The sequence below is a fragment of the Loxodonta africana genome, chromosome 14 (assembly GCF_030014295.1).
Source record: "Loxodonta africana isolate mLoxAfr1 chromosome 14, mLoxAfr1.hap2, whole genome shotgun sequence".
NCBI lineage: Eukaryota > Metazoa > Chordata > Mammalia > Proboscidea > Elephantidae > Loxodonta > Loxodonta africana.
This window is the reverse complement of record NC_087355.1, coordinates 73537186-73825543: the sequence shown is the minus strand read 5'-3', so window position 1 is coordinate 73825543 and position 288358 is coordinate 73537186. Positions and strand designations below refer to the sequence as shown.

Below are 288358 nucleotides of genomic sequence, written 5' to 3'. Positions count from 1 at the left end.
GCCAGCTGTGAGGTGTGCCAGGGTCACTGCATGTCCTTGAGTGTCCAGGCCTCCTCATCTCACCTGTTCCATCAAGGTGTGACTATGACGAGTGACTCACTGTCATCATCGTTATCTCTTCAGCAGGCAGCTGGCAGCCAAAACCAGACGAGGAGGCAGGGGCCTGGAAAGGAGCAGTGACCTTCCACGGTCCCAGAGCTATGATCAGTGTCATCTCTTCCTAGTCCCACCTCCTTTGAAAAATCATGAAGCCATCTGAGCACACAAAAATGTATAAAGAATTGTATAATGAGAACTGTGTTCCCACCACCAAATTTAGAAAAACTATAAACAAAACCCATGACTGTTGAGTTGATTCCGACTCATGGTGACCCCATGTATTACAGAGTAGAACTGCTCCATAGGGTTTTCTTGGCTGTAATCTTTATGGAAGCAGATTGCCAGGCCTTTCTTCCCCGAGGTACTGCTAGGTGGGTTCAAATCACCAACCTTTAGGTTAGTAGTCAAGCATCAACTGTTAGCACCATCCAGGGACCTTAAGAAAAAATATATCTTCAATATAATTGAAGCCAGTGGGTCCCTCTCTAATGTTATCCCCTTGCCTCTCCGCCCCCCCCCCCACCAAAAATATACATTATCTCGAGTTTGGTATTTCATTAATTCCATGTATTTCTCCATGGTTAACTACATACATATGTAAACTTAATGATATGCAGTATTACTTAGCACATGTTTGAACTGTCTATAAATGGTGTTATACTTTATGTATGCATTCTTCTGCAGCTTGCTTTTTATTTTTTCCACCACAACTCAGCATTATGTTTGTGAGCTCATTCAAGTTGATATGTGTAGCTCCAGTTCATTCTCTTTACAGTTTAATATCCTATCTGTGACTATACTATAATTTATGTTTTTTCCTGTTGAAGGACAATTAGAAATTTGTCTATTATATATTAAAAACCCAGACCCAGTGCCGTCGAGTGGATTATATATTAGCCTCTCAAAAACAAAATTTAGCTTTGTATGTCGTTACTGTTTTCATCTTCTATGTAATCTTTGTTTTTATTAGTTTATTAATATCTTCTCTTATTATTATTATTTTTGGAAACCCTGGTGGTGTAGTGGTCAAGAGCTATGGCTGCTAACCAAAAGGTCAGCAGTTCAAATCTACCAGGTGCTCCTTGGAAACCCTATGGGGCAGTTCTTCTCTGTCCTTTAGGGTCGCTATGAGTCACGTTTTTTCTCTTATTTATTCATTATCAAATTTTAAGAGGGTTCTGTTAAAATCTCCCTCTGTGATAATGGATTTGCCAATTTCTACTTGTAGTTCTATCAATTTTTTCTTAATATATTTCGAGGCTATGTTATTAGGTATATATGAATTTAGAGTTTGTATTTTTCTGGCAAGTGTGCCCTTTGTTATTATAATGTGACCCTCTTCATCCCTAATGATGCTTCTTGCCTTTAACCCTATCTATTTGACTTACATTAATGTAGCTTCATTGGCTACCTCCTGGAGAGTGTTTTTGTTGTGGAAAGGCTTTGACAATAAGAGCTAAAATCAGATTGACTGTTCTCTATATTCCAGGCACTGTGCTAGAATTGCATTGAAAGTGTGTAGTAGTATGACCCTCGGTAACAGATAAGTGAAGAGGCTTAGATCCCCAAGTATTTTGTTTGAGGTCACCCAGCTTAAGAGGTAGGGCTGGGATTTGAACCTAGCCATTTTGACTCCAGAGCCTATGCTCTTAACCATGACAACTGTTGGCTATAATTCAAGGAAAGCTGCTACCACTAACTTCTGATCTGTTCTGCCTCCTTCCACTCCTTTTCTTGCAAAATAATTTCCAACGGTCATGTCCTTGGCCACTTAGATGCAGATTCCTATCCATGTCAGTCATCCCCTGACCTTCCTCTCCTGTGAGGATGTGGTGACCCATATTGCAGCATGAGTGTCATTTTACTAAAGTATAAATACTGCCATTGATAACTTACCTGTCATCCAGTCCTGCTGTGATTATGATCCTCTCATTTTTATCATTCTGAGCATAGCCTGGCGTGTAGTGCTTGGAACACAACAGCTATGAATTAAGTGATTCTGGAATTTGAATTAGAATATCGTTGCTGTGGATGTACCAAGCTTGTTGTTGTTAGGTGTCGTCGAGTTGGTTCCAACTCGTAGCGACCCCATGTACACAGAACGGAACACTGCCAGTCCTGTGCCATCCTCACGATCATTGCTATGTTTGAGCCCTTTGTTGCACCATTTTGTCGAGGGTCTTCCTCTTTTTCACTGACCTTCTACCTTACCAAGCATGATGTCCTGCTCCAGGGACTGTCCCTCCTGATAATATGTCCAAAGTATATGAGACAAAATCTTGCAGTCCTCACTTCTAAGGAGCACTCTGGCTGTACTTCTTCCAAGACACATTTGTTTGTTCTTCTGGCAGTCCATGGAATATTCAATATTCTTTGCCAACACCATAATTCAAAGGCATCAATTCTTCTTCTGCCTTCCTTATTCATTATCAGCTTTCCAATGCATAGAAAGAGATTGAAAATATCACGCTTGGGTCAGATGCACCTTAGTCCTCAAGGTGACATCTTTGCTTTTCGACACTTTAAAGAGGTCTTTTGCAGCAGATTTGCCCATTGCAATATGTCATTCGATTTCTTGACTGCTGCTTCCATGAGCATTGATTGTGGATCCAAGTAAAATGAAATTTTTGACAACTTCAATCTTTTCTCCATTTATCATGATGTTGCTTATTGGTCCAGTTGTGGGGATTTTTGTTTTCTTTATGTTGAGGTGTAATCCATACTGAAGGCTGTGCTCTTGATCTTCCTCAGTAAGCGCTTTAAGTCCCCTTCACTTTCAGCAAGCGAGGTTGTGCCATCTGCATGAATATTGCAAACTGTTAATGAATCTTCCTCTAATCCTGATGCATTTTCTTCTTCATAGAGTCCAGCTTCTCAGATAATTTGCTCAGCATACCAATTGAATAAATATGGTGAAAGGAAGGATACGATCCTGATGCACACGTTGCCTGATTTAAACCACAAAGGATATCTTTGTTCTGTTTGAATGACTACCTCTTGACCTATGCACAATTAAGTGTCCTGGAATTGCCATTCTTCACAATGTTATCCACACTTTGTTATGATCCACACAGTGGGATGCCTTTGCACAGTCAATAAAATAGAGGTAAACATCTTTCTGGTATTCTCTGCTTTCAGCCAAGACCCACCTGACATCAGCAATGATATCCTTTGTTCCAGGTTCTGAATCTAGCTTGAATTTCTGGCAGTTTCCTGTCGATGTACTGCTGCAACCGTTTTGAATTATCTTCAGCAAAATTTGCTTGTATGTGATGTTAATGGTATTGTTCGATAATTTCCGCACTCCACCTTTCTTTGGAATGGGCATAAATATATAAAGCAGGTGGGTATTTTTTAAAGGAAATAGCATTCTCAGGGAAAAATTATTCACTATAATTTTATCCATAGTATTAAAAAATTGGAGGGAGTGAGTGAATATTCAACAATGGGTAATAGGAAAGTATTACACTGAAATTTTGCATGCTATTTAGATGGAAATTATGAACACTATCAACAAAAGAATGACTACACAATAACAAATGACATACAATGTAAAATGTATGGTACTTATTTTTACAATTAATTGTAATTACAAAATCAAATGGATGAGGATGGAAAGGGAATATGAAAAAAATACTTTGTTGAGAAGGGTGATATGATTAGGGGTGTTTTTTTTTCTTTAAGTTTATTTATTATTGCTATAATACAGATTTTATAAAATAAAATACATCACTGACATGGAGTAAAAGTTGGAAATGGTAGGAAAAAATCTCAAGAAGGGAGAAAATTGTCCTGTTCTGACAAACATGAATGTGGATTTCAAGTGGAGCTAATTTAAAAAAAAAAAAAAATGTCGCCGAGTGCATTATTCACACCAGGAGGCCAGCCATTTGCCCTGTCTTGCTTCATGAGTGATGTGTGAAATGTCTTTCAGAAGGAGTCTAGTGATCACCCGAACTGCCAGAATTGAATTTTTTTCTCACTTTTCCTTTTGATGGCAAGGACCACAGATTCTCGGTGCTGGAAAGGCCCTTGAAGGTCTTCCTTCCATTTTTCCTCCTAGGTTCCTCAAGTTGGGGTCCCCAGACCCCCTGAATCATAGGGTGCTATGTCAGAGGGTACTGAAATCACAAATAAACATGGCACCTCTTCCCTGAGACTCAATTTCAGTGGGCTGGAAAGAATTAATGCATTGTTTTTATATTAAAGCAAATGTGGATTTATTTTGGAGTAAAATGCAAAGCTTACATGAATGTTGTAGTTAAAAATATGAGACAGCAAAGAAAATTTCCATTCATACGTGCTTTGGATCATCCACAAGCCACTTAGGGGCTCTTTAGGAGGAAGCCTGAGAGCCTCGCATGGAGGAGCCGGTCTTACATGCCTAAGACCTTCAGGACTTAGTGACTACAAACAATATGGGAAGATGTTTCAGCAATTAAGTTTCTTCTTTTTCCTTTTTCCAGCAGCAGAGAGAAATAGCATGGTGTAACGGTTAAATGCACAGCTCATGGAATCAGACTATTTGATACGGGAGCTTTTGGGTAAAGCTGTGCAGGCAAGACTGCCGGGAGTTGTGAGAAGTTAGGAGCCCAAGCACACAAACGAGCCTTTTGAAGGCAAACCTGTGGTGCAAATGGTCAAGCGCTGGACTACTAACTGAAAGGCTGACGGTTCAAACCCACTCAGAGGCACCTCAGAAGACAGGCCTGGTGATCTGCTTCTGAAAGGTGACAACCTTGAAAATCCTATGGAGCAGTTCTACTCTGCACACGTGAGGTCTCTACAAGTTGGAATCAACTGGATAGCAACTAACAGCAGCCACGAAGGCAAATCTGAGTTCTGTAGGAGTTCGTGGATCTCTTAGAAATTATCTTTTAATTGATGATCCTTATTTGCAGCTGGGCTGTGAACTTGCAAGAAATGTGGTTTATTTGAGAAAATTTTGGGAGTTCTCTACTTATGGAGGAGCCCTGGTGGCGCAGTGGCTAAGAGCTTGGCTGCTACCCAAAGGGTCAGCAGTTCAAATCTACCAGTCACTCCTTGGAAACCCCATGGGGCAGTTAGTTCTACTCCGTCCTGTAGGGTCACTATGAATCAGCATTGACTCGACGACAATGGGCTACTCATGTAATTATTTTTCACTCTCTTTTTCTCTTTGTATTTTAATATGGACATTTTGTATTGACTTATCTTTAAGTTTACTGATTCTTTCCTCTGTTGATAAGCCTACTGAAGGAATTCATCTCGGATATAGTGATATTTATTTCTAGCATTTCCTTTTGAATCTTTTTTATACTTTCCATCCCTCTGCTAAAATTGTTTATCTGTTCAAGCACGTTGCTCATCTTTTTCACTAGATTCTTTAACATACTAATCCTAGTTATTTTAAAGTCCCTCTCTGATGATTTCAACATCTGGGTCATCTCTGGGTCTGGGTCTGTCGACTACTTTACACTCATCAAATGGGTTGCCATTTGCTTTTTATGTGCCTTGTCTTTTTTTTTATTATTATTATTAAATGACCACTGTGTATAGAAGAATAGGGTGAACTGAAGCAAATAGTATTTATGCCCAGAAACAAGCATGTGTGTTTTGTCAGTCTATTCGTGTGTTGGGTTGGGTCAGTCTAGTCAGTAATTAAGGTGATTTGGGGTTTTGTTGTTGGTATAGTTTGTTGTGGAAACCCTGGTGGTATAGTCGTTAATTGCTATGGCTCCTAACCTAAAGGTCGGCAGTTCAAATCCACCAGGCACTCCTTGGAAATTTCATGGGGTAGTTCTACTTTGTCCTACAGGGTCGTTTTGAGTCGGAATCGACTGGACAGCAACAGGTACGAGTTATAGTTTGTTGTTGTGAGGTGCCGTCAAGTTGGTTCCAACTCGTATCGACTCTGTGTACATCAGAACGAAATACTGTATTGTGCTATCCTCATGATCTTTGCTATGTTTGAGCTCATTATTGCAGCCACTGTGTCAATCCGTCTTATCAAGGGTCTTTCTTTTTTCACTGACCCTCTAATGTTGTCAGTGCTAAGTACAAGCTCTGTACATTGTTTCATTTAATGTCCAAAACAACCATGCAAGGGATGTGCTAGGGTTATCTTTACTTCACAGATGAGAACACTGAAGCTCGGAAAGTTTAAATAACTTGTCTAACATCACACAGTTAAGAAATGGAAGAGCCATGCACTCAATCACTATGTTTATTGTCTCTGTAATTGTACGTGATCGTTATTGCCTTCAAAAACTTGTAAGGTTCTTGAGAGAAATAATTTTATGTTGATAATTTTCATATTATCCCCAGTGCCGAGTTCAGAGTCAGGGACAGGGTAGATGTGAAACCAATAATATCTGTGAAATAAATAAGAGACTAATTGGCAGAGAGGATGGAAATTCTCAGCCTGCACGGTGACTTGCTGCTATAAGGGTCTCTTCAGGAAATCTTTTATAACTTTTTTATTATTGTACTTTAGATGCAGGTTTACAGAACAAACTAGCTTCTCATTAAGCAATTAGAACACATATTGTTGTGTCATCTTGATTACCAACCCCACGACCTGTCAACACTCTTCCCTTCTCGGCCTTGGGTTCCCTACTACCAGCTTTCCTGTCACCTCCTGCCTTCTAGTCCTTGCTCCTGGGCTGGTGTGCCCCTTTAGTTTGGGAGATCTCTTTAACCTCCTTTATACTTGATTAATCCTCAAGGTCATAGAAAATGTCTTCCTGGGGGTTCTAGAAGAACAGGGTTAAGATTTATTGTACTTACGTATTTCACTGTGGTGCAATCTTATCAGTTTTGACCTGAAACCGAACTCTAAAGAGTCTCTTCCCTGGCATTTATTTCAGAGGCTCTTTGCAGGTTTCTTCTAAATCTCACCCTGTGCTCTGCAGTCACAAGTGTCTTTCCTCAAAACACTGTGCATTGATGCAAATCTCATCCCCCATCCTCCTTCCTCAACTCTCGGAATCCCTGCTGATTCTGAAAATTTTCTAATCAAGAATTAGGAGAGAGATAAAGGCTTCTGTGGGTGCGAGAGAAAATAATTATTTACCAGGTCATTCTCTTCCCAAACCACCCTCTGAGATTCTGTTTCTATGAACTGCCATAATAATAATAATTTTTTTAATCAGTCATCTTGAAATGAAAAGAGTAATGACTTCCTGTAAGATTATAAATAGTTTTGGAGTGGCTGACCTGGGCCAGAAATCACTGCTTATGTGTCTAACATAAGTTAAATGTTAGGAGAAATTAATTGGGGAAAGAGCTAAAGAGCCCTGTAGAAGGAAAGATGTTTCCTGAAAACTCTGCCTTGGAAGGGCCTGAATCACCTGCGGAAACCCTCTGAAGGCCACCTCCTCTTTTTTCTCCTGCCCAGGTGTTAATAGAGGAGGCTGTAGGGCAGACTCAAGTGGGTTCCCACATTGGAGCACTCCTCCTATCCCCACTCCCTGTTGATGTTGTTGTTAGCTGCTGATCAGTTGGCCCTGGACTTGTGGTGTCCCCGTGCACGATGGAACGAAATGCTGCCCAATCCTGCGCTATTACCAACATGGGCTTCGGATCAGACAGTTGTGATCCATTGGGTTTTCACTGGCTGGTTTTCAGAAGTGGATCACCAGACCTTTCTTCCTGGTCTGCCTTAGTCTGGAAGCTCTGTGAAACCTGTTCAACATCACAGCCACAAACAAGCCTCCACTGAGGGATGGGGGGTAGCCGTGTATGATGTGCATTGGCTGGGAATGGAACCCAGCTCTCCTGCATGGAAGGTGAGAATTCTACCACTGACCTACCACTGCCCCTCATTCCTTGATTCGGAATCTCAGTAGGAGGGAATAACAGGAAAATGGGGACTGCTGTTACCTCTTGTATGGCACCAGTTAGGATGATAGGTTCAGGTAAACTAATGTAGAAATCTGGTTTTAAGAGTCATGGACTCACTATGCGTGAGGCTCCTAGAATCAGGTGACGAGTTGTCTTTCTCTCCGTAGTGGTCAGGGACTGAGAGTCGTATTTGTATTTCAACAGTTTGGAGGGCATCAGAGGACTTAACATCAAGAGTGAAGATTAATCCTGGCTTAGTGTATTTTTTTTCCAGTTATATAACATAAGCCCTTCCTACCAGATGACCCAAACCTTGACCTCTCCACAGCATCCCCACAGTTATGTATAAAGTCCAGGTGAGCAAAGATTTGAGGTTCACTCTCTCTTAAGAGTTCCCTTTTCCAGTTACATATCTCTAGTCATTACAGCCTATTCTGCTCCATCCCACCACCCCACAAACTCACCTTAGGCTGTGTATATATCATGGTTCCAGGGACACAGGGACCATGCGGGCCTGCAGAATGGGCCATGAGTAGGTTCCTGGGAGAAGCAACACCGAGAACTTTGCAGCTGGGAGTCAAAGCTGCCAGGATATAAGATTGTTGGATGTGAAATGGGCAAAGGCCCTCCTTCCCAAGCCCATTTTCTCAGTTAATGCCTTTTACAGTAGGTGGGATGGTGTCCTCCAGAAAGATACGTCCATGCCCTCATCCCCAGGACCTGTGAATATTACCTTATATGGCAAAAGAGTGAATATTACCGTCCATGGTAACAGATACAACTGAGCTAAGGATCTTGAGATGAGGAAATTATCTGGAGGTCCCTAAATGCTGTCAGAAGTGTCCTTATAAGAAAGAATCAAAGGAGATAAGGAAGACAAAGAGAAGACAGAGACACGCAGAGGAGAAGGTGACATGAAGGTGGGGGCAGAGATTGGAGTGATGCAGCCACAAGCCAAGGAATGCCAACCTTCACCCGGAGCTGGAAAAGGCAAAGAAGGAATTCTCCCCAGAGCCTTTGGAGGGAGCATGGCTGCTCCAACACCTTGATTTCAGATTTCTGCCTTCAGAACTGTGAGAGAGAAAGATTTCTGTAGTGTTAAGCCCCCCAGTTTATGATAGTTTATAACAGCAGCCACAGAAAATTAACACACTTTTGGTGGCACACCAGTTGCTTGTTAATAATAAAAAGAGCAACCACAATAATAACAGCTAATATTAATTGAGCATTCACTGTTTGCCAAGCACTGTGCTAAGCACTTTCACTCACTTCTCGGTCGATTGTCCCACAGCCTCGTTGGACAGCATCATTGTCATCCACAGTTTGTGGAGGAAGCTGGGACTTAGGGATCAGGGTTACACGGCTAGTAAGTGGAGGAGCTGAGACTAGACCCTAGGTCTGTCTGCTCTGTGGGGTGCTAGCAGTAACCTCCCAAATTACCCCAAGGGCAGCTCATTTCTTGGCGAGGAAGAGCTAGGAAAAGGAAGGGCAGAGAGAGGTACAGCAGCCATAGGGGACAGTCTAGCAGCTGCTAAATTGAATATGAGGTCCCTGGGTGACGCAAACACTTTGCACTCAGCTACTAACCCAAAGCTTGGTGGTTCGAACCTAACCAGCAGTACCATGGAAGAAAGGCCTGGCAATGTGCTTCCTTAAAGATCACAGCCAAGAAAACCTTATGGAGCAGTTTTATTCTGTAACACATGGGATCACCATGAATTTGATTTGATTGGTCAGCACATCTTTTTTTTTTTTTTAATTAAAAACAGTTTTTAATTGAATACATGAGCTACCCTCAAACCCTGCTGTGGGAAGGGCAGGTCTTGGCAGTTGTGTAGGGGTGGGGTGAGGTGCTAGGGTCCAGAAATTGTCCTGATGGCTGTTCAGAGCCAATGATTATTTTCACTGTGGACTTCACTCCCCACACCGTCTGCTCAGACAAGAAGGGCAGCGGGAACCGTATCTCACGCAGGCTGGATGTTATGACGTAGTGTTGGCTAGCAAGTCCTCTTAAATGGTCGGAGGCTGAGTTATCAGCCACTGGAGAGTCTGCGTGGATTGGAGAACTCCTCTGGGAGGCCCGGGTTGTCTAGTCACTGCCATTCACATTTTGAGGCAATTTTCATTTCTTCTCCTGCGGTCCGATTTCCCTTTGATCCTGTACACCTGGCTACGGTCTATAAACTCAGCTCAAGGAGCGAATATAAACTCAAGTGAAGGGAAAGGACAAGCACAGAGGTCTCTCCTGCATTAAGCTGTCTGCTCCATTTAAAGTGCTTAGTTAGGGACAATCTGGGAAGGATGAGCCTCATGGGATTCCAGAGTTTTGCTTTCATTACACCAAATGCATTAGGAGCGGAGAGGGATGGGCCCCCTGTAGACCAGGCCTTTGCAGGTAATTGTTTGGGATGAGAGACTTGTTGTGTTGGGGGCAGCAGAAACAGGCTAAAGACTAACAGGCTCCAGAAACAATTCTCTGTTACAACTGAAAGCTATTGAAAGATCCTATGTCTTTTCCTATAGCCCATGGCCTAAGGGTACTTAAACCAAAAACCAAACCCACTATCGTCGAGTCGATTCTGACTCACAGCGACCCTATAGGACAGAGTAGAACTGCCCCATAGAGTTTCCAAAGAGCGCCTGGCGGATTTGAACTGCCAGCCTCTTGGTTAGCAGCCGTAGCACTTAACCACTACACCACCAGGGTTTCCTAAGGGGACTTACAAAGAACAGAACTAAGCTGTATCAGTCATGGCTCTCCAGAGAAACAGAACCAATAGGAGACACACACGTGCACACACACACACGTATGTGGAACCAATATGTAGTACATATGTATAGAAACCAATAGTCTTGCTTTCATAGCACTTTGCATAGCGCCCATGCAAGCAGGAGTCAAGAAATCAAATGACTCACTGCATTGGGCAGACCTGCTGTAAAAGACCTCTTTAAACTGTTAAAAAGCAAAGATGTCACCTTGAGGACTAAGGTGCACCTGATTCAAGTATTTTCAATTGCCTTATATGCATGCAAAAACTGGGTAATGGATAAGTAAGATCGAAGGAAAATTGATGCCTTTGGATTAGGGTGTTGGGGAAGAATATTGAATATACCACGGAACTCCAGAAGAATGAATAAATCCGTCTCGGAATAAGTACAGCCAGGATGCTCCTTAGAAACAGGGACGACGAGAGTTTGTCTCACATAATTTGGACATGTTGTCAGGAGGGACCAGTCCCTGGAGAAAGACATCATGCTTGGTAAAGTAGAGGGTCAGCGAAAAAGAAGACCTTCAATGAGATGAATTGACACAGTGGCTGCAACAATGGGCTCAAACATAACAATTGTAAGGATGAAGCAGGACCAGGCAGTATTTCATTCTGTTGTACATAGGGTTGCTATGAGTTGTAACCAACTCAACAGCAACAACATAGGCACAGTGGTGTTGTGATCATGGTCTGTCTCACTTTGTGCACCTGCCCTAAAACCTCTTAAGCTTCAACACTCAGGTCAAAAGTCACTTCCTCCATGATGCCTCGCCATACCGCAAATAAATTTGACAGCTTCCTCCTTTGCGTTCCTATGATTCATTGTACACAGAATGAATATTCATTCAACACAAATTTATTGAGCACCTACCAGCTGTGAGATCTTGTGCACTGGGAAAGGCCAAAAGGACAAAGAGCCCACATTGTAGAGGAAAGAAATTAAAACAAGCAAGGCAACAAAAACTGTGTGAGTACTGTGAAGGAAATGAAACAGGGTGATATGATGGAGAGTGATGGGAGGGGAGGACTGCTGAAGACGGACTGATCCGGGAAGCCTGTCGGAGAGGATGACAGTAAGGCTGAAGTCTGAAGGGCAAGGAGGAGTCAGACATCGTAAGAACAAGGGCAGGTGTATTCCAGGCAGAAAAAAGCAAGTGCAAAGGCCCTGGGGTGAGGACACATTTGCCATGTTCCTGGGACGGTAGGAAGGCCAATAGGTCTGGGGCAGAGTGAGAAGGGAGGAGAGTGGGAGGAGATGAGGTCCAAGAGGGTGGCAGGGGCCAGACCTGCAGGACCTTATAAGCCACGGCAGGATTAGATTTTATTTTAGATGCAGTGGGAATCACTTGAAGGTGTAAGCAAAGGGGTGATACACTCTGGTTTATATTTTTCAAAGACCATCTGACTGGTATGACAGGGGCAAAGCTGAAACACCACTTGGGTGGCTATTGCAGTGATCTATATGAGGGGAGATGGCGGCTGGGGCCAGGGTGGTGGTGATGGAAACAGGAGAAGGGGAGGGTTCAGGATATGTTCTGGGGGTTGAACTGACAGGACTGGATAATGGCTTGGCAGCCCTATTGTCCTTTTACAGCCGTTAATTGTGGGCATGTTAGGGTTCATTTCAGCTCTGAATCTCGGATTTACGGAATGGTCCAACTATGAAATATCCCAATTACAAAACTGTTCAGCAGGGAAACAATGCTAATTTGATCATGTGCCAGCAGGAGTGTAGGAGTTGGCATCTTAGTTTGCAGGCATTTTCTAATCCAACGCTGCACTTACGTCAGAGAAAGCAAACATTGGCCCTTCTTGGCAGAAAAGGGTCCAAATTCTATTTCTGAGTCCAAGATAAAGCCCTGCACTGGACCCCAGAGACCGCCATCTTGGCTGACTATGAACCAATAAGCAGCCTCATCTGAACTCCATAACCAGTTGCCCTTGAGTTGATTCCAACTAATGGGGACCGCATGTGTTTTAAAGTAGAATTGTGTTCTATAGGCTTCTCAATGGCTGATTTTTTGGAAGTAGGTCACCAGCTTTTTCTTCTGAGGCACTTCTGGGTGGAGTTCTATCCCAATACTAACCAAACAAAGATTCCAGAAGACAAACTGGAAGGCCTTTGCACAAAGAAAGGGTGTGACAGCCAAGATTTCTCTTTGCTGTTTGCTCCCTTGTTTTCCCAGTGTTCCAGGACTTCTTAGGAATCTGAGGGAATCAGGATTTGAATCTGCATGACCCCAGAGCCCATATAATGAGCCCCAGGGACCACACTAGATGTGACTGTGCTCATCAGCATGATGAATTTGGCCACTACCAAGCATGCCAATGGCAGGTGGACCCGTGGCAGGCAAACGTGGATGCCGATAGCCCATCACCTTCCTGTGCCTGAGTCGTTGCCAGGGAGGAGTCTGGCCATAGCTCGAGCAATAGTAACAGCTTCAAAAATGTGGGCTGTCTCGAGAACTCAGATGTTCTTTTTTAAATTGGGTCAGAGAAGAAAAAAAAAAAAAGAGGCAAACCGATGATGCACATAATGAATAGTATGATGAATGTTGATTGCCTTCTGTAAAATAAGGTTTTTAAGAAGGTTGCTTTTATCAAAATTCATCAGTATGGTATTCACGGCAGAGGACTTTTCTGGAATACTGATATATGCTAGTTAGCAAGCATACATTGTACATCTGCTGGGAGCTGGGTCTGAGGGGTGGTGGAGTACCAAGAGATGAAGAAGCTGTGCTGAGTTCCCTGGAAAAGACCAATTGTTCAACTGATGGACCACTGGCGGAGGCAAACCTGGAGAAAAATGGATCTAATACAGAGGTGAGTGTGGGCAAACCTTGAGTAATTGGCGTAAACAAAGGGTTATGGAAACAAGAGAAGGAAATCAGCGGTTTGTATGATATGTGGTACAATGTGATGGGTATTAGCTTTGGGGCCAAATAGATGGAGTTTGAAATCCTCCCTGTGCCACTCACCAATGTTTTTCCCTTGGGCAAGTCAATCTAACCTCTCCGAGCCTCAGTTTCCTCATCCACAAAGTGAGGGCTAATACGTTTCTCCAGAGTCTTGTAGTGAAAATAAAGAAGAGAAAGTATATAGTGACGTTGCACAAGTTAGTGCTTAACAAATGGTAGCAAGTGTTAATAAAGATTCTTAGTGTCACTCTATTTTACTTTCTTTCCCCTCTGATGAAAAGTCACTATATTCTAGGGTAGAACAGGGGGTTTTGATGTGTCTGTGCTTAAATATACTAGACAACTATACCCATGTGATGTGATGGGCAAAGACTAGTTAGCCAAGATTCTAGGCCGGGGGTGGGGTGGGGGAGGACATTATATTCCAAATAATCAGTGAATAAAAGGAAATCAGTTTAGGTCTCAGGGCTTGAGACCTAGGGGAATTAGGCTGGAGGTCCATATTGAAAGGGACAGAGATCATCTAACTAAACCTCCTCACACTACAGTCAAGGCTACTGAGGCCCAAAGTGGCTAACTAACTAGTTCAGGGCCTTTAGAGGCTGTAACTCAAGTCCATGGATTCCACCATTCTTTTTTCTGTTCTTTGTTTCCTGGGCAGGAAAGACCTGAGGGCAGATAGCAGTGAGTTTGGAAACTCTGAGCTTGGAAAGCCAGAGAACAGTTTAGCTTCTGAGTTCAGCTCCTCTTCTTGAATATGAGAAACCACCATTGTATTTCATTTGAGAAAGATTCTGTACCACTGAGAATCCATTTGTCAGGGCTGAGGCAGAAAGAAGGAAGCATGGCCAGCAATCTCGATTCACTGTTCTACTTTAGTTGATTGGTTAGTTGGTTGACTGAAGCCTTGGTGTATTCAGACGGTGGCTTGGAGGAGCCACTGGTATTCCATGGGTGGGGAGGCCAGACATTCTGAAATGCACCCTGACCATCCCCCACAACGAAGCATTGTCCCATCCAAAATGCCGATGGCGCCCCACTGAGAAACATTGCTCTGAGTGATCAGCTCTTGCAAAATTAGAACGACCTTCTCTAGTCAATGTGCATTGAGGCTTACTTTGTGTTAAGGGTTAAATTGTGTCCCCACAAAATATGTGTGGTAAACCCTACTATACCTGTGGTTATAATTCTATTTGGGAATGGATTTCCTTTATTACGTTAATGAGGTGATATTAGTGTAGGGTGTGTCTTAAATCAATCTCTTTGGAGATATAAAAGAGCAGATTAAGCAGGCAGCAAGCAAGCGCCATTGGGGGAGGACCGATGCCATACCACATGAGATCTCCAAGGAACCAAGAAACAGCAGCTGAAAAAAGACAAGGACGTTCTCCTAGAACCGACAGAGAGAGAAAGGCTTCCCCTAGAGATAGCTCCATGAATTTGGACTTCTAGCCTCCTAAGCTGTGAGAGAAGATGAATTTCTGTTTGTTAAAGCCACCCACTTATGGTATTTCTGTTTTACAGCAGCACTGGATAGCTAAGACACCTGCTAACTCTTCCTTGGGTGAAAAAGCTGTTAAAGGTTTCATGGCTGATTGCACAGCTTGCCATATTGTTGTAGACAGAACAAGGATTCCAGCATCAGAACAGGGGGTAACAATCTCTCTGAGGCTTACTTTTCTATTTGTAAAATGGGGATGGAAATGCCTGCCTTGCCTCCTCGCACATTTTTTTATGAGGCTCAGTAACAGTAACACACCAATTACCGTTTTTTTCAGTGCTTATTATATTCCAAATATTGTGCACTTTATAGACACAAGCTTATTAAAATCTTTCTAGGTCCAATTATTTTCTTCTTTAAATTTTCTGTTGATACTGTGTGTTTTCACTAATGGAAGGCATGCTGATTCAAGGGCCAATTCAGAATTTTCATTATGAATTATGGATTTTAATACATATTATGTGGGATCCCATGAGGCCCAGCAGACCCTTGAGGTAGTAAATATTGGGGATATGAATCAAGGATAAAATTGTTTTATTTTACTTCTTTTATTTATTGAAAATTTGCATAGCATGAAGTAATACATGAAGGCACCTGGCAATGACTGCACATAAATTTTGTTCTTTTTCTTAGCCTTTTTATTATTTTTCATGAAAGTTTTCAAAATATGGTGTAATACCTAAAGGCACCTGGCAATGCCTGCACGTAAATTTTGTTCTGGTCTGCTTCTTCGTTAGTGCTGCACTCTCTGCATCACCTTCTAGATGCATTGATAGGATAATACTTTCCATCCTTTTGGAGCCATACCTCATCTGGGACCCCACTTACTCCTGGCTTATACATAGCCAGAAATGAGGGTCTTCCTCTTCTCTTTCTTTTCTGGCACCTGGATAGCTAGCTGCCTACTGACAGCAAACCTACTGAAGGATAGTGGGTCACATTTTCCCCCCTGGGTAATGTTCTACATTGTAAAACTAGTTGTTGGCTCTACAAAACTAGGATAATAACTATTGCATACTTCCAAACAAACATGAGAATACACAGGGGAGAAAATTACCTAAGTCAAGCCTCCTTCCCAAATAAATCAAACCAAGGTAATTTGTACCTCAGGAAAACTACCACTACCGTGTATTCTTCATTATAGCAAAATCAGTACTAACATTGAAGAAACAAGAACAGCGGCCCTGGAGTATTGCGGGACTGCTCACAACTGTGCATGCCAGCCTGTACACGTGGAAGCAATGACTGTGGCCTAAGGATGAATGCGGGGTAAGAATAACTTATAGGGTTCCAGTTCCTTGAAAAGTACCACTGCAATGCATTATTCCTCACTGCAAAGGCATTAATTACTGTTCAGAAACAGGAAAACCAGTCCTGGAAAATTGCAGAGCAGCAACTCAAAGCTGAGCTGGGATCCGGCAACACTTGGAAGCAATGAATGGCATCTGGGAAAAAATGGCAGGCATGAATGAATGAACACTAAGTATAGCTTATTCTTGAGAGAATATAGTAATTGAGAACTATAGTACTGGCTTATCCCACAGAAATAAAGGCAAAACAGTAAAAAGTTTGGAAAATTCAGACATCCAGGATGCGTCACCTAATACAGTGTTCAACCTACACAATAATGAGGCTGCAACTTTGGTTTCTTGAGTTCCATGCAATTCCAAAGACACCTACCTTGAGGCTGAACGTACTAAAACACGATACCCCCTATCAAGGGGAGCCCTGGTGGTGCAGTGTTTAAGAAGTCAGTTGCTAACCAAAAGGTCAGCAGTTCAAATCCACGAGTTGCTCTTTGGAAACCCTATGGGTACAGTTCTATTGTGTCCTATAGGGTCACTATGAGACTCTACAGTAGCATAGTGGGTTTCACTGCTGAGTGGTCTACGGTGTATACCACAGACTACGAAAGGGTTTAAATCTCCGTAACATTCCCAGGAGGCAGATGTCATGATTCCTGTTTCACAAAACTAGACGCTGAACCCCAGAGGGCTCAGATGGCTCGCCTCAGGGCCAGACAGCCCAGGAATGGTACAACCTACTCAAAACTTGGGCTCCAAATCGCTCTGCTGTGAGTGTGAAAAGGCAAAGAGAGAACACACCACCTATTAAGCACCTACTGTGTGCAAAGAGGAAACCCTGGTGGTGTAGTGGTTAAGTGTTATGGCTGCTAACCAAAGGGTCGGCAGTTCGAATCTTGGAAACTCTATGGGGCAGTTCTACTCTGTCCTATAGGGTTGCTATGAGTCAGAATCGACTCGACGGCACTGGGTTTGGTTTTTTTTTTTTTGGTTTGGTGTGCAAAGAAGTTGTTTCTTCTGGTCTTAACCTGGCCCCACAAAGACTGTGACAAAGCCCCTGGGAAAATGCTGAGGGGGTGGCGAGGGATGATGGCTGTTAGAATGAGGTAGGTTAGTGGTCAAGGCTGCAGAGTTAGAGTCAGACAAACATGGGGCCAGGTCCCAATTCTGACACTTACAAAGACCTGAACATGCTCCAACAAGATGCTGGAGCCTGTTTCTCCTTTTCTAAGACAGGCATGACAAGGCCACATTCCTCCAAATTTGCTGAAAGTCGCTACGTATAACGTGCTCAGCATGGCGCCTGGCTCATAGCAACTTCTAGATACATGGTAGTTATTCGTAGCTATAATTATTAATATCTAGTGGCTGAGCATTAAAGAGAAGTGGGAAAGGTTACTTTTCCTTCCCCTTCAGTCCCTCCCATGGCCCTCCCAAATGCCAGGCGTATATGAAAGTTTAAACCCACTAGTATGCCCCCAGCTGCAATGACCCATCATCACAAGACCAGAGTTGACACAGTCAGGAGGCCAGACCCTTTGGCACCTGCAGCAGGGGGCCAGGGCCTGCAATGGCTGTGGAGTATGCTTGGAAGTTTCAGCGACAAAGTAGAATTGTGTGGAGGGGAGGAAGGCGGAATGTCTCCCCCACTTCATTGGGGTAGCTTGTGCAGTTAGAGCCAAAACTAAGCTCGTTGTATTCAAGTAGATTTCAACTCATAGCGACCCTATAGGATGGAGTAGAACTGCCCCCATAGGGTTTCCAAGGCTGTAACCTTTAAGGAAGCAGACTGCCATATCTTTCTCCCATGGAGCAGCTGGTGGGTTCAATACACTGAGCGCTTTAACCACTGAGCCACCAGGGCACCCTGAGACCTAGGATAGGACCCAAGAATTTGCATTTCTAGCAAGTTCCAAAGCCTCTGCTGTTCTTACTCAAGTTATGTTGACCCATAAGAACAGAAGTATATTGAATTAACACCACCAACAAAAACGAAGACAGACCTGGAAACTTCCAGTTAATTTCTTTTTCCTGGAGAATGTTTTTTTCTTTTTCCCTCTGACTCACCTGATGGATCTCCATGGTCTCTGTACTGAGCATTGCTGAGGTGCAGCCTGAGTTGAAAACAGGGTATAACACAGCCCCTGAAACAGCCCCATCTGGGCTGAGGCGAGGTGAGGAACCGGCCCAGTGAGAACACGAACCCCTTGCCTGTACTGTGTCAGGGCTGTCCCTGCCTCCTTGTCCAGGCCATCACGGCTGCCCTTGGGGTCAGGTGGGGCTGACTCCCCTCCCAGGGCAGAGCCAGGCTACAGGCTGTGCTGACAGTCTGGGGTAATTTGACACTGGATTCAAATAGACCCAGCGAAGAATGGACTGCACCCCCCCGCCCCCATGGTGGCTGTTGGCAGGAGGTGATGACCTGTCCTCCTACTTGAGGGCCAGGGACCCTGCTACAGTCTTAGGAGAGGCAGCTGACGCTTTGGCCAGGTGCTGGGCTCCCTCCCATCTGCAGGCTTTCTTCTGCGCATAGCCTTGGACCACAACTCGTCAGGGATTGATTTCAACATGGTTCTGATTTTCCATTCCTCACCTCCTGTCGGGGCTCGCTGCAGGCCCAACGACCTGCCATAGCTTGGAGTTTCTGGATGTATTCCATAGAGATAACTCTGACTAACTGCCCCTATAATTCACCACCCTCCCCCGCAAGCCAGTCAGTCAGCCAGTCATCAGGTGAGGGCTGTGGTGTTTTTCCATCCACCTCCTTGGCTGCCTTGGTGTTGATGTTAGGCCATTTCAGCAACAGAGGTTCATTTCTCCGAGAGACCTATGTGGCTGTCCAGTGCGTGTCAGGTGAGGGGAAAGATTTCCGACAATGTGGAGTAAAGTTAAGGGAGAGAAGGGGAGGGAGCTGTGACCACGTCTCTTGTGTGGCAGACCCCTCGTCTCTTGTGTGGCAGACCCCTGGGCCCTGGCACTGCCCTATGATCTGTCAGATGCCTGGCAGGCTTGGTGTCCGCAGGATTCTGTTCTGTGGAGCCACAGATAAGCTGCTCCCATTTTTCCTCCAGCACTGCAGAGCAATGGCAAAATCCAGGGCCAGAGTTTGCAGACTGGAGCTGGAATGGAGCTCAAAGCTCATCTGGCCAGGGGGTGGCAAATACGTTTTATTTCAAGTCAACTGGGGTTGATTGGGAGTGCTGCGGAAAGCTCTGTGTTCGAAGCCCACTTTGAGCTCAGGCGAAAGGGTGCGCTGATCTTACAGTCATGTCTGCGTGGGGCCTAGGGTGGGAGACTGGCCCTAAGAGACAGTAGAAAGATCAGTGGTTACCATGGGTTTGGGGGAGGAGGGGCGAGGTGAATAAGAACACAGGGCATTTTTAGGATCGTGAAGCTGTTCTGATACTGTCACAGGGAATACGTGACATTATGCATTTGTGAAAACCCACAGGACTGTACAACACAAAGAATGAACCCTCATGAAAACTATGAACTTTAGTTAATAATAATGTACCCATGTTAGGTCATCAATTGTAACAAATGTACCACACCAATGCAAGATGTTAGCAATAGGAAGATTGAGGGGCTTGATGGCAAGAGGGAGTATATGGGAATTCTCTGTACCTTCTGCTCAACTTTTCTCTAAGCCTAACTTTTTGTTGTTAGGTGTTATTGAGTTGGTTCCAACTCATAGTGACCCTATGTACCACAGAACGAAACATTGCCTGGTCCTGTGCCATCCTTGTAATTGTTGTTATGCTTGAGCCCATTGTTGCAGCCACTGTGTCAATCCACACTGCTCTGAAAATGAAGTCTATTAATTTTTTAAAAATCCATTTTGTTTGGGGGAAGATTAAATGTAATAATAGCACGCGTAGCTCAAGGCTGCACGCGTAAATGTTCAATTTCTTTCCTTTTTAGAGCAGTAAGTGATAGGCATTCTTGAGATGACAGCCTTGGGAGCAGTTTGGACACCACAGTGATGATTTAATTGTATAACTGTGGATATGGTATCCTCCCCTGTGGACTAAAATTTGGGACCAGTACATCTTCAAATTTCCTCTAGCTTTAACATTTCTAAGGCTATGAGTTAAGTGACCTTAAGGAATTTTTACTTGGTTGTTCTGTGAGCTGGTACTTGGTAAATGAGCCCTGGAAGATTTTTTTAGGAGTCAAACCAAAGTTTTGCAAATGCTATTTTCAACAGTCTATAAGCTGTGTAACTCATAGCCTGAGCCCTCCATAAGTCACACCCCATTGTAGTAATGAATTTCTTCCCAGCAGCCTCCAGTAGGCATGAGCTTTTCCAGGCCAGGTTGTGGCCTGAGTCATGCAGTGTCCCAACTCCTATGGAAGGTCATCGGTCCATGGTGGGTGACTTCAGCTCTAGGGTTTGAGGAAAGGTATCCAAGGTTTAGCCATGGCCCAGGGACTTGGAACTTGCAAGGCCCAGGACTGGTCAGTCTGCAACTCTGGGATCCTGGTCCAGTCACTTCCTCTTGCAGACTCTTGACTTTTCCATTCATTAAATGGGGAAGCTGCTAAGTGACCTTGCTGTCCTTGAGGCAGGGGCTAACTGGGCAATCAGGAAAGGCTGCCACCTCCTAGATAGGGAGCTAAATGGAAAGACAGAGCACGTGTCCAGGCTTGCATCAACAGCTGTACCTCCTTTGAATGCCATTTCAGGTTAACCAAAGCATTCAGCCCCCAGGAGCAAGGGAGGGAGAGAGGAGAGAATCAGACCCAAGGAGATGGGATCAAGTGAGATTTATATAGGAACATGGAAACTCATGGAAGAAGCCACGCAAGGCAAAGGAGAATCTGTAAGTCTCAGCGAGACCATTCTAAGATGTAAATAACTAATGAGAGAAGCCAAATTTCTAGGAGACTCTTCAAGGGACATTATGTAATCATTTCCATAGACCAGGATCACAGAAGCACTTGGTAGCTTGGAAACAGAAGCTCTGACAGAAATGAAAGAAGGCTTTGATGCTTACAGTTGTTTATTCATTTAGTCAGGCAGTAAACACTTGTTCATGGCCTCGTGTGTGCCTGAGTCTGTGCTAGGTGTTGGGGAAATAACCATAATTAAGGCATTGTGTCTGTTTCCAAGATGCCAGAAATTTAACCGTGAGAAAGACACATAAATGAGTTACAGAGGCGTTGTAATTATCGCTACACTAGTAGTTACGTGCTATGACTGCTAGCCAAAAGGTCGGCAGTATGAATCCACCTGCCACTCCTTGAACACCCTATGGGGAAGTTCTACTCTGTTCTATAGGGTTGCTATGAGTCAGAATCAACTTGACGGCATTGGGTTTGGGTTTAGGGCTCTTCTCCTGTGTCACAGCCAGGCCTGATTGCTTGGTGTCTTACCTTTCCGATGGTGAGGAAAATGTGTCCAAAGAAAGCAAAAGAGCGTATCCAGAAAGCCCAGCCCAGTGCTGGTCAGTTCTTATCACTCCTAGACCTTGTGGGAGGAGGCATCTCCCCGATAGGAACACCCCTTGGCTCTTGTTACAGCAGCGAACTCAAGGAGCACAGAGAGGAGGAATGAGTGTGTGTGCAAAAGTGGGATCATGCCACACAACAGTGGTCATCTCGGGAGATTTACCCTGATTACGACAGGACAAATGCTGTGTCTTATTGCTGTTGGCCCATGGACTCTTAGAACTGCCTCCTTAAAGGACCTCAGAGGACATGGAGATGTCAAGGTTGGCAGCAACGAATGAAATTGTTATTTGGAAGGCCTCTTATGTTCTGACAAAAGAATGGAGGTGGGGAGTCAGTAGGGGAAGAAGACCAGGGTGGGGCTGGTCTCTGAAGTCCTCCTGGAGATTGCCAATCTCCTTGAACACTAGGACTTCCATCACTTTAAACCAGTGCCTCTCAATGTACAGTACGCACATTCTTGGTTCCACTCAACGATGGTTTTAGATCATCTACAGGCAAGGCATGAAGCGACATTGAACCAGAGGGAGGAGCAGTTCCATTTTCAGTTTCTCTCAGTCCTTGCAATTAGATGTAGAGAAAGCAGGTTGCACACACCGTGTCTTCAGCAAGCAGCATTATCTAGTTAGAATCTACTGATATTGCTCAGTTTTCATAATAATCATTTTCAGTTAACCCTCAGTTGCTGCCAGAGTTACAGTAACAGGGAAAAATCTTCCCAATATTGTTTTTCCATTTATGACAGTCATATAAACTAGATTTTTACAAGGAAATTATTTCAGCTAAAAAGTGACAAGATTTATAATTATAATAAATAATACTATGAGTGGTATGCGGATGTGACACAAATCATGAAGGTGGAACAAAAATAACTGAAGGCGAGGAGAGGCTGTTGGGGGAAAGAATTTGACTTTGAAGGAGGGGAGAACGTACAAGCTGGATCTCCTCTAATGAGGAGCGCTCCTTTTTGCCTACTTCCCAAACTGATTTTTCCAAAGCAATAATGATGCAAGTTGGGACCAAGTCTTCTCATCCCAGGAAGGGAAGAGACACTTCTCTTTGATTCTCAGGTGCTGACGCAGAATAGAAAAAACGGATGTGGGGGGGGTGGAGAGAAAAGGGAGGTAAAGTGGCTGGCGGGCCAGGAGTGGGGTTGTTTGTGATGCAGTTGAGGGGAGGTTCAGTACACTGATTACATGCATCCCAAAGCCTGTGCCCTTGTGTCTCTGTTCTGAGGAAGGGAAAGAAAAGCTGGGGAGAGGTTTGATGGTGGATTCTGTTACATTTGCCCTGAGGAGATTATGGCAAACTTTCAGGTCTACAAGTCCAAACGCTGATGCGGGGATGGTCATTGGTGATGCCTTGTTGAGTGGAGGAGTAAACAACCCAGACTTCCACTTGGAGTGTCCCTCACATTCTGTCTTGGGAGTCGTGGCTGCTGTGTGGAGGGGTGAGAACCAAGAGAGTCCATGACTGGGCAGACTCTGAGTTTTCATTCGAAGATTGCACAAAGCCTGTGATATTTCAGTTTGGCCAAAAATCTTGAGATAAATAAAACACTCTGATCCGGTTTTCGAGCTATGTTTATGGACAGCAGCTCTTGTTTCTGAAAAGCACTTAGAACAGTGCTTGAGGCATATTAAGCGTATGTAAATGTTGGTGTCTTTGCTGCTGTTATTATTTTTATTATCTGCATCATCACAGACCCCCCTGGGAGACATACGAGGCAGTGGTCATATTGTCACAGTTTTATGGATAAAGAAAGGTGCTCAGAGAGATTGAGTGACTTGTCTAAACTCATACAGAGACAGGACCTGAGGCCTCTTCTCAGTCTATAATAGAATACATGTCCTCTGCCTAAATCATGCCCCTCCACCCCGCCCCCAGTATCTATAAGCTCTCTGAAGGCATGGATTGAGTCTATCTTGTTCGTCCTGTGTCGGTCAGCCAGCATTCCCACAGGAAAAAACAGGAGGCTCAATTTGGGGGGGTTGAGGAGAATCTAACAAAGCGAATATTTGTAATGTATGGAAGGGTTTAGGGATTTAGGGAGAACTACAGGGAAACCCTGGTGGCATCGTGGTCAAGTGCTATGGCTGCAAACCAAAAGGTCGGCAGTTTGAATCTAGCAGGTGCTCCTTGGAAACTCTATGGGGCAGTTCCACTCTGTCCTATAGGGTTGCTATGAGTTGGAATCAACTTGACAGCAATGGGTTTGGTTTTTTTGTTTTGTTTTCAGGGAATAGCACTGTGCCCTAGGCAAGTCAAGGATCCCTGATGGAATAGTGGTTAAGCCTTGAGATGACAACCAAAAGGTCAGCAGTTCAAACCCACCAGCTGCTCTAAAGGAGAAAGATGCGGCAGTCTGCTTCCATAAGATTACAGCCTTGGAAACCCTATGGGTCAGTTCTACTCTGTCCTACAGTGTCACTACAAGTTGAAATCAACTCGAAGGCGGTGGGTGTGGTGTTTTTTGATCTGGGATAGGAGGCCTTCCCACCCCATTAGGCCTAAAAAGACAGGGAAGGGACCCAAGAGAGAACTATGTGGAGAGACCATATGACAGGAGCCACGACCTTTGGTGGCAGCATGCAATCACCTGAGGTAGCTCCGTGGGGCCATGTTTTTGTTGCTAGGTGCCCTCTAGTCATGACTCATAGTGACCCTATGTGACAGAATAGAACTGCCCCCAAAGGTTTTCTAGTCTGTAATCTTTAAGGAACAGATTACAATGTCTTGTTCCCCCTGGCCTACTGGGTGGGTTGGAACCACCAGCCTTTCGGTTAGCAGCTGATTACTTAACTCTTGTGCCACCGTGGCTCCTTCATAGGGCCATAGCCTGGGGAATAAATACCATACCTCATTCTCCTTCCACCTGGTAATCTCCTGCTGCTGCCTCACACTGGCCAAACCCACCCGGAAGCCAGAGGGCAGAGCGGTGGGTCCATATAGATCAGCCTCCTGGGGTACACGGCAGACAGAGAGGGTGGCCGGTGAATCTGGAGGAGGAGAAGTTATCCAGTGCCCGGTTGTCTCTCCAGCACCCAGCATAGTGTTGCCAGTGATCTCATGAATTTGTTAATTTGCTTGATTAATTCCTGAACTCAAATGTCACTTCCTCTTAGAAGGTTTCCTAGATGTCTCCAGCCAGAGCTGTTGGCTTTCCTGTCTTTGCCCATTCCTCTCTTTCTAGCCTTTTCTGTGAGCTATCGCAAATGGTCTCTCACATATCTGTGTCATCCACAAGACCCTCCTGAGTTCCCTGAAAGCAGAAACTGGCTGTCATTGATTTGGGTATTTCTAGAGCTAAGAGTCTAGGCTAAATTTAGACGATGCAGAGCCACGCTCAGAATGTGCTCTGTAAATGAACAAATAAGGGGCTAGATCAGCTGAATTGAACAAAGGTAAAAGACCTTGCCTGTGAAGGTCTAGTTGTGGGCAGAATTTTTGGTTTTTAAAATCGATGTTGACGTTGTTCCAATAAGGGCATATGTTAAAGATTGTTTTATCCTCACCCCCCACATTTAAAAAAATCTTAATTTTAAGATGGTTTTCTATTTTTTAAGTGAAATAATTTAAAGAAAGAAAAATGAATAGTTCTATTCTGAAATAATAGGGATGTTTATTGCTTACGAATTGTAAAAAATTTTACAGATAGCAAGTTCCTGATGGACACAGACCATAATTATTTTTCTCAGTACTGGGGGCATTGGTGGTTCAGTGGTAGAATTCTTGCCTTCCATGTGGGAGATCCAGGTTTGATTCCCAACCAATGCACCTTACTCTCAGCCACCACCTGTCTTTCGATGGAGGCCTGTGTGTTGCTATGATGCTAGACAGATTTCAGCAGAGCTTCCAGACTCAGACAGACTAGGAAGAAAGGCCTAGCAATGAAAACCCTGTGAATCACAACGGTTCAATACATAAGTGATCATAGGGATGGTGTAGGACCAAGCACCATTTCCTTCCATTGCACACGGAGACGCCATGAGTCAGGGGCATACATGACAACAGCTAACGACAACAGGGTGCATAGGTGTTAGGACCTCAGCTGCAAACGAGGTGACAGGGGGATTGTGGGTGGCGTGGCAAATATTGACAATAGGACCCATTCCCCAGAGCCCTGGGCTGGGAATCAGGAGATTTCCGTCATGTATACTTGTGAGAGCTAGTACAGCATGGTGGTTAAGAGAACTACCACAGGAACCAGACTACCTGGGCTCCAATCCCAGCTCTGGCACTTATTAGCTGTGTGACCTCAGGCAAGGTACTCAACCTATCTATAAAATAAGGATGATAAGGCAACCTCATAGAATAGCTTACAACTGTTGTTGTTATTGAGTGCCGTAGAGTCAATTCCAACTCATAGCGACCCCATGTGACAGAGTAAAACTGCCCCATAGGGTTTTCTAGGCTGTAATCTTTATAGGAACAGATCACCAGGTCTTTATCCCATGGAGTCTTGGAGAGGGTTCAGGACCGCCAACCTTTTGGTTAGCAGCTGAGCGCTCAACTGTTACACCACCAGGGCTCTAGTTTACAACTATAGGAGTTAATTCACATAAGGTTCTAATGACGGTATTTTACCTTTGTTTATAGATTCATAACTCATTCACTTATTATAATTCCCAAATGGGAAAACTGAGGCACAGAGAAGTTAAGCAAATTGCTCAAGGCCACACAACCACCAGGTGGTAGAATCAGAATTTAAAGCCAGGCCCATTGCCCTAAGTGCCCTGTGCTGAACCCGCACACCATGCGGCCTCTCTCCGTGTGTGCACATCCTTGAGGAATATTGTCCTGGAAGGAAAGAGAGCTGGCACGAGCTGTATGAAATGGAAAGAAAGCTCTATAAAAAGAAGAGTGGCAATGACAAGATCTGACTGCAAGAACATTTTACATTCCCATTTTTCTCCTTAAACAAGATAATGCAGGTGAGTCAATATTAATTAGTTCCTTTTCCTCAGACCGGGTTCTGGGAGTAAATAAAGGGATGAGAAGAAAGCCTTCATTTTTGGTCTTACAAACTTGGGGACAATAGACCAATGAGAATAGGACACCGACTTTGATGGACAGGAGGGGTGAGAGGAAGGAACCATCTAAGACCTTGCTATCCAAATTCAGGTCATTAGACAAGCAGTGTGGGTCTCACCTGGAAGCTTATTAAAAATGCAGAATCTCAGGTCATATCCCAGACCTATTGAATCAGAATCTGCATTTTAACACTTTCCCCAGGGGATTTATATGCTCATCAAAGTTTAGAATCATACTTTAATAGGCATAATTTAATAGTTTTTTTTTTTTTTTTTAATACTGATGCTTGGGTCCTACCCCCAGAAATTCTAATATGAGTCTGGAGTTTGGCTTAAGTATTAGGAGTTTTCAAAGCTCCCCAGGTGATTCTAAGGTGCAGCAAAATTTGAGATCCATTGTTCTAAGGAAAAGGAGTCCTGGTAGCACAGTGGTTAAAGTAATCGACTACTAACCGAAAGATCAGGGTTTCGAAACCACCAGCAGCTCTGCAGGAGAATGATATGGCAGTGTGCTGCCATGAAGATTTACAGCCTTGGAAACCCCGTGGGGTTGCTGAGTCAGAATTGACTCGATGGCAGTGGGTTTGGGTTCTAAGGAGAAAGAGCCCCAGGGAAGAGAAAGAGCAGCTACAGTTGGTATATTGTCCTCCTGTTGAGGGAACATCTTCAGACTCCACCTGAGTGCTCTGATTTTAAATGGAGACACTAGCACTGGTCCAAGAGGAACTACTGAGGTGCCTTCTGCCACTAGCCACAGCCTTCTTGCAGAATGCCTGGACCACAAAGATACCTTGCCTTGAAACCAGGGGCAGAGATTATGAGTAGAAGAATAGAGAGTCACAGCTCCCTTCTACTTCTGCCGTTGTACACTGCACCCAGTCAATAGGTCTACATTCTTATTTTTAGAAGCTTCTTACTGATGTCTCAATTTGGTCGACCCACGTGGGTATGTTAGGCAAGAATTAGATAAGTTTTAGGCTCAGAACTTTATGAAACTGCAGACCCTCTGGCTGGGGTCAGAGGCAAAGCTACTGGGGCCAGAGGCAAAGCTACTTGCCCTACAACCACGCTCCAGTAGGGGAATTTTTTTTTTTTCTGAGATGGGTTTTGTTATGGTTTAAGCAAAGGAACTCTGGGCCCTTGAGTGAGAGACAGACTTCACAGAGTGGTCTTAGAGGGTGTGTAAGATAGACAGTCAGAGAGATTCAGGTACCAACCAACATTTTGCTGCTGGATAAAGTTGAGAATAAAAGCTTACTCAGTGCCAAGCACTGTTCTAAGAACTTTACAAAAATTATTTAATCCCAAATTGCAAGGTACGAGGTCAACAAACAAAAATCATTTGGGTTTCTATACACCACAATGAGAAATCTGAAATGGAAATTAGGGAAGCAATTCTATTTATAACAGCATCTAAGAGAATAAATTATCTAGGAATAAATCTAAACCAGGGATGTGAAGGACTTATACAATGAAAATTATAAAACATTGCTGAAATAGATTAAAGAAGCCCTAAATAAATGGAAAGATGTTTTGTGTTCTTAGGTTGAAAGACTTAATATTGTTAAGATGTCAATACTGTGCAAAACAATCTATAGATTCAATGCAACCCCAATCAAAATTCCAACAGCCTTCTTTACAGAAATGGAAAAAACAACCTTCAACTTTATATAGAGTGGCAATAGGCCCCATATAGCTAAAGCAATGTTGAAAGAGAAGAACAAAGTATGAGGACTCATACTTCCTGATTTTAAAACAGATTATAAAACTGCAGTAATCAAAACAGCCTGGTACTGGTATAACAATAGACACATAGACCAATGGAATAGAATTGAGAGTCTAGAAATAAACCCACACACCTGTGGTCAACTGATTTTTGACAAGGGTGCTAAGTCCATTTGATGGAGAAACAAGAGTCTTTTCAATAAATGGTGTTTTGAAAATTGGATTTTCTCTTGTAGAAAAGTGAATCAGGATTCATGCCCCACACCATACACAAAAACAAATTCAAAATGGATTAAGGACCTAAACGTGCAAACTAAAACCAAGAAGAACAAGCAGGGGCAACGTTGTAGGGCTTAGGTTTTAACAGTGGATTACCTAATAGAATAATAGAAACACAAACAGCAAAAGACAAAATAAGTAAATGGAACCTCATAAAAATTAAAAACTTTTGTTCATCGACAGACTTTACCAAAAAAGCCTGGGAGAATACCTTCAGAAACCATATATCCAATAAAAATCTAATAACAATATATATATAAAACTTTGATAACTTAACATCAAAAAGACAAATAACCCAATCATAAAATAGGCAAAGAACTTGAATAGATATTTCACCAAAGAGGACATTCAAATGGCACCAAACACATGTAAAGATGTTCAACATCAGTAGCCATTAGACAGATGCAAATCAAAACCACAAGGAGATACCATTTCACTCCCACTAGGATGGCTAAGATAAAAAAAACAGAAAATAACGAATGCTGGTAAGGATGTGGGGAGATTGGAACCCTTATCCATTGACGGTGGGAATGCAAAATGGTACAGCTGTTGTGGGAAACAGTGTGACGGCTCCTTAAAAAACTAAAATTAGAACTCTCATCCCACTGAAACCCATTGCTGTTGAGTCAATTCCAACTCACAGCAACCCTATAGGACAGAATGGAACTGCCCCATAGGGTTTTCAAGGCTGTAATCTTTACAGAAGCAGACTGCCACTTCTTTCTTCAGTGGAAGCCCTGGTGGGTTTGAACCACCAACCTTTCGGTTAGCAGCAGAGCACTTAACCACTGTGCCACCAGGACTCTAAGAACTACTAAATAACCCAGCAATTCCACTCCTAGGTATATACCCAAAAGCCTTGAAAGCAGAGACTCAAACAGAGACTGTACCTCAGTGTTCATTGCAGCACTATTCACAATAGCCAAAAGGTGGAAAAAACAGATGAATGGATAAGCAAAATGTGGTACGTGCATGCATACAGTGGAACACTACTCAGCCAGTAGGGGAAATGAAGTCTTGATATATGCTACAGTATGGGTGGAGCTTGAAGGCATTATGTTGAGTGAAATAAGTAAATCACGAAAGGACAAATACTGTATGAACTAACTTATATAAAAAGACAAGAGAAGGCAAACGTACAGAGACCAAAGTTTAGTGGTTACCAAGGGCAAGAGGAAAGGGGGCGGGTGTTCAACCATTATGGAGAAATCACATCAATTAAGGGTGGGGCTGCATAACCAATTATTATAATTGATGTCAATAAGTTGTACACCTGTAAAAAGTTGAAACGGCAAAAGTCAGGTGATAGATACGTTTGCAACAGTGACGTAAAAGGAAAGAGAGAGAGAGGAGCTGCTGAAACTGCTTATGTACAACTGAAAACTTCACAGGATTTGGTTTCTTGGTTTGGAAGTTTAGGGTCATGGTTTCACGGGACATCCCAGTTAACTGGCCTAAAAACATGTTTAATGCTTTTGTTCTACCTCCTAGTTTTTTGTGTAACGCCTGGGGTCTCAAAAGCTTGCAAGCAGCCATCCAAGCAATAGAGGAGGAGAGTCAGGAATAGGAGGAGAATAAGGAATGTGTGGTTAATTGCCTCCATGAACACTGCCCCCTTTGACTTGAAACCAGAACTGGATGATCCCCAGCTACCGTTACTGAACATTTTGATCGAAGATTCTATAGAAGAATTCAGATCAAAAGGGGGAAAATGTAGAACAGAATTTAAAATCCTTATAGATTCCAGACTTTCTTGAGCCATGGGGGCTGGATGAACCCCTGAAACTATTGCCCTGAAATAACACTGCCCTGAAACTTAAACAATAATACCCCCTGAAGTCTAGCTATAGGATCAAAGTGACAACAGTAACTCTAAAGATTAGATAGGAACCTTAGGGGGCAGTGAGTTTATATTAATGGAAGAGGAAAAACTCAGAAAAGAAGGGTGAGAATGGTTGCACAACTCGAAGAATATAATCCATGTCACTGAATTGTATATGTAGAAATTGTTGAATTGGCATATGTTCTGCTATGCATATTCTCAACAACAACAAAATAAATTTAAAAACAAATTGAATCCCTAAGATAGCCTAAAGAGTCCGGGTGGCACAACAGTTAAGTGGTCGTCTGCTAGCCAAAAGGTCAGCGGTTAGGACTCACCCACCGTTCTGGAGGAGAGAAGACCTGGTGATCTGCTTCCGTAAAGATTACAGCCTAGAAAATTCCATGAGAAAGTTCTACTTTTACACATGGGGTCACTATGAGTCAAGACTGGAGGGCACCTAACAACAACAATGATAGCCTAATGTACAAACTGCTATTATGCTTAGTTTACAGAAATTATTTATCACTGAGGCTCAGAGGGGTTCAGTGACTTGCTCGAGGTTGCTCAGCTAGTCAGGACTGGAGCTCGATCTCCCACCAGACCTACTGACTGACCCCCAAACCCACACTCCTCCTGTACTACACTTTCCCCCGAGAAGTAACTTGCCAGGATTCTAAGAAGGTGCGATTTTAATTCTGGAACAAAGTGGTGGTCATTTAAAAAAAATGTCAAATGAGACAAAGAGAGCTGGGTAAAGACTGTGGAAGCACCCTTCAGTCCGGGCAACATTTGGAAGACAATAAGCTGTGACTTCATTTAGGTGAGTCTTTTTAGGGGACAAGGAAATGTCCTCATGGTCATCAACAGAGCACAATGTCATTTAAACAGAACCAGTGGAGCCCCAGGCTCCTGAGAACAATGCCCCATCACCATTTGCCATTAGCATGTCACTGCTGTCAAGGCCAAAGGGGCACTCACCGACTATGAAGTAGAAAAGAGAATCCAACGCAAACAGACCTGACATGTTGCATTCGCCACCTCAGCAAGTTTATTCGACTGGCACTCATAGAGCAGCTGCCATGTGCCACACCTGTGCCTCATGTCATAGACACTGTCATGGATTGAATTATGTCCCCCCCCCGCCCCCCCACCCCCGCCCAAATGTGTGTATCAATTTGCCTGGGCCATGATTCCCAGTATTGTGTGGTTGTCCTCCATTTTGTGATTGTAATTTTATGTTAAAGAGGGTTTGGGTGAGATTGTAACACCCTTACCCAGGTCACATCCCTGATCCTTTGTAAAGGGAGTTTCCCTGGGGTGTGGCCTGCACCACCTTTTATTTCTCAAGACATAAAAAGGAAAGGGAAGCGAGCAAAGAGGGGGGAGCTCATGCCACCAAGAAAGCAGTGCCAGGAGCAGAGCAAGTTCTCTGGACCCCGAGTCCCTGCGCCGGGAAGCTCCTAGTCTGGGGGAAGATTGACGAGAAGGCCAACAGAGACAGAAAGCCTTCCCCTGGAACTGATAGCCTGAATTTGAACTTTAAGCCTACTTTACTGTGAAGAAATTAATTTCTGTTTGTTAAAGTCATCCACTTGTGGTATTTCTGTTATAGCAGCACTAGATGACTTAGACAGATGCTATCCCACCTATTCCAGGGGGAGTGAGTACAGTATCCCCAGTTTAGAGGCGAGAACAATGAGCTTCAATGAAGACCTGGATTAGGACTCAGGCTGACTCGAGAGCTTGTCCTCTTAACCATGTGCCTTTATCCCATTGCCATCCAGTCAGTTCTGACTCACGGTGACCCTATAGGACCGAGTAGAATGAGTAGAACTGCCCCATAAGGTTCCCTAGGCTGCAATCTTTGTGAAAACTGACCACCACATCTTCTTCCTGTGGAGTGGCTGGTGGGTTTGAACAAGCAACCTTTCAGTAGCAGCTGAGTGCTTAACCACTGCACCACCAGGGCTCCTATATACCTTTATAGTAGGTATATACTATAAGGATTTTTAAACTTTAGTGGAAATGAGGTGCACCTGGGGAACTGGCTTGAAAGACAGATTCTTGGGCCTCACTTCCTGAGATTCTAACTCTGGAAGTCTGGAGTTGGGGCCCCAGGATCTACATGTTCAACCACAACCCCCAGGTGATTCAAATTTTAGTGGTCAGGAGACCTCACAGTGAATTACTGTATCTACTTCCCCCAGACCCAGCTCCTGCCTTAAGAAACGAAACGCACAGCCTCTTGGAAGAGGCAGACATGCACAATGGCCTCTTGCAATACAGTATCACAGATGCTACAAGGGGCATGTCCTGGTAAGTTCAGACACCAGGGGTCCAGGCAGAAAGCAACAGTGGAGGGTGGGGACAAGGCAAGGTGGAGGGGTGGTGCTAAGGCCAGCAGACCTGCATATACTGTACACTGACAGCAGATACTCCCTCCCTGAGCACAGATCTCATGCCCTTGCCCCTAACGCTGCCCCCACACAAACACACACACACACACACACACACACACGCCCCTCATTAATAATTAAGTTCTGTTGGTCCTAGCTTCCATATGCCTCTCAAATCCATCCATTCTTCTCCACCCTCCCTGCTATTATACAACCAGGTACCATCAAGTCAACTGCGACTCACAGCAGTGTAGTCCTCGCTAGATTGTGGGAAAGTGGGGATGAGAGTTTCTATTAGAGGGTAATGAGCAAATCGACATTTCTCAGCGTTATTTCTAAGCCATTATGAAGAAAGCAATGATCTGTGCTAATGAAGAGAAATGAACGCCACGTGGGGAATGACTTTGGGGACTAGCTTCAAATCCATCCTGAATTTGGGCTCTGGGAATAATCCAATTGCCTGACAAATGCTGTCTCTTTATCGTTATATCCCCCACCTGCCCTCCAGGGGAGGGGCGAAGAAAGTCTAGTCGGGGAGGAGGAAGAAGGCCCCAAGCTGTGATAAGAGAAATTTGACGACCCTTCATTTCCCTGCTTTAGTTATTGTCACCGAACTTCCCACATTCTGAACATTACCATATTTTTATACAAATAATGCGCACTTTCTACATTTGTTTGCCAGCCAAGCCCTCCCCCTACACCCACCATATGCCAATTTTTTTTTTTTTTGCATGTTGCTGTTAACAAAAATTAGCATAGCAAGCTGAAGAAAATACTGCAAGGGAGGAAGGAATGGTAGGCAGACATAGAAAGAGCATGTTATTTTCATAAAATACTGTGGTTTGTTTTATGCCTACCGCCATGCTATAATCTAAGCCCCATGAGAGTAATAACTTTGTTTTGTCTGCTGCTGTATCCCTGACTCCAAGAACAGAGACGCATATAGGCACATGCTCAATAAATATGTGTTGCATGAATGAATGAATGAATGACATGCCAAGGCGTTGTTCTGGACCCTGTCTATGATTCAGCACACTAGAAGGCTTTAAGCAATTCAAGTTCCCAGATTCTATATCTGGGAAACTCCAGGTGGAAAGGGGAAGGTGCTGTCACACTGTAGAGATTGCAACTAATGCCATATAACAATATGTGCATAAATTTTTGTATGAGAAATTAACTTGAGCTGTAAATTTTCACCTAAAGAACAATAAGATATATATATATGAGAAGAACATCATGATATAATATTAGGCTTACATGCCCACAAACACAAAACAGATTATAAGACGAGGGGCAGAGTCTGGTGCCATTTTTGTAAAGTAAATATACGTATACACAAACACAAAAGAAACTCATTGCTGTCGAGTTGATTCCGACTCATAGCGACCCTACAGGACAGAATAGAATTGCCTCATAAGGCTACCAAGGAGCAGCTGGTGGATTCAAACTGCTGACCCTTTGGTTAGCAGCCAAGCTCTTAACCACTGCACCATCAGGGCTCCAATATATGTACATATGCCTAGGAAAAAACCCTGGAAGGATATAAACTAGAATGTTAATTATATGAAATATCTATTTAAGATTAATTTATGTATGGTTATAGTCAGAGTCGACTCAATGGCAATGGCCTTAAACTTCTTTGGAGTTGTTGGGTACGGCAAAAGCTTAATGCACTTGATGCTAACCTAAAGGTTGGTAGTTTGAATTCACTCAGAGGCACCTCAGAACAAAGGCCTGGCGATCTACTTCTGAAAAATCAGCCATTGAAAACCTTATGGAGCACAGTCTACCGTGACACACATGGGGCCACCAGGAGTCAGAACTGTCTCAACAACAACTGACTAGTTTTCTTTTTTATACATTTTTTATCATGGATATGCATTACTTATTAATTTTCAAATAACCATTAGCACTTGGAAGCATAATACTCAGAGTCCTTTTCTTTGTACCAGGTAGGAGGGCTTTGGTTGCAAGTAACAGAAAACCTAACTAAAAGGGGCCCAACAACTCAGACATATCTTGCGTCACTTGGTAAGTCTGGAGTGGGTGGTTCCAGGGTTGGTTCCTGTGTGAGGACTCTGGGTCAGCTTCTTAAAGGCGCTCCCTCTTCCACTGGTCACAAGATGGTGGCCGTAGCGCCAAGCATCACGTCTGCAAATAATCATGTCTCAGGCAGGCAGGCTTCTCTTTAGTAGTCCACCTTATCAGGAAGGAAGATTCTTTCCCATAAACCCACTAACAGACTTCCCCTTGGGTATTATTGACCAGCCTTGAATCACTTGCCCATGCTCCAGCTACTCAAGAGACCTCTTGCTTTGCAGTTGGAAACAGCCTCTGTCAGGAGGGAAGAATGGGAATGTCTTTAGGATACGTAACAGTGTGTGCCATACAGGTTCTTCCAAATTTGCACCTGATTCACCACCTACCCATGCCTTTTAGTAGCCAAGGTCACTTTTGCTGCTCTGTTTTACCCAGCTGGGATGGTGGTGGTGGGAAAAGTCATTTCTTTCTGGCTGCCCCTGGAACTCACAGTCCCTCACTCTCATAGGTCAAGTCACTTTTACGACCTTTGGCACAGTTCTAGACTTTGGGCAATGATGGAATTAACAAGGGTTCACATTCCTCACAGATGAGGCGGCCTATGATTTCCACCTGTCGCCCACCTTCTGTACCTAATAAGGCAACATGGTATAGGAGGGTCTCTCTCAAAACATGGCATTCCAGCCAGCAGCAATGGAATCACCTGGAAGATGTTCAGTATAAACAAAGATTCCCAGGCCCCCTCCAGACCCATGGCATGAGGATCTCCCTGACCAGGCTCTGCCTCATAGAAAGCCTGTTTTAGGCTTGTAGAGCAAAGTGTCCATAAACATGAGTCTATCCGACCTGGGCTCGCCCCAATTTTTCACTGATGACTGGGGTGACCCTACAATTTGTTGTCTAAGTGGGGACAATTTTGAAGACGAAAGGGAACGCTCTTCATAATTACCCTAAGACAGCACGTCCAGACTGGGACTGTCCCAGACACACGAGGACCTATTATCTCTTAATTAAAGCCAGAAGCTGTATGACTGAGCCCATCACTTAACCTTTTGGAGCCTCATTGAATCGTTTTAAGATGCAGCCAACGGCACCCACCTCTTAGGGGTGTGGTGAAAATAAATGAACTAACATCTGTAAAGCTCTTAAGGAGCACACAGCAAGTGAGTTTCCCCAGGCCCCAATACTAGCACATTAGACTGAATTTATTACACAATAGAAACTCTTCTCCCATGTTAGCATTTTCTGGTCTGTATGGGTTTTTTTATGGGTATAAACAGCCACGTGGCAATTACACTTAAACTTTGTTAAAGTGCATATTAACTTAATTGCCTCCAGAAATGAGTTGTGATATGGTCTGACCAAGGAGGGATTACACACCTGTTTTATCCTTTCAGTCTAATTACCTTATATTTTCTGAATAACTTATCCAGGTTAGCTCTTGAGTATGGCTTTGGAGGTTCTGTCCTTATACTTTTGGAATAGTTGTTATACGGGACTTCATAGCTTTTTTTTTTTTTTTCTCTCTCTTTTTGAGCTATGGATCTAACCAATTGGTAGAACCTTAAATCAGCTCATGAATTCTCCAATCCATGTGATCACCCAGGGACAGCAAGTGGGCAGACTGTAAAATAGATGAATTCCAAGAGGTATTGGAATCTCGTAAGCCTGGTTTCAAATCCCAGTCTTCCCACTGAGAGAGCTGTGTTAACTTTGGGTAAATCACAAAACCTCTCTGAGCCTCAGATTCTCCATCTGAGAAACAGTGACAGCAATAGCGCTCAGCTCACAGAGTTATACAAAGGTCACATGAAATCACGTGTTTCCTCCCTCCTTAACGCTTCCCAGCATGACGACACATCCAAAAGAATAACACATCCATACCATGACTCTGGAACAGTGACATTAGACTTTCTGAAGCTTCTTGAAGAAGAGGCCAGGAGTAGGGGGTCCTTTACCTGGCAATACCAGCAAATCTTCCTAAACCTTCTTAAAAATATCTCCTTCCCCAAAGTCCTACTCATCATGATAGCCCCCTTCCCAATTTCTCATTTCTCTTTCTCCCCCCTTGCTGTGTCTCTGAACATCCTCTTCCCACTTCCTGTATCTCTTCTTTCTTCTGTGCAGAACTCCAGGCTATCTCTTCTCCTTATTCACTAGCTGTATTCCCACCAAAAGAGCTCAGGGGCAGAAGAGCTCCAAGAATCCTCTTTAGAAGGTGGGGACACAGCAAAGTTTGGGAGTGCCTATCTTAGGTCTGTTTTTTGCTCTTGTTGGGCTTACAAAGTGCGTAGTACTGTGCCTGGTACAAAGTCATTGCTCGCTAAATGTGCGTTCTCTTCTCATACCCTTCCAGGTTCTCTTTGCTTTCTACCCCCTTTGTGCTTTCCCCTAGCAGAGCCCAATGCCCTCAGTTTTGCTCTGTGTTACTCCACCCAGGGCTGTCCTTTCTGACTGGTTCCAGAGACCAACGTTCTCTTTCCTGATGCCATCAGTTCTTTATTTTAGTTCCATGTCTGGAGGAAAGGAATAGGGTTAATAAGGTGTGAGTTTAAGGCTAATACCTAACTGGGGGCTCTTAGTTTGGCATCAGAAATCCTGCATTCCAGTTAGTGTTGGTTAGGCTTTTAGTTTCAAACAACAAAATCCACTCTCGCTATTTTAAGCAAGAAGGGAATTTATTAAAAGGTATTAGGTTGAGCACAAAATCTTGACAGGCTCAGAGAACTCTGACGCTACACAGCCAGGATCTGTGCCTGACCATGGCACGGGAGCTGCCACAGTGACAGCGTCACCACTGTTCCCACCATCACTGGATACCAGCACCACCTGGGACCAGACCCCAGGACGTCTGCCATTGCAGTGCCCATGAGACTAGACATCTCTGCCAGCCCACTTTCTCCCCCCACATTCCTACAGTGTTCACTTCTGAATCCAGGTCTTAGATATAATTGATGAGACTTAGGTCACATGTGGAGTCCCTGGTGGTGGAAATACTCTCAGCAGCCAACCAGCAGGCTGGAGGTTCCAGTCTACTCAGAGGTCCCGCAGAAGAAAGGGCTGGTGACTGACTTCTGAAGGATAAGTCATTGAAACCCCTGTGGAGCACAGGTCTGCTCTGACACACATGGGTCACCATGATTTGGAGTCAACTCAGTGTCAACTGGTATTTTTTTAAGCATGTAAATGTAACTGCAAAGGATTCTGGGAATGTGAGATGTTTTGGCTTTTACGTTGAAATAGCAGGACTCACAATGTGAAAAATTTCCAAGGGGTAGACAAGGGGTGCAGAGAGTTGGGGAGCCACGAATGATAGATGTCTCTTGCTATAATGTTGAACAGGTTTCATTGGAACTTCCAGACTGTGATGGAGTAGGAAGAAAGGACTGGAGATCTATTTCTGAAAATCAGTCAGTGAAAACCCTATGGATCAGAGCAGTCCGATCCCACTGTGCATGGGGTAGCTATGAGCTGAAGGCCAACATGACAGCAGCTAACAAAGAGGGACAAGGGCTCAGAGAGTTGAAGAGCCACAGAAGCCAAATTCCTGTACCCAGGCTCTCCCCGATAGGTACTGGTCGTGTCATTTGAAATCTAATGGTTCCAGATTAAACACCTTGGAGAAACTAGTGCATTTGTATGGCATTGGGTACCAGTTATCCTGGGGTCCCGTCCTACGTCAGCACAGGGCACCCCCCGTATGCCAGAGCCTAGACAACTCCAGTTTAAGAAATACATTTCAGTATGTGCCAATTCTGCAAATGTGAAGTGGAGCAACCACGTGAGGTTGTCCCCAGGCCAGATTTGGGGAATGGAGTACTCCCCAAAGTTCCTGCCTTCAAGGACTTGGGGTTAAAAGCACTTTGCAAACAAACACCAGTCACTATTGTTAGTGTTAAATTTTTGAGCCGCAGGACGGTCAGTGGTGAAATCTAAGATGGAGCTGAGAACTGCTGTGAAGAAAAGCCCTCACAGTGCCCCCGTCACTATGTGTCAGAGTAGAGCTGTGCTCCACAGGGTTTTCAGTGGCTGCATTTTCAGCGGTAGGTCACCAGGCCTTTCTTCCAAGGTGTTTCTGGGTGGGCTTGAACCTCCAACTTTTCTGTTAGCTGCTGTCTTAGTCATCTAGTGCTGCCATAACAGAAATACCACAAGTGGATGGCTTTAACAACGAGAAATTTATTTTCTCACAGTCTAGTAGGTTACGAGTCCAAAGTCAGGGTGTTGGCTCTGGAGGAAGGCTTCCCCCGGTCGAGGAGCTTCTCAGGGGCCCTGGAGGAAGGCTTCCCCTGGTCGAGGAGCTTCTCAGGGGCCCTGGAGGAAGCCTTCCCCTGGTCGAGGAGCTTCTCAGGGGCCCTGGAGGAAGGCTTCCCCTGGTCGAGGAGCTTCTCAGGTGCAGGGACCCTGTGTCCAAAGGACGTACTCTGCTCCTGGTGCTGATATGGGTGATATGAGGTCCCCCTGTGTCTCTGCTTGCTTCTCTCTTTTATATCTCAAGAGATTCCCTCTAGACACAATCCAATCTTTAGATTGAGTTCTGCCTCACTAACACAACTGCTGCCCATCCTCCCTCATTAACATCATAGAGGCAGGATTTACAACATATAGGAAAATCACACAATACCAGAAATCATGGCCCAGCCCAATTGATACACACATTTAAAAAAAAAAATTTTTTTTTTTTTTGGGGGGACGTAATTCAATCCATGACAGCAGTCAAGTGCATTAACCCTTTGCCTCATAGTTAAGGATACAAAACCTCAAAAGTGTGAAGGAGTTTGCTCAAGTCTCACTGCTGCTACAATTTCTGTGCGGCTAAACCACCTGTCTCAGTGCGTTACAGTGAAGCCTGTACGGTAGGTAATATCCTGCTCGTTCTGCTCACCTTGGTCGGGTTTAGTTCAGGGTGAGGAGGAGTCAGGTCTGCAGAGCTGGCAGCGAGGTGGAGCTGGGGGAAAGCCCCGCACATTTCTGCAGCTTTCTCCCCAGGGTGAACCAGTCATTCCTTCTTTATGGTCTTCTGTGCCCATGTGGGTGTCCCTGAGTGGTGCAAACAGTTAAGTGCTCGGCTACTAACCGAAAGCTTGGTGGTTTGAATCCACACAGAAGTGCCTTGGAAGAAAATCTTGGCAATCTGCTTCTGAAAGGTCACAGCCTTGAAAACCCTATGGGCACAGTTCTACTCTGGCAGATATGGGGTTAGCATAAATTGGAATTACTTGATAGTAGCTGGGTTGTTTGTCTGTTTTTTAGTGCTCAAACACTCTTCTCCCTTAGAAGAGGCTGCCTTTAGGAAGACTATCTCCATCAGTCATTTACACCTCAGTGCAGGTTTGTGACTGAGTTCCCCCCTCTGAGGGTCTCTACAAGTAAAGCCTGTAGCTGTCCCTGTATCAGGAAGGACTACACCCTCCATCACAGAAACTGGGGTCTGCAGTGAGAAAATTGGGAGGAACTTCTTGAATTACTAGAATCCCTTGCTTCTGTATTGCCGTGGATCCAGGAAGCATGTTGAGGCAGGAGGAGGGCCACCCCAGGGCTAAGCCAGGGAGAAGGAAAAAGTCATTATTTTGAGATGTGCCCAGAGCATTCTCCATAGCAAAGGCCTAGAAAGGGAAAAGATGTTACCAAGCCCATAACCAGTTGCCCTCGAGTGGATTCTGACTCATGGCAACCCCGTGCACGTCAGAGTAGAACTGTGCTCCACAGGGTTTTCAATGGCTGATTTTTTGGAAATAAATGTCCGGGCAGGTCCTGGGTGGCACAAACAGTTTGTGGTTGACTGCTAACCTAAAAAGGTTGGTGCTGGAATCCGCCTAGCCATGCTATGGAAGAAAAGGCCTGGGGAACTGCTCCTGCGAAGATTACAGCCAGGAAAACCCTATGGAGCAGTTCTGCTCTGCACATATGGGGTCGCCAGGAGTCGGAATCGACTTGATGGCAACTATCGAGATTGCCAGGCCTTTCTTCCAAGATGGCCCTGGGTGGACTCAAACCACCAACTTTTCCATTAGCAGCTGAGCACTTAGCCATTTGTGCCACCCAGGGACTCCACCAGGCCCTTGTGTGTGTCTTGTGTGCCATCGAGTGATTCTGACTCATAGCGACCCTATAGGACAGAGTAGAACTGCCCCATAGGGTTTCCTAGGCTGAAATCTTTACTGGAGCAGATTGCCAGGTCTTCTGTCCTGCAGAGCTGCTAGGTTGCTTTGAACTGCTGATCTTTCTGCCACATGGGCTCCTTCACCAGGCCCTGATCCCACATGAATAGAAAGTATTTGTGTCTCAGTTCCCTCTGGTCTTATCAGAGCTAACTCTGGCTTTGGAAAAGGTGCTGTTTTCTGGGGGAGTCAGTCAGCTTACAGCGGGTGGAGAGCAGCTGAGATCTCATGATGTTGCCAGGAGAAAAACAAAGCATGCGGCTCTCTCAGCAGGGGAACCTCAACACCCACAATGCCCACGATGTCACAGCGGGGAGGACGCAAACACACCACACACACACTGTGCGCACAAACACGGAGTCTGCTAATTAGTAGCCTCGGGTTTTCTGGGACATTCATGTTTTTTGTTTGAGCTGGTTATCTGGAAGGAAGTTCAGATGTTTTTTCACCAAGCTCAGAGATGGTAGAACTAGAATTAGTACGTTTACTATAGTTTCCAAATAGTTTCCAAATGCAGATTTTCAAATAACTTTTTTAATTTGTACTTTAGACTTTTATATGGATGTGCATTATAAATTCATTCAGTGTTGAGAAAGCTTTTTGTTTTTTTAAGGAACTGCAAACCCACAGGGGAACCTGTTGTTTTAAATCTGATTCTGAAACATCACCAGCTACCACTGGATGGGCCTACACCAGAACCGTTTTGAATAGTGTTTAGTTCTAGAGCCTGTTGTTTTACTGGGAGCGTATCTGAAACGGTCGAATAATTAAGGAGAACTTGGCTTTGGGAAATCTGATTTTGTTGGCTACAGAGCAGTTTTAGGCACCTGTTGAAATTTTCCCACAAAGTCACCTCTTATCTGCCAGGTCGAAGAAAAACAACCTTTTAGCAATGATTATACTCATGTCAATAACTTATTGAGCACCTACTATAAGCCAAGCACTTGAGATATGTTGTTTCTAACCTTTATGTGACAGGATATTAAAAAGAGACTCTCCCTGATGCAGATTTTACCAACACATCAATATGCTGGATACGAGGGTACCAAAGTAAGGCCGAGACACCTCCTCACCTGCAGGATTTTCAGTGGGAATGAGGAAGAACCTATTCTGTGTTTATTGGCTCCCTTACTCATTCTCAAATTTTGAAAGGGTTGAGAGAGAATTGATAATGAAAAGTGTAGGGGCTGCCTTCTAGCCTCAATCCTAGTAAGGAGTGCTTACAGGAAACCTCATTAAAAGGGGTTTACTCAGCCAATAGACCCCATGTGCCTTTCCCCCCTTCCTCCAGCTCACCTGTATTATGGATGTGATGGCTGGAGCACCATCAGTTATTTTGGATCATGAGGCAACCTTGAGTATGAAAGCCACCACAAAGAATGGTGGGGCTGACAGAAGGGACTTCTGTCCCTATTGATTAGAGGCACCAAACCATTCCTGGATGGGGGAGGTAGAGAGCAGAAAGACCAGCCTCACCTTCCCCACTGCCATTCACTGAAGCAAGCCGGAGCATTGAGGGAGCCAGATTTAAAGCTAAATTAAGTACAGAGATTTGAATTCTTAAGAGGGACTGGACTTTCTAATTTCTGAATTGCAACTGAGTTTGTAGCCTTAAGGGTGTCAACTGTTTGTGTGAGCAGAACAGGCATAGGCCTGCAGGACTTGTCACTCGCAGGCAAGGGAAGGCACTCCCACCCCCAGGAATAAAGGTTAAAGGATGGAAGAGGAAAAACTAAAGTTGGGTATTGATCACTGTCATCATTATGCCTGTTCAACATTCCAATTACATTAACGGCACCACCAACTAGGTGGCAATTATTTTCCCATTTTATAGATGGGAAATTAAGAGCCAGAGAGGTTAAATATTGGAGATGGAAATGAGATTCAGATTTCACTGTCCGTCAAGTCTGTACTATGCCACACTACTTTGGGTAAGCCAAAGGGAAAGAAAGTCACGTGGAAGGTAAGAAATAAGGAAGAAACAGATTTTTTAGGAGGAAAAATATTTCCCCTAGTAAATGTATTGAATATTGTCTATTACTTTTAACCCATTTTGACAAAGTTCACTATTAAAAAGGTAGAATTCTTTTTTCTTTTTCTTTTTTAAACCTAGAGGTGTTGCATGTGCTCCTTTCTCTGTGCCCACAGCCACCCAGGATAGCATATAGCATTGGGTCCCTTTGCATCCTGAAGCTCTTTCATTCTGTGTGAAAACCTGAACTCAAAAATCAGAGAAGAACTGAGTCGTCGCTTTGTAAAATAATTCACTGCAGGTTTTATGTATTTATCTGTTTGTTTGTTTAGAAATAGCAAGGGTACCAAATGCATTTTGTATTTCATTTGATTTACACAACTTGGAACCCATCAACTTCTGGAGCTTCAGGGCACACCTGTAATTCATTCCACACAACTTTCCATTGACGATAATTTTTTAGTGGAAGCCAGGGCTTGAAACTGGTTCGTTCTGGTTCAAATCCCTTGAACAAGTTGCATTTCTAACAAGCTCCGTGCGGAGAATTTGCATTTCTAACAAGCTGGCAGGAAGTTACATGTAAGAATCACCTGGGGGTCTTTGTTAGAATGTAGATCCTGATTCAGTTTATCTGGGGTCGGGGTGGAAATGCAGATTCTCAGCAGGGGCTTGAACCTGAACGAACCGGTTCAAATCCTTGGTGGAAGCCGAGCCCAAAGTCCTCTACTGCTAAGTTAAAAACAAGGTCTTCTCCTCTTCCCACTTATCCTTGGTCTTGCCTTTCCTATTTTCTGCTGCCTGGGTGAGGGTGCTGTCTCTGAACGTTTGCACTAATATCAGGAAAATGTGCACTTTGGCTTGCTTTGTGTTGTTTTCAGCGGGGGCGTGAGGTCTTTACTGGACCTGGCCTAACCGCCTGTCCAAGGGCCTGCTTTCGCTCACCCACCACCCATGTCATCCTGCAGCCCGCGACACCCCTCCCATCCCCAGCATTGTCTGGTAAAATCCTGTCCTTCCTGGACTGAACACCTCTTTCTCTGTGAAGCCTTGCCCTGTTGCTCCTGTAAAAACAAATTGGGTCTTCCACAGAGCTTCCATTGCTGAGCCTCTCAGCACTCTTCCCACCCTGCTTATACCCTCAGCCCCCTCCACTGGAAGGTGAGCTCCCTGCAGGAAAAGTCTGCGCCCTATTCATCTCTGTGGTTCCATCTCCTCTGCTGTGCTTGCACTTTGCATGAATGAATGAAGGATGAACAAATGCACAGGTGGATGGACGATAACAGGGATGAGTGGGGCTGAGCCCCACTGACAATAACTACCCCTCGCAAGCACCCACTTTGTGCCCGGCATTCACATGCATGATTACCTGGAGTCCTCACAGGAGCCATGAACAACAGGTGTCATTGTTCCCATTTCACGGAGAGGTACAGGAGGTACAAGAGGCTGTGACTTGCCCAGGGCAGGGATTCCACCCTCACTCCATCAGGGAATCATGCTGCTCTGGGGACTTATGGGATACAAGTCAAAGTTTGGCTGATGGGGGAGGGATGCCATCTGCCCGCATCCTGTGTGACCCAGCACGCCCGTCATGCCCACATCGCATTCGCAAGCACAGCTCTGTCCTGCCCCCTTTGAGATGTGTTATTGGGTCAGCCTCTCTACTCCCCCTCCACACTCCAAATTGAAGTTGTTAATGTACTAGAAATGTAAATCAAGCTAAAATTAGCTTAACTCCATTTTCCAAAGGGCATCTTCCCCCTCCCTGCAGTGACTGAATCTACATAATTTTATTCCCAGAGGCAATAACCACTCGGGCTTTTCTCAGATGAGCCTCTTTTAATATGCATCTTTGCCCTCTTCTGTTGCCTTCTGCCAGCGGAATAGCAGTTCTGTTTTATGATTTTTTTTTCTCTTTTAAACTTTGGTAGACACAGCAAATCAACACTCCCAGGGTGGCTGAGAGTGTGAGACCAAAAGAAAATAAGAGGCCCCTGTTAACAGCCCACACTTCACTCCTTCTTCATCCAGTTGGCACCCGAATGAAAAACCAGTTCTTCTCAAGTCGACCCCAACTCGTGGTGACCCCATGAGTGTCAGAGTAAAACTACGCTCCGTAGAGTTTTCAATGACTGATATTTCGGAAGTAGATCGGGAGGCCTTTCTTGCGAGGTGCTTCTGGGTGGACTTGAAGTGACAGCCTTTTGGTTAGCAACCAAGTGCATGAAACATTCGCACCACCAAGAACTCGAATTAGATCAACTAAAATCAAAGCTGGTCCAAAGTTTTTTTTTTAAAAGTTACAACATTATGCAGGCAGGAAACACACAATATAAGGCAGATGGATCTATAGTCAGACTTGGCCACAGCTTTGCTCCTTTCTAACTGTGTGAACTTGGGCAGATCACAGAAACTCGCCGAGTCAGTTTTCTCATTTGGAAAATGGGTATAATAATACAGAACCTTCCCTTGTTATCTCAAAGTGTCATTGCTTTTCTTCTTCTTCTTTTTTTTTTTTTTTTGATTCCTTGAGCTTGGGGATATGACAGAGTTTTGTCAAGTGTGAAGACAACGACAGGAATGTGGTTCCAATCAAACTGACCGAGGGCCGGCTCTCTTAGCTTGGGTTGTGCTCAGTGGTCTTATTCACTGGTTGAACTTCTCAGTGTGTTACTAGATCAGCATTATCTCTTTTGCTGTACCTTAAACCTCGTGGAGACTTGGAATGTAGGACTGCTTTTCTGTGTGAGCCAGATAACAATATTTTGAATACGTAGGGAGTTTGGATTCTAGTTTTTCTTTCCTAGAATAAAGTGTTAAAAAGCAAAGACGTCACTTTAAGGACTAATGTGTGCCTGACCCAAGCCATGGTGTTTTCAAGCGCCTCATATGCATGGTAAAGCTGGACAATGAATAAGGAAGACGGAAGAAGAATTGATGCCTTTGAATTACGGTATTGACGAAGAATATTGAATACACCACGGACTTCCAGAAGAACGAACAAATCTGTCTTGTAAGAAGTACAGCCAGAGTGCTCCTTAGAAGCAAGAATGGTGAGACTTCATCTCACATAACTTGGACATGTTATTAGGAGGGACCACTCCCTGGAGAAGGATGTCATGCTTGGTAGAGGGTCAGTAAAAAAGAGGAAGTCCCTCAGCCAGAAGGACTGACACAGTGGCTGCAACAATGGGCTCAAACATAACAACAATTGTGAGGAAGGCGCAGGTCTGGGCAGTGTTTCACTCTGTTGTATGTAGGGCCGCTATGAGTCAGAACTGACTAGATAGTACCTAACAACAACAACAATAGAATCTGTGTGTCTAGATGCAGGAGTTGGATGTGTCTCTGGCTAGGCTCCTGACTGTATGGTAGGTACTCCGAGGTGATGGCCTGGGACATGCTTCCCTCTTCTCTGGGAGCTGCCCAATCCTCAGCCACTGGCTCTGCCACCTGGTTAGTGCTATGTAACTGTCTACCCTCCCCACCTCCTACTGGCCTGGATGATTTGGTTTTTCCAGAGGTGTCTACCTGACCCATGCTGGGCCCATGAAATTGCCTGTCTGGAATATGGAATTTGGAAGAGAGGGGTCACGTGAATGGAGGTGCCAACGATTTTGGCCAGTGAGCTGCTGCTGAGGCCACTCAGTTGAAGGGAGAGGACAGCTCTTGTTTAGCAGGTAACTCTGACTCTCTGGCCCTGGCAGGTGGGTAAGACTGCAGGGAAAACATGACAAAGGTCTATGAGCGGCTCCTCAAAGGCTTCCTTACTAGGCTTGAGGCTAGAAGGTAGCACCCCACCTCTCTTTATACATCAGGATTGTATCATGGATTGAATTGTGTCCCCCCAAAATATGTGTCAACTTGCTTAGGCCATGATTCGCAGTATTGTATGGTTGTCCTCCATTTTGTGATTGTAATATTATGTTAAAGAGGATTAGGTGGGATTGTAATACCCTCGCCCAGGTCACATCCCTGATCCAATGTAAAGGGAGTTTCCATGGGGTGTGGCCTGCACCACCTTTTATTTCTCAAGAGAGAGGACCTCATACCACCAAGAAAGTAGTGCTGGGAGCAGAGCACATCTTTGGATCTGAGTTTCGAGTGCAGAGGAGCTCCTAGACCAGGGGAAAATTGATGACAAGGACCTTCCTCCAGAGCCGACAGAGGGAGAAAGCCTTCCCCTGGAGCTGATGCCCTGAATTTGGGCTTGTAGCCTACTAGACTGTGAGAGAATAAATTTCGTTTTGTTAAAGCCATCCACTTGTGGTATTTGTTATAGCAGTGCTAGGTGAATAAGACAGGTTGCCTGACACCCAAAGAGTGTTCCATGAAGTTAGCTTGTATTAGTGAAATTATTGTTTCTAATCCTTCCAACAAGCCTGCCATGTAACTATTATTTTCTCATTCTAAAGATGAGGTGATGAGCTCAGAGAGTCTCAAAATCTGGTCCAAGGCCAGAGTAGTAGAGTTAGAACTCAAGTCCAGCTCAGCATGTTCGCAAAGTCCCTCCTCTTTCCATGGTACCCCAGGGCCTTGTTTGATGATAGTGTGATGATCTTCCTTTGTGTCAGTCTAGGTTTCAGTGTATTGTTTATTAGGGTAAAACAGGGCTATTGAAAGTAAGAAATAAGATCACAGACATACTGTTGCGGGAAAGAAGCCAGACACAGAAGAGTACATCTTGTATGTTTTGAAGTTCAGAAATAGGTAAAACTATATGGTTTTAGAAGTCAGATTACTCAATGGCAACTGGTTTTACTGGTTTTGATGAGGGGTAGGAATGATTGAGAAGGGGTGCACCAGGGAAATTTCTGGAATGTTGGTGACATTCTGGGGCTTGATCTGAGTCCTAGCTGCACAGGCATTTACATTTCACTTTGTAAAAATTTATTGAGCTGTATGCCTAAGATTTGTGCATGCTATTTTTTTTTTATTGGACTTACGTTATACATCAATACAAAATTAATCAAGAAGGTAAGAACCAAGAAATAAACAAATGAATGGAATTTCAAGAAGAAAATATCCTCCACTTCCTAGGCATGCCATACTAAGTCAGGCTGTTTTTACTCATGTAAACCCCTTTTTTTTTTTAATTGTGCTGTAGGCGAAAGTTTATAGCTCATGTTACTTTCTCATACAAAAATTTATACACGCGTTGTTATGTGACACTAGTTGCAATCCCCACAATGTGACAGCACACTTCCCCTTTCCACCCTGAGTTTCCCGTATCCATCCAACCAGCTCCTGTCCCATTCTGCCTTCTCATTCTGCCTCCGGACAGGAGCTGCCTATTTGGTCTCGTGTATCCACCCTCTTCTCCTGCCAAGCCTAGGACTGTCTATTGTGTTCCCTGTCAGGGCAGTCATTGGTGGTAGCTGGGCACCATCTAGTTCTTCTGATCTCAGGATGATGGAGTCTCTGGTGAAACCACTTTTACTAACTCCAATAGAAAACATAATAGCTTCATTCATTTTTCTATATCTACTTTTAGAATGATTCTCAAGTATATGAGTTTTTTATGTAGTTGCATTCATAGGCTAGATGCCAACTTATATTTCACTGTTTTCACAGTAATTAAAAGCCTTTTACTGCAGTGTAATTATTTGCTAAATGGCTTATGTTATCCCATCTACATATTTTCAACGATCCAACTGGCCTCCTTTTATCTCATGTATCAGGCCTGACAGCTGTTAGGATTGAATGCTCTAGAAATCATCAGCATTATTACTACTTTAACCTGTTCATTTATTTATTGTTTAAGATATTTTAATGTACTTTTGGTTAAAGTATAATACGCATTAAGAAAAACTACAAAAATCATAAATGAAACCTGGATCAATCATCACAGAGTAAACAGGCCTGTGTAATCAGAACTCAGGTCAAGAAAAAGAACATTGCCAGCTCTTCAGAAGTTCCCCTCTGCCCGTTCCCAGTCACTACCCAGTCCCCAAAGCAGTTACTATCCTGGCTTCTGAAGAGCCCTGGTGGTGCAGTGGTTAAGTGCTCAGCTGCTAACCAAAATTTTGCCAGTTAGAACTCACCAGCCACTCTGCGGGAGAAAGATGTGGCAGTCTGCTTCCATAAAGATTTACAGCCTTGGAAACCCTTTGGGGCAATTCTACTCTGCCCTGTAGAGTCATTATGAGTCGTAATTGACTGAATGGCAGTGAGTTTTGGGAATCCTAGCTTCTAAATTCTGGGTTTTTTTTTTTTTTTTTTTGTAGCTTCTAAAGTCCTTCAGGCACAAATGGTTTGTGCTTGACTACTAACCTAAAGAGAACCCTGGAGGCATAGTGGTTAAGAGCTACCGCTGCTAACCAAAAGGTTGGTAGTTCAAATTTACCGGGCACTCCTTGGAAACTCTATGGGGCAGTTTTACTCCATCCTATAGGGTCACTATGAGTCAGAATTGACTCGATGGCACCAGGCTTGGTTTTTTTTAACTAACCTGAAGGTTGGCAGTTTGAATCCACCCAGTGGTGCTGTGGAAGAAAGGCCTGGTGATCTGCTTCTATAAAGATTACAGCCAAGAAAACGCTAAAACGGGGCAGTTCTACTCTGTAACACATGGAATCACTGTGAGTTGGAATCGACTCAATGGCAACGGGTTTGGGTTTTTTTAATAGTGTTGCTAGGGGCCCTGGTGGCACAGTGGTTACAGTGATTGACTGCTAACTGGGAGGTCTGCTTCCGTAGAAATTTACAGCCTTGGAAACTCTATGGGGTTGCAATATGAATCGAAATTTACTTGATGGCAGCGAGTTTGGTTTTGGGTATAGGCTTGCTGTGAGTCAGAATTGACTCAACGGTACACAAAGACAGGTTTCTTATGCTTAGTTTTTTCATGGTGTATCATTTCCCATCCTTTTGCTTTCAATATATCTGTATCTTTGTATTTAAAATGCATCTTTTATAGACAGGATATAGTTAGAGCTTGCTTTTTTATTGAGTCTGATAATCCTTGCATTTTGGTTGAAGTGTTTAGTTCATTTTCATTTAGTATAGTTGTTCGTATGGCTGGGTTTAAGTCTGATATTTGCTGTTTGTCTCATTTGTTATTGATTCTTCTGTTGGAACTTCCTGCCTTTTTCGGGGTTATTCAAATATTTTATTTCCGTATAGTTTTGGGGCCTGGGTGGTTCAGCGGTTAAGCATTTGGCTGCTAACCAAAAAAGGCTGTCACTTCGAATGCACCAACTGCTCCTTGGAAATCCTATGGGACAGTTCTGCCCTTTCCTATAGGGTTGCTATCAGCCAGAATCAACTCAACAGCAATGGGTTTAGTGTGTGAGAATCCCAAACATCTCTGCACGGGCTCTGAGACTCAGCTTTTGTTTTTGGACTCAGCAATCAGGCTAAGCAGTAAAGGAGGTCTACTTTCTGGTCTCACTTCTGGCTTTGCTGGGTCTTGACTCTTTGTCTTGGTAGATTTGTGATGCCTTAAAACAGCCATTCTTTATATTTTCTCCAGGTTTTATTGTTCTCACAGGATGGTTGGTCTAACACAACCTTGTGAGCCATTGCTGAAAGCAAAACTCACCATTTTAATTTATGGAAAACCCGAGGCATAGCTGTCAATGGTCTTGCCTGGCAGTTAAGCTTGTGTAACTGCTGTATAATACGGGTAAGCCATTGCCCTACCCTGATTCCTGGCTTCTACAACTGGCCAAAGGCTCAGAGATAGCTTGTCCTTCATATGCTTTTTTGGGATCTTGAGAGGTTAACCCTGAAAAGTTTTTTTTTTTTTTGACAGTTAATGTTGTTTATGGTTTTTCCTTTTTCATTTCTATGGGACGAACCTGCTTCATCAGTCATTATGTGACTAAGTGTTGGCAGCAGTTAGTAATTTTTCTTATCAGGAAGGGTCAGTTGGTTTAATCACTGCCTGTTATCAACGGACAACACTTAATTTTGCTCTGAATCCACAGCTGTGCATAAATATAATTTATTTTTATTTTAATTTATTTTAGCATAGTAGCAATTTACCCAATCCTTTAGAGACATTTTCTGGACGTAATTTTAAGTGTTATCTGTTATCCAGTCCCATCAGCGTGTCATATTTGTGTTGCTGTTTTTCCAGGGCTGGAAGGAGCGACAAGTCACGATTTATTTCTAAAGAGTTTAGTTTGGGTGTGCCTAACACTGAAAATGTAGAAGTAATTTTCCATTTCAAGCACAGATGTTTTGTAGGGTGGCCTGGGGGTGCTGGGCCTCCTCCTGATCTGTTTAATCACTTCATGGACTGAAATTTGGATTCTTTTTTAATGTAAGAAAGGAATGGGAGAAGCAACCAATTAAAATGGAACCCAGAAGGAAGGATGGGAATGGAGAAATTAGACTCCGGCAAGCTGGCTGGAAGGATAGAAGCAGAGGTTTGAAAAGGTTTTGAGGATGAAGTTTGTCATGGAAAGGGCATTGGGCTGGGATTTAGGAGGCTAGTCTTCTGGGTTTTAGCACCACTTCTAACTACCTGTGAGGCTGTGAATGACTCACCATTAATTCCCTCTTTCTACCTGCAAAAGATCCCTGGATGGCCCAAGTGGTTTGCAATTGGCTGCTAACCTAAAGTTTGGCAATTCAAGCTTGCCCAGCAGAAGAAAGGCCTGGTGAACTGCTTCTGTAAAGATTACAGCCAAGAAAACTCTTTGGAGCAGTTCTACTGTATAAAAAACACATGGGATCACCACGAGCTGGAATTGAGAGCAGTGGGTTTGGGTGTTTTTTTTTTTTTTTAGGTTCCTCCTGCAAATTCCTAGAATTGGACTTGCTTAATTTTATCCACTTTTCCCAACAACTGGAGTGGGTTATATAACAGAGCCAATGTCTTGACCCAAAAGAATGACACTGCAGTGGGGTTGAGTTCTAGATACTCACAGAGCAGGTTGGACTGAGACAGGAGGGGCAGGGATGAGAGGTGATGTTTGGGGGTTGGAGTGGGTTTCCAGCAGCTACCCACAGGACATGGAACATGGCCCACTTGTGAAGCAGACCTCATCCATAGGGAAAGAGTCACCCTTGTCTTTCCTTAGCCGTACTGCTCTTGGATTGGAGGTTCCTCGGTCTGAGGGTGTGTCTGTCTATGTGTGTTTAATGATTTCTTTGCTCCAAGACACAGCTCGAAGGAGAATTTGCAGTAAACTTCCATGAAGGAGACGAGACCCACTTGTTCTGTTCTTCAAGTAGTTTATTTTTAGCCCTGTCCAGTAGATGCCTGCAGAAGTTCTTTAGAGAAGATCTTTTCTCTCTGCTAGTTCCAGTGTTCACTGTCTGGCTTTTCAAGGTCAGAGCCAAGTTTCCTGTCTGAAGGACTTTTATCATTTCCAAAGTGTTTATTTTTCCTTTGGGGTAAAGGGAAAGAAAAATGCAAGTTTCTATCAGATGCCAGCGGAGAAGTGGTTGGGAGCTTTGCTTTCCAACCCTGGCAGTGATGAGACTTGTCTCAGCTGGTGTCAAGACCGGAAGTAAGTGGGTAGAAGGTGATCTTGTGCCTACAGCATTACTGTGTATTATACCTCCTAGAATCAGTCCCTGGTTAGAGACTCTTACTCATCCTTGAGTCTCCAGCTCCAATTACTTAACTACTGTTAAGGTGGTGTTATATGACACCCAAAATTTTATCCCCAAACCCACACTCAGTCCACCTAATACCCCAGTTCAGCCTAGGAGTGGCACTAGAGCTGCTGAAGGAAGAAGCCCTTCCCTCCTTTTCTCCACCTTGCTTTCCCCTTCTTGAGAAAGGACACATTTGCTACGGCTTGAGGAAGTTGTAGGGTGAGCAACTCATCCCAGTTTGCCTGGGACTTTCTTGGTTTTAGCATTAAAAGTCCCATATCCCATGACACCTCAGTGCCAGGCAAACCGAGATGGTTGGTTACCTTGGAAAGTGAGTGTCTCTGTCTCCCCCTCCCACTCTGTTAGCATAAAGGAAGAAGACTGACTCGTCCATTGGAGAGCTACTGAGAGGTGGTGTTCAGCGGCCACGTTGCTATGTTGGGCAGGGTTAAGGTGCTAAAGTCATTCCCATTCATGGCAGGGCTCCTGATTCTTGTTGGACCTGTGCCCAGGCACAGTGAGCCTAATGATGCCACCATCCTCTGTCTTTCTTAGCAGCACCTAAGTCAAAAAGGCAAAGCAGTGGATTGGTTAATAAGCTAGTCCTGCTATACTGCCCATCAACCTTCTAGGTGGGGAGGTGGGGGAGTCGGTTTACCGGAAAACCGTGACTTTGAGAGTTATGGAGCACTTGTTGCTATTGAAGAAACTGATTCTCTGGTCCCCATTTGGTCCCTTGCGTCCACTGCTAACTGGCTACAACCTGGAGGAGAGGGGGATGAGTAATGGTAGTCCTAACTCCCGTAAGGAGCTGGAGTACTGTAAGCAATTTGTGATCAGCTGCTAACCTAAGGGTTGGTGGTTCGAACACCGCCAGCGACTCTGCAGAAGAAAGCCCTGGCAATCTGCTCCCATTAAGATGACAGCCAAGAAAACCCTACCGAGAAATTCTGTTTTGTGATACATCGTGTTGCCATGAGTCAGGGACTTATCTGATGGTAACTAATAACAACAACAAATCTCCAACGTACCAGTACCTTGAAAGCAATGAGGAGACTAAAGTTTTGGTGTGGCTGGTAAGATGGACTTGAGTATAATTTGGCTCATTGTATTGTCACCTTCAGCTGGTATTCCTGAGGAGTTGCTGGGTGTTGCAAACAGTTAATACATTAGACTGCTAACTGAAAGTTTGGAGGTTCAGATCCACCCAGAGACGTCTTGCAAGACAAGTCTGGTGGTCTATTTTCAAAAGATCAACCATTGAAAACCCTACGGAGCCCAGTTCTACTCTGACACGCATGTGATCGCCATGAGTTTCCCCACCAAGGACTGGCATCAGTGACTCTGGGGAACTGGTCAGTTGCCTGCTTGTTTTTGCATATTCATTCACAGGAGAGAGAACTTTAGAACCTTGATGAAACATGGGCTTTGTAGCCACAGAGAGCAAGATGTGAATTCTGATTCTGCTACCACACATGAGCTGTGTGACTTTGCAAAATTTACCTAACCTCTCTGACCATCCGTAAATAGGAATAAACAGGGCAGGGCAGCTGAAGCCAGGGAAGATCTCACCAGGGGTACCAGCATCACCTACCGCATCCTAGGACCCAATTCTTGGTTCCAAAGGCCCAGGGTCACACCGCTGTCATTGCAGGGGTGAAGAGGCCTTGGGGACTGTATCACACTGATTAAAGTGTATGCCAGACAGAGGCAAACACCACAGTTCTGATTTAATCACTTTCAATGAGAAATAAATCTGTTGAATGGATGAGGCTACTCCCATTAGGATGATTGCTATGTTCTCTTCTGCCAACGAGTTGCTTCGGGAGTCAAGTTCCACCGAAAGTTTGCTTCACTGAGTATAAATCAGAAAAAAAGGCAAACTTTGGATGATTGAGGGCAAGGTCAGGTAAGACCAGTGCACAAATTTAATAAAGATTTTTCAGGGCTTATAGGGTCACTGGAGCCCTGATGGTGCAACAGTTAGGAGCTCGGCTGCTAATCAAAATGTCGGCAGTTCGAATCCCTCAGCCACTCCTTGGACACCATATGGGATAGTTCTACTCTGTCCTATAGGGTCGCTATGAATCAGAATTGACTCGACAGCAATGGGTTTTTTGTTGTTTTTTGTTTTGTTTTATTTTGTCTTGAACTCTATATATACAAAGGAGTCCTGGTGGCACAGTGGTTAACAGCTTGGCTGCTAACCAAAAGGTCAAGGTTCGAACCCACCAGCTGCTCCATGGGAAGAAGATGTGGCAGTCTGCTCTGTAAAGATTACAGCCTTGAAACCCTATAGGGCAGTTGTACTCTGTCCTAGAGGGCCACTATGAGTTGGAATAGACTTGACAGCAATGGGTGGGACCCTATGCCAGACACCAGGATAGAATTGCAGGCAAGGTTGACTTTGCCTTCATTGAGCTGCTGTCTGTGAAGGAGAAATAAGCCCAAAGCAAGTAAAACAGACAGTCTCTCAGAGAATGTGACACACAAGCCAAAAGAGAGTGAACCCATAATGGGGAGAGCAAGGAGACAGATACTACACGAGGAAGAGTTGGCTGGGCAAAGGCCCTGTGGCTGCAATGCTTTAGGCAGGGCCAGGGAAAAGCAAGGAAGCCAGGAAGGCTGGAGCAAGTAAGCAGGAGGGCCTGGGGGTATGGGCACTTAAAAGAACTCTTTTGCAGCGGATTTTCCCAACGCAATATGTCATTTAATTTCTTGACTGCTGCTTCCATGGGTGTTAATTGTGGATCCAAGTAAAATGAAATCCTTGACAACTTCTGTCTTCTCCGTTTGTCAGTACATTGATGGGGAACTGCCAGAAATTCAAGCCAGATTCAGAAGAGGATATGGAAAAAGAGATATCATTGCTGATGTCAGATGGATCTTGACTGAAAGTAGAGAATACCAGAAAGATGTTTACCTGTGTTTTATTAACTATGAAAGGCATTCAAATGCATGGATCATAACCAATTATGGATAATGCTACGAAGAATGGGAATTCCAGAACACTTAGTTGTGCTCATGAGGAACCTGTACATAGACCAAGAGGCCTTCTATAGAGGGCCAGAAAAACCCAAACCCACTGCCACTGAGGCAATTCCCACTCATGGTGACCCACGTGTTTACAGAGTATAACTGCTCCACAGGGTTTTCTTGGGTGTGACTTTTACAGAAGCAGGTCAGCAGGCCTTTTTTCTGTGGTGCCACTGGATGGGTTTGGACCACCAATATTTAGGTTAGTAGTCGAGCACAAGCTGCTTGCATCCCGCCTGGCCCCTCCATAGAGGGCAGCAGTTATTATTATCATTTATGCAGTGAGTATCTACTGACCTCTTGCCGTGTGCAAGACACTGCCCAGGGGACTTGGGAGGTGTAGCCTCAGGTCCAGCCTCCACTGGGGGTCAGTCCACCAATGCAAGGCTGGCAAACTGGGGCTCTAGTCTGCACATGCTCCTGGGAGGGAACTCAGACTGGACAAGGAGGGGGCAGACACCAAGAGCTTGACCCAGTCCCCAAGCTTGGGCCCTCAGAGGGAGGGTAGGTGTGAGTGAAGCCCAGGCATCCCCATGGGTTCATCTCTGTGCCCAGCCCTAGCCATTGACTCTGACTGAACCCACCAGAGAACAGGAACATCAGAGCTGCTTCACTCAAGTCCCTGTATGACTCTGGATAAAGCAGCCCTCTCTCGGGGCCTCTAGTGCAGCCTGCAATGAATGGGAGAGAGCAGATCCCCTCTGAGCCAGGCCACAGCCCCACTTTGGCACCCAGAGGACTCAGCTACTGCAGGAGGTATGGCGGCCCCGGGAGATGGCCATGGTTCCACCTGAAAACACAGGCTTGAGGTCGCTTTGCTGACAACAGATTTGTTGAAAGCTAACTTACTAAAATCCACTTCACCAAGTGACCGACTCTCTGAATTATTGACGAGTTTTTACAGTGTTTGAGTTTCACTCTTGTGCCTACTCCCTACCCTTGCCTCCGCCTCTGCCTTGTTGCCTGTGAGCAGTGCTGATGTGTGAGTGAGTGCGTGGGGATAGCTCTTAGAGTCCCCGGCTGGTTGGAGTCCCCACAGAGGTGCCTCAGAAGAAAGGCCCGGTGATCTACTTCTGAAAAATCAGCCACTGAAAGCCCTGCGGAGCACTGTTCTGCTCTGACACATGTGAGGTCGCCATGAGTTGGAGTTGGCTCAATGGCAACTGGGTTTGGTGGCAGATATTCCAAGTTTTTGTGGCCTTTGGTTTTGCTCCTGAGCCTGAATTGGGCCAGTCGCTGCCTCTTTCCCTCCCTTCACTGCCATTTTTTTCAAAATGGTGCACTTTTCCTTTAAGGCGGTTTAAGGAGCTCTGGTGGCACAGTAGTTAAAATGCTTGGCTGCTAACATGAAGGTTGGTGGTTGGGACCCACCAGCCGATCCTTGGGAAGAAGACGTGGCAGTCTGCTTCCGTAAAGAGCACAGCCTTGGAAACCCTATGGGATAGCTCCACTCTGTCCTGTAGGGTCGCCAGGAGTCGAAATTAACTCGGCGGCAATAGGAGTTTTTTGGGGGGGCTGAGTATTTTTGTAGACAAGTGTCTTGCTGCTCTACATCAGTTAGGTTTGCTGGTGGCTGCAAGCCACAGAAAACCAGACAAACAGGTGAGGGGTTGTCTTTTTCCATGTAAGTGCAGAGCTAAGGCTCCTTCACACTTCCTGATGCGTTGTCATTGGCCTTGGCTTTAGTCCTCGTGTGGCGAGACAGCTGCTACAGCTCCATACATCATATCTACATTCCAGGTAGGGTTAGGGGGAAGGGCAAAGAACAAGGGCTGTGCCACTCCTTGTATCAGGTGAACAAGAGCTTTTCTTCAAAGCCCCAGCCAGGGAACTTCTTATTACCTGTCATGGCCCAAAACTTGTCCCATGGCCACCTCAATCTCTGCCTCTGCCCTGATATCTGCCCCTGTATCTGGAGGTGAACTGCCCTGTTGTTATTAAAAAAAAAAAAAAAAAAATTTTTTTTTTTTTTTTTTTTGTTGTTATTAGGTGCCGTCAAGTCGGTTCCGATGCATAGTGATCCTATAGGACAGAGCAGAACTGCCCCAAAGTGTTTCCAAGGGAGTGGCTGGTGGATTCAAACTGCTGACATTTTGGTTAGCAGCCAAGCTCTTAACCACTGTGCCTTCAGGGCTCCTGAACTGCCCTAGGCCTCCTTTAAAGTTTTATTGAAAAGATTCTGGGCTGAGCAAGGAGATAGGACTTTTTAGGAGAACAATGTACTATAGATCAAATTGGGCCAAGAGAGTCCATGAATTCTGATGGAATTTAGGTAGAAGGAGCCCTGGTGGCGCAGTGATTAAGTGCTCGACTGCTAACTGAAAGATTGGCCGTTCAAATCCACCAGCTGCTCCTCAGGAGTAAGATGTGGCAGTCCGCTTCTGTAAAGATTTCAGCTTAGGGAATCCTACGGGACAGTTCTACTCTGTCCTGTAGGGTTGCTATGAGTCTGAATCAACTTGTCGGCAATGGGTTTGGTTTTTGGGGGGGTTTACCCTGGGTAGTGCTAATAGTTAAGTGTTGGAATACTAACTGAAAGGTTGGCAGTTCAAACCCACCCCGAGGCACCTTGGAAGACAGCCTTGCAATCCACTTCAGAAAGGTCACAGGCTTGAAAACCCTAATAGGCAGTTCTACTCTGCAACACATGGGGTCGACATGGGTCGGAATCAACTCAAAGACAACGAACAACAGCAACAGCAACTATTACTGCAACTCCTTTTCTAACTACCTGTCCATATGGCCTGGAGAAGCTCAGTGTGCAGAGATAGATAAGGCATGATGATAATACATGTTGACTTCTTGTTGTTAGGTGCCATTGCATTGATGCTGACTCATAGCAACCCCGTAGGACAGAGTAGAGACACCCCATAAGGTTTTCTAGGGTCACTATGAGTTGGAATCGACTTGACAGCAATGAGTTTGCTTCGGTTTGGTTTAATATTTATGGGACAGCCCTGGTGATGCAGTGGTTAAAGCCCTCAGCTGCTATCCGAAAGGTCAGTGGTCCGAACTCACCAGCTGCTCTGTGGGAGGTAGATGTGGGAGTCTGCCTCCATAAAGATTTACAGCCTTGGAAACCCTATGGGGCCATTCTGCTCTGTCCTATAGGGTTGCTATGAGTTGGAATCGACACGTGGTTGATGGGTTTGGTTTTAATCTTTATGGAAGCAGATCACCTGGTCTTTCTCCCGCAGAGCTGCTGGGTGGGTTCCAACTGCCAGCATTTCAGTCAGCAGTGGAGTACTTAACCATGAGTTCTGGACCTTAGGAGAGGCAGGACTGTAGTGCTTTGGGGCTTAGCAGAAAAGAAAGGAAATACCTCCTACTGGGGGAGGACCAACATGAGCAGAGGGGTCACCTACTTCTAATGCTTAGTTTTAAAACTTACATCAATGTCTTTTGAATTTATATCCATGCAAATTTGCATCTACTCAGTGGCCACCGTATGCCCCTATATGCCTGGATCCTAAATACTAAGACTCCACCTAAGCTTCCTAAAAGCCAAAGGAAGAATAGGGCTGCTTGGGTATTTTCAGAAAGCCCCAGATGAACTCTTAGGGGCAGTAAGTGATTCTGGTGAGGGCTCTCTAGAAGGCCATAAAAATGATTCACCATGATCTGGTTTTTATTATTTACCAAAAAACTGTTGGCTTACAGTTAGAAAACAGTTTCAATAAATCATCACAAAGGCTGGTGCAAGCAGAAAACTGGATAATTCTTTGAGGAGAAAAATAGTCTATATCCGGTATGTCATAATGCAACAGACGCTATGTTGGGAATTGAGAGGAGATGGTTTTCAAAGCAAACAGAACTTCCTTCTAATTACCTATGGAGCCCTCCTGTCTTGATCTGAAAATCGGGACTAAGCATACTCACATGTGGAAAGCATGGCTATTGTTCAGCCACACCTGCTTCTCCTCTACTTCTGAGCATGTGGGAGGATGATACTTCCCAGATCCCATGAAGCTGAGCACTCCCATGGACTTGTCTGGCCAGTGAAATCCGGGTAGAAGAGTCGTGGGTTACTGCCAAGTGAAAGCATGGATAGCCATTTCTGGAGTCTCATTGCTTTATTTTCCCTGCCTCAGCAGTTATGGAGCTTGTGCTGATACGGAGGGTCCATATGATCAAAACAACCTGGAATCCTGGGCCAACACTTGGAGAACTGCACAGATCAGGGCCAAATCTGTGAGTGAGAAACAAACTTTTGTTAAGATGAGCCTCCGAGATTGCGGGGGTTGTATGACAGCATATCCTAGTTTATCCTCACTACAGATTATTCATAGGATCACTACAGAGATTAAAGAATATATGAGACTGTCTAGCATACTGGTTGACAATGAAGACCTTGTGATCTCCTTCAGAAAATCAGCCAAGGATAAATCATGGGGATAGCACAGGATTGGGCAGGTTTTTGTTCCATTGTGCCTGGGGTCCCCATGAGTTGGGGGCCAACTTGACAGCAGCTAACAACAACAACAAAGTATTCTGTATTAGTGAAGTTTAAAAGGTGAGATTTAACAGAAGCTCGGGAGGAAAAGGGGAAATTTCACATGGAAGTTCTAATTCCTTGGTTTGGTCCTCGAATGCAGAGATGCCTCGTGACATGCAACCTCCATGATCTCAGCTCAAGCCTGAAGGAAGGTAAGATGTTTTCACAAGGAGACTAGTGCTACCTGGTCCTTTGCTGGTCTGAGGTAAAGTGACTCAAATAAGGAGCTGGAAGAAACTGGCTCCACTTCTGCAAGGTTGAGGAAAGCTTCTTTTTATCAGTTAGGATTTGGTTCAGCCGCACACAATGGCAACATCAGCCACTCCGAAATAATTGTGACTTTATAAGCTAGAAATTTATTTTGCTTTCATGTAGAAAAGTCCAGAAATAGTCCATTTAGGAATGGTTTGGTGACTCTACAATCAAAAGGGACTGAGGTTCCCTCTGTCTTTCTGCCCTCTCATTCTTTATATGGTGGCTTCTGTGGTCCATATGCACAGTTGCTTCATGATCCAAGATAACTGATGGAGCTCCAGCCATCGCATCCACAGTTTGGGCAGGAAGGAGGAAGAGAGACGTAGGGTTTATTAGCTGAACAAACTCCCTTTAACAAGCTTTCCTTTAAGCCCTCCCCAATGACTTCTGCTTACATAGCCTTGGCTATCCCGATAGCAAGAGAGAAGGAAACGCGTGCTCTTTCATCTCAGCACATGCCTACTCTAGTACAGCTGGGGCTCTGTTTCCACGGAGGAAGAAGAAAAATGGATGTTTGGTACACAGCTAGCAGTTTCTGGGATGATCAAACACCTATTTCTTCACATAACTAAGGTCCAAATATAAATTCCGTGCCCAACTATGAGGAACTAAATTAATGTCTGCATTCCAGTGGCAAGGGAAGCTGGGAAACAGAGGATTTTTTTTCCTGCACTGAGAACACAAGTGGCAAAATGTGAAAAGCCTGTTTATTAGGTCTGAGGTAGCATGAATGAGAGAGGCCCATTATATTTTCTAACCTTCAAATGCAGTGCTTCAAGTTAATAAAAAAAAAAAAAAAGGATTAAAACATGTACCCATGGGGTTAGGTAAAATGCACTGGAACTGTTATTGGGAGTCTAGAATCCTAGGACAGAGATGAACCTTAAAAATTCATTGAAGAATTTAATGCCTGGAGGCAACCCGTCCCATCTTAAATCAATCATGAGGCAGTTTCTTGCAAAGGGAAGAACAGAGGGGCAGGAGAAAGGGGCCTGGGCTTGGAACTTAGATCTCTTACAAATGAGGTGAGTCATCTTGAAAGTCCTTGTATCTGTTTTCTGTCTATAAAATGGGGTTCTTGCCAGAACTAGTGAGAAGCTATATTATTACTTTGTAGCCTATAATCAGTTAAAACCAGTTGCTGTTGAGTTGATTTTGACTCATGTGTTTATATATTGTTGGGTGCTGGTGAGTTGATTTCGACTCATCGTGACCCCATGTGACAGAGTAGAACTTCCCCATAGGGTTTTCTAGGCTGTAATCTTTATGGAAGCAGAACACCAAGTATTTCTCCCACCAAGCTACTGGGTGGGTTCAAACTGCCAACTTTTCATTTAGCAGCCGAGTGCTTAACCATTGCGCCACCAGTGCCCCTTTGTGTTTATATAACAGCACACAATAAACATTAGTCATTTGTTACTTTAATAGTAAGTGATCTTTAATTTGAATAAGCAAGACAATATACTAGACACTTCATAAATGTTTATCTACCTCTGCCACCCCTGTGCTTGCCCAGACAGATGCACTCCCGTAAGACGGATATGATCTCCATTTCATGGGTAAGGAAAGTGAGATTCAGAGTTGTTAAGTAACTTGCTTGATCTCATGCAGCTGGTAAGTGACTACACCCACATTTCAACGCCATCATCCAAAGCCCATTTCTTTCCGATAGTACAAAGACTCAGAGACCACACAATGTGGGGTGCTGTTTTCTCAAATTGTTCTGTATCAAGTAGGGAGTGTAGAGACACATGACTTCTTTTAATTTGGAAGTCTGAGAAGCCGGACTGTATGAAGAAGAATGCAGCATCAGGATTGCAGGAAGACTCATTAACAACCTGAGATATGCAGATGACACAACCTTGCTTGATAAAAATGAAGAGGACTTGAAACACTTACTGATGAAGATCAAAGACTACTGCCTATAGTATGGATTACACCTCAATATAAAGAAAACAAAAATTCTCACAACTGGACCAATAAGCAACATCATGATAAATGATAAAAATATTGAAAGGATATTACTTTACTTGTATTTACAGTCAACACCTACGGAAGCAGCATTGAAGACATCAACCAATGTATTGCTTTGGGCAAATGCTGCAAAAGATCTTTTTAAAGTGTTAAAAAGCAAAGGTGTCACTTTGAGGGCCAAGATGTGCCTGACCCAAGCCATGGTATTTTCAATTGCCTCATATGCATGTGAAAGCTAGACAAAGAATACGGAAGACTGAAGAAGAATTGACACCTTTGAAATATGGTGTGGGTGAAGAATATTGAATATACCATAGACTGCCAGCAGAACAAACAAGTCCGTCTTGGAAGAAGCATAGCCAGAATGCTCCTTAGAAATAAGGATGGCAAGACTTCGTCTCATAGGCTTTGGATATGTTATCAGGAGGGTCCAGTCCGTGGAGAAGGACATCATGCTTGGTAGAGGGTCAGCAAAAGAGAGGAAGACCCTAGACCAGATAGACTGACACAGTGGCTGCAACGATGGGCTAAAACATAGCAATGATTTTGAAGATGGTACAGGACTCGGCGATGTTTCATTCTGTTCTACATAGGGCCGTTATGAGTCAGAACCGACTTGATGGCACCTAACAACAACAACAACAACAACAACAACTGTTGAATGTAAAGGAGGGTTGAAACCTGAGAGACTTGTTTGGAAACTCTGGAGACAGAGATGAGAGGAAATAGCCAGGGCTCTGAACTGGTTCAAACTAGTTCAGTCATGGCTGATAAAGTGAAACCACAGATCCAAAATTTTTCACAATTTGGGTGATCTGGAATGGCAAAAAATTATGGATCAAAGCCCTGGAATGGGAGACTCAGAAGTGGCATAGTGAGCCTTTTCAGGAATCTAATTCAGGAGACTGGATTATTGGTGGGCGGTGAAGAGTGACACATGCATGTAAAGCAGCACAGTCGGCTGCCATCTTTGAGCGGGGCACCACCGTTTCCGACCCTGCTCAAAATCTGACTATGCAATGCGTATGCTGCTGTTGTCTTCTAAGAGGGAGATTAGGTTTCTAGCAGGGCTTTAACTCATTCTGGTTATCATTTCGGTTCACCTCAATTTTTTTTTTTAATTTATTTATGGCAACCAACAATGATTCAAAAACAGAAGTGATACTGAGACAGACAGACAAAGGATGGCCATGGATGACGCATCTAAAGCCAAGAAATGCCTGGGGCTACTGGAAGCTGACGGAGATATGAAAGACTCTTCCCCTAGAGAATCTGGAGGGATTATGACCTGGCTTACTCATTGATTTAATTTATGCTGTTTCAAGTCACCCACTTTGGGGTACCTTGTTATAGCAGCCCTAGGCACTAAATGACAAGGCTAAACCAGAGAGTGATCATTTCCTGGGCCTTCCTGTTTAGCCAAAAGCTTTAGAGGTGACTCAGGCAACCACTTTCTTCTTTTGAGCCCAGATGGATGCTACATGACCAGAGGAGAAATCGACAGGGGGCAGAGGGTCTTTCTGTTCAACACGCTCACAGCCTGGCTCTGTGACGTTGGTGACAGAGAGAAGGGACTTCATTTTTTGGCATAAGTTTATGTATTAGGTCTGTTTGTATGTTGATTCTTTTCACAGCATATGGAGGCTTATTTTACGACTTCAGCGTGTAAAATTGTTGCTCTTCAGCTCTAGTGAGTTAAAGAATCCCTTGAAGATCTGAGAAAGATACGAAACCTTTCCCCTGAAAAATGTCCAGGGACATTAATGTCTCACGCATATTCAGAAGCTTGGGATCCTTCTTTGTGTGACATCTTCGCAGCATGCGGTTCACCCAAATTTTAAAAATTCGGATCTGTTCCCATTTCGATTCCTTGGCCATAACTGAACTGGGAAGAACCGGTTTGAAGCCCTGGAAATGGCAGAATCCTCTTGCCTCCAGCTCAGAGAGCACCTGCCTCATCTGCTGTGTTAATGAGGATTTTAATAGGTCAGGGAAGGATGCAATGGACCCTTTCTTTATTTTCTGAGGCAGTTGTCACTTCAGAGGCTACACAGCAAAGGGAAACACCTTGCTCCAGAGAGAAAAGTGTCTGTGGAGCTCCCCCTTTCATACCATAACCATCCCACCAACTTTCAAAGCTCAACTGAAATGGCTTCCAAACTGGGCTGAATTAAAATGCCTGGGGGCTGCTCAGTGTGGTAGGTAGAATAATACCACCCCCTCACCCCCCCAAAAAAGTCCAAGCCCAGTGAATTAGTTACCTTACATGACAAAAGGACCTTTGCAGATGTGATTAAGAACTTTGAGATGGGAGATTGTCTGGATTATCCTGGTGGGTCCAATCTAATCACATGGGTCCTTAAAAGCAGAGAAAATTTCCCAGCTGTGGTTAGAGGGAGACATACCGTGGAAGAAAGGCACAGAGAGATGTGACTTTGCTGGCTTTGAAGATGGAGATGGATTATGAGCCAAGGAACGTGTGGCCTCTAGGAGCTGGAAAAGGCACGGAGACAGATTCTCCCCAAGAACTCCCCAAAGGGAACATAGCCTGCTGAGGACATCTTGATTTTCACTCAGCGAGACCCGTGTTAGACTTGTGACCTACAATAAATTTGTGTGTTAATCCACTAAATTTATGGTAATTTGTTACAGCAGCAGTAGAAAACTAATACATTCATGAGCATTATTGGTTGAGAAGTTTCTTAGACCATGCGCCAAGAGCATTTCTAAAACATGAGTCTGACCCCCTTTCAGTGGAGACTCCTTGTCCTGTTGGTTCTACCCCTACCAACTTTAGCAAAGTGGTCAGCGTTTGGGTTCATGTTTTCAAGCAACAGAAGCCCCTGATGTTTAGAAAACGAAATCTATGTGGCACTGTTTTGAACAGTAAATCATAAAATTGAACATCTTCAAGTGAACACCTGGGAATGACAGCATCGGCAAGTTACAGGCTGCAACATCGTATGTAGTACATATTACTAACAATAAGATGTACAAAAACAAACAAAAACCCAGACAGTCATGTGATTCATCATAGCTCCAGTATGTCATATGACGGGGACTACCTGTACTGTCTTCTCTCTCTGCCTATGGTGCTCTTCCTCTCTTTTTCTTATACTACATCTCTGTTCGGCCACCACTTCCTCAGAAACCCTTCCCTGACTGCTGCTAATTCAAAATTCAGAGCATCTCCGTAATGCTGTCTCTGCTCCTGGTACTTTCCCCTGGTCAATTCATCAGTTTGTAATTATCTATGTCTGTGATTATTTGAATAATGTCTTTTCTCCATTAAACTCTATGCTGCATTTGAGTAGGGGCTTTAGCTGACTGTGTACTTTTATGTCCCCAGCTGTTATCATAGTATCTGGGTTGTGGATGTTGTTGTGTGTCATTGAGTTGATTCCAACTCACAGCAATCCTAAGGGACGGAGTAGAACTGCCCCATAGGGTTTCCAAGGAGTGACTGGTGGATTCGAACTGCCGACTTTTTTGGTTAGCAGCCTGAGCTCTTAACCACTTCATCACCAGGGCTCTGGGATGTGGATAAAGTGGATAGTGCTCAGTAATTACCTACTGAGTAAAAATTAAACGGCCCCAGCTGTGAAACCAAACCTACAGTTTCCGTTTGTGTGTCTTACAAGGGAAAGAGAAAGGAAGGTATGAATGTTTCAACTAGAGACACAATTGAATATACTGTCCTGTGGAGTGGTTTTTTTTTTTTTTTGTGGGGTGGCTGGTATTAATTTTGTTTTGTTTTGTTTGGGGAAAAGCATTCAAATTTTTGGGGGAAAAAACCATAAGCTAAACCACCCTAAAGCAGATTTAAACTGAAAGAAAAACTCTAAGCTTTTGAATGAATAAATTCAAATTAATCTTATTTAAGAACACAAGTAGGGGACTCATGACAATTTCTTGGGAAAAGGGCTTTCTGCCTTTTTTATTTTTAAACTCTAACATTTTTAGGACCAGGGCTGCATGATGAGGCTGAGAACATTATTTATTATTATTTTTTTACATTCAGGACAGACCATAGGTGATATCCTATGTATAGAACACCAGACAGAGCTGATTCCAAAATTACCAGTTCTTCTCACCCATGCCTTATGACGCCATTTGACATGAAAGTCTTTCAGATACTTCTGCTCAAGGGTTTTCAGCATTTCAGCATCTTTCGACACCAAAGGAAAGTTGGTGAGCTCTATTTAACTTCCAAGGACTTTTAGATTTTTTGTTGTTTTTATGGTGGATTTGCACAATGCATTGTTTTCTCAAGACTTTAGATATCTATTTTTTTGGTCTGGAATCCAGCAGAGGGTATAATATCTTAATTCCAAATTTATCCTGGGATAATACTACTCTTTTCCTTTTTAAACAACACCACAGATGGAAGCTGTGCTTATTCTTTTTTTTTTTTTAATTGTTTTTAGTTTCTTTCCTTTAATGAAAATAAAAGTCTAGCACTTACCAGCAAATACTAGGATTACTTCATACACTTATAGGTTGTCAAAGCTCCATAAAACCGAAACACCAAGCCCACTGCTTTTGAGCTGGTTCTGAGTCACAGCAACCCTAGAGGACAGAGGAGAACTGCCCCATAGGGCTTCCAAGGCTGTAAATCTTTACAGAAACAGACTGCCACATCTTTCTCCCACAGAGCGGCTGGTGGGTTCGAACTGCCAACCTTTTTGTTAGCAGCTGAGTGCTTTAACCACTGCGCCTCCAGGGCTCCTGTCTAATCTCCGTATCTAGACCAAAATCCTCCCTAAACCTGAAGTTTTCTCTCTTGATTTACATTTTTAAATCTTTAACTATTCTTATCAATTTTCTCAGGACTCTTCCCATGTTTTCCACTTTATTTTAGCTGAATGACTTCCCAATTAAAGGAGACCATTGAACTATGTCTAATACTAGGCTTTAGAGTTAAGTCTGGTTTTGAGTCCTGTCTCCACCATTTAATAAATGAAATGTTTCTGAGCCTCAGCCATCTTATTCTTAAACCTCATCCATGGAACACATTTTTTTTAATCTGGTGGCCTTCTTGGATGACCCACAATTTGAAGATAAAACAGTATCTTAGGAAACCACTAGAATGCAAAATCCATGGCAGCAGGGGCCGTGTTCATCTCTGCTACATCTCCTCCGGAAACCTTGGTGGCGTAGTGGTTAAGTGCTACGGCTGCTAACCAAAAGGTGGGCAGTTCAAATCCACCAGGTGCTCCTTGGAAACTCTATGGGGTAGTTCTACTCTGTCCTATAGGGTCACTATGAGTCGGAATCAACTTGTTCGCAACAGGTTTTGTTTTTGTTTTTTGTTATATCTCCTCTGCCCAGTACAAAGGAGACACAATACATATTTTTAAATGAATGAACACATTTAAAATTATATTCATTTATTAAACTTTTTACATTAAAAAGAATACACTTATTTTAGAAGTTCTAGGATAAATAGAAAAACAAGAAGGAAAAGAAATGATACTACCACTTAAAGGTACTCATTAACATTTTGTTGTATTCCTCTAGATATTTTTCTATGCACATATCGATTTTTTTATTTTTACATCATACTGCACACACAGTTTTCTAACTTATACATTCTTTTTTATATAAAATGTATTCAATACATATATTCCATGCTATCAAGTATTTTTCAACATTAGTATTGATGGCTGTGCATTAGTCCACAATAAGAATGATCCGTACATAGTTCATGTAGCCAATCCCACAAGCAAACCTTGCCAGTGCAGTAAATACTCCATTCTAAACTGGGCATCTGGTTACAGAGGGCATGATAGTTACCAGGGAGTGAGCATCTGGGGCCAGAAGTTAATGAACAACACTGAGTCTAAAACCATACAGAACATGTTTCAGTCTTTCTATAATGAATCAGAAAAATCCTACAAGGAATTTCTATGTGCAAGTAAATATCCCTCACTTTGGAAGACTTATATCTGTGCAAGGCTAGCTAAAGATATAGAAAACCAAACAAACAAAACCAAACTCGTTGCCATCCTGTCGAGTCCAACTCAAAGTGGCCCTATAGGACAGAGTAGAACTGCCCAATATGGTTTCTAAGGAGCGCCTGGTGGATTCGAACTGCTGACCTTTTGGTTAGCAGCTGTAGCTCTTAACCACTACACCACGAGGGTTTCCAAGGAAATGGAAACGCTAGTTATTTTGGTGGGCAAGAGGAGAACTCCAACCCAGTGTCCTCTCTACCACTGAATGGCCCTTCATGATGAAGAAATGGCTGCCCTACTTATTAATAAGGCCAAAGACTCTATCTTGGAATTGACACCAAGCATTCCAGAAATTCCTTTATTTTCTTATTTCAAGTGAGAAAACCACCCGCTTACTTCAACTCCCTGCCCTTGGAGAGGGGCAGATCTAGATTGTGTACGCAAAGATGAGAAGGTTTTATTTCAAGAAATCCCAGTATATAGGATATTGTTTCTCAGACTGCTTTTGAAATTAATTTGTGCTTGCAACTCATGATGGAGCCTGCCACACATGGTGGCAGGCTAAGTGCCGGATAGCACCAAGGATGGCCATTCATATCACGGTCTATGGGAATGCCGTACTTGGTGGGGCCTCTATGTCTGGCTAAAGGGGAGTCTTACTGGTAGCATGGAGACACACACACACAATCGTATTTCCTATATCTTACAATAGATTGTAAAATTCCCACTTTGAAATTGCCATACAGCCTAAATAGAAATAAGTTTCTCCAGAATTCACTACTACTATTTAAACATGCCCTACAAATACTGATTTTAGTAGAAAACCACCAGTATATTGTTTCTGTAGATGGGTCTTTCAGCAATGAGGTATTTTAGGTGATTTATATGACGTTTGCTGCAAGCACTTTCATAGCCTGAATAAGTGTGTCCTGTGAACAGTAAGGATTAAACAAGATTAAGATATGAGGCTTGGTAAATATCTAGTGATTTGCTAAAATGTTTTCAGTCTATTTGCTATAAAATTTTATTAAAAAAAAAGTTATTTCTAATAAAATCTCAGACTCAGACTTCTTAGAGTAAAGCTAATTACATAAAGAAAAAATTATGACCCAAGTCAACTGGAGGTCACCATTGATTATCTTGAGGGGAAGGAGTCATTATTTCACGCTGCCTATGGGCAAAAATGTGAATTAAGACTTTCGAGTTTGAAAGGTGTGTCAGGGGTTGGCGTCAGGAGAGAATGTTTCTTCTCCATCTCCTCCAGGAAGAGCTGATCTGTCTTTAGACATAGGGACTGGTTCTAGGCCCTTTGATTCTATTTCCTTAGTGCCCAGTGCAGTTCCCACTCAGAGTACATTTTTTCCCCATGTTTGCAGGTGAGGAAGAAGAAAGGCTTGGGGAAAAATGGGTTTGAGTCCCTCTACAATCCTTCAACTCATCGCATTGGGCAAATTGGCTGCAAAAGACTTTTTTAAAGTGTTGAAAAGCAAAGATGTCACCTTGAGGACTAAGGTGCACCTGACCCAAGCCATGGTGTTTTCAGTCACCTCATATGCATGCAAAAGCTGGACAATGAATAAGGAAGAAGGAAGAAGAATTGATGTCTTTGAAATATGGTGTTGGTGAAGAATGTTGAATATACCATGGGCTACAAGAAGAACAAACAAGTCTGTCTTGGAAGAAGTACAACCAGAATGTCCCTTAGAAGCAAGGATGGCAAGATTATGTCTCACATTCTTTGGACATGTTTTCAGGAGGGATCAGTCCCTGGAGAAGGACATCATGCTTGGTAAAATAGAGCGTCAATGAAAAAAAAGAAGATCCTCAACGAGATGGATTGACACAGTGGCTGCAACAATGGGCTAAAGCATAACAATGATTGTGAGGATGGTGCAGGATCGGGCGGTGTTTCATTCTGTTGTACACAGGGTCGCTATGAGTCGGTACTTGACAGCACCTGACAACAGCAAAAACAATCCTTTATGACCCCACGACGATCCTTCGGCTGATGGCTCCAGGCAAGGTATAGATGAAGAGGACCAGGAAGATGATGAGGATGATCAAAATGAAGCCGATGATGATGTACTTTTTGTAATTCTTCCAGATGAGGTGGTATAGGCACTTGAAGGGGTTCACCAACCATGAGAAGGAGGTGTTTGGGCGGCTGAGAGGGAAGCAGGAAAAAATCAGTCAGGGAAGTCAACACTTAGGAGTCTCAAGACTCAGGGAATATCTCTGACCCCACTTTGTGGGGGTCCACAGGAGAGGCCTGGGAATGGGAGAAGAAGACCACGCTGCCTGAAGCAGAACAATCTCACATTTTGGACAATAACTATTCTTGCATCGTTTTCAAGGTTGGTCTGGAGCAGGGTTAGAGCCTAGTTAGAAACCAGCCAGAGGCCTGACCTCCTTCTATGTGTCCAACCCTGACCAACTCAAGCCCTACCTTTTTCCTGAAGTCTCCTGACCACCCAGTTCATAATGATTCCCCTCACCCTGAATTCCTACCTCACCTATCACTTGACTTACCTGCTCTTGGAACCTAACTTATTTGTCTTCTAGACTCATAGCTGTTTTATGAGTGTGTGATTTCTCCCTAAGCAGATCAAAAGCTCCTAGAAGGCAAAGCTTACCTCTTATATGTTTTTTGTGTTCTTCAATGTGTCTTTTTTAGTGCTAGGTACACATGGTGGAGGCTTAATAAATAATTATGAATTAATGAACAATTAAGCACCCATTATGTTCCTGACACTATGATAGATGCAATGTAGGTACAGAGACAAAACTGTCATCTCGAGACATTTGGGGTCTGGGAGGGGATAGAACAGATACAATTGAAAGAGTCATTTTGTATACATATACCTATCTACCTACCAGGACTGCCAAAAGAATGAATAAATCTGTCTTGGAGGAAGTGCAGCCAGAACGCTCCTTAGAGGAAAGGATGGCGAGACTGCATCTTACATACTTTGGACATGTTGTCAGGAGGGATAGGTCCCTGGAGGAGGACATCATGCTTGGCAGAGTACAGCGTGAGCGGAAAAGAGGTAGACCCTCAACAAGGTGGATTGACACAGTGGCTGCAACAATGAGCTCAAGCATAACAACGATTGTAAGGATGGCACAGGACCAGGCAGTGTTTCGTTCTGTTGTGCATAGGGTCACTACGAGTCGGAACCAACTTGATGGCACCTAACAACAACAAATAACAATCTACCTACCTACTTACCTATCAATTTGTTTCTTAACTGACATATAACATAGATTGAATTGAATAGGGTAATCGTTTCTTTCAATAATTCTACTTCTGGGAATTTAATATACAGTAATTATTTAAAAAAGGGAAAATATGTTCACAATAACAATGAAAGAAGTAGATTAAATGTTCAATTGTGTGTGGGGGCGACCAAGTCAATAATGGAACATCAGAAAAAGAAATATTCCAGAGTCATTAAAAAGTCTAATTCTGACAACTGTGGCAGCAAAGCAAAACTTGGCAGTAAACACTTGAATAATATTAAGATAATTTTAATTAGCATAATTAGAGAGTACGAGAAATATCCACGTAAAATTAATATTCCCATGAAAAATGGCTAGAAAAGAATATATGTGAAATTATTCTAGAAAAGCTGATGCAGTAGTGTTATAGACAAGCTCCCCAACCATTTGCCAAACACTCTGAAATGTTTTTCAATTACAGACACAAAAAGCTGTGTAAATTAGGTGGCACTATTTTTTCTATTGACTACCTCACTCCTAAGTTTTCCCCAGAGGGACCCTCTAGGCCAATGCCCACGTGACCCACAAATGGCCTTTCCCATTTCCAAGGCTCTCGTTCACGACTCCACTCACTTGGGTTTGGCCAGAGGTTCTGGCTCCTTTCTGGCTTTTCCCACAGGATTTTTCTTGGCTTCTTCTTCTGTAACAAGGTGAAACTCAGCTTCAACCTTGCCCTGGAGAGAGAAGAAAGCTTTAGTTTCTAGTCAGAAAGACCTCGTGGGGCAAGGCCAACCACCTAGGAGAAGTGGTAACGTGTTGAGGAATGCCAGGAAATATTTTGATTATCTTGATGCTTGGTTTTGAGAAGTATTGTTGTCTTTTCAGTCCTGGGAGAAGCCATTTGTATAATGAACAATCAGACTCCTGAAATGATGGCACTGTCGAGTTTTGTGAAAGGACAGGGGCCCACCGGTACACATAGATAAGCATACACCTCAGTCACATGGACTATTTTGCCTGAAGTCGTTTACTATCTGAAGAGATAATATTCATTAAAGAAACTTAATAGTCATTAGAAAGGGGACTAAGTACTTGAGTGGCAGGACCCTTTTGAGTCTGCTTTTTTCTTTCTGTCAATGATTCTTAAGAGAAAATTGGTTGGCACAGCCTTTCATTTGCAGAATGGCTTTTCTGTCATTCCTTCATTCCTTTTCATTATCTCCAATAATTGTTTTAGAATTTTCCATTCTAGCATCCCCTTCTCTCCTCAATAAGAAACAGCCCTTCTGATTTGAAAAGTGTGAATAATGTGCTTCAGAGTACCGTGCCAAAGTCATTGGCAATGGTGTAAGCCTTGAGTTATTGAAGCATGAGTGAGACCCTCCACAAAAGATGAGTCATTCTTATTCATGCATTCATTATTTTTTGAGGTTCACTGTGTGCCAGGGTCTGTTCTAGGCACTGGGGATTTAATGATTATCAAGAAAAACAGAGTTCTCGATCTATTGGAGCTCATGTTCTTAACAGAGGAGATCCTCTTTCCTCTTGCCTCTCTTGGTTTTGTGCAACTAGGAATTCTACTTCTGGAGAGCTAAATTAAGGGAGTAATCCAAAATTCAGAAAAGGGCTATGACCAAAGCACAGTCATTATTCTTTGGATGCTCAGATTGTCCTGTTTGTTACAACGTGATGTCCCAGGCTTGCCTTGTACTCTCTGCCCTAGACCTGGAGTCGGCCACTTCTCCAAAGATCCCTGGATTCTTCCAGCAGGAAATGGTGTTTCAAAACCAAGATCTAGGTGCTAGGAGTATTGTTTGTACTGGGGTGATTTTATTTCTGGTCCTGTCAGTGGAAAGAACTAGGAAATACATTTTTTAATACCCAAGAGTCTACAGTGATACCAACGGCAACAAAAAAACCAAGGGAGAAAAAAAATCTCATTTGCCACCAGTGGAAGTGATTATTATACCAATTTTTATTCCGAAAGTTCATTCTTTTTCTTCTGAAAATTGGTAGTTAAGGGAGAGAATTAAATACCTATTGTGTCTTTTGAGGGGGAGGTTGTAATTTATTTCCAGTTGATGAAGAAAAGCTCATCTTGACAGAAGAATGCCAATTAATCACTAGAGAACTATTGATAGAACTAGATGGATGGGTGGACAGAAGGATGGAAAGAAGGGAGGGAGAGAGGGAGAGAGAGGAAGGAAGGGCTAGAAAAATAATCTTATGGCCTTCACATGTAGGTAATCTCTGATTTACAATGTATCCAAGTTACAACAAATTGTAACTCACAACCATCTGTTGTTTTTGTGTGTGTGTGTGTATCTTATCAAACAGTAGGTACTACATACAATGTTGCAGTGTGTGATTTGCTGATGTTATCATCCTCAGATGTTCACTCACAGGTGTTTAATGCTATGATTTACTGTTCAAAATACTCCTGTATAGCAGGCTACGAAAACTAAAAAAAAAAAAAGAGACATTCAACCTATGTCAGAATGGAGTCATGGGAACGGAAGCCTGTCAAAAGTTGGGGACACCCTGTACATTATTCTATTTAAACCTTTCAACAACCCTACAAAGTAGATGGAAACCCTGGTGGCGTAGTGGTTAAGTGCTACAGCTGCTAACCAAAAGGTCGGCAGCTTGAATCCACAGGCACTCCTTGGAAACTCTATGGGACAGTTCTACTCTGTCCTATAGGGTCACTATGAGTCGGAATCAATTTGACAGCACCTAACAACAAAGTGAACAGCTTTTATTCCCATTTTACAGCTTTTATTCCCATTTTACAGCTAAGGAAACCAAGGCTTGGTGACATTTACTAACTTTTGTCATCAAACTAGGATTTGTATCCAAGTCATCAGACACCAAATTCCATTCCTCTGCTACTTTATGTGCCCAGATGGCCCCTTTTTGTGGAAGAAGTAGGCTGTTTTTTAGCAAGGAATCAATGCGCTTTTCTGAAATGATTAAGAGGAACTTTGTAATGTTGCTGTGGGTCTGGTATTAGTGTGTGCTTTTGATCTCCATCAAAGGGCTACTTTGGGTAGCTTAAGGAGGGGTATAGCACAGCACAGCACAGCACAGCACAGCACAGCACAGCACAGCACAGCACAGCACAGCACAGCACAAGACTAAGGAAATAGGATTTGGTGCAGACAGATCTGCGTTTGAAACCAGGCTCTCCCATTTACTAGGCATGCGACCATGGGTTAGTTACCTGCCCTCTCTGGGGATATTAATCACAGGTACCCCAGAAGGTTGCTTTGAAGAATAAATAACATATATACAGTATTTCGCATGGTGCCTGGTAGATAGTTTGCCCTCGAAAAATTATAATTTTTATCCTTCAACACTGTGTCATAAAAGGAGAAGATATTGAAGCTGTCAAGGATTTCATTTTACTTGGATCCACAAACAATGCCCATGGAAGCAGCAGTGAAGAAATCGAATGATATATTGCATTGGGTAAATCTGCTGCAAAAGACCTATTTCAAGTGTTAAAAAAGCAAAGATGTCACTTTAAGGACTAAGGTATGCCTGACCCAAGTCATTGTATTTTCAATTGCCTCATAAGCATGCAAAAGCTAGACAATTAGGAATTAGGAAGACTGAAGAATTGATGCCTTTGAATTATGATATTGGCAAAGAATATTAAATATACCACGGACTGCCAGAAGAAGAAACAAATCTGTCTTGGAAGAAGTACAGCCAGAATTCTCCTCAGAAGTGTGGATGGCAAGACTTCATCTCATGTACTTTGGACATGTTATCAGAAGGGACCAGTCCCTAGAGAAGGACATCATGCTTGGTAAGGTAGAGGGTCAGCAAAAAGGAGGAAGATCCTCAACAAGATGGATTGACATGGTGGCTGCAACAATGGGCTCAAACATAGCAATAATTGTGAGGATGGTGCAGGACCAGGCAGTGTTTCATTCCATCACACGTGGGGTTGCTGTGAGTCGGAACCGACTCAATGGCACATAACAACAACACTATGTCATGAATGGAAGCATGTAATTTAATGGCAAACATCTCCTGCCCATACTGAAAACACCCAGAGAAGTCCCACGGATCCAGAGTTCCACAGAGGAAAAAAAATGCAAAGAAAAGGCAGGTAAGAACGTGAAATTGAATTCTGCCCCAGGATAGGTGTCACTGGTTATTATCATGAGGAAGGTGCCTTGCCTGAGCATCACGCCCTGCTTGAGTGGTCAGGAGTGTTTATTGGTGACACAGAGGCAGCAGGAGGAATGTGATTACTGACACATCCTGAGAGATGCCAGCTCCTCACCCTGTATCTCACCCTACGCAGCGTTCCCTGTCTTGTTTCAATCATTAGTATTTAGCCAAGCAGAGATTTTAAACTAATAATCTCCAACGGTAGTTTTAAATCAAAGCTAGAAAAAAACGTTGACAGTTTCAGAAACTATTAACCTAATGCCATCTGTGGGATGAAGAAAATGATAAGGAAAGGTCATGGATTATGCTGAGTGAAAGAAGTCCATCATGAAAGGACAAATACTGAATAAACCCACTTACATGGAATAGGCAACTGTATGGAGATGAAAGTTTACTGGCAGGCACCAGGGGTGGGAGGAACAGGGAAAGGGAGAGTCATTGCTTAGGAGACACTGAGCTTCTGTCAATAATAATTGGAGAAAGGATAATGGTTGTACAACATGAGGAACACAGTCAATGTCTCTGAATCATACAAGTAAACATTGTTGAATGGGCAAATGTTTTGTTATATATCAGTTTTTTAACCACACACACACACACAAGCCAACTCTGGTTTCGTGGTGCTTCCAACCTCACTAGCGGATGCTTGAGGAGGCTTGGAAGTGATGTGCTCAGAATGGACACACCTTCTTCAGTAATAATTACTGCTTATTACAGTGCAATAATTTGAAAAAAAAAAATAATAGTTGTTATCCTTCATGTGTATGACATGACAGAAAGTAGCCCCACAGCTCCAGAGTTCTGTTGGCAGAAAATGTGAAGCAACAGGCTGCAAGCAGATGAAATTAATTCTGCCCTTGGATTAACCCCCTCCCTGGTCTGAGACAGGGCATTCTCATGGGTTGACGGTGGGAATGCTCACTGGTAAAATCTTCTAAGAAAAGGAATTTTTGTATACATGAGCAGACCTTATATAGTCATACTCTGCACCTAGGAATTCTACTTCTAGGTAGCTAAATTAAGGAAATAATTCAAAAACAGATTGAATTGTGCAAAAATAGTCATTATTCTCTGAATGTTCAAATTGTCCTGTTTGTCACAATGAGATATCCCAGGCTTGTTGTTGTTAGGTGCCTTCAAGTCGATTCCTACTCATAGCGACCCTATGTACAACAGGATGAAACAATGCCCGATTCTGCACCATCTTCACAATTGCTGATATGTTAGAGCCCATTGTTGCAGCCACTGTGTCAATCTATCTCATTGAGGGTCAGTCTTTTTTCGGATACTGTTGTTGTTGTTTCTAGGTGCCCTCAAGTTGGTTCCATCTCACAGCAACCCTATGCACAACAGAACAAACCACTGCCTAGCCCTGCACTATCCTCACAATCAGTGTTATCTTTGAGCCCATTGTTGCAGCCACTGTGTCAACCCATCTCATCGATGGTCTTCCTCTCTTTCGCTGACCCTCTACCTTACCGAGCATGATGTCTTTCTCCAGGAACTGGTCCCTCCTGGAGCAGAAGCTCAAAGAGACAAAGACCTTCTTCCAGAGCCAACAGAGAGAGAAAGTCTTCACCTAGAGCTGGCACCCTGAATTCAGACTTCTAGCCTCCTAAACTGTGAGAAAATAAATTTCCGTTCATTAAAGCCATCTGTTTATGGTATTTCTGTTATAGCAGCAGTAGATAACTAGACAAAATTTGGCGGCACAATGGTTAAAGCACCCAGCTGCTAACCTAAAGGTCAATGGTTCGAACCCACCAGCCAGTCCATAGGAGAAAGATGTGGCAGTGTGCTTCCATGAAGATTACAGCCTTGAAAACTCTATGGGGCGGTTCTACTCTGGGCTATAGGGTCACCATGAGCGGTATTGCACGCTTATCTTGTACTTTCCTCCCCAGATCTGGAGTCAGCTACTTCTCCAAAGACCTCTGGATTTTGTTTCTTTAAGCAAGAAATGAAGTTTTGAAACCAGGGTCTAGCTGCTAGGGGTGTTGTTTGTACTGGGGTGATTTTACTTCCAGTCCTTTCAGTGGACAGAACAAGGAAACATACTTTTAAAAATCCACGAGCCCACAGTGATACGAAAACAAGTAGAGAAATCTCATTTGCTACCATCGGACATGATTATTACACCAATTGTTATTCTGAAAGTTGGTAGTTAAGAGAGAGAGTTAAGCATTTACCATGTCTTTTTGAGGGGAGGCTTATTTATTTCTAGTTGATAAAGGAAGGTTGATCATAACAAAGAATGCCAACTAATAAACAGAGAAAGATTGATAGAATTAGATAGAGAGATGGAATGAAGGGAGGGAGAGAGGGAGGACTAGTAAAATAAATTTAAAACCAAAACCAAACCAAGTTGATTCTGACTCACAGTGACCCTACAAGACAGAGTAGAACTACCCCATAGGGTTTCCAAGGAGTGCCTGGGGGATTCTAACTGCCTGCCTTTTGGTTAGCAGCTGTAGCTCTTAACCACTATGTCACAAGGGTTTCCAAAATAAATTTACAACACCAATAAAATAAATAAATTAAGCAAGATCACCAATGGTTGTTAAAACCATTTGGTGAAAGGAGACAGAACAGGAATTTCCCACGGTGCCAAAGTGTCGCCCCACAGGGTACTTGCTAATTGCAAAGAGAAAGTGCACTTTTACAATGAAGAGATCTTGTGGTCACCAACATAATCAAGTGAGAGAACCGCATCACTGATACTGTGACCAGCTGATAGTATGTGTCCCTTGACATGATTTAATACTTATCACATATTAAGTAAAATGATGAACCTGATAAAGCTATTTTGTACCTAACTTTCAATCTATAGGAAATGCAGGGGATAGAGGTATAAGATAAGCAGCGTCATGAGAAAACAACCAGAAAAACGGGTCCTGGTCTCAAAAAGTCAGTCTCATGTAAAAAAAAAAAAAAAAAAAGGTGAAGGAATATTCTAAAATAATATAAATAAAGGGAGGTAATAATCAAAAACCGCATGTGAACCTTTGACTTGATCCTCTTTAAAAAAGAAAATAAAAAAGACATTTTGGGAGGTAATAGGGTCTCTCTTTATGGATGGAGAAGTGAATATGGTTTGGATATTGGATTATGTTAGGCAATCATTAACTTTCTTATGTGTGATGATGGCATTGTGGTCAGGTAGGAGAGTGTCCACATTTTTAGGAGATACACACTCACTCAGGTATTTAGGGGTGAAGTGTTGAGATGTCTACAACTTAATCTTAAATGGTTCAGCTATATAAAACCCTGGTGACGTAGTGGTTAAGTGCTATAGCTGCTAGCCAAAGGGTTGGCAGTCCGAATCCGTCAGGTACTCCTTGGAAACTCTATGGGGCAGTTGTACTCTGTCCTATAGGGTCACTATGAGTTGGAATCGACTCGACAGCACTGGGGATATGTGTGTGTGTCATGGGTTGAATTGTGTCCCCCCCAAAATATGTGTCAACTTGGTTAGGCCATGATTCCCAGTATTGAATGGCTGTCCTCCAGTTTGTGAATATAATTTTATGCTAAAGAGAATTAGGGTGGGATTGTAACAAGAGATAAAAGGTAAGGGAAGCAAGCAGAGGGTTGGGGACCTCATACCACCAAGAAAGCAGCACCGGGAGCAGAGCGCATCCTTTGGACACAGGGTCCCTGTGCCTGAGAAGCTCCTCGACCAGAGGAAGATTGAGGACAAGGACCTTCCTCCAGAGCCAACAGAGAGAGAAAGCCTTCCCCTGGAGCTGACACCCTAAATTTGGACTTCTAGCCTACTAGGCTGTGAAAGAATAAATTTCTCTCTGTTAAAGCCGTCCACATTTGGTATTTCTGTTATAACAGCAGTAGATGGCTAAGACTATGTATATATATACATACATACATATATACACACACACATACATACATAATATACATGCACACATACATATACATATATATAACATTCATTCACACATACGTACATATACACATACATACATCCATAGACTCAAATATACAGGTAAGAGAAACACAGTAAAATAAGAACAAGTGTTGAACCTAGTGGTGTATGCTTTTCTGTATGCTTAAATATTTTAAAGAAATAAATGTTGCAGAAAAATACATTGATTAAACTCCGGCATCTTATTTTGAGAATATGAAGAGTTCATAGTAATAATATAATGCAGGGAAAAGCTAATTATACCACTAATTGAGTGAAACAAAATAAAGGCAACAATATTTTAAATATAAAATGATCGCTACTGTGTAACATTGGCGCCCTGGTGGTGCAGTGTTTAAGAGCTTGGCTGCTAAACAGAAGGTTGGCTGTTCGAATCCACCAGCTGCTCCTTGGAAACCCTATGGGGCAGTTCTATTCTGTCCTATAGGTCGAGTCGGAATTGACAGCAATGGGTTTTCTACGTAACATTAACCAAAATCTATACACAGAAAAAAACACTGGGAATTATCAAAACATTATCAATATTTTCTTCCGGTGGTGTGCCTACGGCTGCTATTTCTTCCTCTCTACATTCTCCTGTCTTGCAAATTTCCTACAAATGCATATTATATACTTTATCTTAAAAATAATCTTCACATGAAAACACCTTCTCCCTTTGCTAGTAGGGAATTTAAACTATCTGCCTGTCGACCAGCCTCCTCAACTAAGCTGTGGGTTTCTGGATGCCAGGAATTTGTCTTATTTATTGTTGAACCCTTACTGCCTAGCATCTAAGTGAGTGGCCACAGCAGATGCTGACAGCTGTTTTTCATGCTAAGCTGGAGGCATAGCAACTTCTCTTTTACTTTCAGTTGTTGATGCCCCTGGGGCTTATCTGGGCTAGCTGTCAACCTGAGGGATCAACCTGTAAGAGAGCCTTCCTGATTTCCATCTCCTAGAGGAGTGATTTTCCTGGAGGATTGCTCTTAGCTGTCTGGTTAATTGGGATAAGGCATGTAAAATGTGTAGTGCAATGTCCTTCCCTGAGAAGAGCTGTTCAATACAAACTCCCTCTCCTTCCGCAAGGCTCCTTGGTCCTTGGCATCCCAGCTGTTTTTCACTTGCTATGAGGGAAGCCACCTTCCACACTAGAAGCTGTGTGATCCAAATGTCTAAATGACACTGCTCGGGTATATGGATAAGCAGCTTTAAAAATAAGCCAGACAGGTGGCAGCGCTGTAAACAAACTCCTTCTGGCCTGCTGGTGACTGGAACCAGAGGACAACAACGTTCCAACTGCTGGCTTCAAAGAATGGGAGGAGAGTCCAGGCGGAGGTGGAATTAGAGAATGTCTGTGCTGAAAAACGGCATCTTGGAGGCCTCAGTCCAACCCACCGATTTTACAGACGTGGGGACTGAGGCTTGGCGACAGGAGGAGCTCCAGCGAGTGGCAGAACAAGTCAGAGGTTTTCCATTTCAGATCTCTATGGCGCCATCCACTTGGCAGCCAGATTCTAGCTCATTTAAGGCTCCCAGCAGCTCCACGAGGTGCATACTTTTATTTTCTCTATTTCACAGGTAAGGAACCTGAGGCCCAGGGAGGTAAAATGTGTTGCCCAAGGCCACACAGCTGGTCAATAATGGGGCCGGCTTTGAATGCCAGTCCACCTGAACCCGCCGTTAAACCCCCTGCTCTGGGCCATCTTGGACTGCAGAGGGGACCCAGAAAGCTTTTCACCCAAACATGCATTTTTTGATGCCCAGAAGCCCTCTGTGGGATCATGAATTATTCAAAATGTTCACATACACCTGAAGAAGGCTCCTGTCTTATGACAGGAATGCAAGAGGCCTTCTGGCCTGGTGGACCCAAGACGGCCTGGAAGCTAATGGACTCTTCAAAGCCCAAGGGCAGAGAAACTGCATTGAATCAATCAAACTGGAAAGTAAATTTCCCACATAAACGTCTCCCTTAAGGCCCAGCCATTACAATACGACTAGATAAGTGCGTTCCAAGCACTATAACAACGTGACATAGCCAGGCTCTGGCAATGCAGGGCACAGTGCTCACAGTGCAGAGAGCAGGAGAAGACTGTGGAAATCACGCCTGCTCTGGCTACCTAGCAGCTGGGGATCAGATCAGAAGCCCAAATGCTTCCACTGGTCGTAAGCCAGCCTAGGAAAACAGATTGTGACCGCCTAACTGGACCTTGATCCACTCACCACCGTGTCTCCAGACAACCTGTCTGCATTCTTTGGCCCTCCCACCAACAAAAACTACCTGTTCTCTGTCCTACTTCTCCAGGATCTTGCTCTCTGGCTTCTAAAGTGACACTTAAAACAAAAACAGTTGCCTTAAAGTCAGTTCTAACTTGTGACGGCCCCTAGTGTGTCAGAGTATAACTGTGCTCCATAAGGTTTTCAGTCGCTGATCTTTCAGAAGTAGCTTGCCAGGACTTTCTCCCAAGGCACCTGCGGGTGGACTCAAACCTCCAACCTTTTGGTTAGCAGCCGAGTGCGTCAACTCTTTGCATCACCCAGGGACAAGGTGAGAGTCGTATAAATTAATGCGTACTAATGCGTTCATTCATTCAATGGACATTTACTTAGTACTCCTATGTCTTAAGTAGACTGCATACACAGAGAAGGAAACCATATAAGCACGCTGCTGGTATGGTCAATATCTTAATTGTTCCTGAATTTACTTATTCAGTCAATAAATATTAAGTGTCTACTATGTACCAGGAGCCTTGGTGGTGCAGTGGTTAAGAGCTTGGCTGCTAACCAAAAGATCAGCAGGTCAAATCCACCAGCTGCTCTAATCTGTCCTATACAGTCGCTATGAGTCAGAATTGACTCAACAGCAATGGGTTTACTATGTGCCAGAAGAGTGAAAAAATCAGCCTTGGAGGACGTGTAGCCAGCAAGCTCCTTAGAAGCAAGGATGGTGAGACTTTGTCTCGCTTACTTTGGTCACGTCCTCAGAAAAGACCAACCAATAGAAAAGGATGTCATGTTTGGTAAAGTGAAGTGTCAGTGAAAATGAGGGAAACACTCCATGAGATGGACTGACACGGTGGCTGAAACAATGGGCTCAAACACACCAAAGATTATGAGAATGGTGTAGGACCAGGCAATGTTTCATTTTGTTATACATAAGATCACCACGAGTTGGAGATGACTCAAAGGTAACTAACAAAAACATGTACCAGGCACCATGTTAGACACTGAGAATCAGAAAGGCAACAGAAAGAGAATACAGACCTTTTGATTCCAGGTTGCTCATAGCAGAAGAGCCATGAGATCCACAGATAATTATAAATCAGCATGGTGGGAGCTACGGAAGCCTGAAGTATTACTTACACTTGGATTATTTCATGGATGACTGGATTCTTGACACATTTGGCCCTCTCACTGGACTCTAGCTTGTCAAAGGTAGAGGCCGTGTCTAACTCATTTCTGAATTCATTCATTCATCCAGCAATGAGTATCTATTCTGTGCTAAGCACTGAAGCCCAGGACTTAGCACAGAGGCTGGCCTGTAGCAAACCCTCAGGAAGTAAGTGGAAGGACCGGGAAGAGCGAGTTGCCTGGAACCTCAGTCTCTCTACTCAATCTCACTAAGCAAAGGGAATTTAATTGAGAATGAAGAAGAAGAGAAAAAGTCCCACAAAAAATAATAAAATTAGACACTCTGGAGTGAGGGCAGCAGCTGCCACTTACCCATCCAGGGACACAGAGAATCCCCTGCCTTGTACCCATGGGGCCCCTAGGGCAGGGAAAGAGATAAGTGGGTCTCTAGTTCTAATCTAAGGAGCCCTGGTGGCACAATTGTTAAGTGCTTAGCTGCTAACCGAATACACTAGCTGTTCCAAAGGACAAAAGGCCTAGCAATTTGCTCCTGTTAAGATTACAGCCTAGGAAACTCTATGGGGCAGTTCTACTCTGTCCTGTAGGGTTACTGTGAGTTGGAATTGACTCAATGGCACACAACAACAGTTTTACCCTGAACACACATGGGGTCGCCATGAGTCAGAGTCAACTTGATGGCAACTAGTTTTTGGGGTCCCTGGGTGGTAGAAACAATTAACACGTTTGGCTGCTAACTGAAAGGTTGGAGGTTCACGTCCACTTGGAGGCTCCTCGGAAGAAAGGCCTGGCGATCTACTTTCAAAAAATTGGCCATTGAAAACCCTATGGGTTACGATTCTACTCTGACATACACGGGGTCACCAGGAGTCAGAACTGACTCGACAGCAACTGGGTCCAGACCTGCTGCCCCAGCGGCCAGAGCCAGGTGTACCTGCCACAAGGCACTAGGAGTGGAGAGGAGAATACACTTGCCTACGGGAAGGTCAGCAACAGAGAAAAGAGCACATCCATGCAGTTTCGGTCGCTTTTGTCAACCTCACTAATCACGTGAATCATCCTCCTCCCTTACAGAAGAGTGATGGGGGTAGGGGACCATGGTGGAAGACAAAACAGAAGAAACTTTCTTCCCAGTGTTTGTGAAAAGGCAGAAATTCCTACAACAGAGGCCACAATGTATGGACCAAGTTGGCAATGGACGGGAAGGGATAAACGGCTCTTCCTGCCATCACTGTCTCAAGGAAGCTTTCAAAAGACAATCAATTTTTAAATTTCTTGTGTTTGAAGGTGAAGGGATGAAGTAGTTACATTGAAATTACACATCAGTAGGGACTTAATGCAAAATTTCAAGAAATGTGGAAAAAAAAGAACGCCAAGGGCACAAGTTTAAGCCAAGAGGAGAAATAACCACCCCAACCAACACAGAGAGCTATTAAATTAACTATGCTGAAATATGGGAGGCTAAATGCATTTAGAAAATTTTCAAAGCACTTGCTCCTCAGCAGAACTTTTGCCTCAAAAACTTCTGTGTCACTTCAAGGCTCTTGGCTTGACACTCACAAAATGACTCATTTAAAGAACGTGGTGGCTCCCGACTGTCCCCACTCCACCTCCTCCAGCCTGCCACTTACTGTGAGCTCTTTGCTTTTAGCAAAAGGCCACCAGCCCCGCACACGCTTTTGCTGGAATATGGAGATCTTGCTTTCCTCGCTTGCGTTTTCAAACTTGCTGAGATCGCAGGCTTTGGCAGACTTGGCTGCTCGAGGGAAACTATTGAGGTTCATTTCCAGGGAGCCTGTGAAGAGATGCCCATAACAGTTATGGAAGAACATTGAAAACTGATCACCTTCCCTATTTACTCATTCATTCATTCACTCACTCACCCACTCATGCATGGTTCAATCAGCACCATATTGGACCACAACCGTGGATGCAAATATGACTGAGACATGTTTGGGGCCCTCAAAGTATTAATAATGTGGTAGTGGGCAGAAGACAAGAGCAGCGATACAATACTTAATTTTCAAGTCTCAGTTCAGAGGTCACTACTGCTGGGCACTGTCTCTGCTCCCTGAAGGCAGTCAAGATTCCAGGCCTCCCCTGTGACTTCCCTGCCTTCACACTCTCCCCTGTGACAGCCCTTCTCCAACCTCACCTCCCACTTTGAGCCCAGTCAAGCCCTGCAGGTCAGGAACTACATCTTACTGTCTTTGTACCTACTGTCCAGGACAGAGAGAGAATCTCAGTGGGTTCTTTCTCAAACCAAAAATGGCTTTTGAATGAATGGATACAGGGCAGAGTAAGATGCACGCCACGAAAGAGTTACACATGTCTCTCTCTTTAATACATTTTTCACGTTATTGAAGTAAAATCTGCTAATTGTAGAAAATTTAGAACATGCACATAAGTAAAAAAAAAAAAAAAAGTGGAAAAATTTTCTATAATCCCATGTCCACAAAGTTGACTGCTGCTAAACATATTGGTGTTTAGCTCTACGTTGGTCTTTCTCTCTCTGTTCCTTTGCCTGTCTCTGACTTTCTCCTGTATATATAAACATATATTTTACAGAAGGGGGTTTTGTCCATACTACTTTTTCCACTTAATACATCCTAAATAATTTTTCAAGTCATTAAATATTCTAGTACATGTATTTTTTGACTTCATAACTGTTTTTTATTTAGAGATTACATATGGTTTAAGGAGATATGTACAGATGCCAAGGTGACAAGAGGTGGACTGTGATGGTTAAGACTATGTGTCACATTGGCTAGCCCATGATTCTCAGTGGTTTGGCAAATATGCAATCATCCTTCACTTTGTGATCTGATTTAAGCAGCCAACCAGTTGAAAAGGGAACTTCCTTGAGGGTGTGGCCTGCATCCAATATATATGGATGTTCTGGCAAAGCTCACCCTCTAAATATTCCAATATTTTTAATGTCTGCAGGGTTGTCACTTACCAACTGCTTACTATGTGTGAGGCACTGTACTTAGTGTTTTGGTTGTATTACCACATTTGCAACTCCCAACACCTCTCATATCCTGGGAGCCCTCTGAGGTATGTAATACCACTATCCCTCTTTTCAGCTGAGGAAAACTGAGGCACAGAGTGGGCAAGTAATTAATTCAAAGTTTAACAAGTTCTTAGTGGCAGGGCAAAAATCAACTTAAGTCAGCCTGAATCTGCAGTGTTCCTCCATATGGATACACCATAACTAAAATAGGCAATCCCCTATTAATGGCCATTTGGGTTGTTTCCAAATTTTTGCTATCATAAATAGCACTGAAATTAATATCCTCGTAGCTAAATCAGACTAAGCTCTCCAAGAGCCAGGACCAACTCCTTAAATACTATCATGGGCCATCAGGTCATTCATGTGTGCTCGGTAGAGCCCATGGCTTACCCAGGAAGTCATCTGAGGACAGTCTCTCAAAATCCCAAACCTGGAGCACTAGCACAGCTGGAGTTTTACACTCCATCTTCTCCAAGGAAAAGATATTCTCCCTCTTGGTAATGACCATTTGCTTCTCAGCTGGGAGATACTGAAACGGAAACAGGAAGCGCCAGTTGAAGTTCCCCTCTCCCGTCAGGGAGTTGTAATGAACATCTGTCTCTTGCCTGTCATCTTCCAAGCCCTTTATCCACCTGAATAAAGATAAGAGAAAAGTAAACCCTCAGAGTACATCACTCAGGCATCAGTATTACCAAGATTGACTTAAATAGTTTCAATATGGTCACAGCTCAGAGTTTAAAAATTGTTATATATAGTTGGCTCAGATGGAAACTTTGATTGAATCTGTAAAAGGAAAATAGGAAATCACAGGGTCCACAACAGAAATGAGGTTCTCATTCCAAACCAGGTTGGGGAAGTGTCTCCACTTGTTCTTGAGTGGACCCGAAGCCCCACGCAATAAACAGGGAACATTCAGAAAATGCGAGGGAAATCTGTATCCAAGGGCTTCTGAGGACACAATTCCACTCTGTCCGTTTCTCTCAGTGTGCAGTGGAAGTGCAGTCCGAGGAGTTTCCTCTCACCCTGGGAGCCTTTATAAAGGGTGCTGCCTGCGGCCCTGAGTGTTAGAGCAAAACCTCCCATGACATTGGGAGTGACTGGAGTCCTCTAAAGTTGGGCTGATTTAGACAACATGTTGGGGGCAGAAGCCAGATTGGAGTTGGAAGAGAAGTGAGTGGGAGGGCAGGAAAGGGAGAGAGTGAATATAAGCATCTCTTTCAATACACTTAATAGCCAGAGTTTTGAAAGTCCCTACGTGAACCCTTCCGGAATCCTCCTATATCTTGAGTCATGGTAAATGCCTCTTTACAGGACATAGTAGTCTTTCCAGAATTGGTGATAAGACAGCAATTTTGGGGGATCTTAATTCTGTTTTATAAAAGCCTATTTATTTTCTATCATATTACTTCCATTGCCCCTCCTTGGTAATATTTAACTCACTCTGGTATTCTTATCCTGAAAAAATGAGGATTTGAGCCACTGGACATGCTTTGACTGCCAAATGTGCTGGTAATGTGAATTCTGAAGAAGGAATGTTTCTTGTTTGGGGAAAACCAAGCAATACCAGCAGAAGGCTAAGGTGAGTTTACTACTTCTAAGATGAGTTTTAGCTTAAAGTACAAGTTTAAATCACTTTTGCTTCTGATTTTCTACTGCGCCATCTTTCTGACTGACTAGAGGCTAAGAAGAAGCCTACAAAAACATTCTGTGTCTGAGCCATGATGGAAGAGAGTGATATATAATGCTTAGTTCCCTGGTACCTAGGTGGTATCTTTTTTTATCAGAACTATGTGTCTTAGTCGTCTAGTGCTTCCATAACGGAAATGCCACGAGTGGATGGCTTTAAAAAAAGAAATACATTCTGTCACAGGCTAGTAGGCCAGAAGTTCAAATTCAGAGTGCCAGCTTCAAGGGAAGGCTTTCTTTCTCTGTCAGCTTTAGAGTTAGATCCTAGTCATCAACCTTCCCTGGCCTAGGGGCTTCTCAGCACAGGGCCCCAGGTCCAAAGGACATGCTCTTTTGGTGATATGAGGTCCCTTTACCATCTGCCATGAGTCCAGCATTGACTGGAAGCAATGGGTTTAGTTTGATTTTGGTTTTACTCTCTGCTCACCTCTTTCTTTTATATCTCAAAAGAGATCGAGGCAAGATACCACCTAATCCTGTAGATTGTGTCTTGCCTCATTAACATAACTACCTCTAATCTTGCCTCATTAACATCATAGAGGTTAGGATTTACAACACAGAGGATAAATGCATCAGATCACAAAATGGAGGGCAACCACACAATACTGGGAATCATGATCTAGCCAAGTTGATAAATATTTTGGGGAGACACAATTCAATCCATGACACTAGCCAAAGGAAAAGTCTAAATTTTAGCTTTAGCGTTAACAAAACTTAATTACATTACAAAAGTTTAACTTTTACTGATAACACTATATCTCTCTACTCCTTTCAGATTTAAATGATAGGTATGTTCTGAATGTTATTCAAAAGGTTTAAGTAACCAGCATTTAATTGAATTGGAGGAAGAAACTAAGACTTGCTCATGGACGGTATTTTTTATAACATAATAATTCCTAGCAAATTAACCAAATAAGATAAATATTTGACAAGGAAAGTGACCTTATCTAATAAAGTGAGTAAGATGGTCTCTTTTTGTGTGGTTTGGGGTAGAGTATCTTCCATGAGGAATAGATTGGGTTAAGGATTAAGGAGGTGAGGACAGGAAGGAGAGAAAGGACGGAGTTGTCGATGATCTTACCCTTTAACATAAATATCACTTGATTTTTGTCCTGTGAAGATATTCTCATCCTCTAAAATAACATCTTCAGTGTTCCAGATGGTCACTCTCAATTCATACCTGGGGTAAAGAGTGGCAGTGTTAGGTCAAAGACTTGAAAGTGGAATGAACTGGTATTATGTGATTCTGGTATTGCCTTGGCTTCCCCAAATTTGCCAAGTTCAGAAATATCAACACTCAAGATCTTGGTCCCATCAGAACCTAGCGTTCCAACTGGAGACCTCAGATCACCAAGGACACAGATTACTCTGAACAGATCCTCCTTCCATCAACCAACATTTTTAAGATGAGGAACTTGAAGCTCAGAACCACCTACCATAAGACAAGGGCCATCATTTCAACCACCACTACTACCACCGCTGCCACTGCCCACCCCCTGCTTTAACTGGCCAGGTGGAAAGTGAGGTATGATTATCAAGTGCCAAATGATTAATGTAACCAATCAGACACCGGGTCAACTGTCATGATCTTTTAATATGCTACCATGGTGTTTTCCTCTAAAAATATGAGTCCAACTGACTTACCCTTTGGGTTGCCTCGGTGAAATGTCAACAGGAGGTCCAGGCTGAGGCATATCCTTGGGAAACATGTCCACCCACATCTGCAGGCGGCCCTTGTTAAGAAAAGAAGACCTCCTTTAGCTTTGAGGGAAGATGATTGGGGGACCATGGACAATTGACTACTCATGGTTTTAAAAGATTCCTTTATTATAAATAGCTCTTAGGTACAGCTCAGTAGTTTTATAAATGTGTAGCATATCTGTTGACAAAGACTGAACTTAAATTTTTATTAAGAATGAGTTATAGCATAAACTAAGAGCAGAAGAAGGGTGAGTAAACTTTTATTGAGTACCTAGTATGTGATAGGCGCAATGCTATGCACTTAACACACATTATCTCATTAATTCTTTCAATATATTCCCACTGAGTAGATGTCATTATTCCTATCTGACAGATGAGTAAACATCTTACCCATGGTTACACAGCCAGTGTGTAGCAGAGTCTGGATTTAATCCTTGTCTATTGACCCTGCTTTTTCTACAAATTCCCAAGAATTACAGAAATAATACTATCTATCAAAAGTATCACGTGTCATTGTTTCCAATGTAGCTTAACATCCATTATCTCCTTCAACACTCCCCACAACCTTGTTTCTGTTTTTCTTATAAAGAAAAGTGAGGCACAAACAGGTCAATGAAGTAGTCTGAGTCCTGTGGCTAATTAGTTGCAGAATAGGGCTTCCCACCTATTGCCTTGAACTCCACACATCAGATTTTATCCTGCTACCAGGGACTAAAGAGCCCACTTGCAGAGAAAGCCCAGAAAATTCCACGCTCAGCTGTGTGGTAGATAGTCTGAGACCTACTGTCAGTTCAGGCAAGAAAGTGAGTGATCCATAAGGGTTTGATGGTCAGGGAGATTTTATATGAAGGAATACAAAGTAAATGTTGGATTTGGGTGGGGGACGGGCTGTGGTTATAAAGGAAGGCTTTCCAGTGGAAGGGACAATGTGGACAAGGGTTTAGCATTTGCAAAAAGAATAAGCAACTCGATGGAGAATTATAGTCCAAGAGAAAAGTGGGATGATTTATTTTCTAAAGATAGGTTAACATTCACCCTAATTAAAAAGTCATATCTCACAGGGCAAAATGAAAGATTCCGGTAACCAAAAGATTTCAAAGATCTGGTAGTGAACTCCAGAGAGCAATCGTAAGCTTTTACATCTGATAATGATTTACCCTTTCATGGTGCTTCCAGGCACATGTTATCACTAGGCCTATACCCAGCCCTAAGGAGCCCTGGTGCCACCCTTAAGATTCTTGGGTGCTAACCGAAAGGTTGTTGGTTTGAACCTACCTAGCAGACCTGTGGGAGAAAGACCTGGCGATCTGAATCTGTAAAGATTACAACCAAGAAAACCTTATGGGGCAATTCTACTCCATCACATGGGGTCGTCATGAGCCAGAATTAACTTGACAGCACCTAACAACATACCCAATACTGCTGAGATAGCAAGGCTGGTGTTCCTGCCCCGTATACATAGAGCTCATGTACTTTGCCCAAGTTACACAGTTCAAAGCTGGGACCTTGCTTGAGTGTGTGGACAGACCATGAGCTATGGACTCAAAATACCTGGGTTAAATCCAGCTGTACTACTTACCAGCTGGGTAACCTTGAGCAAGTTACTTAAATTTCCTGAACCTCAATTTCCTCGTCTTAAACTATAAGGCTGTATTAAGGAATAAGAGTGCGGTGACTTATTTGTCTAGGAGAATACTGGTATATGCCCCTTGTGTTAGCTGAATTATTAAGAGCACTCTCTTTCACTCTAAAAATGGCTCCTGTGTGGATAAACAATTATATGGTCATCATAATTAGGAGAGATAATTTATGTGAAGGACCGAGTACACAGAAAGATCTTAAAAAAGTTTGTCTTCTCTTCCCTTCTGACTCCTAATCCAGCCTTCTAGTCATTTTTTCCGTCAGAGCTGTCTTCTTGCCAACTCTTCAAGATAAGTCACCATCTGTTGCCTTTCTGGGAAAACTACGGGCCATGTGGCTACTCATCAATTTTAGACAGGGTCTTGGGCATATCATATGGGTTTTGAATTTTCCCAAAGGTCAGGATTATTCCAAAAAGAGTTTGATAACTTAAATCATAAAAAGGGGTGTGGTGGGGGGGACCACTGTGTTCAACACTCACTCCCGGGCAAAGTTTCTCAACATTATTGACATTTTGGGCTGGATTGTTTTTGTTATGAGGAGGCTGTCCTGTGAATTGTAGGATACTTAGCAGCATCACTTGACCTTTACTAGATGCCAGTAGCACCCACCTCAACCCCCCCCACCCCAATTGTGACAACCAAAAATGTCTCTAGACTTTGCCAAATGTCCCCTGGGACAAAATCATTCCTGGTTGAGAAGCATTGCTCTGGGGCACACAAGATTAACTTTTAGGAGAAAAATCACATTCCTTGAGGTTGAATATTGCTGTCAGAGCCAGACCATCTTGGCTACTACCTGTTCCATTCCTGGCTTATCCTTGTGGTACAGTGGTCGAGTTTCAATGTGTTCAGGAACCAGTCTACACCCAACCTCTGGGATATCCTCCCAAGAGTGTAGAACCTTCAGAGCCAAGTGCTCATAAGACTCCACGATCTCATCTGCATGGAGGAGAGAAAAATGAAGACTCGTCAGGTGTGTGTCCTGCAAGGAGAGTGATGGGCAGTCAACACATTTTTAATGACTCTCTTAAAGGTTATTTTAAATATACTGAAGAGCTAGGAGAGGAAAGAGGTAGCAAAAGAGAAAAAGAAAAAAGAATGGATAGAGGTAGGAGTAGAGTGGGGGGAAGGGAAAAGAGATGGAAAGTGCAGAGGGAGGGAAGTGAGATGCGACTACTAGCAGAGTTCCCCTAGAGTCTGCGAAGCACAAGCTTGGTTTCAAGGTATTGGACATGGGACGTTTCCTGGAGATCTAAACTGCTTGCTAGTGCCATAGTGTGCAAGGGGTCTGGGAATCAGAGGTGGCCCTGAGCAAGCTGGTGGACTGGGCACTAGATATGTTTATGCTGCCCTTTGGATGTCTCTTATCTCTTCTCATTATTTCTTGGGACTCCCTCCCGACAATACCTGGTCTCAGGAAAGGTTCTCTGATCTGTCATTTTACCAAAGTGGAGTATTCTGACTTGCTATTTTGATTTCAGAGGTTATTTTGACCTTATCTTGCAGTTAATTCTCCAGAAAAACTCCAGCCTCTTTAGTACTCTTGCTGTCTCTCTTTCGCTCTCTCACTTTTTCACTCCTTCCTCCCCTCCCTGACTCTGTCTGCCTATCTCTCACTGTCTCTCTCTTGCTCCTTATTTCAATCTCTATGTCTCTGTCCAATAAAATTTCTCACACTTTTCTCATGGATTTGCTAAGAAATAAGGACAAACCATGATTTTTTTTTTTTAATATATATATAATTCATGATAAACTTTACTGGTAAAAACAAGACACACAAAATAAAACAAAAACTTGTAGAAGAATAAAATCTTCTTGACAACATTCAGAATGGCCAAATTTGACGTAGGAAAATTGAACTTCACTAAAAAGGGTGGGACAAAAGAGAAGTCTCTCAACAGCAATAATCACCATGAGTAAAACTCAAAACAAACAAACTAAAACTTTGTCATAAAGTTTAATCAGTCAAGAATTGATCTTCATGAAGATAATTTCAAATTTTTAATGGGCAAAAAAAGAAAATTGTTTAGTTATGAGGTATGCAATGTTGACCAAGGAGCTAATTGACTTAGAGTTTATGGTGAAAAAATTTTCTCAATAGAAATTTATCAGTATGTCATGAGCCCACCATCTGGATATTGATAATTGCATGCAAGAACCTTCAAATGGTTCTTGGGGTCAAAATGACAAGGAAAAAAAGAATCTTGATGTCAAAGTAGTGGGATCAAAATAAGAATGTCAAAACATCTTATACCCTGTCCTTTATTGGGATCTCTGCATCATAAACCCTGCACCATATACAGTATAGGGAATTTTAAGCACCAAATTGAGAAGTTAGCGTTACAAAAATTGTTTTGTACCACTGAAGTAAAGGTGGCTTTTTTCTCATCCTAATTTTTTTTTTTTTTAGTTTATGGGAAGCCTTTATGGCTTTTCCAAGATCCCTGTATGGCTTGTTGCTGACACGAACCAAGATGCTCGTATGAAAAATCTGTTTCTTGGTGTTGAAATAGAAGCCTTGGTGGTGTAGTGGTTAAGAGCTATGGTTGCTAACCAAAAGGTCAGCAGTTCAAATCTACCAGGTACTCCTTGGAAACTCTATGGAGCAGTTCTACTCTGTCTTATAGGGTCGCTATGAGTCGGAATTGACTTAACGGCAATGGGTTTGGTTTGGTTTTGTGTTGAAAGTAGAGTAAATTGGTATAACATTTATGGGGGTAAGTTGGGTTATGTCCAATTATACCAATTATATTTATATTATATAGGGTTCATTTTAAAGCTATTCCCTACCTCTGACACAAAAATTCTACTCCTGTGATCTATACTACAGAAATATCAGAAATGTGTAAAAATACATATAAGGAATTCACAGTAGCACTGTCACTACAAAAATGGATACAATTTAAATATCTAAAAATAGGGGATTAGTTAAATAATGGCACATCAAGAAAGTGGAATATTATTAATGATCTTTTCAAAGAACAAAGGAGAATCCAGAAAAAGCAGGGTACGAAAGTGCATATGACTCATTTATACATAGAAATGTGACACATTACACACACATATACACCCCAAGTCTGTAATGAAATATTCCGGTGTCGTTATCTCTGAATTTGGGGGGTATGGGTGATTTTTATTATTCTCCTTACTTTTCCACAGCAGGTATGCATTGCTTTTATAATTAGACGACCCACTGTCCCTGTCATGGACTGAATCGCCACCCCACCACCCACTGCCGTTGAGTTGATTCCAACTCATAGCAAACCTATAGGACAGAGTAGAACTGTCCCATAGTTTCCAAGGAGCACCTGGTAGATTTGAATTGCCGACCTTTTGGTTAGCAGTGGTAGCACTTAGTCACTATGTCACCAGGGTTTCCTATGGATTGAATAGTGTCCCCCCAAAATATGTCTCAACTTGTCTAGGCCATGATTCCCAGTATTATGTGGTTGTCCTCCATTTCGTGATCTGATGTAATTTTCTTATGTGTTATAAATCCTAACGTCTGCCTGTGGTTAATGAGGCAAGGTTAGGTTATGTTAAAGAGGATTAGGGTGGGATGTAACATCCTTACTCAGGTCAAACCCTGAGCTGACGCAAGGGGAGTTTCCCCGGAGTGTGGCCTATATCACCTTTTATCCTATAAGAGATAAAAGGAGAGAAGAGCAAGCAGAGAGATGAGGGACCTCCTACCACCAAGAATGAAGAGCCAAGAGCAGAGTGCTTCCTTTGGACCTGGAGTCCCTGAGCCAAGAAGCTCCTAGACCAGGGGAAGATTGATGACAAGGACCTTCCCCCAGAGACAACAGAGGGAGAAACCTTGCTCTGGAACTGGCACCCTGAATTCAGACTTCTAGCCTGCTAGACTCTGAAAGAATAAATTTCTGTTCGTTAAAGCCATCCACTTGTGGCATTTCTATTATAGTAGCACAAGATAACTGAGATAATCCACTAGCCACAGATACTGCTAGAAGCCAGATTTTCAAAGAAAGAATAACATCAGCAGGATGTTTTGCGGGAGTTACCGGTGTCCTCTTCTGTGAAGGATGTTTTTCCTGAAAAGACCTGGTTTCCTATCTGTATTTTCCCAGGGCGAAAGTAGGGTCCATCCAGCTTGTTGTCTTTGCAGAGCTTGGTGAGGATTTCGGTGGGCTTGGATGTATCTCTCCAGGCATTGTATCCTTCTCTGAAACGTGGAGGAAGGACAGACATGGTCAGGGCTGCCTGCTCACCTAGAGAAGACTCACTCTGATTTCCCTGTTGAGAGGGCTTCCCAGGCACGGTATGTGGTGTCCACCAGATTTAACCTGCGGTACTAAACAGTTGGGACTAGGGTTTTTGTTTTTAATTCCTTTCCTCTCTTCTGGATTGTAATCTAGTCTAGTTAAGGACCTCTGCACTTACACAGCTTTCTGGCAAGGCAAGGCTTTTAAGCAGCTTGACATCTAAATCCTTTGCAGTCAGTTTTTCTCTGGTCCCCAGCAGGACAGCCATTCGGCTGCTGTTTATTCTAAGGGGAAAGCCTAGCTCATCCTTTTCTCAGTTTCTTTCTCCCTCTCCCCTTACAACCACCCAAAATTCACATAGACTGATGTCACAGGCAGAAAGTTTTGATGTGTTTTTTAATCTCTAATCAGTGATTTTTCTGGCACTGAGCTTATAAGTATTTCCAACGCCCTCTTCCATTAAAATAGTAGCTGTTTAGTTAAAAATTAATAACTTACAATGAAGTGCACTGAGCAAAGTTTCTTCCAACCAGCCCTGTTGATGCGGAGCCTGTTTGAGTTATTAAAGCTGTGCCTTGCCTGGCCCTCCTAGAACATGGACAACTGGGACATAGTATCCAGAGCCCTGAAGGCGGCTACCAACCTTGGAACACCAACAATGTCTCCGTGGGAAAAAGAACTCACATCTCATACTGGCTCTGCAAGCCACAGACGGCTCGGTGCTTGCTATAGAAGCGATTTTCTAGGTCGATTTTGGTCTCACCAATAAGGTCATCTGTCCCAATCATGTCATGGTCATAGATCAGGACGGAGAGCAGAGACTCCTTTGGGAATGTGGCCTGGATCTCAAATGACCTGCAATCCAAACAGAGACTTCATGAGTCAAACACATTTGTCAGCACAGGAACCCTTCCCCACTTCACTTTTCAGCAGCCTTCATAGGGAGTCCTGGTGGTGCAGTGGTTAAAGGCTACGGCTGCTAATCAAAAGGTCAACAGTTTGAAGCCACTCCTTGGAAACCCTATGGGGCCGTTCTACTCTGTCCTATAGGTTTGCTATGAATCAGGATTGACTCGACAGCAACAGGTTTGGTTTTGGTTTTTTATGATTCATAGGTCCCTGGGTGGTGCGAATGGTTTGCACATGGCTACCAACCAAAAGGTTGGAGGATTGAACCTACCCAGCAGCACTGCAGAAGAAAGGCCTGGCAATCTGCTCCCGTAAAGATTATAGCCAAGAAATCCCTATGACAAAGTTCTACTTTACAACGTACGGGGTTGCCAGGAGTCGGGGGCCAACTGGATGGCAGCAAATAACAACACAGTTCAGAGGGCAGTGGTGGCTCAGTGGTAAAATTTTCACCTTCCACGCAGGAGGCGTGGGTTCAATTCCTGGCCAATGCACCTCAAGTGCAGCCATTGCTCATCTATCAGTGGAGGCTTGAGTGTTACTATGATGCTGAACAGGTTTCCGTGGAGCTTCTAGACTAATACAGACAAGGAATAAAGGCCTGGTGGTCTACTTTTGAAAAATCAGCCAGTGGAAACCCTGGATCACAGCAGTCTGATCCTGTTGGGCGCAGGGGCCATGAGTCAGGGGCCGAGTCAGGGGCCGACCCACAGCAGCTAACAACAGCAGTTTATACGAGCTCGCTAAATGCTCAGCCACTCAGTTAAGACTTGCTGGACTTTTATTTGGTTTAGTTCATTGAGATAGAATCAATTTTCATTTCCTTTGCCAATTTCTAATAGCCAATGATCTCCCCTCCCGGGGCCATGTCTTGCTGTCTTCAATGAGGTGACAAAGTGACAGAGAGGAGACGCCTTGGGTTTTGGCGTTGCAAAGGCAGATTTCCAATGTTTGTTTCAAATCTTCAGTTTCCTGGTTGTATAACTTTGGGACAGTTATTTAATTCCTCTCAGCCTCCTTATGCATAAATGGGGATAAATATGCCTTCTCTATAAGCTAGGATGGTGCTTCAATGCAGTGTTGTTTATATAAAGCTCCCATTTCACTGCCGGGGAGGGAACCGGTGATCAGTAAGCTGCCATTCCTTTTCCCCTTCATTGTCGTTTCACCAGGAGAATGCCAGCCGGGTTTATTTTAAGTGAAAACTCTATTGAGGATGGAAAACCATAGCAACATAGACTTGAAGGCTGAGTGCTGTCTCTACAAGCCCCTGAGCCCTGGAGAGCAGGGGCCTGCCTTTCCTTCTCTGCATTGTTGGAACCTGCCCTGCAGGTGTAGAAAGCAATCACTTAAGAAAGGTTTGCTCGAACCTTAGAGCTCTTAGAAACCAGCATATTCAATACCTTCATCTTATAGGTTAAAACAAAAACAACCCCATTACTGCCGAGTCAATTCCAACTCATAGTGACCCTACAGGATAAAGTACAACTGCCCCATAGGGTTTCCAAAGCTGTAAATCTTTGTGGAAGCAGACTGCCACATCTTTCTCCCAAGGAGCTGCTGGTGGGTTTGAACCGCTAACCTTCCAGTTAGCAGCCAAGAACTTAACCACTATGCCACCAGGGCTCCTATCTTACAAATAAGGAAGTTGCAATCCAGAGAACCGTGCCTGGTCCAGGCTCATCAACCAGGCTGAACCGGGACAAGCACCAGTTTCCTGCCTCCTCGTTTGGTGCTCTTTCCACCATGCCACACCAGCACAAGGCGTCTCAAGGCATAGCAGTGTGGTCGGATTTCCCGTGACCATCCCAATGAGTTCCTGCATTTGAACAGATACCTGAGAATTCCATTTTGAGAGAAACCCGGCATTTTAGGGAAATGTCTCTCTGAAAACAAAGCAAGGACATGCCAGTGTTTCTCCTGCTGCCACCTCTAGAAGTTCTGGATTCTGGCAGCTCTGGGACAGGGTGAGATGGGCTGGGCTGGGAGCAGGGGACAGAGAGGAGGAAGGAGGGAGAAAGTGGGCTCATCTTTTCCCAGCCTGTCTGGGTTGCTGTCCTTATGGTCAGGTCCACTTTGTCCTGACACTTGGTCCCTACTGCAGCAGGCATGGCACTCACTGCATTGTCTGGAGCCAATCAGCCCTCCCCGAAGAGAACAGACACTTGCTTGACAGCCCAGTGATCATAACGGGCTGAAGCAGCTCCATGGGCAGGGATATGGCTATGGGGGAAGAAATCCATGTGTCTTCCCATCCAGAGGCACAGAACTGCCTTTGCTGGGCAATCCTACAGTTTGGACTCCAAACTATAATTGATATTCTGGAGGCGTCTCACGAGGGGGCCTCCAGCCTCGGATCTTGAGCTCTGCCATCTCCTAGGTTGCCACCCAGTAAGGACCTATTAACTGCTTAACTGCCCCTGGCAGCTGGGCAGAGGACACAATTCTCTGGTCCGCTCTTCAAGCTGTGTGCTCACAGACGAACCTTTCCTGAATTTTAATTGGGCCTGTCATTAAGAGAGATACTGAAAGCAGCCTACCATGGTTGGACTTGCAGTCACTCAGGGCAAAACTGGGCTTATACCGACTGTGTGCTGATGAAATACGGCCTGTAGATATAGTGGCAGTTTGGGAAAAGAGAATGTATCATGAAAGCAGCAAAAACTGAGTTCGGGGAAAGCATTCAGTGTCTCCAGGCTTCAGAGCAAGGATGTTGTCCCATTGTTCCTCGTTCATTTATTCATTTGACGTTTATTATGCACCAGGTGACAGGCACTGCAGTTGTTAAAAAAAATGACTAACAAGTATTCCTATCCATGGGGAAGGAAGAAAAGAAAATGGTGTAGTAGGAGGCAGCAGGGGCTTAGCAGAGTTATGGGCTGGGTGTTGTGAATATACCTGTCTGGGCAAAGGAGTAAGGAAGAGTTCACAGGGATGACACCTTAGCTGGGACTTAAGCATAGATAGGAGCCCCCTCTGTTCCAGATACTTGGCACTTCTGGCCTTAGCCATCTGACCCCAACCAAGTCAAGTTCTCCTATTATACACGCTCAAAGGACCACGCACCTCACCTTTATAGCATTCATCTCCCAAGCAGCTTTATGTTTGTCTAATCTTTGGTAATGATTCACACACTTGGCTGGTAACCAAAAAGGTTGGAGGTTTGAGTCTACTCAGAGGTACCTTGGAAGAAAGGCCTCGTGGTCCACTTTTGATAAATGAGCTGTTGGAAACTCTGAGGAGCACAGTTCTACTCTGACACACACGGGGTTGCCATGAGTCAGAATCAACTTGACATCAGCTGGTTTTTGCTTTGTTTTGTTTTTTGGTTTTTGATTTTGGGTTAATGTCTGCCTCCTCCATGAGCCTGTAGTTTCCAGTGAAAGCTGGGCTATGACACCTGTACTTGACACAGTACCTGCCACACACCCTGTCCAGTACCTGAATGACTGACTGATTAGAAGAAACAAGCATGTGCAAACCACCCCCAGTTCTAGGTCCATCATGGCCTCCCTTCCCTCTGGACTCTGCACAGGCTATTCTCTCAGAATCCCATCTTAACCCACCCCAGACACCCCCAAGATGGTGAGGTGCCGTCCCATGTGTTCTCATGGGACCTGCCACACTGTCACCATTGCCCATTTAGTCAGCGTTCTCCTAAATATTCATAGGAGCCTCAAAGAGATAGGCCACCATGTCCCAGCACCGAGCACAGTGTCCAACGCATGATGGATCCCAGTAATTGTGAGGAGTGAATAAAGTTCTCCAGGTGAACACGAAAAGGAAGGCCATGTCACAGTGGGGGCACAGTGAGGGCAAAGGCTGGTAGGTGTGAAAGAGCAGGGTGAGCTGCGGGACTACTTTAACCATTCAAAGACCACATCCTCGGACCTTGTTACTTTTCTTTATGGTTAATTTTCAAGGCAAAGGAGATAACAGGAAACATGCTGGGAAACCATGAGAATGTGAGGAACTGCCCAGGCTTGGAGATGCGTCTACCACCTCAGGACGACGCAGGGACAGGGTTCCATACATCCCACTGACAACTGACTGCAGGCTCAGCCATCCACTTATTTGTTCGTTCATTCTTTCGTTCGACAAATACTTATTTAGCACCTGCGCTTTGTCCTTGCTGTTGAGGGTCCCTGTTCTAATGGAGCTTACATTCCAGTGGGGAAAGGAGAAACAGGCAATAAGCACAGAGATACATCATTACACGTCAGACGCTAAGAGGAAATGTAAAAGAGGGCTAGGACCCAGGGCATAAGAGGTGGAGTCTCTGAGGTCCTCAGGGGAATATCAAGGCAGTGAGGTCCGCCAAGAGAGATCCCCTAGACCCTGAGTGCTCTGAGAGCCCCTCCCCACTGGAGCACTGTGGGATTTAGGAGGCAATTTTATTCCTGAGTGACAATTCAATACGCATCCAACAACATGTTCACAGATGGAGGCTTCTGGAAGAAGACCTGCAATTCTAGAAGCAGGTGGGACTATTTCGTCATCCTCTTTTGTTTTCCACAGCTATAAACCGGGAGCAGTAAAACCAGTGGAAGTGACGGCACTGTGGTGAAAATAGCTAGGCGCCTGACACAATGAAGTGCCCGTTACACTGACAGCAGGTGATGATAAAGTCCCTCTCTGGGTGCAGGGACCCCCGAGTTAAGCTTCCCGGCACTATCATTTTAATCACTCCCATTAATTTGAACAGGCGAGATCATTTATTGCCTCATTTCCTCAGGAGCAATAAAATATAAGAGGTCGATGCTGATGAGATGTCAGCCGGTCCAAAGAGATTACAAATGTGTAAATGAATTTAAACGAGGCTAATGGAGATTTCCTCCCTTGCATCTAGCTAGGTGCTCAGGAAGAAAAAAAAATTAAATAGGCTTAAAATGTATCCGTTGCTAAAATGATTATCAAGGGGAAGGGGGAAGAAGCTAACGCCTTTCAGGTATCTGCTCTGTCCTAGTACAGAGAATGTGCTAGGTGGTTTGCATGTTTAATTTTCTGGAGGATTCTGAGAGTCAGGTGTCACTATTGCTACTTTACCAATGAAGGAACTTGGGATCAGAGAGGTCAAGCCATCTGTATAAGGTTACACAGCCTGTAGGTGGCAGAGACAAAGGGAAACCAAGATCTGCTTGACTCTAAAATTGACGGCAGCCAGGGCCACAAGCTCAGACATTTTCAGGGCCAAGCAGGGAACACGAATGTGTGACACCTTGTTGAAAGACAAATGAGGGTGGCAGGATTGCCATAAACTGGAGAACGCCTCGCCCACCTCAGCATACACAAACGCAGTGAGTTTAAAAACACTGCGAGAAAACAAAATACAACTGGGGGACAAAGTTGAACTTTTTGACCTCGGGGTTCACCTGAAATGAGGTGTAGGACTAAAAAAAGGACTATATGGTAGAAAATAGCCTTTGGTAGGAGACAAAGGACCAAATTTCTGGCCTTGCTCTCTCACGTACAAGCGGTGTGATCTTGACTAAGTTTCTCCATCTTTCCGTGCCTCAGCCATTTTCTTTGTAAAATGGAAATTTCAACCTGCCCAAAGGCAAGAGGCTGAATTCAACGACCCCTCAAAGTGCCTCTTGAAATCTAAGATCTAGGAAATCATTACTAGAAAATTGTGGGCACAAAGATCATCGTGTACCGCCAAATTCCTGTGGGGACCAGGGAGAGAATTTGGCCCTCCTCCACGAATACAGATTTGGTTGGCTGTTATCAAGAGAAAAGTCAGCACTTAGCCTCCAGCCACCATTACCCAGACATGCTCACACACACACACCAACCTGCCCTGGGAGCCCCAGAAACAGGGCAGCAGTAAACACAGAAAGGACGATATGGTGCAGCCCAGGTGGCCACTGACCTGCCAAAGACTGGGTTCAGTTGTTTGGGGATGTATTTTTCCCGGTCTTTGATTTCGGTTTTGCCAAGCTTGATCACAATGTAGGGATCTGATTTCCCATCTGCATCAGCTGGGCTAAGATTAAACGCCTGCAGGAGGGGGAGAAAGAAATTCCCTTTAGTCCACCTTGGTCAGTCAGTGTTGGCCCCACGCTGGAATCAATTAGGAGCTTTAAAAACTGCTGATGCCTGAGCTGGGTCCCCAGATAGCCTCACTTAATTGGCCCTGGGCGATGGGCTTTTCCAAAGCTCCCTAGATGATTCTAGTGTGCGGCCAAGGTTAAGAACCTCTGCTTCAGCCTCTCTGTTTTGCTGTTAAAGTTGTCGGCTTTGCCCAAATTCACCTTTCTCCTGCATCGTTTCCAGTGAAAAGCTGCTCTCACAGTGTAACATGGAATGTGCTGGACCAGGAGGTGGAAGGCATGCCTCTGAGTTCTGGCTCTCCTTCTAACTAGTCGTGTGTTCTCGGGCAAGTCTGTCCTACTCTCAGACTTACCTGTGAAATCGTGGGGTGGGCCTTGAAGGCTTCTCCCAGAAATAATGGACTCTGAACCTGTGACCCCATGAATCTTGCATTTAGCACTGGCCAGTTGAGTGATGGTCTGTTTCTGAGGTGGGAGTTTGATGCCAGACAAGTGGGGCCTTAAACTACCCATGAAAAGCAAAACACTTTCTGGGGAAAGGCTGTGGCAAGGGGCCGGTGAGGAATGGTGTAAAAAAGATGGACATACTCTGCAGAAACTAAAGCTGAGTGGGAAACTCTCATTTCTAGGACTCTTTCCTAAAGAATGTCATAAGCATATAAAGCTTAATTTTCAAGGATGTTCATTAGCACTTTGTTAAATAGTCAAAAATTGTGAACAACCTGTATGTCAATTACCTGGGGAGAAACTAATCCCAAGTAGCCCCCACTTCAGTCTTTAACACATCACCCCATTTTAATTCTCTACATAGCAGTTATCTCTGACATTCGTCCATTTATTTATCTGTTTCTTGGCTTATTTTCACTGACGTGCTTAGAATGCATGGCAAAAGCACGTAATCTAGGGATGGGGTTGCAAAGGTGAGGAGATGGGATTTTTTTCTTTACACAACTTTTAAGTAGTATGATTTTTTTTTTTTTTTTTACCTTTTTGGTGTTTTTTGAATTAAAAAAAGACTTTTAACATGTTTAATTAATTACATCTTAGTGTGAGGGAGCAAACCACATACTACCACCACTTCTAGAAGTGTCACTGAAAAGCAGTGCTGCCATAACAGCAGTGAATTTATCCTACTCCCTTGTAACCCGCCCACCAAGCTCTGATTCTTTATTTGTCAAGTCCCACCTGCCCTCAAGTTCCTGCCCAAGCCCTTCTCCTCCACACTGCCTCGTGGACAGGAGCCTGGCTGCACCCCTGTGCTTGGTCTAGAGGGTACTGGACACATAAAAGGTGTGCAAGTGGACTCTTAGTGAATGGATAATGAGGAAGGGGACAAAGTCTTCTCTAATCTCTGGTCCAAGGACATTTCTCCCTCTGCTTCCTATTATTCATCCTCTCTGGGTTCCCCAAACTGTGTCCCAAGAGCCTTCGTTCTGAAGGGTTTTCTGTGAGGGGGAGAAGTGGTGAGGGCGAATAAGTTTAGAAAGTGCTGTTAAGGATTCAACACTTAAAATGGGTTTTTTTGCTTCAGGACTTCTCAAAGCCTTGAAGGTGCTAATGAGCTTTGTGAAATTCAGAGGCTGGGGAGGGAAATGACCATCGTATGCAACAACTCTTGAGCTTATTTGAACGCAAAGCCTTTTTCCTGAGGAATGCCTATTATCTCCTTGAACACAAGTGACCTCCGTAACAAAACGTGAAAAGTCTAAACTATCCTGCGGACAGATGTTCAGTAATAGACTACCTGGCATTGCCAAGGATTCTTGACAAGTACTTCTAACCTTTCAACTAGACTTGGCATCCTTGAGGGTCCGGACTGTGTCCTTTTCATCACAGCATTCCTAGTGAACAGAACACACTGACAGGAGGTGGTGGCGATGTTGACAACGACAAAGGACCATGGGTACTGCGTGATAGAAGAACGTTTGGTTCTCTCTTTTCGTTAAAGAATGATTCATCTTTATTTTATGTTTTTAAAACAGGATATAGGCAATTTAAGCAAAGAGTTAATATAACAATAATATTGCTTCAATCAAATAAGATTATGAAAATCAAGTTCAAGGTTGGGAGATGGAAACACACACACGAACCATAAAGGTTCATACGGTTGCTTTGATTGAACGCCAGCTTTGACCCTGAGCTTCCTGGCAACCAAGTCAAGAGGGTTTATAATTAAACGTCCTAATCTCATTATCAAAAAGGGAAAAACCTAGGGGAGATGAAGTTTTTCTCAGAAATATGTTCTAAATGAAGTTTCTGACAACAGTGCGGAGGTATGGCCACGAGGAAAGGATTTCACAGTGGCAGCTGCCTTGTTCTACCCTGGCTCTTCCCTCTAGCTGCCTTGCCTGCAAGCTTCCTGCTTCAGTCCTATTTGGTTTCTTTCCCAGCCAGCAGGCAAGCACAGAGGACAAAGAAAGCTACACAGAGCAATCCTAGATGCCTGGAAAGTATTTTCCCCGCCAACCTAAGTGAAAAGCCAGGAAGTGTCCATGTTGCTGACTCCATGCCCCTCAGAGCAGACGAGGATGGCTTACCGCCACAATGTACACCCGGATCAGAACTTTGACTGGGTAGTTGGGCGGGATCCCTTGCTGAATTCTTAGCTGCCCACCGTCCTCTGTGTTGAAATCCTCAGGGCTTTTGTAGATGCAGAAGGAGCCCTGGAACCATAAAGAGCAACCCACTCAAACAGGATGGTCACAAGGCTCACCAAAAACCATGCAGGGCACAGTGCTGGGAGAATGAGCACAGGCTGGGTCCCAGCAGGACCTGAGCTGGCGCTACACTTGCCAGCTGGATATCGCTGGGCAAGTCATATAACCTGCTTGCACCTCAATTTCTTCGTGGTACCTTGATGACAGGTACACGCGCATCTTCCTTGCAGGAAAGTCAGATGAAGTTTCGAGAGCCCTCTACAAATGAGTGCTATGCTAGTACTTTCCCTCATTATCTCATTCAATCCTGACCCCGGTGTTCCCACTTCCAGATGCAGCAGTGGAAGGTCAGGGAAGGTTAAGTACACTGTTCAAGATCATGCAGCTAGTAAGTTTATAACTAGGATTCAGATTGGCAAATGTGCAACACCCACAGTGTTTCCAACACACCACACTTCATACAAGGACCCTGAACTACTACAAAGCAGGTTCACAGTAAATGTTAGCTACTATTTGGTAATGCTGACACTGTACATCTTCCAGAAGAAGGATTTGTGTTGTATGATTAGTTTAATTGTCCAATAGATAGGTTTGCATAAATTATATGCTTGATATCAGGTATGGGAGGTGGGGTTCAGTCTACTGGGGAAAGCAAAGTAAAATTCAGTGGTCCTTTCAAGTAATGAGCCTGTCTCCTTGTATTCCACCAGACCGAGCGCCAACCCATTTCACTGGCCACAGAAGAAAATATCTCAAAAGACTGGGGCTTGGTCTTGTGGGGTTCTAGAGAGGGTCTTGAGTAAAGATGAAGGATTTTCCTTACACCTACCCCCCACATAATCCCATTGACAGAGTTGAGTACTGTCTGATATTTATGGGCAGAGAGAGCCAAAGCAAAAGACAGGCCTTGGAACCTACCTTAAACTTTCCTATGACTCGATCTCCATCAAGGCCGTGGTCCTCCTCCCTAGACTTGCCTCTGAAGAGCTCAAAGGTTTTCACCCAGTCTTCAAAATTGTTGAATTTACTCTCGAGATCACTATCGTATATCTTTAGAGAGAGGGGAGAGAGATTGTGCTAAGAGGAAAGGAGGCTCAAGAGCAATTTAATGAAAAATAACAAGATATTCCAAAACTAGCCTTGATATATAACCCTGGGAAAAAATCTAAGAGATCACTGTTAATTTATCTTTAGTAAAGAAAGAAACATGATTAGTTCACCATTCCTACTATACTCTGAAATTTATAAAACTTTTTGATGAACTTTGAAATTCCAAGGAGCATAGTTAAACCCAAACTTTAAAAATACAATATATAGATATAAATATGACTAGCCTTTTATTTTTTGTGTGTGTTTTTGTGTTTTTGGGTTTTTAGCCTTTTATAGTTAATTAACTTCTTTGGTTGTTAGCTATAGACTGTAATATTTTTAGGAAATTAAAATTAATAAACATTCATTAAACATCTAATTATTAACATATAAAGTGATAGAGTATTTGTTTTTATTATCATGCATATAGACATAAATTTTCTAAGTGGGAAATGAGGTAGTATCCACTTCAGAAATGCAAAACCAAATTGAGTTTTAGGTTTGGTAGTATAATTAAATTCTTATTCCAATTTTCTACTAAAATTCCTTATCCAGATGAAAAATTTTCATATTCTTAATTTACATATGATAAATATTCCATTAGCTAATAGTCTCTGCCTGATGTTAAGATCGGTCTGACAGACCGGACTTCTTTCAGAGTTAAAACTCCTGCTATTTTCAGTGCATAAGCACGTGCATGATGATGTCAAGCTCAAAGAGGTGAGCCAAGGGAAACACAGAGACTGTAAATTCCCTCAGTGGAGCCAGGTTAAACAACTATAAGTTGTGTCTCTTCACACTATGAGGATGTAAAAAACGGAAAATGAGCAAGCTCTGTTGTCTTTGCTTACTTGCTTGTTTTATTGACATGAATTTCTGTGCATCAGTGATTATAATAAAGACAAAGTAAGTTGGTTCAAACAAGGGCATTACCAGAGTAGACCGCTAACCAAAAGGTTGGTGGTTCAAACCCACCCAGTGGCTCTGTGGGAGAAAGATTTGGTGATCTGCTCCCGTGAAGATTACAGCCTAGAAAACCCTATGGAGAAGTTCTACTCTGTCACATGGGGTCGCTATGAGTCAGAGTCCACTCAATGGCACCCAGCAACAGAGTTGACCAAAGCCCTCCCAGAACCCCAGCTTTTGAGCTGCCCACCCTACCGACGGCAGATATGACTTTGTCCACATACCTGCAAAACCGCCAGGTTGGGGATTTCACCTTCTTTGGGTTGCTTCTTGAGCATTTTGTCTTTCTTCTTCTTTGGGCCATCTCCTATGTCTACCACCACCTGGTCTCCTTTTGTCTCTGTGGATATTCATTGGAAATTGTTAGAGGTCTCATGGCTGTTAAGATTAGAAGAAGCAAAGCCAAGCTCTCTCTCCCTTCACTCTGGCATGTGTCATAAGCCTTCCTTTTAAAAAGAAATAGTAACATTTTGCTGTAGGGTTGCTAGTGTAGTCCTGCAAACTGGGCACTCACGTACAAATGTAATGTAAAGGATACCCCAGGCTGGGCAACGTGGTAGCCTGTCCTAGTATATGTAAGAGCACATTAAAGTAGCCCCAGAGAGGGTAAGCAATTTGCCCAAAGCCACCCAAATAGCAAAGAACACGCCCAGGGTGGAGTGACTCCAAAGCTTGTAGTTACAATCCCACTCTGATCATATTTTGTTTAGGGACATGGGTGGTAGGTATACCCCCAACTGAGCGGCATGTGTCTCAAAAATGTTAAAGGTCTTACACAAAGTCATGTGAGCTTGTTGCTGTGAGTTGCCATTGAGTCTCTGACTCATAAAAAAACAAAAAACCCAGTGCTGTTCAGTCGATTCCGACTCATAGCGACCCTACAGGACAGAGTAGAACTGCCCCATAGAGTTTCCAAGGAGCACCTGGCGGATTCAAACGGCCGACCCTTTGGTTAGCAGCCGTGGCACTTAACCACTACGCCACCAGGGTTTCCTCTCTGACTCATAGCAACCTTATATATAACAGAACAAAATATTCCATCTTCATGATCATTGCTACATTTGAGTCTATTATTGTAATTATTATAGTGAGATTAGTCAATAATTTTTTACTGCCAGGCTCTGGAGTTAAGCTGCCTAAGATGGGCTTCCAGCTCCATTATTTTCTAGCTGTGTAACCTTGGGCAAGTTACTCGACCTCCTTGTACCTCTGTTTCATCATATGCAAAATGAGGATAACATTGCCTATGCCTATGCCTATTGAAATGGCAATTATTAGTGGCCTGAAGAACTGACCTGGCTCTCATTTTCCTTCTTCTATCAGTGTCACCTGAAGCAGCACGGGCTGCTTGATTTACTGTTGTTTTTAGACCAAGACCCACAGCTGGCTTGAGTCAAGTTTGTGGTCATTTCAAATCCCAAGCCTCTTCTATCGAAGCCTCTACCTAACCAAATCTACCCAATCCTTGTAAACTGAGTTTTGGAACCTGAATTCAGGCCTTGGCATACACCACATTTAAAGTTTATTGTGTTGGTTTTGGCCTGTTCTCTTGGTGTGTTCCTATTTTTATTCCTCTGTTTCTACATTCAGATTGTCAGTGTAAGGACAGGAGCCAAGGGGTCAATTTCAGCACTGAACTGGATTCAGGAGACCTGAGATCTGCTCCCAGGCCAGCTCAAACCAGCCGTATGAACTTTTTCATCTTGCCATTTTCCCGAGAGTGTTTCCTCAATTGGGAAACACAAGGGTTGAGCTCTGATAGATCACCCGTGTCTTCCATTTTATAATTCTATACAAAAATGGCCCCTTTTTTGTCTAAGTGACCTCAGAACAGCCACTTACCCGTATTGTCCTTTTTCTCCTTGGGATTACTCTCCTTTGCCTTTTGAGAAAAGAGGGAGATAAGATTACTACGCCTAATTTATTCATCTTGACTGGTAACAATTCTATTCAATTATCCCAGTTCTCTGCATTCCCAGAGGTGCCATTTTAAAATAGAATTTAACACAGCTCCCCCGCGCCCCCCAACCCAAGCACCCTCCAGATGAAAACTCACTGCAAAGACCTGGAACTAAATGCTGTGAGCGAGGCCTAGCCCTAGAGAAGAAGGACCCATACAGCCTAGAAAATTGCCACAAGCTGTAATCTTCCTGGACTTCTGCGTGCAGGCTTATCTCAGCCATTGGGAAAGAACCTTCCTTCCCTACTTTTTTTTTCCATCTTTCCAAAGCATCACCCCAGCCAGCATTATGAGTTCTACCTATTGGCACATTGGGTCATTGAGTCGGTACCAGGGACTGGGAGGGTAGCAGAGAAAGGGTAAGCTCACCAGAATTGGTAGTGATCACCACAGTAAAGGGAAAGAGGTTGGGGGAGGAACAAATATTTGGTTTGTTCATTTAACTACGTCACAATACTTGTGAAATAGTGCTAGATGAAGAAACCATAGTCCTTCCACACTAAGGAATCAGAAGAGTTTCTATGATAAATTAAATATAATTACTCTAATTTTCCTTTCCTTTTTCACTCAGAGATGAAAAGTCTTGCCAAATTCATTCACTGAGCTTTAGCCTGAACAACCAAGGCCACTCCCCACTGATTCTCCAGTTTTAAAGCTCAATTCCTTTCTTTTTCTTGTACATGAGGCCCTGCCTTGTCAGCCTGTCAGGCATCCTATTTTTCTAAGGCCAAGGCCTCTGTCTTTCCGTATGAACTTGGAATCCTGCTGGAGGCCCGGGGCTATCTTCAGGTGTACCTGAGGCCCCAATACTGATATCCACCTGCCCTGACGGCCTGTTTCTCCTTCTGGGACCTCCCTGAGTCAGACTGGTGGAAGATCCTCCAGGTGCCCTGCTGGACTGAAATTCCTTCTAGCCTTTACAACAAAATCTGTGTCCTTGTCTAGCCAGAGGGTGGGGACTTTAAAATTCGAGGTCCATGGTCCTGCCAGGCTTTTTGACCCTCTGCAATGAACAGGCCCACAGCTGACTAGGGCCTCTGGAGAAGGGAATTTAACAATGATGGTGGAGACAGGTAGGGTATATGAGATTTGGGGAGGTAGAGGGTGCTGTGTTTTTTTTATTGAGGCTCTTGGCTGTCAAAGCCAGGGGCACTATACCTTCTGTGCTTTCTTCAGGGAGGCATAATACTTAGACCACCAATCAATAACATTTTCAGCAGACTCATCGGCTATGGTCCTCTTCTTTCTTTTAGTGGACCTCCGGGAAGGTTTCCTAGCATCCTGGCAAGAGAAAAGGGATGCGTTATTGGCTAAGGCCTCATGGAGCTATATGCTGGTGGACAGTTGGTTTGCTGGGGAAGGGAATATGTAGGAGCCCGCTGAAGCAGATGGAGGTATCTGTGGGTTTTGTGCCATCAGTTCTCTGTCATTTCAGTAAATCAATGTTTAACAATCCATTCATTCATTCAACAAACTTTTATTGAGCAGGTGTCAGATATTGTGCTTTACACTGAGGACACTAGGGAAATTAGACACAATCCCCATATTTGAGGAGCTTACAATTTAGTAGAGAAGACAGGCATGCAAGAGATAAGCACCCAGTTGTATAACACTGTGGCACAGCAGAAAGGGCAGTAGCTTCAGACAGAGCTGGGTTATAAATCATAGCACAATTTTAACTATAAACAATATAACTTCTGTGATTCTCAGTTTCCTCAACTAGTGGACAAGAATACCTGCCTGCTTCATTGCTATGAGGATTGAGTGATATAACGTAGGCAAATCCTGTTAGCACTGTTTTCAATTTTAACAGGTACAAATAAATGGCACCTATAATATACATGGCAGCCCTGGTGGCACAGTGGCTAAGTGTTTGGCTGCTAACCAAAAGGTTGGCAGTTTGAATCTACCAGCTGCTCCTTGGAAACCCTATGGGGCAGTTTTACTCTGTCCTATAGGGTCACTGTGAGTTAGAATGGACTCAATGGCAATGGGTTAGGTTATAGTATACATGATGGGATGGGGTAGTAGGAGGCAGCAATACATGTAGGGCAGAAAGGAGGCATTTTTAAGAGAAGACAGGCTACCTAGACAAGATTCATCATGTGCCCACCGTCCGTTCTCTCTCTGGGACATCTCCGAGTCCCTACTATATGCCAGGCACTGAGCTGAGTGCAAGGGTGCAAAAGTGTCAACATGTCATCCCTGACCTGCTGCGTTCATGGTTTTGTGGGGTCAATAAACACCTAAACTGAGAATTCCAAAATAAAGTGGCAGGTGCAATGCTGGTGGGATGGAGAGAACCTGGCAAGGGGTCACAGAGGGTCACGTTGAGCACAGATGAGATGGGAACAGCCTGAGCAAGTATCATTACTTTATCTTCCTCTGCTTTTTATTTCAAGGAGCTCTGGTAGTGCAGCAGTTAAGTGCTCGGCCGCTAAAGAGAGCATCTCTGCAGGAGAAAGATGTAGCAGTCTGCTTCTGTAAAGGTTACAGCTTTGGAACCCTATGGGGCAACTCTACCCTGTCCTGTAGGGTCACTGTGAATAGGAAGCAACTTGATGGCAACGGGTTTTTTTTGTTTTTTGTTTTGACTTTTTATTTCAGCCTTTAGCAATTCTTCAGGACTTTCTTAAAGCTTCCTCCTCCTTTAATTTAATTAATTCACTAGGATTCTGTATTCAAATTTATGATGCAGACGCCTTAATCATATCCATGGTTATGCTTTTTTGTGTGCTTGTCTATCTCCCCTTCCAGAGTCTCCGCTGAGGGCAAGGAGTCTTACTCCTCTTCAGAATCTAGAAGACACAACCTTTTGGTCCTCCATGACCTTGCACAAAGTAGGTTTTAAATATTTGTGGAAAACCCCAGATGAAGAAACCATTGTCTTTCCAAGCTAAAAAATTCAGAAGAGTTTCTGTTTAATTAAATATTGTCCTCACGTTCGACTAACACTTTAATTTCACATACATTGATGTATCTGATCTTAACAACAGTGCTGTGAAGTGGGTATTATTATCCCCATTTTACAGATGAGGAAACTGATACTCAGAAGTGTGAAGTTGCTTGCCTAAGGTCACACAGCCAGTAGGTGGGAAGATTAGTGTCTAGAACATCCAGTGCAAACACTAATGAGCCTTGTAAATACGATGAGGGAATTGCATTCTGACCTTAGCTTTTCCATCTTTGGGTGGCTTTGGGGCTGCAGACTTGAGTTCGGGCTCCAGCATTGGGGATGAGTCAGGGATGTCAACGAGGCTGGCCTGCTGAACCTGGGCAGAATCAGGCACCACGGTGGGAGGCGGCTCAATATCCACATAGATGTGATCTGTCGGGGGCTCCTGGGAGGAGTTGAGAGGCTGGAGGGGCTCAGTGGCTGTTAGTGAAACTGAAACATCTGAAATGATAGCAATCAGGTCAGGCAACCAGGGCTGCAGTGTAGGGTGGTCATCTAAGGACCCAGTACAGAGAATCACACAGATCTGAGTGCAAATCTGGAAAGTTCCTAACATCTCCAAAACTCACTATCCTTATTTAGAAAATGACAGTGAGAATACCCAGCTCGCTGGGGAATTAAATGAGATCATGATGTAATGTGTAAAAGGTGATCAATAAATGGTTGTACTTGTTATTTATCCCTCAGAAAAATTTTAATCAACCATGGCCATCAGGACCATGTAAATCAAGGTTTAGGGCACAGGTCCTCTATGTCAATTGCCTTCCCACAGTGGGTTTAACTCAGGGAGCCCTGGAGGCTCCGGAGGTTTGTGAACTCCCCATATGGAGGCAGAACTCTGAGCATGAGTCCATGTGCTTGGCAGGGATTTCATGAGATTCTTAACCAGGCTACTGATCCAATAAAAAAGTCATAACATTGCCCTTTCCTGCCAAGAGTCCTCTCCACTCGATTTTGTGCTATGGAATTCAGGAGGTACAAACATTCCCAATCTGGGGCCACCCTGGCTGCCGTGGCCTCCAGAGTTTCTCTCCCCCAATTGCTGACATCTCAATAGTGAATTCAACCCAACACACACTTACAGGCTTCTATTCTGTGCTGGGCACAGAGATGGAGAGACCAATGGACAGAGTAGAAAGCTCAGAATAGGCCAAGATGTACAGCACCATGATTTATGAGAAAAATGGTAGTTCAAACCAATGGAGAAAGTAATGACTGGTTAGTAGACTTTTGGGAGAAGCAATGATATGAAAAAAAAAAAATGCAGCCAGATCCCTACCTTCAACCATATGCAAATGCAGATGGATTAAAGATCTAAATGTGAAACGTAAAACTATAAAGCTAATGGAAGAAAATATAACATCATGTCTTTGTGGGGGGTGAAAAGGCTTTCTTAAACAAGACCCCCAAAAGTATGAACCATGGAGTTTAAAACACGGATAGATTTAATCCCATCAAAATTGAGGATTTCTGCTCAAAGATGGGGGAACCACAAACAAGGTTAGCTGTTATCAGACTAGAAGAATACATGAGCAGTAGCTACAATCTACATGGTGATAACATTGGGAATATGCAAGGAACTCATGAATAAAAAAGAAAATCAAGAAAACACATAAAACATAGGCAAAGGATATAAACAGGCAAATCACAGAAGGGAAAATTAAGACTGGCAGCAAATGTGAAGAGTTGAGAAAACTTACTAGCAATTGAGAAATCCAAGCTGATTTAAAAAGAAGATGCTACTTTATGCCCACCAGAATGACAAAACCCAAAAATCAAACCAAAACAAAACCCCAGAAAGTTGGATTCCAGGAGGTGCTGTTGAAGAAGAGGAAGGCAGGGCTGTGGATGCATTGCTGGTAGGAGTGTAGACCGGTGCAGACTGGGGCAGGTTGGGGCAGACTGGTGGAGACTGGTGCAGACTCGTGCAGACTGATGTAGACTGGTGTAGGCTGGGGCAGACTAGTACAGATTGAGGTAGACTGGTGTAGACTGGGGCAGACTGGTGCAGACTGGAGTAGACTGGGACAGACTGGTGTAGACTGGGGAAGACTGGTACAGACTGATGTAGACTGGGACAGACTGGTGCAGACTGGTACAGACTGTGGCAGACTGGTACAGACTGTGACAGACTGGTACAGACTGTGGCAGACTGGTGTAGACTGGGACAGATTGGGGCAGACCGGTGTAGACTGTGGCAGACTGGTATAGACTGGGACAGACTGGTGTAGACTAGGACAGAATGGTGTAGACTGGGGCAGACTGGTGCAGACAGGTGTAGACTGGGGCAGACTGATGCAGACTGGTACAGACTGGGGCAGACTGTTATAGACTGGTGCAGGCTGGTGTAGCCATTGCTGTCAAGTCAATTCCAATTCATAGTGACCCTATAGGACAGAGTAGAACTGCCCCACAGGGTTTCCAAGCCTGTACATCTTCTTCACAGAAGCAGACTGCCACATCTTTCTCCTGTGTTGTGACTGATAGGTTCCAACCACTGACTTTTTGGTTAGCAGCTGAGTGCCTAATCACTGTACCGTGCAGACTGGTGTAAGCGGATAAAGCCATCTGGAGCACCCTCTAGCAATACTTAATACAGATTCCCTGTGACCCAGCAGTTTCACCCTTGGGTGTATATTCCAGAGAAATTCCCACACAGGATGCTCCTTCAGTGAACACACACAAGGATATTCGTCACAGTATTGTTTGTGGAAGCGGGGAACTGGAGGCAGCCTAGGGCCAGAAACTAGGGGAAAGGGACAATGAAGAGCAGACACAGCAGGTAGTGGTAACGAGCTAACGTACACACAGCAATATGGATAACGTACACATGTTCACGACGTAAGCGTTGAAGGAAAAAGAGTAAGAAACTAAATGAAAATTAGAGCACCACACCATTTACGTAAATTAAAGACACACCCACTCATTTCATAAGGATTGTCGGTGTGGTGCCCACTGCAGGGAGGGGACCGAGAGTGGAGATGAGGAAGAAGGCATGGGGGGAAGGTGAATTTAATGAGAAGACGCCTTGAACAGACCAACGATGATTGTACGGCAGAAACTAAGAAATGACATTAACTCAGCTCTGCACCTGAGATCCAAAGTGAGCCCAAGGGGAATACCATCAGGCACAAAGCAAAGTAACAAGGCAGCGGAGAGCTTAAGACAGATTCAAGAACGGCTTCCTGGAGGTGTTGATCCTGATGTGAGTCTTAAGGTAAGAGTCTGGCAGCTAAAGCAGGCAGAAGGAATCGCAGGAGCAAATTCTTCCGAAGGATCACTGTCGCGGAAGGGAGGGGTGGGGGGGAGGGGGGACATGCATCTCCTTTGTGCCAGGTCCCGTAGCAGGCACTGTGTGGGCATCGCTGCTTTACAGTCTGCAGCCCAGAGTATAGGAGGCGCATCCTACCTTGCTGAACTTGGGCTCCGTTCACCTGTGAGATGAGGGCAGGGGGCTCCCTGGAGTTGCACAAAAACTGCTTTAAGCAATTGATGGTGTAGGTGCCCACCAGGGTGCTCCTCCCGAAAGCCCTCCAGTCCACCACACAGATGCTCAGTGGTGGATGAAGAAGCTCATTCTCAGGCAGCTCCTGGGGGGAGAGGGCAGCTCTCAGCGAGGTTGTGGGGAGGAAGTGTGGGCCCTGCCTGAGGTGGGCCTGGTTGCTGAGGCCCTGCTGCTCTGTCCGTGGGACAGGACCAGTGTCGGCCAGCACCCACCCTTCCTCAGTCCCTGCTTGCCATTCTATCCCTCCGGGCCACACTTGCAGGTTGTCTACGTTGTCTTCTGGGCCCGGAGAGGAGCTACATAAAATAGGATGGAGTCCCTGGGTGGCACAAACAGTTAAGCGCTTGACAAATAGCCAAGAGGTTGGCAGTTCAAAGCCACCCAGAGGTGCTTCAGAAGAAAAGCCTGGTTATCTCCTTCGGAAAGGTTGAAGCCTTGAAAAGCCGATGGAGCCGTTCTATTGTGCACACGTGGGGCCGCCATGAGTCGGAATCAACTCGATGGCAACTAACAACAACATCAGGGATGTCTCACTAACAATTCATCCCAGGTTGAAGTTTCAAAAACCACACACTCCATATTCTGTATGGCTGTAGTTTTTAATCTTCTTATCTCTTCATTATTTACTAGCCAAGATCTCTTACCTCCAACAGAAGTTTAACCAGCCCAACATGTAAAACAGACATAAGTTAAAGCCAAAATGAAGCTGGGGGTCGGCCAGGCCTTGCCCACTTGTCTCCCTTATGGCCCCTGAGGGTCAATGAAAGCTGATATGAAAGGTTTGCAAACAGTGTGCACGTTCTTTCATTCTAGTCTTTGTTAATTTAGAATCATGTGTCCATTGGAGCTTACTGGGTTGGGAGAAAGCAAACTTCTTCCACATAGTTTGTTTCAAACTAGAGCACAGAAAGTACCGCAAAGGAATGTTGAAATGTTGAAATCAACAAAAAGCGCGGGTGTCAAAAAACATCACTTTAGAAGCATAAGCTCACCTGTAAACTACTGACATGCTTAGTACAAATAATTTTTTTTTTTTAATCTATCCATTAAAATAAGCCTTGTTAGGGTATCTTCTGGCCAGTGGTTCTTTAACGTCAGCGTGTATCAGAATCACTGGAGGACTTGTTCAAACAGAGACTCCTGGCCTCACACCCAACAGTTTCAGTAGGATTGGCACGTTATTGTTGTATGCTATTGAGTCTATTCTGACTCACAGGGACCCTATAGGACAGGGTAGAACTGCCCCATAGAGTTTCCTAGGCTGTAATCTTTACAGAAGCCGATCACCAGATGTTTTCTCCCACAGAGCAGCTACTGGGTTTGAATCACTGACCTTTGGGTGAGCAGCCAAGTGCTTAACCATTGTGCCATCAGGGCTCTTTAAAACTGGCATAGGGTCTGAGAATTTGCATTTCTAACAAGTTCCCAGGCGATGCTGTTGCTGAGACCACCCTTTGGAACCACTCACTGGTCGAGGCAATACTTTGTCAACTTGCTTTGATTTACTATATGATCTGCCCTTGAAATCTTTAAAAAACAAACCAAACAAGAACAAGCAAAAATCTATCTTATCCCATTCTGAATTCTGACTTTTCACTAAATTAGACTGCTCTTTCTTGCAGACATCTGAAACTCATGCACATCTCCCCACACCAAGTTTCTGAAAGAGTAGGCCCGAGCTGGGGAAGGAGAATGTCAAGAGCAGGCGGGAGAGGGTGAGGCTCGCACCACTTCGAAAGCGTCTGCCTGGACGCTGAAGTTGGGGTTGTTCTTGTAGCTCTGGATCACGCAGGACTTGACTCCTCGCCCCCCACACTCGATGAGAACCTGAGGCCGATCAACTGACAGGAGCTGCACCTTCTTCATTTCTCGGACTCCCCAGAAGAGAACCTGAGGAAGGACCAGCAGAGGCATCACCCAAAGGCCTGAGGAGAGCCAGCATGTATGCCCTGGCCTTGGGGTGGAAGTCAGACATCTTCCCTGGAGACTGCATGAGTTCTCCCAGGAAAGAGTTGGGCAGCTCTGTCTGGTCAAGAACGAGCTGGGTGGTGTTTAGTGCTAGGTGTCCTGCCCATCCCTTGATGCCCCTCATACAATGCAGGCAGGCCTACTGCCCTTTAATCCTAAAGAACAACTCGATTCTTCCCTGACGCGTACCTCCACTCTGTATTTACTCAGCACAGGCCGAATGTTGGCAGGAACCGGGTAGATCTGGGCGACGTCTGGTGGGTCAACAGGAGGGAGCCCTTGTAGCCCGGATGGAGGGACCTACCACACAAACAAGTGCTGCTCAGAAGGATGGAGAGAGGAAGCAATGAAGACTGTTAACAGAGTCTGTCAATTGCCTTACCGGTAAGATGTTCACTGTTTTGCTAAGAACAGTAACATTTGCAGCCAGGAATGCAACAAGGACCAGGCGTTTTACCACATTCAGTTATTCATTAATGGATAAATGCATTCATCTGCACGGATAGTCAACATTTATGGAACATTTATGCACCAAGAGGTTAATACGACATGGCTTTTGGTGAGCTCACAGTACAGAGAGGAGAGAAAAAGATGTGGATAAACCCTCAAAACGTGCTAAGATTACATAGGAACTACAGCAGTGGGATGGGGAAAGAGCTCTCGTTGATACTGAACCTTTGAGCCTTAACTGTTCTCCTACTTCCAGCTTGTCAAGATCCCCCGAAAAGCCATAATGCCGACTACAAAAGAGGTTCGTATTTAACCACAGCAGAGACGACATCTTAATCAGTGAAACTGAAAATGAAGTCTTTTAAAGGCAGAAGTCTAAGACGAAAGAGTATCATTTCTTGTGCATTTTGGATTAATGAAACTGCAGGAGGGCAATCATGGTGCTTAACTGAAATCTCACACAAAGGATTCCATTCTACTAAGAAAAGGATCTTTCTCACTGTGTATGTCAGCCCTCACTGCCTTCAGGACCTGGCTCTAGAGAGCTGTCTTTCAAGACGCCATCTTGGATTTGGCCCTGGACACCGTGGCTAGTCCCCTGCCCAAAGGTCCTGTGAGTGCAGTGCACCCTCTGTAGAGGCTTAGCAAAGAGGCCAGTGGATGAGTCAGGAAACCGGGCTCCACTGTGCGACTCTGCACAAAAACCAGACTTTGAGCCTTCAGCCTCAGATACTGCACCAAAACATCGAACCCACTACTGCTGAGTCGATTCCTACTCCTGGTGACCCCATGCGTTACAGAGTAGAACTGCTCCCTACCCCAACACCCTGCTAATTCAGAACTGAAGCTACTTCCGAAGTCTGTCTCTCAGCGAAAGATTAGACAGGCCTATAAAACAAACAATAACACATATAAGGAATGGTCTTCTTAGTTCAGTCAAGTATATGAGATCAAAAGGCAAGATGAGAGGGCAGAATGGGACAGGAAAACTGGACAAATGGACTCGGGGGATCCAGGGTAGAAAGGAGGAGAGTGCTAAAACATTTCAGGGATTGCAACCAATGTCACAAAATAATCTGTGTATAAATTTTTGAATAAGAAACTAATTTCCACTGTAGATTTTCATCTCACATAGAATAAAATAAAAAAATAAGAGCTGCTCCATAGTGTTTTCTTGGCTGTAACCTTTACAGAAGCAGGTCACCAGGACCTTCTTCTATGGCACTGTTGTGTGGGTCCGAACCACCAACCTTTCACTTAGTAGTTGAGTGCAAACTGTGCCACCCAGGGGTCTTGATATTGGACAAGTTAACCCCTAAAGTCCCTCAGGAGTAGGATGTTCTATTTAACATTGCTTTGGAGCAGACCATTCTCCTCACTGGGGTTGTTTGTTTGAACAATTTGCAGAAAGACTCGGCCAAGAGGAAGGCTTTGTTTACTTCATTTTCATTCTGGAAGCCCCTCAAGCAACGCTCCAGATACAGTGGGCTCTTGCTAAACGTTTACCGACTGACTGACACATTAGCTCCATATGCTAGAAAAAGCCTATTGCTCATCGAAAGCCGCAAAGCACAAACATCACCCCTTCTCTCTCACAGACGTAGTCGGCAATGGCGGATGAGGTTAAGCTAATGATAGGAAAGCTCAGGAAAAGGAAAAGAGCAGACACTGCAAACGCCAGCAGGCTCGAGATAATGAAGCTGCAGAAGGATCCGGACCAGATAAAGGAGCTGAGATGTGAGGAGGGCGCAGGCCCAACACTGCCTGAAGCAGAGTCGAGCAATTCAGCCTGTAAACCCTGCCTCACCGAGCAAGCGAATTCCTCCTCTGGCTCCGAAAGTAAAGCCACAAACAGCTGCGATGTGGCACAGGAGAGGCCGCCTCTGGGTGTGCTTTTTAAAAAGCACCATATGTTTCCTCATCCTACGGCTGCCTGAGTGTCGGCCTGGGAAACGCCCCGAAGAGCCTTTGCTGCATAAGTGCCTGAAAGGTGCCCTGAAGAGTCCGGTGCAGCCCTTGACAGGTCCTGCAGCAGAGCGGAGACCGGACAACCATGCTCCCAGCCGAGATTAAGCCTTTTTCACAGTGGAATGGGACAACTCCTGGCCTATAAAACTACATGGTGCGCAACTATCCAGCACATACCCGTTGTGGCCCAGTTGATTCTGACTCATAGCGACCCTACGGGACAGAGCAGACTTGCTCCATAGGGTTTCCAAGGCTGTAATCTTTATGGAAGCAGACCGCCACATCTTTTTCCTGTGGAGCAGCTGGTGGGTTTGAACCACCAAACTTTCAGTTAGCAACTGAGTGCTTAGCCACTGTGCCACCAGGGCTCCTTTACTCAGCACACACACCAGGAGAAAATAAGGGATAGTTATGAAGGTAAGAATTAGGGATGGGCAGGATACCAAAAACTAAGCCCACTGCTGTCGAGTTGATTCCAACCCTATAGGGCAGAGTAGAACTGCCCCCAGAGGGTTTCCAAGGCTGTAAAACTTTAGAGGAGGACCAGAGCACCACATCTTTTCCCCACGGAGCAGATGATGGGTTCAAACCGACAACCTTTCGTTAGCAGCTGAGCACTTTAACCAATGTGCCACTAGGGCTCCTCTAGTATTACCAGTGGAGACAAAATAACAGGGCCTCAATGGAGGCTCAGCTGCAGGGCCAGGACGAGGCTGAGGTAAGTGAGGCAGCTAGTGTGCAAAATGTAATTAAGGGGGCACTCAGATTGGGGTCAAGCATATTCCAGTCCTGCCCAGCTAGAAAATCACTAACTCTCAGAGGCCTTCTGTTATGGATTGAATTGTGCCCCCACCCCAATGTGTACTGTAAATCCCAGCCTCTATTTCTGTTATAGCAGCACTAAGAAACTCTAACATCTTTCTCCTTTCTCTGCCCCCCTCAAGCCATCATCCATACTTCATCCATTCAGCTTATTGGTTAGGGACCGGGCCTGGGCTCCATCACTTACTAGCTCTGTGGACTTGTAAAAGTTAGCCCCATCTCTGAGTCTCGGTTCCACCATTTATTTGTAAAATGAAGGTAATGATACCCATCTTGTGGGGTTGTTGTGAGGAAATGTTGGGACCAGGCATGCAAAGCACTTGGCACACTTCATGGAACACAGTAAGTTCCCTAGGAGTAAGGATGAACTGGAAATGGGCTGACTCTTGCAAAGATTAAAGCCCAACATCAAATCATCTCAAGCTCCAGGTGGATTCCGATGATCGAAGTTGCCAGTGCCCTCCGTGCCTTCTTACAAGCAAATGAAACCCTGGTGGCGTGGTGCTTAAGGGTTTGGCTACTAACCAGAAGTCCAGCAGTTGGAATCCACCAGGCACTTCTTGGTGACCCTATGGGGCAGTTCTGCTCTGTCCTATAGGGTTGCTATGAGTTGGAATCAACTCAATGGCAACAGGTTTTTTTGTTTTTTGGGTTTTTTTTTGAGAAAAAATGTTAGCCTAGCCTCGAATTTTCTCTACATTTTTTTATATACTACATCTAGCATGCAATAAAATATAATCAGGCATTGCATGAAGATAAGACAATGTGATTAAAAAAAAGAGAGAGGGAGAGAAACAACAAACCAAAGAAACAGGTCCATTGGGAATTCTGAGAGACCATGTGATCCTTTACCTCTGATCTCATCTCCTGCTCTCTCCCCCTCGTTTACTCACTCCAGCCACACTGGCCTCATTGCTGCACCACGGAAGAACCAAACCAAAACCCACTGCTGTCAAGTCGATTCCAACTCACAATGACTCTACAGGACAGAATAGAACTGCCCCATAGAGTTGCCAAGGCTGTAGATCTTTACATAAGCAGACTGTCACATCTTACTCCCACGAAGCAGCTTGTGGGTTCAAACAGCTAAACTTTTAGTTAGCAGCTGAGCACTTTAACCATTGTGCCACCAGGGCTCCTCCCATAAAGATTACAGTCAAGAAAACTCTATGAAGCAGTTCTATTCTGTAACATGTAGGGTCGCCAGGCGTCAGAATCGACTCAATGGCAACGAGCTGGTGTTCCAAGAAACAGACAGGGCAATGTTCATGTAGGTAAGTAACTGGGAGCCATTGATGATTTCTGAAGAGGAGAATTGTAGGGTCCAACATGTGTTCTGGAAGATCACTCTGGCTGAAATGTGAAGGATGAAGTGAACAGTAAAGGGATAGGAGGCTAGTGGACCAGCAAAGAGGCCAATGTAACCTTCAGATGAGAAACAAAGAGCCCATGGGAATGGGGGAGATGGGAACCTTCCAAGAAACAATCAACAGGAAGGGCTGGCTGTGGATATAGATGCAAGGTGAAGAACTGAGACTGATCCTAAGTTTTCAAGCTATGTAGGGCTATGAACTAGGATTGAAAGGACAGGTGAGGAGCTAGCTTGGGTAGAGGAGGGAAATGTAGATAATGAATTCAGTCAGGGACATAGAAGAACTGAGGTCCTAAATCCTCCTTCTGAGATAGGGAAGCATTTCAGTGATGGAGTCTGGAGGAAGTCATTCACAGATAAAAACTGAAAGCAGCTGGTGATAAATGAAGGCATTTTCAGCCATGTCTTCTCAGCATGACATGCTAAGGCAGTCACGCTGATGAGCAAATTATTTCTTGAAGAAGTAACCAAATGAGAAGAAGCGCTAACGAAACCCTAATGAATTGTATCTCTTAGACCACTTACCCCCAACAATGCTTCCTCTATTAAGTCAGCTGTCAGGAAGCGCAGGGTCTCTCGTTGGTACAGCTCAGCCTCTCCGGGAAGGAGGACAGGAAGTGGGACCATGGAACCAAGAGAGCTGAACTCTCAGAGAACCTGTAGCCACCAACCCACCAGCCCCTTACTGACAAATGAGGCGGCTGAGGCCCAGGGTACCTAAGGCTTTTGGTTTCTACCTGCCATCAAGTTGGCCTCTGACTCATGTCCACCCCACGCACAACAGAATAAAAGGTTTCCCAGTGCTGCACCATCCTGTGATTGTACACAGGGTGCATTGTGATTCACAGGGTTTTTCCTGGCCTTTCTTCCTAGTCCTTCTTAGTCTGGAAGCTTCCCTGGAACCTGTTCAGCATCGTAGCAACGTGCAAGCCTCTACTGAGGGACTTTGGGTAGTGGCTGTGTCCGAGGTGCATTGGCCAGGAATAGAACCCAGGCTTCCTGCATGGAAAGTGAGAATTCTGCCATTGAACCACCCTTTCCTCTAAGGCAATGTGTGGACACTAAGCTCAGTGTAGACAAAAGAGCAGCTTTCTCACATGTTGGACTAGATCAAGTTTTCCCAAGTTAGCGTTTCTTCTACCAGCTTTAACCACTGTACTATTGCCCAGTAATTTTTTTTTTAAGATACAGTTTGTTTTTAAAAAGGAAGTTTTATGTTGCTAATGAGTTGGAATCAACTTGACAGCAACGAGTTTGGTTTTAGTTTTTTAAGTAAAACATGTACCACTTTCCACAAACGGAAAGTAACCCAAAAAAGAAAAGCAGCGAAAGCAAAACAATGTTATTCATAGCTAACTAGCTGTTGATCTTTTCTGGAGACACTGAGCCTGAAGGCTGTGCTCTTTCTTAAAAAAGGAGGTTGCAATGAAGAGAGATGCTGTAGACAGCTAAGCATAAACTTACTCCTAGACTTTCTCCTAGAAGTAATTAAAACTTCCTCTGTATTGATTCAATGTTATTTAAAGCTCTACCTCAGTTTGACCTAAAATCACTCATTTACAGCCTAAAATCCCCTGGACTATCACTTTTACTTAAGACTGGACTAGATGATTTTGAAGGTTATTTCTAGCCTGGAAAATCCATATTTCTATGTGACACAGAACTGTCTGGACAGAGCTGGTTCTATTAGAATTTGTCTTGGTTTATCATACTTTTAAAAATAAAAATTTATACTCTCCAGATTTGCTGGAGCCTAACAACTGAAAAATCAGAACTGCCCCAAACACTTAAGGAATTAATCTGCTCATACATAACTAACAGACCTTGGGTTTACTGGCCCCTGTGACCCACAACGTGTTCTATGCCTAAAGTAACAATTTCTCAGGTAATCCCTTCGTTTGCTGATAAGAGCCCATAAGCTCACCAACTGCCAGCATTTATGTGTTAGGTGGACGTCCTTTATTTCCACAAATGTTAAACGTTAACTATATCTTTAATGTCCCTGTTCTTGCTATAGAAACCCTTGACTCTTTTTCCCGTTGCTGGAGCTCCTTTCCACTTTCGGTGTGGATCTGCTGGTTCATGAATCGTTGTGTGAGCAAATAAAATCACCAAAATTTTATTACAAGCTGAATATTCCTTTTAACACATTGGGCTCTTAAAGTCTCAGGTTTTTAAAGGCATAGATTTTTCTGGTCCTAGCCTCCAGCCAGTGCTCGGGTCCCTGCTTCACCATCCCTCTACATGTTCAACCAACTTAAGTTCCACCACAGAGTCTGCTGTCTTTCCAGGGCAACCATTCCGGATTTTAGAAGTTCTACCTTAGGTGGGACTAAGACCAGACACGACCAAACCCTTTGATAAGATGGGCTACGAACTCATCATGGCCGTCATGTGCAGATCCCAGTCTGCAGACACTGGCAGAATTTGATGTGAATACAGTGAGTGTGTCTGACTCCAAAGCTCTTCCCTTTATCATTAAGCTCTCCAGGCTCTCCAGCTATGATAGTGATCGGTAGCCCTGGATTCTGGGCTCTGGACTGCCATATCAAGCATGTCATTACCTTTCTATTGGCCTCAATTTCTTCACCTAAAATAAATAGGTGGGCCTAGACATAAAATAAATAGGTGGGCCTAGAGTTTCCTTGGAAACTCTGTGGGGCAGTTCTACTCTGTCCTATAGGTTCTCTACGAGTCGGAATCGACTCAATGGCACTGGGTTTTTTTTTTTTTTGGGTAGACATCTTGCTTTAACATTCTCTAGCACAATAATAATAATAATAAAATAAGCAGTACTTGTTGAGTATTTATCCCATGCTAGTCACTGTTAGGTAGAGTTACCATCACCCGCACTTTACAGATGAGACAAAGAAATTAAGTAACTTGCCCTAGGTTGCACGGCTAATACAGTGGGTCCTCGTTATTCACGATTCCGTATTTGCGAATACAGCTACTCATTCAAATTTACTTGCAGCCCTAAAATCAATACTTGGGGCACTTTCCTGGTCATTCACAGAAATGCTATAAGGGCAAATAGGAATTAAAAGTAAAAAAGAAAAAAGAGAGAGAGCCTTAATTCTCCCTGTTGAAAAAAGGGGAAGAAACTTCTCTCCCTTCCCTTTTCTTAGCGCATCAACATTAGAAAGCTTATAATTACAAGTTCTTTCTCTGCTTCTCAGAAATATATGTAAATCTTATAAAAGGCTAAATAAGCTTCTTGCCAATTTTACAACCCAGGAATGTTTCCTCAAGAACTTGGGAGCCATGTCTTTGGAACGTAATCAATCAAGGAAGAATGTGTCCCTGTGTCCCAGTTTCCTTGGAGGGAAGGAGCCTAACTTCAGCTGGCCCTTGGCTCTAAGTTGCAAACCTACCTCCAGTAATAAAGCTAGAAGAAATTAACTTCTTTCTCTGGATAAAGGTCATCAGCGCACACATGGCTCTCCCAATTACCAGGTAGTTTAGGGTGAACCACATATGACAGGTGGTGCCATGAAGTCCTCTAACTTAAGGAACCTGTAGGAATGAGTTGCATCTCCTTGGCTATATAAAAGGATAAAATTCTTTTCTGTCTTTGCAATTTGCTAGCGGTTTGCTTGTAACGTGCATGAAGTCCCGTTTAATGCTTAAAAAATGCTTAGCCAGTGATAAAACAGTTTTCTTTCTCCTCTGCTTTTGTGGAGGGTGCGTCTGGGTTGGCAGGAGGTTTGGTATTTAATTACGTTTCTGCAATAACGAGCAGTGTGGCGAAATATCTGAGTTGCCCAATGCACATGTTCCCAGCTGAGGTTGAAAAAGGCAACACTCTGCCTTCTCATTTCAGCTCTCAGAGTGTAAACAAGTGTTCTTTTCGTGGTCTATTTGGTGTCACATTTTTTGCATTTTTGTGCTCTTTGTTGGTGGTTTTGCTGTTTGAAATGGCCCCCAAGTATAGCGCTGAAGTACTGCCTGGCAATTGGGCTGCAATGTGCCTTATGGAGAAAATCCGTGGGTTAGACAAGCTTCGTTCACACATGAGTTATACTGCTGTTGGCCATGGATTCAATATTAGTGAATCAACAACATGTATTAAATAAGGTGTCTTGAAACAAAAACATACACAAAACAAGGCTATGTGTTGGGATCGGTTGATGAAAATGTGAGCGCAGAGAGGCTGACAGGAACCTCACCTGGTGTCTCCCCCTGGAGCAATGGTTCAGTGCTCACTATTTCATTGTTATCGTGACCTTATAGAAGGTAACTTCTGCAAATAACAAGAATCAGCTGAGATCCGTACTCATGAGTTCCAACACTAGCACCTTCTAATTTCTCTACCAAGTGAGATAGTTTAAAAATTGGGACTTCTGAGAACTGGGCATACCTATAGAGGGATGGTTCTGCCCCAAAGGTCAAGTGGCACCTGCCCTCCTGACACATGAGTGAATGGATGGTCAGGGAGAGGCACCTCTCCCTGGCAGACAGATATAGACCCACCTGGTCACTTCTTTTCCAGGCTCTCTCCATGTCCCATTTGGTCCTCTATTGGATAGCCAGACTTGAAGGTCTCAGATTTCCTTCCCAAGTATCCTGCCTCCTGCTTTCTGAAAAAGCCTTCCAGACATTGTGTTCATAAATTCCCCTTGGTCATAGAGGGGAGGACTAAGAGCATTTTGTCTTTGGGAAACTGTGAGACAGTGGAAGTAGTTGCCATTGAGTCCATTCTGACTCATGGTGACCCCAGGCGTGACAGAGTAGAACTGTGCTCCATAGGATTTGTAGTGGCTGACTTTTCAGAAGTAGGTAATCAGGGCTTTCTTCGAAGGAGCCTCTGGGTGGACTCAAACCTCCAACCTTTCAGCTGGCAGCTAAGCACATTAACCATTTGCACCACCCAGGGACTCTGTGGAAGGAGTAGAGGGCTTTAGAGACCTAAGTTTAACTCCCAACTCATGCATCACCTAGCTGCATGCTGAGGTATAACGGTCAATCCCATTAACCCTCAGGTTATTCTCTGTAAAATGGGAATGATAATACCTGCCTCAGCAGGACTGTGGAAGAGGCAGCTAACATGACTCTGCCCCCAGATGTTTGCTCCCTGCCTCTTTCGTGTCCTCTCATCCTGTAGGGAGCTCAAGGACATGCACATTTGGCTACTCAGACATCATTGGCCAAATCCACAGGGCTTTTCATCCTGGGACTCTGACTTACAGCCCACGGCTCTGTGAAGAGCACACATCACCTGAGTTGAGCACCTCCCAAGTCCCCAGAAGAAGACGCTTCCAGACCTAGGATACCAGGGAGGGGCCAGGTGCAGCGCTCATTGAAGATGCACTTCCAGAGAGGCCATATCGCTTACCAAATAGACTGGACTGCCATCAAGTGTAGATGCCACTTCCGGTTCACTTACCTGCAGAAGCTCAAATACTGCAAGGAGATCCCCTCCGGAGAGGTTCCCACAAAAGATGGGGTGATAGCTCAGCTGGGGTGGCTCATAGTCCTGGTCAGCCAGCTTTACAACAGGAGTGGCCACCGTGGCACCCAAGTATTCTGGCTTCCCCTAAGGCAGAAAAGAAATGAATTTTTGTCTCCTGATGGTTACTACCTGATTCTGACCCCTACGAGTGCAACTTTGCAAATAATCTTCTCAACCACGCCAGCATCAGAGCCTCCCTCTTGCCTACCGTCTCATTCTCTTCCTCTGATAACCTCTTATTGCCCCTTTCCATGGGCTTGGGGAGCAGTGGAATCCTTCAGGCTCCCAGGGAAAACTCTAAGAGGGTCATCCTAGAAGCTTCCCGGCCTAAGGTTATCTTAGAGGGTGTTATGCTTTAAATCATATCCCCTCAAAACATGTGTTGGAATCCTAATTTCTATGCCTGCAGGTATAATCTGAATTTAATGTAATATAATCACTTTCTATGATGCAATCTATCTAATGTAATCAATCGATCAATCAATCAGTTGAGAGCATCCCAGTGTAGGTAGATCCTAAACCTAATCACTTCTGAGTAATACAAAGAGCAGCACTGACACAGAGACACATGCAGACACAGGGGAAAGAGAGACACTATCTGATGGTGAGGGAGGCAGATGAATCCACAAGCCCAGGAATTGCAAGGATTGCTGGTTACTAGAAGCTAAAATACACAAGGAAGGACCTCTTCCTAAAGCCACACCCTGAATTTGGACTTCAAGCCTCCTGAACTGTGAGAAAATAAGTTTCTGTTCTTTAAAACTACCCACTTGTGTTATTTGTGTTACAGCAGCACTAGGTAACTAAGACAGGGGTATCTCTTTCCTCAACATATTGAGCTCAGTGGAATAAAGTTAAAATGACATCCAGGGTAGACTCGAAGGAGAAATAACAGGGCACCAAACATTCCAAAGGACCTCCAGGGCAAGCCATCATTGTGGCTGGGAACATGAGCTTTCAAGTCCAAGAAAACTGAGTCTGAGTCCCCAAATCTACTTTCTAGCTCCATGGCCTTGGGCAAGCTGCTCAACATTTTGAATCTCACACTTAAGAGGGGAATAAAAATAATATCTGTCCTATAGGGCTGTGAGAATTAAATATAATCATGTCTGAGTTTTGCACTACGGCTGATATACAGTAAGTGCTCAATACATGACAAGATGATGACGAGATGATGGTGGTGATAACAGTGATGCTGCAGGTGAGTATCTTTAAGTGAAGGGGCTGTTTAGCTCAATTTTTATTGGGTAGAAAAAGATAATATGAAAATATCTTTGTATATGTATATAAATCCATACATATACACATATACCTAAGTTTCTTTACAAATTGTTTGAGGTGCCACCACCTGCCTCTTCCCCAGGCCTGATGCCAGGAACCTGGGTCCACATTCCCCAGGAGCAGTGTGAGGCTGGGACAATCACTCTACTTTGCTATTCATCTCATGGACTGTTGGGATATGAGCTCCGTGCAGGCAGAGTTGCCTACTTTATTCACTGCCATGGCCCCTGGCAAACAGCAGGCACTCCTACATTTATTGGTGAAAACTGTTAGATAAGGGACCGCCACAGCCCCCGGGCAGTGCCCCCATCCTGTTCTGGCTGAGGTTGGGTTTTCGAAATCTCACCACATCATTTCCTTTGGACTCATGAACCACCAGCGTCTCTGGATGGTATAAATGGTTAACATGCTGGACTGTTAACTGAAAGGCTAGCAGTCTGAGTCCACCCAGAGGTGCTTTGGAAGAAAAACCTGGTCATCTATTTCTAAATGATCAGTGGTTGAAAACCCTACAGCGCGCAGTTCTACTCTGACACAGGTGGGGTCAACAATGAGTCAGAGTCGACTCAGTGGCAACCGGTTTTCATGGACTAGCACTCGCGTTCTCAGCTATAGAGGGCGGCTTGGTTGGGTGGAAATGGGGCTTTAGTTCAGTCACTCTTGAAAACAAAGCTCATATCCACTAGAGGGGTCAGATCTGTTGTGGGTATAGACAGAGTTAGGGCAGCTGGACGTAAAATGACTGATCTGCCTAACAATTAGCTTGTTCACAATCCCAACTCACGATTAAAAAAAGTCAAATTAGCTCTGGACACAAAAGAGTAAACAAACCCAAGCAACTAATTTGCCAAATATAAACTAATTTCCTACAGAACCAGCAGGCCGTAATGGAAGAATGTTCTAGACTGGAAGCATGGTCTGGCAGAGTCAGATTCTAACAACCTGATCATCACCATAACGGTGTGGTTCCAGTGTAGCTGCAGCCAACAGGTGTGAACAGGACCTTTTGCATGTCTCTGTATGTTTTCCCTTTAAATTCGAGAAGGTAGCTTGGTTTTTCTGTGAAGGGTTTAGCTTGGGGTGGGGCCCAAGAAGGCCATTACTGAGTGGAGATCTAGATGGGGGTCTGGAAAGCAAAGAGGCAACAAAGAGGAGTCCATCCAGAAGTGGGTTGGCTTAGCAGAGGCTAAGATGCTTGATTACAATTACTGGTTTTCAAGTAACAAATACTTAGGATTAGAGGCATGTTGTTAGGAGTAAAATTGAAATGGCCTTATTTTCTGGCCTTATCTACGGAAAATCTATACTACATGCAGAGCAATAGAAATCAGACTCCATAAGTACGTACATCTAGCCCCAATTTACAGCCCAGAGAGCGGGAGTGACATGGAGAGCCAGGGTGTCTGCCTTATAAGGAGACGCAGCTATTCCAGCCACATCCACACACACAGGAAAGAGTGTGCACAAGAAACCCGGTTCAAGTCCTAGCTCTGCCTCTAGCTAGCTGTGACTTTGAACAAGGCACTTGACCTCTCTGGGTCTCTGTTCCATCTTGCAGGAAGCAAGGGGTGGGCTTTATGTCTCTAAGGTCTCTGCTCACCTACGATTCTTGCATCCTAATTCCCTCCTGACCTTGGGAAGAGGCCTGGGCTGCCAGGAAAGCTTCTTGGGAAGTTGTTGTACTGAATATATTCGTGCTTCTGCACCTTCTAAAGAGGTAGAGATATCAAATAAAATAAACTAACAGTGGCTGTTCCTTTTAGTCTTTTTTAATCAAAGAAAGAATATTTGTCTATGTGATTATATTAAAAAAAAAAAAAATCCTCCAGTAAGCTATTGAATCTACCCAAGGTTTCAGATATTTTGTAGAGGAAGAGCTTGGTTCCCTCATAACAGGAAAGGGGTAGAGATTAATGTATCGGTGCAGAACTTGGAAGCAACAACCAAGAAAAAGACCTGGTTATAAAGGCCGAGTCACTAACAACACCTATCTGTATCCTTCCAGCTAGGCAAGATCAGTAGAAACCTCCTGCTTCCAAAGGGCATGGACCATTTTATGAAACAGCAATAGATCATGAAACTAGCTGGGGGAGGGGGAGTTTGCCATCAAGTCAATTCCGACTCATGGCGACCCCTGGTGTGTCGAAGCAGAACTGAGCTCCAGAGGGTTTTCAGTGACTGATGTTTTGGAAGTAGAGCATCAGGCCTTTCTTCCAAAGTGCCTCTGGGTCGATTCAAACTTCCAACCTTTCCATTAGCAGACAGACACATTAACTGTTTGCACCAGCTAGGGATTCCAGGTTGCTTTATATAAGTATCGTATCCCTGAAGAAGTGTGTGCTGACTCAAGTTCTGTAAATCAGATCCTGTTTTAATTGCAATTTAAAGAAAAATCTAATCTCGGCTTTAGTAAAACAAATGACCATTACTAAGTTTCCTGGTTCTGGACTTCATCGTTTCCTAGGCCAGATTTGCCCCCAGGTACATCCAGCATTGTGACTAGTCACAGGCCAGGTAAGTCAGTCAGTTCAATGTGGTGTTCTTAATGTGGTACAGTGAGCACTGCCCGGGACCCTCACCACTGCATCGCTGTCATAGAGCTCCACCACCACTAAGGGTGGGGAGTCCACCAGCTCCTTCTGATCTCCGTGCAGCACCAGGTCATTGAACAGCAGCATCTGGTTCCAGGTGGGGGAGAGGGTCTGGGAAATGACCTGGAAGGTGAGACCAAGAGCAAAGCAAAAGATCATTCAATTGGTTGTAGGGGGCTCCCGGGTGTTTCCAACATTGAATCATGAAGGGCAAATAGAACACATCATCGTCATCATCCCTCATTCATTCAAGCAACAACATACACTGAGCCACTACCATGTGCCAGATGCTAAGGGATACAAAGATTTCCTCTCCGCAAGGAGCTTATGTTCTTAATAAGTTTCATGAACAAACCCCTACAATGTTTAGCAGCCTACCTACATGCACAATTTCTACTCAAGCCTCACAATAGTGCTGTGATGATAATATTAACCCGTTGCCATCAAGTGCATTCCAACTCCTAGTGACCCCATAGGACAGAATAGAACTGCCCCATTGCATTCCCAAGGCTGTAATCGTTACAGAAGCAGACTCCCACAACTTCCTCCCTTGGGGCGGCTGATGGGTTTGAACCACCAACCTTTCAGTTAGCAGCCAAGTGCTTAACCACTGCTCTACCAGGGCTCCCTTTGGGTACATTTGGGCTTTCGTCCTCTCTTCTGTTTAATTGGGTGTTTGCAGCCGTGCCAGTTTCACAGAGCCAAAGGCAGAGGTGGTTTGCAGGGTGGGAGGACTCCGTGGCTGAGCAGAAGCTGCCATTTTAGGATGTGAGGCCAGTCTTGGAGAGAGGAAGATCAGCCCTGCATGTGCCAATCACATTTCCCTCTCTCCCTGGCAGTGTTAGCAAATGGAAACTTTCACAGGTCAACGTACCACAAAGGCTTCTGGGTCCTCAGGAAACTTCCACAGCACCTCCCACCTGTACTTTGACCTATCATTCTTCACTTCAGGAGGCATCAGAGCAAGCCTGGGCTGGACCAATTCCCCAAACTCCAAAGCCTGACTAAAGCTGCCATCATCTCAGAGGAGTTTTACATCAAGTTTCATATCAACTTGCAGCATTAAATCATAATATTTTTATTGCTTTTCCTTATGTGAGTCATAAAAATACTGTGCACTTTCACATTGTCCTTTCCTTCTTGCTTTAGAGTATTGTAAGTCTTGGAAACAATGAAGTGTATTTATCATCCCTTATTCATTCAACTCTCTCAACCTAACATTTCAGAGAAAATCTCTAAGTTTCCTGCCAGGGGGAGAATGACACCAACAGACCTAAATACAGAAGTTATGGAGTGCAGTGCAAAGTTGCCCCATGTCAGTGACTGACGTCACAAAAAAAACGTATATTTTATGATGTTTTTAAAAACAGAAATGTGATCTCTTTAGCAACATGCACCTGACAGATGTGATTACAAAGCAGTTTTGTGATCCTCCTAGGATCTTTCCTGTGGAATTATTTCGATGGCTTCCTTGACACTCTTGGCTGTAAGATGCCACTTAATAAGTTTCCAGAGGCCAGCATTCATCCATCCACCCATCCATCCACCCATCCATCCACCTATCCATCCACCCATCCACCCAACCACCCATCCATTCATCCATCCATCCATTCATCCATCCATCCATTCACTCATTCATTAACGTATTTATAATTCACATTCACATATTTATTCAAGACCTACAATGTGCTAAGCACAGTATTAGACACTGACCCAGCATCCCAAGCATAGAAGGTACTCAGCAAATATTTGCATGAATGAATGAGTGGGTGTTGATCTGTCCTCAGAGTTAGTCTCATGAGTAGAAGGACCACCTTTGAGAAATGTTGAAGGCTCATCCAACCAAATATATATTCTCCCACTTCTCTGCCAAGTGCCAGTGGTTCACCTCATTTCTTAAGGACTCCTTTAAGGAGTTGTGCACTGTAGCTGGGTTAAATGACATTATTTGGGAGGTTATGAGAACACTTAGCTAATGCCTTAAGAGGGAGTGAGACAACATGGACAGAGCACGGCTTTAGAGGTGGATACCACTGAAGTGGAACCAGGGGAAGATTAACCAGTAAGCATGGTGCGCACCCACTTCCACTGAACAAGGTACGCACAGGCTTAATTGTATTCACTTGCTAATCTGTGATGAGCAATTTCACATGTGTTTCACCACATCTTTGATGTGGTGGGGGACAGGTGAAATTGTGCACCACAGGTTTGTGGGAAGGCACAATTGGGCCCGTGTGTACCGTGCTTATTGGGTAATTTGGCCTTGAGTAGAACCCAGGTTTTATCACCTACTGTATGTTCAATTCAGACAGGTGATTTAATCTTTCCCAAACTTTGTTTCCCTCACTTAAATGCACGTAGCACCAACCTTGTAGAGTTGCTATGATGGTTGTCTTAGGTAAAGTGTACTAAGTGCCTGGCACATAGTAGATGCTCAATATGTGCTTGTTGCCCCTCCCACTCCACCCTACCTACAGTCTCTTATAAATGAGTAAACATTTACTGGTTTACTGGTACACTGGGATAATCCCTTCTAACGAGACACCACAGCCATTCTCAGGACTAAGTATCAATCTGATTGGCATCTCCAGTTCCCACTTCCCACCCTCTAAGATCCCTCTCCTCCTCCTCTAGTGCTTCCTCTTAGCCCCTTTGTCCCTCTTCCCTTCTACCCCTAAAGCCTTTCTCTTTAGGAACTTTCTCCTTTTCCCTTTATCCTTCTAAGTCTCACGTGCTCAGTGACCTCTGGAATAACTGGATTCCCCTTTTTGAAATATCTTGAACCGTTAAGTCACTTTATAAAGGACTAATTTGTAGGACCAGGCTTCTCAGAGAATCCTCAGAGAACAGAGTAAATCCCGAGAGAACACAACTGAAAGAGAAAAATATCACATGGGACTTTTGCTGATTGGAGACCCTTTCACATTTCAGCACCAGGTGCCTAGGAAAGGGAGAAAGCACAGAGGAAACGTAGGCCGTCCGACCCAGCTCCTTTAATCCCTGACAACTATACAAAGTAGTACTTTCCAGAAGAGGGGAACATTGAAGCACAGAGGTGGTAAAAGTGCTCAAAGTCCACCAGCTCGTAAGTGCAAAGTTACCATAGAAAAGTCTAGGGCTTTCTAACTTTCCTCCCCACCCAGAGCCCTCAATGATGATTGGGCCGTGAGCCTCATGAGTGTAATCTCTGTGTGTTTTCTCGTTTGTTCATTCCCTGCTGTACTTGGCATTGTGCCTGGCACTTCAGCTGGGGCTCAGCAGTGCCAGTTCCTTTCGTTCCTCTTCACCCCTCTTTTCCTCCCAACCTTCCTTGGCCTCGGGCTCTTGTTCCCTTTGCCACTGGGTAATGGATCCCAGGGAACAATAAACCTTCCCACCTTAGTCATTCCTTGCACACCTCCAGGACCCGAGATACAGGTACTGGTCTCCTGCCCCCGTATGTTCTCCCCTGGCTCTGCTGTGGATCCATGCACGTGGCGGGAGGAAGGCAGGCTGGGCTGCCCTCCTTACCTTTGTTGTCTGGCAGTGGGAAAGGAAGGTGACTTTGGCAAAGGGGTCGGACAGTCCATTGCTGTCAGCCGCGATGAGGCCCCGGGCCTGGTACATGTGAGCTCTCAGCTGAAAGACATGGCGGGCTGTGGACAAATAATGAAAAGGGGCGGCATTACTAGACTTTTCATGGTGTGTGCAGGTGAGTGTGTGTGACTACGGGTGTGTCCAGACACAAACCAAGGAGAGCACAGCAGCTCCCTCCTCTAGATGGAAATGGAAGCAGTGAAGAAAGGGGACATGGCTGACAATTGTGGGGTCCTTCCTGTGAGCCAGGCACTCTCTTTGGACTTGCACCATGGTGTGTGTTTTAATCCTCACAACAACCCTGTAAAGTAAATATGATTACCCCCAATTTCAGATGAGAAAAATGGTGAACAAAAAGATTTGCAGGATTAATACATGCCAGAGCCTGGATTTGAACTCATTTCTGTACAATTCCAGAATCAACTCCTCTTTCTAAAATATTATATTTTCCTCCCTAATAAATTAGTCTCTCTGTCTCCTGTTTCCACTACTGCAAATGTGTGTGTATGTGTGTATGTGGTTCTGTTGCTGTTGTTAAGTGCCATTGAGTGGGTTCTGACTGATAATGACCCTATGCACAACAGAAACACTGCCCGATCCCGGGCCATCCTCAAAATCGTTGCTAGGTTTAAGCCCGTTGTTGCAGTCACTGTGTCAGTTCATCTCGCTGAGGGTCTTCCTCTTTTTCACTTACCCTCCCTTTACCAGGAAACCCTGGTTGCGCAGTAGGTAAGAGCTATGACTGCTAATCAAAAGGTTGGCCATTCAAATCCACCAGGCCTGAATGAGGTGTTTGCACCTAGCTTAGCAAGCCATAGGGAGCTCTTGAAGGTCTTTGCGCAGGAGCTGTGGATAGCAGAGCAATGCTTAAGCAGGATGAGACCATGAGCCAGGTGAGCAATGGATGGAAGAAGAGGTGCCAGTGGGAGATCAATAGGAGAAAGCACTATCCCTCTGGGTAGGAAGTTTAAGGGCGTATCTAATGCAGTATCGGGGGGATTGAAACGAAGAGGGTGAGAGAAACATTGCAGAAGTTACCGCTACAGAACTTGGCTCCTGACTGGCAGGGAGAGGGGAGGGAGGGCAGAGGGCATCAAAGATGACTCCTCACTTGATTTGCATGAGGCCTGAACAGCTTTCTGTCCCTCCACCACATGCTACTGTTTGGCTACCCAAGACCAGCATGGAGCCTGGAAGTATAGTAGTATATCAGTCCTCACTCTCATCCTGAAAAGCGTTAGAAACTCGAGGTCTGCACACTCCCAAATTAAGTCCATGTACCTGTAAAGCAAGGTTCTCCAAGCTCTGGCCAAATCTCTTAGGAGAACCAGAGAAGCTACTCTTTGGACCCAATTCCAAGTATCCCTGACCCTCCACCTCCACCTCCACATACACCCATAAATCCTACGGTGAACAGGCTGGCTCTTGCTGACAATAAAGCTCCTTAAAATGGCAACAGCAAATAATGGAACGTTCAGCAGATGCACAGGAATTCCCCAATAGGAGTGTGTCTAGAGATAGCCCACCTGATCCCTTGAGATGCTACACAGTTAGGCATAATCCTCAGCTGATGTCTCATCCCCTGAGAACATCCACCAGGGCTCCCAGATACTGCCACACAGACCGTACATGGCACTACTCCAAGGGGGCTCCTTACTTAGTCTAGACTTTTCTCCCCCCCTGAAATGTTGAATCCCTTACCAGGTCTGTTCCCTGAACTAATAAAATAAGCCTCCTCTTTGCTCTCCTCATACTGGGGTGGCTCATCTGTTGTGTATGGAGCTTTCTTGGCTATTACAGACATGTCTGATTGCCCCACTTGACAGCCAGGATCACCTCTTTCTCATCTCTACATTCCCCATGAGTTTCCCACCATGCTTTCTAGACAGTAGGTAAAGACTAATATTTGCCAAATGGAAATTTTTGAAGCATAAAATGGCTAAAGAAACAAGATTCTCCAGCAGGCGTGGGAAGCAGCCAAAGTCCATTCATGCCAGGGGGACACAGCAGAAGAGTTCATTAGGTCCATCCCTGCCAGCACTGAGAAATCAGAGCACAGGGAAAAGTCTTTCCTCTCCTCTCAATTGTTAGTCACTAGGACAGCAAACATGTTTAGTGGGGAAGCTGGTGTAGTGGGGAAAGATGCTGTATTGGGGGTTGAGCCTGGATTCCTCTCAATAGCTGTGACATCATGAGCCAGACTCATCGTCTTTGTCTCTAAACTGGGGTCACCAGCACCTCCCGGGCCACTGGTCAGGGTATGAACTTTGTTGACTTTAAATTAGTAAAATAAAGTCAGGCATTTTGTGCCTTTTTTTTTTCATTCTTGTGCCTTTTTGGGGAGGGGGATCCCTTGGGTCTCTAGAGATAGTGTCTATAGGAATAAAAAGATAATGCAATGTTGTTTCTAAAGGCAGGGTGGAAGGTAGTGGAAAGGAAGCAGTGTTTGGAAATAAGTTTGCTCCATCATTTACTAGCTGTATGATCTTGGGCAATTTCTGAGCATATCTGATATTTACTTTCTTCATCTGTAAAATGAAGAAACCTCCCATGGTTGATGTAAGAACTAAATTGGGTCTTATGCATAATGCACAGGGCACAATGCTTGGCACACGGTAAGTGCCATGCATTTTCCAAAAAGGGACGAGGCTGAGACTTCCTTGCTTTTATGCATTGACATTGGGAGCAGAAACCACGAGCTGGATCATTGGATAAATATCTCCAGGACCTCGTCTTCTCTAATTATTGAGCTACTTCGATTCCATGGGCAGCCAAGGTCCACGAATATCCGAGGAACCTTGAGCAGCACAGGAAAACTGAGTGTGTAGATAATCCTCCAGTGTTTCCAACATGGCACCCAATTCAAAGCACAACCTCAGGAGAAATGAAGGTAAAACGTTCTGCTTTTTCCAGTCTGGTTTTCTCTGGATTCAGCAGCAATAGATCAAATGGAGGTGATTTGGAAACAAAGAAAAATGCAACTGTAAGACATTAATATTTGTGATAAAATTCAAATGGCATGGAAATGTAAACATGATGGCACTCACAGAAAATAATTACACAGAAGAAAGGATTACATAAAGCAGGCTGAATTTTTAGAAGCAGCCAAGAACCAAGCTAGAGAAACATGAGTGGCCACACTTCTACCAATTTCCATCGGGTCATCTGGGAAATGTGAATCAGCCATAAAAAGGAATGAAGTTCTAACACATGTTAGGACATGGATGAACTTTGAAAACATTATGCAAAGTGGAATAAGCCAGATGCAAAAGGACAAAGATTGCATTATCCACTTATACAAAATACCTAGAAAAGGCAAATTCATAGAGACAGAAAGAAATTACCAGGAGCTGGAGGGAGGTAGAAATGGGAGTTATTGCTTAATGGGTGCAAGGTTTCTGTTTGGGGTGACGAAAAGGTTTTGGAAATAGATGGTAGTGAAGTTTGCACAACATTGTGAATATAATTAATGCCACTGAACTGTACCTTTAAAAAATGGTTAAAATGGCAAATTTTATGTTGTGTATTTTTACCACAATTAAAAAAGAATAAAACCAATGCCATGTAAAAAGAAAAACCTGCTTTAACTCTTCACAAGTCACAGCAGCACAAGAATTTACTGACATTTCATTAAAAGACATCGTTCGCTTAAAATGAAAACTCGTAGAGTCTGTATATAAAGAAGCTCAAATAGCTTTCTCTCCATTACATAACATAACATAACATAACATAACATAACATAACATAACATAACATAACATAACATAACATAACATAACATAACATAACATAACATAACATAACACAACACAACACAACACAACATAACATAACATAACATAACATAATATAACATAAAAGCATGCATTTTTATGCCAAATGTTTTTAATGACTTCAGTTCACTCTTTTCTGATGGGACATTGGAAGGTAAGGAAGAAAATTTAGAAACTATATTTAAAAAAGGGCAGATAAGTTGATCCTAAAATAATGTGCCAACAATTCATGCTATGCTCCCCTTATCCTGGATTTCTTAGAAGCCCACCAGTGACATCTAACGGCCCTCTTGCCCAGTGGACATCATACCTTGGTAGAGCAAGTTGTCAGGGGGGTGATTGACAGAAGTCGCTTTGGAGGGTGTTTCTGCTTCATAGCCTATTGGCAAGTTGTCCAAAATGGCACTAGAGTGTCTGATGGAACCCAGCCACAGGTACACGTCCACTTTCGCTTGCACTGACCAACCAGCTGGCCGTTTTCCAGGAAGCTAAGGAAAAGTTACAGGGAAGACTTCCTTGTTAGTAGGAACCGATTATGGGCCTCGCTCTTTGAGGTCTTTCCTGGGGACCTGGAGAGCTGTTCTCCTCTTATACCAAAGTAAGAGCAATAACCCCAACTGCCACTCACAACTCCAGAGGAGGATCCAGGTTTAGTTGGTCCCGAGGCTTAAATAGGCACTGTGATAAGCACTTCCACGTATTGGATTGCTTAAAGCTAATTAAAAAAAAAAAAGTCATCAATCTCAACTCATGCGACCCCACGTGTTCCAGAGTAGAACAGAGCTCCTTTGGGTTTTTATAGGTAGCTACTAGGAGTTGGAACCAACTTGATGGCATCTAACAACAACATCAACACTCTGATAAAACCCAGTTGCTATCAACCTGACTCCGGCTCATAGCAACTCTTTGTGCGTCAAAGTAGAACTGTGCTCCACAGGGTTTTCAATGGCTGATTGTTCAGAAGTGGATCACCAGGACAACAAAATCAACCTTTTAGTTAGCAGCCAAGTACATTAACTATTTACACCACCCAGGGGCTCCAGTTACTATGGTACCAAAAAACCAACCAAACCCATTGCTGTCGAGTCAATCCCAACTCATAGCGACCCTACAGGACAGAGTAGAACTGCCCCATAGGGTTTCCAAGGAGCACCTGGTGGATTTGAACTGCCAACCTTTTGGTTAGCAGCTGTAGCTCTTAACCACTACACCACCAGGGTTTCTGCCAGGTACTATGATAGCCCCTGTTTCATAGATGAGGAAACTCAGGCTCAGAGAGGTTAAATGAGTTGCCTACGATCACTCAGTTTTAAGTGACAAAGCCAGGACTCGAACCCAGGAGAGATGAGTCCGAATGTAGACTCTAGAATCTAAACCCTCATAGCCTGCCTTTTCCTCACCCTGAAGTGAAATCTCCTTCCCTGGAGCTTCCAGCTACCAGTTACAGTCCTATCTCTGGTTTGCTCAGAAGGACTCAAATGTTTCTATACGTCAGACATTGAAGAAACCTACCTCTCCCTCCCATGTCCTTTCTTCTTTGACTAAATACCTCTACTTCTTCCTTCAGCCCTTCTTCATGCAGCATGGTTTCAAATTTCTTTGCTATACCTCTTTCTCTCCTTTGAATATACTCTGATTTGTATATATATTTATGCACGTTTGAACTTCTACATTTATGTGTGTATCGGTATGTGTGGTGTGAGTCTGTGTATGGGGGCATGTGTGTGCATGTGCATGTATGTGTGTGTGTATATGTGTGCATGTATTCTCAAGATTTGAAGAACACAACTCCACATAGTGCTGCTCCTTTTAACTCAGTAGCCAGGATTAGGGGACTCCCTGCTGCCATCTAAGGAGGCCTAGGCTCCAGACTTGGCTGTGTTCAGGAGGCTGACAAGGCCATCATTCTGAGAGTGGTCTGGGGCACTTGAGACATCTCTGCCTCTTCAGATTTTGTTGACTCTTCTAAATGCCTCTTCCTAGTGTTTCTTATAGGATAAGTGTTTCTTTTAGGATGTCCCTGGAGAAGGGCATCATGCTTCATAAAGCACAGGGTCAGCGGAAAAGAGGAAGACCCTCAATGAGGTGGATTGACACAGTGGCTGCAACAATGGGCTCAAGCATAACAACGATTATAGGATGGCACAGGACTGGGCAGTGTTTCATTCTGTTGTGCGTAGAGTCGCTAGGAGTCGGAGCTGACGCGACGGCACCTGACAACAACAGTGCTTCTTAGGGTTTCCCACCAGTAATTTCCCCTTCCTTCAGCACCACCCCTTTTCCACAGAGAATCACAGAATCCTGTTAAGAGAGACCAGAACCTGCTTCAACAATTTCCAAGGCAGCCCTGGAGAGCCCCTAGATCCAACATTGAGCCTATTTAGCTTGCTATTTGGAAAGTTCCTAAATAGATTTTAGCAACTCATTTCAGCAACAGCTTCAAAGGCCAATAGACCATTGCTGAGGGAGTGGGAGCAGGGGCCACCAGAGTGGCTAAGACATAGTCCCAGCCCTCCCTCCATGAGCTCATGTTCAGACAAGAAGATTGTTATAGATTGACTTGTGTTCCCCCCAAAATACTTGCTGAAATTCTAACCTCCATATCTGTAAAAGGAGCCCTGGTGGTTCAGTAGTTAAAAGCTTGTCTGCTAACCAAAAGGTCAGCAGTTTGAATCCACTAACCCTCCTTGGAAACCCTATGGAGCAGTTCTACTCTGTTCCATAGGTCGCTATGAGTTAGAATCGACTCAGTGGCAATGGGTTTGGCTTGGTTTTTTGGTTAAATACAATCTTGTTTGAAAATGGGTCATACCAGAGTAGGGTGGGTCCTAAACTACTTCTGAGCTATGAAAAGAGCAGAAGAGACACAGAGACACACACACAGGGAAGACAGGCACCCAGGCATGCCAAGGAACTTCCAGGCACTCTGGGGTTACTGACAAGGAAGAACCTTCCCTGGAGCCATCCCTGAATTCGGACTTTTCTCCAGAACTGTGAGAAAATAGATTTCTGTCCCTTAAAGTCACCCGCTCATGGTATTTCTGCTAGAGCAGCACTAGGAAACTAAGGCAGAGACTGACTTATATTCACTTATTCACATGCAAGGCCAAGTGTAACAGAGAAAATGCTAAGGGGGGGTGGGGGAGAGAAGAAATAGCAGGTATTTCCATCTTTTCTTTACGACTCAAGTATATAGCTGTGCCTCAAACAACACTTTGGAGTTGGCCCAGTAGAGAAGGCATCTGGGAAGAGGGAAGTGTTTGGGCACAGACATGGTGACAGGAACTAATAGCAATAATATGAGCTAATACTTAGTGAGTACTTACATTGTGCCGGGAACAGTGCTGAGAGCTTTCAGAAAAGAAGGAATTGCAACCAGTGAGCATAAGAGCTGTGGCAGAAGATGGCATGGATGAGACTGAAGAGCCCTTTCACTATGTGGAGGAATATGGATTTTATTCTTATTCTTCAGGGAGGAGATGCCATTAGTTATTCAGCTCGATAAACAAATCATTACTGAGCCTTTAAAGTCATTTTCTTTGGATGAAAGCAACTATTCTGCAGCCTGAAAATTGTTTAATTGTAAGAAGACAGATACTCCTCAATTTATCATTTCTGTGATAATAGTAATAGCTAAAATATATCAAACACTTGGTTCAATAAAACAAATATTTATTGAGAACCTACGCTCATTTTCTTGTAATCAAAGTAATCATTCTGCCATTTGTAGACATCACTAGGACATCAATTCACAGGGCTAGTCTGATATTTTTTACTCCTATGGGTTCACAGTGAGATTTTCAGTATTTGGCATCCAGAAAGCATTCGATAAATAGTTGTTGAATGAATAGCCCTTTATTTCTTTTTTCTAATAATAATAAAATTTAACATGTGTTGAGCACTTACATTGTTCCAGGGCCTGTCCTAAGGTTCATCTGTACACACAAAATTTTCTAATTCCTGTATAATAATAACAAGTCATAGGTTATCATTAATCCTCACAATAATTCTAAAACGTAGATGTTTTCATTATATACACTTTTAAGGTGAAGAAACAGAAGCTCGGAGAGGTTAAGACAATTGTGCAAGGTCACAGAGTAAGGCAGAGACAGAGCCAAGACTCAAACCCAGTTCTACCTTGCTCCAGAGACCATATTCCTGACCAGTGCTCCTTACACACACACCACAGCGTACGAATCGCCTGGGCATCTGGTTAAAATGCCAACAGGTCTGGGATAGAGTTTGAGAGTCTGCACTTCTCCCTGTTGATGCTGATCCTGTGGTCTGCAGACCACAGTTTTAAGTACTTAAGCAACAAGACTCTTAACTTACTGTGTGACATTGCCCCAAGCAAGTCAGATATTATTCACTCCTTAAAGTAAAAAACAGAAACAACAGGAAAAAGCATTATCCATTTCTACTGCCTCAAAAACAAATGTGTGTGTGTCAACTCATGTTTAGAAACAAAACTCAGCTAACATCTTGTGAAAGTGTTACATATGAACCACTGCTGCAATCCTCAAGTCTGCAGCTCCTACATTTTTTTAATACACAAGTTTAAATTGCTTACAAGATGATGTAGAGTCTTTCACCTAAGTATTCAAACGGGAATTCACCCATTACCGAACACCTCCCTAAGGGCTTTCAAAAAACATCCCATTTTTAATTTCATATGCACTTCCAGCCTGATGAGCATCTTCCTCACCTTCTCCCTGACCAGCCACAAAAAGTTCTCTCTGTTGAGAATAGCATGGTAAAGTAGGAGAAAAACCACTACAGAAAAATAATGAAAGAATGCAAAAGTACATCAAAACTATGATCACCAGAGTATGAAAATTACATGCAACAGGATACTAAACTCTTAGCCTCTCCCACCCCCTACCCACCTCCCCGGGGATCCTGGTCCATGCCAACTAAGTTTAAAGGAAGAGGAAATCTTTGCAAGTCAGAGAGAGGAGAGAAAGATGACCATTCACATAAACTGTGTTAGAGCTGGTCAATCAACATCAGTAAGAGAATGGCTTCTTTGTCTTGTAGATGTTTCACTTTGTGGCATGACCCAAAAAGATGTCTTTCAGCCACCACTTCCAGCTGTACACTAGGGAAAACTGGTGGATAGCTAGAGGCCAGAGAAGAAGAGACTGGACTCAAGGGCATGGACAGTAGATAGAATAGGATAGGGATGGAGACGAGAATGAAATGGGGCTCTCTGGATCCTACCTGGGGTTGACTCAGCACAGAGAGGTGACTAAAGGAGAAGAAAAAGGAAGGTTAAGCACCACCTCTGGGCTCCTAGTGTATCTGGCTCAGTCCATAGGAAGGTTTTCCGTTTGGTAACGAATATCCTTTTCCACTTTCTGGCCATTAGAGGTATAGTGGGATGAGATTGAAAGGGGACAACTTTGGTTTTTGGATGGTGGAATTGGAAAGAGTTTTGAAAATTCCATGCAATATCTTAAGTAGCATTATAAATAGATTTAAATTAGGGGAGAAAAAAAAAAAACCAAGGAACTTGGTACCATGAAACCGTGGTTGCAGTCACAAATTTTCCATCACTGAGCCACATGGCTTCAAACTAGGCACCTGTTTCCTCCTTTGTAAAACAAAGAAGCTACAACAGATTAATATTTCCCAAACTGGGCCCCTAGGAACAGTGGCTTCTTAATACTTGTAAATAGCTATTCTGGATGAATAAGCTTGGCAGGTGTGGTTTTAAAAACAATATTTCCTGACCACAAGATTTCTCTGAGCATTAGAGGACTAGTTAACGGGTATTATGAAACTCTAAAAGAAGGCTACAGCCACAGCCTCCTAAATGCATGTGAGCATGGAATGTTTAACGAAGCCACTCAAAGGACAGACGTTTCATGTACTATACTTTGAGAAATTAGAGATTTACTTTCTGTGCCCTGTCTTACGCCGCTTCCTAATTCCCAGCTCAGAAGCTCAAGTGAGTGGCAGATGTGTATTTTGTCCCCCTGGTACAGCCCTTGCTCTTTTCATCCAGTGAGGAGAAAAAGGGATAAAGTGAGGAAGTGGGCAAGAGTCACAAAGCACAGGTGACAATCAAAACAGGAATGAAATTCATTTTGCTGCATCAGCTTATCAAGATGTTTCATCATGTCAGTACAATTGAATTCAACAGAGATCTAGAAAGCTATCGCCCAAAGCAATCCCAACGGCCAAAGGAAAATACAGATAAAGAAGTAATTCAAGCTTTACAGACATATTGATAAAGAGTAATATACAGATGACAAATGCCACAGGCAAAGGTTCTGGATTCTCAGCTACGTCTATCCTCTGGCTTTGTTTGACAGCTGCTCTTTGTTCTAATTTTAAATAGTGGCAGAATTCATCAAAATATTTAGGAGGGCGTAACAGTCTACCAATTTTCTAGCATTTTTAGCACAGAGCCTTCTGAAATAATTCATTTTTAAGACAGATTTTTCTTGCCACCCCAGCATTCCTTGGCTGGAAAAAGTTGAAGAAAAATTCTAATGGTTATGGTGAATGACTTGGGTAAAATTTTCTTTTTATAGTTTTACAGGAGAGGGTTTATAAAAAGCATTTTAGATATCTGACAAAAAATAATACACAGAGTCAAAAACAACTCAATGGATATGAAGAATGCCCCCCCAATCCAAAAACGTCCCCTGGCAAGTTGGATGTTCTTTTATTTATTTTAACTTGATTCTTTCCCATAATTTATAATTTTTCATAGTGTTGAGTCGTTGCCCTGGCACCCTGCAAAGGCGACCAATGAGGTGTTTGTTTTTTTAAGTATCATTATGACCTCATAGATTTCTTTTGTTGTGGTAAAAATATGTACTTTTTTAATGTCAGTGTTTATTGAGCGGTGACTGTGGGTGATATCCAACTCTGTCCTTTACATGCCTTTATCCACTTCATTCTCACAACCATCTCCATTTGACAGGTGAAGAATGGGAGCCACAGAGATGGCAGGAACTTACCCATAGTCATACAGCTAGCGAATAGTGGCCCTGGAATTCCAATCCAGATCTGCCATATTTCAAAGTCCATACTTTAAACCATTGCCCCAAACTGCCCTTCACGCTCAGTAGTAAGAGCACTTCCATCTGCAACACTTAGCAATCACACCTACAGTAGAATCTAGCAGTTGAATGGCAAATATAATGTAATATAAATCACTGACCCCCACCATATTCTTATCAAATAGATATCCAGCCTCTGTTGACATCTTAAGTGGTGGGGACCCATTATGGACTTCCACTTAGGGAACTATTTCCCTGTAATGTCTATCACGGCACCTGGTTCTATCTTCTGGAAACACACACACATTCTACCATCATCCACATGGTAGTCCTATAAACACTTACAGGTCTCCAGGTCTCTACCATACTGTTAAATCACTCCTCAGCTAAGCGCTTCTATCCTTTCATCCCTTCCTTATATGGCATGGCATGTTTTGAGCACACACTCTCTCTCTCTCTCTCTCTCTCTCTGAGGTAGTAGAAGAATAATTATGCTATAGCCATAAACCAGAACTAAAATTGGTAGGATAGCCTACCATGAGGTGGAAAAAATTAATCAGTCAAACCATAATCTTGGTGCCAGTCACTGGTGAGAGTTGAACCTTTGGATCACTTTTTTCCCCTAATTTTTCTCATGTCTACCTATCATGATAGAAATGACTTTGTAGTGGAAGTAAAATACCAAGGATCTGTAAGGACGACTCCAATCTTGAGTTAGAGACAGTATAATTCAACCAAAGACAGTCTCTATGGGGACTCATTCACCAAAGATTTCGGGATCCTGCCTGCATGAAGGATGCTGGAACCCCAGGTCAAAAGGACTATTGTATATCCACAATTTAATTAATTCAGCTAGCAGTTCTATGGAATTTTCCTCTCCTCTTGTAATTTCCTTTGAAATCCATGAAAAAATGTAGATATTCTCCCTTGAAAAGATGTCATGGATGAATAACACAAAAGAAAAAATAATGAGAAAATGGATAGAAAAAATGTTCATTCTTACTAGTAACCAAAGAAATAAAAATTAAAGTGGCCTTTTGGTTTACCCACTAGATTAACAAAGAAATTTATATATGTCTGGTGATGTAGTAATTGGAAAATACTCAGACACAAGATAGAGCAAAGTTTTCCAGTTGTCGCCATGTCTTTGAAAGCACTGGAGAGGAATCAGAGAGGTGGACACACAGTAGAAAGGCTCAGCCACCCAGGAAATCAGTGGTTTCTTGTCTTGTAGTCAAAGTCTACTGAGTCATGCTGACCTCGTGTGTGTCAGAGTAGAAGTGTGCGCCATAGGATCTTCAATGCCTGATTTTTCGGAAGTAGACTGTCCACCTGAGGGGCCTCTGGGTGGACTTAAACCTTCAACCTTTTGATTAGGAGCTGAGCACATTAACCGTTTACACCACCCAGAGACTCCACAGCCAAAACTAATGCAGACTTACTTTGAGGAAATGAGTTTTTATCTTCCCGCAGTGTTTGCCCATTTGCTCTCTGACAGGGGAATAGAGCAGGTCTCTGGAGGTGATGCGGGTGTATGCCACTCTCTTGTTGTTGCTCAGCATCCAAATGAAGACATCAGGGATGGTGTGCTGTGGCTGTGGAATGGAGGAGAATGGGATGTGATAGGTATTCAACAAGTACATGTCCAGAGTTCTATCCTGAAACAGACCCTCTTCTCCTGCAACACAAATTTTTTTACTTAAAACACCTTTGCCACCAAGCAAGTTAAGTGTAGCTTCCTGGATAAGAGAAAGCTTTCAGTCATGAATTAGCAGTACATGTAAACCCCATATGCCAAATTACTCATTGTGCTTTGAGGATATACAAGTTGGAGACATGATTGGTGGATAGGTGGTCTACTCTTTTCCATCTGTAGAACAAAACATTTCTCCACAATCTTTTTTTTTTTAACTCTTGGAATTAATTATTTAAACTGAAAAATTGCAGCCCATCTGGAACATGGGAGAATGAAGAAAACCAAAGACACAAGAGAAAGATTAGTCTAAAAGACTAATGGATCACAATTACCACAGCCTCCACCACCCTGAGTTCAGCACAACTAGATTGTGCCCAGCTACCACCACTGACTACTCTGACAGGGATTACAATAGAGATTCCCGGACAGAACTGGAGAAAAAGTAGAACAAAATTCTAACTCACAAAAGAAGACCAAACTTACTGGTCTGACAGAGACTGGAGAAACCCCAAGAGTATGGCCCCTGGACACCCTTTTAACTCAGTACTGAAGTTACTCCTGAGGTTTATCCTTCAGCCAAAGATTAGACAGACCCATAAAACAAACAATAATACTTGTAGCTCAACGATCTATATGAGGCTAAATGGGCACACCAGCCCAGGGGCAAAGACTAGAAGGCAACGAGGGAGAGGAAAACTGGACAAATGGAAATGGGGAAGCCAAGGTCGAGAATGGCAGAGTGTTGATACATCACAGGGTTGGCAACCAATGTCACGAAATAATATGTGTATTAATGTTTAATGAGAAACTAATTTGTTCTATAAACCTTCATCTAAAGCACAATTTTAAAAAAAAAAAAAAAAGGTTAATAAATCAAAGAATCATACCTCTTCAGAGCCAGGTAACATTTCCAGAACATTCAAGCAAAATAACAAAAATGAAAATTCACGAACGCCTTTCCATTTGCACTTTAAGCAATGGAAAACAATTCTACAAGGGACTTAATACCTAAAATGTGATTGCCAAGTATTTTAGCTCCATTTTAGGTGGTTATTCAGAAGAAACTTGACTAAATTGCACCGAAAAACTAGACTTTAAAGTGAGCTAATCAAGGCTGGAATTACAGAACTCCCTGCCAAGTGGTCCATTACTTGTGCGTGTTTGAAATGCACATTTCTGAACCAATATAACTACCAAAGCAAAAAGGAGGTATGTTGTCAGAAACTAGGCTTTGTCCTTACTGGACTGGAAGCAGATGCTTCTTCTAACCTGTAACACTAGGGTATAATTGGTATCCAAAGAGGGCCATCCCTTCTCTTGGTATGGAATACAGACCACTGGTATGGAGGTTTCCCTGGCCACAGAGTCTTCAGTCACAGACCTGAAGCTTCAATGTCTGGTTTGAACTTTCGAGTGTGTCTTAACATTCCTGCATCAACTCCCTGCCTGTCTCACTGGTTGTTACGCTTCCGGGGAATGATTGATAACGTGACAAGAAACCAACTTTCAGGAATAACAGAAGTGGTAAATCTGTGCTTTCCCTGAAACCTCCTTACACAAAGCCCAACTTAAGAAGCTTCTACAAATTCTCAGGCTTCAAGAAGTAGCTCCTGTACCTGACAGATGCAAACATGAAGACCTTTCTAGATCATTTAGTAGTCACCAGAAGACACCGCTTACAACTAACTTTAAAAATGACAAGCTGTTTTGAACTTTACTGGACTTGGATTTAAATCTTCTTACAGTTGAAAACTTACCAAGGGACAGTGCTTATTTGGACTTTTCTTGAATCCACCAGGGAACATGCTTTGCATTTCTGCTGAACCCGCATGATTTGTAAGAAATCAATAAAGCTGTATGCGTTTGGCTTAATTTAAAAATCTCTCTCACCCCTAAACTAATAGTGCCAGCTCAGCTCAGCAGCTCATGGGGAAAAAACAGCGTTCTATCTTTCGTTCCTTGGGTCTAATTTTGCAAATGAGGTTTGCCTTTAGAATTGATTACCTCATCAACAAGGAAGCGGATCTTTTCCACAAAGCCTTGGGCTTTGGAGATCATTTCATCAAGAGATAACTTCTGCTGCTGTTGCTGAATGATCCCTTTTGCCTCCTTGGTCATTGCCTCCTAAAACAAGGAAAGAGTCAATGCAGATCTTTTAAAAACCTGGACAGCAAGCACGGTGCTGTGCTGGAGAGTTCCTGATGGTGCTCGTGAGCTCCATCTGAGCTACTCACACAGGCTGTTTCAGGGTCTGCCACTGGGCACACTGCCTGTTTCATAGAAATTTCAAAGAAATATGGAGGCAGTGGATATCATCTTACCTTTAGTTGACATATGGGAAGCTAAGGTCAGAGTTTGCCAAGATCATACAGATTTGTTAGCCCCGACCCAAATTCAGGCTTTCTGATACTTAACAACAACAACAATAATAATAGCAGTTAAAATTCATTAAGCTACAACTCCAAAAATTTAAGCAATTAGTGACCTGATCAGGTTTGTGTTTCAGAAGGACCATGCTGGTTGGGTTGGAAGATGGATTGGAGTACAGCTTCTGCAATAGTCCAGGCCGGAGATCCTAAAGAACTAAGTAATTCTGGGGATGAAGAACTGGAATAAATTCCAGAATTTTTAAGGAGCAGGATCAACAAGACCTGACTGGTCCAACTGGCTGCTTAAGATGATGGATAGGAAGAATTCAAAAACTGATTCCTAAGTTTCTACCTGGAGCAGTAAGTATAGCTGGCAGTGCTAACATAGCTGAAAAGATGATGGGTCCAGTAGGATATAGAGTTTGAGGGGCTGTGAGATGACCAGGTGAGGTGTCTCCAAGGAGGTTGGAAACAGGTTTGGATGTGAGGAGATATAGCTGGGTCACTATAAAGATACTAACGGTTGTTGAAATCATGGACTTTTTCAGGCCAAGGACTGTTGGACAATGAGAAGACACTAGACCTCTGCAGACAATAAGTAATAGATGGACATTGCAGAGACTGAGAAGGCAGTAAGAGTTGCTAAAGAAGGACTATTGTTGCCGTTGAGTGTCATTGAGTCAATTCTGACTCATAGCGACCTCATGTGACAGAGTAGAACTGCCCCATAGGGTTCCCCAGGCTATAACCTTCATGGGAGCATATTGCCAGGTCTTTAATCCTGTGGAGTAGCTGGTGGGTTTGGACCACCAACCTTTCAGTTAGCAGCTGAGTGCTTAACCATTGCACCACCAGAGCAGCTTAAAGAAGAACTAGGGTAAGAGAAAGATCTTATATGCAATGGAAATGTGACATCCCCTCAATGTTCTTGAGGACAGAGGAGAAGTATCCTGGCATAGGAGCAACAATGAGGAGACAGGAGTTAGGAGATGTGGATTTTAGTCTCTGGACCACCATTAACCAGCTGTGACCTTTAGAAAATAGTTTAATCTCTTTGGGCCTCACTTAGATCTTTAAAATCCCCCCTTACAACTCAAGCACTGCATGATTTTTTTTCCTGCAGAATCATCATGGCCTCATATAAGATGTTCCTGGTGCCACTGCTGGAGCTGAAGTTTCGGGACAGGATAATTCAGGGTCAGACTTGGTCTAGCATTTCTCAGTCACCACTCAATCATCAAAGACTGAGCATCTACCAGACACCCAGCACTGTGCAAGGGATCCAGGACACAGAGAGGCACCAAATGCTTCCCTGTTCTCAAGAAGAACATACAAGTCTGGCTTTTCAACTCTTTGCATAATTTTCAATTGCAAGAAAGCAAGAAGAAGAGAATAATCATTTCTTTTGGTCTCTCAGCTTGTGGAACAGCTGGCTGAGGTCTACAGCCCTGGGCAAAATACAACTGTCAAGAAGATAAGCAAGGGGAAAATCCATCAGAATAGGAAGTAGGGCGGGTGGGTTCTTGTAAGGATTAAGTAAATGCAAGTTCATTTCCGACTTGCCCCTGTATAAAAAAAAAAAAATTTTTTTCATGTCTCTACACTGTGCAAATGGATGACCTTTAGAACTTTATCCTCATCTGGTCTATGGACTAATGCCTCATCCATGATGTTTATTTTTAAAGCACATGTGTTAACTCTGTTCAGAGTATAAATAGATGTTCACATACCAGCTCCTGCCAGTAGAGTGTAAGTCGTTTCTTATCTAAAGTAGTTTGGTTCAACATCTTCGGTGTTTTTTCTGCTTCAGAGATAAAGGCACTATAAGGAAAGAATAACAGTTTTACAATCTACTTAGTGAAACTCCATTTATATCATTCCCGGGATTTGCAAATATGCTTTCTGCAATACAACGAGAAAGCTGATAAAGCCACTGAACTGAGGTTTTTAATTTAAGATTATACAATGAGGCACTGACTTTCCTAAACAACAAAATGCAGATTGGAAATGACACTCAGACCCCACTTTAGTTTTGGGAAATGGATATTTGTTTTTCCAGTTTCTTTCAGTATGTATCCATTATGATGGTTTTCAAAACTTGTCATAACAGACGCAAAATAATGTCGTTTTGCTCATCTTATAAATGTAATAGACACCAAAAGCTTCCTGAAAAAAATTGTGTGTAAAGGAAATATTTCAGACTCAATACTGAGATAAGTTCCCACATTTTAAAAACTGTACAAAAGACTGAGTAGTAACATTTGGGAGGATGAAGTTAAAAATGTATTCAAAAGGAAAATGGTAAAGATTATCAATGCAATTTAAGAAGAAATACAAATGGTCAAAAAACTTGAGGAAATAAGATATCGTCCTCATTAGCAATAACTTAGGTGCAAATTAAAATGCATACTGTTTTCACCTTGATAGGTCAGGCAAAGGTTAAAAATTGGTAACATTCAAGGTTGGTGCAGATGCAGGGATATTTTCACTACCCTACTCTATCACAAGCGAGTGTAACTTGTCCCAATGTTTTAGAGGCTATTTGCAGCACCTATCAAAACTTAAATGTACATATAACATGACCCAAATGTTATACTAGAATTCTATCCTTCAAACATAACCCAATTCTGCAAGAATATCTTTACACAGTAATGTTTATAACAGCAAAACAAATGGGAACAATTTAAACACCATTCCAAACCAAGCCAAACCCATTGCCGTCGAGTCGATTCTGACTCATGGCAATCCTATGGGACAGAGTAGAACTGCCCCATAGGGTTTCCAAGGAGCACCTGGTGGATTCAAACTGCCAGTCTTGGTTAGTAGGTGAGCTCTTAGCCACTATGCCACCAGGGTTTCCATTGGTAACTAGTTAAATACATCATAACACATCCACACCATTGACTCTCGAGGATGATCGTTATGCCTGCTGTAGAAAGATGCCTGTGATATATCATCAAGTAAAAAGGAAACCTGCTGAACAAAACGTACACCATGATTTCTTAAGAAATACAGTATTTTTTATGAGTGTGTGTATTGGAATGTGTGTGTTTGCAAATGCACAGAAAAGGGTCCAGGAGGATAAATCAAACTTTTGTCTCTGGAGAGCCCGCTGGAGAGAGGGACTGAAGAGAGAATTGATACACTTGTCCTTTTTTTTTAATTGTGAGCATGTATTTATTGCTTTTGTAATGAAAAAATCAATTGCAAAGGAAACAAAAATGGAAGTCCAAGGAGTCATACCTCCCAATGAAGAGCTCCTTCCCCACCGTTGTCTCTTAGTTTTTAGAAGGAATAAAAAGGATGATACTTTGAGGAGGGAGTCTTGTTGCCCCTCTCCTGCCTTTCACGGAGGTCTGAGGAATTCTACTCCACCTCCCAGGAGGGATCAGCCCAGGGAACAAGGTGTCCGCTTTTGATCTCCCTGTCTTCCTCATAAAACGAAAAACCACACCCAGTGCGGAGGACTCGATCCCAACTCATAGCGACCCTATAGGACAGAAGAGATCTGCCCCCACAGGGTTTTCAAGGAGCGGCTGGTGGATTCGAACTGTCAACTTTCTGGTTAGCAGCTGAGCTCTTAAACACCATACCACCAGGGTCCCCCCTTCCCCATAAAAACCAAACCCATTGCCATCCAGTCTATTCTGACTCATAGCCACCGTAAAGGACAGAGTAGAACTGCCCCATAGGGTTTCCAAGGAGTGCCTGGTAAATTCAAACCACCGACCTTGTAGTTAGCAGCCATAGCTCTTAACCACTATGCCACCAGGGTTTCCCATTCCCCACAGAGGGAGGAATAATTTATTTCATCATAAAAAATTGGAGTAAATGGCCAGCATACATGTTTCCATTCATTCTCTCATTTTCAGACCTAGTCTGCCTGCTGCCTGTGGGCAAACTCCTGACCTCCTGTCCTGTCCCTTCTGGAGTGGGGGGAGGGGGAGAGCCAAGGGGGGAAGTCCAACTGCTCAGCCATGAATGGATGGGAGGGAGCAGGAAGCCCACTTTGACCTTATGTCTGAACTGCTTTCTCAAATCCAGGTTTACTAAATAAAAACGAACATTTTGATCTCTGTCTGATGCTTAGGAATATTTTTTCAGTTAGTTATAAACTTGAAGGAGAAAAGGCCATGAATAACTATCACCCACAAGTAACCCTGGAATATAGAAAAGGTTTTGAGCTAGTAATTTACCTACAAACCATTTTAAAACACATGAGGTAATTACAAAAAAAATTACAAAGGGTTTTAAAAATGCTCAAAGGGAATTGCAGGTGGTACTTACATATCACAGCAGGAGCGGGACTAACATATACTGTTCTTATAATGAAAAACGAAAGAGAATAAAAGTAGAAACAAACATTTTTTTCTTTTTAAAGTAAAAATGGTTGGGTAACTGAGAGATCGAAAAAGAACAACATATAAAGCAGAAGACCAGAATTTAGCTAGTCTTTGTCTACCGCTTTTTTCTCTACATCAAATTAATCTCCACCCCTTTTCTGTTAACTCCGTTATGACAAATTCTCATTTCTGGTCAAGTCTTGACCTAATTTATTTCAAGAGGTAGTTCAAATGTTTCCTAACGTGACAGGCAGCCTCTAATATGGCCCCCGGCAGTCCCTGCCTCCTGGTATTCATGCCCTTGTGTAATCCCCTCTCCTTGAGTGTGGGCTGGACCTAGTAGACTCCTCATAACTAATAGAATTGGTCAAAAGTGAGATGTCACTTCTAAGATTAGCTCATAAAAGGCTGTGACTTCCATCATGCTTGCTTTCCCTCTCCTTGTTCTCAGTGATGAAGTCAGCTGCCATCTTGTGAGCTGCCCTATGGAGAAGTCCACATGGCAAGGATTACAGTGGCCTCTGGCCACCAGCCAGCAATGAACTTGGCCTAATAGCCCATAAGGAACTAAATCCTGCAAATAACTGTGGGTGTGGGCTCGGAAGTGGAGCCTCCCCCAGCTGTGCCTTGAGATGCCTGCAGCCCCAGTAGACACCTTGGTTGTTGCCTGTGAGAGATCCTGAGCCAGGGGACCCAGCTTAGCCACACCTGAATCCCTGACCCACAGAACTCGTGAGATAAGAAATGCTACTGAGGTAAGCCACTAAGTCTGGTGGTAATTTGTTATACAGTTACAGGTAATTAATATACCCTATTTTGGGTTTTTTATTCTATTGTCTACCACCTGGAATAGGAAATCCTAGTGGTCTAGTGGTTACAAGCTGTGGCTGCTAACCAGGAGGTCGGGAGTTTGAATCCACCAGGTGCTCTTTGGAAACTCTATGGGGTAGTTCTACTCTGTCCTATAGGGTTGTCATGAGTCAAAATGGACTTGACGCCAATGGGTTTGGTTTTGGTTTTACCACCTGGAATAAGTCATTATTGGTGCTTACTAATGTGCTATAGGAAAATTTCTACTAAATACTATTTGATATAACTTATCCATCTAATTGTCAAATATCTGTCGAGTGCCTACCAAATGCAAAACACCATGCTGGGCACTAACACTTCTGGCATTTTCCTTGTTTCATAAAGAGTCTCTGTAGTAAATCTTTCTTTCTTTTCATTTTCTCCCCCTTTGGCTTATGTTTTAGTTAAGTGTCAGAATTTAGTATTTAGCCTACAAGTGCCAGCTAAACTACCCAACGAAATAAAGATACAACACTATAAAGTGCCCATCTGAGAGCATGTAAAATCGACTATGCTCTCAAGGTAATTAAGAGCTGCTTTCATAGACGCTCGGCTCCCCATATGGCAGCTGTCACTCCTGCTACCTGCTTTGACTGATAAAGTCACTGAGCACCGTCTTCATTTTCTCTTCTGGCGTCTCTTCCGAAATCTTGATCAGCTCTCTCACTTCTTCTATACTTTCTTCCTGAAAACAAAGCACAGCAGTGGAGGGACGAGGGGTGGGAATCACACATTATAGTAGAGATACTGATTATAACATCCCAGACGTAGTATCTGGCTAATATTTTCTGCTTCGGGGAGGGGGGAGGAAGATTTCTTTCATTTTCTTGTACCTGAACTGGGAGATACTCCTGCACCCAAGCATTCAAAGAACCAGAACTTTGAACCTTCCCATTCTTAACTGAAATTGATCCAGATACAGGTCTCTGCCTGCATTGCCCAAACTCATTGTTTCTGTCACAGAGCCACAGATCCAACTGGGCACCACTTATTTAGTCTACTTGGAAACCTTGCTGGTGTGGTGGTTAAGTGCCACGGTGGCTAACCAAAAGGTCGGCAGTTCAAATCCACCAGGTGCTCCTTGGAAACCATATGGGGCAGTTCTACTCTGTTCTATAGGGTCGCTATGAATCAGAATAGACTCGATGGTGACAGGTTTGGTTTTTTTAACGGGTAGAGAAACTTGAAGCCCTGGTGGCACAGTAGTTAAGAGCTCAGCTGTGAACCAAAAGGTTGGTAGTTCAAATTCACCAGCTGCTCCTTGGAAACCCTAGGGGGCAGTTCTATTCTGTCCTACTATGAGTCATAATTGACTTGACAGCAATGGGTTTGGTTTTGCTTTTTTGTAGGGAAACTTAGTACCACAGGAAATATCTAGTAGAGTAAATTAGATTTAATCATTAAAACTTGTAAAACAATGTTAAGTCAATTTCCTGTATAGAAATATAATCATATTGGCTAATCTCTGAAATTTAAGGGCTAGGAATTCTTCTGATTATGTGGCTCTTTAGCTGGGGGATGGGGCAGGTTGCGTATGGTAATGGCTGTATGCTTGTATACCTGAATAATTGCACTTTTCCTTTTGGACCTAAATCTAGGATTCCATTCAAAGGCTTGAAGGAAAATGTACATGCTGCCACTGCTTTGCTAGAATTTACAAAAACTACTTTCTCTACCACATGCCAGAGCCTAGTGCTTGGGGACATACATTCTCCTCTTGTCCACTTCACTATAAAAACAGGCAACATCGTGGAGTGGGTAATGGTTTCAGCCATAGGATCAGGCTGCCTAGGTTCATTCAAATCCATGTTCTACCATTTGTAAGTAACCTGACCCCTTTATCCACAGTTTGCTCATCTGAAAAAGGGATAATAATATACCTCCTACAACACCATAGGGAGTTGTGAACTACCTCAAATAGTGTTTAAACCCATTGCTCAAGAGTCAATTCCAACTCACAGTGACCCTATGGGACAGAGTAGAACTGCCCATAGGGTTTCCAAGGCTGTAATCTTCATGGAAGCAGACTGCCACATCTTTCTCCTGTGGAGTGGCTGGTGGGTTCGAACCACCAACCTTTTGGTTAGGAGCTAAGTACTTAACCATTGTGCCACCAAAACCAAACCCGTTGTTGTCGAGTCAATTCTGACTCATAGTAACCCAATAGGGCAGAGAACTGCCCCATAGAGTTTTCAAGGACTGCCTGGTGGATTCGAACTGCCAAACTTTCAGTGAGCGTTATAGCTCTTAACCACTACATCACCAGGGTTTTCATTGTGCCACCAGGGCTCCTTAAACAGTGTTTGGTACTTAGTGAATGTTCCATTATGTTAGACATAAGGAAGTACTAATATGCCAGCATGGAAGGGATCCTGTGACTGAGAAAGGAATAAGAAATGAGTGCTAGATGTTACTGTGGCCTCTAGGAAAAATGATTTTCCTAGATTTGTTTTGTCAGGCCTTTCAGAAATACATTATTCTGTCTGAGAGGCAAGGCCAGCCTTACAAAGACCATCGGTGGCCTCCACATGGTGTGATAGCCAACCAGGCTCCCAGCCCCTTTCAGATTCTTTCTAGATGTTGCCTAGAATTCCCAAGCCCAGAGACAACACGTGGCTTTACACAAGTAGACAAAGATTGTAAAGCAAACAGGAGAGAGAAGTGTGTTCTTCCCTTAGTGTAAGTTTTAACGGGTTGGGAAGGAGAAGACCAGGGTCGTCTGGTGAGGCATGCTGGGTCAGAAAGGAGATGTAAGAAGTGTAGGAAGATGTGTGGAATGGGAAGAGGAATGTGAGAGTAGGAGAAAAGGATGTTTAAAGGGAAGGTGAAAAAGCCAAAGAAACGAAGTTCCTAGATTTTCTTTCCTCCCTGGAGGTTTGATGGGCCAAGATAGAATTTATTGTGTTTCAGCACTATTGTAAATACTTTCACATATTCAATTCCACAAATAAATATTTATCCCCTACCAGCTGCCATTAACAACCTGCGATATGCAGATGACACAATCTTGCTTGCTGAAAGTGAAGAGGACTTGAAGCACTTACTGCTGAAGATCTAAGACCACAGCCTTCAGTATGGATTATACCTCAAAATAAAGAAAACAAAAATCCTCATAACTGGACCAATAAGCAACATCATGATAAATGGAGAAAAGATTTAGGTTGTCAAGGATTTCACTTTACTTGGATCGGCAATCAACACCCATGCAAATGGCAGTCGAGAAATCAAAAGACTCATTTTATTGGGAAAATCCGCTGCAAAAGACCTCTTTAAAGTGTTGAAAAGCAAAGATGTCACCTTGAGGACTAAGGTCCACCTGACCCAAGCCATGGTGTTTTCAATCACCTCCAGACACAAGCCATGGTGTTTTCAATCACCTCATATACATGCGAAAGCTGGACGATGAGCAAGTAAGACTGAAGAATTGACACATCTGAATTGTGGTGTTGGCAAAGAATATTGAATATGCCATGGACTGCCAAAAAAACAAACAAATCTGTCTTGGAAGAAGCACAACAGGTATGCTCCTTAGAAGCAAGAATGGCGAGACTATGTCTCACATACTTTGGACATGTCAGAAGGGATAGGTCTCTGGAGAAGGACATGATAGTTGGTAGAGTCAGAAAAAAAGGGGAAGACCCTCAATGAGGTGGACTGACACAGTGGCTGCAACAGTTGGCTCAAGCATAGCAACAATTCTGAGGATGGCGAAGGACCAGGCAGTGTTTCGTTCTGTTGTACATAGGGTCACTATGAGTCAGAACTCACTTGACGGCACCTAACAACAACACCAGCTGCCGGGTATTACGGTAGATGCTATAGAAACGGTAGGAAATAGATATTGAATAAATAAACACACAAATAAGTTAAAAACTATGATAAGAGTTCTGAAGGAAAAGAACAGGGTATTATGGGAGAGGATATGAAGGAGGAAAAGGGGTCAGAAAGCTTCTCTGAAGAAGTGCATTGAAGCCAAGATACAAAGGCTGGCTGGGTTATACAGGAGAAGAATGGCAGGGGTAAATGATTTAGGCAGATGGAACAGAATGTTGGTAGTTGTGATGGTTAAAAGGACTTGGTTTCTTTGAGAAAATGAAAGAAGACCAGTGTGATTGGAATAAGGTAAAGGAGGAAGAGTATGAACAGATGGACTGGACAGGCGGGTAGGGCCTGATCCTGTAGGGGCCTGTCAGCCATGTTAGGAATTTAGGATTTTATTTTAGGTGTATGCAGTATCTATCAATATTGTGAGAAGGTTGTCAGCCCCATTCCCTTTGGAGATGAGGAAACTGGCCTATCCATAGGTCCTGTAACAGTATGAATCAGAGCAGGGATTTGACTTCAGGATTTAAAGTCCAGGGATTTTGTAAACTGTATTCCCATTCCCCTGGGTTCACACTGTAGACACCATGTGACATGTCCTCCAAATGTAGCAACCTTAATTCATTTGTATTTAAACTGAGGTCCAGGCCCTTTATTAGGTATACAAAAAACTCCTTTTGCCTCCAGCTTCCCAATCTTCAAACCCATTGGCTATTCAAGTCATTTACCAGGAGGTCCGCCATTTTCTCCAGCATGTTGGACCAGTAGAGCCTGAAGGTCTGGTCTCCCCAGGAGCTGATGAAGTAGACACAGGGCTTCCTGGCATCGAATGGCAAATAGTTGTAGTTCCTGAGAAATCACATTGATACTGGCAGTTAGTTGGCAATCAATGGTTTTCATTCAATGCAGCCACATGTTCAAGTTTTGCATGTTGTGGGCAAGGTGGGCGGTGGTGGTAGTGACAGAACCTTTTAAACCATTAGCTCCAGCCTTAGCCTCTAACTGGATACTTCGTGAACAAGAGAAACTGAACAATCATCTGGCTACAAAGGGAAGGTACTAACAGCTACCGTCAGACCCAGGGCAAAGTTTGTAAATGACCACAAGAGGGCAGGATTTAGCAGGCAAGCCTGCAACGAGGAAGGACTTAAACTGAGAGAATAAAGATGGAGGAAAACTATTTCTTTTTTCTTAAGTGTCTACAAGTCAGACACTCTGTAAGGATCAATTGAGATAACAGATGTGAGTGTATTTGTAAACCCATGTGTTAGAGAAATCTAAGAAGGTAATAATGTTATTAAGAAGGTGAAGGCATGTGCCCTTGAGCTGAATGCTGCCATCATCACCAAACGTATCTTTAGTGTTCCATGGCTTGCCATCCATCCATCATCCATCCATCCATCCATCCATCCATCCATCCATCCATCCATCCATCCATCCATCCATCCATCCATCCATCCATCCATCATATATTTATTGTTGCCAGGCATTGGTGCTAACAATGTAGGCAACTTTCTTGGCTAATAAGAGGCAAGATGGATAGCACTGTAGCTAGTAGGAGGCGTAGAGCCAAAGGGAATCTTTGAGGGTGACAGTTGGATATGCTTAAATGCTGATGAGAAAGAGGCAGTTAACAGGGTGAGATTGAAGACAGAAAAGGAGGAGATCATTTGTAAATTTTGGTTCCCAAGGAGGGCAGGGAAGAATGTGGAAGCCGGTAAGGTGCGAGAAGGTGTAGCAAAAACTTGAAGAAGTTCCCTGCCTAATGACAGTTATTTTTTTAAGTAGGGTGTCCCACGCCCTTTGGAATTACCACCACCCCCACCCCCCAAACACCTCGGATGGTGGAAGGAAGGCCAAGGCAAAGTTCTTGGAATGGGCGTGGTAGAAGAGGTGGCCCTGACAAATGTAGACAGTGTTTGGAGCAACATGCCTGTGGAAAGAAGGAGAGAGAGCTTTGTTTCTATTCCAAAAAACTAAAGAAACTTCAGCCAGAAAGAGTGGGTGACTGTTCTTTTTAGTTCTCTAACCCAAATTCTGAAGGAGACAATATTAGCAAAGATACCCCATGGCCTGTTCTGCAGAAAATAAACCAGCAGGCGTCCATTCAGAAGAGAAGCCAAGTAAGTTCTTGGCAGGAACTGAGGCTGTTATTGCAGAAGGGGAACAAAAAAAGGTTAGAAATCAAACTGCTCTCTTTACTTTATCTCTATTTTAAATGACTGCACAGAGAATTCTTCAGCGAAATAAATACTCAGCCCATACTGCAAGTTGTTCCAAGGTTCTTTTGGTTTGGATTATTTTGTGCTAATGATGGTCAAGGCCTTTGCCTTTTTGATTCTCAGGGCCTTGGTAGTCTTACTGGGTCCACATGGACCAGGGCACTGTGGTTTCTCAGGCAAACGCAGTGCAGATGGAGGACAGCAAATGGGAGGATGCCACACTGCCAGAGGAGCAAGAAGACTGCCAGCTTGAATAGCTGCTCTGACACAGAACCAGCTTTGAAACTTCAGGCAAGCAAGGCCTGCAGTCCTGAGATTTGAATGATGACCCCCCATCTGATGTCTTCAGCTCCAGTCTCATCCCTGAGCTCCAGGACAATGCAGACATTGTCTGTGAATACTCACACCTTATAAACTGGAAAGGCTAGAAGAAATACAAGGTGGTATTTAATGGAGGTAAAGAGATCTGCTGCAGAAGACAAATAAACTGTGTGTGTGTGCATGCGAGTGCTCTGGGTGTGTGCATATGCGTGTGTAGGGGTCTATTATACACATAGAGTCTTCCAATTGAGCTGCTGTCTCCTTGGCTTGCCACTGCATGGAGAGATCCTCAATATGGTGACTCGGAAATATACAGAAAACCCAACTGTACCAACAAATAGCAGCATGACTGATTCTGGTCTCCTCAACCCGGCCAGCCAGCACCACCATGAGGTCCATCAAGAGCATGACTTGAGGACTCTCATCTCCTCCAAAACCCTTCCCACACGGTTGTCGTTAGTTGCCGTAGAGCCGATTCTGACTATGGCAACCCCACGTGTGCAGAGTAGAACTGTATGCCATACGGTTTTCACGGCTGCCTCGTTTTGGAAGCAGATCACCAGGCCTGTCTTCTAAAGTGCCTCTGGATGGGTTCAAACTGCCAACCTTCCAGCTACTAGCTGAGCACTTATCTGTTTGTGCCACTCAGGGACTCCTCTTTGCACACTAGGTCCCCTGAAATCCTTGCCAGCAGTCAACAATGGGCTCAGAAAGATCTGTGGAACATTTTCACTGCCTCGTTCCAGTGATAAAATGATTGACTGTTAACTGAAAGGCTGCCTGTTCGAAACCACCAGCAGCTCTAAGGGAGAAACATGTGGCAGTCTACTTTCATGGAGATTCACAGCCTTGAAAACCTTATGGGTTAACTATGAGTTGGAATTGACTCAATGGCAGTGGGTTTGGTTTGTTTTTTTGATTTGGTCCCAGTGAAAGTTTGCTGAAGACCTCTGTATATTTTCAGAGAAGTCTCCTAGGGCTCCAAATCCTGTTATAGGATTCACTCATTGCTGTCCTTAGTTCTGAGAATGGAGCTGAAGGACAGGGACATTTAGGACTCTTTTTTGGTATACGAAGGAGGGCAGACAACAAAATATGGGCACCATGGGGTCAAATTGTTGTTGTTTTAGGTACCGTCTAGTCGGTTCTGACTCATAGTGACCCTATGCACAACAGAACGAAACACTGCCCGGGCCTGCGCCATCCTTACAATCATTGTTATGCTTGAGCCCATTGTTGCAGCCACTGTGTCAATCCACCTCGTTGAGGGTCTTCCTCTTTTCCACTGACCCTGTACTTTGCCAAGCATGATGTCCTTCTCCAGAGACTGATCCCTGCTGACAACATGTTCAAAGTATGTAAGACGCAGTCTCACCATCCTTGCTTCTAAGGAGCATTCTAGTTGTACTTCTTCCAAGACAGATTTATTCGTTCTTCTGGCAGTCCATGGCATATTCAATATTCTTCGGCAACACCACAATTCAAAGACATCAATTCTTCTTTGGTTTTCCTTATTCATTGAACAGCTTTCACATGCATACGATGCAACTGAAAATACCATGGCCTGGGTCAGCACACCTTAGTCTCCAAGGTGACATCTTTGCTCTTCAACACTTTCAAGAGGTCCTTTGCAGCAGATTTACACAATGCAATGCGTCTTTTGACTTCTTGACTGCTGCTTCCACAGCTGTTGATTGTGGATCCAAGTAAAATGAAATCCTTGACAACCTCAATCTTTTCTCCATTTATCATGATGTTGCTCACTGGTCCAGTTGTGAGGATTTTTGTTTTCTTTATGTTGAGGTGCAATCCATACTGAAGGCTGTGGTCTTTGATCTTCATTAGTAAGTGCTTCAAGTCCTCTTCACTTTCAGCAAGCAAGTTTGTGTCATCTGCATTACGCAGGTTGTTAATGAGTCTTCCTCCAATCCTGATGCCCTGCTCTTCTTCATATAGTCCAGCTTCTCGTATTATTTGCTCAGCATACAGATTGAATAGGTATGCTGAAAGAATACAACCCTGATGCACACCTTTCCTGGCTTTAAACCAATCAGTATCCCCTTGTTCTGCCTAGACAACTGCCTCTTGATCTACGTAAAGGTTCCTCATGAGCACAATTAAGTGTTCTGGAATTCCCATTCTTTGCAATGTTATCCATAATTTATTATGATCCACCCAGTCGAATGTCTTTGCATAGTCAATAAATGGGGTCAAATAAAAGCCCCAAAGAAAGTGGTCCAATCTAAACCAGTAATGGCAAGTCGCCTAATGAATATGGATATAAACACACTGCAATTGAAATGACAAAAAATAATATCTGGATTTAAAATTCCAGCTAAGGTTTATCATGTGAATGTTGATAATGCGTTTCAATGGGAACCACCCAGTGGTTTGATACAGTTTATATAACAGCAATAGATAATAGGTCCTTTAAATCCAGACGAAAAGTGAAATTATTAATAAATTTGGTTTCAGAAAAAAAAAGAAGGTGGTTCATGGGAGGGCCAGGCTTAGAAACCTTGGGGGAATGCTCTAAAAGAAGAAAACAAACAGCTACAGCTAATCTTATTTACTCCGCTCTTCTTTGTCTCAAACCCTGTCTCTTCCCCAACTCCTCATCTTCAACCCAGACAGCGTTATCCACTGGCCCACTCCTTTCTGCTCCCAACCTCTGCCCAACCTGGTTATACTGTCTCCTTAATTCATTCAAAAACATTTACATGCACCTCTCGTATGCCAGGCACAGAGCTGAGAAGATAAAAAGGTAAATAAGACAGAGTCCCTGCCCTCAAAGTACACACAGTCTAATAGAGGAGCCAAAAGAGTAAAAACATCTCAACGCAGTGTGATAAGTCCTTGGATGGAGGTGAACATAGAAATCCAAATCAGACTTGAAATTCAGGGAATTTGGGCTTAGTCTTAAAGGGTAAAGGGGAGCTAACAGGTTTAAAGAGGCAGCTTATTATTGCCAGGCAGAGGGAAGAAGAGGTCCAAAGGCCCAGAAACACCAAACCATAGGATCTATTGGGATGTAGTGTTGACTGGAGGAAAGGTGGAGTGTGGGAAGTGACTGGAGATGACAGTAGACAAGTTGACTGGGATGGAATCATGGGGCATCTGTAAACCAGGGTGCAGCCTCTGGAATTAATCCTGAAAGCCACAGGGAGACTCTGAAGGATGTTTACGGGAGGAGGAACTGCTTCTGATTTCCATTTTGGAAAGCTCACTCTCAGATAATTTGGTGAATGCCTTGAAGAAGATCCAAGCCAGTTAGAAGGCTATCAAAATAATTCAGGCTGCCGATGGCCAAAACTAAAGTGGCAAAAGATATGAGAATTGCTTCGAATAGACTACATCACTGACTGAATGTGGGTAAAAAGAAAAAGAGAACAAATGACGACCTTCCAGCTTGTGGCTTGGAAGACTATGAGAATGATGGGATCTGTCTATGACATAGGAAAGACATAAAGAGGAGTAAAGCTGGCTGTGAAGACAATGAGTCTGGTGAATAATTTGCAGGACACCCATGTGGAAGTGTTTGGATTTGCTACTCAGGAAAGAGGGCTGGCTAAGAAAATAGAGCTGGAAGTCATTATTATAGCAGAAGGTCCCTGGCACAAATGGTTTACACTTGGTTGCTAAATAAAGGTTGGTAGATTGAACCCACCCAGAGATGCCTCTGAAGAAAAGCCTGGAAATCTGCTTTTGTAAAGACTATATTCAAGAAAACCCTGTGGAGCTCTGTTCTACCCTGTAACACATGGGGTTGTCATGAGTTGGAATTGACTCTATGGTATTGGGTTTAGTTACTATTATCATTATTATAGTACAGTCCCTAGGTGATGCAAAGGCAAAGATACTAACCTAAAGGTTGGAAGTTTGAGTTCACTCAGAGATGCCTTGAAGGAAAGGAAAGGAATGGCAATCTACTTCCAAAAAATCAGTCATTGAAAACCCTATGGAGCACAGTTCTCTGACACACACAGGGTTGCCATGAGTCGGAGTCAAGTCAATAACAACAGTGGTCAAGGGTCAGTCTCCAGGGAGACTATCTAGATGGAGAAGCGCAGAGAGATCAAAGAACACTAGCAACGTGACCTCATAGGGGTCATGTAACATCTCTGGACCTCAGTCTCCTTGCAGGTAAAATGGGAGGAGCAATGTGCTATTATGGGAATCCAACAAGATCATAGATTTTTAACTCACAGCACAAGGCTCAGCGCATAGAAGGCTCTCGCTACGTGTCCTTCCTGCCTCTCATAAATCACTAGGTCTGTGCTTGACACTGCTTGCTTAAGACAAATTCTGTAATTTTAATTCTTTCTATAGGTTGAAAATGTCCACGGATTAAAGGAGATCAGTGAGGGAGCAGGCAGGTGTCCTGGCTGTTTTCTGAAATGGTATTTTCTTAAGGACTGACAATCGTTTTTTAAATTCTTCAGCTTGCGTTTGCAAACTGCAAATGAATGTGGCAAAAATAAGAAAAGAGATGATGTACTCAATAATCTCACCAAATTGAGTTTGTATAATAGCCCAGAGCTCAGAGGAATATAATAATTGTTAATAGGGTTGGGATTAAAATTTTAAATTCTGACCTTCTTATCTTGTTTTGCTTCAAAGTTATAGAAGAAAAGAGGCTTCAGGTATGACAATAACAGTGATCATTGCTCTTCCCTTCATAAATTACCCGGATGCAGCATTTGGAGAGTTGTTGACATGTTGTTAAAGATTCATTCAGCAACGTGGCACTTACTATTTTGCCCTGTTCCACCTTTTTCTCACAACTGAGATAAAAACTGATGTTTCTAATTTTAGGGGAAAACAGAATCACACAGTTGCAGAAATTGGACAAAATTCCACTGCCAGGGACTCTGGCTGTCCTCACCTGCTGTGTCCCCTACCTGTTTCCTTCTGTCACCAGTGGCTTCTCTGGATGTGTGGTGGAGACCATTGGCATGGCACCGTCATTGGCTGACTCCCCTTCTCCTTCATGCAATAGTGGAAGGTCATCCTCTTCAGCCAATTCAGTTGACTTCTCCCTACTCCCATGATGGGTCCCTCCATCAATCAGGTTCCCAAAATTACCTGCAGAGGCAGTAGCAAAGGGAGAGGGGTGGGGTGTCAGCAAGCAGTATCAGGCTGTTTGGCATAAGAGATGCAAGTTCAAGTCCTCCTAGTGTAGGAACGTAAGATCTCAACATGAAGGTGGGAAGTGCAATGGTCAGACCAAAGAAATAAGATTGACAATGAGCTGTCACCTACAACCATCTTACTATCCCTTTTGTAAAAACTTCCTACATTACAGATTAGAAAATACAGTCAAGTAAAAGGGAAAAAGTCAATTGAAATCACAAAACCTAGTCATAACCATTTTTCGGTGTATAGCCTCCCAAATTTTTTCATGTAGATGTTGATAGGGGAATCATTGTAGATATGTCATTTTGTGATCTGCCTTTTTCTGGACAGGTAGATTTGGGATTCTGTATCAGTCCTCCAGCCATGTGGTTCAAGACTGTGGGACTTCATTACCATCTCCTGTGCTGTTGAAAGAGGGCTGCCTAAACGTGAACCAAGACCTTCTCTGAGGGAATGCTTCTCCTTGGAATGGTTTTCCCAGCCCAGGGAAGTTACTGGGAAATCATAATTGCACCTACTATATGCCTAGTGGAGCCCTGGCAGGGTAGCGGTTGAGAGCTAGCTATGGCTGCTAACCAAAATGTTGGTAGTTCGAAACCACCAGCCACCCCTTGGAAACCTGGGCCAGTTCTACTCTGTCCTATAGGGTCACTATGAGTCGGAATTGACTTGACGGCGATGGGTATATATGCCTGGCACTTTGCTGCATTAGCTCCTTAATCTTTGCAATGACTCTGAGAGGAGTTATTGTTATCCCCATGTTATAGGTCAAGAAACTGAGACCCAGAGAGGGGAAGTGAGCCCTGAGTCATGGAACCAGGATTAGTAATTCAAGCCTACCTGGTTCTAAATCTATACTCTTTATTATTTTTTTTTAAATAAAAGTATGAAAATACAACCATTCCTTCTATACTGACATTAGGATGGACAAGGAATTTTTTGTTTCTTACTGACATGCAAACCTTCACCAGACTGCTATCATCTTCATGTAAGACATTAATTCATTCATTCAAGAAACAGTTATGGAGGGACATCTAGGTCAATTGGCATAACATAGGCCATGAAGAAAATCCTACTTTGGTAGTGGTGTCTGGGATCTTAAAAGCTTGTGAATGGCCAGCTAAGCTACAGCTATGGGTCCTGCCACGTCCAGAGCAGAGGTGAATGAAGAAAACCAAAAAAACAAAGAAAGTATTAGTCCAAAGGCCTAATGGACCACATGCACCGCAGCCTCCACCAGCCTGAGCCCAAAAGGACTAGATGGCGTCCAGTTACCACCACCAACTGCTCTGACAAGGATCACGATAGAGAGTCCTGGACAGAGTGGGAAAGAAATGTAGAACAAAATTCAAATTCACACTCACACACACACAAAAAGACCAGACTTACTGGTCTGACAGAGACTGGAGGAACCCCTGTGACTATGACCCTCAGACACCCTGCTAACTCAGAACTGAAGCCACTCCCAAAGTCCACCCTTCAGCTAAAGATTAGACAGGCCTATAAAATAAACAATAACAGGTGAGGAACATGCTTCTTAGTTCAATCAAGCTTTCAAGATCAAATGGGCAATACCTGCCTAAAAGCAAAGACGAGAAGGCAGAAAAACAGAAAAACTGGACAAATGGACATGGGAAACTGGGGGTAGAAAGGGGGAGAGTGCTGACATAATATGGGGATTGCAACCAATGTCACAAAACAATTTGTGTGTAAATTTTTGAATGAGAAACCAATTTGCACTGTAAACTTTCACCTAAAGAACAACAAAATTTTAAAAAAGGAAAGAAACGGTTGCCAAGGCCACTCCATGTACAGGCACTGTGCTGGTCTGCACTTACCAATGGAAACTTCAAAGCTAATAGGTTTATCTCCAATCTTCCGGTCAATCATGGTAGCTTCAAAAAATGCTCCAAAGAGTAAAAATTCCTCACATTTTTCTGGTACAATCTATGGAAAGTGAAAAATTATTAGACTGGACCAGCTTTTTTCTTTCTCACTGAGAAGCTAAATTAGTGATGTTAACCTGACCAGGCTGACCAGTTTCTAGAGATTTGAGTCTCAGTTTCAGCCTGAAATGGCACAATGTTCCCCAGCTAATCAGACAGGCAGGAATCAAGGACAACAGATCACAGATCCAAATTCAACCATTTGTCTAGACTGTTACAGCCTCAATCTCCGAACTTCCACCTTTAAATAACCTAAACTCTCCTTTTATTTTCAAGAGTAAACTTGGCGTGTGTATCTTTCTAAGATGCTCTTGGTGAAACAGGGCCTGGGATCCCATTCTGGTGATCAGACATTTAGAAAACAGGAAACTGGAGATAAGACACACAGGGTCACAGGGCTAGCCCCTTACACTGGATCATGGCTCTGTGGCTTATACAGGGTGCTCACATACATTCTGCTATTTGTCTCTCTTAAGAAGCTTGAGAGGTCAAAAGTTGGGTCACACACATTTCACAGATAAAGAAACAGAAGAAACTGAAGCTCCAGGTTGTTGAGTAATTTTCCCAGGTGTTCTTCCCAAAGACTCAGTAGTGTTCTTTGAACTCTGCGTTACCTCAGTGCTTTGGTACTAACCCAAAGTGAAATTGTATTCCCTGAAAGAAGACAAGCCAGGTAAAAGGTGGGGAGAGAGGCACTCCCGTAAGCACTGGCCAATCACTGTGTAGCCAGGTATGTTCTGTGAGGAAATGCACAGTGGAATCCTGAGGAGTGACCAGAGAAAAAGAGCACCAGAGTCATCTGGTGAGGCATGGTGGGATATTGCCTTTTTCATTGAAAAGGGCTGTAGAGTTCGTCTTCTCCAACCTGCATCTTTTATCTGATTAAACTAAAGCCCAGAGACTCAAGGGCTTCCCAAGGTCACATGCTCTAATCCTTTAGTCTGTCTAGTCTCCCGTAGGAATGGACATCTCTGGGAGAACAGCCATCACCTCCCTTCCCCACCAAAAATTGTTGTCTGGTTGACCTGAGAAACACACTCCCGGAGGCTGAACTGGAACCTACCCACCTCTGCTACTGACAAAGCATTACATTCTTCAGTTTGATTAACTACAAATTACTGTTCAAAAGCTAACCTATTGAGGGAGGTTATTCAGAGTTTGTATTCATCTTGGAGGTCCAGATCTCTTCCCCATAATACAGAACTGAGCTGGGGAAAAATGCTCATGGGTTCTATGGTGTAATAAGCAAGAATAAGGGGTCCCTTGGGTTATGACATCCCTACAGGCTTGGAGCAGGGGAATAGGCTTCTCAATTTCTCATGTCCCAGTCTGCCACCTACCCTTCCTCCTCCCAATCCTTCACCCCATGTAATCTCACATCCCGAGCAGACCCTAAACTAGCAAAGCTAACCAAAACTATGGTCCAGATATAGATTAGTCAGTCACTCTGCCACTCACTCCCACCGATGCCCCCAGAGCATGCTTTGTTTCTCTTTACTTTGGTTTCCATGGAACCTGTGTTTCAGGGGGACTCTGAAGAAATTTATCATGAGCAGATAGTTGGGCTGGGATGCATACAAGAGGAGGGAAAACAGGGCCAGGCCAACACAAATTTTGAGAGGGAATGAGACATGTTAGACAAACATCTTTGAGACCCATGATGGGTGCTGGCTCCGCACCAGGCTCATCTCACAGGTTGTATGGAGGAGCAGTGGCTCAGACTCACCTCAGGGGGTACGTCAAAAGGTTCCACTTCAACCTCGGTTGAGTTAGTCTTGTCTGTCGCCTGCTGGGATTTTCCATCATCGGTTTTGTCACCTTTGTCCTTATTCATTCCTTTGGAAGACTTGGAGTCTTTGTCCTTGGTAGGCAACTTGAGCTCCTTCAGGGCTTTAGAAAACTTAGACTCCTGTGCCCCTCCTGAGAGGATTTCCACAACAATTTCTACTAGGATTCTGCCCCTGAATGACACGCCTTCCCCAAAGCCTTCATTCAGTTCCTGATAGTCATCCATCAGGCCGTGGTTCCTGGGTGAGCCATACAGGTTAATCCAGGCTGGTCCGAAGGTAGGTAGAAAGCCTAGGAAGACCCCAAGCTTTTGTTATGTGGTTGTGTTTTTAAGCTTTTTGTTCTATTTTGTTTTGTTTCTTTATGGAAGTTACACACATTCATTTTTGGAAAATGCAGACTGTACAGAAGATACGAAAGAAAATATTCTATGGAATATTCCGTCACCAAAAGACAGCCACTATTGTCACTTTAGGAGAGCCAGCGGTACAGTGATTAAAAGTGCTCAGTTGCTAACCAAAAGGTCAGCAGTTCGAACCCACCAGCTGCTCTGTGGGAGAAAGTTGTGGCAGTCTGCTTCCTTAAAGATTACGGCCTTGAAAACCCTATGGGCCAGTTCTACTCTGTTCTGTAAGGTCACTATAAGTCAGACTCGACTCAATAGCAATGCGTGTTGCCGTTTTGCTATATTTCCTTCTTGTCTTTGGCTATGCATGTTTGCATTTGTTCACAGCTGTAATAATACTACAATATCCATGTGCATCCTTTTCTGCGCATTCCTTCACCCAATGTTTATTGGCTCCAATGTGTCAGGTACCATGCTAGATGCTAAACACAGAGTTCAGTGGAGAACCAAGCAGATACAAACATTAATTCATTAATGCCCTCCACCATACCTGACCTCTTGGATGAGCTGGGCCTCTCCATTCCCTCCCGAGGCTCCCCAGCCCTCAGCAGCACCTCTCTGCTGTACTCATGCTCTGAGACATCCATCAGTGAGTTGGGGGCACAACACTTTTTGGACTATTTAAACTTATAAAAATCATTTTTAGCTTGTGGGCCATACAAAACTACATGGCAGGCTGAATTGGCTCATGGGCTGTAGTTTGCCAATCCCTGATCTACTCTAAACTCTTCGTCTTCAGTGAAAACACCTGAGGCCTAGGGAGAGGAAGTGGCTTCCTCAGGTCACACAGTGATATCGCTGGAAGATCTGGGGCCTGAACCAAACCTCCTGGATTCAGAGCTCAGCTCATTCACTGTCCTGCACCGACCAAACCACTGAGAGCACATAAACACAGGAGGTGCCTAACCCCTCACCTGCTCCAACCCAAAATCAATCATTTCCAAGTTAGACACTCGGGACTTCACCTTTATCTCCATCCTGTTCATTGGAGATCTTCTTCAAATCAATGAAATGGGTGGCCAGCGTCACATCGTTCATGCTGCCTTCGTCCCACACCTGGATTTTCACCCTCCGACACAGGGGAGGGAACATTTCCTTGAAGATCACCTGTTCATGCCACACAGGGTCAGCACAGTTCTTCTGCACTGTGGTTCGCCCCTAGACACAAAGCCAGGAGGATGTGAGCCGTGCAAGGAAGCTGTGGAAAAATAGCCCTTGACTGACTAAAGAAAACTCTCCACCCAGTTGGAAATGTCAAGTCAGCTGCCAAAATAATGAAACTGCTTTCACTTGACACCCATGAAAATCAGTTATACCCAATAAACATTACTATGAGATAGACTGACGCAATGGCTGCCATCATGGGCTCAAACACAGCAAGGATTGTGAGGATGGTGCAGGACCAGGCACCATTTTGTTCTGTTATACTTCAGGTTGCTATGAGTCGGAGGTGACTCAAAGGTGCCTAACAACAACAACGACTTCATGCTGGACATGCTGCCAGGTGTGTGGGACAAAGGCGAGTAAGACACGTACCTGCACTCAGGATTCTCATCAGGGTAAGGGATTGGGGGGAAACAAACACCTTTGTTTTGAACAGGAGCCATTCCACGCATCTCCAGGAATGCAGAGAATATCATTAGACCCTTAGTTTGTGTTTTATGAAAAGTCTGACCTCATATGAGTCACCTCCCCAATCTGGACCCCAGTTTCCCCATCATAAAATAAATGTGATGTCCCATATGACCTCCAAGGCCCTTCCAAGTCAAAAATACCACAATGTTCACCTCTGCCAAAGGGAGGAGGCCAGGTAGACACATATTCTAAGGGCAGAGACGACACGAATGTCAGCTGAAGCTTCAAAGTCTGTCCAGCAAGGGTTAAGCTCTTGCTGTGTACCCAAGCCCTGATACTCCCACCGGCTCTTGAGCAGGAAGTTGCAAAGAGAAGAGGTTTCTAGGTTAATATAGAACAATGACCACTGGGTAGGTTGTGGAGCAGCTTGGGAGGGATTGGGCTCTACAGGGCCCGCGGACTGGATAGTGGCTCAGAGAAGTAGCCAGAAGTGAGGGAGGAGGCCTGTCTGCCTGGGTCCCTAAACAATGACCCACCCCCAACCCCTCTCCATTGTCTCCAATAAAGAGTGGGTAACCCTCCCCAACTTGCCTTCTCACCCGACTCATTGCTTTTCTATGAATTTTTATGATTTTTCTTTCAAGGCACTTGCTTTTTTTTTTTTTTCAATTATAACTTAATTTTATTTGAATAATAATGTCCTAGGTAAAGGGTAGGACTCTGGCATGGGTCTGCCAGTATCAGTGACAAAGGTAAAAAGTGATTCCTTACCACCTGCCCAGAGAAGGAGACCTCCACGAAGGGATCCACGAGGTCCTTACTGTCACCCACAAATGCTTTGGTGACATTCGCCATGATGCTGGAGTTCATCTTTGGCAACCCTTCTGCTTTGTAGAGTCTCACGTAGAACCTGGCCCAGGGTCTCTCTGATGGAAACCCTTGGGGAATCAAAAGATTCCTTCAAGGGGAACAAAAATAAAAAAGCTCTCACTTTGAAAGAATAGACAACAACAAAAAAAATTGGAGGCTGAAAGGAGGATTCTGATGTATAAGAAAAATCTGAATAGATTAGGACTCTTCACTGAAAGAGCCTTTCTTCCTAGTGTAAATGACTGTGAATGGGGATGAAGAGAGTGAATACAAACTTATTCAAGTCTTGGCATTCGAGAATAGACCCTGTCTACCACTCTGTAGCTTTAAGACTTCCCATTTCACAAACCAGAGGTTGAAATTAAAACTCCTTCCAAGAGAAATCAGCAAGGCTCCAGAACAGCTAATGTATAATGTATAATGGGCTATTGTAGGAAGATGGACTGTTCCTATTCTAGAAGCTGGCCTTCCAATGGATAATCATGCCTTTGACAAGTCGTGTCTTGGTGCTCTGATAGAGCAGAACCCCAGGTGGGCGAGCCATGAACTTGGCAGTTCTTACATAACCATAAGGAAAGGGGTCAAGGGAGGGGAAAGAGATACTGGAGTTGGGGCACATCGTTTCTCTTGTACGGCCCCGGATGGGCCTGTCTCACTTTTCTATTTGCTCCTCGGCATCAAAGGTTTTGGGGTTGGTCTTCAAGACATCGCCTTTCCCAGTCACGCTGATGTCACACTTCAGGTACCCCTTGGTGCCGGTCCTGATGTCTCCAGGGTCCGTGAGCAGCGCCCACTTGTCACAGAACTGATGACCTGTGAAAATGCCCTGACAGCTCGGATATCCCACCCAGATGGACTATGTAGCTCCACCCATTTCTCTCCCAGCCCAAGGCCCCCATTTACTCTTTTCCTTATGTTTTTCTAGGCAGTTGCTCTTCCCACTTATTTCCACGTCTCAATGCCTGCCTCCCTCTCTCCCTTTCCTTTTGCTCCTGCCCTGTTCTCTTTCTTTTTCCCCAACCTACCTGATGTGTTTGGGAAGCCTTCAACTGAGTGGAAATCATTCTATGCGGGAGTCTAGCTCTGACTGGATACCAGTGGCCATTGAGTCAACTCCAATTTATGGCGACCCCAGGTGTGTCAGAATAGAACTGTGTTCCATAGGGTTTTCAATGGCTGATTTTTCAGAAGTAGGTTTGCAGGCTTTTCTTCGGAGGCACCTCTGGGTGGACTCGAACCACCAACCTTTCAATTAGTAGCTGAGCATGTTAACTCAGGGATGGGAGAATATAAATGGAGTGTGGAAGTTATATATTATTTGCCCATGGACCGTAAATGTCTCTCATGAATATTTTTTTCTTGGCCTAAACTGTGCTTCAAAATTTCAAAGTTTCTTAGTAAATCTAGACTTCTAGTTTACCTAAAAGAAAAAAAAAAAAAAAAAAGGAAAAATCTGGCAACGCTGGGTTCACTTGTCCACTGCCCATTTTCTATGTGTCCTGAGACTTCCTGTTCCCTACAGGCTCCACCACTCCTCAATGTATTACACCCAGCCCGCTATGCTCAGTCACAATCACTGCCTGGTCCCCATGGTCATGTGTATTGAGAATCACTGTTGAAGAGAAGGGGCTCTGTTACTTATTAGCTCTTGACTTTGGACAAATTCTCTCCTGAGTTTCAGTTTCCTATAAATCGGGGATAATAGTAATTATTATAGCAAACACTTACATGGTGCACCATAGTCTTTATTGTGTGCTAGGCTGTGTAAGCACTTTATTAACTTAATCCTCTGACAACCCTGTAAAGTAGATGTGATATTATTCCCGTTTTCACAGGTGAAGAAACCAAGATGCAGAGAAGTTAAGTCATTTGCCCAAAGTCACACAGTTAAGAAATTACACAGTGGAGTTTGAACCCAGGGAATTTGACTCCAGAGTCTGTATTCTTAACTCTTATACTTTATTGCCTATTCTGCCCTTGATGTCTCACAATGCTAAATGAGAAACAATTTGTGAGAAAAACAAACTGCTCAGAATTATGGACTTATGAAATAATTTTATCATTACTTTGTAAACTTCTGAAGGCAAGAGCCATGTCTTACTCAGCTTTGTATAACTTGTACTCAATGATATTGAATAAATGATCAAATGGATGAATGAATGAATGAGAGATCTCCAGACGCAGTAAACCGAAGAAGAGTTAGGAGGTACAAACCAAACAACCCTACTGCTGTCAAGTCAATTCCGACTCATAGCGACCCTATAGGGCAGAGTAGAACTGCCCCGTAGAGTTTCCAAGGAGCACCTGGAGGATTTGAACTGCTGGCCTTTTGGCTAGCAGCTGTAGTACTTTACCACTATGCCACCAGGGTTAGGAGATAGAGATCAGAAAATGATGCTTTCTTACCAGGTTGGTTGTACACAGTCCCCAGGTCTACTTTGAAGGAGCCAATCAGAATGCTTCCTATCAGCTTGTGATGAAAGACCTGAGAAGGGGTGGAGCAATGAGTCCCAGCAGCTCTACATTTGTCTTTGAGGATAAGTCTGCGAAATGGGCTTGTGGTACCGCAAAAAGTGTTCTAGACTTTGACCCTTATCTGGCCTTCACTCTCTTCTGCAGCATAATGAAGTTTGATCATCAAACCTCAGGATTGTAAAAATTCTCCAGGAAGATCTTACCTATACCTCTTCTACCTAGTAGGTTTTCAGTTAACCCAGTATTGAAGGACATCTAATAACTCTCACCGCCTGAAAATTTTCTTCCACCAAATTAACCCTAGTGCAGCTCACCCTTCAACATCCACCTCTGCCTGTGGAAACTCTACCCATCCTTCAATGCCTAGAACAAATGTCACCTCCTCCAAGCAGCCCTCCCTGACTTCCATAGCTGGAAAGGATCCCTTTCTCTTGATCCCCTACAGCACTTTGCTCACAACTTTCTTAGGAAACTCATCACACATAGCCTGGGAAGGTCTGGATATGTACAATATCCAGAAGACGAAAGGTGGTCATCTTCAATATTCTGTCTGATCCGAAGTCAGCAGAATGCCGGGCTCAGTTACAGCCAGACATTTTAATGGTAATGCAATCAAGATGAGAAGGGCTTAAAGGCAGGCAGCAGAGCTGGTGCCAGGTCTGGAAGCCATATTATAAGAGAAACTGCTAAAGAACCAGGAGTAGTTTAACCTTTAACCCAGACAAGAGAAAACTGGGGCCTGTGGAGAAAAGGAAATGGTAACTTGAGTGTTTTCAAATCTGGGAAATGCTGTCATCTAGAAGAAGGTATAGGTTCCCCTGTGTCATTCCCAAGTTACAGGAAGATAGATTTCATATCAACATAAGGACAATTTTTATAACAATTAAAACTTCCCCAAAATGGAATGAGCTTTTCTGTAGGTACTGAGCTCCCCATCACTGGAGCTAATCAAGTAGTGTCCCAAGAATCCCTTGTCACGGAAGTGGTGGAAGAGAATTCTTACACCAGTGAGCAGTTAGACTAGGTGGTCTTTGAGCATACTTCTAACTATAAAATTCTGTGAGTTTTTGGAATCAAGGACAGTTTCCTACTCTCTTCTACCCACCACATGGCCTTGTTTATAATGAATGCTCAATAAACATTCAGTGAATTAATAAATGATTGAATGGTAGATGAATGGAAGGCTTTTGTGGCTTCTAAACAGCTCCTTTGGACAGAGACAATATGAAACAATAAATTCAATTGGCTTCAAGAAAAAAAAACAGCCCTTCCCATGTCCCTTTCCATCGTCTCTCCCTTGCCCAAACTTTCCAAGGGTGTTAGAGAGCCAAGGGGAAGTCAAAACAGCCTGGCTTGAGTAAAGGAGCCATTTACGGCCTCTGAAATACACATGCTCACTCTAAAACCCCCCATGCTTGCAGCTGCTAACGTGGCTTCTCAGAGCCTGAGCAAGAACAGAAACTTGTCTCAAGCTCTGCTCTCCGGTCAAGGGCATCTGGCTCCCTGTGGGCAAATCAGGATAGAAAAGCCCCAAATGAATCTTTAAATAACATAGAGGTCTCCTCAAATCATCCACCCAGAGGTCAAGTGCCAGGCAACCCCAGTGTGGTCAAGCACTGGACCATAGGGATTCTGGGGATGTCTCGCAACTGTGAGCTGGGGGCCCTGCATGCCTCAGGCCACGGCCAGGTGTAGATGGTCTTTGGCACCACCAGGGCGTGCTACAGCCTGGCTGTAATGTCTGCTTAGGGCACTCTCCCTGTTCTTCTCCCACAATGAATTTATTCTGGGCATGCTGACTTGGAGTTCACAAGCCAGCAGAAAAATAGTATTGAATGCCTCCCTCTCAGAGGAGTTTCCCTTTCAAACCATTGGTCTCGGCTCCTAAGTATCATTTAGGGACCAGGGTAGTATCTTCTCCTGACTTAGAGGAACAGATATAGGAAATACCAGTTTTGATCCCCTGCCTACAGAGAGTCGTGATGCTTGTCTAGGATACAATATGAAAATCTGGTTGTTTACTGTTCACAGGAAATCTAGATAGTCCCTTAGGAGCCTATTATAAAGCCAGTCTCACAAACAGGTGGTTGCCTGAGTGATATAACTTAACAGAGTCCTGGTCAGCACCCAGGTTCCAAAATATCTTCTGTGCCACTTGTCATTGTGTCTGAAATTCAAACACTAAGCATGTTTGGCTCCTGATGACTTTTCATTCTTCAAGAGCCCCTAGGAAGGGCAATACCCTAAGTCCACTATTACCCAAGCCTTACTGCAGGACTTTGCTGACAGCCAGCTGTGCTTAAAGGGCACATATAAAGGAGACTGAGTGGGAGATAAAGACAGAGAAGGGAGACTCCAAAGCCAGTTTTTTCTAATTGTGATTGTTGATGTTAGGTGCCGTGGAATTGGTTCCAACTCATGGCAGCCCTATACACAACAGAAGGAAACACAGCCTGGTCCTGCGCCATCCTTACAATCGTTGTTATGCTTGAGCTCATTGTTGTGTAGCCACTGTGTCAATCCACCTTGCTGAGGGTCTTCCTCTTTTCTGCTGACCCTGTACTTTGCCAAGCATTATGTCCTTCTCCAGGAACTCATCCCTCCTGACAACATGTCCAAAGTATGTAAGACTCAGTCTCGCCATTCTCACTTCTATGGAGCATTCTGGTTGCACTTCTTCCAAGACAGATTTGTTCATTCTTTGGCAGTCCACGGTATATTCAATATTCTTTACCAACACCACAATTCAAAGGCGTCAACTCTTCTTCAGTTTTCCTTTTTCATTGTCCAGCTTTCACATGCATATGATGCAATTGAAAATACCATGGCTTGGCTCAGACACACCTTAGTCTTCAAGGTGACATCTTCGCTCTTCAACACTTTCAAGAGGTCCTTTGCAGCAGATTTGCCCAACGCAATGCATCTTTTGATTCCTTGACTGCTGCTTCCATGGCTGTTGATTGTGGATCCAAATAAAATGAAATCCTTGACTACTTCAATCTTTTCTCCGTTTATCATGATGTTGCTTATTGGTCCAGTTGTGAAGATTTTTTTTTTCTTTATGTTGAGGTGTAATCCACACCGAAGGCTGTGGTCTTTGATTTTCATTAGTAAGTGCTTCAAGTCCTCTTCACTTTCAGCAAGCAAGGTAATGTCATCTGCATAATGCAGGTTGTTAATGAGTCTTCCTCCAATCCTGATGCCCCGTTCTTCTTCATATAGTCCAGCTTCTCGAAATATTTGCTCAGCATACAGATTGAATAGGTATGGTGAAAGGATACAACCCTGATGCACACCTTTCCTGACTTTAAACCAATGAGTATCCCCTTGTTCTGTCCAAACAACTGTCTCTTGGTCTCTGTAAAGGTTCCTCATGAGCACGATTAAATGTTCTGGAATTTCCATTCTTTGCAATGTTATCCATAATTTGTTACGATCCACAGAGTTGAATGCCTTTGCATAGTCAATCAATATAACACAGGTAAACATCCTTCTGGTATTCTCTGCTTTCAGCCAGGATCCATCTGACATCAGCAATGATACCCCTGGTTCCACGTCCTCTTCTGAAACCAGCCTGAATTTCTGGCAGTTTCCTGTCGATATATTGAGGCAGCCGTTTTTGAATGATCTTCAGCAAAATTTTCCTTGCGTGTGGTATTAATGATATTGTTCTATAATTTCCACATTTGCTTGCAATTCAGATTTGAGTTGATGTTTCTGTTGAAACGTTTTCTAATTCTCTACGTGTCTTACATTGGCACATAAAGTAGGAATTCTGTTCTTTCAGAGCTATTTGGAAAAGATCACTCACCCTTTGGCCACACCCTCACCCCTGCCGCTCTCAAACATACACATTCTGGGACTCCTCTTCATGAAAGAAGTCATGATTTAGCAGACTGGTGAGATAGATGCCATCTGATAGATACCTTTACTGAGTGGTGTTAAGTTGGTGGTGATCCCATTCAACTTGCCCTTATCTCTCATTTGGGCTACTATGGCTTCAACATGGGCATTTCTGTCCTCCATGAGGTAAGCACGCCTGGATAAGGCACCTGGCTAGACCAGGAAGCTCTCTCTGTCTTCACTCTCCAGATTTGATCTGTGGGAGGTAGCATTTCCCTGGTAGGGTTAGGAAAGGGTCTACCAGCAGACCCAACTGCCTGTGGGTGGGTCCTAAGGTCTACATTCAGAGATAACTATTAAGAAGCCCAGTGGCCACTGTTTGCTCCAAATCAGTCTCTGACCCAGGATTACCATTGATGAAACTGAGATATTTAGTTCCGTTTAGATTCTTGTTTCTATTTCTCCGTTTGTTACCAACTGTGAGGGAAAGGCGTGTGATTAATTACCACTAGTGTGGATACCACCCCAAGAGAGAAACATTAACATTTACTTGATAAATGAAGGAAACGAGCTCAAAATGGTAACCCATTAAGATGTCATTTGAAGCTATGGTTCACATCCACACATTAGGAAGCTACACAATTCAACTCATAATGGCTTTACAGTAGATTACAAGAAACATAGATTTTTCTTAAAATGACTTGTCTTTCCAAACTCCTCTATGCTGGTTACTTCAAGGTCTGTCCTATTGGTTTCAGACTTACCTACCCACACTCATCCTCCTGAATCTATTCATCCCTAAGCATGCTGAGGGTCCTAGAGCATTCCCAATGCCTAGACTCCCTCCCACCTCCCCCTACCCACCAACAATGGTATACTTACAGAGATTTTGATGATCTTGTCAAAAAGATGCACTTGGGGCCCAATGAAGTCGAAGACAAAGTACTGTAAAACATAGAGTTCATTCTAACCATCAACTCCAGGCTTACCTCTAAGCCCCATATTCCTGGAGTGAGTTTAGATCTGCATCATTCTTACCTACTGCTGCCTGGTATTCAATGGCATGAATACACCATCAGTTGATTGACTATCCCTGGTGAAGGTGAATTAGATTGTTTTCAATTTCTAACGTAAGAAAAAAAAAAATGACACCATCTACATCCTTGGACAGGATATGTGTAAGTATTCTTCTGAGAAATGGAGTTGTTGGATCATGGGTTATGTGCATGTGAATTTTTAACAGATAGTATGAAATTTCCTTCCAAAGGAGCTAATCCGTTTTACACTCCTACTAGCAGCATATAAAAATAGCCAACTCACCATATGTTTGCCAACCCTTGATATTGTCACTTCTTTTAATTTTTTTGTCTATAATTAAGGGGGAAAATGGTGCTCAGTGTGGTTTTAATTCAGCGAGAACTTGATAAAGACCTAAATGTCTCAGAATTTTTCCACTTCAAACATCCCTGTGAAAATGCCAAGATCGACTAGGTAGAGAATGAAAAGAACTTACGGACACAGGAGATTTCTAAGATTAAGAAAGTCATTGAATTTTAGAATTCGAGAAATTACCTAGATAAAAATAGGCCCCCATATTTTACAGATGAGAAGACCAAAGAATTTAAAAGACTTGCTGAGGGTTATGAAACAGATAATGCTAGGCCTGGGACCAAACCCTCATTCTCCTGAAGTTATCACACAATGGGTTCAAATATTAGATAGTACACCACCTGATCTGTAAGTCTAGTGCCTCCCAAACATGAGGCTGTATGATTCTAAGATGCAGAAAACTAGAGTGGTGTTTTGTCATAGGTTGTGTGTTTTAGGGACTGTCTTAGTCATCTAGTGCTGCTCTAACAGAAATACCACAAGTGGGTGATTTTAACAAACAGGAATTTATTTTCTCATAGTTTAGGAGGCTAGAACTCTGAACTCAGGGTGCTGGCTCTAGGAAAAGGCTTTCCCTTTCTGTTGGCTCAGAGGAAGGTCCTTGTCTCTTTGAGCATCTGCTCCTGGGACATCTTCATGTGGCTTGGCATCTCTCTTCCCCCATCTCTCCTTCTCTCCCTGGCTAGTTGAATCTCTTTTATATCTCAAAAGAGATTGACTACACCCTAATCCTGCCTCCTTAACATAATAAACATAACCTACACCACACTGACATAGCCTAATCCTACCTCATTAACATAACAAACACAACCCATTCACAAATAGGATTATAACCACAGACAGAGGTTAGGATTTACAACACATATTTGGGGGGGGTCACAATTCAATCCATAACAGGGACTGATGGAAGTGGAGTGAGGGGAAGGCAGGACTTGGAAGCTGTTGTTTACTGGCTTGTTTCTTTTGTTTTTGAACAGCCAGGTAGAGGGATGACATGACATTAGAGATGGGCATAATGGCAGTAGGAAAGGGAGAAGTGACAGCCTGCTTTCAAAGGGCAAAACAGAAAAACCAAAATGTGGAAACAGAAAGATATCATCATACACTATAATAGGAGGTCTCCAAAATGGGGGTGAGTAGACATCAAGGAAAGGGTACATCATGTTCAGTGTCCTCTGTTTAAGAAAACAGAAAATACGTATAACATTTCTGGAAATTTTTCCTTCTGTTTGTTCAAACTTTTTAAAGTTTTGGTGTTCAAAGAGTCTTTTATTCTTTTATGGAAAATTCACTTACATGAAGTTCTTAATTCCCCGATAAGGCTAAATATGTGAGATGCTATGGGATCCTTTGAACTGATAAATTGGTCCCAATATTTTGTGTTTATGGCCTTCATTTGAGGTTCGAGGAGCCCTGGTGCACAGTGGTTAAGAGCTCAGCTGCTCACGAAAAGATTGGCAGTTGGAATCCACCAGCCAGTAAGTCCTTGGAAACCCTGTGGGGCAGTTCTGCTCTGTCCTCTAAGGTCACTATGAGTCAGAATCGGCTCGATGGTAGTGGGTTTGGTTTTGAGTTTTTATTGAGATGTGTGTGTTTTAAATCCATCTGTCTCCCACAGGCTCCCTAGACTTCTGGGCTACACACATTTATCTAGCTGGCAAATATTCTCCAGACCCTCATAACTGATGCCTTCAACATCTGATGGACTTTGAGTTTGAAAATTAGAGAGAAAAGCTGTAATAAAGGTTTTCAGTTCAATTGCTATCCTTTTTTTTTTTTACTTGATTTCCTACTCATTTCACTTGGGCCCAATTTTACCTCATTTATATCTAGGTCTTGTATGCATAAAATAACCACTAATTATAATAATTAACAAATCTGTAGGGTTTTGCCATTTTAAAGTATTTTTTGTGCGTTATCTCATTTGGTCCTTCTCGATGCCAAAAGACGTTTTGAGGGGAAAGTAGGGAGTGAAATGGGCAGGGAAAACTCCTGCCATTTTGTTTTCGTTGGTAATTGCTGTATGGTCGATCCTGACTCATGGAGACCCGCCACTTTCACTCACAGTAAACGGCTCAGAGGCAGGAAGGGCAAAGAGGGAAAGAGGTAAGAGCTCAAACGGGATTTGAGTACTATCTGTTGGTGTCATTATCCACGCTCTCCCTGCCTTCTTTTTCAATTACCGCTCTCATTAGGAAAATAATTAAGAGTTTTCTGCCCTTTTTTTTTTTTTTTTGATAATTCATAGTGTTGAAGTGCCTATGGGGAATGCAAATCTTAACCTCTTTATGGGGCGTTTTGTGATACTTATCAGTCTTTCAAATGCATATATCCTTTGCTCTAGTTATATCATATAAATATTATTACATATAGTAGCAAAAGACTGAAAAACTTTTATATCCATCCATGGGAGACTGACTGGTTTAGTAAATTAGGGTACATCAATACAGTGGAAAGCTCTCCAGCCGTGAAGAAAAAAATGAGATTGAACCGTATGTCCTAATAGGGGTTGATCTCCGGGATACATCGCTTTGTGAAAAGGGCCAAGTCCAGAATGATGTATATAAAATGTTACCGTCTGGGTACAGTATTTGCTTGTATCCTTGGACATGCTTGGAATACTTCTGGAAGGACATACACACACCTGGTGAGCTGGGTGCCTCCGGGGAGGAGGACAAGGGGATTAGAGATCAGAGATAGGAGGGAGACATAGTTTTCTTTATATATCCTTTTATACTCTTTGCATCTCTCACCAAGGTTTTATTTTTTTTAACTGTGAAATATTTTGATTTAAAAAAAAACAGAATTTAGTGTGCTTGATATTTGGAAGCTTCGTGTCTCTCTTTGATGGTTTTTCTGACAGCTTCTACACAGTTTATTACCAACACAACTGTTCTACTTTCAAACCCAGTCTACTTATTTTGAAATTAATGATTAATTTTCCAGTGCCTCTTCCACAAAGAAGAATATGTATCCTCTCACTAACCAATATTCAATCCAGTCCCTTTTTTTAAGATAAGATCCACAGTGAATGAATTTGGTCTTATAAGAAACCAGAAAATGGATCTATTGAAACAAAGCAATGAATATAAACTCTGGAGAATTCCTTGCCTTGCCTTTCCATTATCTTTTTGATAAACTCCATGGGCTGTGTTTATAAGGAGATTCAGACAGTTGGCTGTAGGCTTGGAATAGTGGCTGGGAAACACTGAGGAGGGGTACGACTTTTCTATTTGGCCGAGGAATACTGCAGAAGGGCAGTGAGTAGAATGTTGGTGATCTCCATGACTTACTTCATTATAAAATGGGCTGTTGGTTCCTTCCTTCACTGTGCTTTGCTTCTTCTCATCCCCGATCTCAATGATCACAACTGGGTCAATGTTCTCACCCACCAGTTGGCGGGCCTCAGTGATGGTGATGGCAATCTGTAACACAAATCAGTGTCTTTGCTGTCCCGGAAGTCACTGCTCATTCAGTCAAAAATTGGGGGAGGCAGGGGTAGGAAGGGTTAGCCACTTACTTGATAATTTTGGGATTTGACCTCCCCGTCATGGATCTTAGTCACCAGTTTTGATCTATTAAAAGAAAGTTCAGTGTATTTATTTCATCAAGTAAGAATATACTTTAGGTCCATACGGTGTCGTGTGCCATCAGATTGATTCCAACTCGTAGCAACCCCATGTGACAGAGTGAAACTGCCCCGAAGGGTTTTCTTGACTCCAATCTTTACAGAAGCAGATCACCAGGTCTTTCTTCTGCAGATCTGCTAGGTGGGTTCAAACCACCAATCTATCGGTTAGCACCTGAGCACTTAACCATTGCACCACCAGGGCCCCTTTAAGTCCATACACCATGATAATATTTTCCTGAATATTCCGAAGTGCTCTCATATATATCATGTCACATATTGTTTCTACATCTCCAGGGAGACAAATGTAAATGGATGAATGACGTAACCTCTCTATGCCTCAGTTTCCCCACCCCTAAAAATGGTGCTAATAATACACCTACCACATTAAGTGATTGCTAAGATTAAATAACATCATGCACATAGAGGTTTAACTCAGTGCCTGGCAAGAATAAATGTTAGCTCTTATTAAAAACCAAACCCAGTGCTGTTGAGTCGATTCTGACTCATAGCGACCCTATAGGATAGAATAGAACTGCCCGTAGAGTTTCCAAGGAGGATTCAGACTGCCGACCCTTTGGTTAGCAGCCATAGCACTTAACCACTACGCCACCAGGGTTTCCTAGCTCTTATTATACGTATGAATATAAGTGTTGTTTATTTTTTATTTTATAGATGGAGAAACAAAGATGGGTCAGCAAGTCAATGGCAGAGCTGTGTCTAAATAGGGATGTCCCAATCTCCTGTCTGATCCTCTCCACAGGACCACTGTATCATTTCAATTCTGAGTTTCATGATTTCTTTTGAAAGAATTGGTAAAGGAGAAAATTGGCAGAAACAACCCAAGATGCCATCTCAATGTGATTTCACATCTCAGGGGATTTCATTTACCTGGACTGTCACAGGTAATTGAAAACAGATGTGCAAAACCTGGGCATTTCGAGACTGGATAATAATATAAAGAGATGAAGAATCCCTGTTGTCGCAGAAGCAGCAATGGGTGGAAATGAATTGAGCTCGAGTTCTTACTGGATTTTGTTCTCTTGGTTTCTAGCCATCTCGCATTTGACTTTATTCCATTTTTGCTGATTATAATTAAGTCCAGTAGAGAATAGAGTAAACTAGTAAAAATCTCAAGGCTTTGGGGTCAGACTGATCTGAGTTAGAGTATTTGTTTTCCTAAGTTGTACGACTTTGGGAAAGTTATTTAGCCTTAGTTTCCTCTTCTGAAATGTAAATGATAATTCCTACTTCATAGGGTTACTCTGAAGATTAAAGGAGGTAATGCACATAGGAAAAGGTAGGTTATCATTGAATATACTCATCAATAAAATAGCAAATTCATATTGGTTATTTACTATTGAGAGCTCTGTGCTAGGCTTGGCTAGGGGGAAAAAAAGAGATAAATGGCCTTGACCCTTGCGAACTAACTATCTGGAGGAAAGAGAACAAAATATGAAAGTGTAAAGGATGCAATAGAAAAAATGTCATAGTAGTTCAAAGGAGAGAGAAACTCCTGAGGGTCAGAGTGAGTAATCAACAAAGACTTCACCATGGAGGTTGGCTTTGAGCTGAGGATTGATGGGCGGCTAGAATCTCAGTTGATAAAGAATGGACCAACCAAAGAGACAGAAAAGGCTACTATTCCTGACTTTTCTTCTTCTTGCCTTCCTCCACCTGAGGCTGTTATCCTGGTGAAATAAGTGGCAAGTGATGCGTTGAAGAATATTAAATCCCCACTTTGGGGCTGGGGGTCGGGGTTAGTTATCATGGTGCAGCGCAAAGGAAGGAGGTATGGTGGTGAGCATGTGCATTCAAGGCTCATGTCTTCTCTGAATGTTGACCACCGAGCTATCATCTTCTTTAATTTCCAAGTATTTCCCAATCCCCTCTGCCAACCTGTCATAGCCCAGAAACAACTCAGGATCTGCCGCACAAGGAAGCATTAATTTGCGTTATTAATAGTAACAACCCTGGGTGGAGAAAAGAAGGGACGGGCGTGAGGGATTATCATGAGTAAGAAATTGCATAAATATGGTAGCACTGATAGCACCAATTATTGGCCTCTCTGGCCCCACTCTGATGTGAACTGGCCTTGTGACTTGGGTTGGCCTGTAGAATGCAGCAAAACGACTTTCGCCAGTTCCGAGCCTAGACCTCAAGAGGCCTTTTGTACTTCTATACTCTCTCTTAGAATCCTGCCATTGCCATCATTGGAAGAAGCTCAGACTAGTCTGCTGGAGGATCTCAGATCATGAGAAGGGGATTCCAGTGGTCTCAGCTGAAGCAGTTCTAGACTACGACCAGCAGACCCTCAAAACAAAATGAGCAAAGCTGCCAATCTGACCCATAGCTGACCATAGACACACAAATGATGAATGTGCGATTAGCTGGGACCAGTAAAACCATCCAACTGACCCACAGGCTCATGAGCAATATCACATATTCTTTCTACATCTTACATTACGCCACCCATTTAGGGGAAGTTTTGTTACACATCAATAGCTAACTGATACAACAAACTGCATGCAGAATGCCAGTTTGTTTTCACCTCTTGTTGGGTAGTATAGAAACCATCTTTTCCTTTGGGACAAACACAAAGTTAGGAGAGCTACCACCTTGATAGAACTTTTTAAAGAGCAGCAGGTTAAGTGGCAGCTCCTTAATCTGTCTCTTGCTGCTACAGTTTATGAAAGATTTAAGACCAGAAACGGTAGAGCCAGGACCCTGGCCTGCTGAAGACTGACCAGTACCAAGAGTTCAGCACTGTTATAGAAAAAATTGAGCTGACACAGAACTCTCTTCCTGCCACAGAACTTCGGCTTCTTGAAGACAATGACTAGGTCTTATTCTCCTCTTTTCTCCCCGAGGCTGCAGGGGCACTTGGCACAGAGGAGGTGTTCAGCAAATGTTGGTTGACTGCATGCATCCAGCACTGTACCTTCTCTTCAGAGGCGCTGAGGGGGCAGGAGTGGTAGAAGCATTATTACTGATCAAATCTTCTCTCCGTCCTTCCTGATGGGAAGGCCCCTCCTGGGGAGCATCGGCTTCACCTTGATGATCTAGAGAAGCAAACAAAGAAAGAAAACCCTGTTAAATAGGAAAATGGGGCAATCTAAGCCCTCACTCTGTGCCCAGTACCGTGTTAGACACCGTAAGGGGTACAAGAGAGTATAAGATAGCATGAAAAGTAACATCTTATTGAGAGAAATGCCAGATATATACCTTAATTTTTCTAAAACCTAATGCATCTTCTATCTATTTGCAAAAAAGAGGTGGGGCAGATTTATGTGCATGGTGTTGCGGAAAGGAAATTGGATTACGAGTTTACGGACATGCTTTCTAGTCATGACCCTGGCACTTCCTAGAAATGGAACATTAGACAAGTAAGTTGTTCTCCCTGAACCTCCCAGGTGATGCCATGGCCGCTGGACTGAGGACCAGTTTTGAGCAGCAAGGGTTTCGAAAGCTGTAACAGATAGCATTCTTGAGACCCCCTTCCCATAACCAGGGGTTCTGATTTAATTGATTTTGGATATTGCCTGGATGTGAAGATTTTTAAAGTCTCCGGGTGATATTAACGTGCAGCAAAACTTGAGAACCATTCCTTGGTCTCTACTGGGAAGGACAGCAGGTGGAGAAGGATGGAGAATAGATAGGGGGTGGGGGCAAACAGAAGAGTTCTGCAGAAGGCAGTCTGCTTCACAAGGCTGGGGACACCAATGTCTGCCATCATGTACCCAGAACCTAGCACAGAGTTCAACACCTAGCAGATGTCCCATTAATATTTGTCAAATAATGAATGATCATGGGAGGTATCTGATAACTATTTGTAGGGTAGCTATTTAATGCAGGGATGGATTACCCAGTGAGCAAGTGTTTCACATGCGAAATTATTCACTACCAATGAGTAAGTAAGCACAAGTAAGCCTATGCTTACTTTGCTTACTGGGTAATCCATCCCTGTCAGGGATTGTAAATTTGAAAATAGGCTTTACTTCTGTAAGAAGGTGCTGTGGGGTTGGGAGAGAGACAGATGCAGCCATACCTAGAAGGAGAATCTTTGATGTGGTGAAAAAATGTGAAATTGTTCACCATAGATGATCTGGTAAGCAAAGTAGACACCTTGCTTACCTTGCCTACTGAATAATCTGCCCCTGAGTCAAGGCATGGGTTGAAAGTAATTGGACTTTCAAGACATTAAGACACAATCACTATTCCACAAAGTACAGAGGTAAAAGAGACAGAGACTTTGGCAATCTCCTAACGATTCACCCAGAAAAGCCCTAACTTCCCAGGTCAAGCGAAGAAGGAAAGACCAAAGTCTTACCGACTTTGTTTTGTTAGTCTCCTGCAGGGCCACCGGGCCAGCAGGATAGATGCTATTTACTTTCCAGGAGGGCCCTGATTCCTCCCTGCCCTGTTTGCTTTGTGGGCTGAAGACTAATTAGAATGAACACAGGAGCCAGCTTTGTTACAAGCTCTCTGAAAGTGCCTGTGGTTGACTGCCCTCCATCTCCACCAGCTTGTTCCTTCCTCCCCTGCAGTCAGTAATGGCTCCTTACTGGAGGTTGCCTTTGGGGTAGGGAAGTCCAGGCTCTGGTGTAAGACCAGCCTGGGCTCAGGAGCCAGTTTCTTCACATATTAGCTGTGTGACTTTGGGCAAGTCACTCGCCCTCTCTGAACCTCTGTTGTAAAGTGGGGGCATTTCAGAGTTGTGAATAATGTATGTCATGTAGAATGCAGCAGGATCTTATTAAATATGTCATAAATATTATTATTTTTTATAGTATCCTTGAGGGAAGGGAATGTGTCTTAATCAACTCTGTATCTCCAGGACCTACTACAGTGTTATAATTTCAAGGACACCAGGAAAGACCCCTAAAGCCTTTTCCACCCACCCACTGAAGCCTTCAATTTGATTCAGTAGGCAACTACTTCCATTTAGCTTTAAGCCTTGTCCTCACTTAAAATGTAATGCTTCTTCCCTTTCCCATTCAAGGGTAACTCTTTATCATTATTAGTTATTAACACTTTAGCATGAATGTGTTTCCATACTTTTCTACTGTAATAGGTTTTTCCTGAGGGCAATGGATTGGAGTAAGGTGGGGCACAGGACCACAGGACACCTCCAGTGGCGGGCGGTAAAGAAGGTCCCCCTGCTGAGGAGGTAAGAGGGACAAAGAGGAACCAGATCCACTTCACCATTTTGGTTAAGGTGAACAGTTCCGACAGGCAGGCCCGAACAGACTCTTGTCAGGGCCAACCACTGAAGTCTCCAGAGGATCACCCGGAAACGGTTGATCCTATTCGATTCAATACACATGAACTGTCTATGCTGAGGAGTGCATGGGGGTGTGACAATGGTTAGTGTGCTTGGTCTCTAACCAAAAAGTTGGCTGTTCAAGTCCACCCAGAGGCACCTCAGAAGAAAGGCCTGGTGAATTGCTTTGAAAAATCAGCCACTGAAAACCCTATGGAATACAGTTCTACTCTGACACACATGGGGTTTCCATGAGTTAGAGTCAACTCACAGGCAGCTGGTCACTGGTCTATGCCAGGCCTGGGCTCCACCAGCACAGTTCACACACCACAGGGGGCCTTGACCAGAAAGTCACCCTGGGTCTACATCCCCACTCCACTGCCTCCTCCCAGCTCAGGGCTGGCTTCATGGGGGTGAGGTCTGCACAACAGCACAGGACTCACTCAGAAGGACCCCGCGCTTGGCTTAGTGTTCTGCTGCCGCCATCTTGAAATTCTCACTACCATCTTAACAAACTGCTCTGCTTTTTCATTGGACCCTGCAATTTATATAGCTGGTCCTTTCCACACTTTATTTAATCTCCCCTCTCTGTATCCTCATTCATGAAACTGAGATAATGATGCCTACCTGCTAAGACTGAGGAGGGACCTGGATGAGACCACACATGTAAAGCCTCCAGCAGAGGCCCCTCCCATAGTAGCTGCTCTCCCCACTCTTCAAAGTGTCTCCACATTCAACATGTCATGTAATCTTCGCCACAGTTGTGTGAGGTCCACCCAGCAACCCATGTCATGCCCATTTGACAGAGGGAGAAACTAAGACTCGGAGAAACTGAGTGACTTACCTGGGCTACAGAGCAAATTAGAGCAGAAACTGGAGCTTGAACCCTGTCACTGCCTCCTCTTTGGGGCCCTTCCACTGCTTCACTCACCCCTATCCCTGTTGACCCAATGACCTGGGTCACTGGGCCCACACCTGTGATTGGTCCAGGGTCAGGACTCAGCAGGCAGCACGTTTCCTGCCTCGCTCTGTGATGTGTGGAGTGGAGAGGGGATTTCAGGCTCAGCCAAGGAGGGGTCCCCTCTATACAGTCATCAGGTCCAAGGCAGCAGTCAGCCCTCTGAGAAAGCCTCACCTTTTGCAGCCTTATTAGCTAGGGTTAACCCCTTCTCTGCTTTATTCTTCTTCTTCTTCAGCTTTAGCCCAAACATCCCCTTTCTGAAAAGAAGAAGAAAAACTAAATGACACAGCAGTAGTAACTTTGGGTCATTCAGTCATGTTATCAGTTGCTTTCGAGTTGATTCCAACTCATGGCAACCCCATATGCTTCAGAGTAGAACTGTGCTCCATAGGCAGAAAGTAAACACAGACACACGGGGTTCTCCTGGAAGTGAACCAGCCTCCTCAACTGCCCAGGACAGGCATCAAAAGACAAGTGCCAGGAGGGCTCAATGAGCACTCCAGAGAATTCTACTTTTGCAGAAACCAGGAAAACTTAACTTGAGCAGAACTGTGAGGCCTACCTGGAACCGCACTTAAATGAGGCAGAGTGCAAATATTAGCAACAATACCTAGCGTTTCTCCTCACTCACCCTGTGCCAGGCATGGTGCTAGGCACTCAAAGGAATGACATCATTTGATCATCACAACAATCGTATAATCCCCAACTTACAGGTGAGAAACCAAGGCCCAGAGAAGATAGGTAATATTTCTGCAGTCGCACAGCTCCTAAGCAGCAGAGTTATCACCAGAACTCAGATCTGTCTGGTTTCAGAGCCCAGGCTCTAACCATGGGCAGTCCTGAGCCTCCCAGTTCCCCTGAGCAGAGGGAATGCCCCCACCAGAGCTGGGCAAGAAGCTCTGGGACTTAATGACATCACATCACAAGCATACAGCTGAGCTGACACATGGTATGTACCCAAACTGTAAACTACTATTACTGTTATTCATCATACTCATAGCGACCCTATAGAACAGAGATGGCAGCAGGTTTTGTTTTATTACTGTTGTTATTGGCTATGAGCAGGAAGCCATCCTGGGCTTCACAGGAAAGGGCCCTGGTCCACTGTGTCTAACAGACAACACGAGGATCTCCCTCTACCTGCCTCCTGAGAGAATCCCTTTCTGGAGCTGAGGGACAGAAGAGCTTGTGGCTCCAGATGGAAGGATGGATAGACACTGCTCAGAGGCAATTCCCAGCCTTGTTTCAGGCAGGCTCATGGAGCCAACTCATTTGAGGGAGGAGGAACAAGGAAGTATACGTTTGGAGAAGACAGGAGGAGGCAGAAGCAAAGGCTCGTAGCTTACTCAGGTGAACGTTATGCAGTCCTGGAGCAATGCATGAAAAGTAGGAGAACAATAAAGTTTTTATTAGGACTTATGAGCTGGTGTAGTGGTTAAGATTGGAGATACACAGTCACAGTGTCGGATTCTAATCCTGGTGCTATCCTTGTGACCTAGAACATGTCACTTAACCTCTCTGCACTTCAGGGTCCTCATCTGTATAATGAGGATGATAATACTAGGCACTTGCTGGAAGATAAATTGAGATAACAAATGTAAGCATTTAGCACAGTGCCTGTACATAGTAATTGCTCAAAAAACGTTAGTTGTTTATTATTCTAAGGGATAGGATTAGGACCAGTGCGTGGAATCTACCAGGAGCAGATGTCCACTCTGTTTATCTGTTTAAGCCCTGCCTTTTGATCCAGAAGCCTCCACAGATGGTGCTGTCTCAACAGTGGGATGGGTTGAGTTGGGAGGCGGTGAGTTCCTTGTTCCTGGAGGTGTACCAACAGAAGCCCGAGGACCACTGGTAAAGGATGTTGTAGTGATGACAAGTATCAGAATGTGGGGGTGGGGAAAGACTTTCCTGGGGGACCTCAGAGGTTCCTTGAGACCTTGAGATACACAATAGAATAGAAAGAATGGGCTCTAGAACCACCCAGACATGGATGGGACTCCCAACTCCTTGGACAAGTCACAGCCCCTCTCTGAGCTCAGCTTGCTAATGTGTATAATGGAGATCATAATAAAGTACTTGCTTTACAGAATTGTGTGAATCAAATCAAGTAAGTGAAGCACATAGGATGGTGCCTGCTATATAAAAGTGCTGAATAAGAATCAGGGACCTTCTCAGAAGTAGCGTTTTTTCCCTCTTGATTTGCCAACAATCTTTCTGATAAGAACATCATTAACTCTCCTGGGAGGCTCTGAAGAACATACACAAGGGAGATTCCCCTTTTCCAAAACCACTAAAATAGAACTTCCAGTGATAGTTCTCACTATTCTGTTTTCAAAGAGTAGTTACCAAGCAGAAGACCCAAGGGAGAAAAGGCCAGTACCTTTCCAAACCCTGAACTGACATGTGGTCCCAAGGGCTCGCTGCCATTGTCATTTCACAGAGGCAGAATCCTATGTCCTGGAAACTTGGCCAGTGGGCTCTGCAGATGCCTCAGTGAGTATTTGAAAAGGCTGATTCCCTTCTATCCGCAAACAGAAAGTTTCTACTAATAATGATGGTATCTACCAGAAGGGGCCATCCATACTGTGGTTGGCCTCAGCATTCTAGATTGTCTTATAAGGAAACCAGTGATGGAGGCATTGAGGCATGCCCAATGTTGCTGCCTTGGACAGAAGAAGAGAGACCCCACCTCTTAGAGACAGGCACCCTGCCCCTCTGAAACCAAGAACTGACTCAGGCTATTCATTAGAGTCAGCTAAGGAAGCTTTAAAAATACCAATATCTGGACCTCACCTTCAAAGATTCTGATTTAACTGATCAGGGGGAGAGCTGGTGTTGAGAAGCTCTTGCCCAAGCACAGCTCAGACCCTCCTTCAGAATAAGCCAAGGAAACCTTCCAGTAAAGCTCAAAGGACTTCCAACCAGCTTGGCCCTCTTGGATGGGTTGACGGTTGTTTCACAAACACACAAAATTGTTTGCCTGAAGCCATGAGTCAGTCATCAAGGGCACCCTCAGCATGACTCCCAGCATGAAAAGGCTTCTTGATGAGAACTAATTTCTCCCGCGCAGCCCCATGCTCTCCAGTAGTAGATGGGCAGCACTGCTCACCAGCCCAGAACACTGGTGCCACTGGAACATCGCAATTTGGAGACTCAAGACCCAACTCAGGGGCCTGCTTGCACCCATTAGCTAGATCTAGAATTTGGAGCTGGATACTTAACTCAGATAAGCATGCTTCTTCACATGTGACACAAGGCATTACCCAATTTCTTACCAAATTCTAGGGACCAAAATTCATTGCCATTGAGTCAATTCTGACTCATAGTGACCCTACAGGACAGAGTAGACCTGGCCCATAGGGTTTCCAAGGAGCAGCTGGTAGACTGGAGCTGCTGACCTTTTGGTTAGCAGCCGACCTAAGCGGGGGGTGTATAAAATAGGAAATAATGTTTGTAAAGTCTAAAGCATGTTATGATATATATTACATAGCATGTTGATGACAAGAAAACGTGCTATGATATCGCCGAGTTTGATTTTTTTTTATAATATATTGAGCACTTACTATGTGCCAGCAACACCACTTTACCCACATGATCGCCTTATATTCCCACATCATATCCACAAGGTAGATGCTGTTATTATCCTCATCTTACAAATGAGAACTTGTCAGAGGTTTCTAGTCAATAGATTGGAATCAACCAGTAAATCAGAAAGACTTACCCGGTAAGTCTCCAAGGCACACACCCCCTCTCCAGTTTGCTAAGAATTCCAGCCCGGGTACCCTCCCACTTCACTCAAAGGATGGAGTTCTCTGGTTTGAGATCAATTGAATCTCCTCCCGGGGGCACCCAGGATTAGTTGAGACACACAGAAACCCCCATACCAACCTGTTCTCCTCAGGGTGAAATCTACCATGAGTCCGATATCTGTATTCAAACAATAAGAACATTAAGTATTGCACGTGTTAGGCTTGCTTCAGCACATCTGTTCAAGGTGGAGTTGCTCCATGTTAAAGCCCAGCACCTGAACTGCCAGTGAGGCACCCAGCCTGGCACGGAGAAAAAGGAGCTGGACAACCGAAGTTTGGGTCTCACCTACACCACTTTCTATGTCACTAGGGTTGACCAGGTGACTGCTCTGAGCTTCAGGTCCTATTCTACAGGAAGTAGCAATAAGGTTAACTTGGCTTTCTTCACTGGGGTATTATAGGTACAACTTTATCATTATAAACTGTTGTAAACTCTACAAGTAGCTAATTTAATGTCATGTTCATGGTTCACAACTAGAGTCACCATGTGGTTTCCCACTGTGTCTCCAGATTTCCTTTCTGGAATCATCTTTTCTATGTTCAGTGCAGAATAGAAGCGGCTCAGGCCAAGTAGCCAAACAGTAAGTTAATTGTGCCAATGATGTGATGCGTACTGGCCTCTGCTGCTCATCCCCACCTGAGGGGACACAGGGTGCAGCTTACCTGTGCACCTTACCTTCCAAACCCAAGCCATAACACCCAGTATGGGAAAAAAAAAAAAACTTGTCTGATTAGTGAATTTATTTATATGAAAACTCTTACAAACTATTAAGAACTAAATTACGATTAATTATATATTTAATAAAAATCTCTTTATCAAAAGAATTAATTTGCATACAATTGAGTCTCCCTCGAAAACAAACAAAAAACTGCTGGATCCATTGGCAATTCCAGATGAGTATCCAAAAAATTTTTTTAATTAAATTTTGGCCCCTACCTCATACCTTATGTAAAAATCAATACCAGATATATTTATATTTAAAACATTAAAGGTAAAAAAAAATAGAGCTCTTAGAAGAAAACATAGGAGATACATTCATAACCTTGGATTAGGTAAAATGATCTTAAATAGGGCAAAAAATGCATTAACAGTAATGGAAAATGTTGAGGTATTGAACTTGTTCACCAGAAGACATCATTAAGAGAATGAAAATGTAAGCTATATAGTAAAAGAAAATACTTAAAATACATAATCTGATTAAGGACTCATATTCAGAATATATTAAAAACACCTGTACATAGATAACCTAATAGACAAGAAACTTTGAAAAAATATTCACAATTGAGGATATCCGAATAGCCAAAAAACATATGAAAATGTATTCAACCTCACTATTCATCAAGGAAGGACATAAAGAAAAACCACTACCACCACCAAAAAAAAACAAACCAAACCAAATGCGTTGGCATCGAGTTGATTCTGACTCATAGTGACCCTATAGGACAAAGTAGAACTGCCCCATAGGGTTTCCAAGGAGTGGCTGGTGGATTCGAGCTACCTACCTTTTGGATCAACGGTGGTTAAGCTGAATGCTTAACCACCGTTGATCCACAAGGGCTCCATATCACCAGATTGGCTAAAATTTGTGACTAACCATACCAAATGTTGGCAAGAATGTGAGAGCAAGGAACTCTCATATACTATTGGTGGGTGTGTACATGGGTACAGTCGCTTTGGAAAACTGAGAGCATCTACTAATTCTGAACATAGACACACACTATGTGTCAAGTGTTGCACTCCTATGAATATACCCAATAGAAATGCATACATTTATGCATCAAAATATGCATATAAGAACATTCACAGTAACATTCCTAAGAGCCAAAAAATGGAAAAAATCCAACTATCCATTAACAGAATAATTGATAAATTGTGGCACACACATACAATGGAATCCTTACAAAAATACAAAAGGTTGAACTATCGCCACATGCAATGAAAGGAAAAAAAAAAAATCTCATCAACGTCATGTTGAGCAAAAGAAGCCAGTCACAAAAGGTTACATAGTACATGATTCCATAGAGCAGTTCTTTGTTGGGGAGTAATAACTAGGAAAGGACATAAAGAGGGCTTGTATTATTCTCATAACGTATTTTTTATTGTGATAGTTGTTACATGGATGCCTTAGTCATCTAGTGCTGCTGTAACAGAAAGCACAAGTGGATAGCTTTAACAAAGAGAGATTTATTTTCTCACAGTCTAGTAGGCTAGAAGTCCAAACTCAGACCTTCATCTCCAGGGGAAGGCTTTCTCTCTCTGTCAGCTCTGGAGCAAGGGCCTTCTCATCAATCTTCCCCCGGACTAGGAGCTTCTCTGCCCAGAAACCCCGGGTCCGAAGGACGCACTCTGCTCCCGGCACTGCTTTTTTGGTGGTATGAGGTCCCATTGTCGCTCTGCTTGGTTCTGTCTTTTATATCTCAAAAGAGACTGCCTCAAGACACAATCTAGTCTTGTACATTGAGTCCTGCCTCACTAACACAACTGCCACCCATTCCCCCTCATTAACATCATAGAGGCAGGATTTACAACATATCGGAGAATCACATCAGATAACAAAATGGTGGATAATCATACAATACCAGGAGTCATGGCGCAGCCAAACTGATACACACCTTTTTGGGGAGACATAATTCAATCCATGACATTGGATATATTCACTTTGTGAAAATTTTTCAAGTCATGCACTTACGGTTTGTGCATTTTTTTCTGTGTATACGTGATGCTTCAATAAAAACTTTAATTTAAAAAAAAGCATAGATTTGATTAAAAGCCCTGGTTTTAATATCAGCTCAGCTGCCTGGTAGTATGATTTCAGAAGTTTCTTGGGAAGCAATGTGCAAATTTGCATAGAGGCCTAGGAAAGGAATGGAGATCCTTTTGAGATCCAACGTTATTAGAAATATTCTGGTGAATTGGGGTTGTCTCCAACTGTAGTTCACTAGCAGGAAAGAAAACCAAGGACCCCGGCATAGAAAGGGGTATTTACCATGAAGATAAATAGCCCTAAACTGGTGACCAGTGCCCAATACCAAGACTAGATGGTTATGGGGAAGCCGGTGCTGGTCCAGGGTATGGCTGAGACTGGAAGCCCCTCCTGACTCCAGCGCCTTGGCTGGGCGGGCATCCAAGTTCAGACCAAGATATTGTAGCCTAAGGAGTCTTGGAACCATCCTTTATCAAAGAATCAACTTACCTTTGTTATGAGTTTAATTGTGTCCCCCCAAAAGTTGTGTTGAAGTCCTTACTCCTGTACCTGTGAATGTGACCTTGTTTGGAAATAAGGGTTTTCTTTTGTTGTATTAATAAGGCCATGTTATGTTAATGAAGGAGTAGGGTGGGTCCTTAGCCTAATTCTTTCTGAGTAATGTTTTCTAAAAAGAGCAGAATAGACACAAACACACACATAGAGGGAAGAGGCCATGTAAGGAACCATCTATAAGCCAAGAGGCAAAAAGCCTTCCCCTGGAGCTAGCATCCTGAATTTGAACTTCCAGCCTCCTAGCCTGTGAGAGAATAAGTCACTCTTTGTTAAAGCCATCCACTTGTGGTATTTCGGTGACAGCAGCCCTAGATGACTAAGACACCAAGGAATGCCAAGGAATGCCTGGGGCTTCCGACAAGGAAGGCCCCTCCCTTAGAACTGATACTCTGATTTGGACTTCTAGCCTCCCAAATCATAAGACAATAAATTTCTGTTCTTCAAAGCCACCCACCTGTGATATTTTTTGTTATAGCAGGACTAGCAAACTAAGATAACCTCCTTTTCAACAGGAATATAATTTGGAATGACAGGAGCAATATTTGTGACCACTAACGGACTGATCTTCCCTCTTTGGTATTTGAAAGCAAAAGTGCCCTTTGGGCTTCCAGACCAATTTAAAAGTAGGAAAGTATATCTTCAAGAAAGGGAAGCTGAATATTTTGCTAAAATTGGGGAGTTGAGGGCTCAAGCAACTACTTTAAATATTAATAGACAAAGAGAACTTTTTTGCACTGTATGCAAGTGAAGTAGGTCACTCTCCTACATATTGTCTGCATGTATGTCACTCTTGCCTGTAGCCAGTGTGTTAGGTATACTTTATGCATAATAGGCATTCAAGTTGTACTTGTTTTATTTGGTTAAGGGCTCAGCTGCTAAACAAAAGGTCAGCAGTTCAAATCTACTGGGTGCTTCTTGGAAACCCTATGGGACAGTTTTACTCTGTCCTCCAGGGCTTCTATGAGTTGGAATCTACTCAACGGCCAAGTCTGCCTGTGCTTGTTTGCTTCCCATGATGAGGAACTTACTACCTCACAACACAATGAACAGATGATTACAGATACTCTGAAAATATGCAATGAGGGGGAAATGAGAATTCATATTAGTTCCTCCAAGAGAACAAAAACAAAACAGTTCAGAGTAAGTCATAACAGTACTATGCAATTTTGGCCAAGAAGAGATGAAGAATAAAATCATTTCCACATCTATCTTTGGGCAGAATAACTACATTAAAGAGGTTGAGCTGAAGCTGGGGTTGGAAAATGAATTCTAGATATTCACACTTAGAGGGATTTTCTGATGATCTCAAATCCAGATGTCTGTCCAATGGTTTTAGGGTGGGAGTGACAGAAGGAAGCCCAAGTAGATGACAAGGGGGTACACAATCCACCCACCACTTCTCTTCCCACTGCTTCAACCTGAAAGGACCCATTTTTCTCTGTTTTACAAATTGAGAGTTTGAGTCATGTATGAATGAACATATATTTTTAAATTTGCAAACCACCAATCAAGACCAAACTACTCATTCAACAGATAGAGAAACCGAGGCCCTGAAAAAAGAAGGAACCAGTTCGAGGTCATATGAATGTTTATTGAAAGAGCTGGGACTTCTGAACCTCCATTTACCCCGTGATTACCCTCCAGGAATGCTAAGACCTCAGCAAGAACATGAATCCCCATACACCTAGGCTGGGCTAACTCGGATCACAGATGCACCTCAAATCCTGTCCATTCAAAACCACTTTTTCCTTCAACAGAGCTCACATCAGAGCTTCTGGGCATCCCATAAAATATTCCAAGGGGTTAAAAATGATCGCTTAATTACTTCTTTCTACATACTTAAAAAAGAAAAATGAAAGAAAATTCATGTGTTAAAAGCAAAAGCAGCTCAGCATTGAAAAGGGAAGACTAGGGTATTTCAAGTATCACTCTGCAAAGGATCTTATTCCATTAATGGCTTTTGCAAGCAAGAGGAGGGAAAATCTACTTCACTCAAGCTGATTAGTTTCGAGGGTAAAAATTTTAATTAGTGCAGTTGGATGAACTCTCTAATCAGTTAAAATTTGAAATATAACGAGGTAATGCAATGACATTATTCATAAACAACTCCCAGTCATCTGTAGCCCAGACACGATCTTAGAGGAAAAAAAAAAATCCCCACCAGAAAGTCCTTGCCTCAGTTTTCATGGGTGTCCTTCACACAAGGAAATAAACAAGACTCATCTATCAAGCCCTTGCAATCAAGCAGAACCTGAAGGAACTTTGGAGAGGCTTACAAAACAACTTGTCTCGAGTGAGCCTTCTGAGTGAGATTCAGATAAAACAGGATCGCATCAAGCCTTCTCCCCATCACTCTGCCGAGACATTCTGAAGGGCTGTTCAGTTTTCTTTCAAATGACTTTTGCAAAAGCTGGAGTTTAGCCTTTCCAGGAGGAGGAGGAAACAGCTCTCAGCCCAGCTGGCTTCTCCAGGAGTATCTGTCCTTGGAGTTTCAGTCTTAGCTCAAGGTCAAACTCTGAGTTCCAAACGTGCACAGCCTTCCCAGTCCTGTCCCTCCCAGTCTCAACTTGGAAATGCCAAAGAGAAGGGGGTCTAAAGTCATGCCTAGTCCAAGCCTTGAATTCAGGAGACTCTCAGTAAAGATTTGCTGTCGGAGATGATGATAATAAACTCGCAAACCTCACAAACAATGAGGAAGGCCTCATTGACCCCAATCCCCCATTGGAACTGGAGAAAGTCAACATTTTGAACTTCTATATAGCCAGGATACATTACTCTCTAGGCCTTCTTAAAACCTCCAGTTTACAGCGTGACACGTGCGCACACATAGAACAAAGGGGGTGTGAGGCTAATAGACGATGTGGGAATAAGAGCCAAGATCCCGAGGAGCTGACAGTGACAGCAGATTTTAGCCGTATGATGTGTTTCCCTTCCCCGAGTGCTTTGTATTACATGGGACCATCACAGAAGCCTGTGAGGGCAGAAGACTCGTAGAATTTTCATAGTGTAACTGGGGAAGATACTCAGGACTGACTGTGGACTCTACTACTTAAAACCTGCATGACCTGGAGGAAACTGCTTAACCTCTCTGTGCCTCTGTTTCCTCATCTGTCAAATGGGTATCAAAAAGTGCTTACCTAATAGAATGATGGGGGTTATCGTATATGTAGAGCAGCTCCTAGCACATAAAAGAGCTGCTATTATTCTTGGTCGAAGACGAGAAAACTGAGGTTCAGAGAATTTGACAACTTGCTCGAAGTTACCCAACTATAAACTGGCCAATCTGGGAACAGAACCAGATCTCCTCACTGCTGGCTGAATATTTTTCCTTCAAGACCACTGTGGGATTGAATCAATAAACAGCTCTCCATTGTACAATGTACTATTTCTTCAATATATTCATCCATCTTAATATTGTTCTCCAAAGTGCCCTGGCACAGTCTTAATAGCTACAGTTCACTGAGCATGTGGGGGTGAGCCAGCCACTGAGCTAAATGCTCTCTGTACAATTTTTAATTTAATCCTCCCAACAACTATCTGAGGGAAGTGTTCTATCCCTCTTTCAGCTGAAGAAATTGAGGTCTACAAGGTTAAGTAACCTGTTTAAGGTCCCCCAGTTGTGAGCTGCAGAGCTGGAATCAAACCCTGACCTGTCATATCTCTGCTCTATGCTACCTCACAAATATCAGTCTTGTCAAGCACCTAATAAGAGTCAGATACTGCATAGTCCTCACTTCCCAGGTGGGAACACTGAAGCTTAGAGAGGTTAGAGAACTTGCCCACAACCACACAGCAGTCTGTTACCAAACCCCAGCCTCTTAGCACTCCGTTCAGAACGAAACCCATGATGACCCAGGTCTCTAACGACCAGCAGAGGGGTAGCACCCCCAAGGGCTTTGTAGCCATCCAACCTACAGCTGAAGGCACCCTTAGACCTCAGTAATGAGGCAGCAAGGCCCCTGGCTGCAGATGGTTCACGCTTACCAACTTCGTAAACCAAAGGCAGGTCAGCAGGGCAGGAGCAAACAGCACTTGTCCTGGGAGGAAGGCTCCTCTCCAGAGTCCAGTGGCCCGTGGAATGTATGGAGCACCAGCTACCCCCTCCTGCAGGGTGTGCCGCCTCCCAGGAAATGCCCTTTCTGTGTGGGAGCCTGCCTATCTCTGTTTGAAATGGAGCACCCTTGGCTTGGCTCGGCACCCAGGCCCAAGACTCTGATCGGCAAACACGGCAGCTCTGAGTAGGTCCTCAGAGGAGGGGCCACCAAGGTGCTCTTATTCCAGGCCAGGAAGCCACAGGTAGATCAAGATTCAAAGAGCCCAGCTCCAGACAGTGTCAGAGGCCTGGACGCTTCCCAGCCTTCTCCCTCAGGGTCTCTGCACCTGCTTCACTCAGTGCCTGGGATCCACATGCACTCAAGCACCTCCTAGCCTGGCTAACGCTGTCCCACCTTCAGCAGTCAGTTAGCATCACATTCTCAGAAAGGCCTTCCGGGGTGCCCCAGGCTCACCATCTATACTGCCAGGGTCACCAGACCCCAAGCTCTATGCTCTCCGTGTTCCCAGGGCTTTTTCTTTTCATCACTATACACGCCCATTGCTGTCGAGTCAATTCTGACTCATAGAGACCCTAAAGGACAGAGTGGAACTGTCCCATAGAGTTTCCAAGGAGTGCCTGGTGGATTCAAACTGCCGACCTTTTGTTTAGCAGCTGAACTCTTAACCACTATGCCACCATGGTTTCCCATCACTATACAGAGTCTGTAATTTTATGTTTACATGATTTTTTCATTAGTGTTCACCATCATTAGACAAAAATCTCTGTGAGGGCAGGATCTCTGTCCATTTGATCCACTTTGTCTCCCCAGTGTTGTTACCTGCTGCCAGGCAGGCCTCCCACTCATGGCAACCCCATGCACAATGGAACAAAACACGGCCCAGTTCTACACCATCCCCATGATCAGTTGCGAATCAGACCGTTGTGATCCTTAGGGTTTTTGCTGGCTGATTTTCAGATGTAGAACACCAGATCTTTCTTCCTAGTCCATCTTAGTCTGATAGCGGTGCTGAAACCTGTCAATATGCAAGCCTCCACTGACAGATGGGTGATGGCAGTGCACGAGGTACCTTGCTGGGAATGGAACCTGAATCTCCCACCTGGAAGTCAAGAATTTTTCCACTGAACCACCACTGCCCTCCAGCACAGCGTAAAGCAAAAAAACCAACCTGTCACTATCCAGCCAATTACAACTCAGGACAGAGGAGAACTGCCCCCACAGGGTTTCCAAGACTGTAATCTTTACAGAAGCAGACTATCACATCTTTCTCCCGTGGAGTGACTGGTGGGTTCCAACTGCTGACCTTTCAGTTAGTAGCTGAGCACTTAACCACAGCACCACCAGGGCTCTTCCATCACGTAGTAAAGCCCACTGCGATCGAGTTGATGCTGACTCATAGCGACCCTTTAGGGCAGAGTAGAACTACTCTGTAGGGTTTTCAAGGCTGTCAGTCTTTACAGAAGAAGATTGCCACATGTTTCTCCCGCGGAGCAGCTAGTGGGTTGGAACTGCCAAACTTGTGGTTAACAGCTAACCAGTCAACCATTGCGCCGCCAGGGCTCGTTTCATCACATAATAGACGCGGGTAACTTACTCATTAGTCCATTCAACAAATACTTATTAAGCATTTATTTAACTCAGAACAAAAGCTGAACTGGGTTCAAAGAAAGACCCAAAGATGGAACAGACCGAATTGCCAGCCATCAGGAGGTTACAGCCAGATAGATGAGCTGCAGTCAACTCTTTAGGAAATTACTCAGTTACAAGGTCTCTTCCCTCCTTTACTTTCCCTCTTTGTCTCACTGTGCTTGCCCTTTGGCCACTTTAGCCCTGACTGGTGCTTCTCTGGAAACCCTGGTGGTGTAGTGGTTAAGTGCTACCACTGCCAAAAGGTTGGCAGTTCACATCCACCAGGTCCTCCTTGGAAACTCTATGGGGCAGTTCTACTCTGTCCTATAGGGTCACTATGAGTCAGAATTGACTTCACAGCAATGGTTTTTTTTTTTTTTTTTTTTTTTTTTGGTGCTTCCCCAAAGGAGGGAAAGGAAGAGTTGGTAGAACTTGAAGCAGTCAATCATATAGCTGGTAAACAGTTCTGGAAAATGAACTTCAACGGGGTGATGCTGTCTAGAATGAGGTTTGGGAATTGTCTTTACAATTCAATTAGCTTTGGAATTAGTTCAGAAATTCAAAAAGAGAGATATTGCAAAGCAAGAAGGTTGTAGAACCCACCAAGCCCTCCCTACTTCGAGCGTAGTAATATCCTCACTATGAGGCAGCTACCGTAGTCGCAGATACATGTACAGATCTTATCACCAGGAATCATCCACCCCACTCCTGTGCTGTGCCTCCTGCCACGTGGCCTTCTGCCAGAGGGAATGCATTTCAGTACCCGTAGTCATTATCCTATGGGCACTCACAGAGCATTTCCTCAGAGAACTCACAACAGTTGTTAACATAATTTAACAAACATTTACAGAATACCTAATGGATGATCAGCTCTGTTCCAGGCCTGTGGGAAATTCGGGACAATGATGAATAAGACAATGTGATATGGGCAAGCAGCACCATGCCATGGTAGCAGCTGATACAGTTGAAAAGGCTTCAGTCCCCCTGTGTTTTCTTTGTACTCTAGAATGTAGTCTTGAATAAGTTTATTTGTTGTTAGGTGCTGTCGAGTTGATTCCAACTCAAAGAGACCCCATGTAACAGAGCAAAACTGCCGCATATGGTTTCCTTGACTGTAATCTCTACGGAAGCAGATTGCCAGGTCTTTCTCCCATGGAGCTGCTGGGTAAGCTCGAACTCCCAACCTTTCAGCTAGCAGCTAAGTGCTTAGCCTTTTGCACCACCGGGGCTCTTTGAATAACTTTATAGATTACATTTACATTTATATTTAGAATATAAGTTTTTATGTATATAATATATATTCTATAATAACTTTATTGATCATATTTATATTCTAAAACACATATTCTCAAATAGCTTTGTATTTTTTATGTTCTAGAATAACTTATAGATTACAAAGAGCTTTCATTCGCAGCTCTGTGTCATGGCAGCTATGTGAGGTAAAAGAGTGGGTCCCAGAATTGGTAGATTAATTGTATGGGTTCCAGAAGACTTGAAGGACTTAGTCAAGGTTGCATGGCTAACAACAGGCAAAGCTGGAAATTGTGGCAGCCACGAAAGTGTGTGGCTCAGATCCCTGGCTGTGAGGGGCACAGTTGACTGACAGTCCCAGCTGCTGCATCTCCTGTGGATCTATTACCTAGCCACTGAGGCCACACCTCCCAGCCAGTGACTGGGGCTGCTCCCAGCCAATGACTAAGTCCAGTGAGCGAACTAATTCAAGCCCCTTCCTGTGCAACATGGGACTTTCTTCCATCAACCTGACCTAAAATTTCTTAGAACTTCACTATAGTGTGTGACTTTCCTACCCAGGGCCCCTTCCTTCCTCCTCTCCTTCACAGGTGTCAGCGTTATGGTCTGCTGGTTCTCCCTGCCTGCTCCTGCCCTTCCCCTTTACCCTTCCCAGGCATTTCCCACAATAAATCTCCTTACACCAATCCCATCTTGACACCTGCTTTTAGGAGGACTCAACCTAACACAAAGCTCAAATCCAGGTCACGGAGCATTTCCTTGGAGAACTCACAACATTTGTTATCAGTCAACAAATATTTACTGAATTCTTATTGGATGACCAGGTCTGTGCTAAGCCTTCCGATTCATGAAGAGGCCTTCCACAAATAAAAAGGTTCTATGCTGAAATACATTTGGAAAATGCTTGGGTAAACCCAGTTTAGCAAGACTTCTTAGATTCTCTAACATGTTAACATGAAATAAGACTCCTCAAAAATTCAAAAGTACCACAGAATACAGTCATTACCAAATTAATTTGTCAATAAAATTTTTATCCAGTTCTCCTACTAATCTTGCAAAACTCTGGTTTTTCACTGAACACAATTTGAGAAACATTGCTAAGCAACACCCTTCCCCAAGTGCACACCTATCCTTTTGCTGGTATTGCTAAGGAGCCTCGAAACCAGTTTGCAATAGTTTAGCTTAACTAGTAAAGAATGTCTGCCTTAAGCACTATGCTCTTTTAATAGCAGCTCGATAGACTAGCTAGGAACCTTTGGGGGCAGTGAGTTTACGTCAATGGGGGAGAAACGGCTCAGAAAAGGACAGTGAGAATGATTGCACAACCCAAAGAATATAATCAATGTTACTAAATTGTACATGTACAAAGTGTTGAATTGGTGTATATTTTCAATGACAAAAGAAATTTTAAAAAATTATATTTTTTTAAAAAACTGATGGTTTGATAGTCTCTTCTGCTATCCTCAAAAGGATGTGCTGTTGAGAAATAAAATAGACAAAAAAAACAGGCAGAGAAAGCCAATGACCCAGGCAACCCTCAAACAACACCATCTTCCCTCGAAGAACAGGAAATTATCTTTTACATTAAAGCTATGTTGCTATTTTTAGTAAATGGGATGCTTTTGAATATTTAAAAGAGGTGTCATCTTCAAGAGACAGATAAACCAAATAAGCCTTTAAACACAAGCAGCGGATTCTATGCATTCTAATACTGGATCGATCATTCCTGGCATTACCCACAAATTAAGATTACGGCGAGTCATTGGCTGTCGAAAGTCAGTGACTGTTTCTCAGCCAACGTTCACGATTCAACACTTAAATGAAAGGGGAATAAATCCATGATTTCTGCAGCTTTTCTGAAAAGCTCCTGGAGATTCAATCAGCATGTTTGAGACAGAATGGGAAAACCCATTTCCATATACCAAGGTGGTCTGCTTGTGTAAACACAGTTAAGTGAGAGTCACCTGGAAAGAGTGGTCTCTGTGGATCCTTAGTAGATCCTTGGTAGATCCAGAAGGGATGCAGCAGCTGGGGCTGTCAGTCAGCTGTGCTCCTCACAGCCAGAGATCTGAGCGGCACATTTTTGTGGCTGCCACAATGTCCAGTTTTGCCCCTTGTTAGTCATGCAACCTTGAGTAAGTCCTTCAAGTCTTCTGGAACCTGAACAGTTAATCTATCAAACCAGGGTGGAGGGACCCACCTCTTCTACCTCACATAGCTGCTGTGACACAGAGCTGAGCAAACAGGGTCATTTTAGGGACCAAACCAAAACACCAAACCCACTGCCGTGGAGTCAATTTCAACCAATGGCAACCCCATGTGCTTCAGAGTAGAACTGTGCTCCATAGGGTTTTCAATGGCTGTAAACTTACAGAGGTAGGTTGCCAGACCTTTCTTCTGCAGCACCACTGGGGGATTTGAACCACCAACCTTTCAGTTAGTAGCTGAGTACAAACCATTTGCACCACCCGGAGACCTGTATTTTAGGGACAGGAGACCTAAAATAAGCCTCTGGAGAATTCAGTCTTCTTGAATGCCACAGGATTCCTTTCTTCTCTCTCCTTGAGAAATACAGTAATGGAAAGAAGATGTTCTCAGTACGGAGGAATGAGGAACTAATTGCTCTTTATCACCCACTATGTAATAAGATTGAAGTTGTCAAGGATTTCATTTTACTTGGATCCACAATCAACAGCCATGGAAGCAGCAGTCAAGAAATCAAAAGACGCATTGCTTTGGGCAAATCTGCTGCAAAGGACCTCTTCAGAGTGTTGAAGAGCACAGATGTCACCCTGAAGACTAAGGTGCACCTGACCCAAGCCATGGTATTTTCAGTCGCATCTGAAGACCGAAGAAGTGACACCTTTGAATTGTGGTGTTGGTGAAGGATATTGAATATGCCATGGACTGCCAAAAGAAGGAACAAATCTGTTTTGGAAGAAGTACAACCAGAATGCCCCTTAGAGGCAAGGATGGTGAGACTGCATCTTACATACTTTGGACATGTTGTCAGGAGGGCTTAGTCCCTGGAGAAGGACATCATGCTTGGCAGAGTACAGGGTCAGTGGGAAAGAGGAAGACCCTCAACGAGGTGGATTGACACAGTGGCTGCAACAATGAGCTCAAACATAACAATGATTATAAGGATGGCGCAGGACCGGGCAGTGGTTCGTTCTGTTGTGCATAGGGTCGCTATGAGTCAGAACCGACTCGACAGCACCAAACAACAACACCAACATGTAATAAGCCTGGGAATAGGTACCTTACAAATCCTGAGTCATTTAACCTTCACGGTCTGGGGGGTAAGAAGCCCTATTATCCCTGCTTTTCCTTAGATGCAGAAATGGAAGGCTGGAGCAGTAACGTTATCTGCACAAGATCTCAGAGACTGCAAGTGACATTTCTTAACATTTCTCAGTCCTGTGTTTGATTCTGTCGTCTGTTATCTCTTGGTTGTAGAATTATTTGTGGGTGCTTTTTTTTCTTTCCTATGCTTCCCTGGTGGCACAGTGGTTAACAGCTCAGCTGCTAACCAAAATCTCAGCAGTTCAAATCCACCAGGCCCTCCTTGAAAACCTATGGGGCAGTTGTACTCAGACCCATAGGGTCACTATGAGTTGGAATCAACTTGGCGGCAACAGCTTCTTCTTTTTCTGTATTGCACCCTCCCAATGAGGACCATAAATTACATTGATTTCAGAAAAAATGTCCATATTTTCCTAAAATGGAAAAGGCAGTAAGACAAATTTATTATTACTAAATGTATGTTGAAGAGCAGCTATATCAATCTTGTATTACCGACTAATTATCTATATTAGGCTGAGTATATGCAAAGAACCAGAAATAACTAAGTCCCTTTCCTAAAGCTGCTAATATTCAAGATGGGAAAATTAGGAGCAATTAAAAAAATCATAGTGATAATAGACTATCTTCTCCCCAACCTGGGTATCAAGGGCACTGTCAGTGTTTGGCAGACTCTGCTCATTCCCGTGCCCACAGACTGGAGAAACCAGGCTCAGAATGCCTGCCCCTCATAGGCCTCTTCTCAGAACCATGCGACCTCAGTCCCTTGGCCACAGCTGATTAGTCCACAGGCTCATCAGCAGCCTGGGAGGTGGCCTTCCATAAAAGTTGTGCCCAGCAGTGATGACAGTGTCTGGCTAAATAAATGAAATTCAAGGCAAAGAGAGCTGAGAAGCTGGTAGCAAGGGCAGAAGCCCAAAACTCACACAAGGAAAGGCGACCTGCTGAGGCCACAAGGAGGGACTAGCAACAGGGCTGCAAGAACAAAGTGTCAAGAGAAGTCAGAAGGTAGAGAAGGAGCAGAAAGAAGTTATTTGGTGGCAGTAAGAGCAATTGAAGCATATACAGAATAGCTGAGTGAATACCCATTCAATGTATCTGTAGAACAAACTTCCATTATTGGGGGCATCTTGCCTGCTATTAACATTAACCCAAATAACACACTGCATAACACAAGAAAGTCATCACCAAACCTGGCTATTGGACAAGTCTCTTTCTAGAAAGGAGAGTCATGTTCTAAAAGGCCCAGGAGAAGCAGTCCGTCCTCTTTCAACTCTTGTGCAGTGAAAAGAGGATGACTTAGGTTCTTGCATCACAGTCATCATTTTAACCTACAGTGGGCAGGGACAAGGAGGGGTAAGAGAGTGGATTGGGCTGATCTCTGATCTGGGTAGCTGATAACTATAAGCTCTTATCCATTGGCAATCGCTCCCCGGAGAACTTGTTCAGAAGGTTTTGAAGCAGTGATAGATTAGCTATGTCTGCCATGGGAAAGGTATAGAAGAGTGGTGTGTGTATTTTCTGACTCAACTACTGAATATCTCCTAAAAGTTAACATTTTTAGGCTGAAATACACAGATCGTCTCGTTTTGTTAATAGTCACCTTCTTCATTTAACAGGACTCCCTGGGTGGTGCCAATGGTTAATGTGCTCACCACTAACTAAAAGGTTGGTGGTTCGAATCCACCCAGAGGTGCCTCAGAAGAAAGTCCTGCCAATCTATTTCCCAAAAATCAGGCATTGAAAACCCTACAGAGCACAGTTCTACTCTAACACACGCAGGGTCACCATGAGTTGGAACTGACGTAACAGCAACTGGTTTCGTTTTGGTTTTTCCCTTAACAATCACAAGGCTGAAAAATGTCAGATGGTTGGTTCCAAGTGAACAAGATGTCACAGTTGCCTTATTTTGTCTTAAAAAAAAAAAAAAATCTCCAATGTTTATTTAAAAGATCAGGCTACAATTATCTCTTATCTAATGTCAATGCACTTTCTAAGCTTAAAGGGTGATATCTTAATTGACTCAGTAGAGACACTAAAGGGCTTAAAAATTGATGGTGAAAAAATAGGGCACCACACGGCTGATTAAGGAAGGGGCTGTTCTTTGTCTCCTCCCCAGCGTCTGGCCTTCTTGTTCGATTGCTCCCCGAAGAGTGTGGGCTATCTTCTGGCGTTCTGTGCCGGAAACAACAGGGAGGGTTAAGAGCAATTTTAAAGTATGTGGGCAGTTCACTTGAGACATCCCTGTTGGTATTCATCTTACTGTAAATATTAGGTCCCTGGTGACCTGGTCATTGGCCTCGTTGGGCCAAGAGGTGACTTTTCTTCCCATCCCAATACACAGATATAGTTACTTCTTTTCCACACAACTGGCATTTCAGAGTTGTTTGAGCGACGCTTGCCAAATGAAAACCAGTCATCTAGGTGTCCCTCATTCTACGATTCTCTGCTTCCAAGAACACTTTTTTCTAGTTTTCAGCATCAGCCAGTTTGGGGGGTTTTGATCTCATCGTCTTCTCTGCTTTCCTTTTGTTGGCCCCTTTACTGTACATCTTCCTCTCTACAGACACGAGAAAAACCAAAAACCCAAACCTGTTGCCGTTGAGTCGATTCCGACTCATAGCGGCCCTGTAGGACAGAGTAGAACTGCCCCTCAGGGTTTCCAAGGAGCTCCTGGTGGATTCAAACTGCCAACCTTTTGGTTAGCAGCCGTAGCGGTTAACCACTATGCCACCAGGGTTTCTACAGACACGAGGGCAGAAGAAATTAAAACTGGTATAAAGCAAACAGATAATTTTGTCATTGGTTTGCCGTTCTCATATTTTTCATGAAGCAAGAGTTAAAATCACTGGATAAAATCATTTTGCTTGTGGCTTTAATTTCCATGTGCTTTCTATCTCTCATTGCCATTGACACGTGCCATGGACTCTGGTGTTCAAGGTTAACAGGAGGTGAGCCTACAAGTGATTGAGCCTGTTGAGTCCACCCATCACCAACAGGGCCTGTACCAGCACTGAGGTGGGCAGCCTCTCACACATGACAGTGTCCCCCAGATCCATTTCTGTTAGTGTCAGTGATCAATAAGTCCAGTCCAGAGCCTGCCGTTTCTGCCGAAGTTCAGGGAGGCGTTTACCAGTGTTACACTTGGCCATGATTTTCCACCTTCCCGTTTTTTCCTACATTTTAATCGTAAGCAGTCAGATAATTAGTTTAAATCCTCCCTTAAAGCAAACCTGGACTATCTAATTATGCCAGGCAATAAGAAGGTGCTCAGAAGCTGAAAGGGACATGTCAAAAGGACATAGGAGCCAAGCTGAAGGGGACATGTCAAAAGGACGTAGAAGCCAAGCTGAAGAGGCTCCCTCTGGCAAAACAGGGGACAATTCGAGTATCAAAATAAATGAAAGAAATTGATTAATACACATTAAATAAATAAGTCCACACTGATACTAAGAAAAAGAGGGTTGGGGAAATGAAAGAGCAAGGAAATTTCTTTTAGTACATAGAAAGAATGCAAGAAATTTTTTTTAACTAATGCAAAAAAATTACTTAACCATTGGCCCTTGAGTTGACGCTGACTCACGGCAACCCCACGTGTGTCAGAGCAGAAATGTGTTCCATAGGGTTTTCATGGCTGATTTTTGGGAAGTAGATCACCAGGCCTTTCTTCCGTGGTGTTTTGGGTGGATTCAAACCTCCAGTCTTTCCGTTAACAGCGAGTTCACTGTTTGTACCACCTAGGGGCCCCTGACAGCTGTTAAAGAGCTGTTAAAGACAAGATGTTTTCTTTGACAGAAGCAGAAGAATTAAAAGACAATTTTAAAGAGGGTTGCTTTCTTTGTGGCCCGATATTATTTAATGCCATGTCACTGTACCCCTAGAACCATTGCCTGCCCCACCAGCAGTATGTGGCCTGCAATTGGGAAACCCTACCCCTCCCTGCCCATACCTAATGTGTTATGTCCCTGGTTCGCTGCAGTTTTTTAAGAAGCTCCAAGGAGAGGGGAGAGACAGTAATGTTTAATAGTCCACAATGAATTGTTGATAGTGCCCCTCATAGAGAAATTCTGGGATGGGAGGAACCTTGCCAGGCTCTGTTCAATCTCATTCTGAAAAGAAGAAAATTCTGTCCGCGGCGCACTTGCAGGACAAGACTTTCCTGCGGCGCCCATGGCAGTCGGTGTGACAGTTGACAGGGAGATTCTCAGAGTTTCTTAACCCGGGTGCTCTGGCTTTGTAACCGAAGGAGATTTACTTTCCTAGAACAGGTGTGTACACCGTAAGGGAATCTGAATGGATCCTAGAGCCCCAGACACAGTAATTCCTGATCAGACTTGCAGTAAATACCCCTCCTCAATACCAGGAAAAGCAAGTGGGAGAGAAAGAGAACGGATTCTTCTAAGTGGTCTCCTGCAAACTCCTTAGGAAAGAGCTTGGGCAGAGGTAAAACTCACCCACAAATCATGCAAAGTTTGGGTGAGACTAGACCCTTGTTATTCAGGAGGGCAACTTCCCAGGACCCTCATAAATCCACAGGTTTACTTCTGCCCGTTAATACAACATTTTCCCCATGAGATGTAATGAAAGATACGTGAGAAATGCAGGCAGTGCCTCCCCAGCCTCAGTGGGAGCAGCCACAAGGGCAAGGGCGGGTCAAGAACAACAGACCACAGAGCCGATGGGGCTGGGGTGTCATCCTTGCCGGGTCACTAGCTGAGGGACCTTCTTTCACACTAGCCTCAGGGAAGAGGTTCAATCCAAGCCTTCTCACAAAGACAGATTTAACATGACCTACCTTCTAGAATTTTTTTTTTTTTTTTACCTTCTACAATATTAGAGGCCCTCCTCAAATAATTAAAGTCAAGACTATTGGTTTATTTACTGAGGTAAGTCTTACCACGTGCAGGCACCACCTCAGTTCATCCCATAGCACCCCTGAAGTACACGCTAGTATCACCCCTGTTTTAAAGACAAGAAAACTGAGGCCTACAGAGAGTTAGTTGCTTGCCTGGAACCACTCAGATAATAAATGATGGAAAGGGAATTCAAACCCAGGCAGTCCCTCCTGAGGTACATGAAATCACTGATATATATATATGTGTGGGTGCATATCTATATATAAAAATATATGTGTGTATACATATATATTTATGGAAACGCTGGCGGCATAGTGGTTAAGTGCTACGGCTACTACCAAAGGGTTGGCAGTTCGAATCCACCAGGCGCTCCTTAGAAACTCCACAGGGCAGTTCTACTCTGTCCTACAGGGTTGCTACAGGGTGGCTATGAGTCGGAATCGACTCAACGGCACTGGGTTTGGTTTGGTTGGTATATATATATGTGTGTGTATATATACGTGTGTGTGTGTATACATATAAATTAACTAGCTGTATCATAATATATAAGATATATACATATATATATATCTTATGGCACAGTTAGTTAATTTATTATTGTAGCACACATTTGTTAAGTATCTTTATAGGTGTCAAGGACATATGAGATAAAAAAGAAATCAGGGAGGGAGGTGGATGTGGCAATAAAAGTATAAAAGGGCAACGTGAAGTGTCTTTGTAATGACGGAACTATTCTATATCTTGACTGTGGTGGTGGTAGATACCCAAGATTACATGTGATGAATTGTATAGAACAAAACACATACATGCACACACAAACACACATACACAAATGAGAACAAGGAAAACTGGGGAAACCTGAGTAAGATCAGTGGACGGCACCAACATCAGAATCCTGGTCGTGATGCTGTACTAGGGTTCTGCAAGACGTTATCACTGAGGGAAGCCAGGTCAAGGATGCCCGGGGCCTCTCTGTATTGTCTATTACAACTGCATGTGAATTACAAAGACCTCAATAAAAATTTTGATTAAAAAAAAAGAAAGAAAGAAAAGGGGGAAGGAGTACATAGGAATTCTCTGTACTTTCTGCCCAATTTCTCTATAAACCTAAAACAACTTAAAAACAAAACAAAACAAAACCCTTTGCCATAGAGCCAGTTCTGACTCACAGCAACCCCATACGGTTTCCAAGGCTGTAAATCTCTATGGAAGCAGATTGCCACATCTTTCTGCCACAGAGCCGCTGGTGGTTTTGAACCGCTGACCTTTTGATTAGCAATCAAATGCTTTAACCACTGTGCCACCAGGGCTCCTAAAAAAAAAAAAAGGAGGGGGGAGGGAGGAAGAAGTCGATGCCATCTGGAGGATAAGTATAACACAAGAGACACAGGCCCAAGGATGGAATGACTCAGTTGTGTGCGTGCCTATCTTGCCCACTAGATTGTGGTGTCAGAAAGGGTGGGGACCTGTCTTTTATAATGCATTGGCCCTAAGGCAACAATGGCTAAGCAGGGAGGGTTTCCTTTCTTATTCTCCCTCTCTCCCATGGTCTTAGCTTGGACTATATCCCATGGTACCTGCCCCTCGACCCTGTGTACCACTGATGTCTTCCCTTCCCTGAATCTCATCTGTCAAGGGCAGCTCTCAACATCATGTTTGCAATTAAGATATCAATGACAAGAGCAGCCTGGGGTAGTAGAGTGGGAGGATAGTAGAAACACCACTATACCTACAAAGTGGAGACCCATCTCTATATTTACAAATATGACCTGTCCTTGCTTCAGGATTCCCTTCTAGGAAAAGGAAGAAATAGTCATATATTTTTAAAAATAGTTATGCCCCAGGGTTGACATGAGCTCTTGCAGGTAAGAGCGGCTGGTGCCCTAGAAAGAATATAGGATTCTGGAACCAGAAGAATTGAATTAGGTTCTTAATTCTACTACCTAGAGGCTATGTGACTGTGGATAAATCAAGTAACTGCTCTTATTTTCAGGGTCTTCAGCTACCAAGAAAAACAATCCGGTTACCATCAAGTCATTTCCAACTCATGGCAACCCCATGTGTTGCAGAGTAGAACTATGTCTCATAGAGTTTTCATGGCCATGACGTGTAGGAAACAGATCACCAGGCCTTTCTTCCAAGGTACCTTTGGATGGGTTTGAACTGCCAACCTTTCAGTTAGTAGCTGAACACTTAACCATTTGTACCACCAGAGGCCCTCTTCAGCTACAAACAGCTACAAAACCTATTATCCTTCCCTCACATGAATGTGAAAGAACTTTTAAACCCCAGAGCATCAAACAAATGTGTGACTACCCCTGCCTAGTTCCCCATTGTCTTCTCACTCCCTTGCATTTATGTGGGGCAGAGTAGGCACTCAACAAATAAGTGTTGAATGAATGGACGGAAGAATATCATGGGCCTCTAGTGAGACTGTAATCTTGGTTCCAACCAGCCCTTAAAACCTCTCAAGCCAAAATACCCAGAAGTTTCCAGAGGATCTCTATCCAGGTCCTTGTCACAGCTTAACTTTTAAGCCCCAGGAGACCCCATTCCAGAGTCCATTGGTGAGTTCCAAACTCTTAACCATTCATTGCACTGGTATTAAGTCACTCTCCACTTCCCTTAGAAACACCCTACCTGGGTGTGCTCCACTCTTTGTAGATTGCTGTTCTCAACAATGAATCAGTTTAAGTAAATGATGATTCTTATAAGAATGACCTGGCACATAGTCATCTTCTATTTATATCCTACAACAGCTAAAAGGAGATATGTATAAAAGAATCCTATTTCCTTGTCATTATCCTCATATCCCAGCTGTTTTTTAGTTGCCAAGAACAGAAACCCTCTCTGGCTAGGTTAAGTAGAAAAGGAATGTGTTAGAGGACATGAACATGTTGCAGATTTTCCAGGAGGTCCCGAGAACCGGGCTTGAAGGCTACAGAGCCAAAAGCAATACCCAACTCACAACACAGATTAGTTCCTGGGTCAGCCCCAGTTCTAGACGCAGATGCTCATCTTATCCATGGCACTGGAAACTGGAGGGTACACCCAGAACCTCCACTACTGCCCTCTCTAAGAAAGTAGGCCTATTTGCCCTTCCCCCAGAATGATTCTATGCTGCACTAACATTCAATCCAAATTCTCAAATAAGAGCATCTGATTGGTGGAACCTGGGTCACATGTCTGCACCATAGCTGCAAGGGAAGCTGGGAAAGCAAATATCTAGCTTCTACCTTGGGAAGAATATACATATTGGAAAAGATGTTCAAAGATGCAGAGTAGCCAAAAAGAAAAAGCCCATTCTATTAGCAATAACCAACATCAATAAGTCACCACCATGCAGCTGTGATACTAGTTAATCTAAGTATCATTTTTGCTCTAAGAGAATTGAAAATATGGGAATATTCATCTACGTTACTCTAGTATACAAAGGTAAACATTTATTAAGATTTTTGTAGAGAAAGTAGAAAACTTTTTTCCCAAATTTCATTAAGAGATAATTTACAAAGCAAGAAAATCCTTGATTCATATTAAAGTGTTGATAGAAAAATTAATGATCCTGCCTAGCCTTCATAATCATTTGTAACAGTTATATAAATAAAACCATCCATTATTCATGACACGCACTACCTTTCATTTCCAGAAAAAAAGTGAAAAGCAATCCTCAGACAGTAACTTTAGAACCACTGTGATGTATATAGGTAGGTATGGGATGGCAATCCATAAAGCTCCACAAAGAACAGAGTCTGTCAGGCTGAATCTAATTCAGCTCCCTAAGCCAGACAAGTGTGGCTCATTCAGAAGAAGCAATAAATGTGATCTATTTTTTATTTTGGCAGGGTTTGGGATTCTCACTTGAATTATGCAGGCATCCATAAAGGAAGATAATATCAGCCAGCCCACCCAGCTACTAACCAGGAGGACAACTTCTGAGAAAAGTATTGATACAAGATTTTGACTAAGACAAACAGTGCTTCCACAAATGCCAGTGTGGATATTCTCAACATTTAATACATTTATTACTTTCAAAGTGGAATAAATAAAAAATCCAATTTAACAAATGAAAATTGAGCTGTCTCTTAGATTTTTTAGTAAGTAAGTGTGACTGAAGTCCCTTAATATTGAGGTGGATCATCAACTTATAAACAGGTCTCAGAGAAGCAAGATGGTAGAGGGACACTACCACGTTGACCATACCAGTACCAGGGACCCTTGGGTAGATTCTGATTCATGGTCACCCAGTGTGTGTCAGAGTAGAACTGTGCTCCACAGGGTTTTCAATGGCTGATTTTTCAGAAGTAGATCTCCAGGCCTTTCTTACAAGGCCTCTCTGGGTGAACTCGAATCACCCTTTCAGATAAACTCAAGTACTTTAACTGTTTGTACCACCCAGGGACTCCACATTAACTAAACACATCAATTATAACATTCAACCCAAGTTCACCATATGGACCAAGGTGAGCCTCAGAATCTAGAAACACAGTGATTTCTCTTTGCAATGGAAAGTGGAAGTGGGAGAAGGCCTAAGAAGAGGAATTACTAGACTGGCTGTGTTTATAGGAAGGAACTCTGGCCCCGTGTTTAAGCACTCAACTGCTAACCAAAAGGTCTGTGGCTCGAACCCACCAGCTGTTTCATGGGAGAAAGATGTGGCAGCCTGCTTCCATAAAGATTTCAGCCTTGGAAACCCTATGGGGCAGTTCTATCTTGTCCTGTAGGGTCGCTTTGAGTTGCCATCAACTCAATGGCAGTGGATTTTCTTTCTTCTCTTTTTTTTTTTTTTTTTTTTGATCTGTGTTTATAGGAGCCTGTGGCTCTGTTGTTTTTCACTTAGCACCAGTAGGGGGCGCTACATTCCCCTCGCTAGTTGTCTCCTCTGGGTTCCTGGCACATACCTTCCAGGCCCCCACACCATGGGAGCTAACTCCCTGCACAGAGGCTGGGCACAAATCCGTATTCACAGAGCCTAAAATTCTTTCTTACTTTAGAAAGTACTACAACCTGAGGCTTTTTACTCGGTCTGAGATTTTCCTCTTTTTCCTGTTCCCTTCAAGCTGACCTGCCCTTCAGTGACTCAGACTGGAATCAGACTATGGCCTCCAGCCACAGATGGTACCTTTTGTTTTGCAAAACAAATGTTGGCCACCCCTAGTTGGCAGCCAGCCTGAGAGCCAAGGACCCGAAGCTTCCCACAGCTGTAGGTGATGTAATGTGAGAGCCAGCCACTGTGCACTGGTGGCCACAGCGGGGAGCAAGGGTCACTGAGAGGGCAAGTGCATGTGATGGGGGAGAAAGGAGCTGTCTTATTTTAGGAAGTCTGTGCAAAGGTCTCCGTGCCAGGGAGCTGAGGGATCTGATCTGATGGATTTAAGTCAGAAACAACCCCTAACCATATCCTAAAGTCATAGGATCCTGAGGCAAAGGGAAGTAACTAATTGACCAGGTTGTTCCACAGCTGCTGCCTGGCCAGCCTAGGGGTCACCTCCACAGCTAGGTCTGACCTCCCTGCTGTGTGCCCCTGGTGCCCTGTCCTGCCTCTCCCACAGTTCCAGATACACCCCCCACTGCTTGTATTTGTTGCTGTGCTTGGCCCTCAACAAGAGTACAAAACCTTCATGGCAGACACCAAGCCTCATCCATCTCCTTGTTCCCAAGAGTATCTGCAAGAGTATCTGGCATTTGAGTTTGCTCAGTGAATAAATGAATGCATATGATTTTGCCTAAGACTTTACTATATAAAATCACTAAATCCCAGGGTAGGAAGAGACCCCAAAGGACAGTCAGTATATCTTCCTATACAAAACTCAAATATGCTTTACACAACAGCAGCTCTGGTCCAAGCTCACTCAGGCTGGCCGTGAGCCTCCTAGCCAAACTGACTCCCAGACATAGCATCCGCCATGATATTTCCTCCCATTTCTTGGGGCCACAGAACCAGTGTAATCTCAGTTCTTCATGGCAGCCCAGCATAACACCCAGAATACTCCACTTTCTCATTTGATCTGGACTACAATCCCTATTACTATCTGTCAGTTTGTTATACTGTGGGGGCTTGTGTGTTGCTGTGATGCTGGAAGGGATGCGACAGGTATTTCAAATACCAGCAGGGTCACCCATGGCGGGCAGGTTTCAATGGAGCTTCCAGACTAAGATAGGCTAGGACTGACAATCTATATCTGAAAATTAGCCAATGAAAACTTTATCGACCATAACAGAATATTGTTCAATGTGCTTGATTTGGATACATCCTTGGGAGGGCTCAATTGCTAGAGGAGGACATCATGTTGGGTGAAGTAGAGGGCTAGCAAGGGTAAGGGAGACGCTTGGTGAGATGGATTGCCACAACAGCTGCAAGGCTGGACTGGAAAATGCTGGTGATCATGAGGATGACACAGGACCAGGCAACATTGCGTTCTGTTGTACATAGGGTCACCAGGAGTCAGTGCTAGGTGATGGCATCCAACAATAACACAATCCCCAGGAGCTAGATGGCGCAGCTATAATTTTGCAGAAAGAAGCAGAGTCACAGGAGAATCCAAGGATTTGCCAGAGTCAAACACAAGTCAGTGCCAGAACCAGTCCCTGTTGCCTGGTTTCTCATCTCCCCTGCTTGCCTTGATGGGGAGTTTACCAAAAAAACAAACCCGCTGCCGTCGAGTTAATTCTGACTCATAGCGACCCCATAGGACCGAGAACTGCTATAATCTTTACAGAAGCAGACTGCCACGTCTTTCTCCCACAGAGCTGCTGGTGGGTTTGAACTGTTGACCTTCCAGTAAGCAGCTGAGCTCTTTAACCACTGCTCCACCAGAGCTCCATGATCGGCAGCTTACTCTGGTGGAATTGGGGTGAGCCTCAGGGCTTTGGTGCTGAGTGAAAATGACATCGCGAGCCCCAAGGACAAGACAAGCAACCAGTGTAGTCACACAGACCCTGGGCTCAGAAGGGATTCTCATGCTTGGAGTTCATTTGTCTGAGGTTACCGTCTTGGAATTCTTAATAATTTCACCTTTGAATTTGTGTTTTGCAAGTGAAGTTCGATGGAACAATGGAGCACGCACCTCATGCATGATCCTGCCCCCAACTGCTTCCTTGCCTGTCAAGACATGTTCTCAGCCACCTGAGGGGTCAAGGTCAAGCACGTGCACCCCATGAACCGAGTCATGGGTAAGGCCTCAGGTACCTGCGAGGCCTGTACTCACCCCATAAGTACCCCTGTGCCTGATAGAATATGCCATTAAATAGCAAATAAGAAGCACCTGAGAGGTCAAGAGAGCGATGGCAGAAGACAGAGAAAGCCTTTTACCTGCATTTTGAACATGAACCCTGTATTTTCATGTTGCACTGTGCCCTGCAAATTATTTAGCTGGCCTGCCCCAGGATGTGGGTTTTATTGTTCCTAAGGCTCGGGACCACCAGCATTGTCATCTCCTCCGGCCATTGCTGTGTGTGGCAGGCCACCTTTGGGTTGTATATCTACGGGGCAGCTGTGGCTATACCTGCAGGAAGCTTGGCAAGTAGGGATCTTGCTCAGCTGCCCTAGAAGCAGTGCAGGTTCTACATTTGACTGTTAGCATATGCCTCCTGGCCAGGTCTACTTTACCTAGAGTAGATACAAAGCAAGTCCAGCCTAGACCAGTAAAGGAGATGAGGAAGCCCAGAGGATGAGAAGAGGCAGATGGCCCCAAGGGTGGGAAATCGTCTGTAAGTCCATCCTCCCCTTCTCTGCATTAGGTTCCAGCCAGACTGGACCACAGCACCCCACACTGCCCCATCCCCATGCAATGCCCCATCCCAGTGCCTCTGCACTGCTGCAACTTTGGGGACCCCTCCCCAGCTGCTGAGGATTTCCAGCTCACCTTTCAACACCCAGCTCAAGTGTGAAATGTTCTCTCTACCTGCCCGCCCCCTTCATCCATCTAGCCATCTGTGCTGCCTGCACCTTGAGCAGAGTTCCATGGGAGCCCACCCCACTCAGTGGCCCCCACTAGACTGCAAGCCCCTTGAAGCCAGGGACCGGGTGTGGTTATCTCTGTATCCCATGCCTGGCACTGAAGGGCACTTGCTAAATGTCTGTTGAATTGGGAAGAATCTAGCCCCTCCCTTTTCTTTCGGCAGGGCTCTCCCAAAATATTCTCACAGTTGAGGGTCCAAGATTTTTTCCTTTGTGGCAATTCATCATTTCTTGCATGTATAATTCAGAGACACCGATTATATTAACATTTGTGTGCAACCATGTCCAGTATCTGTTGGGTCCAGGCTATTTTTAAGGACCCTGAAGCAAGCTCTCTTCACTCCCTTTCTTTGAAACTGCTTCCACCATTCGGTGACCCTTCCCACCCAACAACATTGACCCCTCTCCTCAGCACTTTCTGCACCGTTCTATGATCGTGTCATGAGTTTTAAGTCCCGTCACCCCAGCTAAACCTTGAGCTCCATCATATACTTCTCTGGCCCCTTAATAGCCCCTGACACAAATACAAATTAAAATGTAAAAAAAATTTTGTCTCAGCCTTCCCATTTCTAGGAATGTACCTGAAAGATGTAACTGCACATGTGGGCAGAGTTGGATACACAAAGATGCTTATTATGCAATTATTATACCAGCCCCAAATGGGAAATAACGTAAGCTGGGAACTAATCAAATAAATGCAATGGAATTCCGTGCAGTTCTTCTTGATGATGGTGCATGTGTATATTTACCAAATTGAAAAGATGCCCAGCACACAAACTTAAGAACAAACTCAAGAGATCAAGGAGAAATGCAAGAAGATGATATCAACACTCCCAGAAACCTAGAGGCTGTGCTGAAGGAAACATCGAGTCCATTGGATCCCTTGCCTTCAGAACCTTTTCAAGTATGATGGTTTCTTTTCAATCATCCACTCGATAATGGAGCTGTCAGCGTATGTTGATAATGTTCAGAGAAAAAGTAGGTTACAACACAGCATTATAATGCAATTTATGTTAAAAAAAAAAGTGTATATATGCTGAGAAAGGTATCTGGAGGTATTTTTCATCAAAAGGATGAGTATTTATCTCTGGGATGTGGGATTCATCTTCTGTCTTTCTACTTTTTCTGTATTTTTTTAATGTTTTTATAAATGTTTCATGTTATTTTTGTATCCAGAAAAACCTGTAAAGCTGTTTTCATTGTGGAAAAAATAAAAGCACTTGGAATAATACTGGACCCACACGGGGCTCTCACCAAATACTAGTTAAACGGCAGCTGCCTCCCAGCCCCTTGGGCTCCATACAGGATTTACCCAGATGACATGAATAAATGAAGGGCTGAATGGTTTTACAGAATGTTATATTGCACAAAATGCCTTAGCCTGTCCTCTGAGTAAACACCAAGGAACTGATGCTGCGACTGATGTGATGACAGTCCCAACATCGGTGAAGTCATTTACCGTTTCGAAAGGCGGTCATTCCCCATGTCTTGTCCAACCTTCAAACCTAGATCCATGGCTAGTTCCCCAAATTCAATTCTCTAAATGTTTGCCTGGTCACCATCAGACAACACTTCCAGGTGGGCACCATTATTTGTTGGAGGGACAGATGGATGGACGGACGGACGGATGGAAAAGGGAAAGAATTCTTATCCATCCTTTACAGACAAGAAAACCGAGACGCATAGGTGAGGCAACACGCTAAAGGTGGTACAGTCACTAACTGGTAAAATCAGTGGATTGGAAGGACTACGCTAAATAGTTTCCAAATCGGCTCTCTTCTTTCATCCAAAATTCCTCTTCTGGAGAAAATACATCAATATCACTGACATATACTTGATAACCAGGGATGGTATCCAGAATTTCAGTGGTGTGGATATTGACCTATCAGAATGCCAGCCACACAGGTGCAGGATCCTAGAGCTGTCTTGGTATGTCATGCATTAACCCATTAATTGCTGGATGCAAGCAGGTCCTAGGGGAATGGCTGAGTGTCAGAGGGACACTCTGGACTCAGGGCAGAAGCTCTGTACCTACTGGTATGAAAGTACAGTAGGTCACTATTATAACAACTAATACAGCCATACAAGCACATAACGGTTGGAGATCAGCCCTGCTCATACCCCTCCACGACACCAAAAGTGTTGTTACCCTTGTAAGAAGTTCTGCTATTTCTCCACTCCTAAGAGAGCCTTTAATCCAGAAACTACTTATAAAGCCACTTACGACCTTCATCCTAATGAATCCAATCTGCATAACAAATGAAATCAAATGCCATTATCCTCTTCTGAAAATTCTCCTGAGCCCACTGTGGCAGAAGATCAGAGCAGGCACATGGAGGGAAAGAATAATTTGCAACAAAGGAGAGAATACACTGAAATCTCAAAAAATAGGTGAGACCAGCAGCACAGAAAAGCAGTCTTTGTCATGCACCCAGCATCCCCTGAACACACACGTGCAGTTTAAGTGCTCTTCGCTCTAGGCTCCATGTAACATTCTAGAAGTGAGTAAGACCGGTCTTCATCTCAAGTTGTTCATAGTCCAGGAAGGCAGAGGGAGAGACATCAGTAAGTAACCGTTGTATAAAGTAGAAAGTTCCAAAGGACAAGAGCACCACAGAAATTTAGAAGAAGGAAAGTTTACTTCCACCAGAGGAAATCTGGGAAGGCTGCCTGAGGAAGGCAGCTTTGAAGTGGGTTTTCTTTAGAAAGAAGTGGCTTGTACAATTTGGGAGGAAGGAAAATGTGCTATCAGGGACTGAGCCAGCCTTCAGGCAAACACTATTGCCCAGAGCATTTACCAGCAACAATTCCTGTGAAAATGGACACAGTATATACTTACTGAACTACTTGTCATTCCCAAATACATCATGCTTTCTTAGCTGCAGACTTTTACCCCTGCTGTACCTTCTGCTAGAGCATTCTCCCTCCCCCGCCATTTCTACTCCCCAGTTTAAGGGTGTTATTTCTTATTCCTCCTTAGGCCTCATCTTAGACGTACTTTCTCTAAGAAGCCTTCTTTGAGCCCCCAAAGTACCTCGAACATACCCCTATCATAAACTGACAATACCCAAGTCATAACCATCTGTTATGAATTGAATTGTGTCCCCAAAAATGTGTGTCAACTTGGCTAGGCCATGATTCCCAGTATTGTGTGATTGTCCACCATTTTGTCATCTGAGGTGATTTTCCTATGTGTTATAAATCCTATCTCTATGATGTTAATGAGTCAGGACTCAATCTACACGATTAGGTTGTATCTTAAGTCAATCTCTTTTGAGATATAAAAGTGAGAAGCAAGCAGAGAGACAGGGGACTTCATGCCACCAAGAATGAAGAACCAGGAGGGGAATATGTACTTTGGACCTGGGGTCCCTGAGCTGAGAAGCTCCTAGACCAAGGGAAGCTGAAGACAAGGACCTTCCCCCAGAGCTGGCACAGAGAGAGAAAGGCTTTCCCTGGAGCTGACACCCTGAATTCAAACTTCTAGCCTTCTAAACTGTGAAAGAATAACTTTCTCTTTGTTAAAGCCATCTACTTGCTGTATTTCTGTTACAGCAGCACTAGATAACTAACACATCATCTATTTCCTTATTGGTCAACACCACCAATCTGTAAACTGTCTGAGAGCAGGTCCAGTCTAATTCACTTTTGGGGACCCAAACCAAAACCTGTTATTGCTGAGTTGGTTCTGACTCACAGGGACCCTATAGGCAGAGGCCTAGCCAGGGTAATGACCTCCCAGGGCCAATCTCTAAATTTGTACCTCCCTGGGGCAGAAGGAGGGAATTCCTGGCCAGCCCCATCTGGCCCTCCATGGTCTTATCCCTGGGAGCAAATGTTCCCCTTTGTCCCCCACCCCCACTACACCTCTGCCTATAGCACACAGTAGAACTGCCCCATAGGGTTCCAAGGCTGTAATCTTTATGGAAGCAGACTGCCACATCTTTCTCCCATAGAGTTGATGATGAGTTCCAACCACTGTCTTTTAGGTTAGCAGCTGAGAGCTTAACCACTGGGCCACCAGGGCTTCTTTTGAGGATCCAGTGCCTTGTAAAATGCCTTACTCATAACAGGTAGTCAGTAAATATTTAATAGCTGATTGATTCATTTTTAAAAAAATGAGTCGGCAGCCCGATCCTGTACTAGAACCCATGTCCTGCCCCCAATCTGAGCTGATGGGGTACACATGTAATTCTACCAAATCACTCTGCAGGTAAAAAGATATGAATATGTCCAGCCTCTGTGTATCCAACCCTAAACAAAATGAAAAGCCAGCATTTGCTCTGGACCTCAGGACTAGCCACCGTGGTCATGAGGGCGCAGCTCTGAGGTTATCAAAGCTCCCTGAGCAAGCTATGAGTGATTCTAAGGGATAACATTCCTGCAAAAGCCCTGGAAAGAGCTCAACCATCATTGACAAACTGCGAGAAGAGTCCGTGAAGAAGGAGGAGATGGTCAGAGATAGAAAAGAAGCCGTAAACTTAAGCTGGCTTCACAGTTTAGTGCAATTAAATAAGAAAAGGCCCTGGTTTTGTTTTTGTTAAAAAAAAAAAAAACGCTTAATGCTCTTTACAGCCTAGTTAAAGGAATGAGAATAAATCCGACCAAATGTTCAAAATGTTAATAATGGTTGTCTTCAGCGATATTATGAGTAATATTGAATCCTCATAGCTTCTATATTCCAAATTTTCTACAGTGAATATTATTTATATTCTCACAGAGGAGGGAAATTGTGCTTTTTAAATGAGTGAGCAGGCCTAATTGTCCCTCCTGGACCATGACCTTCCCCTACTAAGTCTTAAGTCTTAGTTAACCCTTGAAGTCTTTTGAAGGGAGACCCTTGCCCCCAGCTCCCAGCCCCTTGGCTCCGTCCACACCCAGAAGAAGGAAATATGTTACTTGGCTTTGGATGGCTTCTCCATTCTTCCTCTTCTTAGTGGCTCCTCTGGGCCAAGAACCAGCAAAATCTTGTGTCCGGCTTTATCCAAGTCCTAGGTACAGGCTTCTGAGTTTCAGAGTAATTTGGTGGGAGAGGTTATTTGGGGGGTGTGGCTGAATCAACACTTATTGGCATGCCTGGCTGTTCTCAAGCTTCAAGTTACTCAGTACAATCAAAGGTGCAAAAGCAAACTGCCCCACAGAGAGTGGATTCATCTTTCAGGCTTCTTAAACACCCCCGCCCAGTGTTTCTTCACCTCTTTCAATGACAGAGCCAAAGGCTAAATATCTTCAAACTCATATTCTTCTAAACATTGTCTGATAAGACCATCTCATTTCAAGAAAGCACGCTAATAAGATCATCTGGGTCTCCTAGAACAAGGCTATCTAACAGCTCTCTCTGCAGTGATGGAAATATTCTAATACCTTCCCTATCCAATATGGTAGCCACTAGCCACATGTGGCTATTGAGTATTTGAAATGTGGTTAGTGTGATTGAGTAAATTTTTATTTTAATTAATTTAAATGCTACATGTGGCTAGTAGCTACTGTTTTAGACACTGCAATTTAGAATTCCAAAATATTAGCCTTAGAAAGAACCGTATAAATCATCTGGACCTGTGATTCCCAAACTTTACGATTACGAGACCCATTCTTAACATAAAAGATGTATGCACACTTTTCTGGTTACAGAACGTTTAGTATCTTTGATTAATAAAACCATAATGACCAAAACTAGTGTACATTCAACAATTTAACTGAATTTTAATTAAGAAAAACATATTAACCAAAAATTAGCAAAAGTTCAATAACTTTTAGCTGTATTTTAATCAAGAAAAGTATGAGTCGGAATTGATTCAACGGCAATGGGTATGGGTTTATAATGACCAAAATTAGTCATTGAAAAAAATAAATAAATAAATGCATTTTATCAATTATAATTGTACCCTCATACACATATGTAATAGGCTTGTGTAAGCTATTATTCAGTCAGTCTTCAGACTTGTCCAGTGAACGGGGTTCTTAGATCTCTTCATTACCTTCACAGCCCTCAACCACCATTCCCAGACAGACAACACTCAGTGTGGAACCGATGGCTTAGGCCAACCTCTACTTTTAGAGAGAAAGAAAAGGGCCTTAGAAATTGGTGATAAACGTTGGAGTCAGCTTGGCAGCCAGACCAATGCTCTTCTCGCCCTGCCCCAAAACCAAATGAAAAGAAACAGAGTGGGAAACCCACCAGCGAGATAAAATCAGTTGCCATCGAGTCGACTCTTAGTATCAGAGTAGGACTGTACTCCACGGGTTTTCAATGGCTAATTTTTCAAAAGTAGATTGCCAGGCCTTTCTTCCAAAGCACCTCTGGGTGGGCTTGAACCTCCAACCTTTTGGTTAGCAGCGGAGGGTGTTAACTATTTTCACCACCCGGGGACTCTACAGGCAAGATACATGCAGCTGGCTATATTTAAAAAGGCCTCCCTTTTCTTCTCTCTCTTGGGAACTGTGAGGAATAAAAGAAGCATAATTTTTTAATATTAGACATAAATACTTTGATGAATAAATAATTACATAAATATATCTACGAATGTTATATTTGTGAACTGGGGCTGTAAGAAAAATAGAACTAGCTCCATTTGTATTTTAAAAGAAATTCAGTAACTTTAAGATTTGTCTGAAGCTTTTATAGCTTTCTTAGTCTTTGTGGGTTTGATGGTATCTATGGGTATCCTCCCAGAGACAAGCTATAAAACAAAAATCATCCCTTAGAAATAAACCAGATTTATGTTCTTGTTTCAGTGAGAGCAAGCAGGAGACAGAAGAGAGAGTCAAGGTATCACCTCAGGTATAACGGCCACCAAGTTCACTGGAGGAAGAGATGGCCTCAAACCCAGTGGTGTGACTCCTGTTCTCTTCCATTTTGATTACATCACACTGTCTCTGCATCATACACTGCATTGGTCTAGATCACTGGGGTTGGCAGAAAAATTAAGATGGACCCATTACTAAGGATTTAGTGTTATCAGGCTTTCAACTTTAAAGGCTCTTGCCTTTGAATTCCCATAGCTCTTGTGATTTTTTTTTGTTGTTGTTTAACCTTGACCAGAGTAACTATGACCTTGGACTCTGAAGTTAAACCACTGGGGCTTTAATCAAGGCTCCAATACTTAACAAACTACAGAAACTTTGGTAATTCACTTCAGCTCACTCAGTCTCAGTTTCCTCATCTGTAAAATGGAGATAAATCCTCACATCATAGCCATGCTGAGAAATTAAAGGTAACTCCCATAAATCTCTTAGAACAGTGCCTGGCAAAAAAAAAAAAAAAGTCAGTGTTCTCTCTGGGATAGCTAGTATTATAATGAATCCTGCTTGTGTATGTGTGTGTCCCTTGTTAGACTGCAAACTTCTTGAGGGCAAAGACTTGGCTTCATTTCCCAAGCACCCCACACTCTCGTAGGTGCAAAATTCTACAGGTGCCATGCAGATGCATGTAGTGGTTACAACCATCAGCTTTGGCATCAAACACCAGGAGATGAAGGCTGTAACCTGGCTCTACCATTTAGTAAGCTTTTTTTTTTTAAATAATATTGACAAGTTTCTTAATGTCCCTGGGTCTCTGTTTCCTCATCTGTTGAATGGGTTAATCCATCAACTTGCAGCTTAATTGTGAGAATTAAATGACCCTGGTGTGTGATGAACTCTCCATAAAAGCTGGCTACAATGAGTGTCTGAATGTAACATTCCAGCTCTCACCTCGTAAGGCATCATGTAATGCTCATGTGAGGAGTTGCTAATAAACAAGAATCTAGGGTTCTCAGGGAACTCCCTTATTTGCTCACTCTGCCAACAGCTTCCCCACTGTCAACAGAAGCCAAAGGCAGGCCCACCGTAAACCCAGGGTGTGCTTCCATAGAAGACGTCATAATACACATGCCAGCTGTTCCCTCGGAAAGGTAAATATGCCCATAATTCTCTGGAACGAAACCAGCAGCCTGTTGGCTAGAGCACATGGAAATTCAAAACAGCTTCATGTAGGAGATAGAGCCTGCTGTGGACAACCAGGGCTTGGAACCAGTTCATCCCGGTTCAATCCCCTGCTGAGATTTTGCATTTCCACCCAAGATATACTGAATCAGAATCTACATTTTTTAACAAGATCCCCAGGTGATTCTTAGAAAAAAAGCCACTGCAGGTGATTCTTAGGTATAATAAATTTTGAGAGGGGGTGGGGAGGGAAAAACACTACTAACGAGACTATAGATAAGTGGTAACTTTGGTGAAGGATAAGACAGTACACAAAACTGGGGAAGTCAGCACAACTTGACCAAAACAAGGTTATGGAAGCTTCATAGACATATCCATACTCCCTGAGGGGCTAAATTATTGGGCTGAGGGCTGGAGACCACGGTCTCAGGAGATATCTAGCTCAACTGGCATAACATAGTTTATGAAGAAAATGTTCTACATCCTACTTTGGTGAGTAGAGTCTAGGGTCTTAAAAGCTTGTGAGTGGCCATCTAAGATAATCCACTGGTCCCAACCCACCTGGAACAAGGGAGAGTGAAGAAGGCCAAAGGCACAAGGGAAAGGGACTAATGGATCACAACTACCACAGCCTCCACCAGACCGAGTCCAGAACCACTATATGATGCCTGGCAACCACCCATCGACTGCTCTGACCAAGATCACAAGACAGGGTCCAGACAGAGCTGGAGAAAAATGTAGAACAAAATTAAAACTCACAAAAAAAGACCAGACTTTCTGGTCTGACAGAGACTGGAGAAACCCCAAGAATATGGCCCCTGGACACCATTTTAACTCAGTACTAAAGTCACTCCTGAGGTTTACTCTTCAGCCAAAGATTAGACAGGCCCATAAAACAAACAATAACACACATAACTCAACCATGTATACAAGACTAAATGGGCACACCAGCCCAGGGGCAAGGACAAGAAGGCAGGAGGGGACAGGAAAGCTGGATGAATGGAAATGGTTGAGAAGGGGAGAGTGTTCACATGTCACGGGGTTGGCAACCAATGCCACAAAACAATATGTATATTAATTGTTTAATGAGAAACTAATTTGCTCTGTAAACCTTCATCTAAAGCACAATTAAAAAAAAAAGAATCTGCAAAACATCTCACAACATGGATGAATCTGGAGGGCATTATGCTAAGTGAAATAAGTCAGTCACAAAAGGACAAATATTGTATTAGACCCCTATTATAAGAACTCAAGAAAAGGTTTAAACACAGAAAAAAAGCATTCTTTTATGGTTAGGAGGGTGGGGAGGGAGAGGAATGGGAAATCACTAAATAGATAGCAGATAAGTGAAGGGAAGAACAACACACAATGCAGGAGAAGTCAGCATAACTGGACCAAAGCAAAAGCAAAGATGTTTCTGGGACACATCCACTCTGATGGTCAGAGTAGCTGGGGCTGGGGCCTGGGGACCATCATTTCAAGGAACATCTAGATCAATTGGCATAAAAAAAAAAAACCCGTGCCATAACATAGTTTATTAGGAAATGTTCTACATCCCACTTTGGTGAGTGGAGCCTAGGGCCTTAAAAGTTTGCAAGCAGCCATCTAATGTACATCAATTGGTCCCATTCCACTTGGAGCAAAGGAGAATGTAGAAAACCAAATACACAAGGAAAATACTGATCCAAAAGACTAAAGGACCAAATGAACCAAAGACTCCACCAACCTTAGACCAGAAGAAGTAGATGGTGCCTAGCTACCACCAATGACCACCCTGACAGGGAACACAACAGAGAGTCCTGGACAGGGGAGAAGAAAAATGTAGAACAGTACTCAAATTCACGTAAAAAGACCACACACAAAACAATTTGTATATTAATTGTTTAATGAGAAGCTAGTTTGGTCTGTAAACCTTCATCTAAAGTACCAAAAAAAAATAATAATAATAAGGAAAAATAAACAAATAAACCCAGACTTAATGGTCTGACAGAGACTGGAGGAACCCCCGAAGCCATGGCTCCTGGATGCACTGGTGAAAAGAAATTGTGAGAATCACCTGGGGATCTTGTTAAAATGTAGACTCTGATTCAGTATCTCTGGGGTTAAAATGAAAATTCTCAGCAGGGATCGAATGAGAATGAACCAGTTCAAAGCCCTGTAGACAACAGGTTACAGCTCTGAGGGTCAGGAGCGCTGAGTCTGAGGATTCAATCCCGTCAGCAGCTAGCTGTGTGCCTTGGGCAAGTCAAAGGGCCATTTCCTGTTTCCAGGCCTCAGTCTTCTGTCCTCTAATCCAAAGGACCTACAGTAGGAAATTGCCATCAATCACTGAAGCTCTTCCACTGCAGCATCCTAGGATGAGCTGATTAAGCCCACGGGAAGATGGGCACGGAATGCAGAGCCAGAAAGAGCTGGGTTCGAACCCCTAGCTGTTTGACTTTGATCAAGCTTCTTAATCTCTGTGAGACTTGGTTTTCTCATAGGTAAATTAGGGACAATAAACATGGCTGGTGGAGAATATGGGACAGTGTATATGAAGCACCACACTGTGCCTGGCCATCGTAGGTGCTCAATAAATGATGGCCACTGATATTATTATTGTCTTTGTTATCATTGCCATTATTGTTGTTACTTCCTCCCCTAAGAAACTTGACACCCCAGAGCACTGTCTTGCATAACTACCATGTGAAGTCCAATAAGAATTCCAACTCCTCACTTGTGATTTGTCTGAAATTAGTTTATTTTCTTCTCCTAGGCATAGTTGTTACCGTTTTTTAACGTTTTCTCCTTAAATATTTTTATTTCTAACACTATAACTTTACTTCCTTAATAACTACAAACAGTACAGAACAGTTTAAGAAGAATTTCACATACATTATCTCATGGACTCCTGCCCCTCCACTGCCATCATCATCATCATCATCATCATCATCATCATCACTATCAAATCTCTATTTTCCAACACTCAGGATTCAGCATGGCTGAGCAACTTACCTAAGACCTCAACGTCTACCCAACCAGGAAGTCACAGGGCCTGGACCTCGAGTTAAGGCTTCTAACTCTGAAGCCACACCACCATTGACTTGTCACCTTGAAGACAAAGGCGGGCCAGACCCAAGCCATGGTGTTTTCAGTCGTGAAAGCTGGATGCTGAATAAGGAAAACTGAAGAATTGATGCCTTTGAATTATGGTGTTGGAGAAGAATATTGAATATACCACAGACTGTGAAAAGAACGAACAAATCTGTCTTGGAAGAAGTACAACCAGAATACTCCTTAGAAGCAAGGCTGGAGAGACTATGTCTCACATATTTTGGTCATGTTGTCAGGAGGGATCAGTCCTTGGAGAAGGACACCCACCGTGTTTGGTAAAGTAGAGGGTCAGCAAAAAAGAGGAAGACCCTCAATGAGATTGATTGACACAGTGACTGCAACAATGGGCTTAAGCATAACAGTTGTGAGCATGGCGCAGGACCAGGCACTGTTTCGTTCTGTCTTATGCAGGGTCGCTATGAGTCGGAATCGACCTGATGGCACCTTACAGCAACAACCATCAACTTCACGAATTAATTTAATTTTCCTCACGATCATTGCCTTGACTAATCTTAAAACACATTCTTTTTTTAAAGCAACTGCCCTTCCATATAAGTGCAATTTGAAATACAGCGTTTCTTAAATGTTTAACTCTAACTCCTGAGTCTACCCAGTTGTATTAGGTTAACACTGCCCACTTAACCATTTTTTTCCTCACTAGAAGATACTTAATTTTAGATGACCTTTGTTTTTAAATTCAAATACCAAATTTTAGATGACCTTTGTTTTTAAATTCTAACACCTCGGAAAATATTGTTTCTTATTTAAGGTGAATGTTGTGTTTGTTACTTGTTAGATGCCATTGAGTTGGCCCTTGACTCATAGCGACCCCATGCACAGCAAAACACTGCCTGGTCCTATGCCATCCCCAAGACTGGGCATCAGTTGGACCACTGTATTCCTAGGGTTTTCATTGGCTGATTTTTGGAAATAGATTGCCAAGCCTTTCTTCCTAGTCTGTCTTAGTATGGAAGCACCTATGAAACCTGTTCAGCATCACAGCAACATGAAAGCCTCCACTGACAGACAGGAAGTGGCATGGGGCAGTGTTTTAGTTAGGGTCTTTTGGTTGCAAGAAAGAGTAATTGAGTGGTGGAGATTATTTCAAGAATAAGTTGGACAACAACAAAAAAGTGTCATGGGACTAGGTGTAATGGAGGATGGAACTAAAGGAGGGTTCTTGACCTGAAGCAACCCCAGCCATGCTAGATTTGTGCTGGGTCCTCTTTCTCCGTAGTGATCCACCAACAATGTTACTCACTGGTCCCATTTTTCTCATGCCTTACTCTTTAGTTCCGCCATTAAAATTCCCTGCAGAGGAAATATCCCTGGCTCAGCTAATTACTGTTATTCCTATTTGGAAGAGGCTTTTTGACTCGAGGGCATATCCTAATTAATTGATTTAATTCAGATGAGTTTGCTGCCACTGACTCAAATGTGGCCTGATGTCAGATATGATTGCCTGAAACTGAGCCCTAAGCTAGCATATAGTGGGTTCGTTTTACTTAGAAGGGGCTGTAAGACACAGCAGGTACCATGACTGCTGCCACTAACATGGACAGAAAAAATTTTTCCTTTCCAGATGCTGCTATGGTTTCAAATAAACGTAAAAAAAATTTTTACTTATCCTTTTATAATAATTTTTTTTTATTCCTAAATATGTTTGTAAAGTCCTAACTGACGTAGATCCCCAGAGCTGACTGCAATAACACCAATAAAAATCACTTCCATGGGTGCAACCCTTTATGGCGGTGACCACCATTTCATGCCCTCTGCTTCTTCCAATTGCTACAGCATCCAAAAGTTGACAGAACAGTTATCGCTGTCACCATTTGACAGAAGAAAAACTAAAGTTTAAGAGAGATGATTGGCCCTGGGCCACAAAACTAGTTAGGGGTCTGTCTGGGCTTTAGACTTCAGTTTCCTAAATCAACCTCTGAGGAAACAGAAAGCAACATTTATTTCCCTCAACCTGTACTTTTAGCCAATCGTGAATTTTTTTTTTTTTTTACTCTAAATATGCCTCATCTGTCTCCTTCAGTCTTGGTTCAGACCCTCATCAGTTATCACTCTGAAATGCCCAGTAGACTCCTAACTTATGTCTCTATCCTCACTCAACGACCTTTTTCAGTCCTACATCCACAAGCTACCAGAGAGCCAAACCAAACCAGTTGCCAGGAAGTTGACTCTGACTCACAGCGACCCCATGTGTGACAGAGCAGATCTGTGTTCCATAGGGTTTGCTGATTTTTTGAAAGTATATCGCCAGGCCTTTCTTCTGAGGTGCCACTGGGTGAGCTCAAACCTCCAACCTTTTGGTTAGCAGCTGAGTGCCTTAACCGTCTGCACCAGAGAAGTCTTTGTGAAGCAGGGTTTTCAACAAGTCATCCCCATGATCACAGGCTCCTCACTGCCCACAGAATAAAGTCCAAACTCCTTTGGAACATCCAGCTCTGTCCCCCTCTTTCTAATTGCTCCCACTCTGGATAACTCATGTCCACATACACTCCAGCAATGCTACTTCCCTGAACATGGCTTGCATTTTTCTTCCTCTGAATCTTTCTGTAAGTCACTGTCTGCAGGCTGCATTGGCCTATAGATGGATTTGAATCACATGATGTTGTAGTTGTTGTTTTATCTAATCCATTGGCAATATTCAAGAAAATTCCCAGCTTCTCTTGAAATTTTTGTAGATTATGGTAACAGCCAATTAAACCTGAGAAGTAGCTGATTCCTTTAAATGGGGCATGTCCTCTCTAATTGACCATAACTCTACCCTTCCCTATTGTATTACATCGAGTGGTCTTCACTCATGATTGTGAATGCTTGGCCCCTTAGATATTTGAGTTTGTGAACTTTGCTTTCTGTTCTCCCCACCAGAAATGTACTTCCCCCGTATTTTAAAAAAAAAAAACCAAACCCGTTGCCATTGAGTTGATTCCACTCATAGTCACCCTACAGGACAGAAGAGAGCCGCCCCATAGAGTTTCCAAGGAGAGCCTGGTAGATTTGAACTGCCAACTTTTTCGTTAGCAGCTGTGGCAATTAACCACTACACCAGCAGGGTTTCCACATACTCCTACTGAAATCGTAGTCATCTCTCAAATAATCCCTCCTCCATGAAGGTTTCGTCAACTCCCTGAGTTGTAATTAATCTCTTCCTCCTCTGACCTCCTTTATACATATCAGTTGATGCATCTAAAGGGCTTCACCAAGTCTATCTCCTCCCAATAGATTGTAATCAAATTTGAGGGCAAGCACTAATTCTTATTCATCTTTATGCCCCCACACAACCTAGTTAATGTTCAAAAAGGAATCTGTTGACTTGGACTTAATTTAATTCAATTAGCAGTTAAACTTGCCAGTGAAAACCGACTCATCTATAATAACGTTTTTCCATTCTACATCTAGACTTGACCTTCCATTAATGCCAAAAGTATCTGCTACCCACCAAAGGCAGGTTTCTAGTGAGGAAACAAACTATTTCCAAAGTTCTATCGATTTAAAAGTTAAGACTCTTAAATAAATCGTTCTACAAGAAGAAGCAAGATCAATGAATTTGCTTTGGCCCTGAGCCAATACCACTTCCAACTGCCAAGTGTCTTGCAAGGACCTTGCAAGAAAAGAGAGAGAAACACCCACACCACCGCAGGTAAGGATTACCCTCACCTGCATCATGGCTTGTTCCCAAACTTCAGTTTCCTCCAGTAGTAGTACATGCTTCTCACACATGTTATTTGCCCATGAGAACCTAGTGTCCTCTTATTTCATGCAAATTACATTTTTATGAGTTATTTCCCCCTTCTTTCAGATTTTCACTTCTCCTATAACATTACCCTTTAATTTAACATGCATTTTTTGAACATCTAACAGTTCACCAGGGGCTGTGTTGGGTTCTGAAATGGCAAAAAGAAGTTTTGTTCTCAACTTCTGAGAGGTTCACAGCCTAATGGGGAAACAAGCAAACCATTTATCAAATGCTACACATAAACAAAGCATATCCTCATCACCAGACTTGCCATGTATGATGTGTGCTGTGGTACAGTTCTCTTATGCTTACTGCCCCCCACCCCGCCACATCAGCTCATGTAGTGGACGTTTGTGACTATTTCCCTGCCCGTAAGCTGAGCCTCCTTCCTGTGCTCTGAGTATCAAGGAGAAATTGGGTTTGCTGCTCCCCAGTTGAGGTAGGAAGAATATGGTTAAAATCCAGGGGACTCCCCTGGGATGCCTCTCATACAATCATGCCCTATGAGAAAGTTACTGGACGACCACTTCAACCACATTACAGAGAGAATCACAGAAAGCTCAGATGCCATGAAGGTTTGGCTCATCCCATCAGATAAGGAGCCACAACAAATCAACACTGACTAAAAAAAGGGGGACATGGCATGTGTCATAAAGGAGGTTAGTAGCTGAGCTCTTAACCACTGTGCCACCAGGCCTTGGAAAACTACAGACAACAGTCCAAATCCAACCCACTGCATGTTTTTATAAATAAAGTTTTATTGAGACACAGCCACACTCATTCATCTGCTTAATGTCTCAGGCTGCTTTCATGAACAACGGCAGAACTGAGTCATCTCGACACACATTGTGTGGTCTGCAAAGCCTAAAATAGTTACTATATGGTCCTTTCCAGAAAAGTATGCCAACCCCTGATCTAGTCCACAGGTTATAGAATATCAATCGGAATGCCTGAATACTGAAGGAAGAATGAGCATCAATCAGAGCTTCAAGACTTGGAACAAGACATTAACTCAATAGATATGTTGGTATCTTTTTGAAGAGGAGGTTAAAGTGTTTTCAGATGTGTGAGGAATAGTTTCATTATATCACCCAAACCTGTTGCCGTCGAGTCAATGCCGATTCATAGCACCCTACAGGACAGAGTAGAACTGCCCTATAGAGTTTCCAAGGAGCGCCTTGGTGGATTCAAAATGCCGACCTTTTGGTTAGCAGCTGTAGCACTTAGCCAGTACACCACCAGGGTTTCCTTCATTTAATAAGTGGGAGCTCTTTTTTTTTTAATAACAACACAAATTTATTATGTCACAATTCTGGAGGCTAGAAGTCTAAGTCAACGTTCTGGCAGGGTGGTGTTCCCTCCGAAGTCTCTAGAGGAAGATCCTTTCTTGTCTCTCCCAGTTTCTGGTAGCCCCTGGCGTTCCCTGGATTGTAGCTGCATCTTCACATGGCTGTCTTTCCTCTGTCTGACTGTCTTCCTCTTTTATTAGGACATGACCCACGCTACTCCAGTATGACCTCTATTTTGGAGTATAATGAATGGGCAAGAAAGAACAGTGGGTGGTGTACTATTCTTGCAGAACTCTGGGAGCCAGGCTAATAACACATCCCTTTTATAAAACAGCCAACAGGGAACTATGTATTGTTAAGCAGATGAGATTTATTCAAAATGCTACATCGGAGGAAGAGTATAAATAGTTAGAGCTCTGGTGATGCAGTGGTTAAGAGCTATGGCTGCTAACCTAAAGGTCAGCAGTTCATATCCACCAGCCACTCCTTAGAGTCCTTCTCTGTCCTACAGGGTCATTATGAGTCTGAATTGACTCAGTGGCAATCCGTTTTTTGTTTGTTTGGTTTTGGTTTTGGTTAACAAACATGAAAATGTGCATAAGGATAATACATTTGAAGCTGGAGGAAGCATATTAAGGTATATGTATAATGTGAAAAAAATGATAGTATCATTCAACTAACCATTGAACGGCCTTCAATTATGAAACTTAAAATGTGAGAACAGCAGGAAACAAGGACAGAGAATACGAAAACATATATGAAAATAGAATTTTTTAATTTTTATATTCATTTTAAATGAGATTTTTATTAAAATGCATTCAAATTTATATATTTTTAATACAGTTACGTTTTATTTTTTTAGATCAGGGATCGGCAAGCTGCAACTCACAGGCCAAATTCAGCTCACAGCCTGTTATTGTAAATAAAGTATTATTGGAACAGAGCCAGCCCATTTGCTGTGTTTTGCCTATGACTGCTTTCATTCGACAGCATTAGTAGTTACGACAGAGACAAATGGCCCATAAGCCTGAACTACCTCCTATCTGGCCCTTTAAAAATTTTGCCAATCCCTGCTTTAGATCGTTACTGTCAATAGAACACAAATTATGTGAAAATCTTGATTATATCAATATAGTGATTTTGGCGAAATGAAGTCAAGAAAACTGCTATTAAGTAAATGAATAGCCTGCTGTGGATTATGTATGTCTTACATTGACCGTCTGCCCAGATATGGCTGGCCTGTCAACAGAACACCTGGACATGCAAAATCATAATTAAATTCGTTGTCTTTGATAGCTGGCTAACTTCCAATCCTGTGAAAATAATCGCTTTATCCATACATTTTGTTGTTGTCATTACGAAGGTACATGTGTCAAGGTATGAGGATAGAATTATTTTGCTGAATAGTTTATACCTTGATTTATAATTTTAAACCTGTAGACATATGGGATGTAGGTCTCCATTTGTTTTAAATGATCAGTGGAGACAAGCAGTTCAGCTAATCATTTATGAGGCAAAGAAAGGAGTTTGGAGGGCCCGTGTCTGTCCTTGTCATAGGGGGCATCTGTGGGTGTTATCTAAGTCACACCGGGAGAGTGAAGCTTTGCAGTAAGTTATTTGCCAGAATACGGAGAACTAGGAGAGATTTCTTTAATCACTGCTGCCTCCCAGGCTCGAGTAAAACTCAACATTGCCAACTATCCACATAACAGGATCAAGGCAGGAGTTAGAACCACCTGAGTGAGAACTCCAGGCCACGGAAACCGAATGTCATTGCATGACACCTGTTGTTTGACTCCAAAGCTCTTCCCCTCGGGAAAGGCCTACTATGAGTGATCATGCCTAACGTGTGCCCCCTGGCAGCACTGGGAGTGGTGAACAAGAGCACATGACTCTAAGAAGCAACTTGCAAGTGGCCAACACAAGTGAGTTGTTGTTGGTTTTGTTGGTTTTGTTGTTGTTGTTGTTAGGTACCACAAGCCAGCTCTGACTCATAGCAACCCTATGTACAACAGAACCAGACACTGCCAGGACCTTTGTCATCCTCTAGAGAGACATGTGGTTAAACTCCCATTTTCCCAACATACACTTGAGTGTATATATGTACTTGAGTGTACACGAGTGCTTCCCAAAGCAGGAGGCACTTGTGTATAAGATATTGGTGGTCCTGAGATTTTTTTATGTGACATTAAATATTATTGAATACTATAATAAAAAAATTATTACGATATACTCTCTTTCTCCCTTGATCCTTGTGACTATAACAAAGGGAAAGTTCCATCTTGGTGCTGCTGTACCTTTAATGCTCTCACTTTATAACAGAGAGAAGAGATCTCAGGCTCAGAAACAGAAATTAAAAACAGACCACAGAATGTAGACAGAATTTAACAACGTTGTCTTGTTTTCATTGTGCTTATTTTTAGAGTTGCCTTCTTTTGATAGCAAGTAATACTGGTTTTCCATTTTCAGTAGTGGCAAAAAGTTTCTTTTTAAAATAAATACACTTAAATGTTAAAGTTTACAGGAAGAGGAAAAATGGTATTTGGACATGGAAAAAAGTATACCTGTAGTTTGTGCTATGTGCCAGGCACTATTCCAAATGCATCATGAATATTAACTCATTTATCCTTGGGATAAGCCTATGAATGAGGTAACCAAGGCATGGAGAGATTCACCTACTCGAGGCCACAGAGCTAGTGCCTGGCAAGGCCTGGATTTGAGCACTGAGGGGCTGACCCCTGAAACATTGCTCCCTCCCCTCAACACAGACACACACGCTGCCTCTCACAGGGGCACTGCCCAAGCCACTGAGATCAGGAAACATGGACATGGAGGACGGTGGCTCTGTGAGGTGGAGGGCAGAGGGAGGTCAGAGGTGGGCTTCAGTGATAAAACTCAGGTCTTAATCAATGGCCTTCTATTTAACTTACTCCTTGCCAAAGACTGCTCAAGACTCACCAGAGGACTCTGACCCTACCAACTCCAGCTTATACTTAGCCATTAAAGAGTCAGACAGCACATTTGGGAGCAAAATATCTCATGAGTCCATTAATTCTCAGCAGTCTTCCAGCACAGCTAGCTTCTTCCTGTCTCTCGTCTTTTCTGTGTCCATTCCAGGAGGCCTTGGAACTAGAACACGCAATGCTACACTATATTGCCCCTCTCTTCCCCCCAGCTGTTTTTAATTCTAAGACTTGCGATCTCTGGAAAAGTGACACATGGTGACTCAACAATTTAAAGTTTGACTTCTTAAAGAAGACCCCCCATTTTATTGAAAATAATAATAATAAGATAGTTAAAAACAAATTACAGTATGAGATTCTTTATAATACTAGTAAGATTCCTATAGAAATTTCTATCTGTCTAATTATCTTTATTATTAGACTTAGGATGATAAACTTGCTTAAGAAAAGAATCAAAATAATTTGTCAGCCTCTACTATGGCTGGTAATTCTTTTTCATAATGGTAAAAGCTTTTCTTAAGAAAGGAAAAATCAATCTCATTGGAGAAAATAATTTTATTTTCTTTGCAGGCACAAGTGGAAAAAACAAAATTAGAGGACGCTTATTTCACATACATATTCCAGTGGGGTTTTTTTTGCACAATATATGAAGTGTCCTGTCATTGAGGCAATCTCATGAAAATGCTAATCCAAATCCTGAGAGATGTAGATTCAAACGAGATGACACCACAAGTGACAGCAATCACAGAACAGGTCCAGAAAAAGCACATCACAGGAACAGTTTCCCAGTCTCCCCACTCCATCTTCTTTGATGCCAAGCACTGCCAGGTGTGCTGCTGAAGCCCCCGAGTGTCCTTCTGAGCCCACCTGAGCCCAGAGAACTCAGCAGTGTGAACCCAGAACCTTTGTTATTTTATACAGAGAAACAGCGTAAGTCCGAACAAATTATATTGATATCCTGGGATGACAGAGGAAATAGAATATGGAAGATGTGCTAAATGGGTGAGGGCTGGGTAAAACCAGGACAGTGAACAAAAAGAAGGCTAGCAGACCCAGACAAATTCAATGAGTTGACTTTAATTAAAAAACAAATGAAAGAATGGCTCTTGGGTGGATGTTTGCCAATCACTTTCATTTAAATGATATCATTTTGTTTCATCAGAAAGTGTTTCTATGAACGAGGTGTTGCGCTAGACACCAGGGATACAAGGAGGAAGAAGAGCATTTCATGCCTAGGAAAGTCTTACAGACCAGTGCAGGAGGTGGGAGGGGCTGGGACAGAGAGGCCAACATGCAATTACAAAGCTATGAGTGCGGGGCCCTGGTGGGCAGTGAGGAGGAAATGGCCAATCCAGCCCAGGGCCCTTGGAGACATAGGGTCAAGTAAGGCTTCCCTCAGAAAGTGACAGAAAGAATCAGAGTCTTGAAGGGTACACAGAACTTTCATCCATACAAATATCAACTGATCACCTATCATTGTTCTTGGTGCTAAGGCCACATTCAGGAACAAAACAGATAAAATCCCTGCCCTTATGCAGCTTATATTCTAGTCAGGGGAGATAGATCACAAACACATATCTATATCATATGTCAAGTGGTAATAAGCACTACGAGAAAGCAATCAGGATAGAGGGAACAGAGAGCAAAGGGATGAAAGTGTACAGCAGATTTCTATTTTCTGTAAGGTGGTTAACCAGGCGCCCTCAAGTCAATTCCAACTCATGATGACTCCATGTGTGTCAGAGTAGAATTGTGCTCCATAGGGTTTTCAGTGGCTGAGGATCAATCAGGCCTTTCTTTCGAAGTGCATCTGGGTGAATTCGAACTACCAACCTTCCAGTTAACAGTAACCATTTTGCACCACCCAGTTGATTAGGGAAGGACAATTTGGAAAGGTGATATTTGGACAGAGACCTGAAGGAACGGAGGAAGCAAGTCATATAGGTATTCAGGAAGGAGAAATAAGGATATCCCAGGAAGGGAAACCAGCAGGTGCAAAGGTCCTGAGGCAGGAGTTTGCTTGGCATATTCAGGAAAGAATAAGGAGGTGAGTGTGGCTGGAATACAGAGAAGAACAGTGGCGAGAGATGGAGCCATAGAGCAGGCAGGGGCCAGACTATAGAGGGCCTTGTAGAAGGCTAGACAAATTGCAGTTCTCACTCTGCATGAAGTAGGAAGCCAGTGGAGGACTTATAGAAGAGAATGGCATTTGACCTACATTTTTGAAAGAGCACTGTGGATGCTGAGTGGAGAAATGAGTATAGAGGGGAAGGTGTGGGGACAGCAGTGAGACCTGTTAATCTAGATAATAGAAGGTGATGGCTTGGCCCAGAATGGCAGTGACAGGTGGTGCAAATGGTTACCTTCTGTATATACTCTCTAGCGTAAAGCCTGTAGTATTTACTCTTAGATTGCATATAGTATGAGAGGAAGAAAGAAGCTGAAGTTGATGCCAAGGTTTTAGTCTGAGAAATTTGAGAAAACAAGTTGCCCTTTCTTAATATGCAGAAGACATACAGAGGGACAGATTTTGTTGGGACAGGTTGGAAGCTGGAATTTGTTATGACTATGAGGTGCCTATTAGATAGCTAGAGGAGATGTGTGGCCAGTTTTATATACACATATGGAATTCAGGCAAGAGGTCCAGGCTGCAGATTTAAAATTGGAGGCTGTCAATATAAAGATGACATTTAAAGTCATGAAATTGGATAAGGCCCTTTAAAGGAATCATGTAAGATTCCTCATGAGCACAATCAAGTGTTCCCCAATTCCCATTTTCCACAATGTAATCCATAATTTGTTATGATCCATACAGTCGAATGCCTTAGTGTAGTCAGTAAAACACAAGTAAATGTCTTTCTGATATTCTTTGCTTTCAGACAGGATCCATCTGACATCAGTAAGTTCCACGTCCTCTTCTAAATCCGGCTTGAATTTCTGGCAGTTCCCTGTCGATAAATTTTCAGCAAAATTTTGCTTGCATATAATATTGACATTGTTCGATAATTTCTGCATTCGGTTGGATCACATTTCTTGGGAATAGGCATAAATATGGACTCTTCCAGCTGGGTGGCCAGGTTGCTGTCCTCCAAATTTCTTGGCATAGACAAGTAAACACAGCCCTGCCTCTGATTGTTGAAACAGCTCAATTGGTATTCCATCAATTCCCGGAGCCTTGTTTTTCACCAATGCCTTCAGTGCACCTTAGACTTCTTCTTCAGTACCATCAGTTCCTGATCATTTTTACCTCCTGAAATGGTTGAATGTCAACCAATTCTTTATTTGATATAGTGACTATGTGTATTCCTTCCATCTTCTTTTGATGCTTCCTGCGTCATTTCATATTTTCCCCCAGAGAGTTCTTCTGTATTGCAACTTGAGGCTTGAGTTTTTTCTTCAGTTCTTTCAGCTTTAGAAATGGTGAGCGGTGTTCTTCCGTTTTGGTTTTCTATCTCCAGCTCCTTGCACAGTCATCATAATATTTTACTTTATCTTCTTGAGCCACCCTTTGAAATCTTCTGTTCAGCTCCTTTACTTCATCATTTTTTCCTTTTGCTTTAGCTACTCGACATTCAAGAGCAAGTTTCAGAGTCTCTTCTGACATCCATTTAGATCTTTTCTTTCTCTCCTGCCTTTTTAATGACCTCCTGCCTTCTTCATGTATGATATCCTTGATGTCATTCCACAAATCATCTGGTCTTCAGCATCACTCAAAATGAAAAGAGACAGCTACAAATATCCATTAATAATCAGAACCTGGGATGAATGAAGTATGAATCTAGGAAAACTGAAAATAGTCAAAAATGAAATGGAATGCATAAACATCGATATCTCAGGCATTAGTGAGCTGAAATGGACTGGTATTGGTCATTTTGAATTGGGCAGTCATATGGTCTACTATGTTGGGAATGACAAATTGAAGAGGAATGACGTTGCATGCATCATCAAAACGAACATTTCAAGATCTATCCTGAAGTGCAACGCTGTCAGTGATATCCACACACCTACAAGGAAGACCAGTTAATACGACTATTATTCAAATTCGCGCACCAAACACTAAGGCCAAAGATGAAGAAATTGAAGATTTTTATCAACTTTTGCAGTCTGAAATTGATCAAACATGCAATCAGGATGCACTGACAATTACTGGTGATTGGAATGCAAAAGTTGTAAAGAAAGAAAGAAGGATTGGTAGTTGGAAAATATGGCCTTGGTGATAGAAATGATGCTAGAGATCACATGACTGAATTTTGCAAGACCAGTGACTTCTTCATTGATACCTTTTTTCACCAATATAAACAGCGACTATACACATCGACCTCACCAGATGGAACACACAGAAATCAAATCGACTACATCTGTAGAAAGAGATGATGGAAAAACTCAATATTATCAGTCAGAGCAAGGCCAGGGGCTGACTGTGGATCAGACCATATGCAAGTTCAAGTTGAAACTGAAGAAAATTAGAATAAGTCCACAAGAGCCAAAGATGACCTTGAGTTGAATGAGTATTGGATTTTGTCAAATGCTTTTTTTTTTCACACCAATTGATATGATCATACAATTTTTCTTCTTTAGCCTGTTGATATGGTGGATTACATTGATTGATTTTTGAATGTTGAACCAGTTTTACATACCTGGAGTAAATATTACCTGGTCAAAGTGTATAATTCTTTGTATACGTTGTTGGATTTAGATATACTTTTGATATTGATCACCATGGTATCAGTGTTCAGATTGAACTGGAAAGGTAGGAGACTGGGAACCAGATGGCCAGTTGGGAGACTACAGGAATAATTTAATTAATAGAAAGGAATCAAAATTCTCCAGTAGTAATGAGAATTCAAAGAAAGGAGGATTGGATTTAAGGTGTATTTAGAAGGTAGAATTGGTAGGATTTAGCAAGAATGATCAATGTGAGAAGAAAAAGAGAGGGGAGGGCACGGACTCCCAGAGACGTGGATTGAACAAGTGGATAGTGCCATTTATCAAGTCAGATAACACAGAATGAAAGGGATTTGACAGGAAAACGATGGAAATGACTTGTTCAGGTTTTAACATATTACCTATGAGATGATGGCAGGACATCCAGATGAAAATACCAGCCAGCATTTGGATATAAGATACAGGAGAAGGTGTGTGCTGGAGATACAGATTTGGGAGTCACCTGTGCAAGGTGATGATTGAAGATATGGGTGTATACAAGGAAACAAGGGAGATCATAGATGGGTGATAATCAAGAGTATTAAAAATGTCTAACTCTACCACAAGATATTACAGAAAAGAGTTAATTCTTTCAAAGGTGAGAAAGAAACTAGTCTAACACTTTGCTTTTTGTAAGTTCAGGCCTGATCCAGCAGCCACTTCCTTGCATTCTTCAGAAAAATATTCCTGCTTATTACTACACCTTAGTCACCTTGAAGGAGCCCTGGTGGTGCGATGGTTAAGCGCTCAGTTGCTAACCAAAAGGTTGGCGGTTCCAAACCACCTAGCAGCTCAACAGGAGAAATATCTGGTGATCTGCTCCTAAAAAGATTATAGCCAAGAACCCCTATGGGGCAGTTCTACTCTGCCACGTGGGGGGCTGTGAATCGGAATCAACCTGAGGGCACCCAACAATAGTCACCTTGAACAACCATTCAGTCTCACCAGCAGCAATCCCATAATTCAGCCACAAATTGGATCCAGTTGTATCCACATGACCTGACAGGTGAATCGAAGCCCACAACTCTCCCTCTGATCTGAACTGTTGGTTGGATCATTTACGAATTTCTCTGTGGGGTTATGCTACTTATTTTCTTTATGTTATACGTTTCTTGAAATGTCCGGCAACACTTCAGTGACTTCCTTGAAGTCCACTGAACTCCACTTCTTGAACCATTAGCTCAGAATTTGTTTTGCTGCTATGGTGAAAGAAATAGAAAATATTACCTATATGCCCTGAAATTGAGCAGACAAGAGCTCCTACTGGACTATAAAAATTAAGACGAATATCAATTCAAGTCAACAGACTTTATTTTTCACAAGAGCATACCAACAGGTCCGTAGGAAGGTCTGTTTGAAGAAAGAAACAGTGGGGTCACTTGAGGGCAGCTCACAAAATATGTGCAGGCAGCAGGCTAGAAAATCATTTTTCTGGGAATGGAAAACATCTTGTACTGTAGGAAGTGTTTTCATTATATAAGAAATGAACCTCAGTTATGATAAATAATTATCAGGAAAAATTGTCAAAGGAGACGAAAGGGCACTGCTGGGCTGACATGCCATCCAGCAACAGCCTGCTTTGAGTCATTGCCCTAGAAAAGATGCTCACTCTGTTTTTATTTATCGTTACTTTCTTTCTTTGATTCTGTCCTCAAAGCTCAAATCACAAATTCAAAACTTCTTACCACTCTTTGGTTCTTAAGTATCATGATTTCAATAAGGCAGCAAAAAGTTCACAAAATTCTTTTCATTAGTCTATCTAGCATATTTTCCCTCTAGAATTTTCTTAGTAAGTCACCCACCCAGATATTTTCCCCCTATACTGGCACTCTATTCCCTTCCAATAAACAAGGGGGAAAAGAGGAGGAGGAAAAAGAGGGATAAATTTTACAGACATAATATTGAGTGAAAAAAACTAGATGCAAAAGAGTGCATATTATATGATTCCATGTACATAAGATACAAAAACAAGCAGACATGAATCTATGCTGCTAGAATTTAGGATGACGGCTTACTCTTGGAGGAGAATGGTGACTGGTAGGGAGCAGAAGGAGGCTTATGGGTGCTGGTGATGTTCTGAACCTTGGTCAGCATGCTGCTTACAGGGTGGGCTCAGTTGGTGGAAAGTCACCAACCTGTACATTTATAATATGTACACTTTTCAGTAAGTACATTAAAAAAAAAATTAAAAATTTTTTCTTTTTTTTTAAGTACATTATGCTTCAATAAAATCTTTTTATAAAAAAATAAACATACCATCCATCTTCATGAAATCAACGGCATGCAAATATTGCAGAAAATTACAACATCCGACATTTAACACAATTCGCCATGTACCAGGTGCTGCGCTGAGTGCTTTGCAGGAAAATCAACTCACCTTCATTCTCAAAACAACTATACAAGGTAAGTATATAGGTTATTCCCATTTTATAGGTGAAGAAACTGAAACTCAGGTAATTTACACAGTCACAGAACTAGAACATACTGGAGTCTGGATTTGAGCCCAGGTTGTCTGGCTCCAGCACCCACACTCTTAGCCACTGCATCTTGTGTTGGAGAAGTGAAAAGAAGGCTGGAGTCAATGCTAGACACCTGAGTTCTAATCCTGGGTCCACACTGTGTGACTGTAGACAAGCATCTTTTCCACGTTGAGCTTTAATCCTCTGTATAAACGGGCAGGTTGAACTACCAGTTCTCTGGGAGGGCTTGTACTGCTCATTACAGGATGTTTGGCATTCCTAGCCCTGGCCAATGACTGCCAGTAGTAACCTAGTGATTGTGACCATCAAAACCGTACCCCTAAGGGAGCAGTACTGCCCTGGTTGAAAACCACTGGGATAAATAGCCTCTACAATCCCTTCCAGACTGGCGTTCTATTCTAACTTAAGGTTTTATCCTTGAAATCTATGGCAGAGACTGATCAGCTCTTTCTCGCACTTCTCTTCCTTCCTGGACATACACTGGGTTATATTTCCCAGCATCCCTTGAAGTTAGTGGTGGCCACATGACTGAGTTGTGGCCAAAGTAGATGAAGAGAATCGATGTATTCCACTCCCAGGTCTGCACCCAACAAACCTCATGGTTGGTCCTCCACTCCTTCTCTCTCTCTCCTGATCTGCCAGAAGGGGATGAAGACTGTTCAGTCCCCATCAGTCAGAGACCAAACATCACTCCACTGGTGACTGAGCTGTAAGTGAGCAAAAAATACACATCTGACAAGTTAAGTCACTGAGATTTCAGGTTGCATCTATTACAGCAACTAGCACTGCTTTAACTAATGCATCTTCCAGAAGGCTCACAAGCTATTAGTATGTTCAACAGACACATTTCCTGTGCCTCAGAATTCCAGCTAAAGCCCCAAAGCTCAGGGTAGTAAGTAATACTAAAACCCAAACCAGTTGCATCAAGCCGATTCTGATTTACAGTGACCCCATGTGTGTCAGAGTAGAGCCACACATAGGATTTTCAAGGGCTGTGACTTCTCAGAAGTAGTTCTTCAAGCCTATCTTTCAAATTGCCTTTGGGTGGATTAGAATCACCAAATTTTTGGTTAGCAGATGAGCACTTAAACATTTATGCCACTCAGGGACTGATAAGTAATAAGTATCCCCATATTCTCAAAAGAGAAAGACCACCAAGAATGTGCCAGACACCCCCTCCAGAAGTTTCTAGAAGGTGCCAAACTAACCTTGAGATACTCACTACTACCCACCACTACAAGGCTATATAAAGAAAAAAACAGTCATTCAAAGAAGCTGGTTAAAGTAGGAGTATCTATCAGATACCAGCTGAAGGAAGGATTCTGTGGGCAAAATATTGAACAACATAGGAAGCATCAAAAAGTGGAAGGAATACCTAGAATCACTGTACCAAAAAAGAACTGATTTACATTCAGCCACTTCAGGAAGTAGCTTACGATCAAGAACCTAGATATTGAAGGAAGAAGTCCAAGCTGCACTGAAGGCATTGGTGAAAAACAAGGGTCCAGGAATTGACAGAATACCAACTGAGATGTTTCAACAAACAGATGCAATGCTGGAAGCACTCACTCATCTACGCCAAGAAATTTGGAAGACAGCTCCCTGGCCAACTGATAGGAAAAGATCCATATCCATGCCCATTCCAAAGAAAGGTAATCCAACGGAATGTCAAAATTATCAAACAATCCATTAACATCACATGCAAGTCAAATTTTGCTGACATAATTCAAAAATGGGTGCAGCCCAGTACATTGTCAGGAAGCTGCCAGAAATTCAAGCCAGATTCAGAAGAGTATGTAGAATGAGGGATATCATTGCTGATGTCAGATAGATCCTGGCTGAATGCAGAAAACACAAGAAAGATGTTTACCTGTGTTTTATTGACTATGCAAAGGCATTTGACTGTGGATCATAACAAATTATGGGTAACACTGGGAAGAATGGGATTCTAGAATGCTTATTTGTGTTCAGGCAGAATATGTACATAGACCAAAAGGCAGTTGTTCAAACATAAGAAGGAGATACTGTGTGGTATAAAATTAGGAAAGGTGTGTGTCAGGATTGCATCCTTTCGTCATACTAATTCAATCTGTATGCTGAGCAAATAATCTGAGAAGCTGGACTATATGAAGAAGAACACAGCATCAGGGTTGGAGGAAGGCTCATTAACAACTTGTGAAACGCAGATGGCACAACCTTGCTTGCTGAAAGTGAAGAGGATTTGAAGCACTTACTGATGAAAATCAAAGACTACGGCCTTCAGTACGGATTACACCACAACATAAAGAAAACAAAAATCCTCACAAATGGACCATTAAGCAACATCATGGTAAATGGAGAAAATATTGAAGTTATAAAGAATTTCATTTTACTTGGATCTGCAGTCAATGCCTGTGGAAACAGCAGTCAAGAACTCAAACAATATACTGCATTGGGAAAATGTGCTGCAAAAGACCTCTTTTAATTGTTAAAAAGAGGAAATGTCACTTTGAGGACTAAGGTGTGCCTGATCCAAGCTCTGATATTTTCAGTCACATCATATGCATGTGAAAGTTGGACAATAAATAAGGAAGACCAAAGAAGAATTTGATGCCTTTGAATTACGGTGTTGGAGAAGAATATTGAATATACCATGGACTGCCAAAAGAATGAACAAGTCTATCTTCAAAGAGGCACAGCCAGAATGTTCCTTAGAAGTGAGGATGGCAAGGCTTAATCTCACATCCTTTGGACATGTCATCAGGAGGGAACAGTCCCTGGAGGAAGACATCATGCTTGGTAAGATAGAGGCTCAGTGGTAAAGAGGAAGATCCTCAATGAGATGTATTGACACAGTGGCTGCAACGATGGGTTCAAACATAACAACAATTGTGAGGATGGCACAGGACCGGGCAGTATTTCATTGTTTTACATGGAGTCCCTATGAGTGGGAACCAACTTGACAGCACCTAACAACAATGCAAGAAATGCATCAGAGTTGTTGCAAAAAGTGTGGTAGCTATTTCTATCTTATTCCCGTGGAGGCGGGGAAGGGATAACCCCCAGTTCCTGGCCAAATGAGAAGGGCTCAAGACTCCTCAAAGAAATTCAGTGAAGTCTGCAAGAAGAAGAGGTTAGTATCTTACTTACAGGTTGGATGCTTATTTATTGGTGCAGCATTTTATTCTGTTGTGCATGGCATCGCCATGAGTCAGGGGCCCACTCAGTGGTAGCTAACAACAACAATAAAATTCATTGGACCACTCTGGAGTAAATACGGTGAGAGTTTTAGGAGAGATTGTTTTGAATCCACAAGAATTTGGGAACAGACACGAACATGGAAATTGGTGTCTGCTTTTTTGACTGGAGAATTCTGAAGGTTGGGGCCTTCAAAGAGTGGGCAGAGGAAGGGCAAAAGCCTCCAAGAAATTGAGAATTTCTGTGGACTGATGGATGACATGGAAGATAGCCAATGGGCATTTGCTGCTAGTACCTACCTGAGAGGACAGAATGAGCATATACCATCTCGACACCCTGAAAGAGCCAGAAACAGGAGGGGCAACAGGAAGAAAGAAAAAGTAGGCCACTTCTAACAAGTTAGTACTGAGCTGGGAGGAAGAGAAAAGCCCTGGATGAGATGTGATGTTAGAGTTTTTATTTAGACTAGGCCGGATTGGACATTTTAATTCCTAAACATTAAATCATGATCACCAAAATGGAACATGTTCTTATAACTAAAACTACAGAGAGTTATGAAATCTTTCTGAGATATCATCAGAGGATAGGGAAGAAAAATCTTAACAGAGGAGGAAAAGGCAGTAGTTGGGCAAAGTAAACCCATTTATTTCCTACTTGTATGCTCCATGGAGTTTAGACTTTCAATAACCCAGGCGGAATAGTAAGTCCAGGACAATACCTAGGATGTGAGTAGAACCCACCGATCTTCTCTATTCTTGCCAAAGCTTTTAGTCTGACTGGTGACCAATAGAAGCACATCAGGGCTGGCTGATAGGCCTCTATGTTCATCTGACAGCTCACCCCATGAAACACCACCCCACACTGCTGGGACACTTGCTTCTGGCAATGGTTCTGCTTTTCTGGAGTAAAAGCAAACCAATAGTAATAGGGTGTGATTTTCGATCAAATTTTGTGGGCAGAATCTGTTTAGAATGCAAATAATTAATAACCTGTTGTGTTAACATACTACTCTTCATCCAAGCTGGTGGCAGCAGATGAGCCACCCACAGATGTGCTGTGGTGGTCAGGGAGACCAGAAGTGTTTCTGAAAGTCTTCCTTATGGAATGGATTCAACAGGGATATTACTAACAATGATGATGATAATAATAGTAAATAACAGCCAACATTATGATGCACCAAGTAAATTGCTAAGCACATTATATCCAGTTAAGACATTTAATCTTCAAGTAGCTCTGTAAAGTAAATGATATTGAGCAAACTGAGGCTCACAATGATTAAATAACTTACATAAGGACACAGACACTATGACACGGAAGAGCCTGGAAGAGTACCCAAGTTCTTCTTTCTCTACCAGACGGTATGCTTGCTGCAAGCTCTGGAGATATAAGGACTATGAGTTTTACGTTTTGGAGAGAGTTGTGGCTCCTCATGTCTGTATAGTGTTTTCCACTTTAAACAGCTCTCTCACATCTGTTCTCATGGTTGGCCCTCCTTACAGCTTTCCGGGATCCAGCAGGAGTATAACTTGCCCAAGATTATATTTTCAGTCCATGGCAGAGTCAGGGCATAAACTTACATGTCTCACTCCACAGCCCATTCCCTTTCCACTGACCAGTGCTATTCCTGGGCATGGAAACTCAGTCACTTCAACACAGACTCAGATTCTGGGGTGAAACCAACCCACTGCTCCGCCCCTGCCACCATGGCACCAACCTCTGCGTATTCAAATTAGGACAATCACCCACATTGAGGCTACTCTGAGGTCAGAGTTGGGTTCCTGCCTCCCAGGAACTTACCATTTTAAGATAACCCGTTGTCACAGAGTCAATTTCAGCTCATAGTGACCCTATAGGACAGGGTAGAACAGTCTCATAGGGCTTCTAAGGCTGTAAATCTTTACAGAAGCAGACTGCTACATCTTTCTCCTGCAGAGTGGCTGGTGGGTTGGAACCACCAAACTTTCGATTTGCAACCAAGTGTTCACCACTGCACCACCAGGGCTCCTTCTTGAAACAGTGTCTGTTTGTGGTTTTATGACTGCTTATTACCTATTTCCATCAGATTCACCCTAAAACATAAAAATAATTGAAGCACATGCATTATAGTGTCACAGGTTCCTTCTACCACAATGCCTGGAACTGTCCTGGATCCTGAACTGTTTCTGAGCTAGACTCTTAGCTACTGTTCAAAATAGCCAAAGGGTGGAAGCACCCTAAATGTCCATCAACAGTAGAAAGAATAAATAAACTGTGGTATATTCATACAATGGAATACTATACAGCAATAAAAACACAAACTATGGCTATAAGCTGCAACCTAGATCAATATCATAGACATCTTGGTGAACAAAAGAAGCCAGATACAAGAGTGTGAATTGGGTGATTCTATCTATGTGAAGTTCAAAGACAGACAAAACTAAGGTGATAGACGTCAGAAGAGTGGTTACTCCTAGAGAGGGGTATTAACTAGGAAGGAGCACAAGAGAGTCTCCTGGGGTGTTGGAAATGTTTATTTCAGATATATACATATATAAGCATGCATACAAACACACATATTATATTGAGTTTTCCAATTTCTTGGTAGAGAGAAGGATTGAGAGGTTGCTCCATAAACACAGCCAGGCTGGAGCAGTGATTTAAGGATGAGAAAATGTACTGGGTGACCATCCAGGATCCTCTTATACTATCTTCTCTGTAACTTCTCTCTGCAAACATATTTGATCTTGATTCTAGACCAACTCCATTAATTTCTTTGTTTTTCTTAACCTTTAAAACGGATCGAGTGATCTCAACTGGCATAAGTTAATTTATCAGAAGGAACATAATTATCTGCCCAAGTTTCAAGTTTCTCAAACCGCAAACATGGGCCTTCTGAGAGTCCCATGGGTTTCCCTGTTCTTGTTCAAACAGAGACCCTGGGGAGATGCCAGAAGTCAGCGTGAGGCTCTGATGGTGCTGGAGCCAATTCATCTCCCCTGCAGAACATACCAGCTCTGCAAATGTGATTATACTGCTCAACCTCCAAAGAGAAATGATGAATGACCAAAAGGCTGAAACCCTTCTTAATGAGTCTACATATTTTTGTCATCAAAAAAGGAACGTGTTGATAGGTAACCTGGCAACTGCACAGAATGTTAAGCTGTGCACCTTTGGCTAGACTTATTGAGAATGATGCTGCTCCGTTCACCTTCTCCATATCAGATACTCTCACTAACTTCACCTTCCTTCATCCTTGCATCAGTCTGTGAGATAAGTCTTACTATCTCTCATTTTCCTAGTGAGCAAACTGAAGCTCAGAATGATTGAACAGCCTGCCCGAGGTCAACATGCCTTCAGCATTAGGAAGCACTGACCCTGAGAACTGTCACACCTCTCCTGCTGGAGGTGGCTGTTCTCCAGCTGCGACTGTCTTTCACAGATGGGTGACCTGGGCCAGACTGAAGGACTGTCACAAGATGAAGGAGAAAGCTCCAGCATGCAGATGTAATTGTGGGTGATCCTGATATTCTGAAGAACTCATTGAGTTGACAGGATGGGTTAAGTCAGATGAACTATGAGGCACTCCAGGGTGTAAGTAACTCCAAGGAACAAGAAAATCTACTCATCTTTTATAAGTCCTCATAAAATGCCAGCCATTTTAAAATGACAGAGCTATTCGTCTTCTCTCCCAATAAGAACCAAATGAAGTTTCCTAAGAATAAAATCACAAGGATAGCAAGAAGGAAGGAGACTTACTGAGCATCTTCATGCTGAGCTTTCTATTCACATTGGTCTTAGTTATCTAGTACTGCTATAATAGAAATACCACAGAGGATGGCTTTAACAAACAGAAGTTTATTCTTTCACAGTTTAGGAGGCCAAAAGTTCAAATTCAGGGTGCCAGCTCTAGGGGAAGGCTTTCTCTCTCCGTCTGCTCTGGGGGGAGGGCCTTGTTTCCTTTCAAAATCTGTGGGCCTGGTGTTCCTTGGGTATCTTCATGTGTCTTGGCATCAATCTTCCCCTGGGTCTAGGAGGTTCTCAGTACAGGGATCCCAGATTCAAAGGACTCACTCCACTCCTGACTCTTCTTTCTTGGTGGTAGTGAGGTGCCTTCCCTCTCTGCTTGCATCTCTCTCCTTTTATGTCTTGTAACATAAAAGGGTGTGACTTAAGTAAGGGTGTATCTTGAGTAAGGTGGTGACTTGAGTCATGCCCTTTAATAAAGGTGTGACTCAGGATACACTCCACACTAATCCTGTCTAGGATTTATAAATGGAGGATAATTAAAAAACACCACAAAATGGAGGACAATTATATCAAATGACAAAATGGAGGGCAATTACACAATACTGGGAATCATGGCCTAGCCAAGTTTACACACATTCTGGGGGGACACGGTTCAATCCATGACAACATTATTTCTTCAAATCTTGAAAACATCACAGTGAGAGAAGAGTTAGCATTCCCAGTTTACAGATAAGGAAGTCAAGGTTCAGAGAAGTGACATAATTTGCCCACGGTCACACTATAAGAAAATGGATGGACTGGTATAACAGCGAGAGCATGGACTTGGAAACTAGACAGGTCTCCTTCTCCTCTCCAGCACCCTCATCAATGAATTCAGCCCAAGGATCTATCCCATCATCACTTCTCTTGCGCCCATCCTGAGAACATCCGTGCCTAGGGTGCTGCTCCACCACAGCACCCAAGCTGACAGTCTCTACACCACAACTCTGCCCACAGTGCCAGCTCAAAAACCTACTCCCTCCTCCTTCTGCCAAAAGCAACTCCCTCCGCCCGCATGCATATCAATTCCTCCAGCTTAAAAGCATCACTGACATGTTTAAGTACCAGTTTAGGCTCAAAGAGGTAACTTCTGTTCTAGGAAATGCTTTGGCAGGAGAATCAAGAATTCCCACTTATCTCCAAGTTTAGTATCACATTCAAATATCAAATACTACTACTAGCTAATATTTGTTGAGCACTTACTATAGGCCTTGCATGAGCTAGGCATTTTGAATGTATTACCTCATTTTTTGTATTACCTTGAAATAACTGCTAAAATATGTACTATTACCTCCATTTTACAAACACACCACTAAGGCTCATATAGTAACAAGCCCAAGACCTCATAGGTGTCAGGGCAGGGCATGGACCAGAAACAAAACTTTCCCGACACCTGACCAACATTCTTAACCATTGAATCTTACTGTCTCCGAGAAGCTGGAGTGCCTGCATCATCTGTCTGGTTAAGTATTTCTTGTGTTTCTGTTTTGAAAAGATTGTCAAAGTCATACCCTATGACAACCAGAGTTAGTACTGGTATTGCTGCTTTGTTTTCCTTTTGAGAAAACCTTAGCCTTAGGAAAACACAGAATGGCTGACTTTCCTTCTCATTGGCTTCTTTATATTATATTTGCCAGCTCATCACCTTCTATGATTGAAGCACAAATATCAGATCCTTGGTCTGCCTTGTCACAAATAAAAAATAAGCAAGAAATTTTTGAGTTCTGCAGATGAATGTAAAGGAGCCAAAGGTGTCACTCTGAGGATTAAGGAGTGCCTGATCCAAGCCATGGTGTTTTCAATCGCCTTATATGCATGTGGAAAGCTGGATAATGAATAAGGAAGACTGAAGAAGAATCGATGCCTTTGAATTATGGTGTTGGCAAAGAATATTAAATATGCCATGGACTGCCAGAAGAACTTCCAAATCTGTCTTGAAAGAACTACAGCTAGAATGCTCCTTAGAAGTAAAGATGGTGAGAGTTTGTCTTTGGACACGTTATCAGGAGGGATCAGTTCCTGGAGAACAATATCATGCTTGGTAAAGTAGAGGGTCAGCAAGAAAGAGAAAGACCCTCAAAGAGATAGACTGACAAACTGGCTGCAACAATGAGTTCAAACATATCAATGATTGTGTGGATAGTGCAGGACTGGGCAGTGTCTTGTTCTGTTGTACACAGGGTGGCTGTGAGTAGGAGCCAACTCAACGGCACCTAACAACAACAATATAGATGAACGACATTTGGCAATATGTTTAAATTCAGAAACTGTCCAAAACACTTTTATACAATTTAAACTTGTGGAAAAGCTCTGCAGTATGGAGCAACAATTCCAAGTATCTCTCTCAAACGCCAGAGGTTGTATTAAGCATCTAAAACAAAGGAACTAAGTCTAACCAGAAAAAAAAAAAAGTTAAAAAAAATTTACTGTTTAGATGCAACTGAAGTGATTAACAATGCGTAGGAATTATTCACTATCGCTATAGCATACATGAGCCATGTCTTGTGACTTTTAACATCTGAATTCTTCTCCACTAACATTGGCATACCATCAAGTACAGAAGGTTACATTTCAGAGGGGTAACAGAGAGGTTCTGAAGGAAAACAATTAGATCTCCAAATAATCCTTATTTCTTTATATAAAATGTCAAGAAATACAAAAAAGAAAATTATTTTTAAAAACAGCCCATGGTTGGATTTAATCACAAGACCGTTGCCTTGACCTGATTATCAACAGGCTCTTTGTGTAGTTCCCACGGTCCTAATTCTTCTGATTCTTCAGCTACCTGAGAGCTTAGAGAAAGGATATACAACACGGAACCTCAAGGATCAAAGCACTCTCAGGTCCAAGTGATTTGCTTCAGTTTTCCCTGTAATTAAAGGCAATTCCCCTCTCCAAAACACTCATATTTATAATTTTATAATTTCCCTTTACAAAGATAGGGCTTATGTTTTTTTGTTTTTACTTTCACAAAATTTCATAATTTTCAAATCAATTCAACAAGTATATTTTGACCACTAATCGTGGGTCAGACCCTCCGTGAGACTGTGCAACATTAGAGTGAGTAAAAACCACCCTTACTCTATCTTAAAGAGTAAAATGTTATAGATAACACATAACCCTTTGACAAGACAGGCTCTAGATCCAGAAGAGAGGTATGAACCACTGCCAGAGAGATCAAAGAACAATATGTCCACAGGCCCACGCTGTTTCTTGCTAGCCTGTGGGGATTTAAAAATGTATAAGACATAGTCTCGCCCTTGCAGAGCTAGCCACCTACTCGTGGAGATGAAGCAAACACAAGTATAACAAAAGTAGTACTGACCCTCAAAATATTTAAGAGATTCTTCTTCTTCCTCTTCCTCCTCTCCTTCTCTTTCTGCTTCTCCTTCTCCTTCTTCCTACAGAGGTAGATCAAAAGCTCCACTTGTGGTATGTCAAAAAGTCTGTGCATAAATACTGCCCAAATTTCTGGCTGACTCCTAACCAATGTATGCTTAGCCAAAGCTAAACTATTTCATCTGAGGTTTCAGCGGCTCTCCACCACCACAGTTGGAGTTTAGAAAATGAATCACCTACTAAAATAAACAAATAAAATCAATACTCTTTGGATAAAGGTAATAGAATTGACAACCTCTACAACGTATCTTTTATAATGCCCAGGGTGCTACCCAAAATCCCTCAGTATTGAAGAAACAGGAAAAAGTTATGCAAATCAAAAGACAATCAATGGAGACCAAACTTGAGGTGACCCAGTCGAAGATCTTAAAACAATTATAACTGTTCTCAAAGGTGTAAAGGAACATATGCCTAAATATGAATGAATGTAACTATAATAAACAGAAATGACATAAAATAACAAAAATGGAAATTCTAGAACTGTAATATATCTGAAATAAAAGTTCGCTGAGTGGGCTTAATAGAAAATTGGCAATGATAGAGGAAAAAGTCAAGGACTTAGATATCTAAAAAAAATATTTAACGTGAAAAACAAAAGTATGCAAAAAAGAACAGAACCTCAGAGACTTATGTATAGTATCAAAAGGTATAATATACATATAATTAGAATCCCATGAGGGAAAAGGAGAGGAGACAATGGGGAAGAAAAAAATATTTGAAGAAATAATGGCTAAAATTTTTCAAAATTTGGTGAAAGACATAAATTTACAGATTCAAGAAGCTCAGCAAACAACAAACAGCAAAAATACAAAGAAAATTCCACCTAGACACACTCTAGTCAAAGTGCTGGAAACTAAAGCTAAGGGGAAAAACTTATGAGCAGTCAGAGATAAACATAACATACAAAAAAGCCAAACCCATCGCCGTCGATTTCAACTGATAGGGACACTATAGGCCAGAGTATACATACAGGGGAGAAACAATTTGACCACTAACTTCTTATCAGAAACAATGGAGGCCAGAAGACAGTAGAGCAACATTTTTAAAGTGCTGAAGGGAAAAACTGTCAACCCAGAATTCTGTATTTAGCAAAAATAACCTTCAAGAATGAAGAAAAAATAAATACATTTTCAGGTAAATGAAAACTGATATAATTCATCACCAGTGGGTTTGTATTCAAGAAACGCTAAAAGACGTTCTTCAGTCTGAAAAGAAGTGGTACCAGATAGAAACTCAGATCATCACGAAAGAACAAAGAACACCAGAAATAAAATTACACACACGCACACGCATACGCACACGCACACACACGAACACACAAATTAAAGCACACACTTTGGAGCCAGACAGGCCTAGTTTCAAAATTAGAGAAATCACTTAGCCTCTCTCAGCTTTTGCCTCTGTAAAATGGATACAGTGGTTCCTATTTTGCAAGTGTTTATGGGGATTCATGGGAGAAAGATGTGACAGTCTGCTTCCGTAAAGAATTACAGCCTTGGAAATCCTATGGGGCAGTTCTACTCTGTCCTATAGAGTCGCTTTGAGTCGGAATCGACTCAATGGCAGTGGATTTGGTTTTTGTGGGGATTCAGTGAGAAAACATATGCATATTTCCAAGCACATAGTAAATGCTCACAATCTGATGGCAGGTCTGTTTGAATTAAATGTTCAAGCTTTTTCTGCCTACTGTATTTGGGTTTTCCAACTAGTAGTTTATGGGTCCCCCAAAATCCACAAAGTTTTTCCAGGGGGTTGTTGAAAACAATAATATCACTTTTTTTTCTCTGTTTTTTAATCAATAAAACAATTATCAAAACACCTCTCCCATTAATACAGGCAATACTGGTATGCTTCTGAAAGTGAATCAAGTGAGCAGCTAACACAGTAAGTAGAGATTAGATGAGTTGCCCATGACTCAGTTTATTACTCAGCTGACTACTGCTAGCCTCCATGTGGTTTTCAGCATCATATGATTTTAATTTGTTTTTATTCTTAGTCATATATTGTCTCATTTATGGATTGTTGATTACAGACAGGAATCATAAGGAACACCGGTGTTGGAATACAAGAAGTTAATGAGGAGCATAAAGGGATAATAATTCTGCATATTACCCTCAAAATGATCCACACAAAAGCTGTAATTCGTAATTGTCTCATCAGAACTTTTATTTGGTAAACCGAACAGTCTCCGGGGCTTCAAGAACCAATGTTAAAAAAGAGAAAACACAATGGTCATAGTATTTAACTTAGCTTTGCATTCATTGGGAATAAATCCATACTCTTCATATGTTAAAAGCACAGAAGTACAATGGTTTTTAAACTCATATGATAATTCTTGAGATTATATGTTGTTGTGAAAGTGGCTTGTAAGTCAGAGAAGGTGGGGAAGTACTGCACAGTTCTAGGAAATAGCACTACATGAACTTTCTATTTTTCCCTTTGTCTTGAACAAAGGCAACCCAAGGAAATAGCAATAAATATTCGAATAAAAACCAAAAAACAAGCCCACTGCCATGAGTCAATTCCGACTCATAGCGACCTTGTAAGAATAGAACTGCCCCGTAGAGTTTCTAAGGGCCGCCTGGCAGATTTGAACTGCTGATCTCTTGGTTAGCAGCCATAGCACCTAACCACTACACCACCAGGATTTCCCCGGCCAAAAAGCTTAACTTGGTTGGTTTCAACTCTGGCTGCTCATGTGAATCACCTGGGGACATTTTTTAAGAGTACAGAAACCTGGGCTTTAAAATCAGAGATTCTAATTCAATTGTTTTGGAGTGGGGCCTTGGCATGGGAGTTTTTAACTCACCCCAAATGATTCTGATCTGGCTTCACTAAATAACCCCTTCTCCAAGTGGACAGGATTCCTTGCCAGAAAAAAATTTCTTTTAAATCAAATGAAGTCTAGCTCGAGTGTGTTGTTAGGTGCCGTCGAGTTTGGTTCCAACTCATAGCGAACCTATGTACAACTGAATGAAACACTGCCCGGTCCTGCACCATCCTCACAATCATTCCTATGTTTGAGCCCATTGTTGCAGCCACTGTGTCAAACCATCTCATTGAGGAACTTCCTCTCTTTCAATGACCCTCTACTTTACCAAGCATGATGTTCTTCTCCAGGAACTGGTCCTTCCTGATAACATGTCCAAAGTACATGAGACAAAGTCTCGCCATCCTCACTTCTAAGGAGCATTCTGGCTGTACCTCTTCCAAGACAGATTGGTTTTTTCTTTGCCAACACTATAATTCAAAGGCATCAATTCTTCTTCGATCTTCCTTATTCATTGTCTAGCTTTCACATGCATATGAGGCAATTGAAAATACCATGGCTTGAGTCAGGTGCACTTTAGTCCTCGAAGCGACATCTCTGCTTTTCAACACTTTAAAGAGATCTTTTGTAGCAGATTTGGCCAGTGCAATAAATACATCTTGAGTGTACGATAGGAGAATAGAATACAAGCTCAAAAGTCAGGAGTCCTGAGTGATCTTGAGCATGTCACCTTGCCTCTCTGGCTTTCCTTTAACATTGGCACTTTGAGCCACGGATCTCTAAGGTGCCCAGTGCCTCTAACACTCAATGAATTGATAATAAGTTATTAATAATTTCATATTAATAAATTATAACAATATACCATAGCAATTGTTGCAGGGTGGAGACCTCAGGTTTGTCTCAGCCAATAAACAAAAGACAGAGGTAGAAGAGTAGAAAGGTGCCTTTATTTCATTGTGCAAGGAAAGGAGACAGGTCTATTGCTGCCAAGACTCCTCAGCAAGGGCGAGGGGAAGGTCACTTTTAAGGGGTTTACAAGTAGGAAGTTCACACAAGTTACATCAGCAACATTCTTAATCATACTATGCAACCACAGTGGAGTTTACATAAAACTTCATGCATCATGTATTCAGAAACCCTGATGGTGTCGCGGTTAAATGCTATGGCTGCTAATCAAAGGGTCGGCAGTTCGAATCCGCCAGGCGCTCCTTGGAAACTCTATGGGGCAGTTCTACCCTGTCCTATAGGGTCATTATGAGTCGGAATTGACTTGATGGCATTGGGTTTTGGGTATTGCGTATTCAGAAAATGGCAGGTAAAGTCCACACAGAGGCAGGAAAGTTACTATGTATGAGGTCTAAAATATTATCCTGAATGTCGACATGGTGCCTAAACAAGTCTCCACCAATTTTCTCTAGTTTTGGGGCAGTAGTTAAGGAGAGAGGAACCAGGATTCTAATGTAAAGCTACAGGGCATGCCAAGCAAGCTGCTTGAGACAGCAGAATTTTCCACAGCCTGGGGACCTCTTGCCTTATAATCAGTAAAGCAGTATAACATTGTGGAAAGAGATCAGGCTTTGAAGTCAAGTCATCCTGGGTTCAAATTCCAGCCCTGTCAACTTTGTAACTCTGTGACAGCCACATCACTAGGCTCTCTGCATCTACCATAAAAAAGAGATAATATCTCATGGAACTATTATGAAGATTCAATGAAATAGAGATTTTTGTTCATTGTAACTTTCAACGGATTGTAGGTATTATTATTACTGTTCTGCGCTCTCATTATGGCTGCTGCTGCTGCTGTTATTATTATTATTTCCTGTGCAAGAAGAAGTGAAAGAACGATTCATTTGGAAAAGGGAGGGAGAAATGTCAAGGAGATTGATTTCTTGGGTTCTTCGTCCAGGCCAGCAGGAAGCGGACATGTAGATCACTTACGCAGTTTTCTCTAGGACATTCTTTCTCTCTTGTGACTTTCATTAACTTGGCTGCAGAAGGATCTTGGCTGTTTCTAAAAAGAAGTAATCATGATAAAACTGCCACCAAACAAAACCAAACCAAACCCATTGTTGTCAATTCCAACTCATAGTGACCCTATAGGACAGAGTAGAACTGCCCCATAGGGTTGTTTAGTTTTGTAAAACACTGCCATACTCTTTTGCTGAGTGGCTGTACCATTTTACATTCCCACTAAAAATGTATGAGTGACCCAGTGATTTGCATCCTCACCACACTATTTTGAATTTAGCCATTCTAAAGGAGCCCTGGTGGCACAATGGTTAAGCACTCAGCTGCTAACCGAAAGGTTACCAGCTGAAACCCACCCAGCAATTCTCCAGGAGAAAAGACCTGGCAATCTGCTCCCTTAAAGATTTCAGCACAGGAAACCCTATGGGCAGTTCTACCCTGTTTTATAGGATCACTATGAGTTGGAACTGATTCTATGGCACACAACAACAATAACAATAGATATGTAGTGATATTGTGGTTTTAATCTGCATTTCCCCAGTGGCTAATGACGTTGAACATTTTCTCACGTAGGTGCTAAATAAATGGAAGAATATTGGACATGGGATAAATGTGCCTTCTCAAACTCTGCCAGGTTTCCTGAGCCTCAAGTTGATGATGGAGGTTAGGGGAAGGGTGAATAAGTAGGGGGATCCCACCAGAAAGTACAGTCCTACTTACTCCTCATTCAAAATCACTAACCAAATCTTACTTAAGAAAAGAAAAGAAAAAAAAAGCCTCCTCTTTAAGAGAGCCCAAGTGATTAGTTGGCAAGCTGGCTGATTGCTTGATTGAGGTTATTAATTTCTCCTAGACAATAGATGTAATTTAAGATTTCAGAATATTCATATTTACATTTTTTAAAAAACCCTCATTTTTCTTTTTTTTTTTTTAAGCCATCTTTTTTTATGTGAACGAGTAGGTGGTATATACTTCACTAACAAGTGTACAAACTACCATTTAATTAGATACCCCATGAAATTGAATGAATGAAAAACAATTGTCCCAGGAGTATCTGATGCGTTCACACCATCAGGCTTGACCTTGGCCTCCTTTCCGTCTGCTCTGGCTTTGAGCGCAGCATTAAGAGTAAAGATGAGGCCATTTTTAAAAGAATCCAAAGTATACATTGTCTTAGGCTCAGACTTCAAAGCATCACCTACACCAGGTGCAAGATAAGCCTTGAACTGAGTGAGGGCTTTTACTTTCATTTTAAAGAGGAGGAAACTGATGCTTAGGGACGAATGGGCTTGACTCAGGCTCCAAAAACTCACTCTTAACCCGGTGGCGCCAGTCCTTGGGAGGGGCCTGAGGGTGTGGGCCTGGTTTTCTAACTTTATTGTTGTTGTTGTTGTCAGTCCCCTCTCATGAAGTTCTGCGTGTCCAGCTGATTAGCAGAGTATCTGCAATGCTATCCTTCAATGAGGAAAACTGCCACAGTAGTGTCCTCAGGGAACAAGCAGGCATTAATGGTCAGGAAGTATAGATGAACGTTAAGGAAAGAAGATGAAGATATGCCAACGAGTGCTGATGACAGAAAGAGAGCACGGTGCAAGAGTTTAAGAAGGCCAGGAGGGATGAGAATCAGGTCAGATTAGGGGATCCCAGGGCAGGATGAAGACAAGTGTCTCCAAGACGCTGAATGATTTGACAGGCTCGGACTTCAGATGGTGACCTGGGTGAAATGAGGCACAATGGGATTGGTCCTTGCTCGCTCAGAAAAGTGGTCTCAGAATCACCTGGAGGGCTTGCTAAAACGCAGATTGCTGGCCCCGACCCCGTGACAAACCATTTTAATTCCTCTGGAATCCTGATTTCTGGGTCCATGGAGTTGGGGTGACCCACCCAGGCCATTCGCCCTTAGGTGTCCTTTTAAACCTTGAGCCTTTAAGAAACTGGTTTTTCTGGGATCACCTTCAAGTCAGATAATACCTTAGTAAGCAGCTTTAGCAGAGACCATTTTGCCTTTGGCATTGGGTTCTTTTGGAGAATTACAATGACCTGCAGGAGACCACCCTGCCTGGACCCGCGTATATAACCTGTTTTCACTATCCCCTCTTCAGAGCACCTTCCCGGTACCTTCGGGTTGACTCTGCCCAACTCAAATTGCATCTACTCACAATAAATATATTCTGTTACACTAATTTCTGCTGTTTGTCTGCACACTGAGGTTTTTAACACTCAGAATTTCTGATTCCATAGATCTGGGGTAAGGCCTAGAGCTTTCATTTCTAACAAGCTGCCAGTGATGCTGATGCTGCTGGACTAGAGACCACAATTTGAGAACCACTGTGAACGAGGATCTTTCACAGTAAAAGCTATAGTAGAGTACGTAGCTGGAGAAAGTGGAAAAAGTCTCTCAGTTCCTTAGTGTTAACTATAATTATTTTTATGTTACTTAAATATGTACAAACATAAAGCTGGGCATAAAATTCTTATGCTTCTAAATCTCATACAGCTTTAAACCCAACACATTTACAAATTAAATACAGGCAGTCCCTGGATTACGAAGGAGTTCTGTTTCTAAATCTGTCTTTATGTAGAATTCATATGTGGGCAGAACGGTTAGGTACCATTTGTATCTAACGTCACTTAGCCAAATGTCTTTCTTAGTATATAGTATTTAATGTGCCTTCTACGTATTAAAAACATTAAAGAAACACTTCCAACATCTTTAACATAATAATACAGTAATAATCATAATATTTTGATGTGCTTGACAAAGTAGCAGCTTCTTGTTACTATGAACCACTGTATGTACCTTGAATTTTTAATATAATAGGCTTTACGAGGGTTGGTTCATAACTAACGGTTCTGACATTAGTGACCCAGGAACTGCCTATACAAGCTAATCTATAAAATCAGTAACACTCAAAAAAAAAAAAAAAAAAACACTCAAGTCAACATTAATTTAATGTAATAGACGATGCCGTGGTGTAGAAAACTGACAACTCCTCATTTTGTGGGCAATCTTTTGAGTTTTGCATAACTCCCTTTTCTCCCTTTTCTCTATTCCAACTCCTACACTACCTTCATCCACAGAATGGACCCCGAAATTACCTGGCCCCTCCTGGAGTACACACATGATTTCTGTGCTTAGCTGGCTTCTGTTCTTTTCTCATCCGCCCAGAAAAATTAAAGAAGTGCCAATTGATATCGGCAGGATAGTAAATACAAATTCAGGCACTGAAATTAAGTGACGATACTTGATTATAAGGGAGTTGTCTGTATATATATATATATATATGTATATAGACTATCATTGATAGAAAAACCTAAAATTTTAAATTTCTCTCAAATCCCAAATAAAATGCCCATGATCCTGACAAGTCAGCAGACCCCCACACTGAGAAACACTGTACTTTAGCCTTCAAGTCTCAGTCCAGATGCTACACCTGCTGTCAGGAACACTTCTTCCCCAGGCCTCTTGGGGAACTTTCCCCTCAACGTTCTGTTCCACCCTTAATCCTCCCCGTGGATTTACCTGATTGGAGAGTTGGAGAGGGGAACTGCGCATGTGCTGGTGAGCCCCGCCCACGTGCCGCTGAGCCCGGCTCTCGGAGGCTGGAGTTGTTCCTCATGGGCGGTGGTCGTTCAGAGTTGCCCTTGACTGTGCAAGGAGGTCTGCATAGTTCAAGGGCGGGGGTGGGGGGGGCGCTAGGAATCCTCCACGCTGCACACTAGGCCGCATTCTCTACCTTTGATCAGTAGGCAATATTGGTGATATTTTCACATCCACTTGCCTGACTTCTGAGCTCACTTTGGGCCTAATTTATCTATCCAGTTACAAGCACAAAGGTGCGAAAGAAAAGAGGGACACTTCTCTGGGGACCAGTGACTGCTTTCGGTAGTTTTTCGTCTGGACACCGGAAGCAGGAGAGGGACCCCCATGCAGGTGCTGAACTTTAAGGCACAATGACATTGCCCTCTGGTAAACATGCTTCAATCAGTGCTCCATGCTCTGACCAGTCATTCTGGCAACTCCTCCTCCCTTTAGGGATGCTGGTAAATGAAGAGGACAAGGTGAAAATGGGAGTCAGTGAAGGTCCACCATCACATTAGGGGCCCTGACTGGCAGACAAGGAAAACCCAGGAGCAGGCAACTTATCCACTCAGCAAGCAGATGGGCAGCCAGCCCCAGGCTGGGCTCAAAACCGGAGATTCTGGCTGGAGTTCAAGGGTCAGACCCTCATCCTTACGAAGGCCACTGGCAAAAGCAAAGCAGACTCTTGTTAACCCAAATGGAAGGCCCCAAGGCACTGTAACAATGTAAAGAGAAATGACTCAGACATCTATCTCGCGGAAGACATTTGAGCAGAGAGACGCACCCTCTGGAGGACGCTGTACCAGCATCAGCTCCCCCGATGTCTTGCTGTTTGACGAGCACTTCATATCTGGGTCCATAAACCTGGTTAAAGTTTCCAGCCTTTAGTTCTTCCCAATAAGGGACATGTGTCATTCTTTTTGACCAAAACCTGAAACCCCCTCCTCTATTTAGAGAAGTTGTCACCTGATGAGACAGAGCTCCCTCCCTTTGCAGAAGTAGGTGACAGGATAAAACAGGGCCCACACGGACTCTGTTCCCATGAGGGTGGTGGTACCGACTGGACCTGCATCTGAATTCCCAGCGACTGCAGCAGTGGTTCTACCAGCAGCCACAGCATTTGTGGGTCACTGCGGTGTCCGCACCCAGCCAGGTATTTTCTCTGGAGGAGGTCTACACCATGATTTAGGGTGGGGTGCTTAAGGCAGACTAGGAAGAAAGGCCTGGCAATCTACCTCCAAAAATCAGCCAGTGAACACCCTATGGATCACAATGGTCCAAACCTGTTGCGCATGCAGTCGCCACAAGTCAGGGGCCAACTTGACGGCAACTAACAAAACAACAACTCTGACCTTGTGGCATTCCAGCCTGGCTCTCTGGCCCTCCTGGAGATTCAGTGAGCTTTGCAATGTTTTATTGTTTTGCTTTGTTTTCTAGGTCCCTTTGTTGCTTAATTTAGTTAGGCTTGGTGTCTTAGTTATCCAGTGCTGCTGTAACAGAAATACCACAAGTGGGTGGCTTTAATGAACAGAAATGTATTTTCTCAAAGTTTAACCCCCTTTGTTCTTGAGCTAATTCTGCCTTATAGTGACCCTACAGGACAAAGTAGAACTGCCCCATAGGGTTTCCAAGCAGTGGCTAGTAGATTCAAACTGCTGACCTTTTGGTTAGCAGCTGAGCTCTTAACCACTGTGCCACCAGGGCTCCTCACAATTTAGGAGGTTTTGAAGTCTGAATTCAGGGTGCCCATTCTAGGGGAAGGCTTTCTTTTCTCTCCGTGTCAGCCCTGGAGGAAGGTCCTTGTCCCTTCAGCTTCTGCTTCCTGATTCCTTGGAGATTTCCAAGTGGCTTGGCATCAATCTTTCCTCCATCTCTCCTCTGCTCCCTTGTTTAATCTCTTTTATATCTCAAAAGAGATTGACTCAAAATACACTAATCCTGCCTCATTAACATAACAAAGACAATCCATTCCCAAATGAGATTACAACCACAGGCATACAGATTAGGATTTACAGCACATATTTTGGGGAGGGACTTAATTCAATCCATAACACCTGGTTTCTGCTCCTTAGAGGTAAAAACGCAGAGAGATACATAGCCTCAACCCCAGTAAGTTTCCATGGCAACGGCTACAGAAGGCTCCAGGAGAGGAGGATGACAGTGGAGCAAGCTGACCATTTGTATGCAAGCACGTTTTGGAGTCAGGTGTTCACAAACTGGGCATGGACTGTGCTATATTCTGTGCCCACCTTTGCCAAGCAGCCACCTCAAGAAAACCAGTGAGAAGTGAGATCCCTCCTCCCCATACCCTTACCAACTTCAGTCATGACTCAGGCTAGGGACAGATTAATACAGAAGCACCAATACCTACACAATTTTAGGGGGGAAAAAAAGTGCTTTTACACATAGAGAAGCATTCTTTCTACCTGTTCACATGTAAGATGGTCATAACTAATATTTATGGAGCACATGACGCGTGTCAGGCACTCTCTTCTGAGTATTATCCCATTTAATCCTGAAAACAATCCAGAAGTATGAAGATTTCCATTTGCCAAAAGGAGAAACAGACCTAGTACTTTGCCTGAGGTTACAGAGTGAGTCAGTTAGGGTGGGCCAGGGTATGCACTGGTAACAAGCATTTCCAAAGTCTCAGTGGTTAAAACGACAAAGGTTTATTTCTCACTCATGCTACATTCCATCACAGGGTTCTCACCAGGGACCCAGGCTGCTGGATTCTCTAGCACCGCGGCACCATCTGTCACAGTGGTGGGAAGAATGGAATGGGCAGGTTGTACACTGGCTTTTTAAGTCTTCTCACCAGAAATGACTTGCACCACCTCTGCTCACACTTCATTGGCCAAAGGAAGGGAAGTATAGTCGTCTCTGGAGTCCTGATGGCACAGTGGTTACGAGCTATGGCTGCTAACCAAAAGATCAGCAGTTCAAATCACCAGCTGCTCCTTGGAAACCCTATGGGGCACTTCTATTCTGTCCTATAGGGTCACTATGAGTCAAAATCGACTCGACAGCAACGGGTACAGTCCTACGCAGAGAACGATGTGGCAGTCTGTTTCTGTAAAGATTACAGCCTTGGAAACCCTATGGAGCAATTCTGCTATGTCCTGTAGGGTCACTATGTATCAAAATCCACTCAATGGCAATGGGTTTTGGTGAGTTTTACAGTCCTACCACATGGTAGGAGCAGGAAAACTGGGACATTGGTGGGCAGCTCTAATGGCTCCTGCTTTGGAGGAGTCATCTGAACCCAAGCAGGCTGACTCCACACGCATTTTCTGCCGTTTTTCTCTCACTCTCTCCTAAACTTTGTCAGTTGACTCTTTTGGAGACAACAAAGATACTGAACGAAGAAGATTCTGTTATTTGGGTCTTCCATTCCACACTGGCAGGAGCCCTGGTGCTGTGATGTTTAAGTGCGCAGCTGCTAACCAAGAAATTTGCGTTTCAACCCCACCCAGCCCAGCAGCTCCACAGGAGAAAGACCTGGTGATCTGCTCTCCTAAAGATCACAGCCAAGACAACACTCAATACACGAAGGTCAGCTCAACTGGACTGGACCAAAAGCAAAGAAGTTTCCGGGATAAAATGAATGCTTCAAAGGTCAGCGGAGCAAGGGCGGGGGTTTTGGGACCATGGTTTAAGGGGACTTCTAAGTCAATTGGCAAAATAATTCTATTATGAAAACATTCTGCATCCCACTGTGAAATGTGGCGTCTGGGGTCTTAAATGCTAACACGCGGCCATCTAAGATGCATCAATTGGTCTCAACCCACCTGGAGCAAAGGAGAAGGAAGAACACCAAGGTCACACGACAACTAAGAGCCCAAGAGACAGAAAGGGCCACATGAACCAGAGACCTACATCATCCTGAGACCAGAAGAACTAGTTGGTGCCCGGCCACAATCGATGACTGCCCTGACAGGGAGCACAACAGAGAACCCCTGAGGGAGCAGGAGATCAGTGGGATGCAGACCCCAAATTTGCATAAAAAGACCAGACTTAATGGTCTGACTGAGACTAGAGGAATCCCGGCGGTCATGGTCCCCAAACCTTCTGTTGGCACAGGACAGGAGCCATCCCCGAAGACAACTCATCAGACATGAAAGGGACTGGACAGTGGGTAGGTGAGAGATGCTGATGAAGAGTGAGCTAATTATATCAAGTGGTCACTTGAGACTGTGTTGGCATCTCCTGTCTGGAGGGGGGATGGGAGGATGGAGAGAGTTGGAAGCTGGCAAAATTGTCACGAAAGGAGAGACTGGAAGGGCTGAGTCATTAGGGGGACAGCAAGTGGGAGTACGGAGTAAGGTGTATATAAACTTATATGTGACAGTCTGACTTGATTTGTAAACGTTCACTTGAAGCTCAATAAAAGTTAATTAAAAAAAAAAAAAGATCACAGCCAAGTGATCTTGCCCTATGGGGCAGTTCTACTCTATCACGTGGGGTCACTATGAGTCAGAATAGACTGCACAGCACCCAACGACAACATTCCAGACTACATGCAAATTAACCCAATTAAATGACTTGTAAATTTGTTCTTAGACTGATGTGAGGATCATTAATATATTGCCTCAAATATCAGACTGTCACGTTCTCTCTCTTAATGCAGCCTGTCTATTTTACAAAACCAATGCCTCAATTATATGTCACGTAAGATATTATAAATGATACCAAAAAATCCACCAAAACATAAAGTTGTCTTGGGTCATTTGTGCTCTGAAGATATTTATCAGTTTGGATTTTCAAAAGAAGCCATGAATGCTCAGAATACATTTGTTTGGCATATTTGTTCCCACAAAAAGCAATCATCTGTTTAAATCCTTAACAGGGAGCTTTATTTTGGAAAAAGAACACCTTAATTTTAACAACAAAAATAGCCAAATGTAGTTAAAGATGTATAAGAGGTAAACAACTTCAGAGACATATATATCTCACAAAGTTCATGTGGAAAATCAAGAATTCTTTATAACACTCTTCTCCAAAGATATTTGCAGACAGATCGATTGCATTTGTGACTAAGGTTTCTATGACACCTGTCATGAATTGAATTATATCCCCCCAAAATATGTGTCAACTTGGCTAGGCTATGACTCCCAGTAGTGTGTGGTTGTCCTCCATTTTGTGATGTTATAAATACTAACCTCAATATGTTAATTGGTAACCCTGGTGGTGTAGTGGTTAAATGCTACGGCTGCTAACCAAGAGGCTGGCAGTTCAAATACGCCAGACGCTCCTTGGAAACTCTATGGGGCAGCTGTACTCGATCCTACAGAGTCGCTATGAGTCAGAACCGACTCGAAGGCAGTGGGTTTTTTTGGCTTATATGTTAATGAGGCAGGATCAGTGTGGAGAGTATCTTGAGTCGCAGCCTTATACGAGCGTGTGACTCAAGTCACACCCTTACTCAAGTCACACCTTTGCATGAGTCACACCAGATAAAAGGAGACAGAAGCAAACAGAGAGAGGAAGGACCTCACTACCACCAAGAAATAAGAGCCGGGAGTGGAGTGCGTCCTTTGGACCCAGTGTCCTTGCACTGAGAACCTTCTAGACCCAGGGGAAGGTGATGCCAAGATACATGGAGATCTCCAATGAATGCAGGGCCCATAGATGTCAAAAGGAGAGAAGGACCTTCCCCCAGAGCCAGCAGAGAGAAAGCCTTCCCCTAGAGCTGGTGCCCTGAATTTGGACTTCTACCCTCCTAAACTGTGAGAGAATAAATTTCTGTTTGTTGAAGTCATCCATTGTGGTATTTCTGTTATAGCAGCACTGGATAACTAAGACAATACCTATGTTCCTTATACGACTTCTTTATGTCTGCAAAGATAGAGGTAGCTAAGTATGCAGAAGATGTTTTGGCCTAATGTATCAATCTAGCCGGAAGAGCAAAGCTAGTAGAAAGAAAAGAGAGAGGCCTGTCTGAGAAGCAATATCTGCTCTCAGTTGTCTTCCAGATGGACACACAACAGTTGTGTTTCCAGAGCTACTGCCCTCAAGATAGCTGCTTTCACTGAGAGGGAAATGGAGTTCCACCATGGTTATGGTTGAAGCCCTGGCTCCGTAACACTCCACATAGCTTCAGTGGAGCATTGGGAGAGACGCCTGGGTTTGACGATCCCACAGATTAAGGTGGACACATACCAGCTATGTCACCTTATGCTGCTCAGTTTTCTCCTTTGTGGGGTGAGGATGCCTCCTTCATAGGGTTATTGTATTACACTTGATACCCTAAGACCCTAAGGATGGCAAATACGTTTCAGTTGTTGCCGACTCCAGTTGTCCGGAGCACTGTGTTGAGAAGGATTCTGATGACAACACGTTCGTTCTTCCAGTTCAAACCCCTGCTAGGGTTTACATTTCTAGCAAGTTCCCCGGAGGTTACACATACTAATCACCTGGGGATCTTGTTAAAATGTAGATTTCCACCCCAGTATATCTGGGGTGGAAAGGCAAATTCTCAGCAGGGGGTTGAACTGGAACAAACCAGTTTGAAGCCCTGGTTCAAAAAGAATAAATGCTGAATTAGGGTGGTGGTAGGAGCTGGGGGCTGAAGACCCAGGAGACTCTGGACTCTTATCAGTTACAAGCAGGGCTTGGAACCAGTTAGTTCTAGTTGGAACCCCTGCTGAGAATTTGCATTTCTAACAAGTCCCCAAGCAATGCTAATGCTGCGGGTTAGGGAAGAATTCTGAGAACCACTAGTATAGCAGTGGTTCTCAAAATTTCATTATACGTAAGAATCACCTGGGGGATCTTTTTAAATTGTAGATTCTGATTCAGCATATCTGGGGTGGAAATGCAAATTTTCAGCAGGGGTTTGAACCAGAACGAACCAGTTCAAAGCCCTGGTTGCAAGAGACTGAGACCCAGTTCAAAAGTGTAAGCCTAAATGGGTCCTCATTGGAAGGATGCTGGAGTATCACAGAGAATTGAAGAAGAGCTGCAGGAACAGGAGGTAAACCCAGTGACCCAAAAATCATTGTCAGGATGATGCCAGGATGCTCCCGCAATCTCCTTTTCCTCTCTCCATTTCCTATCTCTGTCTCTGGCTCCATACTCCCTCTCTGCCCCAGGCTCCTCACCTGAAAGTTGTGAGGGATGGGCCAAGTCAATGGTCCTTTCTCTCGCCTGGTCCCAGGACACCCAACATCCCTCCATGTCAGCATGAGTTCTCTCACCAATCCCCCCACCTGTCATACAGCCCTAAATGAATAATTTCTTTTATAAGGATCAGCACAAAGCTCTTTCCTATGAAGCAGAGGTTAAAGATGTCCCAAATGTCCCAATTCTCCAAACTGCTGTCCCACTCCATCATCTCTACCATCAACTACTCCCCCTTCCCTGAGTACTGTCCCTCCCATCTTTGGGTTCTGTAATTCACCACCACGTTTCACCAAACTCATGAACCACACTTACAGTTAAGTGGAAGTAACACGGTACAACTCGGGACCAGGAACGAGTCAGAAACAACAGGAACAACTCAAGATGCAGTTCTTGATCAGGACAGCTTCTTCGTGCCCTCTGCTGCTGAGCCTTGCTGGGGACCTTGTTGGGCAAGTGTTACAGCTCTTAGCTTCACGGGCAGGGAAGCTCCACCGCAGCCACCTCGCGCTGGTCTCCTGGTTCCTGGCATCCTGCACTGCTATCACTCCTGCTACTGCTGCACCATCGCCCCTCACCGTCTTCAGTGTTACAGCTCCTCCTTCTCTCTTTCCGTGTCTCTCTTTAAGCCTAGTAGGATGGCAAAACTGACCAATCCATTTTTTAGGGTTCCATACACCTTATCTGCATGGTCCCTCCCCCACAAGGGTTCCATGCATCTGATTTGCATTATCAGCAAGCTGTCCAATCCCCTTGGTGGGTCGCAAGCACTTTACCTGCATAGTCCCACCCAAACATTGTGTAGGAGTCACAAAGGCTATGGCTAGAAGGGCCACACTGAGTAATTCACTGCAGCGCAGCCCCCTGGCTGCTCCACGTGGCTGGCCTCTGGAGTATGTTGCAGCCATATACTGATGGGATTGTCCTCGTTATCACTGGTGGCAATCTAGCCTCTTCTAAGTGGTGGCTAGTACAGACCTCTCTCCTCTAGTACCAACCATCCCTTTCGTCCTCCATGCCTGTTTGTGATGCCAGTTACTGTTCCAATGCCAACTGCTAAGCCCAGGCACTTGCTGCTGCCTGCAGCTCAGCCAATAGCTGCCATGAGTGCCCTTCCTGGAGTGCCAGCATTTATGGGGCAGTTGTGCATCGTGTGCTTCCCCGGTGAATAAGTGACGAGGGCCATTTTTGGTTACCGCCATCCAGTTCTGCAGAAGGCATAATAAAACTAAAACACCAAACCAGTTGCCATCAAGTCTATTCCAGCTCATGAAGATGCCACGTGTGCATGGTAGAACCACTCTACAGGGTTTTCAAGCAGGTTGTGGAAGCAGATCTCCAGGCCTTTCTTCCAAGGCGCCTCTGGATGGGTTTGAACCACCAACCTTTTGTTTACTAGTCAAGCACTTAATCATTTGTACAATCCAGGGACTCCTGAAGGCATAAACAAAACAAAACCCATTGCCGTCAAGTCGATTTTGACTCGTAGAGACCCTATAGGACGGAGTAGAACTGCCCCATAGAGTTCCCAAGGACTGGTTGATGGATTCCAACTACTGACCTTTTAGTTAGCAGCAGAGCTCTTAACCACTGCACCACCAGGGCTCCCTGAAGGCATAATAGCAACTTAAGAGGTTGACAGAAGTCAAGTGGTCAGGGCCTATCCGTCCACCCCTAAAGAACTAGCCTCTAAATTTCCTTTCCTGGCTGCATTTTGGAGATGATCCTCAAACACCGTGCAGCTATGGTATGGCAAGAAGGAGTAAGACCTTGGCAGTCTAATAAGGCCACCAAAAAACAAGGGTAATCTCTCCTGCTATGTATTACAGCCCTGTTTTAACAAGCATCTTTCTTAGTTTAAACTATTCCAGTATGAGTCACAGGGATTTGGGATTGTTTCTTTTGCTTCCAGTGATCCCATAAAAAGAACAAGCGATTCCACATAATCAGGAGGAGAGGGAATAAATCAGATACTAACATCATTCATTCATCCACCAGTATTTATGGGGTACTTCTTTCTCCCACATACTGTTGGAGAAGCTGGAGATGCAGAGTGAACAAAATGGAGAGAAAACTCTGACCTTCAGGACACTTATGTTCCAATGGCACAGAAGGGACAATAAACAAGATAAAGAAGCAAGACACCTGCTGTGCTAGCCTGTGATGAGTAGTGCTAGGACGAGATGTCAGAGAAGTCATAATTTGACTGTAAGGGAAGGTTAGGTGACAGGGCTACATTTTACTCAGTAGAGACCGGAAGTGAGGGAAAAAGCACGGGCTCAGCTGAGGGGAGTGTTCCAGGCAGAGAAAACAGCCAGTGCAAGGCCTCTGTGGGGGAGAAACGCAAAGGACGCTAATAGAAACGCCTCTGGGATGGAGGGGAACAGTGAGCCTCCACCTCGCAGAGTTTGTGTGGGATTAGAAGAGCTAGGGAGACAAGATCTCTACGCCATTGGCCGGCATTCTGCCTCATCCTCCGCCCTGCTGGGAGAAGGCGTTGGTCATCTGACGGTCCCATTCCAAGTCGTGCGTGAAGTTGCACCGGAAACGCACTGATGCCCAATGTCAATGAGTCACATGCTTACTTCTCTCTCTGGAACTCCTCCCCTTCCGGCCGCCGTACTTGTCACCGCTGTGCCTTCAATGGCGTGCATCACGAGCGTTGACATAGCCGTCGTTCTTTTTCTTTATTCTCCTCTCTGCATCATCTTGGTCCTTATAGAAAGATTTGGCTTTAGGTAGAGAGAGAGGCAGGGACCCCTGATAGACCCATGCCTGAGCTCCATCCTCCAGCCCAGCTGGGTAGCACTGTGCTGGTGTAGGGAGGCAGGGAAGATGAGGCACTCCCTGGCCTTCACAGCTAATAATAGAGTGGTACCTTGTTTCTTATTTTGCTGTTGCGGCATATTGGAGACACCTCCCACAGGTTGGTGGAGTCCAGGTGGAATTTGAGTATCCTGACGCTGGAGATAATGCCATCTCCAAATCATGCCTCACATCTTAGCTAAGGTTGTGTATGCAAAGAAGTTCCTCCACAGTCGGTGCTCAATAAGCCGTAGCTATTACTATTACAGACACGGCACTTGCTATACCTTCACCCTTCTTATTCCAGCCTACCGGAGTTTCCTCCCTAGACTGCTGACTCCTTGAGGGAAGGAACCATGCCTCTGTAATTGGAGGGCGTACCAGCATCTCCAACATGTGCAGTCACCCCCGTTTCTCTGAAGGAGACACAAGAAACAGAATCCCCTGCAGCCCCGAGACCCCGGAGCAGTCTGGATCTCCAGGGACAGGCTATAGCTCTGGCACCCTCACGGACTTTGGGGACATAATCCCATTTAAAACATAAAGACACAATATTGAGACGCCAATATATTGAGAGAAAAATTAACCCATGTAGACACCCTCTCTGTGACCCAGAAAAAGGGGAGTTTTAGCCAGTCTTGGTCTGCCCTTGAGCAGTCTTGATGCTCCAGGGTCAGCATTCCAGGCCTGGAAGGATAAGAAAGTGGGGAATTGGCTTCATTTCTTAAAATGCTATTAAAAGTCCTCGACAAGTTTCTTGTACTTTATACTTTCACATTCACGTGTAAGATCAGCAATATTTTCTCCTTTGTAGATGTGGAAACTGAGGCTCAAAGAGGGCAAGTCAGCTGCCTAAGATCCAAACCCATAAAACCAAACCTCTTGCCGATTCTGACTCACGGCAATGCCACGTGTTACAGAGTAGGACTGAGCTCCACAGGGTTTTCTTGGCTGTAATCTTTACTGAAGCAGATCACCAGGACTTCCTTCCGTGGCATCACGGGGTCGGTTTGAACTGCCAACCTTTTAGTAAGCAGCTGAGTGCTTACTAAATGTGGTAATCTGCAGGCTGCACCCAGTGTTGACAGCGACTCGGCTGCCTGGGGGGCACAACCTAGGCAGGGATGACATTCGAGAGCTGTTTAGTCTCCATCTCCAAAGCCTTCTGCACTATGGGCTCATCCTGAGTCACCTCATCTGCAACAGCACAGCCCTCTCTCTTCTCCTAAGAGCTCCATCGGCATTTGGAAATGGCCTTCTGTTTATCTCAGCAATCACGTGTGGAAGATTGCACTGAATTGTCTGCATGGAGAATGAATCTCTTTGAGCCTAACAGGGACTTTTGTTTCTCCAGCCTGCTGCAGAGTAGCTCCTTGCAGAAGCACCCATCCTGGGGGGAGGTCACACTGTGGGCCCCTCCCAGTCTCCTAGATACACCCCAACTCTCATTAATAATATTTCTTAGGTGATTAAAGTAGTACCTCGCCCATTGTAAGAGCTCAGCAAATGATGGCAGGTGTTTTTTATTGCTCTTGTGATTATCCAGAAGACATCAAGTTAATCCCATCACTGAGGGCAGCCTTGAGTGGGGAAAAAAGAAAAGTGGTAATATTGGGAGGAAGGTAAACCAGGCAGCCCCACCACCACGGAAGGGTTTGGGGTGGCTATATGTGTTACCGGAAACCCTGGTGGTGTAGTGGTTAAGTGCTCCGGCTGCTAACCAAAGGGTCGGCAGTTTGGACCCACCAGGCACTCCTTGGATACTCTATGGGGCAGTTCTACTCTGTCCTATAGGGTCGCTATGAGTCGGAATCGACTTGACGGCACTGGGTTTGGGTTTATATGTGTTACTGGCACCTCTACACCTTTAATTGAAAGAGGTTCTTGCCTTTCACTGATCAAGAATGAACAGGTGAGGCACGGAAAATTTTCCACATGAGCAAAGTTTTATCAAATAGACATGCAAGCAGAGACAACAAGGGCCTAGGCAGTGCTTACACCAGTCTCCCAGAACAAAGAACTTGCATGTGTTTTTAAAGGTTTTTGAGCAGGAAAGGATTTATGTTTATTCATGACATAGGCGGGATTTTCCAGGAAGTGGCCCATCTGGGCTGGGATTTGTTAACTGTGGTGTGTGCACAGCAGCTTTCTAAAATGGCTCCTGCCCCAGGGGCCTCTGGGATTCATAGCAGGACTTATTATGGGGTGTCATGCCTGCACAGTCCTTCCTGTGGCAATGGTTTGATTCCTGTGGGGGGTACTTGCATCAGGCAGAAGTCACCCATCCGTCACCTTGCAGATGTCTGCGCATGCTCCAGGGACCAGATTGGGTTGGTCCTTCTGAAAAACATTTTACAAGGGAGTACATTGTTCTTTCCTTATCACACATTCCAGGATGGGGTTTTGCATTAGTCAAACACATAGTATTGTAAGTTGCAAGTTGCAGGTGTTGCAGGACTCCTTGCCTAGGGGCTCAGTCCCTGTTTCTTTCCTATTTCATATCCAGGCACGTTTAGCACCATTGAGGAAGCTGCCTCTTTCTCCATCTCTGCCTCCTTGAATCACTGCTATCACCAGGGCTCGGAAACGGCAGCACCTCAGGGCAGAAGAGGATCTGCAATTGTACATTCCAGTTCCAGTTGCTGTCAGTTGATTCCAACTCGTGGTGACCCCATGTGTGTTAGAGTAGAACTGTGCTCCATAGGGTTTTCAATGGCTGTTTTTCAGAAGTAGATCACCAGGCCTTTCTTCTAAGGCACCTCTGGGTAACTGAACCTCCAACCTCTTGGTTAGCACCTGAGCATGTTAACCATTTGCACCACTCAGGGACTCCACAGTTGGGAGCTAGTCAGGCCTTAAGAGGAGCAGTCCCTCTACTTCCCTGGAGAGCCAACTGTTATGGACTGAATTGTGTCCCCCCAAAATGTGTGTCAACTTGGCTGGGCCATGATTCGCAGTACTGTGTGATTGTCCACCATTCTGTCATCTGATGTGATGTGCTGTAAATCCTGCCTCTACGATGTTAATGAGGCAGGGTTGGAAGCAGTTATGTTCATGAGGCAGGGCTCAATCTACAAGGTCAGGTTGTGTCTTGAGTCAATCTCTTTTGAGATATAAAAGAGAGAAGCAAGCAGAAAGGAGAAGGATCTCATGCCATCAAGAAAGAAGTGCTGGAAGCAGGGTGCATCCTTTGGACCCAGGGTCCCTGCACTTAGAAACTCCTAGACCAGGGGAAGATTGATGACCAAGACCTTCCCCCAGAGCCAAAACAGAGAGAAAGCCTTTCCCTGGAGCCAGTACCCTGAATTCAGACTTTTAGCCTCCTAGGCTGTGAGAGAATAAATTTCTCTCTTTTAAAGCCATCTACTTGTGATATTTCTCTTATAGCAGCACTGGGTAACTAAGGCACCAACCTTCTGCACAATGCAGGCTTTGTTGCCTTGACCCAGGTCCACGGGGGCATGGAGACTCCTGCCATCTCTGGCTAGGCTACAGCACCTGTTGCTGTCAAGTGGATTCTGACTCACAGTGACCCCCATATGTGACTACAGGGGACTATTTCTGCAGGCTAGCCACAGGAATGAGCTAGAATACCACATCTAGAGAAGAACGTTCTGCTTCATAACTCCCCACAACCTCTTTACATCACTGGTCTCACTATCGTAAACTTACTCCAGCACCAGAGTCGGCTTGACCTCTGCTTAGCTGCCCTGAGTCTTGGTTTCCTCATCAGATATCACAGGATCTCACAGGTCCCCTATAAAGACACTTCATATGTTTTAAAGCTCTATACAAATTGAAATTGTAGTGGACATACATTTTACCCATAACCACCCCTCACTGATTCCATTGTTTCTGGGGAGGCTGTCAATTGTAGTGGCACATGACACAGGATAGCCAATCAGATGACCCCATTCCTCCCGCCACAGTGATTGGTTCAGTGTCCCAAATGAAGCCAAGCACTTTCCCCCTCATGTTTGCACTATGAGAAAAAAATGGATTTTTCCTTTGGGAGAAGAGAAGATGACTGACACACAAAGAATGAAGCAGAGGAGAGAGAAAGGGCTGGATTCTATCACTTGCAGCTGAAAGTTGCCAATACCCCACTGCTAGGCTATGTGTATAGAGTCCCTGGGTGTTGTAAATGGTTAACACACGCAGCTGCTAACAGGTTGGAGGTTCAAGTCCACCCACAGGTGCCTCAGAAGAAAGGCCTGACAATCTACTTCAAAAAAAAAATCAGCCATTGAAAGCCTTATAGTTGAAAGAAAAAATATAGACAATGTTAGCAGCCCTAATACATGGCATAAACAGAATACAACACATAACAATGCACAAACACCAGAAGAGAAACTAGATATCTGGGAGCTCCTAAAAATCACACACTTATGCTCATCGAAAGATTTCACCAAAAGAGTAAAGAGACAACCTACAGACTAAAAATTTTTGGCTACAAAAAGTTTTTGGCTACGACATACCAATCAGGGTCTAACCTCTAAAATCTATAAGATACTGCAAAACTGCAACAACAAAAAGACAAATAACCCAATTTAAAAAATAGGCAAAGGATATGAACAGGCACTTCACCAAAGAAGACATTCAGGAAGCTAACAGATACATGAGGAAACGCTCACCACCATTAGGCATTAGAGAAATGCAGATCGAAACTACAGTGAGATACCACATCACCCAACAAGGCTAGCATTAATCCCAAAACATAAAATAATAAATGTTGGAGAGGCTGTGGAGAGACTGGAACACTTATACACTGCTGTATAACCACTTTGGAAATTGATTTGGCATTTGCTTAAAAAGCTAGAAATAGAAGTCCCATACGATCCACCAATCCCACTCGTTGGTATATATCCTAGAGAAATAAGAGCCATCACACGAATAGATATATGCACACCCATGTTCATTGCAGCACTGTTCACAATAGCAAAAAGATGGAAACAACCTAGGGTGCCCATCAACAGATGAATGGATAAACAAATTATGGTATATTCATACAATGGTATACTATGCAACGATAAAGAACGATGAATCCGCAAAACATCTCACGACATGGATAAATTTGGAAGGCATTATGCTGAGTGAAATTAGTCACAAAAAGCACAAATACTATATGAGACCACTATCATAAGAGCTTAAGAAAAGGTTTAAACACAGAAGAAAACATTCCTTGATGGTTACGAGGGTAGGGAGGGAAGGAAGGAGAGGGGAATTCACTAACTAAATAGTAGACAAGAATTATCTTAGGTGAAGGGAAGGACAACACACAATACATGGGAAGTCAACACAACTGGACTAAACCAAAAGCTAAGAAGTTTCCTGAACACAACCAAACATTCTGAGGTATAGAGTAGCGGGGACGGGGGTCTGGGGACCATGGTTTCAGGGGACATCTAGGTCAATTGGCATAACAAAGTTTATTAAGAAAATGTTGCACATCCCACGTTGGTGAGTGGCCTCTGGGGTCTTAAAATCTAGCTAGTGACCATCTAAGATGCATCAAACCACCTGGAGCAAAGGAGAATGAACACCAAAGACACAAGGAAAATGTTAGCCCAAGAGACAAAAGGGCCACATAAACCAGAGTCTCCATCAGCCTGAGACCAGAAGAACTAGATGGTGCCCAGCTGCCACCAATGACCACCCTGACAGGGAACACAACAGAGTCCCTGACAGAGCAGGAAAAAAGTGGGGTGCAGAACTCAAATGCACGTAAAAAGACCAGACTTAATGGTCTGACTGAGACTAGAGGAATCCCAGAAAACATGTTCCCCAGAGTCTCTTTTAACCCAGAACTAAAACCATTCCCAAAGCCAATTCTTCAGACAGGACTATAAAACATAAAATAACACTCGTGAACAGTGTGCTTCTTAGTTCAAGAAGATACACGAGACTAAATAGGCAGCTCCTGTCCGAAGGCAGGATAAGAAGGCACAAAGGGACAGGAGCTGGTTGAACGGGCACGGGAAACCCAGGGTGGAAAGGGGGAGTGTGCGGTTACACAAGGATTGCAACTAGGGTCACATAACAATGTGTATAAATCTTTATATTAGAAATTAACTTGAGTTGTAAACTTTCACCTAAAGCACAATAAAAAGAAAAAAACTTAGCACAGTTCTACTCTGTGTCAGAGTAAACTCCATGGCAACTGGTTTAATGTTCTCAAAGCGGCTTTCCAAATGGGCTCCAGCAACAGGTTAACAAGGTTGGGGAAGACATGAGTTGGGCTTACTTTTTGAGAAGAAAATCTGCACTATCCTGGTAGCGTAGTGGTTAAGTGCTGCTGCCACTAACCAAAAAATCGGCAGTTCGACTCCACCAGGCGCTCCTTGGAAACTCTAGGGAGCAGTTTTACTCTGTCCCATAGGGTCGCTATGAATTAGAATGGACTCAACAGCAACTTTTTTTTTGTTTTGGTTTTATCCTCATGTAAATTAAGACCTAATAGAAAGGAGGGTTAAAAAGTGAAATACTGCCACCCACCGGAAAGAGAAAGACCTGCAACGGAAAACTAAGATGTTGGCTCACCCAGCTGCTCAAGCCCTAGGCTTTAAATATAAACATTAGCGCTGTATCTCAGTCCTAAGGCCAACACTCTTGAATTTGGACAATTACTTTTTTAAGGCCAGCAATACAAACATTTAAGAGATAAAGTTAAAAGTTTAATTGGGCAACCGGTCCCTTTGGTATTTTGGATTTACAGTGGTGTTGTTTAAAGGACAGAAGCAGGAATGCCATAAAAATAAATTTCTACTTGACAATTCTGCTTGAGATTAAGAAGATGGAAGACGTGGAAAATGACAGTTGTTCATTGTTTCTTTCATGGGCAAAACATACAAAAAACAACAAAACATTTTAAAGACGACTTGGAAGTTTTCAAAGCTCTGTCTCTTTTCTCACACACAAAGAGAAAAATCACACACTTGTCGATTTGGGCCTGAGAATGAACCTCTTAAGGTTCACTCGGGACAAAAATGCATTATTCTTTCCTCTGGAGATTTTTGGGTTCAGAAAACGAGCCACTCGTCCATGGTTCACTTTGAACAAATAAACTTTGATTAGTGAACCACTCAAGTGTTTGATCTTCAAGATCTTTTAAGACAGAATATGGACAAGGAAATTTTTCACCAACATTGTTTTCAGAGAATATTTGATATGTGAAAAAATCTCTGTTACATTAGGTGGGAAATGCCAAAGACCAAGCTTCATATATTGTTCAGTCACTAGGGGACCCAGGCTGATGAAACACCCACCATCTTAACCGTTGTCAGTCACCTTGCCAGAGGGAAAGGAGAGTTCTAGAAGATCTTGTGCTGGCAACTGAATCTTCTGCCCTCAAGTGCCTCGATTCACTTCCACTCACAACTCCTTGGCCAGATAGGCCACGGGGCCCCGTCTAACCACCTGAGACATGACCCTGTAATCCTACTGTGGGCCCAGGCGGGGAAATAGTTGGCAAACAGCCCTAATGACAGCATTTCAAATGAATTTTAGTAATTATAGATATTAATTGTAAAAAAATATCCAAAGAAATAAAATAGTAAAAATGAAAGCCATCTCCCCATACCCTTTGCTCTTTTAGCTAAATCAAACCCCGTTCCCAAAGGTAACAATTCAGTTTCTTTGCAATCTTTCACTAAAACGGGTCCAACTGCTCTTCTGCAAGTTTTTTTTTCACCTAATATATTGTAGATATCTGTTCTTGCCAATACTTAATTCTTGGAAATGGGTATTAAAAAAAAAAAAAAAACCCCATTGCCATCGAGTTAATTCCAACTCGTAACAACCCAAAACTGTTGCAGTCGATCCCAACTCATAGTGACCCTACAGGTGGATTCAAACTGCCAACCTTTTGGTTGGCAGCAGAGCTCTTAACCACTGCACCATCAGAGTCCCTGTAATTTAAGTTCTGACAGATAATGCCAACTTTCCCGCCAGAAAACTTAACAATTTATCCTCCAGATCATAACAATATACAAATCCATGCTTCCCTAAACCTTGACCAGCACTGGGTATTATTCTCTTTTTCACTTTTGCCAATCTGTTATTGGGAAATACAACCTCACAGTACTTTTAATTTGTATTTAATTATGATTTTATTTTTTGATGGCTGTTACATTTTTCTATTAACTGCCTATTCACATATTTTTGCCCATTTTTCTACAGTCTAGGTTGTCTTTTCCTTCTAAGAGGTTTTCATATAGTTAAGTGGGAAAGGCACAGGGATGCAACCTGAGGTTGCCCCCGGACTCACTAGCCAGTCACAGAGAGTGAATTGTCCGTAGTCTCTAGCTGTTAGTTCCTTCAGGGTCTGCCTCGGCTTTTCAGCAGAGGCCACACTCTTCTCAAAGAAATCCCAGCCAATGACTGAGCAGGTAAAAGAACATCCAAAAGAACAAGATGGCCACTCTTAGCCAAGTGTTGAAGCCAGGTTGGGCGGATGAAGCTTCACTCTGCTTTTCTCCCTACTTTGGTATATGTTGGAATTGTTCCCTAATGAAACGTTTAAACAAATTTAAAAAACTCTTAATGACCATTGGTAGGACTTCAGATTTTACAATGCTTAAGACCTTTCTACCCTTTTCCTCTTGACAATGACTCGTTAAAACCACAAGAAGAGTTAGAAACAAAAACAATCACCACTAGGACGAAGTGAGGTTTGTAATACAAACCACAGTACATGAAGATGGAAAGCAGATACACAGGAGTGACAGATGAGTTTGCAGAGGAGAGGAAGGGGAATTTAGTTGAAAATAGCTTATTATAGAGTAATTTAATGCCCCAAATCCCACCTCTCCCTCCTCCAGCTAGGACACTGAGAATCGTATAGAGGATGAGGTGGAGTGAGACACAGGACTGAATGAACGCCTATGTGGTATTTTAGGACCAGACTGTGAGACATCAAGCCTTCCCAGCTCCCAGAATTTGGGAGACATGCTTACAATGGAAACTGAAGGCTCCTTCTTTAAAGCCTCTTCCTAAACGAGAAACCCAAGTATCCCCACCATATCACTATTACTCATATTCAGCATTGTTTGGACCCAGAGAAAACAGCTATAGATCTTCACAATTAGGAGCGGCCTAACAAAAAAGTGGCTTCCCCCTTCAGGGATTTCCACACTTCAACAAGCCCCATTCATGAACACAACATCTCCCGATAATTTTTTGGGAGGGGATCCAGTTACCCATTGCCATCGAGTTCATTCTGACTCATAGCGACCCTATAGGACAGAGTAGAACTGCCCCATAGGGTTTCCAAGGAGCAGCTGGTGGATTCACACTGCTGACCTTTTGGTTACCAGCCAAGCTCTTTAACCACTGCGGGATACTTGCTCTTAAACAGGTCAATATACAAAATTCAATTGTATTTCTATATACCAACAATGAACAATTCCAATCTGAAATTTTAAAAAATTCCAGTAACACAAAAAATGAAGTTCTTATCTATAAATCTAACAAAGTATGTACAGGATATGTATGCTGAAACCTACAAAACACTGATGAAAGAAACCAAAGAAGTTATTTATTTATTTAGAAGTTCTAAATACATGGAGATTTGTTAGGACGTGAACTCTCCCCGGTCTGATGTATAGCTTCATTACAACCATGACTAAAACCTTATCAAGATTTTGTGTAATGACAATCTGATTCTAAAATTTATATGGAAAAGCAAAGGAACTAGAATACACCAAATTAATCCCGAAGAAAGAACAAAGTTGGAGGACTTTCACACGGCACAGTACCAGTATGGTACTGAAGAAAAGGACAGACACGCTGACCAATGAAACAGAACAGAGAGCCCAGAAATACACCCACACAAATACTGTCAACTCATCTTTTTAAAACAATTTTATCGAAGTATAATTTACATATTGTAATATGCACTTGTTTTACGTGTACAATTCAATGATTTTTTGGGTAAATTTAGAGTTGTGCAACCATCACCACTTCTAATTTATGAACATTTTCCTCACTCCAGAAAAGATCCCCTCTGCCATTCCCACACCCAGACAACCACTAATCTATAGATCTGTCAACTGATTTTTTATAAAACTGAAAGGCAATTCAATTGAGAAACGACAGTCTTTTCAAGAAATGGTGTCTTAACAACTGGGCTACCCATATGCAAAAAATAACCCCTGACACATACCTGACACCTTACCCAAAAATTAACTCAAAATGGATCGAAGATTAATTGTAAAACAGAACACTATAAAACTTTCGGATGAAAACAAACTTTCGGATGAAAACACAGGAAAAATCTGCATGATCCTGGGTTTGGTAATGAGATTTTAGATATAGCATCAAAAGCCAAATCCAAAAAATAAGCTGGATTTTGTGAAAATGAAAAATTTTTGTTCTCCAATATACTGTGAAGAGACAAGCTGCAGATTGGCAGAAAATATGTGCAAAACATATACCTGATAAAGGAGTTGCATCTAGGACATTTAATGAACTGAACAATAAAAAACAGTTTTTAAAAAATGGGCAAGAGATCTCAACGAGCATTTCACCAAAGAAGATATATGAATGGCAAATAAGCACATAAAAAGGTGATAACACCATTTGTCATTAGGCAAATAAGATTTTCAAACACAATGAGATATTACTTCAAACCAGTAAGAATTGCTACAATTACAACAAAACCCCTGATGCTACCAAATGCTGGCAAGGGTGTGGTCAAACAGGAACACTCATTAATTGCTGGTGAGTATGCACAATGGCAGTCACATCGGAAGGCAGTTTGACAATTTCTTATACATATACTTACCAAATGACCCAGGAATCTCACTCCTATTTACCCAAGCAAAGTGAAAATGTGTTTACATTAAAAACTTGTACGTGAATGTTTACAGGAGCTTTATTCATAATCGCCAAGCAACGTGCACTACTAAGATGTCCTTTAACAGGTGAACTCATCAACAAACTTTGATACATTCATGTAATGGAATAACCCATTAACTCATTGCCATCAAGCTGATTCCAACTCATAGTGACTCTACGGGACAGTGTAGAACTGCCCCATAGGGTTTCCAAGGAACGGCTGGTGGGTTCCAACTGCCGGCCTTTTGGTTAGCAGCCATAGCTCTTAACCATGGTGCCACCAGGGCTCCATGTAACGGAATACTCAGCTATAAAAAGGAACAGGCTATTGAATCAAGCAACATGCACGAGTTTTGGTAGGTGAAGAAGCAAGACAGAATATGCTGAAAAAACTGTGTAATTCCATCATTTATATGACATCGTGGAAAGGCAAAACTATAGAGATGGAAAACCAGTACGTGGTTGTCAGGGGTTGGGGGAGGGGGAAGTGGTTGAGTACAAAGGGGCCACACACAGGGAAACTGTGGGGTGATAGAATGTTCTGTACAGCACTAGGCTGGTGGATACGTAACTATGCATTTGTCAAAACCCATATTGAGCCATCTTTACTGAACATCAACAACAAAATCAAGCGGGATGTCCATCGGCCAGATGAAACACAGTGTGACAAATGAATCTAACTGTATTACAAATGTATGTCACAACCTCAGTGAAGGACAGGGAAGAGGGAGCTGACCTAAGGTACTCTGGAAAATGTTTATATTTTGACAGGACACTGTAAGGCTAATGACAAAAAAAACTTAAGCACTGTACTCTACCTGGTCAGTGGGTTTCTCACAGGGTATGACTTAGCTATTCTGAAACCACTTTGAACACATAATAAATTGTTTATAAATGGAGCCAGGTTTTTCACTGTCAAAAGTTAAAAATAAAGAAGGAGGAAGGGCCAGAATGAACCTTGTGGTGCTGGACTAGTCAGTAAAAACTCTAATTTTATATATATATATATATACACACACACACACACACATAGGTACAGAAATAATTACATATGTACACATACATTGGTACACATATTTGTATTTCCTAGCTCAGGTCACTGAAAAGTTTGGCCTACAAGCAGTAACATTCCACTAGCAAGGAGCACACCCAACACCCAGATCTTGATTTTGAAATACTATTCTCCAGTAAAAGGAAACAGGGCTCCTTGGATAAAATGGCTGCTTCTAGGGCTGGGGCTGGAAAAATACTTGCAGTACCAGAAGAAACTGCCGAAAAAAAGATGGGGCATGTCAAAAGGACAAAGGAGACAACCTGAAAAAGCTCCGAAAAGTCAAAGCTGGAACAATTTGTACAAGATTAATAACAACAGTGTCAGATTGTAACCCAAAGACTAAAATAAATAGCCACACACCTATACAGGCTGGCCCCGCATAACGTCCGTTCAGGTATACGTCCATATATGCCCGTGGTCCCATAAGGTTGTAAGAGTTCAGAAATCCTGATCAGAGAATGGGACATAGCAGATGTAACACTTAAGAAACAATTCCAAACCGTGCAGTGTTTACGTGAGCATCACAAGGTAGTGCGTGCGTTCATTATTATAAACTAATTTAAGTACTTAACTCAAATTTTTAACATAATAAATTTTATGGCAGTCTGTTCTTGAGTACGAGTTGTCCGTAAGTCAGACGTTCATAACCCGGAGACTGCCTGTATATAGCATGGTGCTCGCACCATGTGCAAATCACATGACGTCCTATTTCACAGAACGTATCACAGATGTTAAGCAACGCATGACTGTACTAATACGAATAAATG

General features: G+C 43.4%; 1 protein-coding gene across 1 annotated transcript; it reads right to left on the bottom strand.

The window, feature by feature from the left end:
* Positions 1 to 69483: 69483 nt before the first annotated feature.
* FER1L6 (fer-1 like family member 6) lies at positions 69484 to 191472 on the bottom strand. The gene is made up of 40 exons (XM_003408179.3): positions 190964 to 191472; positions 187507 to 187627; positions 184458 to 184512; positions 184231 to 184362; positions 180431 to 180493; positions 175637 to 175715; positions 173887 to 174043; positions 173132 to 173318; positions 171751 to 171943; positions 170318 to 170670; positions 168484 to 168592; positions 166411 to 166594; positions 159695 to 159815; positions 155729 to 155829; positions 151683 to 151773; positions 149588 to 149707; positions 147330 to 147482; positions 139185 to 139362; positions 135036 to 135160; positions 131514 to 131648; positions 127588 to 127737; positions 117779 to 117889; positions 117350 to 117511; positions 115526 to 115706; positions 112331 to 112557; positions 110319 to 110441; positions 109043 to 109082; positions 107425 to 107540; positions 106064 to 106195; positions 105026 to 105151; positions 102308 to 102435; positions 96211 to 96381; positions 95326 to 95486; positions 92097 to 92239; positions 89601 to 89689; positions 89038 to 89136; positions 86661 to 86902; positions 84889 to 85052; positions 72418 to 72518; positions 69484 to 70729 (listed from the first exon to the last, which is right to left on the bottom strand). Exons 1-40 carry the CDS (start codon positions 191037 to 191039, stop codon positions 70546 to 70548), a joined length of 5583 nt encoding a protein of 1860 aa, XP_003408227.2. The 5' UTR covers positions 191040 to 191472; the 3' UTR covers positions 69484 to 70545.
* Between the last annotated feature and the right edge of the window lie 96886 nt (positions 191473 to 288358).

What these genes read in the sequence shown, in the direction of transcription:
- FER1L6 (XM_003408179.3), bottom strand. Translation starts at nt 191,039, where the DNA reads ATGTTTGGGCTAAAGCTGAAGAAGAAGAAGAATAAAGCAGAGAAGGGG. An exon ending in GACTGTGTACAACCAACCTG is followed by an intron (nt 174,044 to 175,636) that starts GTAAGAAAGCAT and finishes GCATTTTCACAG; the next exon opens with GTCATCAGTTCTGTGACAAG. An exon ending in TAGCTTTGAAGTTTCCATTG is followed by an intron (nt 166,595 to 168,483) that starts GTAAGTGCAGAC and finishes CTGCCTCTGCAG; the next exon opens with GTAATTTTGGGAACCTGATT.